This window comes from Chiroxiphia lanceolata, chromosome 13, assembly GCF_009829145.1.
Source record: "Chiroxiphia lanceolata isolate bChiLan1 chromosome 13, bChiLan1.pri, whole genome shotgun sequence".
Lineage (NCBI taxonomy): Eukaryota > Metazoa > Chordata > Aves > Passeriformes > Pipridae > Chiroxiphia > Chiroxiphia lanceolata.
The window spans coordinates 9,436,220-9,708,774 of NC_045649.1; the positions used below are offsets into that span (position 1 = coordinate 9,436,220).

Consider the following 272,555-nt stretch of genomic DNA (forward strand, 5'->3'; position numbering starts at 1 on the left):
TCTTTTACATGCAAAACTTCTCCACTCTTTCCATAACTCAGGAATAGTTGAAAGAAGGTTCAAACACCTGAATTAAATGTATTTTCACGCAAAAGCTCAGCATGGAAAATTTTAGCTGCAAACAGGAGTGTTCCAGAAGGAGTTTGGTCCAAGTGGGACAGGCCATGACTGTGGTCCCCAGCCTGCAGACAGTGACACAAAGTGACCTCAGCTCCCCTGCTGCTCAGGCACAGGCCCCTGAGCAGGCTGGGAGCCTGCACAAAACCTCCAGCCCGTGATCTGAGATAGCTCACCTGGAGCCTGGGGCACCCCAGAGGTGCCCAGGGATGGGGACCCTAGCTCAGGGCACCAGGGGGCAGCGAAGACCTCGCTCTGTGTGTCCCACCCCACCATGGGACCACCAGCATCAGTGTCTCCTTTGGGATCAGGCACCGGTGGGCAGAGCTGGAAACAAGCCGTCCAGACTTGGTTCCAAGTGGCCGTGGATGGCCCACTGTCCAGTTTGTTCTGCCTAGAGGTAACCACTCCTGTATGTGGTGTGCTCCAGTTTCAGTTTGGCTTACCTCATCTCAGCCATCAGACTGGCATGCACTTTCACCTGCTGACCCAAGAGCCTCCCGCTAACCGCTCTGTTCCCACTTTCCGCTGTTACATTCTGATGTTGACCAAATTACCCCTCATCAGCATCACTTAAGTCATGCGGGCTGACGCAGTGCCCATATCTTCTCCTACAGCCTTTCCCAGAGTTCCAGGGACCTGCACCATGAGCAGTAGGAGCATGTGGGCCCTTGCTGCCACCAGGGCCATGTTGCCACCATGGCTGGACATTTGGCTGCACAAGCAGCCACTGGCATGCCCCACACACCACTGGGATGTGCCAGTGCAGTGGCTGCTGCTGCACAAGCTGCTTGTGCATTCACAAGCAGTGTACGTACAAACAAGACCTCAACTCATCTACCCCTTTGGCTCCCCTTTGTGAAATGGGGATCACAGCACTTGTTTTGCAGAGGGGCCCTGCAGTTCGGTTCCTGAATATAAAGTGGTTTGAGCTGCTATGGTGGAAGGTGCTGGGGACGGACAAAGGGGTACCAATGGCCCAAAACTGATGGAGCCCCAAGCAGTGTTCTCACCCAGTTGCACTGTGTTTGCTAAGCCACGTGTGTAATCGGCACACACGGGAGACATGTGGGCTTGGGCTGTGTCACTCACAGCAGCTCAGAGCGCTCTCACTGCGAGCTCGCGCTCCCCAAGAGGGGCTGTCGGCGTCTGCGCAGCCACAGAGGACGGGTGAGCAGGCGAGGCTGGAGCTGGCGGCGGCGGAAGCGCGAGATGGGCATCATCAGCACACAGCCATGGCGCCGTCCTCGGAACAGAGAACATCCAAACCTCCCTCCTCCCCCCACCCCTGCCCGCCAGCTCTCCCAAATGAAGTCCCAGCTTTGTTTTCCTGATTTCCATTTTGTATCCTAAAATATTCACTCCAAGTTCTGCTTGACAGACAGCCCTAATCTAATCTCCATGTCTGCTTTCTAATTTTCGCAGCCGGGATAAAACAAATTGGCTGGCGTTAATTGCCTGTGCAGCGGCCTGGAGCTCTGAGCCGTGATTTACGAGCTCGGAGCAGGCGCTCTGCAACACATTTTTCTTAATTTATTTTTAATGAGTCTCTCAATTAATTTTCTTGGAAACATCTTAATGATGTTGGAGGCGGGTGTTAATGAGGTTTGTACCAGTGCCTCATTTTGCATATTTTAAAGTTCTGAATGGCATCACGAGCAAACTCCTGGTCCTAAAACAGAAAAAAGGTTAAGGCTAGAGAGAGGCACCCACCTGGGCTGACACTGCTGCCCTGGCTGAGGCTGAGGGGCTGCATGGGCCGGTTGGTGACTGTGAACATTGTGAGGCTGAAGCCAGCTGAGCCCACAGGGATGTCAGGACTTTGGCAGCATGGCGGGGCCGAGGGGCCACGCTGGGGCATGGCTGGTGGCCAGATGCTTCTTAAGAGACAGAATGAAAGCCTGGACTCTGGACACTGAGACCTCCATGCTGGCATCTCCCATGTTGTGGACGTCCCATCCCCTGCATCCCCCTGGCCAGACCTTTTGGGTAGGAGTGCCCTGGGACACAGGATGGGGCTGCCTGGGGCTGGCAGCTGTTGGGTGCTCCAGGGTGTCTCTGCTGGCCCGCGGGATCCCCAGTAATTGCTGGTGTGTGTGCCAGTGAGAGGCAGCAGCAGGATCACCTTTGTTTTCTCCCAGCATGTCAGTCTTCATTAAACCAGAGGGGAATGAAAAAGGATTCACTTTTGTCCCAGCCTGAACGCGGCAGCTGTTTAATTTCAATTAACGTGGCACTGAAAAGAATAACATTACGGCAGTAATTAAAGTGAGACAACTCCCACCCCCAGGACTGCGGCTCATCCAACAGAGGGGCCAATTTGACCACGCTGTCCCCTCAGCACCAGCCAAGCATAGGTGGGCAGTTGTGGGTCAGGGCTGTGGGGCTGCCCCACAGGCTCATAGAGAGCTGGAGCAGGGTCAAGCCCTTCCAGACAGGCACTGCCCGCAGCTCAGCACAGTGTGGCACATGTGTTGGCACAATGCAGCATGGCATCGCATATGGCACAATGCAACATGGCACAGCACACAGCACGAGGCTCTGTACCCCAGAACGCTCTGTGCCCCATGGAGGCTCTGTGTCCCAGCTGTTGCTGCCTGAACAAGACTGAAATCCCTTGCAACTGGCAGAAATTATGGTCAAATTGTTGTGTTCTGGCTGGGGGAGTCAGCAGCCCTGTTAGCAGAACTGTTGGTGCTGCGCCTGCTCCCACCGCCTGTGGCAACCCGCTGGTGGAGCAGGTCGTCATAGCAACCGATGATTTCTATTATGGTACATCTGCATTCACCTTCCGGGCCCAGCCTGGCCTTGGAAATTTCCAGTTAAAACACTTACCTGTGAAACTGCACTGAGCATCAGCAAGGGACAGCACACAGCACAGGCAGCCCTGTGGCACTGGCATAGGCCAGCGGCAAGTCTGTGCCCACACTCAGGGTGCTGCTGGCACTCAGAGACCCACTCTGCTGCTCTGAGCACCCAGGCACTGTGGGTGGCCCCAGGCAGGGCGAGTCTACCGACCACACACACATTCAGCCTTCTCTGGGCACACTCAGCCTCTGCTGGGGCCTGTGGCCTGTGGCTCTGCCAGGACATGCCCCTGCAGTGGGTCTCCCTGGCCCTGTCCTGAGCACGGGGTGCAAAGCAGAGGGGCCACACTGGGGAGGCTGCTGTGTCTGGCTGTCCCAGGGCACAGCCCCAAGTGCGGCACCACTGCTGGCCCTGCTGCCACCCAGCCCAGGCCGCAGGCCTGTGGCGTGTCCTGGGGCCAGCCGCAGGCTGAGTACAGCCTGAGGACAGGGCAGGGGCAGCGTGAGGGTGGCAAGGCCCTGCCATGGCAGGAGGGTGTTGCCGTGCCCTGGCCCAGTTCTGAGGATGATGCCCAGAACCTGGTGACCTCATGGTGGCAGACAGGGAAGTGCCACAGCGTGCTAGGGACACAGAGCGGTGAGGAGGATCATGGCCCAGGAAGACCGCGGTGAGGACTGTGGGCAGTGGCGGGGTCAGATGCTGCTGGGGGGGGCTGCAGTCCCGCACAGCTCTACCATGCTTTTCTAGGGGTCCTAGGTTCGGCCTCTCCTGCTGGCACCAGGTGCTCCCCTGATGGGGAGTAGCAGTGCCAATGCCATGGGACGGTGGGGCTGCCCCAGGCAGGGCTGAGTGACATCCCTGGGACTGAGGGTTCTCTGGCGTCACAGGAAAGGCCTGTCCCCTGTTGTGGTCCTTCCAGCAGTGAGGGATTGGCCAAAATGTGACACATCCAGGGAGGTTCCTGCACCTCAGGGCCAGCCTGAGGGTTCAAGGTATCACTGTACAGGGCTACCAGGGGCAGAGGAGACAACACCAGAGCTGAGCAACTCCATCCAGCAGCTTCAGCAGGAGACAGAGGCCTGGCAGCCCCGGTAAGTAGTGCCAACCCTGTGCTCCACCCAGGTGCTGGTCATGTGGCCACAGGCTGGTGGCCAGGTGGTACAGGAGACCTTGGCCAGCCTTGACTAAGCCACCAGACACCTCACCCCCAGGGCTGGGGAGCATAAGGGCTCGGGGGTATCCAGTCTTGCTGTGGCTGCACTGGTCCCACGGCCACCGCTTCCCACAGTGCCACAGTTCATGCTGGTGTCACTGCAGTGCTGAGGGCCAGTGGGGGGCTTGGTCATTTGTGAGCCCAGGGGGGCTGTGTGGGTCACACACACACAGACACAAACGCACACGCACACAGACAGGGTGGCGTTGTCTGGGGGGGGTAGGGTTGTACCCACCTATCAGCAACATACTCTGTTGCTGCTCTGCACAAAATCAGGACTGCCAGCCTTGTCCAGCCCTGGTGTCTGCCCAGGCAGGAGCTGCAATATGGGCTGGCCACAGTGCCAAGCTGGACAGATGCTGCTCACACTGTGTCCTAGGGCCAAAGGCAATCGTTGGTGCTGGAGCCACAGCCTGGGGAGCCCAGAGTATGCCAGGATACACAGCAGCAGGAGCCAGCTGAGGTACTGGCCACGATACAGGCACTGCAGCGGGACCTGGACTTCTGCAGGGATGTGAACCGTAAGCGACTGGCCCAGCTGCAGCAGCAGGAGTGTGAAATGGAGCAGGAGCACCAGGACTTGGTCTCTCTGATGCAGCAGTGCCAGGTGCTGATAGACAAGGTACCACTGCTGGGCACAACAGCTGCAGGCCAAACTGCATGTGTCCCCCACTGCCTTCCCATAACAGGCTAGGCACCATGCCTGCCCCACAGCCTGTGCAAACAGCTGGTGACCCCCCATGGGAGGGTAGGGGATGTCTGTCCTGCCAGCCATGCAAGGGACAGGGCTGTAGCACCATACCCTGTACAGAGCAGCACAGTCACAGGGCAGGCATGGCTGGCACAACCCCGTCCAGTCAGCTGAGCAGAGCTGGAAGACTGCAGCCCCCAATGGCCCCACTGACACCTTGGGCACTGTCCCAGGGCTGGTGGCACTGCTGCAGCCTGCAACCTCGTCAGTGAGCTGGGATCACCACTCTCCCTGTGACCATGCTCTATCACAGGTCAAGGACCACAAGGATGGCCATCCAGAGCTGCTGGCTGTCCAGCAGACACTGCCACAACAGGGGGGGGCTGCACAGGGATGAGAGGGCCAGAAGGCAGCAGCCTTCCTGCCTCCCACCTGGTGCAGGCCACATTCCTCTGCCACAGGCCCTCCCCCACAGCTCATTGTCCATGGGTTGACACAAAGTGGCTCCACCTCCAGCCCCAGCTCTGCACAGCAGGGGCACAGTGTGATCCCACATCCTACTGGATACCCACAGGTCAGTGATGCATCTCTCCACCTGAAGGACCAAGCGGTGCAGACAGAGGTCACCTCCAACGTGGCTGCCCACAGCCATTCTGTCACCAGCCACGATATCCCAGTGGAGAACAGAAAGCTGCTCGAGCAGGTCAGTGCCAGTAACCCCCAGCCACTGCATCAAGTCTGGGAGGAAGCAGTCTGGGGGGCACAGGAGCCAATACAGCCAGTGTCCCAAAACGTGCTGCAGGGCTGAGCCCTGCTCCACTTCCCCCAGAAACCATGGGGCAGGGCAGGCAGTGGCAATGCCAGCTTTCCCCCACTGCCTCACAGCTGGGCACCAGCTGGCTCAGAGCTTCCTGTGGCACAAGGAGGGCAGTTGTGCCCCTGCCCAGGGAAGGGCACACAGCACGAGGCCAACCCACCAACACACTGCCTTCTCTGCAGCTGGGGACACAGGAGAACCAGGGCCCGCAGCACAGCCCAGCTCAGCTGCAGGAGTTGGGAGCCACCAAGGCCCAGGAGCAGCAGAGTCTGCAGCAGCTGAGTGGAGCTGAGGAGACCATCCAAGGCCCACACAAAGAAGTGGTAGAGCTGCAGCAACAGGTGAGGGCAGGGCAGGACAGGGATGCAGCCTCAGTGCCAGAGCCCTCTCCTGCCTCCAGGAGACGCTCAGCCTGCCCATGGTGCAGCCAACCACTCTCCCTGCCCCACAGCTTTGCGGGCAGGCGCAGGACACAGCCAACCTGCAGGAAGAACTGGCCCAAGCCCGGCGAGAGAGCACCAAGCAGGAGAAAAAGATCGCAGTCCATAAGACACAATGGCAGCAGCTCCATCAGGGGCTGAGGAAGAGTTCCCAGCAGCAGAGCAAGCCAGAGGTAAGGATGTCTCAAGCCTTCCTGTGGGGCACCAGGAGTCTGTCCTCAGCCCATCTCTCTCACTGTGCCACTGGCATGTCTACTCCCTCCAGGAGAGGCTGCTGGACCTGAGCAGACAAGCCCAACACTGGCAGCAGCTACATGTGGACAGTGAGAGAGCTCTGGCTCTACGAGAAGAGGAGCTAGTTGTCTGCAAGGTGGAGCTGGCTTTCCTTATGGAAGAGCTCAGCAAGGTGACAGAGCAGGTGCAGGATACAAACAGGCATTCAAGACACACCAGGCAGGATGCAGGAGAACCCACACCTCACAGTCAGAACACCTGAGCAGCCCCACAAGTGTCAGCAGCTGAAAAAGTGAGCAGAATCCCTGGCACAGCCTGGCCTGAAACAGGGCTGGGCCAACAGTCCCAGGTGTGCAGGGACAGCTGGGCACAAGCTACCTGCCAAGGGCATGGGCTGTGGGAGAACTGCCTTTGCATGAGTACGGGCCAGGGTTGAAACAGGGACAGGCTGTATTTGTCCTTCAGGTCACTGAAATTCTGTGCCTTGTTCCAGGATCTACAGGGCAACAACCTGACAGCACCAGCCTTGCACAATTCTGCAGAGCTGACTCCACCCAATACTTGCCTCTGGACAAAAAGCAGCGCAAAAGAAAGCAAGGATTAAGACTGACAACCTTTAAACAAATAAAATTCTTTCTGTTCTGTAGCAAAATTAGTGCCAAGCACCAAAGCCTTCCTGGGCCACAAGCTGTAGAGATCTCATAGAATACAGCGATCAGGGGAGTTGGGGACTCTCCTGAGACTCAGCTGCTCCTGGAAGTCCTTAAGTCTCAAAGCAACAGGTACTGCCATCTCAGAGGCCAAAGCGGGCTGGGGTGCGTCGTGGCGTCAGGGGCTCCCCCTGCTCCTTCCGCCCAGGGGTGTAGATTTTAGTAGATCTGTCAGAGACAACAAGAGTGATTAATGGAAAATGCAACCTTTCGCTGCGCCAGAATGCCCATGGGGAAGTTGGGATGCTTCATGCAGGCAAGCCATGGCCAGGCAGGGCCAGCACCCACCTTGCACTGCCCAGTGGGTTACGACGCTCCTGCTCCTCCCGGCGGGCACGCAGCTGCTCCTCCGCCAAAGCCATCTCCTCCTCCATGGCAGACACTTCCTCCTTGGCACGGCGGCGGTTCTCCTGGAGCAAGGCAGCAGCAGGTCAGGGACAAGAGAGGGATGGCCTGTTCCCTCCATGTCAAAACATACACACACAGCAACAGAATAGGCACGCAATGGGCCTGCCATCTGCCAGCTCATCCTGAACAAGAGACTTACCTGGCGTGACTTGCCATGTTTGATACTGTAGAACATGGGGCCCAGCTCTGCCAGCCACTCTCCATCCACAGCAGTGACACACTGCATGTATTCCTGCAGGGACAGAAGGGAAGACCAGGGTAGCAGGATGGTACTCTTGGGGCCTGGGCACTATGCACAGAGCCATGGCAGCTCCCTTTCTCCCCCACTTGCTGATGGTACTTCACAGGCTGGAACCATACCCCTTCCAGACAATTCCTCCTGGCCTCAGAGGGCCCCCTGCTATGGGTTAGATTTGGTGAGACCACAAGGAGGTTCAAACATGTCCCACAGAGGCCAGGGAAAAATAGTGGGAAAGAGACAAATAGGACCCTGCAGATGACACAGATGTGCCTAGCTGGTACAGATGGGAAAAGCTGAGAACTGCCACTCAGACAGATCCCAGTCTCACAGTAAAGCCCTCCCATCTCCCTTGGAGCACCTGTCACCCTTCCTGGCAGCCCTCAGCTCAAGCTCACCTTTGTGGTCATAACCAATTCATGATACACAATGTAGTCTGGTGTGTAGCCCATGCCAAACAGAGAGCTCGTGGGGTGCAGGTGGCAGGGCATGCCTGTGCGGATGTTCACATACTCCCCAATGCCCTGCAAAAACAAGTGTGCTTAGCCCACCTGTTCCCAGGCAGGACCTCAGAGCCCCCAGGCAGCTCAAACACCTCTCACCTTCAGCTTTGCAGCCTGATGGAAATATGCAGCACAGATGCACTTCCTGACAACATCCCAGTCCGTACCACAGGACGCCAGGCTCATCCGCTGCTGCACCATAATGTCCTTGAGCTGGGCACGCACCTCCCGCACCTGCAAAGGTGTGTGCTAGTCAGAGCCCTCTCCTGCACAAGGCTCCTTCCCCCAGGCTCATGGCCACAGCCTCACCTTCCGCATGGCCTTGGCATGGATGAAGTGCTGATTGCACCACAGGGTAGAATAGCTGTTGTTTTTCCACTGCAGGTAAACATTCAGGTAAGTCAAGTGATCACTCTCTGGAACAGCAAATTTCTCCCGCACTTGGTCACTCTCCTCCTCTCGGCCCTGAAGGGTGAGCAAAGAACACGGGTTAGTCAAGGAAAAAGCAGGGCCCCAAGCAGGGAAAGGCTCCAAGCAGTGAAACGCCCCAAGCTGCTGGAATAAAATGGGTACCTTAGGACGGTAAAAGATGGCAGGTACAGACAACATGGAGACAACAAGCAAGATCTCAGAGCTGCAACCCATGTCACAGGACTATGAGCATTTTGGAGAGTGCAGGGTCCAGTGGGAACTCCACCATGAGACGTCCCGTTGAGTCAGACCACCTGTAGCAAACACCAACAGACAACTGTATGAACAGCCAGGGATCACTGATCAGCAGCTGGGCAGGTCCCAGTTCCTGCGCTGGCAGCTTGCCTCAGCAGCCAATACCTGTGTATCCAGGGCCCCAGGATCCACAGCTGGTACATGGAGTTCAACATGTTGTCCTCAGGGGGCGGATCCATGAATGGAACTGTAGCAGGTTCCTGCACACCCGGGACTTGAGCAAGAGCCTACGTTGGCGAGGTTGGTGCGCTGGATCTCAGGCACCGTGGTTTGTCAGCAGCTCATTCTTGTAAGCGCTCTGGGTGTAGAGCCTGGGAACATGCCAAGACATGCTCCTCCTGTTCTGGCCACTGTGTTTCTTACAGACTTGCCAGCCTCTGCCCAGCCCAGCTGGCATGGCACCAAGGCAGCAACCCTGCACCCAGACAGCTGACCCTGGGGGGCACCTCTACCCCAGCCAAAGCGTGTCCTCCCAGCACATCAGGGTGTTTGGGGCTGCAGCACAGCACCTGCCCAAGCACAGCCCTTCCCTGGTCTCAGAGCAAAGCCTGGGAAAGGCCTTTGGCTTGGCTGCTATCCTGACAGCATCCAGGGCAGAACAGCCACAATGAAGATGGGCACAGGAAGAAGCTGGAGCACATCCTTTTCTCTGTAGAGAACTGGGTCCCAGGAGGAGTCCTTCAGGCCTGCCTACTGCCCACATCCCCCCAGAGTTTCAAGATAATGAACAGCTCCAGTGAGCAAAAACATAGGTAACTTGATGCCAAGCTGGGGATACAAAGGAACAGCAACACCAGTGATGTGCCTACCTGAAGCAGTGGCCTGGGCCTGTCCGGCCAGCTCGGCCTGCCCTCTGATTGGCATTGGCCTGACTGATGGGGTAGATCTGCAGCGCATCCATGCCTATGCGGGGGTTGAAAACCTGCAGGACACAAGAAGATCAGATGGAAGTAAGAGGAAGGCTGGATCACAAATGCAGCAGAGGTCACAGATAGTACAGGAAATCCTGCTGACCTTCAACTTGCAGTAGCCAGAGTCAATCACAAACATGATGCCATCCACTGTCAGTGAGGTCTCTGCAATGTTAGTGGCAACGATGCACTTCCTGACCCCGTCGGAGCCTGCAAGCACACTACACATCAGTCACACCTCCTGGGCAAGGCTCTGCTTCCCTGGGGAGGAGCGTGGAGCAGCAACACCAGAGCCCCAATGACAGGTGGAAGGGGGCACATGCTTTCTCTCACCCTCCACATTCAATACAGAGACATGTCTGCACCCCTTCCTCCTGCTCTGTTCTGCCTCCTGCTCCACTTTTCCCTGTCTCCACCCCTATCACAGAGCACATATCAGCACCTTCTGGAAGATCTTGGCCTGCAAGTCTGAGGGCAGCTGAGAATAGATTGGCAGTACAGCAAGCAGGTGCCTTCTCAGCTCCTCAAGGTGCTCCACAATTTGCTCTGAGGTCACCTAACACAAAGAGGGGCATAAGCATCAGATTGAAACAAGGGTAGGACAGTGCCTGCCCTTCCAGCTCACCTCAATATCCTCCTGGCCAGGCATGAAGACGAGGATGTCTCCAGGAGCACCAGACAAGTGGACCTGCAGAGCTTGTTTCACTGCAGCCTCACATAATCCTCCTGTGGGGTCTGAAAGGCAGAGTTCAGGTTAACAAGGGCCTGTCCTGTGTGCAGCACACTACGGCCACTCCTCCTCTGTCCTGTGTCCACCCCAGAGTACAGCACACCCAGGTCACAACCCCCTCCTGTCACAACAGTACTTCCCTCCCAACACTGACCATACCTTGCTGAAAAGAATATCCACAGGGAAAGTGCGCCCAGGAATGTGGAAATTGGAACGTTCCCAAAGAAGGAGCAAACTTATCTGCATCCCATGGTGGCTGAGGTGACAACAAGCTTCAGATCTGAGCGTCGGGCCACCACCTAGAAAGCAGATGAAAGGACAATAAGGAAGGGTATTTGTGCATGGCTGTGGGCTGCTTCCATTCTTACTGAGACAATGGCACAGGACAGAGCTTCTGCTGTCTACAGAGGCACTGGCAGTTCATGCCAGGGAGCACAGGTGCTGAATGATCTGCACAGTTAAAAAGACCCACCAACCTTGGTCCAGGAAGCCTTAAGCCAGCAAAGATCTCAGTACTGAGAGTTCTGACACTCAGTCAGTGAGACTCTGGGAGCACTAGGGGAGATTTAACCCTCCAGAACCAGGAACCCAGATATTGGAGCAGCAGTGCAGACAGAGACATGACAGCTCTGCTTCCCTCTCCCAGACCTGGCAGAGAAGGGCTGTCCCTGCCATACTCTGCTCAAAGTGCCCCACGCTGCTGTCTTCTAGCCCAGGCTCACACACACCTCCCGAAGCAGCCCGAAGAGCACATCAGTGTTGAGTGAGCGCTCATGAGCCTCATCCATGATGATAGCACTGTAGTTGTCCAGTCAGCCTCCCTCAGTGACTCACGGAGGAGGATCCCATCTGTCATGTACTTGATTATGTGTTCTCGGACGTGCAGTCCTCAAAACGGATGGCATAGCCCACCTGGGAAGGCAGAGATACCAGCAAGTCTTCCAACAGCCCCATGCACTCACTGTCATTGGGTGGTACCCCTGCACCCTCTGCCAGACTCACCTCCTCCCCCAGACGGACCCCCATCTCCTCACTGACCCGCTTGGCCACCGACATTGCGGCCACTCTGCGGGCTGGGTGCAGCCGATCATGCCGTAGTCAGTGTAGCCATCCTCATGCAGGTACTGCGTTCAGCTGAGTCGTCTTCCCACTCCCCGTCTCCCCCACCACAATCACAATGCTGTTGTCTCTGAGAAAGAGAAAAAGTATTTCTTTGTACACCACAAAGAAAGTTTTTGTGTTCGCCAGTCAAGTGTCATCCTGCTCAGGCAGGAGCTGCCATCACCCAGGACAGCAGTGCAGTTTGTTCCCCAGGAATACAGCTTCCAAACAGCCACGAGTCTAGGGGAATTCCTCACTTGGGTTCCCAAATGTAGGCCAATGTCCTGGGGATGCCCTGGCAGCCATACCTGAGGAGAGCAGTTCCTGCTGCACAGCAAAGATAGGCAGGTATTGTCTCTGCTCCAGGATTGATTTCTTCTTGGCAAACTCACTGCTGGCTTCACTTTTTTCTTTCATGTGTTCAGCAAACTTCTGCTCAGTCCTAAGGACACATCACAAGTCCTGAAGCTGCCTCTCCACACACTCTGCTATACCCATAGCCCCCATCACCCTGAACAGAGTAATTCAGAGCAAGTTCCTACTTGTAATCCACTTTGCCATCTTCTGTCACCATCTCATCCTTCTCCTCCTCTTTCTTGATCCCCATAATGTCTCCCAATTTAGTGCCTGCCAGCTCCCAGTGCTTGTGCTGTGCCTGGAATGATAGAGAGCAGCATAACTTTACCACAGAAGCACAGACATCCTAGTTATAAGCCTAGGTCCCACAATTCCCAATGCAGAATGCACATCCCGCTCTTCATCAGGTCTCCCTCTTCCAAATGAACTGGAACAGAGTTTTAAGACACTGGTATGGATACAGGCACAGGACTAGAGCAACCACCTCCTAAGAAAATATGCCATACTGCTACCATACTGCCTGCTGACTGTCCCTAAGCTGACTGGCATTCTTCCATCTGCTTTCTTCTTCCACAATTCAAATGTCCTTTGGATCAGCCTCCTCTGCACAAGTGCACAGTGATTCATGTCCCAGGCAGTACCCAAGGCAATCACAGCATAGCAGCTGCTATGAAGCAGTGCAGTGAGCTGGGCTGCCAAGATGTCCAAGTCACAAAAAATGAACTCCTTATCATCGCTGCTGCCAAAGCCTGAATTCTGTAGAGTCCAAACAAGGCTGTGAGGCACTACCTAACATGTACAGTGGGCAGTAAGCCAAAGGTCACAGCATACCCTCTTACGCTCCTTCTGCTCCCTGTGCTTGCGCACCAGTTGGCTGCCTTTCCGGCTATGATGGCCAAATCCGAGGTGGATCCTCACAGGATGACTGGCTCTGGCTGGAGGGAAGAGGCTTGCTTCAGTACAAAGGGTTCACACATGCACCATAGCACCTTCAGCTGCAGCCTCTACCTGCTTGGTGAAGACAATCCTTCCATCCAGGAAAGGAGCACCAGGTTGTGCACCAACAAGTGACTTTAGCGGAGTTATCCTCTTCAAATCTTCATCCACTTCAATCCGATGGACCACCACTGGTCAGCATGCGATTCGTCTCCCAGCGCTCGTTATCCTGCATGAAACAACATATCATAAACCACAGAAGACTCACAGAAAGCCCCAGAGATCACACCAAACACTGAGCTCGGGCCTAGGTGCCACACTGGCAACAGGATGGTACTGATGGTTCCAACCTAGAGAGCCTGAAAGTAGCATGAGGAAAGAAACAATAACTGGAAGTAGAATACAGAAACAGACTGGCCATGCGAGCCACGCGGTCAACAGGACTGCCTCCAAGAATGCAGGACAGACACTGCCCACAAGGCCCTCATACCACTCAGATATGTGAAGAAACCTGGACATAGTCTTGCTTGTGTGCTGAGGTAGCTGCCCCCAGCATCCACTGGGCCAATAGTAGACAGACTAGTAAATGTACCTCAAACCCATAAACAACAGGAGCACAGCCCTTTGCACTCCTGCTGCCTTGGAACTGCAATCCACCAACCACTTGAACTGCAAATTCTGCCCACACAAGAGTGAGAGCTGGAATTTCCAGAGGGACACAATCACAGCTTTCCTGTGAGCCCTCCCTCAGCTTGGGCAGGACCGAGAGTGTCCTTCTCCACTTGACAGCAAGGGCTCAGCCTGTGGTCTCGCAAGAGGCAGCCAACCCCAAGTGTTCAGAGCAGCCAACCCCCATCTTGGCCCTACCTCATTGATCTGCCGCCGCTGTGCTGAGATCCGCTTCTGCCTGCTTGTGTAAGTGCTGCTCACGCTTTCTTCACGTACTCCTCAGAGGAGTAGGCCAAGGGTTGTGAACTCATCTAGCCTCGTCCATCATGTACCATCCCGGTCAGCTTGCTGGGAAGGGAGAGGTGCAGCACTCAGCTCGCCCGTCTCCACAGCCCGGCAGCCCCAAGCCCCTCGCCTGCCCTCGGCTCTCTCACCCGCTGGTCATCCTCCCACTGCTGCCGCTCCTCCTCCGTCTCAAAGGCGATGCCCTCCTCGCCGTCTGCGCGCCGCCCTGCGGGTGTGCCAGTTGGTCCAGAACACTCCAAGGAAACCCACAGAGCTGACCCTGTGCCGCAGGGAAAGGATTCCGCACTGCCCACCCTGGGCAGCCCAGCCCTCCTCACCCTCCCTCGGGACAGCCGTGGCGTGGCTCCGAGGTGCTTCCTGTCGTCAGCCACTCATTGTATTGTACGACGGGGTGGGCAGTGCGTCTTGTCTGAGTACCTGCTCCTCACAGACCTGAAAACAGAAGGAGAGGGAACTGGTGCCACAGCTCAGCACTGCTCACAAGCACACTGTTCCCCTTCTGCAGCCCCACAGCTCACAGTCCTGCCCCAGGCACTGGTACCTGTCCCGTTCCCGCCGGTCCGTGTCCCGCAGTGACGATGGCCGTGGCTGCGCTCCGAGTCCCGATAGAAGGCGTGGGTGAGGGAGATTCCCACTGTGAGCGACGGGTACTGCTGTAGCCACTATCATCTTCCTCCCAGCTGGAGCGAGATGGTGTGGCTGCATCTAGTAGAGGAGGTGGGGTTTGACACCTGATGTTCCACAGCAGCCCCAAGCAACTGGAGCCACCTAACACCTTCTAGCAAGGAGCAGAGAGAGTATTCATTTGCCCTCCCTCTAAGGGCAGGGCTGACCCAGTGATTCCAAGGAATTGCCAAAGGGCCACATTTCCATCACAGAGACCCAGAACAGACCCCACTCTGCAGAGATCTGCCTGATTTTCACACATCTCTGTCCTTACACAACCAGCAGGAAGCAAAAAAAACCCCCAAACCCCTCCTGTTAAGTCTCACACAAGTCTACAGGGTCCCACTCCCACCTTTGGGCCGATGTCGGGGGCTCTCAGTTCACTCCTCCTGCTGCTCCTTTCTGACGAGCCATCCCTTTCTGATCTGCTGCTGTGACGACTCCTGTCCCGCTCCTCTGTGAAAACAAAGTAGGATCAGGTGCCTATTGCACAACAAGCTTCCCAAGTTTGCTGGAGAAATCACCACAAATGTTAGCTAAGAACTACAAACGGCGACAGGACAAGCCCAGACCCAAAGTAAGAAGCACCACAAAGGTCTCTGAGCAGTTACCACGGTCCCGTTTAACGATCGTGGTCCCGCTCCCTACTGCGTTCCTTCTTCCGTTCCTTCTCCTCCTTGGAGGAGGCAAAGACTGTTCCGTGTCCGACGCTCCCTCTCCGCTGCCGGCTGCGTTCCCAGAACTCCTCGCTGACACCCCCTTGTATGAAGGTGTCTCCGGGACGGAGCGGTAATGCCTGTGTATGGCAGAGCAGAAAGAAGAACGCTCAGGAGTGTGAGCAGTAGCTGCATTTCAGCTGGTCTCGTACGGCTCCAGTTTCAAGCTCTGCCATAGTGGCCCGCAGTCCCTCTCAGGCCTCCTGTCTCTGCCACGCCGAGGGGGGGGCCGCAGCCCCGTGACACCGACTGTGCTCGCCCCCCGCCCTTCCCGGCCGGGAGCGACCCCCGCGGGCATCAGGAGCCCCCCACAGACCCACCTGTTCCTGCGAGCTTTGCGGCTGCTCCGGTCGTCCTCATCCTCTTCCTCGTCCTCCTCCTCGGCGCTGCCCGCCTCGTCACGACCCTCTTCCCAGTCTTTGTAGGATGCGACCCGGGATCGCTTCCCCCCGGCTCCTCCTCCTGGCGCTCCCGCCGCTTCTGCGCCGCCAGCACGTCCAGGCCCAGCAGAGAGGTGCGCGGGGCCGGCGCCTTGAAGATGTGCTGTTCGGCGCCCTGCGCCCGCAGCACCAGCCCCCGCCTCGCCGCCCGGGCTCGTCCCCGACAGCCGGTGCAGCGACTCCTCGCTCGCCGCGGCCATCGCGGCCGCAGCGCCGCCCGGGCCCCGCCGCCGGCACCGCCCGCAGCTTCCTCAGCGACCGTAACCCAGCTCCCCGAGCGCCGCCATGGCCGCCCCACAGTGCTCCGCGGAGGAGCCGCTCTAGCCACACGCACCATAGACACGGCGGCCAGGGCCTATGGGAGCGCCGCCACTGCAGGGTAAAAACACCGCTGGGCAAGACGCGCTACCGCTCCTGGCGAACTTCCGGCGTGGGGAACGCCCACGGGGTCACGTGGCCGCCGAGGCAGCGGGGAGTTACCGACGGGCGGGACCGGCGGCGGCAGCCCGGGGACAGCGAGCCCCCACGGGACAGAGAGCCCCCACGGACACCCACACACCGCGGAGGGCGGCGAGAACCCTCCAGAGCCCGGGCAGTCCCTGCAGCCCCGAGCCTTCCAGCCAACCGCCGGCGAAGGCTTCCAGGGACCCACCGGGATGTGGTGGGCGAGAGAGGCACACGCTTGCCCCTGCGCAGACAGGCCTATGTGCTGCACAAACACAGAGCCTGCAGACAGACACAAACACACACAGTCTGCACAGAGACACAGCCTGCAGCCCGAGGCAGGACAGTTTTATTCCCCCCAGCCCCTCAGCTGGCTGTAACTGTCTCCTTCACCCAGGCCAAGACGCGCTGCACGTCCACGTACACACTGTACTTGGCGGCCGTGCAGGTCTGTCATAGCTGAGGATGCCAGCTGCGTACCAGGTATCGTCATCAGGGTCCTGCACAGCAAAGGCCCCACCAGCATCCCCATAGCAGGTGTCCTCCCGCAGCTCACTCATGCCCACGCAGAAGGTATCGTTGCTGAGGATGGGCTGCACCCAGTAGGATGCATTCCGTGCCCCGTAGTACTCGTGGCACTGCTTGTCCTCAGCCACTGGGAGCATCACATACTTCAGCATGTCGGAGAAGGCAAAGGTGGCACCACGGCCCCAGCCTGAGACATAGCCCACCCGCCCTGGCTGCACGTAGTCTTTCTGGGGCAGGCAGATGGGCATCACTTCCTCTCCAACAAGCACTTTCTGTTTGAGCTTCAGCAGGGCCAGGTCCACAGCCTGTGGGTAGCCAGGGTGCAGCACGATGCGCTCGATGTCCAAGGCAGGCTGCTCCCGGCTGCCCAGAAACAGCTGCAGTGTAGGGGCGATCTCCTCTGGATTGGTGTTCTCGCTGTGGTTCAGGTACACGTTCCTGCCAGTGGTTAGCAGCCACTGATCACTGATGAGTGTGGCCCCCACAGTGAGGTTGTGGCGGGTCACCATCCGGGCCTGCCAAGGGAAGCTGCCCTTCTGAGCCAGCAGACCCCCAATGATGCGCTGCATCTGCCTGGGGGGGTTCTTCAGCTTCCCACACACTGCATAGGGCAGAGCAGGGCCCAGGTGAGCCCTCTCAGCCCAGTGGTGCTCAGCAGCCCCTACAGCCCTTTGGCTGCGCAGACTGCTCACGGCCCCACAGCTGCCCTGCTTTTTGCAGCCCCAGCCCCTGTGGCTCTGCTCTCACCTGGCTCGCAGACAGGCACCTCCTTACCAGCTCCAGGACTCACCCACACCTGATTCCCATCACATTTGTATGTCCCTTTGGAGAGAAACCAGAGTTAACATCTCTGCCCTGCAGCCAGGGAGGCACAGAGGTGCTTGTACCTCCCTGGGGCTTAGTTGAGCAGATGTAGCTACTCATACCCCTGAGGAAGGGGGGTAGGGGGCTGCATCCCTGGCATTGGGACAGCCCCTTGCATCCCCTGGAGCTGGGGATGTGCCTCACCATCATCGGAGCCGCGCAGCCGGTAGTATGGGTCGCAGCGGTACCTGACCACCAGGTGCTCCACGTGGCCGTGTTCAATCTCTGCAGGCCTTGCACAGCTCCGCTCTGCAGGCAGACAATGCTCAGCTGGCCCAGAGCACCGAGCCCAGGACATGCTCCCACCTCCATTGGGTCCCTCCCTAGTTCCATCTTCCCTGCCCCTGCCTGCTCCCTGCCAAGTCCCCTCCCCTTCGTCTGAACCCCAGTGCTCCCTGCCTGCCCTGGAAGGTACCGGTGGCAGCTGCAGTCCCCAGCATGCTCCAGGCCAGGCCAGCGATCAGCAGCTCTGCAGGTCTGCAGGGAGAAGAGGGCAGCATCAGCAGAGAGCTCCCAGAAAGATCCCCTGCTCCCAGCCGTGGGCTCCACCAGGACCCTGGTTGGGCTCCTGTCTGATGGGCAGCCCCAGGAGGGCCCTCGGGCTGCCCATCAGACAGCCAGGAGCCAGACCTGGACCCTGCTGCTGCAGAGGGCAAGGCTGCAGTGTTGGGACCTGGGAGCTTCCATGGCCCTGCCATGGCCCTCAGCAAGGCCAGGTCCTCAGCCAGGCCCTCAACCAGGCAAGCAGGACAGACAGAGCACCGAGCACATAGAGGGACACATCAGTGTTGCCTACCCCATACTCGCAGCTCCCTGCTCACAGCAGCCTCCTCCTGCAGGTCACTGCTGCTCAGGGCTCCCTCCTCACTCCTTTTATTCACCTCCTTCCCTCTGGTGCAGCCCAAGAGCTCCAGACCTCCTGACCCTGCTGCCTGCAGCCAGCACCTTTCCCAGCAGGAGGAGTACAAAAATCCCCACCTGGCTCTGTGCCGGCTTGGCAGAGGCTCTCGGGAAGCTGCCAAGCCCCCACAGGAAGCCAATGTGCCAAGAGTTTCCCGGATTTTGTAGTTATAAATATGGGGGGGGGGTCTGGCTGCAGACTAGTGCCCTGGCACTGTGACACCAGCTAAGGCTCACAGAGAGCAGACCAGCCCCTGCCCTTGGCAAACCTGCCCTGTGCCCACACCTACCACAGTCCCTGCAGGGCACAGGTGACCGCCCCAGTGCTGGCAGGAGAAGCTGGGTCCCAGGCCAGGTCCCATCCCATCCTGTGCCTGGCTTTGCTCACAGTCAGGGCACACCCACCCAGAGCTGGGTACCAGTGCCCTGGGCAATGCCACCCTGCTGGCCAAGGGGAGCAGCATGTCCCACTAGGGACAGGCTCTGAGGGACTGCAGCCAATCCGACTTCCAACCAGTACCCACCCCTTCCCATGCAGTGGGGCCACAGCCCTGTGTCCTGGCAGCCCCTGGCCCCAGGTTTGTCAGCAGCATTGAGGGCTCAACCCAGGCTTACGGGAACTCACAGCAGCAACTGCTGGCCAGTGCCCAGCTGGATGTGGCTGGGCAGCAGGGGTGCAGGGCAGAGCACATCAGCCTATTCCCACGAGCAGTCTGCCTCCAGCAGGAGCACAGCTGAGGGGCAACAGGAGAGGAGGGAGCCAGTGCTACAGGGAAGCCACCCCAAAACCATTCATAGCATGTGGCGCTAGCCCCAGTCCTGAGCCATTGAAGCTTGGCCTGCCAGGGTCTTGCCAGTGCCCCCCTGCCCCTTGGACGCTCCAGCTCTTCAGGCTCAGGAGGAACATCTGTGGCTGGTCCCAGACACCCCAGGTGGCTTTCCCATCCTCTGTGAGCTTCTTCCCATCTCATGGGGCATTTGTGTCCCCAGACAATGCAGAGCTTGACATTCCTGATCCAGCAGCAGCCATACTTGTACCACCACACAGAAGGCTTGAGTCCAGCACCAAATGCATCAGGGCTTGGCAGCTCTGATCCATGAACAGCACCATACCTTAGGAAAGTGCTGTGTCACCCTCAGCCTGAAAGAGCAAGAGTCTCCCAGGCACTCTCCAAAGCACATCAACACCTTGGCCGACAGATCAGGTGAATTCCCAGATGAGCAGCGATGGGTGTTACCTGCCCACAGCAGAGAATCTGGGACATGAAGTGGCTGGTGCAGGGGGCTGCAGAAGGGGGAGGCAGGTGGGTGATGACCCTGACATGAGCTGAGTGCCACTCGGAGCAGGGGCAGGAGTTGTAAACAACTTTGGGGAAGTGCTGTGGCGCAATCCTGCTCTGTAGGGTGGACTGCGAAAGGCTGCCAAAGGAAATGCTGTGTCCAGGGCAAGCTCTTGTTCAAGCAAAGCCCAAGGTAACTGCAGGAGGTTCAGGGTGAAGGAACAGTCAGTGCTGGAGGCTCCAGAAACAAAATGAACAGGCAGAAGCACTACCAATCAGACCTTTTCCACAACAATAACAGGCATAACCACAGCCATCTCCAAACAGCTGTGTACTGGCAGCAAAGGGAAGAACTGGCACCCAGCAACCCCAAGTGCCTGGCCTCGGGCAGAAATCTCTATGAGGGGAGCCCTGGTGCACTTCTGTCTGTTCATCCCAGAGCTCAGCTACCCTGCAGCTTCTCCCACCAGAAAAGTGGGAGCAACATAGAGAGCCAATCCTGCTTGGCTCAGGAGAGCTGGGCTGTGTCCCTCCAGCCCATGAGGTATCCCCAGAGCAGCATACACGACCAGGTGAGCCAAATGTTTATTGATACTTGGGCTGGGTTCAGCTGCCCACAGGAAAGCCAAAACACAGCCCTGGGCAGTGGCACTGGTGTGGAGGTCCCCTCCCCTGCTCCCCACTAATGCAGCTCCTGCTTCACCCATCAGACAGAGGCTCTTCTCAGGGCCTGGGACCAAGACCTTGGCTTGGTCCCAGCCTGCCCAGCACTGGAATTATCAGACTCATTCCTGCTCAGCCATGGCTCCTCCTGGCTAGACCTTGGTTCTGCAGCATGTCAGCACCGGTGATCTGCTCCAACTGCCTCCATGACGTTCTTGAAGCCCTGCTCCCTAACCAGGGACAGTGCAAGATGGCAGGGCCAGCCTGGCACTGCAGCTCAGCCTGGTGGTGCACTGCTTGAGCACCAGCAGAGCCACCCTGGGCCCAGGGGCTCCCTGGGGAGGTGCCTGGAGCCCCCTCACCTCAGCAGCTCCTCCAGTTCCCGCTTCACTGCCCCCACCACCGGTGGCCCATGGTACACAAGGGCTGTGTACAGCTGCACAAGGGAGGCTCCGGCACGGATCTTCTCCAGGGCATCCCGCCCGCTGCTCACCCCACCCACCCCGATGATGGGCACCCGGCCTGTGGGCAGGCACAGGGTCAGGAAGGCACAGGCGATGAGGGCATGCACCCCCCAAGCCCTGCTCTGCTCCCACCTTGGGTGAGGCAGTACATCTCCCTGATGGTCTGTGTGGAGAGTTCCCGCAGGGGCTTCCCGCTGAGGCCCCCGGGCTCCATGCGCTGCCTGCTCCGGAGGCTGCTGGGGCGGCTCACGGTGGTGTTGCTGACAATCAGCCCATCCACACCTAGCTGAGGGGGGCAGCAGTGTGAGGACACAGCCAACAAGCAGCTCCCCCCCATCCCATCTCATCCTATCCCATCCCTGGGATGCCAGGTCAGGGCTCCCCCAGCACATAACCCCAGAAACATGCCTGGCACAAAGCAGCTGCCCCTCACTATCTGGGTCACCCAAGGTCTGGTTGACACACATAGGTCTTCACAGACTCCAAGCTACCCAGGATCCCACCCCTATGGCAGCCAGGGAGCTGCAGGTGCACCTATCCTTCAGAGAGGAGACCTGTCAGGAGCGCCATGGTCCTGCCCCGTGCTGTGCGAGGTGAGGCAGGAGGCACACCAGCCTCCCCTTCCCATCTCACCTCGCAGATAACGCTGGCAATGTCGCGCTTGTCCTGTGCAGTGAGATCAGGGGCGATCTTCACCAACACGGCTGGCTTGTGCTCGCAGGGCAGCAGGTCCCTCTCTGCCAGCACCTGCGGGTGTACATGGCAGTGCATGGCAGGAAGAAACCTCGTGCCCTGACCAGAAGCCACGGGCACCAACCAGCACAGGGACAGGCCCTGCTCCTCTACATGGCATTCCTGACAGAGAGGCACCCTCAGTACAGGGCCTAGGGCACACGGCCAGCACAGGACCCTGAGGACACCCAAAGGCGTGGGGTGGGCAACTTGCTGCCTCTGGCAGGAACAGAGTGGATGGTGATACCGCACTGCTCCCAAGCCCTTTGCTGGGGTACAGTGTCCTGGTGCACCCCACGGCAGCAGCTGATCAGGGGACATTCAGCAATCCTGGGAGCCGCCCCATTTATCCCTGTGCCAGGGCAAACCCACTGGCTGGAGTGGAGCAGACACTGCCAGGGCACAGGATGCATCCAGTGCTGCAGCTGCAGGTTGGGCTGGCTAGGGGAAGTGACCCACCTTTCTCAGCAGGTCCTGCAGCTCAGTCTTGCCCTGCAGGTCCCGCAGCCCTGGGGTGTTCGGGCTGGACACGTTCACAACCAGGTAGTCAGCCAAAGGGCCCAGTGTCCGGACCCCAGCCACGTAGTCAGCTGCAGCGTCTATGGAGCTCTTGTTCTTGCCCAGGTTGATTCCAAAGGGGCATCCCGCTGGAACACAGACATGGCTGAATAGGGCAGCAGGACCAACCCCCACCCAAGGGCCAGAGCACCAAAAAGGGAGGCTCCAGGACCAGCTAAAATCAAGATGGGGATATGCAACCCATGTTCATGGGAACGGGCCTGGCACTGTCCCACAGCCACAGGAGCATCGCCACAGCTGCCCCACTCAGCACCTCCCAGCACCACAGCCTGGCAGAGGTTGCCGTCAGGATCTGCCCAGCTGGGGTCCTCTTAGCTTTGGCTTTAACATGTTCTGCCTAAAGCAGTATGTGCAGCTCGGTCCCAAAGAAAATGGCAGGGGAAAGGTGACTAATCACAATCCCAAGGGGAGAGGTTACAGCCCCAAGAGGGTCCTGCTGTTTGAGTGTACCTTGCTCTGGCCAGGGTGCTCCTGTGCCTGGACACTGGTGTTACACACCTTTCCTGGCCTACAGCTACCTGGGAGACCCCCAAACCCACCCTGCAGACCCCAAGAGCAAAGTCTTACAAGCTTGTCTCACCACCAGTGAGCCTGGTCTGCGTCTCCTGGCGGGCCCGCAGCCTATGCTCCACTGCAACATGGCCATGGCTGTTGAATCCATACCTGCACCAGGACAGAGGGTTCAGGGCTGGGCTGGTGTCCACAAACCCCAAATAGGACATGGGAGAAACAAGCCAGACGCATAGTCTCTGCAGCTCTGCTCAGCACATCCAACCCAAAAGCCACCACAGCACCAACCACGGAGCTGGGACCACCCAAATAACCCTGCACTGCCATGTGCACCTGCAGGTGCTGGCACAGAGGGACCTGCTGTCCTGTGAGTGCAAGCCAGACATGGGGTGAAAATCACCCCTGACCTTCCCCAAATAACCACCCTCGGGGTGGGCAGACTGCAGGACACGGCTGAACACCGCCCTCAGATCCCACCTGTTGATGACCGCCTCGTCCTCTGCCAGCCGGAAGACCCTGGGCTTGGGGTTCCCTTCCTGGGGCTTGGGCGTGACGGTCCCCACTTCCACAAAGCCAAAGCCCATCTTGTACAGCCCGTCCACAGCCTCACCTGCTTGTCAAAGCCAGCGGCCAGGCCCAGGGGGTTGCGGAATCGCTGCCCGAGGACTCGCACCTCCTGCGGGGACAGGTCTGGGTCAGAGCCCACCGACCGCAGGAACCACAGCCGGGGCCTCGCTCCAGACCCCTCCCGAACAACCCCAGCTGCCTCCCCTGACCTCCCTTCCTCTGCCCCATGGCAGTGCCTGCCCGAGAGACCCCTCGTCTTCCCCCGCGGACTATGACAGGCTTCCACTGGTACCCGACCGCCCGCCCCCCCCCCCCCCCCCCCGTCCACTCCGCCCTCCCGACTCTCTGCCCCAATTCCCGCCCCGCCCCACCCCCGATCTCCCCCCGCCAGAGCCGCACCAGCGCGGGGCGTCGGGACGGGCGGGGGGCAGCAAGCCCGAGGGCAGCAGCGCGAAGAGCCAGGCGTGGGCGGTCTCGGGGGGGCAGCGCCCGGAGCGCGGGCATCACCGCCGCCGCGTAGAGCCGCTCGTCTCCGCCGCCAGCGCCGAGCCCAGCAGCAGCCCGCAGCCTCCCAGTGCCAGCGCCCGCAGCCGCCCCTGCCCACAGCCGTCAGCGGGCGAACCGGCACCGATCCCCTCTACCGGCACCAGCACCCCTCCCCTCCCTGGTATCGATCCCCTTCCCATTCCCTACCGGCACCACCCCCCGTCCATCCCCGGTACCGATCCCTCTCCATTCCCTACCGGCACCAGCACCCATCCCATCCTGGTACCGATCCCCTCCCCATTCCCTACCGGCACCAGCACCTATCCCATCCTGGTACCGATCCCAACCCGGCACCCTCACCAACACCCATCCCATCCTGGTACCGGCACTCCCTTCCCCCCCATCCCAGGCCATACCCTCATATCCCGGCACTCCGGCCCCGCATCCACTCCACCCGTCCCGCCCCGCCCCGCTCCAGCCCCAGCCGCCCCGGCCCTGCCCGGCTCCCCATGAACGGCCCCGCCGGGCCGGTCCTGATCTCCCCCCCGCTCACGCGCAGCGGCGCCGCCATGGGCTCAGCCCGCCACGTGCGAGCACTTCCGGGATCGCCCGCGGTGATTGGCGGAGCGCGGACCCTTCCACCCAATAGCGACGCAGCAGCAGCAGTTCAGGGCGGGGCCCCGCTGGGGGGCGCTCCCGGCCCGACCCGCGCGGCGCGCGCACAGGACGGATCCCGGGCCCCGCTTTATTGGAACCGACAGTGGGGCCGGAACAGCCCGGGCCCCGCGGGAAGTGTCTGCGACTTCACGGACAGGCACAGGACAGGGACCGGTACAGGGGTTGGCAGCATCACGGACAGGTGAAGTACAGCCCTAGGAGGCCCCACCCCTGGCCCGCGGAAAAACAAGGTGCTGCCACACATCCATCAGATTCCCACGAGCGCAGCAGAGCAGCTAGGGGAGCCCCTGGGCAGCAGGGCCCCCGCCTAGCCCTGCCAGTCGTGCTCTCAAGTGGGCCCAGGCAGAACATGACGCCTTGGGAACAGACCCCCCCCGAGAACACCATGAAGGCCAGCAAGGGCTCCGCGAGAGCCTCCTCTGGGAACACAGAGCCATCATGAAGGCAGCCAGGAACAGTGCCCAGAACATCAGGCACAGCTTTTGCATACAGCTACTCAGACTGACAGGGACCCAAACTTGCACAATTCCCTACAGTTCACCTCCTGTAGCAACAAAGATCAGGGAAAATGGCAGCATTTGGTGTAAGTATAGCAGGAAGAGAGCTCAAAAGGAGAGTGTGTTCATTTGAGGTTAATACAGGAAACCAATTTCAAGGAGAGTCTTTTTCAGAGAGAAGCTCCTGCCTCTCCTTCCTGCAGCTCAGGAAGTTTATGTCTTCTTCTTTAGCTCCTCAAATCTCGAGAAAGATCATCAAAGTCAATGTCTTCTGAGGCGGAGGAGTTGGCGCCAGCAGAGGCCGTTGGCAGCGTGTCTGGCACAGATGGTAATTCAGGCAGCACAAAGTTATCAAAGGTATAGGAGCTCCAGCTCTTGGTTTAGGAGAAGCTTCTGGCTTGGGCTCAGGCCCTGTTTAAAAGAGAAATATCATTGCACCTCACTGTCAGCACACGCTCAGTGGGCCAAATGGAGCTGCACAAAGTAAAGCTCACCCAGGAAACAGACAGCACCAGTGGGTTTTTTCTGAACAGCCCCTAACACCACGGTTTCCTAAACCCCTGGACATACTCACCAGGCACTGGTGCAGCAATGTCCTTGTCAGCATTCGGCTCATCAATCTGAAAAAGACTCTCAGTTACTACAGCTCTGTCCCACCAGGCACGGGTCACTCCAGCGTGCAGGCAGAGCTCAGCGGCACAGTCCCAGCAGAGCAGCTGCACATTTCTCCCTGCCCTGAGCAGGCAGCCATGGCTTTGGAACATCTGCCTCTCTTCCAAGAAACAGAGGCAGCACTTCAGCTTTCTTCTCCCTCCCTTTCAATTAAAGCAGCTTCACTGACTATATTCTGGAACTGAATCAACAGAGCATATCCACTATCAGGTCTGAAACATTCAAGAGCATGAGTGAGAAAAGACTGCCCTCTTCACCCATGTCAGCACAGCTCTTCTGCCCTTCCTCATAAACCACTGACAGGCCCTTGTGACTAGCAGCAGGATATGAAATGACACATCTCAGGTTTTGGTCTAGCTGGGACAAAGGCCCACAGCACACCCAGCTGTGCTGTTAAAGCTCCTCATTCCCTGCAGGCTGCAGCCAGCAACATCCATCCCCACCCACTTCACCTGCACTGCTGTGCCTGTGCCTGCCCCTCCTGAACTCAGGCTGCTGTGCAGGGAGCCCAAGGTTCAGCACAGCTCCTCCCTGCTCTGGATAACACAAAAACAAGCAGCACGTCACCAAAGGCAGAGTGGGGGAGGCATGACCATGAACTACACCAACAAAACCACAAACAAGCAAAAAAAGGGAAGTCTCCAGCCTCTCTTTCATTGTTCCCCAAGGACTGAGTAAAGTCTGGGAAAGAAAGAGTGTTTAAACATACAGCATCTGGGTCAGCCAAAATTGTCATCCAGGCTATTAATTAGTTCAAAGCCATAATTAAACAGACTTGAGGAGATAAACCCTTCACATTGCAAAGACTAGAATTTGTAGACTCTGCTTCTGCTTGTTAACTGTTTATCACTACTTGAATGATGCAGCAAGAGAAACGTTGGCTTTCCTTTGCAGCCAAAGCACAGAGCTGAACAAGGAACTTCTCCCCACAAGTCATCCTCCCATCACGCGCACTCAGTGATTCACCCGTAAGCAATGCCAGCACCACCCCAAAAGCTCCAAAGGTGGCAGCAGTGTCCTTAATGAACACTCCCCTTCTCTGTGGCTACACTGCACTCTCTTTGAGGGTCCCCCTGCTGCCCGCAATGGCCATTCAGCTCAGGCACTTACAGACTCATATGTGGGTGGGTTTGCCGGAATTGGTGGTGGGTGGATGTTAGTGAAAGGCTGGTAGGTCCCCACTGGCAGGCCACTGAAGTTCTCCTGTACAGAGAGATCAGTCATGCACCACACTACTCACCTGGGATACCACACCTACAGCTGCTACAGGAAGTAGTCTTAGATAAATGCAGGCAAGTATCCAACTGGATTGAGTTTATGCTTACAAGTAAAAGATTCTCAAGTATTAAGTCAGTTGTAGTCACCTGGTGCAGGCAGACCCAGCTAACAGGATTATTCTAAAGAATCAGCACAGGTAAACACTTCATCTTCCAAGGCATAAGTAGTACCAGGACAAAAAGGGAATACTCTGCCATTTTGGCCCTGTGTGCAGTATCACAGAACAGGAAGGAGATTTCTGCCTCACTCAAGGCTCTGTATTACACCCTCACTTGTAACACAACAGTGCCTCAAGGATGCAGACTTGGCGCAAGTCCTCAGCATGTTTATGCCTGGGCCAACAGCCAGCTGATGACACTTGGCCCAGGTTTTCCACAAAAACCACTGCAGCACTACTGGGACCACATTAAGACTCCAAGCCATCCCACTATTCTGATACTCTCCAGTCTACAGAGATATCCTGTAAATGACTGAATTTAGAGAATGGGGCTCTTTTCAGCTCCCACATTCCACCCTCACAGAAAGTCATCTGCAAGAGCCATTGGCTCAGTCTCCTTCCCTTGCAGGTCTGAAGGCAGGGCTCTTCTGCATTTTTCTGTGCTGTTCCCACCCCAAAAAACTCACCTGATTTCCTTGACTGAATCTTGGCACACTACCAGCCTACCAACTTCGAAGTGCAGCTCCAACTCCTGGACAAAAGCCTGGCAGTCAGAAGACTGCCTCAGGAGTTAAGTCTGGACTCCTCTGTTCCCTGAAGGCAAAGAGGGCTGGCTGGAGAAGATGGGTAGGAACCTCCACAGTCAAGAAGCAACACGAAGCTTCAGCTGCGCTGCCAACAGTCCCCATCCCATGTAATCTCATACCAAAACAATGGCCTTCTGACAAATCAAGCTATCAGGTACAGACACTTTCTAGTCAGCAGGCACAGGGCTAAGCACCACACTCAAGAGTCTTTCACAGAAAAAGGAAACACACAAAGCCAAGAAACTTACCGGTCCCTTTGGAGGTGGATAGGAGAAGGGCGGATTTGGTGTTGGCATGGGCATAGGCATCATCACGGGCATGGGTACTAACCCATCATGACCCATCATCGGGGCTGTAAATCCACCACCTCCACCCCCTCCATGGCCACCCTTCTTCACATCATCCGTGAACCCCACATCAATTAGATCTGCTTCTCCACCTGCTGGGGCTTCAGCCTGGAAAGGGTGGAAGAATTCTGCTCACCACCACATCTCTGTTCCGATCACTGCTCTCTGAACAGCAGTAGATGCAGCCTTTGTCACTGGACAAGATGGGAATAAACAACGAGGATAGAACAGAGAGCAGCTATACGGTGGTATTAACAGAAAACAGAACAGGAACCAAGCAGTTGCATGAGTAACTATGGGCAGATGCTGTAGGGCTGTGGGAAGGAACAAGGACCGTGCTGTGCTGGGGCTGTCTAGAAGACACCAAAGCACAATGATCAGCAAGTTCACTACAATGCACAGCCCACGGCTCACTCACCATCACCACAGAGTCAGGCTCATAGGGCACATTGTAGTTCTTAGCAATCTCGATGAGGTATCTCTCCACCAAGATCTTGGGCGGCGCCTCAACGCTCAGCTTGTGCATCAGCTGGAACACAGGGATGGAGAGACACAGTGGGGCCAGGGCAGTGGAGCACCCCACAGCTCCGGCCCAGCACCATCCCAGCTCTATCCCAGCCAGGGCCACCAGGAAGCACTGGGCAGCCCTGGGGAAGCCTCTCTGCCCAGTGCAGCACACTGTGGGCAGCAACAGGCCAGGGCTCCATGTGCTTCCTCCTGCCCAGGCTCTCAGCACCGTGCTCCAACACAGGTGGGCTCCATCTGCCCGCCCTACTCTGCAGGGACTGTGGGCATCACCCACTGGCCACAGGTCCAAGGGGCAGTGAGCCTCAGCAGGCGTGACTGCTCTGCCAGCTCCAGCTGTTCCACCAGTTCATTACCCTGTCATTGACTGTCCCAATCTGGTTTGTCCGGCACAGCTTCCCGTACTCCTTGCTGTACTTGGCGCACAGCTGGTCAGCAACCTGCAATAGGAGAGAAACTCTAGGAAGATGCATACCTTTGCTTTCCCCCACCACACACTGCACATCTGCTGTAGGCCCCACGGCCACCCCCCCTCCCTCTCATTTCTGCTACTGAGCATTCCTGTTCAGCAGCTACAGCCACCCTGGATGCTCCAGGGACACGTGGTCTCCATCTGCAGAGCCCATGAAAACACATCCTCTGTTTTAACAACACAAAGTCCCAAACAAGGGCTTCCACCAGCTTCTGGCAGCATCATCCCCACCCTGCATGCACAACACCCTCAAAGAACTCTACTCACAATCTTCAGCTCAGCCACTTCTGACTGGAGACGTGGTGCAGCCCAAATCAGGGTCGATACCGCCTCTGCCAGGCCAGAGTCCAGCTCCCTAGGACACAATAAACAGTTCTCTCACGCACCCTGCCTTTGCTGCTCTCAATCTGCTCAGCCTCAAAGCTCCCATCCTCCACATTGGGCACCAGAGTCTTCCCTGCCTGGGGAAGAAAAGGTCTCTGGGGGCTTTAGGACAGTGAGACAAACACAAGTGCCCTTCTGTACCCCAGACCTGCTCCAGCAGTGTCCCTCCCTGAGCCCAGGACCCTCTCAGCCAGAGCTTACTTCATGGACTGGATCAAGCCAAAGCGGGCAAGCAGCAGATCACAGTACAGCTCCAGGATCTCCATGGCCTCCACAAGGTAATCTTCACGGATGATGTGCTCCACACGAATCCTGGCACGCTCATCTTTTCCAGCTGCCAGGTAATCTGCAATCTCCTTCCTTGCCTTCTGGGCCAACTCAGCTGCAGCACACACCCCCGAGCGTGGTCACCATGCTGGCTGGGGCTGCTGGTCCAGACCCCCCACAGTCCCCACCACACTCAAAGCCACCACCAGCTTCTCTCCCCCATTGAGCCTCTGCAGCACGAGACACTTGGCCATAGCTTGGCAGAGCCCTTGTGTCCAGGTCCAAGTACACTAACTCACAGGAGACAGGAGAGTGGGCTTTAGCTGCTGGAAACACTCCTGCACCTACAACCTCCCTGCAGAGTCAACTGGGACCACAGACCTTATCTGCATCAGGGCAGGGCAAGGTGGGGAGAGCCTCCCAGAGCACGCAGGGAGTTTCCCACTGTGCTGTGAGCACACACAGCCCACAGCTACCACTCCCCACACTGCACTCCAGCACTTGCCAGGAGAGTGAACAGAAGCCAACTGCAGCCAGCCTGCTCCTCTGGGCCCTCACACACTGGGACAGGCTGTAAGGCCTAGGTCCAGCTGGGAAGAGCAGAAAGCTACTGAATACTTGGCCCACAAAAGCATCCTGACTTCAGAAAAACCTCTTTAAGTCTCCTGAGCCCCAAAAGTATGGTGGAGCCCACCTGCCCCCTCCAGTACTCACTCTTCTTTTTCTCCAGCAGTTTGAGGCGATTGATAACAAGGCGCAGGTTGACTCGCAAGCGCTCGGCCTTGAACCCAGAGCCCAGCATCATAAACACCTTCTGGGGAGAAGAGGGAGGGTCATTGGAACCGGGGAGGCCAAGAAATTCCCACAAAAGCCCAGGTCTGCCATTCCCAATCTAGTTATTTATAAATAGCTGGACCTCCAGCGCTCATCATTACCTCTTCCACTTCACAACCCTGCACCCAACCAAGCCCAACAGGTTTGGCTTTGGAAACTTCCAGGAAACTTCCTGGATATTTTTAAAGAAACAGGAAAGTCAACTGGAAGAAAAAAGCTCATCTCTGTCATACCAATTTGCAAGTTATAAACCAGCTAGATAACTAACCCAAGAACTGTAGAGACTAAGGTTGTAAGAGTCGTGTCAGGAGAAGGAAAAGCTGCCATTCCACATTTCCCACGCTCTTCCTGCTTACTGAACACACGCTCTGGCACTCCCTCAGTCTCCCCAGGAGCCATTTTAACTCATTAATCCTACAGAAAGCTAATTCTGAAGATAATTAATTACTGCATTTTGCTTTGCCGATAACCGTTCATCAAAAAAAAAAAAAAAACCCTTCCTGAAAAGATATTATATAGAAAGACATTGGTTTGTATCTCGCCTCCCCATCCTTCCCTGCCGGCGGCTGCTCTGGCCAGCGCGGGGCGAGCCGTGACCTGGCCCGGCTGCCAGGGCGGCCACACCAGCCCCATCAGCCGCCCGGCGAGACCCGCCGCGTCCGGCCCAGCGCCCAGGGACAGTTCGGACACTGCCCTGGGCGGGCTCCATCGGCGCAGCTGCACCCGAGGAGCCGCGGGGGGAATTCCCTCTCTCTCCCCAGCCAACGGGAACGTCCCACAGCGCGGGCGGGGCAGGTCCCGGGACTGCAGGAGACTGGGGAAGGGCCTCCGCGTCACCGCCAGCACCTCCTCGGCCGCAAAACGCGACCCACCACCCCGCTCCTGCCCCTCGACCCCGAGCCCCGCTCACCTCCCGCCGCTCCGCACGTCCCAGTCACCCAAAATGGCGCGCGCTGGTTGGCAGCACCTGACCGCGAGCGGAGGGATCCCCACAGCCGGCACTCCCCGCTCCCCGTCCGGGACACTGCCGAGCCGCCGCGGCGGGCGCTCTTCCGGTCTGGCCCCCAGATGCCGCCCCGGCGCGGCGCCGGCCGGGCAGGAACGAGGAGGAGCGGACACGGCCCCGGGAGAGGGGCGCAGAGGGACTACATGGCTCGGCGGAGGGATCCTGTGCGCAGCGCTGTAGTGTCGCTCCCGATAGGCGCCCGCTGGTGCCCGCCCCCGGCGCGGCGGTTCCGGCAGTGCGGCGTTCCGCCGTGGCTGCCGCGCCGTGCCCTGACTGCGGATGGTGAGCGGGGCCGGGGTGTCTTCGGTTCTCTGAGGGTCGCAGGGTGCTGGCGCCACTGCAAGGGAGGGTCGGGCCGAGGTTCAGCCGGGTCCTGGGCCCGGTGCCGCAGCCCCACGGTGAGCGGGCCCGCGGCGGCAGCGCTCGGCGGCCTGCGAGGGGAGGCGGCCCCGAGCCTCCGGGGAGGGGCGGTCCAGCTCTCGGTGGGAGCGCGAATTCACAACGCGCGCAGTGGGTCCGAGTTAATACTAAACCCGTGGGTTTTGGCCTTGCAGGGTATGCGAGATCCCTGTGAGCCGGGGGTGGCCGGGCGCTCCCGGTGAGCTGTCGGCGGAGGTGGCCGGGGCAGGGGAGCCCCGCCGCGGGCACAGATGAGCTCCCTCGGGCGGCCGGGAGCCGCGGGCTGGGGCGGATCAATGGCAAACAGGTGAGGACGCTTCGGCCTAATGAAAAACCGGCACCTGAGGTCTGCGGGCGAGCCGGTGACAGCCAGGACGGCGCTGGGCTGGGGCTCCGGTGTGTGCCGGGTACCGTGCCCGTGCCGGGCTCTCCCGGTGCCGAGCCGTCGCTCCCGTGCCCGCGCCCGTGCCCGCGCCGCGCGCTCCAGCGGCGCCGCCATCTTGCCCGTCCGTCTGTCGCTGCCCTTTGTCTGTCCGTGGCTCCCGGCGCCTGCGGCGGGACGGGTAAGGCGGGCCAGGCCGGGCCGGGCCGGCGCTGCCGCCCCCGAGGGGCGGGACGGGCCCCGCGGCGGCCCCTCCGCTGCCGGGGCCGGTCTGTCTGTCGGGGCTGCCGGGCCGGGACCCTCGGCGGTCTGTACCACTGCCAGGGAGCCGGGTCCCTTTGTCTGTGTGTCCAGCCGCTTGCGGGCCCGGTTGCTCCTGCCGCCTCCCGTGCCCTGGGACTGCCGTCTGCGTCCCGCTGTTTGGGGAGGCTGACGGGATCCCCGTGTCCATCCGTCTGAGGCGGCTGACGGGATCCTTTGTCCGTCTGTCTGAGGCTGATGGGATCCCTGTGTCCATCAGTTGGTGAGGACTGACGGGATCCCGTGTGTGTGTCAGCGAAGGGCTGACAAGATCTCTGTGTCCACCTTTCTGAGGAGGCTGATGGGATCCGTGTGACCATCTGTCTTGCGGGAAAGGATTTGGATCCTCCTTTTGTCTGAGAGGACTGCTGGGATTGCCACCTTCTTCTGTCAGTTTGAGGACAAGCAGTCGATATGAGGCTGCAGGAATGGACAGGAGGTAGAAGTGTGTTGGGACTGAGGTTGCAGTCACTCTTGAAGGGGGCACTCAGGTTTTTTTTTGGAGCGGGGGGGGCAGGATTGCTTAAACCTTTGCCTGAGAACTGGACAGGACTGCCCATGCACGGTGACTTGTAAAACGCTTGTGGATCGTGTTGGATGCGGCACGAAATCCAGCTGTGATGGTGCAGAACGAGCTCGTAGACAGAAGGTGGAGAGTGGACCATGGCACAACCAGCTGAGCTTGGCCAGAGACTCGGAAGGTTCCAGTGAAATGTGTGACAGGCTCTTCTGTTCTCTTCTCAGGTGAGCCCTCTGCTGACGGGAGGAACACTCTGCTCCCAGGTCAGGGAAACATGTCCCGTCGGAAACAGACCACTCCTAACAAAGTTCACTGTGAGTATAATGTTACACAGCAGTGTGGGACCCTCTGTCTGGATTGTGGAGTGAGAAGGGAGGATGGAATGACGGGAAGCTACAGGTTGCAGGGAACGCTGGTTACTCACATTTTGTCTTAGGGAGTGTAAGAAGAGAAGCTGAGCTCTGTGCGTCAAGGGAGCTGGCTGTGCCCTGGCGTGGCAGGATGGGGATAGGCTTGAACAAACAACTAATGCTGTAGAGATAGGTGTGTATGTGCAGGGCCTGTAGCTGGGCTTTGTGTTCACACTGTCGTAAGTGCAAGTTGGAATACTAGGAAATGCGACTTAGGGCTCTGGCCTGTCTTGGGTAGCAAAGGAGGTTCTAGGCAAGCTGGTTGGAGCATGTGGCTGAAAGCCAGCAAGTCTTGGGTTTTTATCTTTGTCCTACCAGACTCAGCTGACTGGCCTTGGCGTGTTACTTAAGCTCGCTGTACCCCAGTTTCCTACTACATAATTAAATAAAGCTATTTGCTCTTTCCTGTGAGGGAATGGGTGGTGGCCAGGTAATTCACAGGACAGACAAATACTGTCTGCCAGATCATTCTTGAGCTCAACTGGTAGGACAGATCTCTGTTTCTCCAACCTTGCCAAGACCCGAACATTTGTTTGACAGTGGAAGGGCTGAAGATGCTGTACATCAGCACTTCTTGTGGGCAGGCTACAGCCAGGTGTCAGTGCAGCTGGGAGACATGGATGGAGGTTTGGCTGCAGAGGGGAAACTGCACATGTATGGCTTTTGGTTGACTGGTGGTAGAAGAGGGATGTTGAGGGGCCTGAAGCTGTGCCCTTGTTGATACCCGGGTTTGTGGCTGGAGACATGCTTGGAATTTCGGCTGGAATAAGGAAAACAAGTTCTTCCATTTCTGTAGACCCATGAGAGCAAGGCTGCTGAGAGGGCCCTGGATATTGCTAGCTGCAGTAGCTGTCAGGAGTATGAGACAGAGCTGAGTGCTGCAGCTCTGCCTCACTGCTGGTGCTGCTGGCTTGCATGTCTGTATGCTGCCTCCGTGCACGGGTACACAGCAGGGATCTGTGCATGCTGCTCTCTGTGTGAGGAAACACTGCTGGAGTGTGGCACCTTGCACGCTCGGTGAGTGCTCTGGGAAGAACTGCCTCTCTCTGGGACTTGCAGCCGCACCGACCGCTCAGCTCGGGAGAGCTGACTGAGCTGTCCTTGGTGACCAGCGTGAGGGTCTCGGGGTGTGGCTTGTGGCATCTGCACTGCCCTGTGCTCTCCAATTCCTGCTTCTGGGTGCTGGGTTCCACAGTGGGCAGAGTACAGTTGTGATTTGCCTGATACTGCATTAATGACTTTGGAGTTGTTTTCCTTAGAGAAATTTGGAATGTCCTGTATTTTGTCCTGTGATGCCAGTAACACGCCTTGTGTCCACATACTTTTGCTTCTGAGAGTGCCCAGGTATTAGTGCTGCCATTGAGCTCAGGTTTATATCAGGCATGCACTTAAACTGTCTCCCTGGGGCAGAGTTGAGGTTTTCTCTCGAGTGTGGAAACCAAGGGCTACAGCAGCTCTAATGGTGCAGGTACAGCTTCCGTGGTGTTTAGGTGGGCGCTTTTCTGCACTCCACAGTGTAAGGGTCATGTTCTTCAGAAGCTTGTACTATTATATACAAAATTCTATATGTCACAGAGTTCAGCGTGCACTGTTTTCACAGTGAACATTGCTCTTCTATCTGCAATACAAGTGATTGTATCTCCAGTCTTGGTCTTGGGGGAAGCTGCCTGACAAACACTCTACCAGTGGGCATGAGGTTGAGGTTATGGCATCAGGTATGCCATGGAGAGGAATTCTGGGACCTGTTCACCTCCTTTACATGCAGTGCGTTGCTACAGAGCAACTATCAGCAGGAGCCATCAGGACCAGCAAGTAGGACTACAAGAAAATAAAGGGACCGAAAGATACCAGAAACATGTCAATGGTGATGTCTCCTCCTTGGGATGGAAAATCTTGTCTGTCTTGTGATGAACACCACGAAATCGTTGGGACTTCTCTGTCTACCTAGCCTGCTGTGTGTCTGGAGGGCCCAGAAATGCCGTGCAGTGCCCTGACGAGGATAATCGGAGAGAGCATCGGCTCCAAGAACGGGGTGAGCCAGCAGAATGAGGAGTCAGGCTGAGACATAGCAGACACGTTACTGGGACTTCTTCACAGGGACTGCAGTGGTTGGGAGGACAGGAATGAAAGGGACAGCAGGTATGCAGCTTTTTACACAGTTGTCTGCAGCTGGGGTCTGATTTGGCAGGCTCTGGGGCTGGGGAAGTGCTTTTTGGATTTGCATAAATACAACTGTGAATATCTGACTGGACAAATTTAATGGGAGGATGGTGCCTACTTCTTCCTTGCATGGCTACTCCATGTTCTCTTCTTGGACTCACCAGGGCAAGTGACAGCTGCAGATCTCCTCTCCCTGGCTTGCTTGGTGCTTCCTCTTTCCAGGGTTACTTTCCAGGCTTGGCATGGCCCTCATTTCACCTTGCTCTCACAACAACATGGTTTGCTGTCCTCACTTAGCACAGAAATGTTTTGTTTGGCATGCGGAGTGACTGGCTAGGAGACTGTGATACAAGGCAAAAGAGTTTTAAATGGAAGTTGATGTGTAAGGAAATTCAAAGTAATACTGAAGCAATGGTAAAACAATTATAAAAATTACTATTATCACAAAAGTCTCATTGTGCATGGTGGCCAGTGCTGCAGTTTTAATTGTAGTCATTTCCCCTGCAGCACGTAATGGCTCTTGATAATTTAATTTTGTTTTGCCATGGGCTGCATGAAAAACACACCTGAAAAAGTACTAAAAAAGAGAACAGTAACAGTGGAATATATTTACTGAAAAATACAATACAGTTAGGTTGTTTCTGTGGAGATGCCTTAATTGATTCAATTTGGTCTTTATTGTCTCCCAGAGTCTGAAGTAGAAAAGTATGAAAACTCTCTAAGCAATTCATCTGCTCTTGCATTCAAGCCCATCTGTTGCTGCACTGTCACCCCATCACTCGTGGACCACTCGCTGTCTTTGCGCTTGCCAAAATTGCTGCAGGTGTTATTGTGCACTTCTCTCTCCCTGCCATCCATGAGCTGCTTTGCTTTCTATTGCTTGTGCCCTCTGCAACTGATGCTTATTTTAGAACTCTGGAGAACAGCTTCTGTTAGTCAGATTAATTCCTGCTTCCGAGCTCTATTTATCATGGTCCTAATATCCCATTAATCCTCTATTTGCTTCCCTCTCTCTCTGACACACACATATTCTGTGCTCTTTGGTGTTCCTTGGATTCTGCTGTCTATAATATTCCCAGTTTGAAGAGGGAGTATCTTGCAAGAAATAGCACCCAGCATTCTCAACCAAGCAGAAATGTTACTTGCATCAAAACCCTTGGTTCTGAAGGGCTCCGTGGGCTGCCATTGTTAACCCTTTCAATTGTGTTGTTTTTCATTTCAGTAACCACTACAGCAGTGTGGACAACCCAGAATAGCCATGGGGCAGGTGGAATAGATCCACAGTGGTGGAAAGACTTGCAAATTTCAGGTCCAGGAACACAGAGAAGACCTACACGAACAGGGATTTTAAATTGGTGTACGAGGGGGGAATAAAGTGACTCATCTCTGAGAGACCTTTCTGTTTAGGAAGGAAGGCAGGGGAATGATGCAGTTCCTTTGGATTTTGTTTGTGGATTTTGGGGTGGGAGTTGTTTGTTGTATGTTATTTTCCAGAACACCTGAGAGTTATCCTACATTCATACAGTTGGAGAAGGGAAGGGCTCAGGGCTGATAACCCAGCAGACCCTAACAGTCATGCCTATCTCTGTTGCTCAGTACCACAGGGCTGTCCCCTACCTCCACCGCTGCTCACCTGGTATCCCACTCATTCACAGGAGTATGGAGAGGAGAATGGAATACAAAGCAGAGGCATTTGTGTGATCTCTCATCTCTAGCTGCTTGTAAGCAACTTCAGTGACTTGTTTTGGTGTTGTGGTCAGCCTGCAGCCTTTTTTGTATTTAATAAAGAAACTTCTGGAGAAGAGTCTGTGAATTCACTATTGAGCATAACATCCTTTATTTATGGCAGTGATGCTAAAGCTGTTGCCTGTCTTACTCCCCTTCCAAATGAATGGAAGTGAACCCAAAGCGGGGTGGAGGGAGGGATGTAAGTGGCTATATGGGAGCATGTGTGTGCAGAAACAACAAAAGTACAATCCTGTACCTATCAAACGTTAAAACTCTAAGGCTTCATCAAAGTAGGACTTAGTTCATCAGTAGGTGAACAGGACACTCTTTGCTAAGTTATTTTGGACGCTATTATTATAACACATAAGAAATTCTGTACAAGCTGAAGACAGCATTTTTACATGTTTGAGTTTCCCAATCCCGTGATGGTTTTGGATTCAGGCTGTGGAGGATGCACAGGGTGTCCCTGCTAACAGCACGGGTTTGGTTAACAGGTTGCATTGCTGGCTGTAAGCTGGCTGTTCTCTGCACTGTGCTGAGTCAATGCTTACTGAGCTCTGGGGGTGTTGTGCCCTTGGCACACACGATTGCTCTTGGTTACTGTGACTGATGCCAGTGTTCCTGATGGGAGGAGTTCCCTCCTCTGTCACCTGGATAGAGATCCTAGCTCTTAAATCCTGCAGACTGTCTGCATGGCTTGTGTAACTGAGCAGGAACCTGCCTGCCTTTGGACTCCAGGCTGCTGCTCAGTGGGAATGTAATCTGTCTGGAAGGGAAGAAAACACACACAACTGCTTCCACGAGCAGCTGCAGTGGCGTTTGGGAATCCCATTTTGGAACTCTGTCACAGGTAGCACATCTCCCACCGTAGTTTTATATCTGTCCTGCATTCTGCAGGTTTCCTCATTTCACCATGCTTTCTCTTTCTCCTGCAATGCTTTTTTGGTCTCTGGGCTTTTATCCTGGTGGTTTGTGGGTATCTGCTTCTTGGAGAGGCTCTGGGATTCTGTGTGTCTGCTGCTCATACAGTCTGTATCTCAGTCCTACCAACATGAAGCTGTGATCCAGACATAAAAACACAACTCCAGGTCATGAAAACCATTCGGTGCTGGAATGGCTTCTGAAGGGGCTACGTGTATCACAGCAGTCATGACAGTACCTGTTGCTTTCAGTGTCAAATAGACTTGGGGTGCTTCTCAGCACCTCTTCTCACATGCATGGATTGTGTTCTCAAGTTGTCTCTACAGAAACCTTTCTCACATTTCTAAACAGAATGATAAAAGCCTTCAAATGCTTTTGGAAACCTCCATGGGGACATTGGGAACTAAAACTCTTCTCCCACAGTCTCTATGAAACTTCTGAAGGTCTTTGAAATCTTCTCTAAATTATGGCTTTTTAAAGCCCTGCCAAAATGGTGAGGTAAGCCCCAGGAAAGGCAGGGAGTGGGAACACAGAGCAACACTGACTGGAAGAGTTCAGCATGTGAGAATGTGCCTGTCCTTGTAACAGGACTGGTGCTCTCTCGAGAATTCAGTTCCCTGGTTATACTGATGCCAGCTGTGGCCCAGTACTAAAAAGTAGCATTTTCTTCTGAAAGCTGTGTTTTGATTTTATTTGAAAAATGCGCTGCATCTTCCTTGGCATTTTTGCATTTGTGCTTTGAGTGGTCCTTAAGCACTTAAAAATCAGTTGATAAGTGCAACCCAAAAGCCAGCCTGCTGGGAACTTCAGCATCTTTGCCAGGCCTCCCAGCTCATCCACTGAAGAAGGTAAATCACAACTACACCTGGAACAAAGTAATTTGTTTGCTTGCATATGAAATTAATGGTTACCTTTTATTATTCTCTGGAACCGAAGTTATCTCGAGTAGGAATTGCTGAAAGTTTTCTTTCAGAGAAGAACAAATAACTGCTTTCTTAAAAGGTGTTTGCCATTTCCTGTTGAGCTGAGATACTAGCGGTCAGTGCTTTCAACAGAACAGGCTGTTTTATCCTAAACGTGCATCTCAGCTCTCAGGGTTCCTTCCCTTGGGTTGCTGTTTTGAGCACATGAAGTGCCACTGAGATTTTACTTTAGCAAGAGCCATTTCTGGGCAAGGCAAGGTAGTGGAGGAAGTCATCCATCATATGCGCAGGAGAACATCAGCTCCAAGCACAAACACCTTCTACAAGGACAGCTTGTCCTTATCCCTCCTGGAACAGAAGGAGGTGACAGAGCATGCCAAGAACAGCCCCTAGTTTTGGTATTACTGGGGAGGGCAGGTGATGTACCAGACCCTTAGGGAGGCTGTATTTTTGTGCAAGATGCCTGTTATAGCAGGGAATAGGACTTAATGATTTAGAAGAGCTAGACAGTATTATCCCTGATCTGGGATACTGTCATAGTCCCCAGGGGCTTTCCCCAGCCTAGAGCTGTGCTGTAGGATATTGGTGGATAACTTGTCAGCAAAAGCCACCTGGCTATCTAAGGCAGGCATATGGGTCTCACAGGTTTTTTGTGGCCAGAGCAGCATATACAGCATATGCAGGGGGCAGGCCAATGCAGGACATTGCCCTAGTGAGACTGTTCTACACCCAGGCACTGGACTTGCACCAGCAGGTGCCAGAGGCTGGTGTGGCAGGGTAGGCAGAGAAGTGACCTAAGTGCTTTCCAAGAGGTGACTCCAGAGGTTCTGCACAGTGCAGGTGAGCAGCCCTATGCCTGTTGCGTTTTTGGCAAGCTGTGGGGGTTAACACGATGGAACAGCACTGGTCTGACTCTTTGTCCTTGTGGCTGCCAGGGGAGCAAGTCTTTGCAGGGCTGGAGGAGCAAGCCCGCCAAGCCATGATGAAAAGCAACTTTCCTGGAGCTCTTGGGGACCAGAGGCCAGCCATCCGTCCGCTGCAAGACCCCGACTCCAGCAGCAGTGAGTTCCGCCCCTTCCAATAATGGCAAGGTAGTGAACTGGGGAGACTGACAAGGCATGAGGCTACAGGGTGTGGGGGGTTCTCTGAGAACCATCTTACCCAGCTCCTCTTCCGTGTCAGCCCTTGGCTCTTGTGCAGGACTTTGTCCTGAGAGAAGGTAAGCCCAGAGCCGAGAACCAGCACAGCACAGACTGGGCAATGCCCTCACCACCGGAACACAGTCCCATCTCACCAGAGCAGGCAGGGAACTGCAGTTTGGCAATTATCAAGGAAGGCAGGATAAAAGGCCATGCCCAGGGACTCTGCAGAGCAGCTCAGGGACTGAAGTGCCCCAGACTGAGTTTAAATGGAGCCCATGGTGGGAGGGGGTGGGTAGAGTCACCATATGATGCTGGTCAAGACAGTTAAGACCTATAAGTTTAGACCCTGAGGCCTATGAGTGCCCTCAGGGTCCTTACACTTGGCATAACTGTTCTGCATGTTTCAGGTGGCAGTGATGATGAGGAAACCACCCAGGATGAAGTTTCTTCCCATACATCCGAGGAGGATGGCTCAATGGTGAAAGTGAAGAAGGAATTGGAGAATGCAGAACGACCCATGGCTGGAACACCACTGATGAGAGAAAACGAGGCAAGTGTGTATTGGCTCTGCACTCACTGTAGCCTCCAGGGAGGGGAAGGGTACTGTCTAAAAACCTCCTCTCCCATCATGGTTCTTTATCTTTCTTTCCCTCCCACCTCCTCCAAACGTCTCCTGGCAGGAGGAAAGGGTATGAAGAGCTCTTGGACTGCCACAAATATGAGACAGCAGGCACAAACTGGCCAAAATGTTTGTGGAGTGTGTCCCCTTCCTTCAGTTTTGGTGCCTTTCTCTGACTGACTTCCCCTTCCCCCCTGCCACAGAACAGGCCCTGCCTTCCAGAGCCACTGTGCTGGCAAGAGCCTGGGTGCAAGTGGAGGCTGTGAGGCCTCTGCCTCTTCTCCCTGAGATGCAGGAGTTTTGCTCAGAGGCTACGTGAAGGAGGTTTCAGATGTCAGGAACCCAAAGCAGCCCCAGTGGGACTGGGCACACAGTACTGGATCTGCAGCAGCTCTGGGAGGAGCTCAGGGAGGGTGGGAGGCTGCGGGAGGTCTGTGTGCCTTTCACCAAAGTGGCTGTTCCTCTCCATAGGTGCCCGAGAGTTTGAACACTGACCCCATGCTGGGACTGTCACAGTGCCCCCTCTGCCAGCTGGAGTGTGGGAGCAGAGAGCAGCTTATTGCTCATGTGTACCAGGTAGGGATGTCTCTGGCCTGAAGGCCTAAGTCCAGAAACAGTCCAAAGCGCAGAGTAACTTTGTTCTGGTCTTTCCAATCACAGAACTGAGCTTCTAGCTAGGATGTGACTGAACTTTACAGCAGTAAACTGTGTCCAGAGGGTGTCATGGGGAAAGAATTAGCAAGGCACCAGTCTGCAGATCTGAAAAACACAACTCTATCCCATGGCAGTCTCTGCAAGTATTGCAGGCTGAAACCAGGCAGTTCCTTCAGGTTAAGCGGAAGCAATTTTTACATCATTCAGTGAGATAAGAAACCTTCCTCCTAATAACTCATTTATTTTTTACTTCATTACAGTTCTTGTAATTACCCATGAGAATAGCTGTTTTTCCTCTGCATGGTTCCAGTTTTGCAGGAAATCTGTGGTGGAATCTCAGGTTTTGTTGTCAGTGCTCTCTTCATAGCATATCAAAGTCTGTAACAGAAGGAATGAAGCAGAACTGAATTGGCCACTTACCTGCACCAGCTACCTCCATCTAAGTGCTTCCTCACCAGCATCCTGCCTGCTGTTAATCCAGTCATGCTTTGTCCAGCACCAGCTGCTCCTCAAATGCATTTCTGAAAATGAGGGTCAGGTCTTACGATCCAAGTATGTTGGCCTTAATTGTATCTCCTGCACTGGAGTGGAGCTGTAGAAGGATTTCTTCCTTGCTTGACTTGTGACACACCAAATGTCTTGAGCTTGGTCTAATCGCTGTCAGACAGAGGTTTAGTGCTAAAGGGTTCCCATTCCAAGAGGCTGAACAGAATGGTTTGAGTGTGCCTTGGACTGGGCAGGGAGCTGGGCAGTGTGTAACTAACATCTGAGTGGTTGTTTTGCAGCACACTGCAGCAGTGGTGAGTGCCAAGAGCTACCTGTGTCCTGTGTGTGGCAGAGCCCTCAGCTCACCAGGGTCCCTTGGGAGGCACCTCCTGATCCACTCGGAGGACCAGCTGTCCAACTGTGCAGTGTGTGGAGCACGCTTCACCAGCCACGCCACCTTCAACAGGTCAGGGTCTCCCTGGCTGGTGAGTGGGATAGAGCACCACATTAAAGATTAGGTGGGTTGCCTTAAATGACTCAGAAGTTGTGGCTGTGAACACACCGAGGCCTGTAGGACAGTGCTAAACATCCCCAGTGAGTGAGATTCCCTTGATCCTTTCCTGTCTGCAGCTCTGCATCCCCTGCAAAGACCTCCAGGGGCTGTGGTGCTACAAGGGTGTTCCTTAGCTCTGTGCAGAGCTAGAGGGGTGCAGAAAGCACTGGGGTCTCCAGTAACTGGAGAACAACACGCTGCTTCCCTTACCCAGCAATCCATCAGCATAAGGCTGCACTGCCCAGGTGGGTTCATCATTTTCAAAGCAGGGCTACAGGCAGAGACCAAAACGTTCTTTCTTTGTGCCCTGCCTGGTGGGAGATTATCCACTGACCAATGGAATGGGGCTGAAAGGAGAAATCCAGAGATGAGGGGAGGAGCAGCTCCCTGGTTAATTCCTGCTCTTGCGCTCTTCCAACCCAGATACCTCTCTGGGCTAACCCACTTCCTACCCCGGGATAGGCTGGTGCTTTACTTCAGGTATTCAGATGAATCTGTGGGCAACTGGTTTAGCAGAGGCCTCTGCCATGGGCTGTAGTGGGGGCACTGTTCGTGGCAGCCCCTGGGAACTCTGAGATGGGGACTCTGCCAATAGCACCAAGTCTCTGACTCTGCTCCTTATGCTCTGCAGTGAGAAGCTGCCGGATGTGCTCAGTGCAGATCGGCTGCCGGCGCCGCAGAGCCAGGGCCCCTCCGGAGCCGAGGGGAAGGACGTTTCCTTTCGCACCCCCGTGTACCCCGCGGGCATCCTCCTGGTGTGCAACAACTGCGCCGCGTACCGCAAGCTGCTGGAGGCGCAGAGCCCCAGCATGCGCAAGTGGGCCCTGCGGCGGCAGAACGAGCCCCTGGAGGTGCGGCTGCAGCGCCTGGAGCGGGAGCGCACGGCCAAGAAGAGCCGGCGGGACAACGAGACGCCCGAGGAGCGGGAAGTGAGGCGCATGCGGGACCGGGAAGCCAAGCGGCTGCAGCGCATGCAGGAGACAGACGAGCAGCGGGCGCGGCGGCTGCAGCGGGACCGGGAGGCCATGCGCCTGAAACGCGCCAACGAGACCCCTGAGAAGCGACAGGCCCGGCTCATCCGGGAGCGCGAGGCCAAGAGGCTCAAGCGGCGCCTGGAGAAAATGGACATGATGCTCCGGGCACAGTTTGGCCAGGACCCCTCTGCCATGGCTGCTTTGGCAGCTGAGATGAACTTTTTCCAGCTACCAGTGAGCAATGTGGAGCTGGAGAGCCAGCTGCTGGGCAAAATGACCTTTGAGGAGCAGAGCAACAGTGCGCTGCAGTAAACCACAGCCACGAATGGTGCTGCCTCTGCTGTGCCTGCCCCAGGTGCACTAGCAGGCTTCTGCACTCAGGAGGCTGCTGGGGGTCTCTCTCTGACCTTCCCTGACGGGTGGTTCTGGTTCTCCTCTGAACCCAGGAGGAGAACAGAGCTGAGAGATGTCTGCCAAAGCAGCTCTGGTAGGAGCAGATTCTGAGTATACAGTCTGCTCTGGGGGCCAAGTCACAGCCTGTGACAGAAGGAAAATAAATTAATGTTCACATTTATTAGTCCCCTTCTTTACCTTTTGTGCTTTGTCCTGTTCTTGGATCCTGGCCCCATAGATGGGTCTGGGCTGTGGCAGTTCTGCTGTATGTGAAACCCACCTCACTACAAAGGGATCTTGTTTACTGCAGCATGAATTACGGAGCTGAAGACTTTGACAGTCCACAAGTCCTCCAGGAATAAATCCTTTGCAGTCTGTGCCCATAAAAAGGAAACAAAGGAGGATGTCTTGCTGGAAATGGCTGTGTACACCATTTTCTTAACACTATTATTATGTGCTTATTTGCAGTAGCAACCATGGAAAAATTAAGAGGAAACTAATCTCCTGTTGTAAGATACTCCATAAAAACAGTAAAAGAAAGGCTGGCCGAGGAAAGCAAACAGCAGACAAGTTTGCTGCTTTACTCACAAGTTAATTTTCACCTAAACATTTCAGGTTTGCAAGTGGTTGAATGATAAATAATAGAGCAGGTCAGTTTCTAGGACTGGATGGGTTTGCTTTCTTCTTTACTCGGCGCTGGTGAGACCACACCTGGAGTCCTGTGTCCAGTGCTGAGGTTCCAGTGCAAAAGCAGCACAGATGTACTGGAGGCAAAATGTGATCATAGCCTATGCCTATAGAAAAAGGTTCCCACTATTAAACTATGGAAATTAAATCTAGGCATTTTGAATGTGGAAAAGGCAAAAAGCAGTGGCACAGAAGGACTCATGAGGGGCAAAGAGGCGGTACACTCTCTGTTATTGGGTTTCTTTAAGAATGTGAATCTGAAAATGCGTGGTATAGCTTTGTGGTTTCCAAATATCAGCCACTGTGCTACACCTCTGTGTTTTGTAGCCTAAAGACCCCTACTACCTCCATAGCATTTCCAGTGAAGGTCTTGTGTCACACAGACTGGTTCAAACACCCTGGGAGCTACTCTCTTCTCTCTGATGGCTGTTTCTCTGCTTTGCAGAGAAATGGAGACCACAAGACTCCTATTTGAGATCAGAAGAGTAAAGTTAAAACAAGAAGCAAAACCTTCTGACCAGACTACTTAGAACCCTATTTCACCATCATTTTTCAGTTTGAAAACGTTTTGATTGCAGTCCCTTAAAGCCCGAGTTAAACTTAGAAAAGTTGCCTTCAAAGTGCATTTATGTTGCAGTTTTCTGGCGATAATGAACTACCCTTAGTGCCAGCCTTGGGGACGCTGCTAGGAAAGAGCACCGAACCTTTTCAGTGCTAGTTTCCTCCACATGCCACTGCAACATCTTGTTTCCTCCTAAGAAGCTGTTTTAACATGAAATTCATCACGTAGAACTGACACCCAGGAGCCATCCCTGTCTCTCGCACTTTGGGAAAAGGCACCAGATCTGGAAAAGGAGCTGTTCAGTTCCATGTTCCTTTGTTCATCTCCTGCTTTGTTCTCTGATCTCTTACTTTTATCCTTACCTCTGTCCATTTTCATACTCAAACCCAGTTTGCTTTTGGCAGTATTTGTTTTTGCTCTACCTCATGTATTTTGCTTGCCCAGCAGAGATGTACCTTCACTCTGCAACCTGCAGCTGGAACTTTCCCTGCAGCATTGCTGGCATCTTTATGCCAAGGGGTTTAAGAGAGACCACATAAAACAAAAGTATCTGAAAAAATTATGGCTTATAATCCATCTGTCAAACAACCTGTACCTTGCCCTTGTCGTGAGTCTCCAGATCACTGTGTAAGACCAGAGAAGCCACATCTTGATGATCACTGATGCTACAGACGAGCAAAAAGTCTCAAACACCAAAGGAAAAGCTATTGGTTTATATATAGATATATATATATATATAGATATATACTGTGTTTACAGAGTCAACAAGTTAAATGCAATATTCATAAGAGCATTAACAATAAAAATACAATCTGTGTGTAGCCAAGTACAGACTTAAAATGGTAAAACAGGAAAAAGGATCTCACCAAAAGTACAAATATACAGTACAAATTGATTTATTTAAAACAGTTACAAAAAAAGCACAACAAAATAGAGATTATCCTTAGAATTATTAATGCTTTGTTAAAGATCAGGTAGGAGGAAAGGGGCAGGGACAAGGTCGGAGGGGAGCACCTGACTAGTTCTAAGGCTTTAGATACACTGCGTTGGTTACATGTTAATACAGCCATATACTGGGGTTATAGTGAGGGGTCAGCACTTATCTACAAACACCTCCCTGCCTCAGGGCAGCCCAGCCAGCCCCCCTGTGTCTGTCTGTCTGTCTCTGGGCAGACCCTCCCCGGCGCTAAGGTGCCATGAAAGCCGAAAACAACTCGAGTGTGCAGGGGCACGTTGGCAGCAGCAGCCTGGAAGGACCTCAGGGGCAAGCCTGTCCTCCACAGACAGGTGTGAAGGCCGTGCAAGGGCCTGGACCATCAACCTTTTAAGCCATACATGGAACACTCTGGGCCAAACTGTACAGAATGTGCATTTGTGGCCATCGTAGCAGCTTCTGCAAAGTGTCAGGCCCTAGGACAGCCTGAAAGACAAGGAGCAGTTGTGAGTGATGCTGGGGAAAGGCACGTGTGCTGCTGCGGGCAGGAACTACCATTTGGGCTACTCCAGCTGCTGTAGTTTCTTTTACAATATTTTCTGAGTAACAAGGATTGTTAGTTCTCTATGGGGCAAAGTGACTTCAAGTGTGGGGGTGGGGACAGGGACACTTAATGTGAAAAGTGCATTATACCTGCTCGGCGGCTGGAAGGGGAAGGCAGAGAGGGCCCTCTGCAGCTTCCTCCCTTCCAGACAGAGCTTCCTCTGCATAGTCGTAGGCATGAGCACTCTCTGCTGTGAATGACAGGCCTGGCTCCGCTGGGCAGCTGACTCAAGGAATGTTCCATGGGATGGGACAGATGGCTACAGAACACTCAGTAGTGCATCCCACAGACTCCTGCTACAGAGTGTGAGCTGGGTAAGACCAGGGCCAGGAGGCCTTCTCCTCCTCCAGGCAGGACAGACCACAGCCCTCCTCTCCTCCACAATAGGAACATATTTCTCTGAATTCTGTCACATCTCTGCTAGCAGAAGAGCCCAGGTAACCATCCCACTCCACAATGTTTTCCTGGCTTTATCTCCTCTTTTCCCTGTAAACCCAAGACATAAAAGAATGAGCTCCATGGGCTCATTCACAGCCTTTCTGCCTGCAGCAGAGCCTGTCTCACACACTCCCTGTCCCAGGAGAGTCTCAATGCTCAGCACAACCACCACTGCAGTGCTGAGCCACACAGCCCAGCCCTGTAAGGACAAGTTCCAGTGATACCAGTACTGCTGAGCTGGGCTGGAGGACCTCCAGTGGTCCACTCCTGCCCACCGTTTGGGGCAAGCAGCCAGATGCACAGATTCTTCATCTCAGTGCCCTGCCTTGAGCTGTGCCCGAAAGCACTGCTTCCAGGGAGGAGCTGGCAGCTGAAATATGCACAACAGGGAGTGACAGGGAGTCTGGGAAGAAGGACTGAGGTCCAGTTCACCCTGGCCTGTTCCACAGAGCTCAGGACTGCACTCAACAGAGGTGCAGCAAGCCAAAGTCCAGGTCAGCAGCCAGGTAAACAATGGGGGTGAGCACCTTCACAGCCCTTCAGCTGCCTACAGTACAAAGCTGTTTTAGCCACACAGCATCTTGCCTCGGTCATCTGTGCTGCCCGTTCAGACCACGGCACAGTGTGGCTGAGATTGGGGAGGAGTCACAGTAACACACAAGGGATAAGGCAGGCTCTCCAAATCCTCACTCAGACAGACTCTTGTGTTCACACATGTGAGGGGCTCTGCACCCTCAGCTGCTCAGACATTCCCTCTGTGGTGTGGCCAACCCCTCTACATTCATACGCCACACGTGAGATCCCTTCCTCAGCTTTCACAGCTCTCAATTCCTCTGCAAGCACCGAGCAAAGAACACGCACGAGAACCTGGGCTCCTCTGTCTCCAGCCTCTGGCCACAGACACCTCGGGTATCCTGAGCATTACATACTGATTACCAACATTAATCGAGGTCTTTGCGTAGGAGAGTCCAGTGAACAGGAGCTGTGACACCCCCGGGTGACAGGGGGGCCCAGGGGGACACTTCACTGACAAACAGGGCTGTGAAAACAGCGTCTGTTCCCGCAGATGCTGCACCTGAGGAGGCAGAATATTCACCCGACAGCATCACCGTGACTTCACACATCTCAAATACAGCTGATGAGATCAGAAGTAGTGTGTCATTTCGGAGCAGCTACACATGATACAGGCAGCACCCTCATTCTGGAGAGCCCCGTGAGGCACAAACACTGAAGGCATGATTAGCACATCTCACCTAAGGCCTGAAAAGAGTCTGTCCAGGTGCAGGTATTTCAAAGGCAACAGAAATGGCTAGCAATGTGCTAGGAAAACAGGACAGGGATGGAAGGGACATTCTGGAGACTCTCTAACTTGCCTGATACCCAGGCAGAGCACCTGCCCATCACACAGAAGAAGCCAACCAATTACAGGACACACTCCTAGAGAGTGCAGAAGAGCCCTCAGGCAGCACCGCTGCAAGGAGAGGTGCTGACACACACCATTCTGTGACAGAGAGGAGCAGTGCCCCAGAAGTCAGGCACACCTGACAGAAACTTCAGGAAGATGAGAGCAGTGAGACAGAAACAGCATGCTGGGCATAAGGGCTCTGCATACTGAGAAAAGCCCTCTCCAAAGCCTGGTCCTAGCACAGAGATGGGCACCTGAACACAAGGAATACTTAACCCAGGTTAAGTCAGTGAAAACTCTTTCCTCCCCAGAACAGTGACCATTCTTTATCCTGGCTGAGCAGTTGTAGCTGGTGTCATAATACACCATCAGAGAGAACAGATTAGTGTAACTACAGGAGCCTTCACTCAATAGAGTGTTATCACCACAATGAGGTATTCATACACAATTGTATTAAGTCTCACCATGAAAGAGACTAGTCTTGATTTTACCTTGTTGTTCTACAGAGGAACTCTGAAGTGAAGCATCAGAAAAACTAACAAAACCACCCCAAAATGCCCTGTGATGCTGTGATATTTTTAGAGCCCCTACATTAATCATAGAACTGTACTTTTCAGAAACTTTGTATCTTGCCTGTACATGCACAAACACTTGTCTCTTGTCCAGAGCTTATTCAGGAAACTGCCTGCAGGGAAGAATTAGCCATCCAGAATGTTTTTTTTTCTGAGTTAATTACAAAATAGCCTCGGTCTTCTCACAGAAAAAGGATGCTTTCATCCTTTCCTGGAGAATGCTGAATATATTTTAATCCAGCTTTAAAAAAATACAAACTAACAAAATACCAAACCCCCAAATCCAACCAGACAAAAAACCCCAACCCCATTCATTCCTAGGCAAAGACTCTGCAAATTTATAAGCCCAGGATTTTTTTTAAAATTACTAACATGGGAAGAAAGATTTGATTTGGTGGCAAAAAATTAAATGTATTTTATAGCAGGAAACTAAATGTCTCCCAGCTCTACTTGTGTCCCATCCCAAGTGGTCAAGTTCCCTATTCACCTACACCCAAACCCATCCTTTTGGTCCTTCCTCTTGAATTTCTGTGAATCATTCAAATCTGTACATTCTTTGCAAGAAGAAAGAGCAGTTGGATTCAGTGGAAGAGACATTAATCAGAACCACCAGAGAAGCACCTCCGTCCTGCCCTCGAGAGCTCCGTCAGTGAACGGTCCTTTTAAAGTGCATGTGTGAAGAAAGGGGATACTGGGAGTAGAGCCCCCAGACTCCAGTGGGGACTCGTCTCTCCCCATCATGAGAAAGGAGGAATAAACCCTTCAGCAATTTTATCTGCTACCTTCAGCCGTGTCTGCCCTCCTCATTTCCCACCTGTCCTGAATGCTCAACCCCTGCCCTGCAGGGAGTCAGTTATCCCTGGAGGTGGGAGAAAGCCCCAGCCTCCAGCCTCTGGAATGCTCTCATTGCATGCTCATGAGCACGTCCACGCTCCCCACCCCAGCTAAGCCTGTCGCTGCTCCCTGAGGCACTGGAGCCCTCCTGACTCCCCAAGAGGGACTGGTCAGCCATGGAACTGGAATAGAGCCAGTCCTGCAGGGCAGAGAGCAGCCTTGCTGGTGAACCTGTCAGAGTCTGTGCAATTCCTCCACCTGAGGGGGAGGCTCACCTGCCGGGACTGCCCCAGCTCACACCTCCACGGGATCACTTCCCTGCATTCGAACGCCCTTCAATAGACAGCTTCACCTCCTGGGGAATGAAAGAGGGACGGAGTAGGGAGGGCCGAGGCTCCTCTGCCTGCACGCTGTATCTTTGGAAGCCTGGGGCTGCCCAGCTGTGCTGAGTGCCAGCCTCAGGCTGAGAGGGCTCTGCGCGAGCGCTCTGGGCCGCGCTGTCCCTGTCCGTGTGGCTCTTCCTTTCAGCAGCTCTGTCAGGCGGCTCTCGGAGCCCCTGAGCTGTTCGTTCCGATCTCTCCCTGGCAGATCCCAGCTGATCTGTGAGAGGGGAGTTGGCCTGAGAAGCAGAGTTGCCATTCATGCTCTGTAAACTGATTGATATGCAGACATCCCCCACTTGCAGCCTGTGACAGGGCAAAGCAAAGAGCTGAGCAGTCCGCCCCGGGCTGCAGGAGGACCAGCCCTGGCCATAAACAAAGAAGGGATGCTCCGGGGGCACATCAATGCTCACTTTACTTTGTTGCTCCCCAACCACAAAATGCAGTGTGACAAGCCCAGGCCACTGGCTTTCCTGAATATCCACCACAGTGCTGGAGTCGATCTTCAAGCCCCCGCTCACCTCCGCACTGTGAACAAAATCTTGAGTCTGCAGGTCCTCCACCCGTTTCAGCTCTCCTGTTGCCAGCTGGATGATGGCTCCTTTCATGAAGTGAGAGGGTAGCTGGGAGGAGCTGGGTGGCTGCAGCTGGGCCAGCTCCTTTTCCAGCACGCTTCCTCGAGCCTGTGCATCTGGGCTCTGCCTCACCAGGGCTTCTGAAGTGGAAGACCTGATGGGCTCAGACCCAGTGGGAACAAGGACTGGCTTGCCATTGGCTACCACCATTCCTTTGGTTAACTGTCTCTGTCTAACAGCCTCCTCGGGGGACATTCCACACGGGCTCTGGGACTGGCTGTTCCCAGCCCTATCCACGGTGTTTCTCAGCATGTCTTCCTGCCCATCAGGGATATTATGGCAAAGGTTCAAAGGGCTCGGATCATCTTTCCTCTGGGCTGCCAGAACATGATAATCCTGAGATGCCAGCACTCCCACCACCCTCTGAACCTCCAGATCAGTGTCTGGGGTGCTCCTGTGAGCTGGCACAGAGATCTCTCTTCCCAGCATCTGGTAACCTGGAAGGAACTGTCCGTCACCCACACCTCCTGCTGCAGCCCCCGGGGGCTGACAGTCCTCAGCTGCACTGCTGGCAGAGTCCACGGCCTCGCTGGGCCTCCTGGCCATGCTTTGTTCCAGGGGCCTCTGCCCACCGTTGGCTGCAGCCACCTCTGAGCTCAGCTGACTGTCCTGCTGAGGAGACACTGGGCTCCCGCCTGCTGCAGGTGCCTCATAGGCCGCATACCCTGGTGGGAGGCGGGACATCTGATAATAAACAGGAATCCTGCCCGGGGCCATGTCCAGCTGGGGCACAGAGTGGTGCTGCACCTGCCCAGGAGAGGCTGCAGAGGCGGATTTGTTGAAGCTGTGGGTGGGAGAGGTAGTCTGGGGGGAAGGAGCAGCTTCTTCCGCGAACAGGGAGGCATATGGCACAAAGTGGGGGACGTGGGGGGCAGCGAGGTTGGTGGAAGGAGACAGGAGAGGACTAGGCAGGAAGGCAGGAGGGACGGCATAGGGCACTGTGTAGTGGGACCCGATGAGCTGCAGAGAGGCCGGAGGGATCTGCGCGTAGTGGATGGGGGGGAAGGGCACCCCCGGGTGCTGAATGATGGGCGAGCTCACGTTGAAGGCGGGGGACAGGGGGCTCACGTTCACCACGGGGTGGAGGCCCGTGGGGGAGAAGGTGGCAGGTGGTGCTGCCACTTTGTAGAGCATCCCGTACTGGTCCACCGTAAGCCCCGCCGCGGCCTCGGGGACCTCGCCGGGGCCATAGCGGGGGGCGGCAGGACCCGGTCCGCCCGTTCGGGCCCACTCCGGGGCCTCGCCCGAGCCCTGGGGGCCCCCCGCCCGTCCCGCCTCGGTGCCGGCGCTGGCGGCGGGAAGGTCCCGCTTCTTTGGCGGGAGGCACTCCTGGCTCCGCTCGTGGCCCGCTCTCATGGCGCCCCGCGCTGTCCCGGCTGCCCCGGCCGCCGCGCTCCTTCATGGGGGCACCCGCTGGTGCTGCCCCGCGCGGGCTCCCGGATCCGCGCCGCCCGCCGCCGCCTCACCTGCGCCAGGAACAGAGGGAGCCGTGAGTCCCACACACAGGCACGGCGGCGGCCCCCGGCCCAGGGCCGGCACCCCGGGCACGAAAGACGCCCGAGCCCGGTCGCCACCCCATCCCCGGCCCCAGAGCCCCGGCCGCGCTGAGCCCCGCGGACCCGCCCGGTGCCCGCCCAATGCCCGCGGCTCACCCGCCATGGCCCAGCCCGGCCCTGCGGACCCGCCCGGTGCCCGCTCAGTGCCCGCGGCTCACCCGCCATGGCCCGGTCCGGCCCCGCGGGCCCGCCCGGTGCCCACACCGGCTCCTCCCCGCCCGTGGCGCGCAGCGATGACGCGACACGCCGCGATGACGCGCACGGCGCACAGGAAGTGCCTCATCCGTCGGCGGGAGTTCTGCCGCCGCCGCGCCCGGATGACGTAACGGGGCAGCCGCAGCGCCGTTGCCGTGGCAACGGGCCGCGTAGGCTCGGGGCTGGCCCGGCGGCAGCGCCGTGCGGGGTCTGTCGGTCCCACGCCCCACGCGGACACTCCTCGGCTGGGCGGGAGCGCGGGCCCCGCGGCGGCGCAGCCCGGCTCACCTGCGGGAGCCTGCCGTCGGAAGGGCCGCGCTCCCTTTCTCGCACCCCCGTAGTGTCCCGCCGGGCCTGCGCTGCTGGCCGGAGCCCCGCGGAGGGCAGTTTCTCGGCATTCGGTGATCGCTGAGGTGACAAAAGGTCCTGGAAAGGCGGACAGAAGAACTGCTCCGGGCGGGGGCGGCTGTACACCCCTTTCCTGAGGCGCCTCGCTTACTGCCGCGCGCCTCGCTCCTCCCGCCGCCGACGGACGCTTCAACAGGGCGAGATCGCGGGGGGGCGGGGAGCGGTCCCGGAGCCCCCCGGAACCCCGGGCACGGGCGGCGGGACCCGCCCGGCCCCGCCGCCGGGAGCGCGAGCCGCCGGGACCGCCCCTAGCGTGACGTCATCAGGGACTGCCACGGTGCAGACGCACCGCGCCTAGTCAAACCAGTCCCGCGAGTGCTTCCGCCAAGAAAAGTAGTGCGAAGGGCCTTTTCCGCCGCGCCGCCGGCGGTGCCAAGCCGCTCTCGCTCCGTTCCCGCCCAGCCCAGCTCAGCCCGGCCGCGCCCCCGCCCGTGGTCGGGACAGCCCGGGGGGCCGCGGCGAGCGAGCCGGCGCGCGGATCCCTCCGCCTGCGGTATCGGTGCTGCGGCCGCGCCGCCGCCATTTTGAATGCCCGGCTCCGTCTGCCGCTGCCGCTGCAGGGACCGGCCCGGTGAGTGGGACCGACCCGGGCGCCGCCGCCCGGTCTGGGACTCCGCCGCCGCGAGGTCCCGCTGCCCGGGGCCCCGCGAGCCTCGGTGCCTCTGCCCGCCCTGAGGTCCGCGGCCGGGCCGCGGTCGCTCTGCTCGCGGGGCCGCCCGGTGCCCTCCTGCTGCCGGCGCCGCTGTCTCCGCCCGGCGGCTCGGCCGCCTCGGACTCTGCCCTTTGCGCCCTAAGGCCGCCTGCCCGGGCGCCAGGAGCGCTCCGTGCCCGGCCCGGGCCGTTCCCCGGTGCGGGCTGCGCCCCGTGCCCACGGCTGGGGGGCCGCGCAGTGGCCGAGGGGAGCGCAGCCCGGGAACGGTCCGTGCTGGGGCCTGTGGCCGTCCCAGGAGCAGCCGGGACCTGTGCCCGTCCTGCCACCGGGGTGTGATTGCCTGGGCTGTGCAGCCGCTCCGAGCATTACGGCGTCCCCAGTGCTTGCCGTGTTTGCCGGCGATCAGGGGTTTCAGCAGGCGCGGGAGATGTACGATCCGGCCGGAGGCATTCGCAGTGAGCTGTGTCTGACGGCCGGTCTGTCAGGGAGGCTTCAAGTCCTTTCTTCAAGGCTGGTTGAGTTCTCTTCTCGCCCAAACTATAAGACAAACTATATGTATTTAATTTTTTTTATAGTGAGCTTTGTTTTTAAAGTTAGCAGATGGAACAGGTGTGCTTTTTATTATGTTGTAAGTGATGCGTAAAAATGCTGAGTGATTTATTTCAGTTTCTGATGCTTGAGATGTAAATGGGGCAGCACAGAATCCCAGTGGAATACCTGTGGAAGTGTGACATGTCACACGTGTGGCTAGAAGGTATTTGGTCTGTAGTGGCTTAAACAGAGTAGAACATGTATGTGTTTTCCCCTGCATGGTGCTCCAGCATCCCGCATTTAATATGGCAGGGAATTTTGTGTTGTTTTCTTTTTCTCTTTTTTTTTCCTGTTCCACTTCTGTGTGATAGAACACAGCAGCTTTTTGTACCCCTGTTCCGCCACCACTGCTCCTCTAAACTACACTTTGTATTTTTCCCTTTGTTTATTTGCATGTCCCGTTCTATTGCCGAATTCTTTCTTTTGCCTACTCTTGTGCATTCCTGTTTGGCAGGGTTTGAAAACCTACTGGGTACTCAGGAGCTCAGCAAAGGCAGGAGATTTTGTGTTTTTTTCTGAGGGGTTCAGTGTGAACCTCTTCATTCTTCTGGGCTGGGAGAAGGAGGGGAAAGGTATTTAAATTCCTAAGACTTGAGGAGGGGAAGTCTGCAGTAATTGTTTTGTGAAGGGATCCAACTTTAGTGTTTAGAGTGTGTAAGATAACTTTCAGACTTCCTCCTTTTATGATAAAAAACTCCCATTATCTTCCTTTTTTTCTTTTCTTTTGTGTTCTTGTGACTGCTGATCTGTTTTCCTGAAGGTGGTGTGGTAGGGATGGGTGGATCCTGTAGCACCTTTGTGGTGTTGTGTGAGAGAGTAAGGGATACAGAAATGTTTGGATTCTTGGTAGCTCCTTGTGTACAGAGTCTTGTAGTGGCATCACTGTCCAACAGAGTGAGTGAGTGTGTCAGCCATGGTGTGAGGAGGTTGTGGACAGCAGCAAAGAAACCCAGATTGTCTGTTCTTAGGCACACACAGCCTGCCCTGCTTGGTGCAGTTCAGGTTTGGAAGGTTGCCTTTCCAAGTGTGAGGGCTCATGGAAATCTTTGCTGCTAAAGCTGATGTCACTCACTCAGTAAAGCTCCTTGAGCCTCTCTAGTGTGAATATTTGTATTTGTGAGTAGGCAGTGTATAACTTCAGCAGATGGGTTGTTTGACTTCTTCGTATTTCTTAGTGACAGGACAAACTCTTCTGACTGAAGGTGATGTTAACTTGTTGTAGATGATACTCAGCTGTTCTCTAGGGAAAAGGGTCTGCTCTGCCTTGGTACCAGCATTCCATCACTGGACAAAAGTTCGGGAGTTAATAAGTAAATATATGGTGAGGCTGTAACTTGAAAAACAGAGCTACACTAACATGGGGACAAGTGAAACTGCTGATATCACAGGTATCAGTACAGCCTGTACCTGCTGTTTGACAGAGATGCTGCAGATAAAATTGAAGACTAAAACTTCCTAGAGCATAGCTGAAGTTACCTCGCCTGTTGTAAAGTTTATATTAATGAATGTAAAAATGGAGCATCATGTCTTTCATGTGGCATTAACCAGGGTAAAGAAGAGTGTGGGGTTTTTAGTCACAAAGTAGTACCTAATTTTTTTTTTTTTTAAAGTCTAACTCTACAGGGAAGTGAACAGGAAGTAAAATAGACAGATTACAGATTAAAATAGCGAGGGAACTAGAAGTAGGTAATAAATACAAAGGTAATGTAGGTCAGTAGTGATTGAAGTATAGAAATGGAAGCCAGGAAATCTGGAATTCTGCTTGCAGCTGTCATACTGATCAGCTGTGTAACTGTGCTAATTCTTCTTCATACCTTTGTTAGAATCTAAAAAAAGGGAAATATTTATTTTCTTTTTGGGCAGCTGTTGAGGTCAGTGTTTGTAGTGGTTGTGAGCTCAGCACATCTTTTGAAGGCAGCTGAGGAGCTGTTTGGTTTGGGGGGTGTGCACAGTTGTGCAGGAGTGGGAACCTCATCCAAAGTGCTGAGCTGTGTGTGGGGCTGTGCCCCAGGCAGCAGAGAGTGGGAGGGGGCAGTGGGGTCTGTGCACACCCGGGGTCTGTGAGAACAGGTCCTACCCTACCTCTCCCCTTCCCTTCCTCTCAGCCTCAAGCAGCACCCTGCCTCGCCTCTTCAATACTCTTGTGCTACATTTCTTATCCATTTTTTTAATATGTAACTGGAAGTGGGACCATCACTTCTCCAAGACTATTTTTTCTCTCTTGTTTAGGGGCACTCTTTTCCTTACTTGACCTCTCCCCTCTCCCTCAGCTGTCTTTGTATAAAGCGAAGCATAAGCTTGATGCCTTTTATTATGAGAATGCATTTTGAAGCCCCCTGCTGCCTTAATTTCTTCCTGATTTTCTGATGTTACTTTCTAATTCTCTTGTATTCAATAGCTTTTTCTCAGGAGAGATTGTTCCACTTAGCATGTTACATGGTTGGTTGCCCTTTCACTCAACTCTTTGTGTTGCCCTTGCCCTTGATGATGATGGTGCTCCTTACTTTGGTGTTTACTGTTTTCTGTATAAATATTGGTAATACTAGACCATATACCAGTATCTCTGCTTTTGTTCACAGCTTCATCTCTGCTTGCAGTGCATATTTCTGGTTTTACTGCCAATGTATCTTTGTTTTGAATTATCTGATGGAAGTGTGAAGCCCACTGATAGCAGTGTGGAGTTGAGACCATCAACGTTGTGTATCAACATTGCAGACAGATCCTCTGCTCTTGTATGTGGGAGGCTGGATTCAGTGGGACCAAAGCAAGTGGGGGAGTTCTGCTACTGATTTCAGTTGGGAGTTGGGTCAGGCTTTCATTGCCTAACTTCCTGAAAGCTGTGTTTGCTCGAGGAGTGTGATTGCCTGTGCAGGCACTGGGGTGGAGCAACTGGAGGTGTGTATTTTAGATGTGTGTGAAATGTGTGCTGCTTCAAGCTTGGGGTGCTTTCTAGACAGAACCGACTTCAGAAATACTGTTTACAGGAAAAACTATAACTTAGTGTGTGTCTCACTAGAACTGGAAATTCAGACTATTTCCCCAAACAGTAGAGCCCTTCTGTGAATAATTGAATGAGCTTTGATGGCCTTCATGTCTTAACGTTTCCGGAATTCAAGGCTAAATAATAATGGAGTGTTAAAATGTTAAATGTCTGATAATTTGTCCTAAAGAAGTTTTAAAGCAACTGTTTGTTTTTTTAATGTCATTACCATAGAGACACATTAGACATTTTAGACATAAGCTAATATTTCTGAAGAGTTTCCAGAGGAGAAGGTCTCAACTCAACATTTAAGGATAGTCTGTCCTTTGTCTTTACACTGCAATTCCTGATGGAGGAATATAGCTTGACTGAAGCACTTGAGCATTTTCAAGGTTGATTTTGGTAATACTAGGTGCTTCTTGTAAATATAAAAGGTGACTCACCATATTTGAACATGACTGTGTTCTAAGAGAGACTTCTGGTAAAGTTCTGTACTCAAATATTTTTGGTATAATGGCATGTTGAGTAAAATCTTCAACTCGGAAATGTGGCAAGCTAACTAGTAAAAGACTATAAAAGAGAAGAAAATACTGATTTAGCAGCATAATTGAGATGAAAATTAAGTGTTTTAATACATTATGATTTTTGTTTTCTTGATTTTTTGTTTGTTTGGTTGTTGTTGTTGTTTTTTCCTCACTTTTAGATAGTTTAGTAGAAATGAGTTGCATTGAGAGGATGCCTTTTTATTGGTTCAGGGGGAGGATTCCTGAATAGCAGAGGGAGGAGAATCACTGAGGTAGAACCTTTTGTGCAACCCAGAGAATAGGAAAAAAGCTGGAATTCTATTTTCAAAGGAACTTAGGCACCTGCCACCATTCGAACTAATCTGAGTTAGGTATCTGACTCTCTCAGAAGTTTTCATCTTGATAGTAGGTTCTTCTGAGGAGCAAGGCCTTCACAATGAGAAAGGGGAAACAGATCTGATGAGGGAGAAGAATTCTGTGTACAATCCTGCCAGATACTGTAAATATTAACTATTAGGCTCTTTTCAGGGCTTGATTTCTGAGGCTTGTAGTTAGCAAAGAAATGGCCAAGGGAAACTCCTGCTGTAAACCAAAGGAGGAAATAGGTAACTACTTCTAAAAACTGCCTTGTTGTTTATGTTAATGTGCAAAGAATAAAAGCATGTGCCTGTGCTGGTGAAAAATGTTAACTAATCCTGAAGAACAAGATCTGCTGCTTTGGAGGAAGTTATAAGCAGCACTTAGGCACCAGCTAAATTAAAACTCCAGGTCTGCTGTTGGTAGATGATACTGTTGTCCTCCCGTTGTTGCATTAAAGGTCTGTTGGCATTATGATAGACTTTGGAATTGTTGAGAATAGGTAAATGCTAATCTCTTCTGGAATGTTTCTGAATTTAAGTGTTCTTATGTCCCAAGTTTCTTCTCATCTGCAATATCTACTGCTTATGCTTACTTGCATGTTTGAAACTCCAAACTGAGGTGAAATTTCTAATGTATTAACATGCAAAAGAATCTGAAAGTCGATGAAGGCAGAGAACAGGTACCTGCTGCAAGAATTTCTTGGTATTAAGAGAAGGCTTGTGGAGGGGAAGAAACCCCAACGTGCTGTGTGGTATGGGAATTGTGTTGTGTTGAAATGCTAGAAGAGTGTGTGCACAAGAAAGAAAGAAAAAGAGTATGTAGTTGCAGCAAAAGGATGGAAGTTCTCAATGTTGGAAAATAAACCATAGCTTTGTCTTTTGTCCTTGCTCTTGTCCTCCATCAGAGCAGTTCTGAATTGTTCTGTTCTCATCAGGCAGGAAGCTGGTGTGAGATGCAGGTGCTCTTAGGCAGTCTCAGGTTGGACTGTGTCTGTGGGACTGTGTGTCAGTGTGTTACACGAGTGAGGACAGCAGACAGCCTCAGAATTTGGCTGTTGAGACTTACTCATCAATTCTCTGCTTTTTGTGCTGGTTTTTGATTGCTTTCCTGTGGTTGTGAGGTGAGGAGAAAAAATAATCTTTACGATGTGCCTTGCTGATTATTTATGCAAGGACATTTGTAAATGTGGGTTGTTCATTTTTGTTCAGCACCTGGATGATGTTTGGGTGCAGTCCTGTTAGATCTTCAGTGTTTGTTTTCACTGTACCTGCCTTCTCAGTGAGGTAGGAAGTCCTGCCTAAACACTGGGGAAGGATGCAAAAAAATATTCATAGAAAGTTGCACTTAGAATATATGGTAACTTTGTTCAATTCTCTTTTTCATTGACTAGAACTGATTAGGCAGTCTGTCCTTTTACTTTCTGTTGTCCAGGGCCGAACTTAAAGTGCTGAAGCCTTCCATGGGCATACTGACAGAAAGTTTTGGACCTATGGCAAGGAAAGCACTGGGCTTGTAGAAGTCACAGGCTGCAGATATCAGTGTTCAGCAGTTTATAAACTCTTCAGATAGAGTGGGAGCAAAGCAACTTGCATCAAAGCAACTTGTTGCCAAACTTCAGTTTGTTTGCAGATTATGTATTGGTGTTTCAAAAACTTTCTAAACAAATCTTTCTTTAAAATAACAGTCATAGTTTTAGCTTATAGTAGACACTGCCTATCTTCTCAGGAACAGCAAAGTTGTGCAGGGCCATAGCATAAGTGTGGATTACTGCTGGAGAGAACCCTTCTCCTCTTTCCCACTTGGTCTCAGGTCTCCCAAAGCCGCATGTTCTCGCTGTTCCCTTTGTGTCTGCACAAGCCAGACTGATGTGCCTGGGCACTGCTCTTGGGAGGAAAGGGGAAGGCTGTTTCTCAGATGTACAGGTTGCCTCACGTGGTGCACTGTCCCTGGAATGCCAGGGTCAGCACAGTGGAAGGACTGGAGCCACCTTTTTCAGCATGAGCCTCCACATGGCTGGTCTTGATGATTATGAAATTATTGGCTGTAGACTGCAGAGGAATATTCCTGCAGTAGTGCTTTTATTTTTATAACTTCTGCCCAGTCTTCCAACAAGAGCATGGCTTATCAAAATCAGTTTAGAAGCATGTGATATATGTGAATAGTAGGTGAGTGCAGGCTTTAAAATTGGAGACTTTAAACAGACAGTTGTCACCCAGGAAGGAGTTTTTTGGGTTTATGATACTGTTATGTGAAAAATGCAAGCTGAGCAGTTTTTAGCAACTGAACTCCAAAATGAGTGTTACCAATTGTTAAGAAAATAATAGGGAGCAAAATAGGAGATATTTAATATAAATAAATCAATAGCACACCTGCCTCTCAAGTGCTGAGTGCAGCATTTTGCCCTCTTTTCCCTTCAGAAAGGATGCAGAAGAACTGTAGAATGTGCAGGCAGGGCAGCAGAGGTAATGGTCATAGAAGGACTTCTTCTGGAGATTCTTACTTCCCTGTGACTATTTCTGTGATGCTTGTTAGTGCAGCATGAATGCATAGCAACAGTTAATTTATTCATATTGCAGTAATGTGAGGAAATGTTATGAATTCACATGGAGAGACAAGGCGAGACTAAGGAATAATGTGTCCAATAACCTTGATCCTACACGTGTCAGCATTTTGAGACACTTTACTTATGCAGGAAGAACATCTCTTCCATTTTCAGAGCTGAATACTTTGTGTCTCTGTAAATTCAAACTTTCTAAGTATGAAGATGGGGAACGGAAATATGAGGAGTCTACTTGGTTTGGCTGAAGGGGCTTAGTGTTATGTATGAGTTTATAATTGGGACTCACAGACCTGGCTTTGACTGGCTTACTGTGAGGCCACCTTTACTTGTTGAACATGCATCTCTCTCTGCTCTTCTGAAACCAAACAAGCCCCCTCTTAGCTCTGTATGTGTCCTAGCCTGTCTGTGGTGTCATGCAAGCTAGTTAGTGCAGTACTTGAATGCACATCTTTTTCTGATATGGTAATGCTTAAAATGTATGACACACTGTTCTGGGGGGACAGTGACCCAGACAAAATCTGTAGTAGACTGCCATGGCAACTTTTTGCAAGTTGGTGTGACATTATCTGTAATCAGAAGGGCTCTGTTCCATTCACAGGCTGGCATGGATGAAAGAAGGCTGTAAAGATGCTTGTGTAGTCTGAGCTCCCAGAAAGTCAGAAGTGAGCTTTGGTGAGCATGAAATAAAAAGTTCAATTGTTGAACATGATCCTAAAGTTTGGCTCCTGTTTGAGAGCCACTTCCCTCTTACCAGATACTTGGTAGGCTACGTTGCTCTTGGGGTCAGATGGCTCTGTCAATATTCCATCTGATGAGGTGAAGCTACTCTTGGATGTTCTTGCACGCTCTTCTCATACCAGTGCCACCAGACAGTAATGTCACTGGCTTTGTTTGTTTCAGAAAAGGTGGTTCTATTTGGGGTGTAATAAAAGGATGATGTCAACTTGATATATTTATTTTTAAAACAGGATTCTCTGAAATATCCACACGGCTAGGATTGCTCTTCCCTCTGCTTTTCTGCTGACTTCCACACTGTATGAGGGAAGTGTGTATGGCACAGGTTTGCAGGAGTTTTGAAGCACGGCCATCTGAAGCACTTGTGTGAAGTCTTGTGAAAGTTATTAAACAGAGTTGTGTTTTTCAAAAGGATTTCTGACCCAAGTTGTCATGATTCTGGGATCAGCTGTCTTTGGAACCTGGCTTTTCTGGAGAGAGGCAGATGATATGAATATGAGAGTGCCTTGCAGAATGCTGTTTCTGCCTGTTTCAAGTGGGGAGTCACGTTCTATTCATTTGACAGGTGGCTCAAATCACAGCAATTCCTATTTCTAATGTTCTGGAAAAGCAAATGTGAGGTACGATGAATTCCTCATGTTCTCAAGTTTACTTTTAACCGTGCTACTGAAGCAACCTATGTTTTCTTCATTCTTTTACTTATATATTGGTAGGGTAAGAAATAAAAAAAATACGCAGCAGTATGGGAACAGCATGAAGGCTTTAGGTACAGTACCAGTTTTACAGACCTCTTTCTTCTCCCAGAGGATGCCAGCCCCCATCAGACTGCGGGAGTTGATCCGGACCATCCGGACAGCAAGAACCCAGGCAGAAGAGCGTGAGATGATCCAAAAGGAATGTGCTGCTATCCGGTCGTCCTTCCGAGAGGAAGATAACACATACCGATGCAGAAACGTGGCAAAGCTGCTGTATATGCACATGCTGGGATATCCTGCACATTTCGGACAGGTAGGTCAGAATTCAGTGCCCTCTGTGCATATGCCAGTCTGCCTTCTGGTTTTGGGCACGTTGACTTGTTCAGAGCATTCCTGCCTGCGGTTTTGCTTTGTTCCTTTGGGATGTTTTGAGGTGTGTTTTCATGTATGATCTGAACTTACATCGGTTAGTTTTGACTTTGTTAGTGATATCTGCTGTTTGGGGACTTAACATATTTTGGTTTGAAACTTAGTCTGCTTTTGCCATGCTGTCTCCCACCTCACTGCTTGTGTTTCTGCAGAGCAGTGGTGCTTAAACCACAGTCCAAGACAGAGATATTTTCAGATGGGTTCAGAACAGCATTTTGGATTTTTATCTCTGGTGGAAAATACCAGATACTTCAAAGGAGTTTCTATACCCTTTTTCTTCTAAAGCAGACAAGAGCTGGTATGTTCCCAGCAATCAGTTGTGTTCCTTAACTGTCTTAGTGAGGTGACATGGAGAATGCAGGTATGAGTTTTCCATCTCTTGGTTTATTTTTGATGTGCTGTTTTTGACACAGATTGTAGAAAAAGGGAGACAAGAAGATGAAAGTTCTTGATCTACAAGTTCTTGACAGGGTTAGCTTTGCTCAGTCTTTGGGGCACAGTCTGTTTTGCTTAGAAGTCAGTAAGTGTCCTGTTAGTGGTAATCTAACGTAGGTCTTCAGTAAAGTTTCAGTCAGTCAGATTGTTGTATCCCTTCAAGTAACTTCATGTCTTGTGAGTCTATCCATTCATGATTGGATTTACCAATCCTGATATGTATCACTGAAACAGTAAGCTCAAGCTAGTGAAATCAAAATGCAAATAGTGTTAGGGAGTGAGCATGGGCTGTGCTTTTCCATATAAAGTGCATCATATTACTTCTGTATCGTTGGATTCTTCTCTCAGGATAATGAGTTGTTGAGTAAGAGCAAGTGAATTTGTGCATTATTATGTCTTTAAGGCTTTTCATAGCCAGACTCCCTGGTCCAAGAGAGAAACTTCCTGTCACAAAAATTAAGGCTTAAGTATCTTAGAGCTGTAAGAATAATGATAAGTGTTACAGATAAGTGTCATTGAGAATTTCTCTGTTTGGTCTGTGTTACGAACATGTTTAAATTTCATTCTTTTGTTTTGTTACTCAAGTATTTAAAGCCATTCACTTAAGAGTTGGACTCAATGATCCTTGTGGGTCCCTTCCAACTCAGTGTATTTTGCGATTCTGTAATATATAGAAGATTAGGTCAGATATCAGATATTAGTAACTTGCAGTTTCTGCTTTGGTCAGTAGTGGTAAATTCACTCTCAGTGAAAGAAGGATAAAGCAGATTTTTCAATATCTGTTGTTGCCAGGATTGCTACATCTCAAGAAGAAGCATCTATTCTGACTGTTTTGGGAGCAGGGTACTTCATTCAATACCCTTGGTTGTCATGGAGTTTATCAGCTGCACTTTCAGGAAGGCTCCTTCAGGAACCACTTTTCAGCACCCCAGTGCTGAAAAGGGGTTTTAACAAGTATTCTCCAAGTGAGTGAGTTAGAGAGCTTCTCATGTCCTCAATGCTTATTACTGGAAGGAATCTTTCAAGATGGTGCTGTTGTGTAGGAGGAGTGTAGTTTGTGTGAACTGGGGACCTGTTGAGGACACATGCTGTACCAGCAGTGGAGTGGAGCGGAGAGACAGTCCTGTGTTGTAGACAGGAAGCTTCTGAGAGTGACAAGATAAATAGGCAGGACAGATGTTTTGGTGAAAAACAGGAGAGCCACAAGTGGTGGTAGTCTTTCTTAAAGCTGTAAGCAGCCTGCAGCTAACAGTGTGGGTGAGGTAACCAGGAGTGAATGGTCAGTATTGTTCTTTCCGAGCCAGAGATCCTCAACTTTCACGCAGGATATCTTGTACACAAAGACAAGCATGAGCAAGCTGTCTCTTGAGCATGTGCAAAGGCCATTTGTGCAAGTTCAGAAGTTGTCAGACAGCCCAGAGAAATGGTCAAATAACGTTACTACTGTCATTGTGTCTGTTTGCAAAAAAATTGTAGTTGGTAGAGTGGTTATGTCAGTAAAAGTTGGGTGAGTTGTAGTCTTGTTACATGCCACTACTCTATTAGCTTTGCTAATGTATCTGTTACAGTACTGATGTAGCAGATTTTAATTGTTCCTTTGAATGAAATGGATATAACAGTATCAAGATTTTTTCCACTAATTAGACCTAGTAAGAGCTTCAGCTGATCATGTTTCTTAGTGTTGCTGTGCATGTATCTAGTTTGCATGTATTTATATACAAGTAAAGCAAGAATTCATCAGCCTTTCATGGGGTAAACTTCACTAATATCTTTTAAATTCAAAAGTACTAGAAATATATCTTAGAGTATCTGTTGCGATCATCAGTTTTCTTATGCTCTTCCTCAGTCATTCATCTTCTGCCTTTGTTGGCTCTCATACTGTAGCTTAGATGTCATCAATTTTACATTGCATTTTTGCAGAGGATTGTATAAGAAAGTATCTTGTAAACCCGGGAAAAAAAGTTGATTCACAGGTGCATTATTGTCTTATAGAAAGCACAGGAAAGATGAGAGCTCGATATCTAGTGTTCTGTACCTTATCCCTGGTTGATCTTACCCATTTGTGCAAATTCAGTTATCTTTGTGGATGACTGGTGTTATTGTTCAGAGGTGTTTATTCTAGGTTTTCATCCCCTTTAAACCTAGCAAACTGAACTTGCTTGCTTTTAAGCTTTTTCTTACTGGTTTGTCACCCTGCACTAGCTGGGTGTTCACACATGACGACAGCTTGCCCAGTTGAGTGTGTGTTCTGATGCCACATGGTTGTGAGAACTTAGCAGTGATGAGGCCATAGCACTTTCTTTCTACGGCACTTCAACTTTCATTTTCTTACCAGTGTCCTGTGCAACTTTCCCCTTGTGATGTGTGTGCTTCTTGCATCTCTCCTGTGCCCGTTGCCCTGTTCAAGCTTCCGTCTAGCTGGGGCCGTGAATCCCTTTTCCCAACACCCTGTATCTCTGCCTGTGCATGCCTCCTTTACTGCCTTTGCAATGGATCTGTTGCCAGCTCTGTCTGACCCCTCCTCAAACTCATCATGTACATCTACTTGCTGCCCCAGCTAGTTTGTAAAGCAGACTTACAGGAAGTGTTTGTGAGGGAGAGATCTTTCCTGTCTGAAAAGTAGACGTTGATTATACTTGGTTAGTTTTCTGTTATAGAAAAATATTTTAGTGCACAGTAATGTCAGAATATCTCTGTTTTGGTTTGGTTTGGTTTTTTTTTTTTTTTTTTTTTTTTTTTTTTTTGCATTAAGAAAGTGCTAAGTTTAAAAATGGGTTAGCAATTAAATTCTTAATCAGCAGAGTGCAAGTGGCAGCTATGTGTGTTGTTTTTGGGATTTCCTCTATGCTATTGGACACAGTTGCTGTTTCTACACAGTGAAGGGAAGTTTATAGTGGCTACAATGCACGTGATTTTAGTAGACTTCTGGTGTTCCAGCAGAGATTAAAGAGCAATGCAGAAACTTAACTATCTCTGACAGTCTCTGGTTTACCTAGGTAGCAAGTTAGTTACAGATCATAATAACAAAACTTGTTTTTAGAATCATAGAATCCTAGAATGGTCTGAGTTGAAAGGGACCGTAAAGGTCATCTAGTTCCAACTGCCATGAGCAGGGACACCTGCTAGACCAGGTTGCTCCAAGCCCCATCCTACCTGGCCTTGAACACTTCAAGGGGTGGAGCAGCCACAGCTTCTATGGGGAACCTGTGCCAGGGCCTGAGCACCCTCACAGGCAAGAATTTCTTCCTAATAACTAACCTAAACCTGCTCTTTTTTTCATTTGAAGCCATTGCCTCTTTTCCTATCACTACATGCCCTTGTTTTGCATGAGGGGCATGCTTACAGAGCATTGATCCTCTCTCTGGTAGATAAATAGAGGCTCTTAAGTCTGGTTCAGAAGTTTCTGGTGCAGAGTCAACAAGATCTAGATTTCTAGATCTTTACAGCTTTGTTTTTAGTGATGGATCTATGATCTCTATCAATATGTTATTGTTTACTTTTGTGATGTGACATAAACCCACATATCTGGTATGTCTGAGGTCATGGAAGGCCAACAGTGTCTGGCCACTTCAAGATGCAGGAGCTGCCATTGACCTTCCTGCTGGCTTGCTGGGAACTTTGGGCAGGTCATTTAACCTTTCTTGGTTTTCCACATCACCAAAATGGGAATCAAATACACTTTCAGAAATGCATTCTAAGACACCTAAATTAGTATGCATCAAAATTCAAACTGTTTCTCCTCTAGCTAAGAAGTAGTTTTAAGCTAATTGTCTTTTTTTTTTTTCCTCTTTTTTCTTTTTTTTTTCCAGTTGGAGTGCCTCAAGCTCATTGCCTCTCAGAAATTCACAGACAAGCGCATTGGGTATTTAGGTGCCATGTTGCTGCTGGATGAGAGACAGGATGTCCATCTTCTTATGACCAATTGCATCAAGAAGTAAGGGTACCACCTCTCTCTCCATCAACACATGCTCTGAGATTTCAGGATCAGAAAGTACACTCCTGACAGTGATGTTTTTTTGAGTACTTTAGTTTTTTTCCTCTTGTGTTAGAAAACTGGTATCTTCAATTTGTTGTATGCCGTTGACCTTAATAAGGCTGTTGTAGTATTGCACTGTATTGGATGATCCTGCTTCCTTAGTGGGAAGAGAATATAAAATTGCAGTGGTTTGGAAGAGGCATATGTAGAAAGCAACACATATTGTCCTGTGTTTGTTTGCTTCTGCTGCTGAGCTCTGAAGAGTCATCAAGGAGCAAGGCTGTGTATCTTACTTTCTCTTTAGGGTTGCCCTGACAGTCCTGATGAATGGTTTTCCTTGGAAGCAGGGCAGCAACTTGGGATGTGCTGTCTGTGTGTCATTTTGCTGAAATGAGACAAGAGGGGATGGGAATTAATTTTTTTTAACACTTTTCTTCTCTCAGCAAAACGATTTTAAACTGGGACTTTTCTACATCATAGCATAGTAAATGACAATTAGTGTGTTTCCAGTAACGTTCCTTTCAAGATGGATGGGAGCAGGAGTGGAACAGCTGGGTTCTGGTTGACTTACCCAAAGGCCTGTTTGGTTGTGTGTGGTGTGTCTGTTTTTATTGTGATTTACTTTTAGCACATAAGCCTCTCATATATGAGCAAGTAAAGCACTGATTTTCACTTAGACTGTGGCCTCAAAGTGCTTGGAAAGAAACTTGACAAAACTGCAGGCCTGAGGATCTGCTAACTTTGGACCCAGTGTCCAGGAGATAAGAGATGTTTGTGTAAAGATCTTCCATTGAAATACCATACCTGCGAGGCTCTTCTGTTAGAACCAGGCTGCAGGTTAACTCCTTTTGATTGTTTATACTACAGTGAATTTGGTAAGGGTGTCGTGAGTTTGAACTGGGAATGGGTCAGACTGAAGCTGAGCAAAAATGGTGGAGAGCATCCTACTACCTCCCTGGGTTGTTTATTGATTTCTCCTTTGGCTTTCTGTATCTACCACTTTGTCTTGCTTTTATCTAGACGTTAAGGGATTTGATTTATGTCATTGTTTTTAATTATTTTATAGCAAGACCTAGATTTTTGATACAAAAAGGTGAGCATCCTCTTGAAGCAGGTACTTGCTATACACACAGCTTTATGTAGCTGCCAAAAATTTGTTAAAGGAAGGAAACAAAAAACCAACCCATTTAGTAGCATGTGCTATCTGTTCCTTCATCCGCATTTTGCCATAACTACTTGGTGTTAAACCAGGATACTGTTCTCTCTCTGTTCTGCACCTCCTGTGTGTTGGGTTACCCACCACTGTTTTCCCTGGCTCTTCCATGGTGCAGTCCCCAGCTCCCCTTGCCTCCCAAGCCAGAAGCTATATTTTTTACTTTCTTCAGCATTGAATCCTGGGTGCTGTGGCAACATGAGTACCAAACACAGATGGAGAAGTAGTGTGCAAACAGGTTTTAAAGGCTGTTGGAATTACTGTGTGGAACCTATGTTATCTTGTGCTTGGTGTGATATTGGTACTTGGCCTCATGAATAGTATCTCCTGTTAGGTGGTTTAACTTCTTATTAACCACTTTTCACAACTTCCTTAGGCATATGAATAGGAAGAATTGCTGAACAGAATTCCTGTATGGTTTATTTTCAAGGTGTGTGAGTGGTGGGGTTTGTGGCTTTTGGTCAGGATAGAGGATACTTTTACGTAGATTCTTCCATCCTGTTTGGTTTGTAAATGCAGAAGCTAAAGTCTGTCCTAGAACATGTTTCATCTGGGACAGCCCACAGAGTCACTGCAGGTCTGTACTTCACGTTAACTTCTTTTCTGCACTCAAGTTCCAAAATACAATGTTTTGGTTTTAGAAGTTTTAATGGAATTCTATGTGGTCTTCCTTCTTCTCAGCTCAATCCCTGGATACCCACCTGATAGTTGAACCAAGTATTTTATCTTTTTAATTGAGGATTCTAAGTAGAAGTAGTAGCAAACCCTGTGGTACATGCACTCAAAGCTGCTATTGTTCCCAAATTGTGCTCCCACATAGCTGAGAATCTGGAAGGTTCTTTTGGGCCATGTGTGCAGCTGGTTAGATGACTGTAGCTATAGATGCCTTTTTTTGTGTGTTGTTCAGTTTCTCTGTGTGCATACTGATTGACTTTTTTTTTGTTCTCCTTTACAGTGACCTTAATCACAGCACACAGTATGTGCAGGGGCTGGCACTCTGTACTCTTGGCTGCATGGGCTCCTCAGAAATGTGCAGAGACCTTGCAGGAGAGGTGGAAAAGCTCCTCAAAACTTCCAACTCCTACCTGAGGAAGAAGGTACCTAGGAAACTTTTGAATACTTTGTTATGTGGATTAAAAGGCAAGATTGATTGAATACTCTGGTAATATCTGGAATATTAGATGACTGAGATGACAATGGGTGAATATTTTCCCATTGTGCAAGACAGAGCTCAACACTCCCTGTCTGTCGATAGCAGGAATGTGTGTAAGCCTCTAAAAGACAGGCCTCCAATGGGTGAGGCAGTTGTTTGTATTTTTGTACTCTCTATCCTAAAGTTATTGATGGTAATGTGAACACCTGACCCTCCACAGACATTAGCCCCAAACTCATGGTCATCAGTTTTATTTCTTGACAGATAAGTCCAGAGAGACTTTAATTATTAGCAGTGCAGACTGGTATCTGAAGATTTGGACCTATTTGGTGTCTTCTGTTAACGTCTTGAAATGTGAAAACACAAATTTTCTTGTTTCTGCAGCAAATGTGCCATAACATCTGCAGAGTGTGATCACCCTCCTTCTAGATTTGTTTACTGATAAATTTTGGGAAGAGTGTGGAGCTGTAAGATTTAGGAAGAGGTGCATTGTTACTTCTTTGTCTAGTGCTGGATCTAGAGAGAGATTGGAGAGAAAGCAAAGCTAAGAGATAGTGCTGTAATCTGGGAAGAGACCCTTAGTGCAATTCTCAAGCAGCTGTAAAGAATGGTTTTTCCTGTTGCTTTGGCATCCTAGAAAAAATAGGCTTTTTTTTTTTTTTTTTTTCCTCCAAAAAACCCTGGAAGTACACTTTTGTTTCTCATAGCACTCATCAGCTACAGGAGGAAGTTATTTTGTGGGGAAGGAGATAATATTCAAGGGAAAGTAAATGAGCCATAATTTGACATGTTTAATTATTTGCTTCCAATGCATTATCTCCTCCCTAGCAATAATAGGAAGACAGGCTGAAGTAGCCCTGTTAAAGGCAGAGTTGCTTTGCAGACAGTAGAACTTGTGATGTGAATAGTGTAGAAGTGAACCATTGCTAGTGGGAGTATTAGCTTGTAGCTCAGTGCTCCCACACCCCGATTCATGGTAGTTTTATTGAACATTTTTCTATGATGCTGTTTAGTGAAAAAATTAACCATAAACTTTCCAGGCCTCTGTGTATCGTGAAGTCTGTGATAGTTCCCACTGTGACAGACGTTCTCAGAATGGGTATTGTTGTCATTGCAGTCTATACTAACCGAGGTGTTTTTCCTATCCAGGCAGCCCTGTGTGCTGTTCATGTCATCAGAAAGGTGCCTGAACTCATGGAGATGTTCCTGCCAGCCACCAAAAACTTGCTGAATGAGAAGAACCATGGTAATAGCTGAGAGAGTACTTAGGAAGGCTAGACCATTCTCTACAGGATGGTGCACTCGCTACCTAAGCCTTTAGTTTGGAGGGAACTTTTGAGGTCTATTTGCATGATTTGTTTCTTCCCATTTCTATGCAGTGAAAACAAATGTCTTTCAGAAGGAAGGGATGTGTAGGACTCTGGTAGTCAGCAGGACTTTTACATGGCATAGGTGACAAAAGGAACTCTCTCACTGTATTTTGATACACTTCAGAATAGTGGGTGAAATGGGGAAGTTTGGGATTTTTATCCAATACACTACCTAAAGTGACTCTAAAGTGCAGGTTTTAGGTTTGGTTGGTTTTTTTTTTTTTTTGTGTAGTCTTTCTCTAGATGGAGTTCTGAGACTGTCTGAGGAATGCCCAGTCCAGATCACATAAGGTCAGCTAGGCTACCTAGATCAGAAGAGAAAATCAGGAAGTATGAGAAGCCTAACATCCACAATGCCATTGACACATATTGTCCTTCTGGAGTCTTTTATTTGTACAGAATTGCAGAGTGGTAGGATTTAGAAGGGTCCTTAGGGATCATGTAGCCCAACTATGTCTGTTACTATGTCTGTATGTTTAGTTTATGGAAATTTCTGCAGAGCAAGTCCAGTTTCTCTCCTCCTTTGGCCTTTAGCGACAGATCTAAGACATGAGCACATTGCTGTCTGCCCCCCCTTGGGCACAGCTGCAATCACAAATATCTTTAGTGGTAGATACGTTGAATTCAAGAATAGTATTTTTTAAATGATTTCCTTCTGTTTTCTTATGATCTTTGTTTCATATCTGGAGCCAATGGAGTTATGTTGAATGTAGATACATTTTTCTTTTCCCCATCTCACATTTAGGAGTTCTTCACACATCAGTTGTCCTTCTCACAGAAATGTGCGAGAGAAGCCCAGACATGCTTGCACACTTTAGAAAGGTAAGTGTGAACTGGTAATATTGCAGAATTAATACTCATGGCCTTTTAATAAAATCCTTACTACTCTTTGAGTGTAGACTTTAATGATACTGTCTGCTTGTTATCTAATTTTTTTAAAAAAAGTATTAAATGTGTGAATCTTGTGTGTATCTAGCCTAATCTTCAGTAAGTTGGGTAAATTACAGAACATCAGTCTTAAGATTGTACAGTATAAAACATCCTAAAGTTAGATTTGAAGTGTTGCCTTTGATGGTCCCTTAGGGTTTTTTCCAGTCTTTGTATCTAATTGCATAGTGACACTATAATCACAAATGTAACAAACATAAAGAGACAAAGATGAAAAACCAAAGCTTATACCAATACCTGAATGCCTTAACCACAACCACACAGTTGTATAAACTCAGGTCAAAAATACCCATGAGAGTGCTATAGATACCTTATGCCTGGTTCAGGCTGTACTACATCATTTTCCATTTTAACTTAAGGGTTTGAGAGTCAGTGTCACTCTTGCTCCTCTAGTTATAGATGTTTGCTTCCCACCACCCTCTGGACTTCGTTTTTTGCTATAATTTGCTGAGAATATTATTGCCGTGTGAAAGACTACCAATAGAAGGGCATCTGAAAATTGCCTTGATTGTCATTTTGACTTCTTGGTCGAAGAAGGAGAAACTGAACAAAGCTGGTAGAACAGAACTGGCCATTTGCTCCTCTGAAAAGTCTTAAAGGTGTTTGTTTATTTGCATGCCCAGTTTACTGTTCTTCTTGGCTTGTCTGTATCATTAGGAATTTCAAACTGTGCATCCTTTGGTGCATTTTCCCTTGCCCTGATTGCATATATCAAAGCAGGAATGAAACTCGGATGAGGTTCATTTTGCAGGTACCATCTCTGCTACTAATGCTCAGTTAAGATGATAGATATGGGAAAAGAAGGAAGAGCTGAGTCCACAAAATTTAGTTACTAGGTACATTGTTTCTAGCTATTTCTTATGGTTGTTTATGCTGTGAATGGTGCAACATTGACCTGTGCCTAATGCTTGCTTTGTCTGTTTTGTCCCTTTTGTCTGTTTGGAATCCTGCTGAGTTAGAATGAAAAGGTAAGAGTTCATTTTTCTAGATGGTGCATGTTTGCCTTGAATCTGTAGATGTTTGTCCCTTGTGAGGCAGTGCCTGTTAATGACACATTTGTGATTGATGCTGCATGCTTAGATCAACTGTACTTGTCTAATGTTCTTTGTATGCTGATCTTGTCACTTAAACCTCTAGACCCATGGCAGCCCTGAATCTCAGTTGTGGCCTTCTCCAATCATCAGCCTGTTTTCCTCGCTCTCTCTCATTTGAGGAATACTTCAGGGAATTTTTTTGTGCCTGTACAAGCTGTAGCCCAAACTTGGCTTTGTGTTTTGCCTGAATCATGGGGCAACTTTGGGTGATTCCCAAAAGGGAGCAGGACAGACAGGTATTTAGCTTCCTCTAAGAGGCTGTAAAGCCTTACTGTTCTAAAAAGAGCTACCAAGTCCAACAGCAGTGCTGATATTCTTCATGGGTATAATTTGTACTCCAGAAGATAGGGGGGCAGCCCTCAACTGATCTCCAGGGCTGTAATGTTTCTGTCTGTTTGTCCTCAGTCCTGGTAACTCTTGCGTGTTGGAAGGCAAAGAAAATGTTTATCAGGGTTCTAGAAATGCTCTGCTTGTCTTTGTCTTGAGGGAAAATTTTGCAGCACCTTTTGATTTCCTCTTTAAGGCAGATATAGGAAATTCAGGGTTGCTTTTGTTTGTGTGTTTAGTTAAATGCGTGTTTTCAGAGTAGAATGTATGTCCTGAAGAGCAAAGGTAGGAACAAAAAGAGTTGATGGGGAATCTCAGCTGGTTTCCTTCTTGCACTGTACCACAAGTGTAGATTTAGTACTTTAAAGATACAATATGGTGCTCCAGTCCCAGCTTAGCTGTATCTAGTTGTGCCCTAGCTAAGCTGTAAGTATTCATATAGCATCAGCTCTAGCTGTGCAGGTTGAACTTTGTGGAAGAATCCAGACTGACTTACTTTCAAATAGAACATTTGTTCTTGGACCTGTGCTTCAGAGCTGGGGTTGGGGAAAGAACAACACTAACAGGACAACTCTCTTCTTCACAGCTTGTTCCCCAATTAGTTCGTATTCTGAAGAACCTTATCATGTCTGGATATTCACCAGAGCATGATGTGTCTGGGATCAGTGACCCCTTTTTGCAGGTAAGAACTGATGCAAAGTAACTGATAGCTTTAATTCTAGTACTGTGTTTTGAACCTTAGGTGTGATGAGGTGGCAATCTCAGAGCAGCTGTGTTGATTTTAACATTTTTGTGACTTCATTAGAGCTGATTGTGAAAATGCTCTTCATCTGCCCTAATGAAAGACACCTACCTTAATTTAACCAGCAGTAGTAGTGCCTTACCCCACCCACATCATGTGACAGAAGAGAGAAGCAGCAGCATGTATTGGTCTTGCAAGGCTGTACCTGTTAGTGAGGTAGCTCTGAACAGTTCTGGCTAGCGGGAAGAAAATGAGCACAGCATAAGCATGTTCTTATTGATAAAGGTCTTACTCAGGATAAGCATTTTGCTTAAGAATGGAAATCAGCAGCTTGTTTTGCTTCTTTGCCAGTCCTCGTAAAGTGTACTGGGCATTTCATGACCCATGTCAAACACTGCCATCCAGTGAGCTTTTCTTTCCTTTATTTTGTCAAATAGGTACGAATCCTGCGGTTACTAAGAATTTTAGGGAGAAATGATGATGATTCTAGTGAAGCAATGAATGATATACTTGCACAGGTGAGGTCTGAAAGGTTGATGAGCGGTTTAAACTCTCTCTTGGTTTTTTAATAATTTGGATTCAGCAGCTCTGGGGAGGATACAGCTGCTTGTCATGGTGGGTGGAGTTTTGCTGAAAGAGATGTGTGTTCACAAGTGTGATGCTGTTTGCTAGGGATTAGTTACTTTCACTGCTTGTTCTGCACAGCAGCAGAAAGGGGATCTGCTTTGCATGTGTTGGAGTTGCTTATTTTGTTTCCTTTCTCCAGGTTGCCACTAACACAGAAACAAGTAAAAATGTGGGAAATGCCATTCTATATGAAACTGTGCTGACTATTATGGACATAAAATCTGAGAGTGGCCTGAGAGTAAGTTGCCTTTGCTATGGCCTTTGTTTTTTTTCCTGGGATTGTGTGTTAGAGTAATTTGTTTGGAGGGTGTGAAGCAAGGTTGTTTCACCCAAACACAGCTCTGCAGTTGACTCTAGATAAGACTGTAGCCTTTTCAGAAAGTGGTGTTTGTTTTTGGTTTTGGGGTTTTTTAATAACAAAAATTAAAAAGCAAAACTTCCTGCAGACTGTGTTTCCTTGAGTGCAGGTGAGAGCCTGTGCTCGTGTTTCTTAGCTTTTTCCTCTGCTTAGGCAGCTCTTGGAGTTCTTTTTGGCTAAGAACCACAATGGTAGTTTTGACATGTTGCCTTTAAGATCATTGTGAAACAATGCAGATGACCAACAGCCTTTTTAGATCACTGACCTTCCCTAACTCTTTCTGCAGGTCTTAGCCATTAACATCCTAGGCCGTTTCTTATTAAACAACGACAAAAATATTAGGTAAGTTGTACAAAACATGTTTTGACAACACCCAGTTTAAAATGTGTGAGAAGCAATTACATAAAGATGATGCTGAGGAGGAGCTTTCCAGGAGACCCTGTTGGGATCACTGCTGTTGGGATTAGTGTGGCTGTCGAGCTTGCTGCTTTCTTGATGCATTCTTTTCTCTGTGAAGATCTTTACTGTGGCCCTGCCCTTCTTAGTTGATAAGCCTGGGTGTATGATCTAATTCTTAACATGTGATTTTTAATCAGGTCCACCTTTTTTTCCAATAACCTGTGAATTCCCCATGTTGTCCCAAGTAGCCTGTAGTGCATTGGAGATCTGACAAATTAGGCAAAGACTGATTGTGTGCTGGTGGAAACAAGGGAGTTCAGTTGCGCTCTGGTCGCTCTTAATCTGGACATGGAGTTGCTGTAACTGCTAGAATTGAGTCCCATCTCTATAGGCAGTTGGATATGGCAAATCATGATATGGGTCACAGACTTTGGCTGTGGGAATTGTGACTCGTGCTAGTTTGAGTGTAAGATCCATGGATGTCTAATCTTTAATTGCCCTATTTTTCAAAATCATTTTGAAGGCTGGACAGCTGATCTGAGACCAGGAACTGGAGCAGGTGCTTGTCTGGGCAGTGGGGTGTTTGTTGTTAGGCACGTTACAGCTTAGTGTGGTAACTCACCTGTGAAGATAGGCCAGGATGTCCCCTGGAGGATTTCCATTTGTTACTGAGTACAAGAGAATCCTGTTCTGTTGGAAAATAAGACCAAGTTTGAGGTGGGGGCAGTGTCTGTGCACAGAAATCAAATGGCTGCTGTCAGCTACTGATGACTGTGTGTCCTTGTCGCAGATATGTAGCTCTGACGTCGTTGTTGAAAACGGTGCAGACAGACCATAATGCAGTACAGCGACACAGAAGCACCATTGTGGACTGCCTGAAGGATCTGGATGTCTCCATTAAAAGGTAATTGAAGTCTCAGTGAAATAGACTCTTGAGGTTGACAGTCTGTGGAAGGTGAGCAGGGCATAGGGGAAAATGATGATAATCCGTTAGTGAGACGAGTATGAAGATATAGTATGGTTTGTAATTCAAAGAAGGTAATGAAGGTGTTTCCTTCTTTGGAAAGCTGCTGTTACATTTCGTGGGGAAAAAAAAATTTCTGTTTGCCTGAATTTTTCCAAAATGGAATCTCATTGGAGATCAGATTTGTGTGCTCTCAGTGAGATGGAAAGCCTCTGTACAGTGTGATCCTGATCAAATCTACTCTGATGTGTTCCACCTTGTTTTTCTTTCCCAGATGAACAGGCAGTGCCATGTTGTCATGAAACAGTGTTAAATCATCCAAATAATGTATTCTAGATTAAATGGATTAGGCAGTGGTAGAATTGAGACTAAACTTGATTGTTCAAACAATTTGCTTACAAACTGCTTACAGTTATATCCTTTTACTGTTCTTTGTGTTCATTTGTCATTTAAATAGTGGTATATTACTGCTTCTCTGGGCAGTGGGAAAGCTTGCTATCTTACTTCTCACTACAGAAATACTTTTTGTCATATACTCAGTCTTAGCTTCTTCCTCTGTTTCTTCACCCAGAGGGTGGTTGGGCAGTGGAACAGGCTCCCCAGGACAGTGATCACAGCACCAAGCCTGACAGAGATCAAGAAGCATTTGGATGATGCTCTCAGGCATATGGTGTAACTCTTGGGGATGGTCCTATGCAGGGCCAGGAGTTGGATTTGATGATCCTTGTGGGTCCTTTCCAACTCAGCATATTCTGTAATTCTGTGATTCTCATTACTTCAGTTATGTTCCTTTTACTCCTTATAGTACCTTTCTTCTGTTTCTGTCAGTCACTCATAGAAACTTTTGCCCTGCCCTGTGTGGAATGCTGCTCTTCTAAATTGCGTCTTTCAGCCTGTCAATTCCTAGTTCTTTCTTTCAGAACTTTCTTCCTCATCATTATTCTTTCTGTAAGTGGGTTACAAAGAGGGGTCTGAGCTCAGTACAGTATACAACATGCAGTGATGGGGACAGTGGCACCCCTGTTGCATTGTGGAATCGCTGCTACAGGCCACAATTTCATTAAGCTTTCATCACATCATATACCTTCAAAATATACCTTAAAAATTGCTTAACCTCTTTTTTCCATCTACTCAGACTGATCAGATACGCTATAGATACTTGTTCTTATAGGCATTCTTCAAATTGATGCCCATCTTTGAATCAGAGATAGATTTTTTTTTTTTTTTAAAAATCTACTCAGTCTAATAGGTAAAGAATAGGGAAGAAAGTGGATTTGTCTTGCTTCTGAAACATAGTTTAAACTGTTATGTAATGGGTATCATGTAATCTATTTTTACAGTTGCAATCTATGCCAAAACACAAATTTGTATCTTAAATGCTGAGCAAGTCTGGCTGCTGTTGCTGTTTGGTACCAGACTCGGTAGAGGGCTAGGCTGTAGAACAGCAAAGCCCCATCAAAGTTTTGGATAGAAAGCAACAAAACCATTTTATTGATGCCTGCTAGGAAAATACAACTGAGCTTCATGTCTGAGTGCTGTTGGAGGATGAAGCCTTTGAGTGATCCATCAGCAGAGCACGATGTTGCCATGCTGACACTTGTGCTGCTGACAATGCACTTCTTCATTGAAGCAATATATTGACTGCATGTGTGTCAGAGTCCCCAGGTAGCAAGTTCCAGGGGCTGGGACTTGAGGGAAAGACATGATCCCTGGTTTTGGTTATCTGAAGCATGGTGTTTTTTCATCATGTGACTGTTGCAGTGTGTCTTTGGTCCATGTAGTATAATTCAGAATGGCTTTGCTATTTAATTCAAATCTTTTTGTCTGCTTAATATGCTCAAACTACATGATTAAGAGCTTCATGACAGAAATGAAACATGTAATATGACTGAAGGTAAGAAATACATGCTGAGGTAAATGCCTGGTACTAAGATTACAATGTACTCCTGTGCATTTGCAGTGTTGCTATATCTGCTATAATGTGACTGAAAATTTAAACATAAATGTGTAACCCAGTATGGTCAGGTGGAAGGAGTTGGGAACCAGTTGGAGGGATGGAAGTAATTCTAATAATGGTCTAGGTCATCAACTAGACACATGTTTAAATGTTAAAAGGTAACAATTTAGTTAAATATTTCCACTCTAAGTCTGAACAACTCTGTGTTTTCTCAGTCCCTGGGTATTAGTTGGGTAAAAGGCAAAGTAACACATTTACAATTCACCATTCTGTAGAAATCCTTATTACAGTAATAACTAGGAAGATGTTGAGAAGCAGTGCTGTCTAGATGTTCTCAGATTCTTGAGAACAAATAACTTGTGTCCAATACCATTTTAAAGATCAGTCAGGGTTGTTTAGTGAGCCTGCTTTAATGCATTTTAATTTAACTATTGCAAAGTTATGCAGAAATGAATCTACTTTTGAAAGTAGTAGTCTTCATTCAAAAAATGTCAGAAGAATGAGAGACCTGTGCTAGAATCAACTACAGAAGCTTCAAGTAGAAAGGCTGAGGAATAGCCTCTGAGCTCTGGATGTGCACCAGAAGGAACAGCAGGGAGCTGGGACTCTTGACTAGTTGTGGTGTCAGCCTGTCTGTAGGGAGGAGGAATGAATGGAGCACCAGGGTAGCTTTGGGTTCTAGAAGTCTTACATAGTCTATCCAACAGTGTACAGTAAAACTTATCAATTAATACTTTAAATCTCTACTGTATATGAATCTCTAATATATGGAGTTGGAAACAGGTCTCTTCTGGATCCCTGAATCTGGAGAAAGCATGTTATAACATGGATTAGTTGTTGCACTTGTGTGTCAGAAGTGACCGGCAAGTGATTACAAACACTTGGACAGTCAGAGTTTAATGCTGATGGACTCTGGTTGCTGAAAGATATTGCCAACCTTAAGGACACATGGATAGATGTTTCTAGAACGCTCCGCACCCTCGCTCCCTCTTAGTTTTTTGGAGGGTGGGTGTTTATTGTCTGCCTATGAACAGGAAAATACTGGCACGTTTAGTGTTAAAGGCTATTCCCACAGAATTAATAAATATTGCTCTCTTCTTAATTAAAAGGCAACTTTGTTTTTGTAGTGGACTTGTGGTTTGTGGGGTTTTTTCTTCCTTCACTAGGTGAAGATACTTGATTGGTTTTCTGTCTCTTGCCCTAGGCGTGCAATGGAACTGAGTTTTGCTCTTGTTAATGGGAACAATGTCCGTGGAATGATGAAGGAGTTGCTGTATTTTCTAGATTCCTGTGAACCAGAGTTCAAAGCAGACTGTGCATCTGGAATATTTCTTGCAGCTGAAAAGTATGGAGTCATTTTACTTGCTATTAATTTTTGGTACATCCTCAGAATTGTGAGCATCTTGTATATTGTTCCTTCCCTTCCCCACTCCCCAGGAGAGAATGTGTTGATCATTTCTTCTCCGTTTGATCTGTGGGTGGTTTATCAGTTGTAGCCCACTCTGAGGAACAGGATACACTAGTGTTGGTGTCCCCCCTCAGGAAGCAGTGGGCCAGGAAATAACTGAGGGGAGATGTTCTGATGATGATGGGTTTCTTGCTGGTGTTGAAGGCTGGCAGTTATTGCTCCAACTTGTTTTCTTAATTTTGTCAGATATGCTCCTTCCAAGCGCTGGCACATAGACACGATTATGAGAGTCTTAACAACGGTAAGTGAAATTGCCTCTCTACTTAAAATTTTCTTAATTCTTTAGGAAGTTACTCTTCATCAAGCTGGAGATGGCTATAAAGGCTGGTGGATAATAAACACAGAGGAAGTGCACTTATGATAGTGACCCAAGGCAGCCAGTCAGAAATATGTAAACTCAGTAAATATGGCTGAGTGGTTTTTTAGAGGAAATGTATGATTTCAGAAACACACAAGAATAAGAGTGTGTAGCAGAGGATTTCTCCTGCAGTAGTCACGTTAGCTTCTAAGTTAGGACAGCTCTTGTGCTGTCTGATTCCAGTACATAGTGCTTTCAGAGGAGAGTGAATACAGCCTTAAGTGACTTGCAAAGAGAAAGGGGGTGAAGCAGTTTCTTGGAATTATTCTGAGTTTATCAAAGCTTATTAATGAAACTTCAGGTCCTCCTCTTTGTATTTAATTATTACTCTTTACCTATTTTATTTATAAACATCATAGCTGAGGTGGAGCTGGAGTATTGTTTTGGCAAACGAGGGAAGAGATCTTGATAACTTGGGTAAGACAGTGTGTTCCCTCAGGCAAAGGAGTGGGAAGAGATTTATCAGTATTTGTGTTCAAATTTGAGAAGCTCATCAAGAAGGGAGTCTGGCTTGTGTGCTGTTTTGCCACCCTGAAACAGAGAAAAGTAGATTCCTCTGAACTGAGAATCGATTTCCATTAGAAGGTTGGCTGTGAGAATTGCTCTCGGATGACCTCATTCAATAAAGTAACTTCCTTTTCTTGATTGCTAGAGAAATCTTGTATTATAACCTCTTGCAATTTCAGGATATCTATAGTATGGATTTCTCTGGGTACAGTTTTGTTCATTGGTAAATATGCTGTCCTGTACTTCTGCCTCTCTGAGCCTGCTCAAAATCAACCATAAAGTGCTCACAGATCAGAAGGCTGATTTTTATTTCCATGCACATCAGGTGGTTTTTTGAAAGTCAGCAGCAGCTGCTGGGTGTTACTGAGAAGGTGGATAGTAAAACCTAACAATTGTTCTTGCAGGCAGGAAGTTATGTTCGTGACGATGCTGTTCCCAATCTGATCCAGCTAATAACCAATAGTGTGGAGATGCATGCCTACACTGTGCAGAGACTCTACAAAGCCATCCTTGGAGATTACTCTCAGGTAAAACCAAACATGGCCAGCTTCAGTTTCCTTGTTGTACTGCAATAAATATATGTGTTTACTTAGCATCTCAGGGTAAGCCAACACCACTCTGTCTGGCTCCAAGTGACAGATTGCAGAGAAGGCATGTTTTCTATAAGTTCACATTTTTAGTTTCTTCAATTCTCTTACAGAATTCTTGATCGAATCAAACATTCCTCTTTTTTCTGCTGTGGAGAACTTCCTTCACTGGGAGGAAGACTAAGCTTGCTCTTGGAAATGACGGTGGTTTAATTTATCATACAGGCATCCATTTATCTCTGAGGCTTCTCTGGTTTTTCTTCCAACAGCAGCCCCTGGTGCAAGTGGCCTCCTGGTGCATAGGAGAGTATGGAGATCTTCTGGTGTCCGGTCAGTGTGAAGAGGAGGAACCAATACAGGTATAGCTTGGGAAAGAACAGCAATGGTATCCCTGGCTGAGGCTGGAGCTGCTTGATGCTGGCTATGTGAGGGGAATGCTTGCAACAATTCCTTAGCATTAATGTCTGTGATGGTGATGGACTCTGGGCAAGAATCTCCTTCCCCTGCTGCAGGCATGGACTGTGTAAACACTGGCTGTGTAGAGTGCTGCTGCAGTTGGCAGAATGGTGTGGTTTCGGTGCTAACCTACCTTGCAAGGAGTCTGCCAGGGTCTTAGCTGTGTATTTTGGTGATAAACCTACCCTTATATGTGTGGAACAGGAACTGTATTTTAAAATTTGTACCATGAGATCTCCACCTGGATGCATCTGTCTCACACGCTTTGAACATAACGCTACGGGCTCAGAGTTGCAGAGGAGGTGTGACATGACCACAAGCAAGAGACAGGTTTTTACAGTATGCTCTGGCAGGCTTGCTGCAAAGCTCCTCTCTGTCTCAGCCTAACCTCTCTGTACCTTTTCAGGTAACAGAGGATGAAGTTCTTGATATTTTAGAAAGCGTCCTGATATCTAATATGTCTGCATCTGTGACACGAGGCTATGCTCTCACTGCCATCATGAAGCTTTCCACAAGGTTCACCTGCACTGTCAAGTGAGTTCTCATTGGTGGTGTACTGCACAGGGCTTTGTTGCAAATATGCTGGCATCAGTTGTCTTCAGTAGGAGTATTCCTTGAATATGTTCTGCTTCCATGGGTTACAAGAGTCATCCTGTTATTTGTTGGCTTTTAGAGTCCTCCTCTGCTCACTGAATGGAAGATGTCTGCTGTTTGTACTGTTTTCTCTATGGATGTCCTCTACTATATGGGACTTAATCCATGTTGCCATTTCTTGAAAACTCCTTATGGGAAAGAGAAGTCCTTACTTTCGGTGGGCTGTTCTTTCCAGTTCCTTTTTCGGATGATGAGGAGAAAAATAGCCTTGTTTCCTCTTGGAGGCTCCTTGGTGTGGGTAGTGGAGCTTTTTTATACTGTACCTTAAGGTGGTGTGTTAATCACCTGCTGATGCTGTTGTGAGAGGACAGTTCAGATACGGATATTGCATGGATACTGCAGGGACTGCTGTGTTACATGAGTTACAGGGGACTTGTGTTGAGCAGAGGCCAAGTAGCATCTTCAGGATGACACATGCTAATCCCTCGGTTATTGCTGATAATTCCATGGTGTGTTTGTTTGTTCCCCCTGCCCCAACAGTCGCATTAAGAAGGTAGTTTCCATCTACGGCAGCAGCATCGATGTGGAGCTGCAGCAGAGAGCCGTGGAGTATAATGCACTTTTCAAGAAATATGATCACATGAGGTAAGTACTGATGAGTTTTGGTGTTTGAAAAGGGTCATTATAATGTGTGCTGATCTCCTGTTGATGACACTCTGGGCTTTGAGAGCTTTGTCTGGTGATTTTGGTAGGTTTACAGGGGAACTAGAATCCCTTCCCTATCTATAGGGTTAGTGAGTGTTTTAAGGACTTAATGTACCCTGCGATATTGTTCTGTGATCAGAGACTTTCTCTGCCAAAACATTTGTCCTGCTTTGAGCCTGAGCTTGACCGATTTTTACTTCTAGGTGTTGAATCTTAAATTTCCTAGGTGAGTTAATACCTGCAGGTAGCTTCTACCGTGCTAGCGTTACTGGAGTCATTAGGTTCAAACTGATCTTAAAATGCCTTTGGAATAAAGGTGGAGAGATGCATTGACCTGTCCTCTTAAGCTGTTTTCTGAACTAGTAGTAGTTCTTCCAACTATCAATACTTTTCAAGTTTTTTAGAACATCTTTTTCATTTACTGTATCTTCTTGTAGTATCTGTTTAAAATCTCAAATTCTGCATGGAAAGGCATGCTATTTCACTGCACCACTCAGCATCCCTGTTTTACAATTAGTGAGCATGGTAACCTTTTTACACCATATCATTCAAAGGTCTCCATTCATAATTGTCTTGCACGAGCGATTGGTTTTCTATGAAGCAGTTAAAGCCTTGGTTTGTTACAGTAACTAAAACTGTTAATTCTTTGCCGAATAGTCATTAATCTGCTATGTGCAGTAGTTAATTGTTGATACCTAGGAGCACCACAGATTGTTCTATTCAGTGAGGATCATAAGATTGGAGGAGATTTGCTGGGGATTTACTTCATCCACCCTTGAAAACTTTCCTTAAGATACCATTGGATGAAATTTTAGAATTTAGAGGAAAGATAAAATGGGTGCCACTGGACTAAATATTGTTTGTGTTTGTAGGGACTTCTAAACCTTGTTTGAAAGGCTCTTCACAATCACATTTTTCCATAGATACCGTCCTATTCACTATGTGAAGGACACAACATCCTTGTGACTTCCTCTTTTCTCTCCCCCTGTGGTATCCATGCAACAACTCAAATTGTCCTTAGAAAAGTCACGTTAAGGAGCAAGAGCATGTGAACTGCCTGGGGCTTCCATGGAGCCTTATGAATGAGTTGAGAAAAATCCAGCATGAGGGCATTTTGATCTGAGCTGACCATTGCAGCAGACAGTGTCTGGTCATCAGCTTGGCAGTGTTTGCTGTTCCCAGTTTTGGGAGGCATTGCACTTCAGGAATATATATGTGAACTTCATTCACTTTTACAAGACAGCATTTGTACTTTTTCCCCCAGTGTATTCTGCTGCTCATGACAGTGTAAAGGTCAATGTTTAGTAGTTTCTGCCCTTTAAGACTGTTCATGGTCAAAAACGTAGCCCATTGTTGGGTTTATTGGCACCAGAGCACCTTTTCAGCCCCAAGATGTGTAGACAGCGTGGCTTGCCCCTGTTACATGCAACGCTTTATGGTTCAATCTACAAGGGGTTTCTTATATTTACAGACTAGTTCTCCCTGTGTCAGAATTCAGGATCCCATGCCTCTTCTTCAGTCTGTGTCATTTCAGGACGTTCATCTCAGAGGCTGAACATCCATCTCTTTGGAAACTTAATTTGGCTAAATGAGAGCGTGGTGACTGCTTTTCCAGCTTTGCCACCTGTTTTAAGTGGTTAACCCTTCTGCAAAGATAACTCAGATGAGCTGACTCTGACTCACCTGCATATGGGACAGAGCAGTCAAGTGGCCCAGGTCTGCAGCTAATCCACCATTGCTCAGTTATGTAATTTTTATCTTGGATTTGTTATCCTAGCCCCATAGTCTCAGGTGCTGGGGGAAAACCCAAGACAGGAGGGCTCCTTTGATTTTTAGCTGTCAGCTAATGTATTTACAGTGGCACAGAATGCCAGGGATTGCTTCTGACCACCTCAAGCTGTCATGCAATCTTACTGTTTCCCTGCATTGGAGCTCAAAGGAAAAGCCAGGTTGCCCTGTGTGAATCACCTCTTGAAAGTTTAAATATTTGGATTGGGATCCAGGAAGATGGCACAGTGTAACTATGTCAGCTTCTTTCAGGCCAGCACTGCTTGAGAGAATGCCAGTAATGGAGAAAGTCACCACAAATGGCCCTACTGAGATTGTACAGACCAACGGAGAGACAGAGCCAGCGGTACTGGAAACCAAACCTCCACCCTCTGGATTGCAACCTGCCAGCCAGGTAACTGAAAGTGACTTGGGATGAGCTTCCACTACATGTCAGACCACGCTCTAGCCACTGCCAACAGTAAACTTGAAACCATCTCCATCCCCCTCTCTGCCTCTTTGCTAGTTCTGACTGGTGATGATAGATCATGGCTCTGCTCTGATGGCTCTAGTGTCCAGAACAGGTGTGTCGATCGTGGGCCTCCCAGGAGAGGGTTGGATTAGCTCTGTTGGTTATGGTGCTAATAATGCCAAGGCCATGGGTCTGATCCCTGTATGGGCCATTCATTCCAGAGTTGGACTTGATGATCCTTGTGGGTCCCTTTCAACTCAGGATGTTCTGTGATTCCCCAGCCTGTCTCCATGTGCACAAGCTCTTTCCTTCTCTAGCTCTGTGGTCCCATGAGCATGGAAACAAGATCTCTTGAGGGGTGTGGGATCACAGTGAAACTAAGAACCCCTGTGACTGACCAGCAGCTCTGTTGGTCTTCAGTTTGAGAAGAAGTAGAATCCACTGCACTAAAAGAGAAAGTAGTAGAAAGTTGAATATATGTAACGAGTACATCCTCTCTCTCATTAGGCAAATGATTTATTGGACTTATTGGGTGGAAGTGATATAACACCTGTAATCCCCACTGCACCTACAAGCAAGCCAGCCTCTGCTGGTGGGGAGCTCCTTGACCTCCTGGGAGACCTCAACCTAACAGGTGAGCAGGCTGCATTTCTTAAAGTCCACATTCTCAATGCTGAGGTGCGATGAGAGGGAACTAGCTCTTCATTGTCTTTTAAGTCCTAGTTTTCACACTTATTCTTACCAAGATCCATATTAGCATACAGGTGGGAGTTGGGGAGTGAAGTCCCAGGTTGACTCTGTGCGATTAGCTGGTGAGACTTGAGCATTTCTGCACTTCAGTCTGGGAATGCTGTGAACCTTTCCCAGAGAGGACTGGGAGATGTGAAGAATTAATTCCATTTGAATGCCTGCTAGGTCAAGAGGAGCTGGTTCTTGAAAGCAGAGAAGGGGAGGATGACAACACAGATTTTTTTGTAGAGCTTCAAGAAGTACAATATGCAGTGGTCAGTCTTTGGTGAAGGAATAATTATTCTTCATTTCATGACAGCTGAGTAATAATCATTCAACGTTTTTTGTAGGTTCTCCAGTATCTGCCCCTGCACCCCAGATAGCACAGCCTCCATTCCTGCTCGATGGACTCACATCACAGCCTCTCTTCAATGATATTGCTGCAGGTTAGGGACATATAAATCCTTTGCCCTGAAGTGCCTCAGCACTCAACTAGAAGAGGAAACAAGGAATAGTAAAAAAAAAGAGGGGGAGGGGATTTGAAAATGTGGCATAGACACTGGAGTAGAAGGGGCTGTGTTTAATCTTCAGAAGAGTTCATGTCTGGGGTAAATTAAATGCGTGCTATGATGTTGAAATGATCTCCAGATTCTGTAGGTCTGCTGCTTTTTTGTTTTGTACAGGAATCCCCTCCATTACTGCATACAACAAGAACGGGCTGAAGATTGACTTCACCTTTGAGAGGTCGAACACGAACCCCAGTGTCACTGTAATCACAATACAGGCCTCCAACAGCACAGAGCTGGATATGACAGATTTTGTTTTCCAAGCTGCAGTACCAAAGGTAGAGCCACTTAGGGCAACTACAGTGAGAGGTAGAGGGCCAGCTGCAAACACTCCCTGGGCGGTGCTTTCATGTAGACAGAAACTTGCAAGGTAAACGAGGCTGAGAGCTGTTAAAAGGATTTCTTAGTGCTCAGTTTGGTCATCTCTTTCTAGTCTGAAAGTAAATGTTGTAAATGCAATAGAACACAGGTTCCTATCAGATTGGACTACTTTTGCTTGGACAAAATAGTGTTTTAAAATCATCACTTTCTAGGAAAGTTGCTAAACTGCACGCAAAAAAATGTTGAGTCAAAAAACATTTTGGAGATGCTAATCATTCCCTTTAATCTTATTTTCTAAGAAATATATCATGTTCTTCGCAGCTATGAATACACGAAAGAGAAACTCTTCTGAAGTTATTAGCTGCTTATAAAATTTGAATGAGTCACCATATGGTGATTAGTGGCAGTCCTCATTTAAAGGAGTGAATTCTTCCCTTGCACTCAGCTGCAGCACAAAATATGGGAGTCAGATATTGTCTAGTTTATAGTAGAGCAGACTGCTGAAGCAGGATGTGACTGGAATGCTCTCCAAATTTGGGAAAATACATGCACTTCTGAGAGTTTCACTTCTGGGAATTAGTATGCCCCTGCCTTGGATTCAGGTTGGTTCCATACCTGCCATAGGAAGGTATTAGGAAAGAATGGGCCTCCTGAAGTTCTAATTTTCCTTGCTTTTTCCCAGTGCAAACAAGTAATTTTATGTTCTTACTTGATTAAGCACCAAATTTTCTCTTTGCCTTTCTTCAGACATTCCAGCTGCAGCTCCTGTCTCCCAGCAGCAGTGTCATCCCTGCATTTAACTCGGGGACCATCACACAGGTCATTAAAGTCCTGAATCCACAGAAGGTGAGTGATTCCAAGAAGAATTATTAAAGATACTGTCTTGGAATTGTTCATTTAGTGGCAGTCAGTTAGGGATTCATCTGTGATGAGAGATAGGGAGTGATGGTAGTGAATGATGTGCTTTTCATGATGGTCATTTTGGTTAGGGTTAGGAAAAGGTTATGAAAAATAGAGGTTTGGGAAAAAAAGGAGGTTCTGGCCCTCTATTTGGTTATACTGCTAAAACAGATTTACAGCTTTGCTATCTTGAATTCATTCAAGTCTTACATTGGAGTGGTTGTGAAGTTTTCAGGTGGCCTTTCCAGAGGAGCTCAGCCTAGTATTTATATGGGTGGTAAAAGTGGTGTCTGGAAAACAAGCATCTTGCCATATGAAGATATTCAACATTTGTTCTTGCTATCTGCAGCAACATTACTTGAAATGTTTGCTACACAAAAAGTAGCTTGATACATATTCTTAACAAAATTGTCTGTTTTCTCAAGTGGTGTCATTTGTTTTTAATGTGATGAGCGTAGTTTTAAACAGTTGATTGAAAGAATCTTTAGGTGTGATGTAATCATAATTCCATTTGTTTTATAGCCTTCAGAGACAGGCTTCAAGACTGGAATATAACAGATTTGAGGGGAGGGAGGGATGTCCTCCTTAAGAGGCTTTGCAAGTGCTCAGGTGTCATCAGAAAGAAAAATAAAATTGAGATCACATGTTTCTTCTTTTGAGGGATAACCTTAAGATCTTAAATGACTCTAAGAACTTAAAACATCTGACGTTTTTCATAGAAATATATCATGTTCTTTGCAAGTTAATACTTATGTACTGCTCTAGATGTAAAGTATTGCTGCTAGACTGATGTGCAAGTGAGAACACAATCACAAATTTCAGACCAAGATTTCACTGAATGGCAGTCTTCTAGTGCATAGTTTTTCCATGAGAATTCCATGCATCTCCCCTTATTTCCATGTAGTCTGCTCACCTCTGCCTATATTCAGCCATAAGACTAATTATTCTCTGTCTTGTATACATCTGGTAAGAGTTTCTCTGTGGTGCCACAGAGCACCTTTCAAAGATCACCATGAAAGTTATTTTCTGAACTTTGGAGGATTTAGGAGTTTTCCTGTGATGTGCTAGAAGTCACAATATAGCCCCCTCAGATGGTACCCCCAAGTGAAATACAGCTGGGTAGTGGCATGTTTCCTTGTTGGAACACCACAGCTCCCAGGAACACTTCAGAGTACAGAAGTACTCTGCAAAGTAGTGTCCATACTGGATTGAAACTGGTGGCAAGTTTTCCAAAACAACACCAAATAAACAAAAAACTGACACCGATGATGTTGATCTATTAGTGATAAAGCATAACTTCTTTATCCTGAGTCTGGTTGGAGCAGTCCTTGTCCTTCTTTCCTCCCTCTGCTATCCCTTTTGCATATTTATGTGTAGGTATGAAGAAAAGAGACAGAAATGGTTGACTTTTTGCTTTTCTTCTTAGGGTTTTTTGAGAGTGAGGAGAATAGGGAACTTGACTGGAGCATGCTGTGTTTTAGGGCCACTTAGTATCTGGGTGACAGTCAAATGACAGCGTAAAGCAGCTTCTGAGCTATTCCATCATTTACTCCCAGCAGAAGGCTTGGAGGCTCTTGTTTCCAGTCTTTCATAGGCTATTTCCTTCACAGTGTTGCTGAGCTGTGCAGTACTCGAAGTTTCCAGACTGCTGTGTTGAGTGGACAGCCAGTTTGGGAAATGCCATCTTTCCCTCCAAGCCCAAGTGCAGAGCAGCGGAGTACGGACCTGCCTCCTGCTTTCTTCTATTGTTAACTGGAATTTTAAGTTACTTTTGTATTTAAGGACCTCAGTGCTTGCAAGAGCAAGGCCAGTGCAGAGAGATGTAGGCAGAAGCTGTGCTATAGCTTTTCTAAGAGCTTGTACCTGATCTGACAACTAGTGACCAATCAATGTCCTACCAGATTGAGCATTTATCTGCAGTGTCACGGCTCACCCTGCACATCCTTCCAGCAAGCTCTTGCAGTCAGGAAAGGTCTGTGTTGAGTATTCATGGGCTAAGGGAGGGGAAATAAATGTTGTGGGATTCGCTGACCTTTAAGGAAGACCTGAATTTGTTTTGTGTGTGTGTTTGTTTCCCCCTTTTCTCTTGTAGCAACAACTACGTATGCGGATCAAGTTGACGTATAATCACAAGGGCTCAGCAATGCAGGATCTAGCAGAAGTCAACAACTTCCCCCCTCAGTCTTGGCAGTGAAGCTCTGGCACCATTCTTATTCTCATCCCACCCAATCAAAAGAACTCTGGGAAGAAGGTTGTGATCCTTGGCAATCCCCCAAACTGCACCATGGGCATGGGGAACAGATGAGACCTGCTGATGAGGAGGAATTTTCCTGAAGTGATTGCTGACTTTGAAGCATATCTGTTAAGACTAATCTCCTCTCCTCTGCTGATGAGGCTGGTGGCTTGTGGACGCTACTGTGCACTCCCTCACACATGCATTCACAGCCAGAAGCAACATTCCCTTCTCCCCTTCCCCCGCCTTCCCCTGGTCCCTCAAAAAGAAACACAGCCTGGTTGGAAGAGAAGTCTGGAATTTCTAGCAGGGAAACTTTCTTCTCTCTGCAGCAAGTGAGCAGTTGCCCCTTCTTTCTGCTGTCTTTTTTCCCTGGGATGGGCAAGGCGTGTTCTCATTCATTTCTAGCTGGATTTCTTCAGGCATTTCCATCTGGGACTCAGATGGGGACTTGGGGAATGTCAGGCTGTCCTGCCTCTTTCTTCTTGTATCCCATAGGTCTGAAGGGGCTGGAGGCTTCTTATGACCTACTCAGTGCATTATTGTATACACCCACCTCTTAGTTATGTGATGGCATACGAAGAGAAAGTGAAGCCTTGGGAGTTCATCTGCAAACCTGGGACAGTGCAGGAAAAGAGGTGCTGGCAAGAGCTGGTAAAATTGCGTTTGGTGCTGTACTTGGAAATGAAGACCTTACACTTGAATTTTCTTTCTTTCTATCAGTAGCTACAGCCATGCAGATCCACAGAGTCTTCTGTAGCTTCCCCAGAAAGTTTAGTGAGATATGAGAGACGTAGGGATCCAAGGAGCAGCTGGTTTCCTACCACAGACGGTTTCAAAGTCTTTCACCCTGTTAGTTGTGGTTTATGGGTAGAAAAGACACATTCAGTTTTGTAGATCAGTCTTTGGGCAAGGGCTCTGCTCCTGCTGGGAGAGTCATCAGAGACTATGCTGCAAAGTTGCTCTTCCTGGTTATTCCAGACCTTCTCCCCAATTTAATTTCCAGAGCCTGTTGTAGACCCCCTGGGTTCCATTTGAGTTACTTCTGACTGGGATATTTGTGTTGTATCTGTAATATTGGCACTGAAATAAAGACCATGCGGTTTAAAGAGACCTTTCCCATTTTGTTACTTAATTGATCCTTGTAGTTTACTCCTTGCTCCCCTTTCAGGAGAGTAATGTGCCAGCTCAGGTTCGGACTGAAAGTAATTTTACTGTGTTTTGAACGGAAGCCAGTTGTTTGAGTATTTGGATCCAAAGAGGTGAGGTACAGTACCCCTGTGAGCTCATGGAAAGCTGTGTTCAGGATGTTCCTGTGGAACTGCTGGGAGGTGGTGCAGTTCGGGGCGGTCTTTCAGAGGCCATGTGTAGGACATAAAGCACAGTGTGACAAACTGTTCAGATGTTCAGTGCTCTTCAGGGAGGAAGAGGGGAGGATACATCTTAGATCTTCATCTGTGAGTGTGCTGGTAAGCTGAAGGTAGGGTGCGTCTGCTGCAGTTCTGTTTTAGGGCTTTCCGGACAGTGATCGTTGAGTGCTCTCATGGTAAACTTAGACACAGCTTTTTGTGTCCGCAGAAGTGCTAATACTGGGCTCCAGTCCTTGCCAAAAGTATTGCAAGAGTGGTACACAGTGTACTTTGGAAAAACTGAAGACCTATTCTGCCATTGAATTGGGAACAGGAGGCCACTAAAGGTTGTTCAGTCTGCTTTGGTTTTAACTGCATTAAGTAATATAAGGTAGGACTGACTGTCACTGACATAAGTGCCAGTCGTGTGGTGGAGTAAGTTTGTCTTCTCTCAGAGGCCTTTTTTACTACCTTACTGATTAAACAGGTTTGGGCCTTTGGATTAGCAAAGAGCTTTATTCTACTAGGACTGGCATCAGCATGGGATTATAAAATCTAGAAGAATAATGTATGATTTCCTTAAAAGTTACTTTGGGTTGTGGTAGGGTCATGCCTTGGCTATCAGTGGTGGTATAGATCCTGTGCTTCTATCTAGAAGCATTATGAAACAGGTAGTCTAGCAGGAAATGGCTGAATTAAGGTACATTTCTGGTGCTGAGCATTTAACTTTGTTGCTTTCACTGCAGTTCTGGCTACTCACCACCCCACTAGCTCAAACTCAGTGTTGAAGACTGACCGTGTTAAGTCTGTACTTCAGTGAGCTCTTGAGGGCATCCCAGAGAGAAAGCTAATGGAAAGTCTTTGCCTTGGTTCCCGAGCTCCTTATAAGCTCTCCTGTTCTCTTCACAGAATTGTACATGGTCACTTGCACTGAAAGCCAACGCACCTTGCTCTCCCTTTGGTTTTCCTGGGAAAGAGCACTGGTGCGGGAGATTAGATGGGAAGGAAGAAGGAAATGGTCTCTCAACTGGCCAGTTTGTTGCAGCAGAGTTGAGAACAGTGTATCTTGTCCCTCTTGTCATGCTTGTGTTCTGTCCCTAGAGCAGCTTGGGTTTGCTGTTGGTCTCTGGTAAGCTTGTAGGATGAATTCCTTCTGTGTTCTTGGCTCCTTCAGCCACCCTTGCACCGTGTCTGTGCTTGGGGAAATGGGCACTTTGTCACATAGGGGCTGGAGGAGGCGGCACGTGTACCTGAGATGCGTTTTGCAGGAAGCCACCCCTTGGCTATGAAGAACTCTTTTGTAGCAGCCAAACATTCCGCTTGTCCTTGGAGCTCTCTCCCCTCCTCACTAAGGGATGGGTGCTGACATTCTGCCAGAAGGAAGGCCAGGCTTCCCACCTTCCCGTACCTGCAATCCCAGATAACGCTGCTTGCTCCTTGACCCCCGTGTGCTCCTCAAGCTCTGTGCTGCTGCTGGGGTTTCCCTCTGGAGAGTACTCACACATCTGAGGCACTCCCAGACTGAGTCCTCTTCCCACCAGCTGAATGCAACAATTCTTACAGGCCTGGTCAACGTTTTACTTGCTTCACTGTAAGGCAGCAAGATACAGACTTCATGGCTAATCTTACTAACCTACATGGAAGACTTCAGAGCTGGGAGATACTGAATGTCTGTTTTTTTCAAGTGAATGTATTTTGAGTCAAAAATGACAGAAACAATAGTGGCCATAATGGGCCTGAAGGGGGAGGAGACATGGGAAGGTCCTAAAGTCGACTTTATCCAGGTTTTGATGGGACAAAATATGGCCTTGAACAACTTATTGAAGCAATAGCAGTGAGGGGACTGCCACCTTTACAGTACCTTGGATCTATAACTCGGAAGATGCTGAAACAGCTGGGAAAGGTGCCAGTGCCTTCCCTGAGGCTGGTCCCAGCTGTGAGCTGCGGCAGCAATGACGCTGGTGCACTTTTATGTGTTCGTTTTCTACTTGGAGGCTGTGAGGGAAGGAGCTGCTGGACTACTTCCCTCTGAACTTTCACTCTATTCCTGTATATTTCTTTTTCTTTCCTGATGTTGTAATTTAAATTTTGCATAGAGCCCCAATTCCACCTCTTTGACAGTATAGAGAAAAAAATAAGCAAACAAAAAACCCCATGAAAATACAAACCCCCAACAAACCCAACCAAATTTGAAGTAAGAACATGCCATTTGAGCAGGGAGCCTGGTGGCACTTGAAATTCTGGAGACCTATTTTTGAGATGTGAAAAATTTAAGTAAATGCTGAGTCGTAGGTGAGTGAGGAGCTTAACGGATGTAAACATTTACATGGGATGCATTAGACTTCTGCTGTGTGTATTGTCTTTTGGTTGAAACAAATTATGAAGTGACTAATAAAATGAGTCAATATTCAATGATTTAAAACTGTGCCTTGTTGCTTTCTGCAAGTACAGCGGGATAGGATGTTTTGATTCTTGATGTTTGGCCATGGCAAGTTCAGATGATGCAAAAAAAAAAAAAAAAAAAAAGGCAGAATTTGAAAAACTTCATGGGAAATTTTGGGAGCAAAATGAGAGGACAATTGCAAAACGCCTGGGTAGTTCAGAATAGCACCTGGAGAAAGAGTGTGTCAGTTAGTTACTAGCAGCAATGCTTGTCCAGGTGCTAGAAATGTGTGCTGGGATCTGAACACGAGGAATGTTTTTCACCGGTATTTGCAGTGTGCTGTGGGTATTGGTCATGATTCCGTTGCTACTTAAAAGGCCACTTTGGTACTCCGTGTGCCTCTGGGACAAGGATCACCATCATCTCTGTGTCAAAGCAGCATCTGTGTCTGCGGGGAGGCTCTGCCTTGTGTTTTCTAGTCACAGTCACATTTCATTAGGTAACTTTTCAAGTCTCTTCTAGCACGTAATTGCACTGTGGGGAAGGTGGGAGGCTTTTGTTGTTAATGTGCTTGATGCTGTTGGGGCATGAGCAGTAGCTGCCGTAAAGCATTAATCTGATTCTTCCAAACTGCACCACGATGATGATGTCGTTAGTAGATAATTATATCATTAGCAGCAGCCACTAGTTAAGAGTGGCAGAGCTTACGTGGTGGACCTGCAGGGCACCAGGAGGAAGGCGATGTTCGGCTGTCGAGCTGCCAGCCGTGGCAGCTGATGGTGACAGACGCTGGAGGTAAGCGGAGGGCGGGCAGTGACGGGTGTGTTTGCTGCGCTCGGGTGAGCTTTGCCCCGTCCCCGGCCGGCGAGCGCTTCTCTCAAGGCACCTGGCGCCGGTGGGAGGCACGGACACAGCACCCGGGAGCGGGACGGGGAAGACCGCGGGCCCCGGCCCAGAGAGGACAGCGAGGACAGTGGCCCCGGCCCGGGAGGGGACAGGGAGGACAGCGGCCCCGGCCCGGGAGGGGACAGCGGGGCCCGGGCGCTGCCGCCGCCGCCCGGGGGCGGGGCCTGGGCCGCGCGCCCCGCGCGCTTCCGGGGCGGGGCCGCCGCCACCGCGCGGGGTGTGGGTCCGGCCGGGATGGGGGAGGCCGGGCCGGGGCCGGGGCCCGGGCCCAGGGAGGCGCAGGAGCCCGAGGAGGACGAGGCGGCGGCGCCGGGCGGTGCACGAGGGGGCCGGGCTGGGCCCCGCGGCGGCATCCGGGTGCTGAAGGTGAGGAGGGGGCCGGGGCCTCCGGCGGGGTGGGTCTAGTCGACCGCGGGGCGCCGGGGGCGCTGGGGGCGCTTCCCGCCGCGACCTTGGCGGGGCGGCCGGGCGGGGCCGGGGTCTTCCCGTGCCCGGCGCGGGGCTCCCGGCGGTGCGGCCTGTGCGGCGGGGCCGCGGCCGGAGGCGGTGCTGACGCTCTCGGGTCTTGGCTGCCTTGCAGAGGAACGCGAAGCGCGCCGGCAGCAGGAGCTGCCTGAGCAGGAGCCGGGTTGGGTCCCGTGAGAGGGCCTGGCTGAAAGGGGACGTCGGACGGGGCTGCGTGTATGTTTATGGAAGAGACTCTGCAGCTGCGGCTCACTCGGACTTGCGCCTGGTCCTGTGCACGGTGGACACCCCAGCGTCGGAGATCTGTAATGGAGAAGGGAGGAAAAACCTCTTTTTGCAGCTTCATGGAGACCTGGTCAGGTGAGGGCTGAGAAAGGATAAATCTGACTGAGAAAGGTTTAGTAAGGGTTTGCGGGGCTCCGTTCACTGTGTGTCTGCGCCTGTTGGCAGGGCAGGTAGGGAACAGGCAGAGGTGGCAGGTGGCAGCCAGGTACAGCCTTGAGTCATGCAATTCATAAAAATGAATTGCAAGTGATGTGCCCTTTACACAACTCTTAGTTAAGTGTTTTAACTGGGAGGGTTTGGCTGGTGCTCCAGCCAGAACTATGTCCTCGTTTTCTAGGTAGAGGCTCCTCTTATGTTCTGTGTTATGTGCATTTTAGTGTCCAGATAACCTGAGCTATTTAAGAGGCTGTAAACAGTTATTCCGAGTCAGCAAAACGTGTAAGGTGCTTTCACAGTTTTGTCGTGTAATATTTATGTATTAGTAATTTTTTTACTAAGAGTTGCCAGGTAGATAATTAAAGGCAAACAGAAAGTGTAGCAAGGGTTATATAAAGAAGGCTTAAGCATCAGATTATATGTTTTATGCCTGAAATCGATTTAGGCTGAAAATAGACAGCTTGGAGTTTGATGTGCATGAACTTTGTGCTGTGGGTGTGTTATGGACTCCTAGTTTAGAAACTCCCATTCATTTTGTTAGATTTTAGACTTTGCACTGATTCTTCTTGACTTAAGATTCAGTTATAAAATTGCCACCCCTGTTCTCAGGGACAGATAATTGTTGTGGTGTCCTTATGTGAAGGCTATTTAGACCTATTTGCCATGTCCAGTCAGGGTTGTTGGAACCAGGGATGAATTATTTAGAAACACTGTATGAAGACAGGTGGACACTTGAACATAGCCATTGAGGCAGCTGAAAACCTCTGTTTGTTGGTTGAAGAATTTGTAAGGAAGTTGGCTTGTTTTGCACCCTAAGAATGAGCAGATTTTCCAGCATTTTGAAGGAAGAGCAGACCCATTACTGCAGATCATGAAAAAGCTTAGGTAAAGCTTATAGATGTGTTCAGAGAGGCACTTTTTGACTTTTTTGGCTCTTGGAATGGCTTTTGTGTTCGAATTCTTTTCAGTCTCTGTTTTCACATGCTACCTAGTTGTGCCTGTCTTTGATCTGTGGCAGGCTTTGTGCTGGATTAGCAAATTGGATCTGTCGCCATTGTTTTGAAAGAGAGTACTGAGCTATAAATTACTGCTTCCCACTCTTTTTGCTACTTGATGTCTCTCTAGAACTTGGTCAAGATTTGTCATAAATTTTGTGAAGAGTTCTTCGTTAAGGGGTGTGTATTCCTTGTAATCCTCAGAATGTGTTTGCCACGGAAAACATCCTTGAATTACTTCCCACTGGGGCTGTTCTTGGTAGGAAAATGGGAGTTACCAGTATTGCTTCAGTAGCACCTGTGTTAGTAACAGGAAGCAGGCCTGAATGGTACCTGCGTGCATGTCCACAGGAAGATGACAGAGTGCTCGAGATCCCCATGCTCTGTTGAGATAATTCCTTCCTTGAACAAAGCTTGCTGATTACTTTAATAATGTATTCACAAATACCAATTACTCTATTAAGCATCTGATCGTATCTTACGGTAAGTGCATGTGTCTCCCAAACAGCTTCTGAATTCTTCACCCTTTTAATGTCAGCGGGTGACTTTCTTTCTGAAGCTGAGTGTGGCAAAGGTTGATTTGGCACCTGACTTGGAAGTCTGAAAGCTGGATGGAAAAATAGCAAAATCTTTTTTGTGTATTCACACTAAATATTCAGCAGCGTCCTTGTGATCACCCTTTGTTTCTGCTTCAGTTTTGGGAATTCAAGTCAGTTTCTGTCAAAACTTTTTCTTCTCCACAATGCACCTCGAGGATCTTTAGCTTTCTGCTAACTAGAATCTTTCCTTATGTTTGCATCCCTTCATATCCAGAAAACATACCTTCCTGCAGAGGGGGGGAGGTTAAACAAGAATAGCACCCTTCACAACAAAAACTTAAACTGCAAAGATTTGAAAACTTGGCTGTTGCTTATGGAGAGCTACAGGTGCTACAGGAGTTGTGAAACTGTTGCTACTTTTTGTTGGCTTTTCTGTCTCCTAAGCCTTTGCACCTGGGCTCAGCAGAGAGGCTCTGAGCAGTGGAAGTGTCCAGTCTCTGATGTGTGATAGTACTGTGGATGCCATGGGCTGTTTGTGCTGCTGTGACAGCCGGGTGTTCCTGGGTGTGCCAGTATTCAGAGTCAACTGCACTGGGTACAGGATGAATGTGCACAGTTCTAATGTGATCTCGTGCCAGTTTGGGTTTCACACCACGTTGCTTTCTCTCAAAAGGAAAATATATTTTTCTATCTCAATTTGACTATTACTTCTGGAACCTGTCAGCCTTGATCAAGTTAGTGAAGAAATTCGGTACAGAAACTGCCATTCCATGTGGTTTTCCCTTTGCTGGCCTGCCCAAATATTTTTTAGCAAAACACATGGCTCTTGATGAGAATTTCCATTCTGCCAACTCTCCAGAATGTCTCCTAAAGCATTCAGTGACCTGCTCCCTTTCCTGGTGTGAGCATGGTCTGTAGGCAATGAGCTGTTTTGTTCGTGGCTTTATTTCCAGAGCCCTGTGTGGGACCTGTGTGTGTTGTCAGTGGGACCCCTGGGCTGGTCACAGCTCCAGCACACGACCAGTGCCAGCAGTGAGTCAAACCCCCTTCCCACTGTGTCTGAAACACCCAACCCCGAGCAGAGTGGCCGGTCATTGCCTCCTGCCACTTTTTGGGTTGAGATTTTTCTATAAACTCAAAACTCTCTTGCCAGGTAGTGAGCTTTGAACAACTTGTGGTGTTTTACAGACATCTTCCAGAATTCAGAAGACTTAACTTTTTGGCAAGGCTTTTGTCCTGGAACCATTGACCAGCGAGCCTGGTTGGTGCAATAGCACAGGCTGCTCTTTTGGTTGGTTTTCAGACAGGAATGAGTGGTATGGCATGAGAGGTACATTCATAGGGGATTGCTGACAATGTTCCTTTTGTACATGGCTGTCATAAAAAAGAAATAAAACTAAGGGCATTGTGTTTGTCTTCAAAGAGGATATCAGTGTGATTTTATGTGGACAAGAAAGAAAATTAAGGGAATTCAAATTAGCATTTTGAAACTTTGCAACATTAATTCTAGCTGAAGTGTAAGATGAGAAGAATAAAAAATAAAAAAAGCAGATCTCACCTCCAGAAGGGGCAAGTGTGATGGGATAGAGTATCCAGCTTTTTCAGGAGGATGAGCCACAGTACCTCAGGTGAGCATTTAGCAACCTGTACAACTGTGACTTCATTTGTGTTGTATGAAAAGCACTTTTCCCTCCACTGCATTACTGTTCTTCTTGAATTCTGATATGCAGATATATTGTTCAATGTGTACTCACAAAAGCCTCAGTCCATTCAGTGACCAAATAGTAAAGTTTGAGTGTTTGTTTGGTTTTTTCCCTGGTAAGTTTAGATGCAGACTACTCAAAGCATTCTTTTTGTGAGTGACACTCAAGCATTTATCGTTCCTGAGCCCCAGGTCACATGCTGGAAAAGCTGTTTTCTGGCAAGCATAAGGCTTTAATAGCAGAAGAATAGGAATCTAGGGGTGGCCAAGGGAAACTTGGGCAAGGTATTTGGAGATCCAGTCAAATCTCTCATATTCTTGTATTCTGTGCAGAAGGGTATAGAACGCATTGGGTATACTGTACTGGAAGGCAGCAGTGTTTGGTTTGGTGCAATCTATTATTTATTCCAGTTTCTTGCCTGTTAAAGGAGACAGATACATAGGTTTGTCATTTCCAAGATTATCTCAGAAAGCTCTTTTGAATGTTTGTGTTTCTGTAGCAAAAAAAAAAATAATTAAGTGATAACATAAACCTCAGTTACATATTTGTAGAAGTGCTTGACTCTGAGCTTGTAAATTTTGACAGACAGTTCTAAAGAAGGCTGAGAGCCTGAAATCTCAGCAGAGAAAACAGAATTGATGGCATTACGCTCTTTTGAACTAATCTCTTGTCCTACATCCAGGGAAAGAAAAAACATTTAATACATCACCTTTTCATACTGATTGTACAAGAACTCCATCTTAGCTGACATCAACTTATTAGTGAATAGAAGCTCCAAGAGACAATTTCTGAAGTGAGAGGAAGGGGGTTATTTCACATAGAGCCTTCTGGCTAGTAAGTAGATATATTTCTGTGTAAAACAAAAGCAGGGAGCAAAGTTGCCCTAAGCAGGCTTAGCAAGCGTTGAGCAGTAAGAACTGGTTTTCTGGGTCAGCTGCATATCAACTACATTGCCTTTTCAGGCTAGAAACTTTGTTATTTTGCACCAGAACTTTGAGAGTGATCCAGAGGTTCTGTGTGTGAAGTGAAAGAGTTGCAATGTATCTCCTTGAAATACCTGAGGTCATTTTACATCTTCTTGAAATGCGTCCTGGTGACTACAAAGGAAGCCTGGAGGACTAGGTACATGTAAATGGTGCATGTTTTATGAAATTGGTCCTACCTTAATTATGAGATGACATTTGTAAAGCTATCAGTAATAGTGTAAATACTCTGATAGAATCATTAAAAAGAATCAGAAATATTTTTGTTCTTGAAAAGAGGTGAGAGGAAGCGGAAGGGTTTGGTACATGCAGCAGTAAAATATTTCACGTTCAGACACACAATATAAACAATGTTATGCAAGTCAACAAAGTTTAGTGGAAAACAGGTCCTACCAAACAAGCTTGATCTTGATGCTTTGAAATTTCAAGCTCAGTTGCCAAAGGCATTAGTCATTTGTTGCAGTGAGATGTTGGACAGGGCTCTGAGCAACCTGGCCGAGTTGAAGATGTCCCTGTCCATGGTGGGAGGTTGGAGTAGATGACCTTTAAATGTCCCTTCCAACTTAAGGTGTCCTGAGATTCTGTGTTCTGATGTCGTGGGGAGAAAAGCAGTGCACAAACCAGTAAAACTCGTTGACTGATACCTTACAGACTGGAAACTGTTATTCAGTGTAAGCATCCTGGTTTGGATGAGGAGTTCATGTGTGTTTGAAAGAAGAAAGATAAATTTGCACTGTTCAGTTTTTCTGTTAATAACCTGTGGCTAAAAAAAAGATCATGCTCAGGAGGGCATGGATGGAGGGAGTGATGGGTACTGAGAAGTCAGTGCAGCAGGCTGATGTAAATGGTTTAGCATGGAGTACTCCCTGGAAAACACTGGGTTTGTAAAAGACAAGCATACTAAATTCTGCAGAGGAGAGGAAGGATGCTGTAACTTGCCAAAACTGTGATTCAGGAGGACTCTTGGATTGAAGGGATATGAGTGAATGTGCCAAACAGTCAAGAGTAGGTTTGATTCCAGGATTATAAAAGCTGTTGAGCAGAACCAATACCTCTCTGCAGTGCATGGATACAGGGACCAGTCCTACTGGTGCTGACAGAGTGGGGATAAACTAAGAACAATTGGGTAGTAAAAATCCTTTTTAATCAAAGTAGACCCACCCTACTGCAAGAAAAATTTTAAAAGCACATGGAACCTCATCTTGAAGAGGAAGTTTGAATGGTTAATGACATGATTTATAAATGTCTGCTTAAAGAATAGGTGACGGCTGAGGTCCAGTGACTGTAATCTGAAACTAGGCACTTTCAGATTAAAAATAGAGATTTTTTTTAATGGTGGATAGTGGGTTGACCATTATAACAGTTTATTTTAATTCCTATCTAATGTTTTCGGTGCTTAATCTTTTACACTGGTATTTTTTTCCTAAAGTAAAACTTCTAATTTAGTGAGAAACTCAGTTGTTTTTATTGCAGAAAATAACAATTCAGGTTCTCTGGAAGAAGCAAGAAGAGAGGATCAGAAAACATCTTTTCTGTTCTGAATATGCTAAACCTGATGGTTCGGGAGAACTTTTCTTGTTGCCATTTATTCAAGTTAGTCACTGAATCCTTCCTGCAATCTTCTGTAGTCCTAAAAAGTCCTTTTTAAATGTACTGGTGGAGTTAATTTGCCAAAATATGAGACTCTTGCACTGGTGAGAGCTGAAGAGAGTAGGAAATTTCTTTTTTTCTTTCTTTTTAGAACTTTTTCTTCAGGAGGATTCTTCATATGCTTTGTTCCCAGCTGCGTTTGGAAGAAAAATTTAAGAGTTCTTTTATATCTTTGAGTCATTGTACGTAGGGATTTTTAATTATTTGGCATCTGCTTTTTGCACAGTATTTCTGGTTTTGTGTCTTGTCATTGTTTCCTCCTGGTGCTCCTTAAATCATGGAATGGAAATGCTCACCATGGATTGTGTGGCTTATGCCTATTGCTTTTCCTCTCTGTTTCTCTTCTGCAATGTAATCACAAGTGCTACAGTTCTCAAGTGCTGCTTGCCAAGCAGGGAGCACAGCCCCAAGGGTGCATGCTTGCAAGACCTTTTCAGAGGAGCAGAACAGCCAGAGTGTCACTATTCCTCACACCTTTGCTGCATTGAGAATTGTTTAATTTTTTTTGTGTTCTCAAACTATTTTCTTGTATGTTTTGACAGGAGGCTGGAGCCCACAGAAAAACCCCTTCAGATTGTGTATGACTACTTGGCTGGGTTGGGTTTTGATGATCCTCTCAGAATGCAGGAAGAGGCAGCAAACTCTGATCTCAGCTGTATGATTCGCTTTTACAGTGGTAAGAAATTGTGTGTGTGCACACTGTCACTGTTCCTGTAGCTGTAACTGTGAGCTGGAACTCAGCTGAAGCCTTAGTCATCGGCCTGCTGCCTTTATAGAGGGCTGCATCAAGCACCCAAAGTACCAGTAAGCATTTCTTAAAATAAAACATTTTCAAGATTAATAGAAAAAACTCACAGTTCTGTAGTTGTTTTGTTTCTGTCTGTGACTTGATATGAAGATAGGTCCATGGGATTGCTCTGTTGTCTTTAGTTTCTGGTGTTGCAGCTGATGGTTTGTAGCTCCCAGTGGGATCAGAAACATATTGCAGTTTGGTCTAGATGTACCTGGAGATTGCATTTACAAAAAATGTCAGGAAGGTCCTGGTCAAATACCTCCACAGCCTGTAACTAGAGAGAGAAGGTGCCAGCTGGTTAATAATAATGCAGGCTGCCATCAGGAACCCAGGGCATTGGATTGCAGAAGCCAGACTTGGGAAAGTGGCTGCTGAATCGGTTTGGTCAGGACACAGTGTGCACAAGGAGCCACAGAATGACAGTCAGAGACCTGTGGTCTATGGTGCTAGCACTCAGAAAGGGAATTCACTGAAGTTAAGATGAAATATAAAAGAAATAAGGGAGAGGAAAGCTAATAAAGAAATTATTTCCTTACTTTTAAATACTTCACTTGTGTATTTTTTTGCATTTCAGAAAAAAAAATCAAAGTGCTTTTAATCGAAAATTATTCTTGCTTCATGGATCTGGGCACCCAGACTAAGCTACTAGCCATCATTTGTTTGTTCAGTGTCAGAAAATGCATTCATGAGAAATCAGCTTCCTCACTCTGTTATCTGAGACAAACCCTTTTGGTCGGGGAGCTGTGTGCAGAACAGGCAAAACAGTGTATATGCTGTATATATGCAAATATAGATATAGATATATATATACACAAAACAGTATAACAGATGGAAAGAAGTTTGATGAGTAGTCTGAATTTATGGGGCAAGGAAGAGGGAGTCAGAAGTTACTTCAGCTGGAAGGAGGAAAGGCATAAAGCCTAGGGCTATGGAGAGCTTTTGAAGAAAAAATGAGCAATTTATTTTGGCTGTGTCAGGCAGGAACTGCTGAGGATTCAGGAACAGTGACTCAACTTCATGGAAGCAAGTAGGTAGAAAATGAAATTGAGTAGTTTCAGTCAGTGTGGGAGGCTGCTCCTGCTTAGAAAGAGGCTGCGAAGGAAGAAATATAGGGGTTGAAGAGTATTCAGGAGACCTGTTTTAAGAAAGTAAAAGCAAATGCTGACAAAGTGATTCTCAAAGTTAGCAGAGGAATTAGAGGGAAAGCTATGGAGGATGATACAACAATTTTGCAAAGCCTACAGCTGAAAACATAAGAGAGGAAATATGGATTTTCCCCAGAGAAACACTACTTAGAATCATGGCATCACAGACTCTGGGTTGAGTTGGAAGGGGCCTTAAAGATCACCCAGTTCCACCCCCTGCCATGGGCAGGGACACTTTTCACTATCCCAAGTTGCTCCAAGCCCCGTCCAACCTGGCCTTGAACACTTCCAGGGATGGGGCAGCCACAGCTTCTCTGGGCAACCTGTGCCAGGGCCTCACCACCCTCACTGTAAAACATTTCCTTATGTCCAATCTAAATCTACCCTCTTTCAGGTTAGAACTGTTGCCCCTTGTTCTGTCACTACAGGCCTTGGTAAAAAGTCTTCCTATGCCTTTCTTGTTTCTTTCTTCCCAGAGCTTTCTCTTGTCCAAGCTGAACAACCCCAACTCTCTGTTTGTCTCCATAGGAGAGGTGCTCCAACCACATGACTGTTTCCATGGCCTCCCCTGGCCCTGCTCTAGGACATAGGTGTCGTGGGTTTGGAGCAGATAGGGAAACCAGAGGATTGGTGTAGCTGCTTGGTAATGCTTGGAACAGTGCTGCTGTCACAGTCAGTAGGACACTGTTTGTGGTCCCATAATACTGTTTTCTTACAAGTCTGGGGCTAGTCTTTCAGCTTGGTGAAATCAAAGCAATTTTTTCTGTGGATGCTTACAGTTTCTCACTAATAAAGGACATCTGCCACACTTCATGTCCCTGAAACAAAACAACTGTTGCAAATAAACAGCTAAATGTTTCAGCTAAATTCGGCCAGGTATGGGCATCAAGACAATGCTTTAGATTTGACAAGCTGAAGATCTGCTGTCTAACTGAGAAACAGTATAACAGCTTTAGTTTGTAGTTAACTTTTTGCTCCTAATAAATGTTTGGAGTATGGTTTGTGTCTGGAAGTGGGGCATGTATAACCAACAGTGAGAATATTTTTCCAGCCCATCTAATGAGTTTTTTTTGTCATTGTCTGACATGTGTTGGCTGCTCAGTTCCTCTGTCTGACTTTAGGGGAGGAGAATACTGGAATATGAATCCCTGCAGCTTCATGCTGCTTCTGGATATCAGGACACTTGTAGGACAGTTCAAGAGAGAAGCAGCATGTCAGCAGCAACTTCTAAAAGAGGTATCCTTTCCTAAGTAGAACAAAGTATCAGTTGCCAGCATCTGTCTTGGGGATTATTTAGGATAAAATGAATAAAAATTTATATGAGGAGATTCTTAACACTTCAAACTCATTGCTCTGTCAGGTCAGGCTTATTCCTATTCTTTAAAGTGTTCGATTAAGTGACTATTTGGAAAATATTCCTAATCAGTAAGAGAGCATAAACAGCGGACAGGATCTTGAAAAGCATCTGTGAGACATTTAAAAGGTCCTTGGCTTGGGGTAGGCACTGCTGAGCAACAGTGATCAAGGCATATTGCTTTTCACTTTCTGTTCCTTAATACAGTGGGACCTCTTCAGCATGTGTCACCTCCTCCTGTGGGGACATTTGGAAATCTTTGCCTTCTGGCCAATCCATGATCACTTCCAAGATTCCTGGATGACTGAGGTTCCCTATTTGAACTTGTGTGATCCATGTGACCCACTTACTCCATGTAGCATCAGTTGCATGATGCATAGAGGAGACCCTCCTTTTGAACATCCAGCCCAGCACCCCAGCGAGGTGCCAGGAGCAGCTGGGCCACAGTGCCAGTCACTGCCAAAGCAGCTCAAAGCCCTTCATATGCTGCCAGTATCTCTTTTTCAATTAGAGTATAGTGGACTTCAAATCCTCTATCCAGAAGCTGAAGGGTTGAGTTTGAGTGTCTCTGGTGCTTTGTGCCAGAGGCTCCAGGTAGGGCCATTCTTCCCATCTGCACTGTAAAGCTCGTGTTTTACATCTTGTCCTATTTGGACTGGCCCAAGGCTGCATGAACAAATGGCCCAAGGGCTACTGCTTGAACAGTGTCCTGCTTGATGTGTTCAAGGGCTTGTTGTTGCTTAGGGCCATTTGAAATCATTCTTCTTCCAGGTCACTTGATGGAGAGGGCTGACAATCAGACTGTAATCCGGAATATACATTCTCCAAAATCCCACAATGCCTAAAAAACCTTGTGTTTCTTGCTTAGTTGGTGGAGCCATTGCTATTATCTTGTTAATCATATCCACTGCATTCTGATGACATCCATCTTGCCATTTTATTCCTAAAAAAATGGATCTTCTATGCAAGTCCCCTGACCTTTGTTTTATGGCAAAACCAACTTTCAGAAGGATTTGGACTATTTTCTTCCCTTTCTCAAAAACCTCTTCTGCTGTGTTGCCCCACATGATGATATCAGCCATGTATTGCAGGTGTTCTGGAGCTTCCCCCTGTTCCAATGCAGGGATCAGGTCATGGCAGATGGTGGGGCTGTATTTCCACCCCGGGGCAGTTGATGCCAAGTGTACTGGACATCCCTCCAAGTGAAAGCAAACTGCACTCTGCTGTCAAAGGGGTGGAGAAGAATGCATTAGTAATATCAGCTGTGACACTGCTGGGCTGCCTTTGGCTCCACTTCCTTTTGGAGTTCCAGCATGTCCATTACGGCAGCAGCCTCCAGTCAGATCTGAGCAGCCACAGTGCTTGTCATGGCTTAGAGTAGCTGCAAATAGTTACTTCACCCTAAACAAGACCTGAACCACATTCATAATTCCTAGCAGTAGGACCACACTGGTTTCAGTTTCCCAAGGATATTCAAAATTCCCAAACGCTGTTGTAATTAGCCTGGTGGAGAAAAGGAGGATGTGGGAAGTGTCTGCTTCCTAGGCAGGCTCTCCAAGAAGAAAAGGCAGACAGTGTCATTGTTGGTATTTTCCACTATATGGCACCAGAGCACAAGAGGTGAGGGCTGTGCTGAGCACACAGGCCAGATGACAAGGTACAACACGATAACCTTAACCCAGCCCTTACAGCAGGTAAGGTGGTATGTAAGTGCCACAAAACAGAGCAAATAAATCAACATTGTGACCAGTCACTATTAACCAGTACAGTAAATGCTTGTAGCAAATTTGTTTTAGCACAGTCTGGTCAGCTCTGTCTGTCTCCACCATTTGTGCCCCACATGTGGCACAAAAAAGGACTGTTGTGGTTTAACACCAGGTGGCCACTAAGCACCATGCAGCTGCTCACCCCACACACTGCTTCCCCCATGGAATGGGAAGGAGAATTGGAAAAAGGTAAAACCTGTGGGCTGAGAACAGTTTAATAATTGAAATAAAGTAAAATAATAACAATAATTGTAATGAAAAGGGAAATAACAAAGAGAGAGGAATAAAACACAAGTGATGCACAATACAATCGCTCATCACACGCTGACCAGTGCCTCTCCCTGAGCAGTGATTGGCCCTTCTGACCCACTTCTTCCAGTTTGTACAAGTGGGCATGATCTTCTACGGTGTGGAATATCCCTTTTGCCAGTTTGGATCAGCTGTCCCAGCTGTGCTTCCTTCCACTTCTTGTGCACCTGCTCACTGCAAAGAATGGGACACTGAAAAGTCCTTGACTTGGGGTCACCATTGCTGAGCAACAACCCAAAAAGCAGCAGGATGTTATCAACATTATTCTCACATGGAATCCAGAACACAGCCCTCCACCGTCTGCTAGGAAGAAAATGAATTATATCCCAGGCAAAACCACAACAGTTATCTTCAGCGAAAGAACTTCCTTCTGTAGCTGATTTTCCAGGCCTTCCCTGAAAACTCAGTAGAAGCCACTTATTTGAATGGTTTCTGTGACTTTAGCTGATTTAACGAGAGTTTGAAAGAGCTTTTCTGTTGCATCTGAATGAAGGATATTTGTCAGGTTTGCTAAGGTCTGTAATTATCTGTAGATTAAAAACACACTGCACGGCAACCATTCTAACATTGCTTGGGAGGCCCGTGATGGTGCTGCTCAGCTGTTCCTGCGCTGACTGAGGAAGTTACTTGTTCTCTGCATGAGGCTTTTTTTTTTTGAAGTGCAGCTTCTTAACAACACCTGGTTTTGCATGTCAGATCTGTGTCATTATTTGTACACTCAGATGAGAACGAAGAATGTATGGAAAGTAAATGCTAATGACCCCTTTTTCTTCAGAAAAGCCGTGTCAGGTGGAACAGTTGGATCGCATTCTCCTCTCTGGAGTCTATAACGTCCGCAAAGGAAAGACCCAGCTGCACAAGTGGGCAGAGCGCTCAGTCACTCTCTGTGGCACGTGCCTCATTGTGTCCTCAGTGAAGGACAGCCATGCAGGGAAGATGCACATCTTGCCTCTCATTGGAGGGAAGGTAAGGCTTTTTTTGGTTAGCTCTCTGTAGCTTGGGAAGGAAGAAGGGATTGTAATGATGGGAATCATCCACAAGAGGCTAACGTAGGCTTTTGTAGCAGTGTTAACACACACAGCCCTTTTCTACTTGCTTTGCTTAAGTAGTAGTCTGAAGGCTACTAAAATGAAGAGACACTACTTCTGCTTTCACATTACTTGCCAATGTTGTGAATGGACACCCTGGAAATTATTACTTCTTGGATCTACATCAGAAAGGTGTTAAACAGGATTTACTTCTGAGTTTTTCTCCAGTGACTTTACAGCTGTGTTTTCGGCAAACTGTAATATTACTGATGGTCGTTAATACCTCACCCTAGACTCCAGGTCGGTTGTAGCTGCTGGAGCTTAGGCAGACTTGTCAATTCTCCCTTTGCAGGTGGAAGAGATGAAACGCCGGCAGTACACCCTTGCTTTCACCTCGGCTGGAGCACAGGCTCAGACGTACCACGTTTCCTTTGACTCGCTGGCAGAGTGCCAGCGGTGGCACCGGAGGGCGTCCACGGTGAGGCCCTGGGGACACTGTGCTTCGGGCCGTGGGTGGAGGGATAGGAAGGGTTTTTGGATGCAGTCTTGGTCTGCAGGCAGAGGTCAAGCTAGGATGTTGGGGAAAGCACCTAGGACACTTTCCAGCTTTCTTTATTGCCTTTGTACTCTGGATTACAGAGATTTTTCTTTTAGCCTTTTCTTCTCTTCTACCTGTGCAACAATGTCCAGCAGTAGTTCTGTGTTGTTTTAACCCCTGCTGCACCTGTGAGAGTAACTTCATGACAGGTCACTAGAGCAAACCCCAGGGACTGCCTGACTTAACAGCCACAGAAACCTACAAATTGCACTTGTTGCCATACTTGAACCTGCCTGAAGTGCGAGCTGGGCATTCACAGGGTTGCCCTGCTAGATTTGAGTCACAGAGATCATAGGTCAGCAGGGGACGTGTGCATCAGAACACACTGACCTGCTTTATTTCACATTAGAGTGTGATTCGATGATGATAGCTTAATGCTGAACCACACTTTGGCCTCACAGATATGGTTGTATGTATAACCCATGTATAAATGGGTGTATATATATTTTGTAATATATCTATAAATGAACTATGAAATAAGGTCAGATTAAAGCAGGTCATAAAATGTCAAACGAAGCATCAAAGACCTTGAAATAAAACATAATGAAAGGAGATCTGGTATTTGCAAAGACTTTATGAAGTGTTGCAAAACCATAATTTATTAAGGCTTTTCATAACAAGTTATGTTTCAAATTTTATGCCCTCAACAAACTAACAAAAAAAAGAAGTAGGTAGAAGTACAGAAGAAGCAGCTAGGCAGAGGTTCTGTAAACCTCAAAGAACTGATCTGGAAAATCAACTGCCTCCTGTTGCTACTTGCACCTTTGGAAGGCACTTGGAGGTCATCCTTTCTCAAGAGTTTCCTCAGCCCAAGATCTGTTTTTCTCCATTAGGTTGGCTCTCTTACAGCCTAGACTTTAGGCAGTGCCCTGTGCACATACAGAGAAGGGCTTTTTGTGAGTCCAGGTTGGTATCCTTGTCAGGGGTGTAGCAAATGGCATAGACTCGTACTCCATGGACTCTACCTGATGGATACAAGGAGTTCTTTCACATTCTTGCAATTGTTTGCTACTTTCACCTTTGCATTCTTTGGTCTTCCGTTAGACTTCAGAGAAAAATCATTGCACAGCTGCAGCTCTTTCTCCTCCTTTTCAGGTTGTGTCTATGCGACTTAGCATGGTTGATCTTTCATGCTACAGCCTTGAGGAACTACCTGAACACCTCTTCTATAGTCAAGATATCACCTACCTCAACCTACGACACAATTTTATGAGATCAAGTGGAGCAGGGAGTCTCGACTCTCTTTGCAGGTCTGCAAAGAATTATTTTTCTTCTACATTTGGAGTCCTTGACATGTGGATCCAGGGATAAAGTATTGCCAGTTCTCTTGGGGTTGATAAAAAGACTGATCTTCAGGAAGCTCTAACAAGTGAGGGGTTTGGAAGCAGAACTGGACAGCACAGGCAGACATAAGCTCCCAACAACTTAGAGTATTCATGAGCTCCCTTCTACAGATTCTGTGCTAATTCTGATCTGAGATGAGCATTGTGGGGTGATGTGCCATTTATATGGATGTGATACAATAGTAATGTAAGGCTGCTTGCTAAACAGAGAACATCTTGGCGTATAAAATAAAAGGTGAGGGAAAGCATAATGCTGCTATTGTGAGTAAATAAGTTTGTAAGAAGAAATTCAAATCTGAAAAAAATGTTTTGGCAAGTTCTTAATGTGCATTTGGAATTGGCAGAGGGCCTATGAGACTCCGGTTTTGCTTTGGAAACTTTGATCTACTTTTAAGAGAGCAGTAGTTGTGTGATGGTATGGAAGCATGATGTAGTCATCCTAGGTAAGCCAAGGTGTCTTACAAAAGTATTTTTAAATTCCCAAAACCCATAAAAACCTAGAGGAAGATTAGTCTGTTGATATCTATACTAGCCATGCTAAGTAGAATTCAAGGAGTTGCTTTATGGATTTCAAAAGCCAGTAGGAAGCCTGTAGTAATATTGTCCAATGGCTCTGTTTGGAACACATTGTGCCTTAAGAAAAATGCATTTGAAGAAACTTTGCAAAACTGCTTAGGGTTTTTTTGTTGTTGTTCTGGGGTTTTGAGGTTTGCTTTTTTGTGGGTTGGGAGCAGAGCGGGAGCGGTGGGTGGTGGTTTTGTTTTGTTTGTCTCTAGGGGCCTATTAGTGTGTTATTTCATTTTTCTTCTTACAGAGTCATGAGATACCCAGGTATCCATGGAGGTATATAGAGAAAAAAATTACTCACCTGTGGGAATACTTTGCAGTTTCATTGAGAGCCGAGTCTAGTCTGGTTTTGTTTTAATTCCAGACTTGTTTAAATGTTTTCTAACTGTTGAATTGTAATAGATTCTGTTATTGGAAAAGCTGCTTAAAATAATTTAAGATTTTGCTTTCTACTTCTCTCTTCAAATACATTGTATGATGATGTAAAGCGTACCAAAACTTTATTTTCTAAAATGCGGTGTCCTTGGTTCACAGGATCAGCAAAGGGGCTTGAAATTTCTTTTGACCTTGCATGTAGTCAACAAGAAATCTGACATGTCAGAAACTCGACTCTTTTCCTGGCAGTGACTATGTCTGATGAAGCTGAAATCCTCAAACAAACAAAAGCCATAAAAGAAGTCCTCACTTCACACAATCTTGAATAAACAGGTAGCATTAGGTAGCCCACATAAGGCTGCTCATTGCCTTTTGAAAAGGTTTTCTTTCTGAGGTTTTTAGGATGTTTCTCAGGTCACAGCCCCACAAAAAGACCCTTGCTCATTTGCAGTATGTGCCACCAGTGCCTTGAGACTGTCAATTCCCAACAGCAGAATTTTTTGCAATAGTCAGATCTCTTCCTCTCAGGAACTCTTTAAAGCTCTAGGAGTCTAATTAGCTATATCTATAATAATGGAACAAAAATAATTAACTAAAGGGAAAACGTTAAGCAAAGGGCATTAAATAACCCTACATGTTTTATGTCCTAGCTCATTTTTAACAAAACAAACTGCCTTTCAAGTGTCTCCTTTTTCTGAAAAACACTCAGATCTGGTCTTCATTGATGTGTGTGCACACGTTATGTGTGCATGTCTCTTGTCAGTGTTTTAGCCAGCAGATACAGAGTTGTGCTGGGGAGCTTTGCTGGTAGAACAGGCTGTTGTGTTAAACGGGGAATGTTTCAGGGCAGCACCAGTTTGGGCTGCTGAGCAGAGGATGGTCATCCCATGGAAGATTCATTACTGTTTCCTCACCTCTTTGCTGTTATGTCAGTATGCCTGTGAGAGCACAGACCAAAAGGAGGACCCACAACGATTTCAGGATCTTTATTCTCTATAATACCTGGTTCATGTATGCAGCTTGAATGACAGTTGCATTTGCACTCCATTCCTACATCCCTACATGAGATTATTGGGGCAAAGGAGAAGGAACAGAAGGAGAACTCAAAAAGCTTTTGAGTATCGTCCTCCCCATTGAGTATGGAAGGCTGCTCAAGGAATCTCAGACCAAGCTGTGTCATGTACCAGTTTCCCTTCAGCTTTTGGAAACTTTAATACCCCTCTTCTGTTTGCTTTGATATTGTTGCAGAGGGATGAATTCTAAACGTTGGTGGTGCTGTTGTGTGTAGTGCTGTGTCTCTTGGGGCAGCTTCTCACCACACTCTGCTAATGAGAGAGAAATGCTGCTTGGTGTTAAGGAGAGGTGCTGTAGCCATTGCAGAACTTCAGAGAAAGCAATTTCATTAAAGTGTTTGCTGATTTCAGAACCTGAGAGCTGTGACCTGTCCTAAATCTCTTCAAGTTGAACCAGCTAATAAGTTCAAATCTTTGGGTTTATCCTCATTGTTTTATTCTTCTCCAATATTGTGCTGAAGTTCCATGTGCAAGTTTCTGGGTTTTGTATCCTTGTTAGATCTTTGCATTATGCAGTGTGTTCCCTTGAGGAAGGCTTTTACCAACACAACATCTTTCTCTTTGGCATTCAGTTGTGGTACAAGAGAGTCTGTGGCTGCAGCAAACATGGAATGCTGATGCCTTATTTATATGACAGCAAACAACCCATGTCCAAGTTTCAGCTATGCTCCCTCTTTCAAAAGAACAGCCACCCCCCCAAGATTATGAAGCAAAATGGAGAAATATAATGCATAATTCCTACACAGATCATTCCAAGTATTTTGAGTCTGATGAAGGGTCACTATAAAAAATAAAAATACTTCAGAATCTTTCAGTCTTATATTTTACAACATCTCAAGCTAGAAGCAATATTCTCCCTCAAGCTCATTAACCTTAGTTTTGTTACCTATATTAAAACTTTTGCTTCAAAATAAGAGCTATTCACCAATACCTGGCAAAAACTCAGATAGGTGGGGCAGATTAATAAACTTCTGTTTCCAAGAAGTAGTTCTATGGTACATGAAATTTGTAGTTACTTCATAAAAGTGAGATATTAATTTCCCCACTGAATTAATTTCTGATGATTCCAATTTGGGATGAGGAGGTTATTACTTGGGGAAAAATACTTTTGTTTCCTGTAGAAAGAGGCAGGAACTCTTGGAGAAGAACCTCCTCTATGTTACGCCAGCCCGTGTGAATTCCTTCTCTCTCTCTGGACTTTGGCCAGTGATGGAAGGGGATGGAATAGGCAATCATTTGTCAAGCACAGGTGGGACTGTAGTGACCATGGGGCTGTGTCAGCACTTGGGGCAGTACCTGGAGTAGTGTGCTGAGCGAGGGGCACTGTAGACATGGAATCCTGATCAAGCACCTCTGGGTGCAGGTCTTGGGGCTTCCCAGCATGAAGTGAGCACTTTCCTAGTTTTCCCTTTCACAGCTCTGCTCAGCTTTCTGTTGTGCTCAGCTTGAAAAGGGGATTCCCATTTTCTGTTGTTCTCAGAATAGTCACAGCTGTGAATGTTTTCAGCTCCTCTTTTCCCAAGCAGCGTAATTGTAGACTTTTACTCTAATTAATTCTTTGAAGGTTATTTTTTTGAACTGAGTGTTTTAGTCTCTCTAATCTTAGTCACTAGGAGGAAGCCTGTCAAATCAGGGTAGAAGGTCGTTATTGGTTTCTGCAGTAAAACCATGGTATTTGATCACTTTCAGCATGACCACTGTGAAAAATATCAGTGACTTAAAATTAAATTTGTGCAGGAACTACTGTAACGAGTTAGCTGATTGTATCACCAGTGTACAAAGACTTAAGAATTCTTTATGACTGGTTTTGTATGTTCTTGCTTTGAGACTGTTTAGGTTTATGAATTAACTAGTGTTCTTGCCAATAGGTTTTCTCAGTTGAAGAATCTGAACCTGTCCAATAATAGACTGGGAGAGTTTCCTGTATCACTGTGTGAGATCTCTACTCTGACAGAGCTTAATATTTCCTGTAATGGACTTCATTACCTGCCAAGTCAGATTGGCAAACTGTTGAAGTGAGTATGTTCTTTTCACCTGTTGATCATAACCATCCTTGGTGCCTCAGCTGAGCACTGCTGACATGCAGGTACTGCTTCGGAAAGTGTGAGTGTAGGGCAGCCTGTTCTGCATATGAAGGCTGAATGATTGATTTGACTTCAGCAGAAGGTCAAGAACCAAGATGTGCAATCCCTTAATCACTATTGTTAAAATGTTAAGGTTGCTGGTGTAGAAAAGATGAGGAAACTTGATGCAGCTGAGGCATTGAAGGCAACTGTATTGTTTCTCAGATGAGTCAATGCACATTACTCTGCAGCTGCAGAGTTGTGTGAATTTCTGAATTTATTATTTGTATTAATATTTTCAGTACTGATGCAATTTCTATTGAAGTTTTAGTTTGTTACAGAAAACTTTTCTGTGGTAACTTTTCACAGGGGTCTAGTGATTTTTTGTCAGCACTGGGTATGTTTTGATAGTGTTCTGCAGAATTGGCTGCTTTTTGTGTTAGAGGATTTTAACATGGAAATATTGGGGCAATCCCATCTGAAGATTTTGTCGTAAGGTGTTTGCTGGAATAAAAACCTTGTCCATTTTCCCCTGTAGCTACCCCAAATGTATAAAAGCTTAAGCTTAGGTAGATTTAATTGCAGGACTATTATTACATTTGCTTAGATAAACATCAGTGTCACGCTTTTGGTTCATTGTGGCCTGCTTTTTCTCCAGCTTGTGTTTTTAAAAAAGAAGTGTCTGGAGCCACACTGGATGTAAGCAAGTAATTTCCAGAGTGATCTTTTAGCCATATGCAAACTGTGAGGAAAAAGCTGTGTGTAGGCTTACACTTTAGGGAGGTTTACAGCTTAGTTACAGGTCCAGTTATCTTGATGACCCCTTGAGCCCTTATTTTGTGGCCTCAGATTGCATTTCTACCACCACTAAACAGTGGTCAGGAAGTTCTCTGGAACATAATCATAGTAAGAGAAATTGTATATTTGGGATCTGAGTCTCAAAAGCCATGCAGACTTTGAAACAATTCACCTTACAACAGAAAGCCTTCCTATTCTTTTCCTAGTGTTGGAACAGACAACTAGAGTGTAAAAATCTGCTACCAATGTGTTATTGTGGTAGATATTGTGATTAAACTGTGCCATTTTTAGAAAACCAAATAATTAAGTAAATAACTTCCGTTTACAACATAAGTACTGATTTGTATTTTGCTTGTGTTAACTTACAATCTTTGGCACAACTGGAAGTTTACCTCCAAAATAATTTAAGAACTGTTTGGTGTTGCATATATGCAGTTCCAAGCTTATTACATGTGTGATAAAAGTACTTTAGTAACTTTGTGTGTATAAGAATAAAATTAGCTGTTCGGTATCTTTGAAAAATAGCCACACTGAGACCAGCTAGCTACATGAGAAAATGCACTGAAAATATTAAATGCGATGTTCACTACTCTTTGTGGAATTATTTTCTCTTTTTCACTGCTGCAGTCTCCAGACCTTCTGGCTTGATGGCAATTTCCTCACATCCTTACCAGAAGAGCTGGGAAACCTCCAGCAACTCAGTTGTCTTGGGCTTTCTTTCAATAACTTCTGTGAACTGCCAGCAATTTGTGAGAAACTCGTCGCCTTAGACAAACTAGCCCTGGCAGGGAACTTGCTGGAGACCCTGGACCTGGCAATGCTGAACCGTATGAGTCACATCAAAAGTGTGGACCTGAGGTAAGGGGGGAAGCTTGCAGGTGTCTATAAAACCAGATTGCTGCCTTCTAGTTGCAGTAGAGGAGCTGTGTAACTTCTAGTACGTTTTGCAATAAACTAGGTGCAGTTTTTTGTCTTACTGATTCTTTAGCTTTTAGGGAGTTCTGTTTCTGAGGGTGTGCAGAATCCACTTGGAAAAGCAGAGCTAACTGAGCAGTGCCTGACACTGAATGTGACCCAGCCCTCTAGTTTCCTCTTGTGATATGTTGTTACCCTGAGCTTTGGTAGCTCTTTGATCTGTCCTTCCCTTTCTTGCCTCCTGGCCCTAGAGATGTGATCCTGATTCTCCAGGCTGCCAACTGCAGTACTCTCAGAAAGGGACAAAGAGGTTTTTGCTGTGGCAGGGCAGTCTAGTATCTGTTCTCTGCATTAGCTTTGTGTGGCAGTGTAAAATAGCAGTCCCTTGACCTGGCTTCTCTTTCCTAGTCTGAATCTTTCTTCAGAATCTCTTAGAAACTGGGGAATGAGTAAAATGGCTACACATGCTAGTGTAGACAAAGGAAATGTTTTTGTTTGTACTGACTGCCTGAAATTCACCATTGCTCCTCACACATTTCACTGTGCTCACCTTTTGTGTTAGCCTTCACCAAAACTCTTCCTTTCCTTTTGTTTCTTCTCTCTTCTTACTGATGTCCAGTGTTCAGTGTTTGGTTTTCTGACTTTTTAACTCATCTCTGAGTGTTTAGGCTGAACAACCTGAAGAGAGCAACAGCTGACACCCTGGAGGGGAACAAATCTGTGACTTACATGGATTTACGAGACAATCAGATGACAGATCTGGATCTGAGCTCCTTGGGCAGCCTGGAGCAGCTGCACTGTGAGCGGAATAAGCTGAGAGAGCTGACGCTGAGTGGCTTCTCCCTTCGGGCCCTCTATGCCAACAGCAATTGTATGTCTCTATGTCTTCTTCACCTGCCTTCTCCCTTTCAGCCTCAGGAGTAAAGGAAAACAGCCATTTGCCCTCTCCCACACATAAAAAAATACTTAATCTGGTGTTATTGTGGCAAGACCATATGTGATGGGCCCTCTGAGGTTAACTCCTAGGGATCACATATGCACGTGTGTGTGCAGGATGTGTACCAGGGGGGAGGTTATGGTGTTGAGTTACTGTCCAAGGAATTCATCTTCCAGTGGGATCTCTCTGGGAGCTCACAAAGAAAAGTACAGTTCTCCCTTGTTCTGGTGCCCCACGTGACAGATTGAGAAATGGGATAGTGAGATGCTGTAGTGCCATATGGCAGATGTATGAATTGTGAATTCTGTGTTAGAAAGGATCAACAAAGACCTTGAGTCTCCATAAAGAAAGACAGTGAGTCTCATTTGATAGCTAAGCTGCTTCCCTGTGCTGTTTTCTCTCTGAAGCTCTGCAATCATACTTATTTGCTTTACTTCATCAGGTCTGGCAGCTGTCAATATTTATCCAGTTCCTGGTCAACTGACATGTCTAGAACTCTCTCAGTAAGTAACTATACAGCACAAAATTTAAAGCAAGTATCTGGACATCTTTACTGTTTCCTGCAAAATTTTCTGGAAGTTTTAAGCTTTCAACAGAGTTGAGAGCAATTAAACACAGTATAACTGCAAAGCTCAGCACTAAAAAATGGTGGAAATGTTCCAGACCAGAAGCTCCTCTGAACCAGTATGGCCTGTCCAGATGACTGACTGTCCTTCAGCTGTAGTCTGTGATCAGAAAAGCCAAGCAGGGACCACTGAACTTGTGGCAGCTTACTGGGCTGAATGGTGGGGATCTGTGGAGCAAACAGTTAGAGTAGGTGCCAGTGATCTCTGCTGTTGGTTTCGTTGCCTGTGTCTGCCTTTGGAGCAGTGTTGTGAGATCTGTAAGACAGGATGCCCTCCCAAGTCATGCACCAGCTCAGTTTGCATTACACAGCTTAGCCATGAGATAAATTCCATATGACTAACTTGGATGCTGGTGTTCATTTTTTATCTGTTGTTTTTGGTTTGGCTGTCACTAACTTCATGCAGCATTCAAACAGGGTCTGTTCCATATGGAATGCTGGTGTCTAGCTTTTCCCACTTGCTTTTCTCAGCAATCAATTACAGTGTATCCCAGACTGGGCCTGTGAAGCAAAGAAACTGGAAGTTTTGGATGTGAGCTACAACCTCCTTGTGGAGCTTCCATCAAGGTCAGCAAACCTTCATAAATGGAGCTGAGCTTTCTTCTACAGTGGGCTGTCTGGGAACAGAGAGAAACAGTGCTATTCCAGTTGCTTTATTCTTTGTTGTACATAGATATATATAATCCACTTTATCTATGCAGCATTGAAAGTACTCTGTATTCAGATGTTGGAAGGAACTAATTTCTAGGTCAGCCTCTTTAACAATAGAGACCAGGTAATTCCATCCTGTGCTTTTAGCTGCTACTGCTGCTGTTTGCACCTGATATAGAACACACTGCTGTGACTTATTTGTGTTACCGCAGTGTCTGTGAACACAGATCATAGGTGAGACCCTAATATGTACAGAAATTTTATCTGTTACCTTTGATAGGGAATTACCACAAAGGGACAATACAGCTGATCTCAAAGGTAGCTTTTACAGCACACAATCAGCCAGCTCCTTTCTCCCTGTTTCCCTTTCACTTTCTGCAGAAATGCAGTAAAGGAGAACCAGGAACTAATATAAGTTTTCAGATATTTATGACTTCTCCAAGGTATGGAGGATATTCTGGGAAGAAGCAAAGCAGCTTAACAAGGGTGTTTGGTGGGAGTGTGAGTGTAATGAATGACACAGTGTCTAGGGTAAGCATTAAAATTGAATGGAGAAGTGGGTGGCAGGGAAGAAATGCAGAGCATGGGTTGAAGAATTTAAAGCAAGAAGCATAGGAAATGATAGGCAGTGACATTCTAATGATTGTCACAGAAAAGTTATATACATCAAAAGCAAGATAAGGATGTAACAAGGATGTAATAATGAGAAGTTAGAAGACAATTTTAGCCATATCAATGGATGAAAGAGACCAAATTTTATATATGTTATGCAAAGAATAATTTACTGCCTCAGGAATAATGCAGGAGTGTTAAGCAGCTAGTTAAAGCTCTGAATTTAGGTTGGCACAAGGAAGCACTTCTTTCTGCCTGCAGCTGAAAACAGGCATTTAAAGCCATCCTTGTGGCTTCTCTGTCTGCCTGAGAGAATGCTGGGTGCGTGCACACCAGCACACCTGCATCACAAGATACCAGTCTGCAGTAGAATAGAGGGAAATGTAGATATGCTTCCAAGCATTCAGAGTGACTGAGGCATTGTGTGTTGTTCTGCTTTGTCATTGTTTACATTTTATGGATCAGTGTATTTTAATTTTTCTCTGCTGTACAGTCAAATTAAGTGGATTAAGTAGTACCTTTCCCACTCTGGGGATGTCAAGAGGAGTGAACCAAGTTAAATGGAAACCCCTGTGTCCTTCTAGGGTCCTCAGCAGCCTGAGCCTTCGGAAGCTGATGGTTGGGCACAATCGTCTGCACAGCCTTCCACCTCTTCTAGAACACATTCCACTGGAGGTGCTGGACCTTCAGCACAACCTGTTGACTAAACTCCCAGAGACACTCTTTCTCAAGGCTCTGAAGTGAGTGTCAGTAGCAAACGTCTTTTGGCTGCATTATCCTTCGGAGCCATAAAGGCTTAAAGTGGCACCTGCGTGACTGTCCTTGCGAGGTGCTGTTTGCACAAGAGATAACGAGGTGTGCCCTTAATGAGGAGTTAATTCAGGTGCCATTAGGGAAGCTATCAAGCTGATTTGAAGGAATCAGTCCATGTTACTGTTAAATTACAGGAAAAGAGAGGTTTGCTTAACCCAACAGCCAGCTAAAGAATTAGCTTCAGTTGCAGTTGTTTTTAAGATCACATTACTGCCTGAAGAGCTTTGTTTCTAAAAGTAGTCGTAAATTCAGGTGCAAAGGAAAGAAGCCAGACAGATTTTCAGATATTGCAGCAGAAAGTACATCAGGTCACTGGAGAACAATGAGAGAGACCTTTACAGATGAACAACCCTTTCATAACTGTCTATTCAGACAGGAGTCAGACCTTCTTTTAAAGCCTTACTAAAGGTTTATGGTGTGTGCTTCCACCAGTATTACCCAAAGGCTCTTCAGTATTCACTGTTTACTGTAAAATGCTGTGTGCATCCACAGTGCTATATAGCTAATATGTCATTAGTAGACTCATAAATCTTAATATGAGTAGGGATGTTGCGGTGCTGTCTGGCTTCCTGTCTGATGCTGCTGTCCACAGTGGCATTTGTATAGCTTCTTTTCCTGCTGTTAATGAGGTGGTTTGGATGATGTGAAGTCTGATTCTTGCACTTGCTGTGGTTAGCCTCAGGTACCTGAATGCATCTGCAAACAGCCTGGAGTCATTGCCCTCTGCATGTGTGGGGGAGGAGAGTCTGAGCATGCTGCAACTGCTGTACTTGACCAATAACAACCTCACAGATCAGTCCATCCCTGTCTTGGTGGGACACCCAAACCTACGGATCCTGCATCTGGCAAACAACAACCTGCAGACTTTCCCTGCAAGGTAAGTCAGTAAGACTTATGGGCACGAAAGTGCTCCCCAGGATTTTAGGGGAGCCAGAGGCAGAGCAAGATGCTCTCCCTGTGGCTTGATGACAACAGCCTGACATTTCTACACACAAAGTCAGGAGAAGCATGTTAAGGGATTGGCACAGAGTACTGTTGTCTGTAGGGGTTCCTGTCCTTCTAGTTGTGGTGCCATCCAGAGGGACCAAGGGATACACCTAGTTGTGTGGAGGGGGTGGTATTTGCAGCTTCAGCAGTGATGGTAAGGGGGCCTGTCTGTTGTAGAAATCCAAGCCAGGCACATCCAAGCCAAGCCAACCCTGCACTCTTACTAGAGCGTCTCTTATGACTTTTGGTCTCCTATCAATAAATCAGAAAAGTAGCTCATAAAGGGCAATGTCTATGGATTCTGCAGCTTCAGAAAGTGACAAGTTCTTATCTGTAAGTTACAGTACTTTTTTTGTTTCCTTTTCAGCAAACTTAGTAAGCTGGAACACTTGGAAGAACTGAATCTGAGCGGCAACAAACTGAAAACAATTCCTACAACGGTTGCGAACTGCAAGCTACTTCATACACTTATTGCACATTCTAATGAAATCAGCATCTTTCCAGAGATCCTGCATTTGCCCCGTATTCAGGTATTCATATGGAGAAGATAAAGAGATGTCAGGGGAAAGTTTGGGTTAGAAATTGAAGAGTAACTGCTAGAGAAATTAGAGAAACTGGAGATCCCAGCAAGGCCAAGTGCAGGTGCTACGACCAGTATCAATCCATGCTGGGGGATGAAGGGATCAAGAACAGCCCTGGGGAGAAGGACTTGGGTGGATGAGAGGCACCCAGAAATGCCCCGTACCCTGGGCTGATCCCACAACGTGGGCAGCAGGGAAGGGGAAGATTCTGCCCCACTAAGATGAGACCCCCACCTGCAGTGCTCCCTCCAGCTCTGGGATCCCAGCACAGGAAGGACATGGATCTATTAAGAATGAGTCTAGAGGGGGCCATGAAGATGATCAGAGGGCTGGGACACCTCTCCTATGGAGACAGGCTGGGAGAGCTAGGGGTGTTCAGCCTGCAAAAGAGAAAGCTCTAGGGAGACCTTAGAGTCCCTTCCAGTAGCTAAAGTGTCTACAGGAGAGCTGGAGAGAGACTTTGGACAAGGGAATGGAGTGACAGGACAAGGGGAAGTGGCTTTAAACTGAAAGAGAGTAGGTTTAGGTTTGATATTAGGAAGAAACTCTTCCCTGTGAGGGTGGTGAGGCCCTGGCACAGGTTGCCCAGAGAAGCTGTGGCTGCCCCATCCCTGGAAGTGTCAAGGCCAGACTCGACGGGGCTTGGAGCAACCTCGGCTAGTGGAAGGTGTCCCTGCCCATGGCAGGGGGTGGAAGAAAATGAGCTCTAATAGACCATTCCAACAAACAATTCTGTGGTTCTATGATTTTTCTCGATCAACTCTAGAACAGGGTACAGGATGTGCATTCTAGATCTGTCAGCTTTCTGAGTTGATCAAAGATCATCTCTCATTCACCTTTACCCCCTCTCTGACTTGGAATTTCCAGTTTCTGGCATTTGAGACACTGGGCAATGTTATTATAGCTAGGCAGGTTTGAATATAGAGGCCTTCTTTTATCTTTAGTGTGACCTCATCATTCAGTATTGGAGTCCTGGCTATTGGAAGTTCTAAGTCTTTGCTGCTTATAAATAGTTCTCCAGCTGACAAGTCAGACACATTTTCATGACCTGTGTGTGGGAAACAATCAGTAACAGGGCTGTTTGTAAGGAGCACTGGAGTAACTGATGACACAACAAAGAGTATTTTCTTTGTCATTGTGCTGTTTGTTGCTACTGCAGTTTGTGGACTTGAGCTGCAACGAGTTAACCGAAATCCTAATCCCTGAGGCACTGCCAAGTGCCTTGCAAGAACTGGACCTGAGCGGAAACACAAACCTGGTGCTAGAACACAAGACACTGGATATCTTCAGGTGAGCTATCAAGATGTCAACCCAGTAGTGACCTGCACTAGGGGGAAGGTTAACCCTTCCCAGGGGAGGAAATGGGATAGTAAAGTGTGTATCACAGCACTGCATGGTGTTATAATGTTCCCTGCCTGAGGCAGCTGAGAGTTCTGTCTGTAGGTAGGAAAAAGCCCAAAACATCAGAGCAAGCAATTTTTCATTGTATGAGGTTCTCCCAGCTGTCTCTGGCATAAGCAATCAGATATCTCCAGAAGGCCAAGACCTTAAATTCCTCTCTTAGATGCAGTTCTTTCCACAAACTGCTATCTAAAACTCTTGACTGGACAAGGTCCTATGGCCACAACCTGTTCAGCAGGGTCTAGAAGAGCATGACTTCTGTTCTCTCTGTAGTCACATTACCACACTGAAGATTGATGCTAAGCCCTCCCTCACGGCAGACTCGGCACTCACTTCTTCCTTCTGGAGTCACGGTGTAGCTGAGATGGCAGGCCAAAGAAATAAGTGAGTATTGTGGTCTGGTGGATGCTGACACTTTGTCTTCTGAGGGTGCTGGGCAGAGTGCACTGCTGAGCACCCATGCAGACCTGTTTTGCCCAAGAGCTCATCCGTCCCTTCCGTCTCTCCAGATTTCTTAATAAGTCTTAGTAATGCAAACCTCCACGTTGTCTTTTCTTTCAGTTTTTACACTTATTCTGGGATGCTTGGGCTTTCCTTCCCACTCCAGCAGAGATGCTTTTTCTCTTGCCAGCTATGCATGTTGTCCTTTCCTGCTTGTGGTCATGGAGGGTTTGGGAGTTCCAATAATAAAGCTCAGCTGTACATCTCCCGGGGCAGTGACTGTAGGGACAGTGGCTTTGCTACCCTGCCAGAGTGGCACTCACAGCAAGGTGCCTGATGGCTGTGGTTTTGGGGACCATATAATCTTCTGAGACATATTAACTTTGCTTGTATGCTTTTCTAACAGGCTGTGTGTGTCATCCCTGGCACTGGGGAGCTTTGCAGAGGGGGTGGAAGCTGTGTATGGCATGTTTGATGGTGACAAGAATGAAGAACTGCCACGCTTACTGCAATGCACCATGGCCGATGTGCTCCTGGAGGAGGTACAGCAGTCAGACACCATGTTCATGTCCAACACCTTCTTGGTCTCCCACAGGTAGGACAGTGAGCAAGCTGGTCCTGGTGGGACCTGCACTGGCATATCAATGTATTAGGTGGGGTGAGGCAGCCTTCCAGAATGCCTGTCACTGGAGTCTGGAGCTTCCTACACCTTTTCCTCCCACAGGAAGCTGGGCATGGCTGGGCAGAAGCTGGGTTCCTCTGCTGTCCTGTGCTATATTCGTCATGAGGTGGCTGATCCAGCCAGCAACTTTTCTCTGACGGTGGCCAATGTGGGGACGTGCCAAGCCATTCTGTGCCGAAATGGAAAACCGCTGCCTCTCTCCAAAGTCTTCAGCCTTGAACAATGTTCAGAAGAAGCCAGGAGGGTCAAGGAGCAAAAAGCCATTATAACAGAGGTTTGTTTGGACCTGTTTCACTTCAGTTTCCACCCTCCCATAAAAGCTTGAGCTCTGCTGCTTGCACAACAGTGTAGGGGAGAGGGTGACATAAAGGTGTCTGAGTGACTTGGCTGGTGCTTCCTGCTCTGCTTCTTTTGCTGATTAGCTGTTGAAAATGACTTGTTCCTGAAACACCCATTATGGCCTGAGAACTACAGGTACAGGATGACTGGTTTTATGCAAAGTATTACAATTATTTCTGGAGAACTCTGTAAAGGTTAACTTTCTAAAAACTTGGAAATAACAAGCAAGTTCCAAAGAACTGAAAAAATACATCAGCAGTAAAGATCTTGAGAAGTCAGCACCAGTTATTTTAGTTTTATGCTCAGTGAATCTTTTAAAAAGTATCAAGTTGTTAGATACAAGTGTTTCTCATAGGGATAATCTGTTACTGTGTATAGCTCTGCAAGGTGCTGTAACACTGCACCATATCACTCTGACTGAAAAGAACTGTGGGGTAGCACATTAAATGCTTTAGAAATTGGCTCATTAATGGATTCTGAAAAACAAAAGTGAAATAATTGTCTAAGGAGACCTCCCTGCATGTGTCCTGTGCTGAGTTTTAATACTTGGCAGCAGCAGCAACATTAACACCCAGAGGATATAGAAATTAAGAACACTGAAATTAAATTCAAAACACTGGGGAAGCTGTGTACTCTGTAGGCACTGACTTGGAAAAGAAACTGAGGGCTGTGGGCACTTTTCTGTCCAAGAGGCTGCTGCCAGGCTGGCCAGGAGATGATCTACCAGAAGGAGGTAATACATCCATGTTACAGAAACAGTGTGAGATACCTACTTGTTCTTTTCTTCCTCAGGATGTAGTGTCCACGCTTCAGAATGCAGTTACATGTTAACAAAGAGGGAAATAGTTCAGATAATACACAGAAATCATTTAATGTCAGGATAATCTGCCTTGCACTGAGAAACTCAGAAGTTACTATCTCGCTTGTACTGAAAAAATACATTTTGTGTGAGACTTGTGAGACTCTTTGATCAGTGTGCTGCAGGGAGTCTGAACATTTCAGAGGAGTCTGCTACAATTCCTCAGGGTGCCACAAAAAGTCTTGTGGGGTACTAGTGTGCCATTGCCAGCATGGGTAATGTCTGTGCTGTAATACCTGCACCTAGATCCCTTGCTCCTGGGAGCTGTGTAACTGGCATTTCTCAAGGCTCCAAACCAGCATATGGGCAGAGGAAAGGTTGCTCTCAAAATAATCTAATAGCACATCCGAAGCTACTGTCTTGTTTCTCTTGTCTGCAGGACAATAAGGTCAATGGTGTGACCTGCTGTACTCGGATGCTGGGCTGCACTTACTTGCATCCTTGGATCCTGCCCAAACCACATGTCAATTCGATTCCACTGACTGTACAAGATGAGCTGCTACTTCTAGGGAACAAAGCTCTCTGGGAACACCTTTCTTATGCAGAGGCCATCTCAGCTGTGCGGCACCTACACGACCCACTAGCTGCTGCAAAGAAACTCTGCACTTTAGCCCAAAGCTATGGTTGCCAAGACAATGTAGGTGCAATGGTGGTGTGTCTGAACATCAGTGAGGACAACTGCACATGTGAGATGCATGGCCTGACTCTGACAGGTCCTGGGGGATTTAGTTCCACCACCACCAAGCCAGCAACACCTTCATCTAGCAGTGGAATTGCTTCTGAGTTTGGCAGTGAACTGTCTGCTTCTGAAGTCAGCAGTGAGGTGGGTTCTACTGCTTCAGATGAACACAGTGCTGTTGGTCTTGATGGCAGTTTGCTACCACGACAAGAGCGACGTTGCAGCCTACATCCTGTGCCCCCCTTGAGCATCTTTCAGCGCCAACCTTCCAGTGCCACCTTCTCTAGCAACCAGTCTGACAACGGTCTGGATAGTGATGATGAGCAGCCTGTGGAAGGTGTGATGACAAATGGCAGTAAAGTGGAGGTAGCAGTGGACATCCACTGCTGTAAAGGAAAGGGCCTGGAGTTTGAATGTCTTGCTGCAGAGTACAACTCCCCTGCTCCGAGGCCAGAGGATGAATCTGGGCTCATCCTCATCATTCGGAGACAGAACAGCGTAAACAGCAACACTGTGCAGAGAGGGGTCAAAGAAAAGTGTGAACTGCAAAAATCTCTTTCCACATGCTGTCTTTATGGAAAGAAGCTTTCCAATGGCTCCATAGTGCCCTTGGAGGAGAGCCTCAATCTCATCGAAGTAGCCACAGAGGCACCCAAGAAGAAGACTGGCTATTTTGCTGCTCCATCCCAGATGGAGCCAGAAGATCAATTTGTGGTGCCACCTGATCTGGAAGAGGAAGTGAAGGAACAAATGAAGCAGCACCAGGAGAATGGAGCAGATCAGGAGCCAAAAGAGGAACATGCAGCACCCCTGCCAGAGGAATTTGACACAGCTTTGTAACCCTACGATTACCACTCCCACGTTGTCTGTCCCAGGAAGCTCTGTCTCATAAGGGCTGTCTTGCCCTCCAAGCAGACCTGGGATCTGCAAGGAGTACAGGCACCTGCTGCTTCCTTAATGGAGTCGAGGAAGAATCAGGAGTGCCAAGGTCTGGGCTGTCCACTTTTCACTGCAGAGTCTCAGTTGTTCTATGAGCACTCAGACCAGCAGCTGAGCTCTGTGATAGGGACTGTCTGTAACTCCTTAAACCCTGAGGTTCTGCCAGCTCTGCAGGAAAGGGTCTGGTGTACATGTGTGTGGGGTGAGGAGGCTGCTGAGGGGGAAATGTTCAGTGTTAAGAGTCCTATGAATATTTCTAATGCAGTGTCCCGCCCTCCCCCCCAACACCTGACTTTGTTATTCCTTGAAAGAATACAGACAGTTGCAATGAAGCTGACCTAAGAATGATTTCCTACATTAACTGCAAGCACTTTTATTGATTGCACTTAAGCTATTCTTCTCCCCTTCAGCCCAGCACTTTATTATTTAGGGTTAGGGGAGAAAGCACTCCACAGCAAGTATGCTGGGGGCTTTTTCCAATGGATATTGTTAGGGCAGTTAGGACTCAGGGTACCAGTGTTCTGATGAGCACTGGTGTAGGAAGAGTGAGGGTTATGATGGGATCATCCTGTGCAGAATGAGAAAATACATAGCTGAGTGATAAGCAGGTGCCAACTGATGCATTTCATATGGAGCATAGAAAAGATCAGCTCTGGACTGGTTGATTCAGGTAATGTGTAGAGCTACTGCTTCTCGCTGCAGAGCACAGACCCAATTCATCAGCAACCTGGCCACCTCCATCATGGATGCTTCAGAGTAGTGGCTTCCTCTATCCAGAAGACATGGGATAAGCCCAGGAGCTCGTGCTTGTCTCAGTGCCCAGTCAGGGGAGCCAAGCTGGAAGTAGTGCTGTGCTGCTCCAGGCATGGCAAGCAGTGGAGCTGCCCTGCTGCACCCAGTGCTCTGTTCCACCAACACAAACGTCTGCACTGGCAACTACAGCGTCTTTGCTTGCCTCTGAAAACAGGAGTCATATTCCAAATTCACAGCAACCAGCATTTCATGGTACATGCCCAATCTGGCCACAAACAAGGTGAAAGCATACTTGATCCTCCTTAGTTTTCAGAACTAAAAAAGCTAAAATAGAACTTTTCATCTTAGTAACATCTATATCAGAGCTGAAAAAGATGTTTAAAACAGCCCCACTAATGGCAAACAGGCCAGTCTGCACTCAGATATGTTGTATTTCCAGTAGGATTTTTGGTGCAGGGTGTAAGTTGGCTGCCTGTGTTGTCACCTTTGTAAGGGTTCTGGAGACCACTGCCCCTGTAACATGCAGATCTGTCTTCCTTGCTGACAGAGCTGGACAGCAGCTGCCCCGGTCATGTCAGTGGTGCAATAATCCTGACTGTAATGTGGGCTAGTGCCTTTTCTTCTTTGTTAATTATATTTATGAAGAAAACTTAGGAGTTTCTTCTGGAGAGATCTGAGGGGCTTGAGTTGTCTATTTTTGGATCAAATTCAGGCCTTGGTCAGAAGGAAATACTGTGCAGACTACTTGTGGGATTCTGTCAATGTCAATATAGATCTTTTGACAAAATCTAATGGAGTTTTACTCAAAATTTCAAAGCACCTTGAATTTCTTCTTACTGGGAAAAAAAGTATTTTTGCCATGCATGAGGAGCAGCATTTAAGGATATCCTTTGTGCTGGTTGCAATGTAATCACGAAACAACCCAACTTTTTCTAAAGTTTAAACTCACACAGTTTTTGGTTGTTTAAATGCCTGTTTCATTTGGAACTGGAGATTGAAGCTAATTATTAGAATCACAGAAACAACAGCATTTGAATCCCTTAGGCAGAGAAACAACAGCAGAAAAGATTCAAATGCTAAACTCCAGATTTCTTTCATGTTCTCATCATATAAATGCAGAAAAGACTCATCCCAGTGTATTTGACTGCAACTTTTGATTCCGTCACTGGCGATAACTTTGCCAAATACCTGTGCCTAGCCCAACACCTTCTGATAACTGAAAGGGCTGCAGAGCAGCCTCTGTCCACAATGGGACTGATGCAGGAACCCTTCTTTCTGAGTAAGACTGTGACAAACTTTGCACTCTGAGAGTGGCGAATGTTAATGCAAATCAGGTCTCTATTTCTTGCACTGATGTGGAAAGTCCAGTGTGTCCTTGCCAGTCTGAACCAGTAGCATTGTGTGGAGAGTTGCCACAAGGAGTTAGTAATGAATGGCTCTACCTAGCTCAGTGTTGAAGGACTAAGGAAAACAGCTCTGCAATGGAGCGTGCAGATTTCTGAACTGCTCCTCTTCATGGTATTGGCAGAATGGAACACAAGGAATTCCTACTTTTTCTCCAGTGCTGTTTCTGGTTTTGAAGCAGAAAGGGAGTTTAATAGAGCCAGCTCCTATTTTCTATGGGTATACATTGTCATGGAAGATGTGGCTTGTTATCTTCCTTACACTCTAGGTAGAGTCTACAGATTTCTCTACTTAAGCTGGTATTATGAACTGTTTGTCTCACTCTGGGCAGCACAGCCTGAGTTGACTTTACCTGTTCCAAATAATCTTCCTCTATTTGGCTAAGATGAGCATTGGTGTCCTCAAGCAGCTTCTGCATATCTTCTGTGTGCTTCTTCCGAAGATTAAGCTTTTCCTTTTCCACTTCAGCCACGGCATTTGTGAAGCTTTTTTCCACTCATCCAAAATCCTTTTCAAGCATTAAAAATAGTGCCTGTTTACCACAAAAAGTGCTTCTTTTTCCTAGGCCAGTTTTAGGTGTCAGCAAAGACACTGACATCATTTTTTCATGCAAATGTCTTGGATTTTCTAACACAAGATTCCAGCTCTTGAGACGTGCTTCAAGGCCACTGTCATCCAAAAAAATGGGTGTTTTCTGACATTGGTCAGACAGGGGTGTGGCTGGGTTATCTTCATCTTTCTTCAGTAATTCTGGCTCTGCTGATGAGCTCCCTCACCGAGAAAGGTACTCTGAAAAGGTACTGACCTGTCTGCCCTGTCCTGTCCAGAAAGGCTTCTGCAAAAGGAACCCATAAAGGTTATCTTCAGTCATGGGTAGTTGGAGCCCAGGTGTCCAAGTTGCCCCCAGCACCAGGAACAGGCCCAATGAAGGCAGCATCACAGGCTGTTCATACCAGACCAGAATCCTCAGTTAGATGGGAGGATAAAATCCTGTTCCAAGGAGGAGAGCAAGTATTTCTCTCTCTCAGGGACAGGCTGCTGTGAAGTCTGAAATCCTTCCCCCAGTACACAGGACCTTCAGCCACACCTATGGCCTCGGACCTGCAGAGCTTCTGCACTCCTTCCAGATGGTGATGGCTTTCGTGTCCCTTGCCAAAGGCCTTCTTCAGGCAATAGGATCACCTCTTTGGTTTTGTGCAATCGTTGTCTGCTGTTCTATTGCTATCTGAAGACTCAACCGTCTTTTTCCTCTTTTTTCACATTTTAAAATGTTGCCTTTTTTTAAACTTGACTCATATGACCCAATGCATGTTAAAGAAATATTGCAGTGCACCAATTGTTTATTAAATTACCTTTTTCATGTTTTTGTTTGTTTGTTTTTAAAAAGGAGAGTATTTTCTGTATCCCTGTATACTCTAGCATGCACCTATGACAATCCCTGTTTTTATTGTGTGTGGAGTAGGTTGTCCAATGAATGCACCTTCAGCACTGTGGCCTATGTTTGTATTGCTTTGGAGAGGTAAATAATGTCAGATTGCTGGAAAACACTAGCCCATTGATTCTTTATTCAGATGTATAGAGCAGTTCAGGAAGGAAGAATATTTTTGCATCAAATTTTTGGCTGACTTAGCAATAAAGATTTTTACTTTCATCTAACAGTTTATTCTGATTCTGTTACTGTGCTGGAGGGAATTGGTGCCATATCACAGTCAAAGGTAGCTGTGTCTAGCAGCAGCTGTGCTGCAGGTTCTCCTTCACTAAGCTCTCTTGGCTACTTCACTCATCAGCCTTCCATACAAAAGCTACTTGCAGAACACTGTGAGGGTGGAATTCATAATACCAATTATTAAGGTAGCTTTCTGTTGCCTTCTAGAGGAATCCTGCCCTATGAACTTGCTCTAAATAGCACTGTACAGCTCTCTAGAAGTAGCTGCAGCAAGGGGACATACTGAAATCTTAATAGGAATAGGACCACAGTGGGCTGTCCACATAAATCCCTGTGCTGAGACACTTGATGCATCTAGCTACTAAGAGGCAGGAGAAATCAAACAAACCCCAGAGCACCTGGCGTGTTCCTATTTGGCATCTGTTTTATTTTCCTGTCTCTAGTTCCAACAACATTCCATGGTTTTGGTAATAGTGAGGATTTAGTCATTGGTGCCAGTGAAAGTAGAGATATGTCCAAGGCAAAGCATGTTTCTGGTGTGTTTAGTTTATTTAATATGGGCAGAACTCATCTGTAAGACCGTAGTCATTCCATTCTCCTATGAACAATACACATAGTGGGCACTGCTCTGAAGTGACATTTCATTTTGAGGCACAACTTGGTGATTCTAGTGCTACTTTCTCAGTTAAATTTCATATAAAAGTCTTTCTAAGAAAAAATATGAGTAGCATCTCATTTCCCCAACTTGAACATTAAAAATGTATTTTGAAAACAATATACTTGTACGTTAAACCACTGATCTCTTAAAGCTTTTGTCTGATTATCCCAACTCAGGGCATCTTTTTAAGCAAAACTGTTGTATACAAGTTATATAAAAGACCATTTCATACAAAAATGAGCCCTCTCCAGGAGTTTAAAATGGCATTGTGTCACAAGTTATACCGAGTGTATGCATCATTTTGCAAGGTAGTTTTAGGATTTTTTGATGGCCTTAAAAATGCCACGTTCATACTGCACTGTTAATTCCAAGAGACCTACAAGGAAGCAATATTTAGCTGCCACAACCATGGGCGTCAACCCCTTGTTTTTAAAAGCTCTGTTGTCAGTGAAGTCATGTGCCTTTTGTAATGACAGTTTTGGCTACACAAAGCTGTTCAGCAGCAGAAGGATGTAAAGGCAGGACTCGTAGCAAGACCTCACTGGAGGAGAACAGGACGCCCAACAGTGGGATGGAAGGGCTGCCTGTGAGGCAGGAGACAAGTCACTGGATTAGCTTTGAGTTGTTAATAATTCAATAATGCAAACTCAAGTTAGGAACAGCCTGACTACCATATTTAGAGCTACACCCACTTGGTGTGTGTTCTGCTGCAGCATTAGGGCTGCACTGCCTAGAAGCAAGGAAAGCATACTGCTTCATCTAAGGAGACTGGCAAAAATCATGACCATTACCAGAGTGGAGAAATCATTTGAAAGCTCTTATAATTGTACTGGCTTCTGTTTCTGTTGGCAAACTGCCCTGTACCCTCTGACAGCCAGGACTGCACTGAACAGGTATGCCACAGTGGCCAAGCAGCCTAAAAGGCCAACAGCAACCTCTGCCCCGTGCAGGCTGCAGCTGAAGCCCTGATAGCCTTTGCTTTGATAAAGCTGCTCTCTTTCTTTGCACACTGATGAATTATAAACTCCCACCATAGAATGGAAGAAATAGTACAGAGCAGGCACTGTGCCAACTGCAATCGCTATGTCCAGGGCACATTCAATTAGCAGCCATGCTGGGAAATGCCATGGTACCTGCAGAACACCAACCAAAATAAGAATACAAGGGAAGACCAGGAGACACCCTCCCACGGCCATCGCTGCCCTTGCAATGGGCAGCTTCAGGAGGTAGAAACGCTGGTCAAGCTGCTGGGCTCGCTCCCCGTCCGCTCCGCTGAAGCCGCTGTAGGCCCCGCCGTAGTGGTAGTAGTAGATGCCCCCCAGGGCGGGGAGGCCGGTGTATCCTCCCGCCGAGCCGCCGGACACGGAGCTGCAGACGAGGACCAGCACGGCGAGCAGCACCTCCACCATCTGGCAGCAGGCTGCAGGGGAGGCCAAGGTGGGTCGGCGGCCGCGGCGGAGCGCCCGGGAGGCCGGCAGGGAGCCGGGCCGGGCGCTCCGCTCGGCGGGACGGTGGGGGCGGCTCCCGCCCGCCGCGCTCACCCCGGCCCGTGCGCAGGTACCGGCAGCGGCGGCGCTCCAGCGGCTCCTCCGGCGCTGTTCCGGCCACGGCGCTGAGGGGAGATGAGAGCGGCGATGGCAGCGACCCGCCCAGGCCCCTCCCGGCCACCGGCCTGTCCAGCCTCGGCCCGGCCTCCCCGGCCCCTCGCGGCCGCCCGCCCGCTTCCCCCTCACCGTCCGCCCGCCACGGCGCGCCCCCTCCGCCCGGCCCCGGGGCAGCCCCGCTCGGCCATGGCCCGGCGCGGCCCCGCTCGGCCGGCACTGGGGACGGGCGGCGGGGACGGGCCGGGCCGCCCGCCTCGGGGTAGTGCCGGCGCTGTGACCTCCGTCCTGGCCGCCCGGTGCTCGCCTCAGTCCTGCCGAGGGTGGTGGAAGCTCCGGCCCGGCCCTGCCCCGCCTGAGGGTGCTCGGCTCCGCGGCGCAGGGGCGCGGCCCTGCAGCACCTGCGCACGGTTCACCTGCTGCTCGCAGGTGTGCCCGCTCCCCTTCGCTCGCACGGGCACTGTCCCCGCAGTCCCTTGCGGCGACAACATCCCATGGTTTCCCACCTGCCACAGAACATGTGCTTGTTAGTACCCATTGGAAACTGATTAAATTTCACTAACAAAAGATGCACAGTTTTACAAGTTCCACTTTCTCCTGTGCTGTGAGTTTTGGTGAAAGTGTTCTTCATTCAGTTTGCCTGCCACCTTCTGCCTCTGTAGACTTCAGTCTTGCCACTCTGTTCCCTTATGAAACCCCAGTCCCAGTCTTCTTTGTCTCTCCTGGCACAGCAGTGTCACCATTCCCTGCGTTGGACCTGCTGCCCTTCTCTGGACTTGCCCTAACTCCTCTAAACCCATCCTGTGATACAGTGACTGCATCTTCATCCAGCACTCAGGACATGAGCGCACCAGGGGGTTACATCACAGCAGAACAAATGCCTCTGCCTTGTCCTGGCAATGCACAGCATTTTGTTGTTTCTCCAGCTGCCCCAGCACGGAGCCTGTGTCTCCAGGTACAGTCATGAACACCTTGGGATCTGTCCTGCAGTGCAACTTCAGGTTCCAGTTCAGAACTCAGCAGAACACATTCAGGTAATTTTCTTTAGATACAGTACCTTATAATTATCCATACAGAACCAAACAGACCTCTTTGTGTCTGTTTGCTGGAGGCCACTTCAGACAGTATGATGTGGCCTTTTAATTGGCAATATTGTCCTGCTGCCAATCTGTCTTCCCATTCCAACAGGCTTCTGAGTGCAGCACCCTCACCTGCCAGCAGTGGAGGTGGTGAATTACTCCTTTGATTACTGTGGTGGCTGGAGTGAAGGCAAGTGTCCAGGATCTCACCCATGCACAAGTGTCAGCATTGCTCAGGGCTGGTAAGGGCAGATCTGATTCAGGAAAGAGAGAAAAGTAAACAGCAGGACTATTTGAAAACACAAAGATAAGCACAGAAAACTCCACATGCAGAGCAAATGTTTTTATTCAAGAATTTGACCAAACACTGCCTATAAAAGCTCTAGCATTGCAAAGAAATAATTTTGTTGCATTTAGGAAAACAGATATTTTCAGGGAAACAGTTACACCATAAGGTCTCAGACATACTGCCTGAATGTGTGCCCTGAGAGGTCCAAATTTGCCACAAAGATGCAGACATACATTTCTCCCATCTGTAAGACTGGTGGCAACAGTAAGATTGTTTCACTCTTCTGTCCTTGCAGGAGCAACAGCAACAATCCTATAGACTAATACGGTGAGAAGCCTATAGACTGCGGTACTTCTGCACCTCAACACTACAGGAAAACATTCTCTTGATTACAGAAAGGAATGGAGATCTGAAAAGTCACCTTAAAATTTACTTAAAACAACCCTTGTTTCAACCCCCAGTTCAGACAGAGGGGACAGGAGTTGTGTGCTAAGTTAGGAAATGGGGAAACCACAGGGAGCTTAGGACGAGGTCTCTGGAGATAGTGCAGATGCTCAGCACTGAGGCTGTTGCACACCCCTTTTCATCTGCATATTTTGCATCACTCATGTTCATGTGCCAGAACCTAGACCTCCTTGCTGCCACGCACAGAATAAGTCTAAAAGCTTTTAACAGCCCTTTGTAAACTTTTAGGATCATGCACACTGCCATTGGGCTTAGTAGAGCTTTTAACTGACATGAAAGGGACATGAACTAAGCTGAATAATCATAAGTCACAAGAAGGGATGAAATACGTATTTCTTATGCTGAATGTTGCTGCTGGTCATCCAACAACCTGAGCTGAAGCTTTCTTTGGATTTGTGTTGTGCTGAAACTACTTGTTCAAAGACAGAGCTGGGAGTTACCCCTCTGTTGATTTGGAGATATGTTCAGTGTTTTACTGTAGTGTTTGCTGCTAAGAGGTGAGGTACAAACTTCAAGGTACTGTAGAACTGAGACAATCTTATTCCACTTTTGTTGCTATAATGAGAAATCATAAAAAAATGCTTTGTGTCACTTCGCTCCTACTCAAAGTACCACAGCTGAACTTGGTCAGTATCATCTTCTGGGTTCCTATTCTTACTGTAACAAATAGCAGTCAGCAGAAGAGAGCAATAGGAAGCCAAGGATACAAATATTAACGTTCACCACTGTTTTGGCTTGTCTTTTATTTATTTATTTTTAATTTTTGGCTCTTTTGTTTCTGATGTCATTGCTGCTCTAAGAGAGAGAAGGGGCTGGCCTGACTTGCCATGGACCAGGAGCTCTGACCTGGTTCAATGCCCTCCCTGGGAACTTGGAGAGTAAAGTAGAAGGAGCAAGTCATGAACTGCCTCGTATTTCTCCACTGTGAGAAACTGGGAACTGCAGCACAATCGCTGCTGAACACCACAACCAGATTTATTGACTGTCCCACATAAATAAATAATTGTAGGGACAATGAGTGCAGCATGATGACGATACAGCAATACTGCAGAAAAGAACTGCAGGTTATTGTTAATGACAAACTGAACTGAAGTCCACAATGTCATCCTGTTGCGAAAAAAACTAACATTGCTAGGGTGTATGAACAGGAATGTCACGTGTAGGACACATGAAAAAATTCTTCTGCCCTCCCCTTCAGTGCTGGTTTGGCCTCCAGTCTTGTACACTGTGTTTCCAGAGGCCAGTGGATCAGCTGGAGGGGATCCAGAGGAAAGCAAAAGAAAGCTCTAGAAATACAGCCTAGGAGGAGAAGATTGGTCACAGTGATCTCATTTGAAATAGCAGGTATCTGTTAACAACTTGCAAGCTTGTTAATAGAGAGGTGTCTAAACAACTTGCAAACTTGTAAAAAGCTGCTGTAGAGCAGGGAAATATTTTGTTCTCTCTATCTGCTGTTGGCATGGTCAGGAAAGAGTGAGCTTAGCCTGAAGCAAGTGGAATGTCTTTCAGGCACAATAAAGGCAAAATTTCTCCTGCACACACCAACTCAACCACTTTGTAAAGAGATGAGCAGTTGTTGCAGGAACAGATAGTCAGGCAAGTGGTGGGTTTCCATCACTGGGGCTCAAATTCAGTCATGCGAGGGGCTCACCCGTCTGTGTTCTTGAGAGAAGGAGGTGCTGGTGCTGCCCATGCCACTCACTGTGAGCTCACAGTGTCATTTCACCCCACAAAGCCACTGTGCCCCTTTTTACCCCACCCCCACCGGCTGGTCACTGTCCCTGTGGCTCCAAGGCCATTGGGGCACAGCTGCCACAACACATCATGCAACAGCTCAAGTCTCTGAAGTCATAACTCAGACACAGGATATGCATTTACCTGGATAATGTTTACCTGGATGTGAACAAGCACAAGTGTGGACAAGGTGTTTCTCTTCACTGTGCCTGTACCCAGGAACCAATAACACTCATACTTTGTGGAACATTCCTCTCAGCATCCGTAACAATCTTGCAAATCTCTCATTGTGGTTGTCAGGCCCCTGGCTCACTGGTGCTTCCAGCTCCCCAAGAAGCTGGAGTGCACTCTGTATCTTTCACATGCCTGCAATGGACTCAGTGCCCAGGCTGAGTGAGGAAGGGCCCCCACAGCTGCTGGACTCTGTCCTCTCCCCAGGCCACAGTGATCAGTGTCTGCCTTGCCCAGCACAGCTGCTACCATGTTGCTGCAGTGCATTTTAAGGTGCTAGTGTTGTGGGAGGTCATGAAAGCATTTGTTGTTTACATTCCCTAGTTTTCCTGACAGAGGGAAATTGCAAATAGTAGGAGATGGTGCTCATGAAGTCAGGTGTATCAATGAAGCTGTTTCCAGTCTGCCCAGGGCTTGCAGAGGAGAGCTCTACCAGCTTAGGCAGGTCCCTGTTCTTGCTGCAATGCCCTGCATTTGTGTATGGTGGGAGCCACCTTGTTCCCCCTCCCAAAGAAGTGCAGAGATTAGACAGCTCCCAGACTCCATTGGTCTGCTTTCCAAAGCCCAGCTCACATGGGTGGCAAGAGCATCCTGCATATCACTTACTACACACAGAGTACTTTTCCAGAATGAGCCATCTCTACTAGATTGTGCAATTTCAATGTCTTTCGGATTTTTATTTCTGAGATCAAATCAAAATTGATCCTAAATACAGGCAGATAGATAAACTGTAGCTACTGTATATTTTTAGTCATTCTGTTGTTGGCTTTGAGCCACTCTGTGTGGCTTGTGCCATCTTTCTGGCTCCTAAACACACTGTTTGCACAGCTTTTCAGAACCTAGCTGAGGTTTTTTTGAGCTGATTTTCTGCTCTGATTATGCAAAGAGGTAACAGTTGCTGTTACAGGTGCTTAATTCCATTTCAGCAATTAAGATTGCTGGAGGCACAACCATCACCATGGTTTATCAGAGACTCATGCAGATACATGTAGGTTTGGCACAGCAGCGCTGCTCACACTGCCAGACAGCTTTAACTATGAGTATGTGCATTTTAAGAGTGCCTGCATGACCTGACCTGTAAGAGACAAGGTTTGCCCCTTGCATTTCAGAAAACCTGCTGCAGTGTTATAAAGATGCTGTCAGAATCAATAAACAGCCACAACATTCATGAGAGACATGGAGGCTTTATTGCTGTTTGCTCAACAATAATTTGACCAAAAAAAAAAAAAAAAGAAAATCGTATATTTGATTATTAAAAGCTGATTCAAGTAGAAATGCAGAGACCAAACACGGATTAGGTTACACATAAATCCTGAACCAGTTTGGACTGTACCAGTGTCTGAAAGGAGCAGATATAAATTACTGGAAATAAAAGCAAAATATGAGGGGGTAACTATTAAAGTAATTTGTTACTGACCCCAGTGGATTTTTATGCAGAGTACCAGTTTGCAGTCTGTTCCTGCAGTAGTGCATCCTGAATGAGTGCATGGGCAAAACTCTACTGGTGCATGACCTACATGCAGTCTGGCACAGACAGGTTTGTCAGTGCAGCAATGCTCGAGCCTCTGTTCCCCTGAAGCCCCTTGTCAGTCCTGCTTTGGAACTGTGGCTGGGCCTGGAAGAGGGAACTCCTTGCTCTTGCTGGCTTGGTCTCTGTCCACAGAAATGGGACTCAGGGCAGTCCTAGTACCAGAGCAAGGCAGTACCATAAAAAACAATGAAGCCATCATTAGTTTCTCCTTCCACTGGGAAAAGACAAAAATCAATTGCTCAAGCTACACAAGAAAGAGGGAGTTGAAGAGGTAAGCAACAAGATACCTGTGGGGGTGAGCTGCTGAGACAGGGGAGCAAACCACAAAGGGGAGGGTAGTCAGGGCTAGTGGGGTGCAGAGGGTGTGACAGTCAAGATAGCCAGCAGCCTTGCTGGCAGAAATCATCCTGTGTCTGCCTCTGTGTGGCTGCCTCTTTAACTGCACCATACAAGGATGGCTTGGCCATTTCCAGAATACAAAGTGCTGGGTTGTGTGTTCATGCTTTGGTCCTGGGAGGGCCTGCGCACAACAAGACAGGGGGAGGGCTGCAGACCCCATGTGAGAGCACCTGGAGAAGGACTGGAGTCATGTAGAGAGAGGAGAAAGGCACTTCCAGTAACAGTGGGAGAAACCCACTGATGCAATTGTACACTGCCCCTCAAGCCGCTTTTGGCCACGTTCTCAACCTTATGTAACTGGGTCTGCCTGTGTCTCCTGAGCCACATTTTTTCCCTCTCTTGGCAGCAGGCTTCCACTGTGCCCTCCCCTGAACCCCACTGCTGTGTGCAGTATGACAGGTAGAGCTCCAGTTGCGTCAGTTTGGGGGTTGTTGACAGGTGGAACATGCAGCATTGTCCTTGAGGCAGCCCAATGCCATGTTTAACCCTGCCAGGGCTGCAGCATGGCAAGAGGTGGGGTCAGCTGCAAGAAGTCAGAAAATAACCCGTAGGTGCTTGGAGAGGGTCTGCATGAATTTCTGAAGGTTGTTTATGTCACGTTTCAGTCAAAAGAAGAGAGAAACTCTGCAGCCCTCAGCAGAAGACAGTCCAAGCAGCTTCAATACATGACGTTTCTCTGTGAAGGGTTTTTGAAAGGTGCTATTCCTTGTCCAAAGGCCTTGTGAGTGAATCCCATGGGAGGCCTGCCCTCCAGTCTGGGGCTAGGGACCCTGGCTGGGCCTGCTGGCTGCACCCCACCACCTCCCAGCCTGCATCCAGCCCTGAATCCCTGTCCCCCTTTGTGGCCTCAGCAGCGCCCATTGCAGCACTCTGGTCAATGGCAGGTCATGGCTCTGCAGTAGTGTCATCCCAGCCCTGGCACTGAGGGAAGGGGCCAGTGCTTTGCACCCGGGGAGGTGAAGCCTTACTGCTGGTGGTGTAGTGAGCATGGGTCGAGTGCAAGTGGTCCTTCCTCCTCCCACTCAGGTGCAGATGGAAAAAAATCACTCAGGAAAAAAATCACACTGAGTGCTGGCCTCTTCAGTGAAGGCATCAGCAGTCTGTTTACCCAAAGATTGGCTCTTGTCCCTGAGCAGCTCTTCAGACTCTGGTCATTTGCTGCCACAGCAATAAGGCAAGACTTAGAGCAGTCCTTGGAAGACAGGGAGGGTGCAGATGCTCCTCATTAATCCCAGACCTGCAGAAATCAAGAGACAGGAAGGCATAGGTTCACATCACTGAGCAGAATAGACCCTTCTGGGAATGGTGTAATCTGTGCTTTGCAGTACCGTCAGAGAGGGAAGAATTGCATAATTTCTGCTGGTTGCCAGAATTATGAGTTTGCTTGGGTCTTGCAGCAACCAAAAAAAGGGAAAAGGCAAAAAAAACCCAAAACAATGACAACTTGAGCTTTTTTTAATCCTTCGGGTCCTGGTATCTCCAAAACACTGGCTAGGGAAGTACCCTCTTCTCTAAAGCCTATAGATGAAGATGTCTCCTGATTGTAATGAAGCCACAAACTGGCCTTCCTCAGCTGGTGCATTTGGAGCCCAGAGCTTTGAAGTCAGGACAGACTGATGGCTTCCTCAGGCTTTATGGTCCATCAATCCACTCTCAGTGAATTACAAGGTGGTAGCACTGGAATACTTGGACTCTGCAGATTTGCTTCCAACAGTCCTTGTGGACTGAGGGAAGTGGTGCCAAAGGGTAGCAGCCCAGGTGCTCCTGGAAGCCAAAATGTGTCCCGTAGGCCACCCCCAGAAAGAGTTAATAATGCAGAGGCATGTTCCAGGTGTTTGGAGTGAGGACAGTTGCAAAGGGGAGGAGAGGTCATTTTTGGGTGGAGAGAGCAGCCCTCTCTGTGAGCCAATGGCTAAACGATTTGGTCCCAACGCCCAGTTTTGGGGATTATTTCATGGGCAAGAATTTGCAGGACTTTCCTCTCAAAGGGATTTATCCTGGATGAAAACTAGAGACTGGACCCCCAAGCTTGTTGGTGTCTCCCTGTCCACACTGTAGAAGGTAAAATGCTATGCTCTGGTACCTTGCTTCTTTTAGGGGAGAAGTTTGGAGATCTTCCCTGGCTGCCTACACTGAAGGCATCCACTATCCCTGTGTCTACAGCTCCTCTTTTTGGGAGAACCATGTTGCAGGGTGGTGTGAAATTCTCTGCTGGGATAGATTGTGGATTTGGGACTCAGCCCTGTTACTGAACTGAGATATATGGCTCATTTCTAAGCTCAGTTTTTTATGCAGATCCACTGTATATTTCTTCAGCTGCCTTTCTTCTAACCTAGAAGGTATAATCTACAGAAAAGCTGAAGTCTTGCTTTGTGACCTTGTCAGATCAGCCTGAGTTGCTGTAAGCAGTCTAATAAGGCACTGCTAGTAGAGTAACTGTAGCAGGATGGGGCATCTCGAGGTGCAAACTTGATTGAAACAGTGAGAAATTTGTTCAGTTAGCAAATTCTGCCTGAACCGGGCAACACTACAACCCTTCTGGCTCAGTCTGTGTAGCAAGGAAGGGGAAGATGTGTTGTGCATATCTACAAGTCTGGGGCTAAGTAACTACCCTCAGGAAAGGGCCACTGTTCACTGAATTGCCTTTCAATGGAACAGAGAAATAAGACAGTACAGAAAGCATAAGCAGTTTGTGGCAGGATTACAAGGCGGTGTGCTAGTATCAGCAAGAATGGACTTTGTGTCTCAGGAGGTCTATACCTGCCCTGAGCCCTGTCCCCCACATGTAGGTAGAAAGCCCTGAGCTGTCAGCGGTTTGTACGTAAGGCTTTTCCTGCCTGGGTCTAGCTCATGCTCTGGGTATGCATGCTGGGGTGTGTAAGTCACTTTTGTGCCCATTTTAGGGCCTTGAAGGCAGCTGTTCCTCTGCTGTGCCTTGCTTGTTACCCAGCCTCAGGTGGGACTACAGGCCCTTTGCTTGGGGCAGTGCTACCTCCTGGATTTCCCTCTCGGCCATACCAGTCTTGCTCTATTTTCTAAGCACTGTCTTTTGATCTAGACACTCTGGGCTGGACTGTTCTCTGCTGGCAGAGGCAAGTGTCTAACCTCTACCTTGCCACAGTCCCGTGCATCCTGATAGCATTGGACAAGAACTACCATTTTGGCAGCTGAGATGTGATTTACAGTGCTGCATTTCTGTCTGTAGACTGGAGGAACGTTCTGGATGTGAACACACACAGTGGGCCAGTCCTAGTGGTTGCAGCTTGAGGTGTGCAAGTTGATTGCTGAGGGGAGGAACGGGGTGACCTGGTCCTTCTGTCAATGGAATATTGAATCTGCAGTCAAGCGGTGACTACAACATGTTGCTAACTCTTGGCTGCTGGCTTTAGTGGGCCCTGCTCCTCCTCAGCAGAGCAGGTCCGTGCTGGGCAGTGGTGCAGCTGGCATAGAGAAGTGCATTTATCTTTCCCGCTGTATTGTGCTCTCACTTATGCATGGGGTTTCACTGCACTCTGGCAGTGAAAATACAGCCCTACTGGCTGCTGCTGCTTTGTCCATAGGCAGTAGGTAAGAATTTACAGCTTTTGGAAGTTTTACTTTTGGGCTGCATCCTCAAATGGACAGATTCCTTGTTTGACATGAGTTAATTAAGCCCAGGAAATTCACTTTGCACTGACAGTTCTCAGGATGGACTCGTACCTGATCCAAGTGAATGGCCGTGGAGACCATGCCCCTATGCGAGACGTTCATCTCAAGAGCACTGGGAACACCATATCACCTGGGAAGGCAAAGGGCCGGAAGCCAAGATGGGCTGTCAGGGCTTCTGAAATGTCAAAGAAGACTTTCAATCCTGTCCGAGCCATCGTAGACACCATGAAGGTGGAACCCAACCCAAAGAAATCTCTGATCTCCTTGTCCTTAGGTGAGCATAGTCCTGTGGCTGAAGCCTCTGGGTATTGTGGTCAAACTGTATGGCTGGCAGATTGCAGGGCTCTGAAGCACAAAGTTTGTGCAAACACTGAGGGATAGGTCAGACAACCACACAGATCTGTGCCTGTCACAGATTGTGAAAACTTTACTATTTTTTTCAATCTTTGAAAAGGAGACCCAACGGTCTTTGGAAACCTTCCCACAAATGATGAGGTCACACGGGCTGTGAAGGAGGTTTTGGACTCAGGACGGTGCAACGGTTACGCTCCATCTGTCGGTAAGTTGACAAAGTTCATCCTGTGAGAGTTGGATGAAGGCATGTGCCAGCTCCTACCACACAGCGGGTATACAGAGCCCACAGACATCCTTCCATTGGCACCCTGCAGCTGTCCTCACTAGCAGTGACATGAAAACACAAATATGTGTATTGCCCAGATACACCTGAGTGCCCTTTCCTGTCTGAGCTGTTTGAGGCCCAGAGCTCCTGCAGAAGCTATGTTTGCTGCCCCAACCATCGGAGCAAGCAGGTTTTCAAGCACCCAGAAGAGCTTGGAACTCTGTGTCCCTGCCGTGGGTTGCAGCCAAGCTCCTTTCTGATCTGCCTTGATCCAGGACTTCCCTTGGGCTCCCTGACTTCACCAACAACATGAGCCTTGTTTGCAGCTCGTGCTGAAAGTGCACACAGCACATAGATCATGCCTGCCTCACTCTCCACGTGGTGACAGGAAGGGCTGCCCCAGTGCCATCACTAAAAAGTGAAGGCCATGTCATTGCGCATGGCTTTCTTCCGGCTCAGAAAACTCCCTGGTTACCCTCCACCCTGCTCCTGTCAGTTCTGTCCCCAGGACATGCTGGAGCCAGAGCCTGCCTCCCTGCCCAAGGTCTGTCCCTGCTCTTGGCCATCCTGGCCCAGCCTTGGGGTTGCATCCTTCTTGGCCTTAAGCACCAAGAAGGTGCCACCCTGGGACACCACTAAACGGGTGAGAAGAAGAAACAGTCTGTAAGAATCTCCCTTCCATGTTTGGCTTCTCTTTTTTCAGGCTACCAGTCCTGTCGGGAAGCTGTGGCTGCGTACTACAACTGCCCAGAGGCACCACTGAAGGCCCAGGTACTGGTGCCCAGCCAAGGCGCTCCCATCACAGTGCAGGCAGGGTGCTGCTGCCTGTGCCCAGACCACAGGGCGTGGGAGCCCTGCCCCAGCTCTCCCTCCCTGCCCAGCTGTGGGACTGAAGGCTTTGATGGCCTTGCCCCAAGGTCACCTCCTGCTGCTCTCATCTCTTCCCTGAGGTCTTCACCTCCACTCTCCTCAGAAGGAGGCTTGGCTTTCCAGCTGTTGGAAGTTTCATGCTTTCAGTCAGGCTCTGGTGCTGCCTTTTTGGCTATGCTCTACCTGTCAGAGTTGAGCCTGGGTGTTGTGTCACTCCCACATGTCTGGAGCACTTCAGAGTGGCTGTGCTTCCCACTGACCTCTCTCTCTGCTCTTTGCAGGATGTCATCCTAACAAGTGGCTGCAGCCAGGCCATAGAGCTTGCCTTGGCAGTGCTGGCCAACCCAGGCCAGAACATCCTGGTGCCACGGCCTGGCTTCTCCCTCTACAAGACTCTGGCATTGTCTATGGGGATTGAGGTCAAATTTTACAACCTCTTGGTAAGTGGTGGCAGGCCTGGAAGGGGCAGCCCTGACATTTCTGCCTCTCAGAAATATCCTGGCCTTGCCAGGGGATGTGAGTAACCCTGGACGCCCTGGCACACCTCACCCTATGTGGCAAGTCTAGTTCCTCAGCTGTTACTTCCCCTTCTCTTTACTTCACTAGCCAGAGAAGGCCTGGGAAATTGATTTGGAGCACTTGGAGTCTCTGGTGGATGAGAAAACAGCTTGCCTCATTATGAACAACCCATCGAACCCCTGTGGCTCTGTGTTCAGCAAGAGCCATCTCCAGGAGATCCTGGCAGGTAAGCCTGCCTGTGTGTATCTGGGGCATGGTTACAATCCAGTATCTGCCCACATTGCCCATGTCTCAGTCACTGCAGTACCATGGCCCAGGGCTTTGCTTCTCTCCTCATGACTGACTCCACCTCAGAAATCAGGGCCTGCTTGGTGTAAGGGTGTAGTCTTATGCAGTCAAGAAGATGCAGAGCGTGTGTCTTCCTCAAAAGTTCTGTGTGGCTTGGACTGCTCATTTCTTCACTCTGGCTCTGCAGAGAGAGTGTTCACAGGAGTCCTGTACATCCTGAGCCCTGGCCTGACAGAGGGAGGGCTGTGCTGCCAGTTCCCACAGACTGGAGCAGTACTAGGCTCAGCCAGGGCAGGGATCTCCAATAGTTAGGCTTTCTGAATGAACAGTCTATAGGAGGAAGAGAGGAACCCTCTGCCCTGAGACAGAGCTTCCCTCAGAGCCCTGCCAGGCCCTGTAGCAAAGGGCAAGTCTGTTCCCATGGAGGATGCAGGGTGGCCAAGCTGAATGTCCTCTCTCCCACAGTGGCATCCAGACAGTGCGTGCCCATCCTTGCTGACGAGATCTACGGAGACATGGTGAGTGTCAGCTGCAGTCCTTTGCACCCCCAATGCTGCCTGTCCTTTTTGATGCACCTTGGCCATGACAGCCAGGTTTCCAGAGTTGAGGGGCAGCTCCACCCCCCTATGCCTGGGTCCATGCCTGGAGCTCCCAGTCCTTTGGTACACAGTCCTGGGGCTACCTCTCTTGTCCAGCTCCTTTCCTCTTCCCAAACTGCTTGGTTTTATGTGAGTGCACTTCCGATGTTCATATCTGGAAGCTGTGAGCTTTCACCATCAATTTCCCATCACTTCCCTGCATCCTTTCTTGTTAAGTCTCATGCACACCCTAACAGTTCTCACAATAAGAGGCAGGTTCAGCCCTAACACAGTCTCCTGTCACAGGTGTTTGCTGATTGCAAGTTTGAACCCATTGCAACTCTCAGCACCAATGTGCCAATCTTGTCCTGTGGTGGCTTGGCAAAGCGGTGGCTAGTCCCTGGCTGGCGGATGGGCTGGATCCTAATTCATGACAGGAGAGACATCTTTGGTAATGAGGTGAGAACCGCTGAGTGTTGCTGTCATGGCAACACACTTGCAGTCTTCAGTGTGTGGGTCATCAGGTCTTTAACTGATACAGGCAGGTACTGCTCTTTTGCTCTCACGTCGGTGTCACCGAATTGATTTTACATGTGTTTACGCACCTTTAGTCCCTTCATGTCCCTTCCTTACTCCATCTGCTCCCAGACATGGCATTCCAACCACACTACACTGTAATACACTCCTTGTTTCTGCTGTCCATGTGTGATGTCTATGTGCTCTTACATGGTTTCTCTTAAAAGTAAGCACAAAGCACCCTGCAGTGCTGCCAGTGCCTTATCTGGCTATTTTTCAGCTGTGTTACAAGAACAACCATCTACTGCAGTGACCTTTCCACCTAGAAGGCTCTCTGCAGAAGAAGAGGGAGAAGAGAGGACCAAATGAGTGAGCAGAAAAGCTAATGTTGATTGTCCTTACCTGGCTTTGAAAGTGTGCATTGTGGGCCCAAAACTAAGGGAAATGCAAAGTGGTATTTGGAACAGCTCTGGCTTTATTTGTATTATCTATATTCCAGCCTGGTTTGAGTCAGATTGGGAAGCTCCAAAGGTTTTCTCTGTTGGCATTACAATCTGCAAATGAGGAACAGAGAACGGCACTGTAAATAGTCTGCAAAACCTGGCACATAGTCAAGCAAATGTTCTTTAGTGCTCTGTATGCTCACTGAAGAGAGGGGTGTGAACAGCTGTAGAAATACAGAAAGTGGGCCTTGAAGCTGTTCCTTTCCTTAAGGGAAGCGTCATCTGAGCTGTGTCATGATGTTTTCTCAGATCAGGGATGGCCTTGTAAGACTGAGTCAAAGGATCCTAGGACCCTGCACGCTTGTCCAAGGAGCACTGGAGCGCATCTTGCGCCGAACACCACCTGAGTTCTACCACAACACCCTAAGCATCCTCAAGGTAAACAGGCTGTAACAGAGCAGCAAGTTTTGTTCATGGATTGTTTGGAGGGAGTCATATCTCCAGCTCATCATCCTTCCCCACCTCACTTTGAGGTGCAGTTTTGTCTGCGACTAGGATAGCCCAACAAATCAAATTCCAGTGGGAGACATTGTAACTGAGGCAGAAATACTGGCTGACATAAGTTTCAGGCAGCCCAGCCCTGCAGCTGGAGTTGCTGACCCAGGGGATAAATGTAGCATTAGGCACTGACTTGCTGAGCTCAGCTCAGTAACACCTGCTGTGCTCAAGGCCATGATCTCTCATGCTGTTTACATTTGTTGTGCCTTTGTTTGCAGTAGGCAAACCTGCTTATAGTCCCAGTACAGAGCTTGGCTTCCATTTGCTGAGCTGTTTACTGGAATTTCTCCTGTTTTGAAATTTCTCTTTTTTGCTTTTCAGTCCAATGCTGACCTTTGCTATGCTGCCTTATCAGCTATCCCTGGCCTTCAGCCTGTCCGGCCCTCTGGAGCCATGTACCTCATGGTAAGTGAGGAGTGATGTGCCGTTTCCAGACCACCAACATTCACGATAGGTCTCATTGCCAGTGCTTGTTGATGTTTCAGATTGGTAGTTGGCACCAGATCTCCCTTACTATGTGCATTTCCACATTGCTCTCTGCAGTAGATGCATCCCCATGTCACTTTAGAAGGTCACAATATGCTGTTCACTGGTCACAGAGCTGAGGCCAGTACAGTTCATCTGCTTACTCCTGCACAGAGATCCATGACTTGTACTTTGCAAGACAATGTTGTTTTACCTGGATTTGAAGTCAAGTGGCAAGGGAAAGCCTCTACACTACAAGGCAGATTTTCATACCTCTTGTAGAAGATGTAGCCTTCTTCATAGTAGCATGTGTTGTCTTCTGCCTATGGTGTTGCCTCTTTTTCTACCTTTTACCATGCCTGTTTGTTTTAACTTTTTATAATATTCTAAAACTTCCTTTTTCATCTCATCAAGCTCAATTGAGACATTTACGACACTTCAACGCATTTTGAATCTTTTATTTTTTTTGTCTCATGGTGTCTCCAGTTTTTCGTCAGATCTTAAAACGTGGGCTTAGAACTGGGGAATACTACAATATCAGTATCAATACTACAATATCAATATCTCACTCATATTCTATAGAGAAATCCTTATCAGTTGACTTATTTCCAGTTTTACCCAGAGCTACAAAGGTCATTCTGCTCATGCTCTTTGTGTAGAGGCACAGCTCTAAGACTCTTTCACACCTATTATATTTCTGCAGTAGCTGAACATTTATTTCAAACTAGATCATCTGGTATATTTTTTCCTACCAACTCTTTCAGAACTTCTGCATGCAAATTGTTTCGCAAATTATGTGTTTAACAATATTTTCATGAGATGTTTAAAATAATTTTTGGTTATAAAGGTCAGGCTGGATGGGGCCCTGAGCAACCTGATCTAGTGGGTGGCAGCCCTGCCCACTGGAGAGGTTGGAACTAGATGAGCTTTAAGGTCCCATCCAACCCAAATCATTCTAGAATTCTATAAATGAATGGCCAGCATAGCACTGTCTTTAACTGACAGATGGACAGCTGCCTTCTTTCCAGATACAGAACAGAAATATTTATTGAAGATTATCACATTTTCATATAATTTTAAATTTTTCATATAATTCTACAAGGATTTATTTTGCTCATGATATTATATACCTTACTATCTTTATTTTTTTTTTAAACCAAAACATTAGTTTGTCTTTTTCTTACCATATGGATTTCCTGCATGACAGAATCGTTAATTTATATTAAGTTCTCTACCAAGCTCTTTTTCAATGTTTTATTTATTCCTTTTCACTTCTAATTGGTTACTGTATCTTTGCCATCAGGTGCTTTTTACTGAAGTTGTGCTTAACTGAAATTCCAGCTTTAGGTAGTTGATGAAGGCTTCTTGACAAGCCCAGCTTTCATTGATATGTTTCTGTTTGTATCTTACATTCAAGTCAGCCCAAAAAATTGAGGGCAGACAGCTGCACTTGATTGGGAAGCTGTTGGGCCATGTGTGTAAACAAGGACACTGTGGATAGTTTTGGTGCCCTTGATTGCCATGTTATATCCCTCTGCTGCAGGTCGAGATTGAGATGGAGCATTTCCCGGAGTTTGAAAATGATGTGGAGTTCACCGAGCGACTCATCTCAGAGCAGTCTGTGTTCTGCCTGCCAGCCACGGTGAGCCTCACACTGAGCGCCCCAGGGAGCTGCAGGTCCAAAGCATGGCAGGAGAAGCTGCAGGGTTTTGCATCCCTGAGCTCTGAGGGCAGGCTGGGAGTTGTGTGTGCTGTGTCCATGATCTTCAGTAGTGTGTATGAGCTGACTTGCTGCTCCAGGTGCTGTGTGTGGCAGTCTCTGGCTCATAGCTCTCAGTCAGGCTGCCAGGATCTTCCCAGCTCCAGGCTTGCTCTGTATTGCTCAAGTTGGCAGAGCTGTATCCCTGAACTCTGTGTACCCCCACACCTTCTTGCTGAAGGGGCTCCCTCAGAGACCTGGGGCTGCTCCCACTACGTTCCTTTCCTTAGCCTGTTTGCAGCCCCCAGCCCTTGTAGGCACAAGGCAGGCTGAGAACATCTGTGCCCTGTGTTCACCTTCTTCCTGCTCCATTTCCAGCACTGGATGTGGACAGTGTCTTAAATATTCTCCAGCCCTCTCCTTCACTAATTCCTCTCAGTCCATTCCCTGGGTCTGCACAGTCCACACAGAGAGTTCTTGGGCCTGTCACCCTCACAGCAGCACATCTACACAGACGCAGGCAGGAGATTTGCTTCAAACAAAAAAAAAAACAGTCTAAGGGAGCATGAGCCCAGCCCTGCTGTCTTACACTAACCATTTTCACTTGCTGATGCAGCACATGGCCCCAAGGCAGGTCTCTGAAACTACAGCACTACCCCAGGCAATCTGCCAGCTTCATCTTTTCTTCTTTCAGTGCTTTGAGTACCCAAACTTCTTCCGAGTGGTGATCACCATGCCTGAGGAGATGATCTTGGAGGCCTGCAGTCGCATTCAGGAGTTCTGTGAGATGCACTACCAGGGTGCTGAGGGAGCCCAGGATCTCGAGTGCGACAAATAGCCACAGCTGGCCTCCTGCCTCTGTCAGGCTAGACCTTGTGTGAGGCAGCAGCCAGGCAGGCAAGGCTGCTTCCAGCCAGCCCCACATCCCCCTGCCTGCAAGCAGCCACCGTCTTGCTGCATCAGTTTTTGTGCTCCAGAGAGCCTCAGCACTATGGGAAGAAGACGCCACTTCCTCTCCTCCTCCACTACAGCCTGCACACCCTCTCGCATCCAGTCCCCCTGGTCTCCATATAGTCAGCATCTGCACCTGTGGTGGTCTGTGCTGCCTGTGAACCAGCTGCAGGCAGAGGCAGAAGGCTGTTCCTGGGCCAGCCCCTGTGGCAAAGGCCCCATTGACCTGTGGCTCCTGTGCTGGCCATACTTACCCTTGGGGCCACTGTCTCAGAGGATAAGAGAAAAGTACCCACCTCTCAGTTACTTGTGTTACCTTAGGAGGCCAGAGCTCTTTATACTGAGCCCTTTGTGTGACAAAGGGAGTAAGTTATTGTAACTTTTTTTATTAATAAAGATTCTGACATGTCAATCCTGCACTGTGCTCCTGCTGCACCAGGTCAAGCTCGGTCACCATGTGTGTCACCCTTGCTCGCCCCATGGTGCTGCAGTGCCCCAGGAACCATCCCCACCTTGTGACTGGCTGCCCAGAGCCATCCTGTGTGCCAGCATGGACATGGTGAGAGTGCCTCAGACCCCCAAAGAAACCCATCAGGCCTGGGGGCAGGATGGGCCCTGCAAGCTTGGCACAGACTGGAGCCAAGACAGCTCGCTGTGCCAGCCTGGCTGCTCCCCACAGAACAGTCCTGTCTGCACCTGCTCCTTGGCCCTCACAGCCCCCCCACCATGGACCCCAACAGAGCAGGGGGTGCTGGTGCCAACTGCTTTGGAGAGGCAGCTGCCCCTGGGACCAGAGCCAGCCATGCTGGGTGCTGGTGCCTAAGTACTCAAGGCTGGGGCAGCCACACATTTCCTGCTGTAGTGGTGAATCATGGGGTGGAACCCCATAGCTCATATTGTACAGGGTGTTTGTGACACGCCAGTGGGGCAGGGTTACTGATTGCCAAATACATCAGCTCCCTAAAGTACTAAGGAAATTGTGGCCTGGTATCTGTTCATTCGGTGGAAACAAGAGGAGGTGATAACACCCATCAGAGTACGTGTCCTGGTGAGCTGCCTGGGAGCCACTTCTGGAACTGACAGAGGGGCAAGCTGCAGAGTGCCTCATGTTGTCCCCTTCAGCTCTGCTCACCTGTCCTCCTGCAGAATTGGGATTCACGGGTCAACCCTGCATCACCAATGACAGGAAAATGAACTAGCTCTAGATCACACACTGCCAGACCTGACAGGTTCTGTAGGCATTTCACTGTCTCCCCTTACCTTGCCCAGTACAAAATCTGGGTACCAATAGTCCATTAGAGGGGAGGTATCTATATGAGAAAGATAGCAGTATATGAAAAGGTCTTTGACATGTGAGCTGTGTCCATGCTACATCTGTTCCCTTCAAAGAAAGTAATCCCAGAACAAAAAGAGAGGGAAGCTGGGACTGTGGGTGAGTAGTACACAGCATCAGAGATTTCATGCCATTAGACCTCTAAATAGAGCCAAATGACCAGAGCTGCATAAAATTAAACATTGACAAATAATAAGTAGAATGGTATGTGAAGGGCCAAGAGACCTTTATAGCATGATGTTTCTGCATTGTTATGCCATCTTGCATCTACTACAGCTGTCAAGTTTCATCTGTTTCCTTGAACTCTTCTCCACACGTCTTAGATTCTGTGGCTTTAATCCCCATTACTAATGAACAGGTCCTGCTTTTAGAGAAAGCCACTCCTTTGAGATCACTCTCCCTTTAGGAACCCCTTTCCTTTCAGAGTCCTCTCAGAGGTGTCTGTTAACATGCAAATGTTCTGCAATAATTAACCTGATTCTATTTCTTCTTGACCCAGTAGCATTTGGCCTGGGATGCTGAGGGAGCCATACCTCAGAATATTCAATATATTTCGATTTCTCAAGGCCACATCCTCTTTTGCCATCTTTTGCAAACACAACACTGCCTTTTGACCACACCTAAGTTTTCCCGGATGCAATAGCAAACTAGCATTAAACCACAAATGTGCTGGTATCGTTTTTCAGGTATTATACTCACAGATGCTTTGCGTCATAATGTGGGTGTAGCCTAGAGCACCCTGCCAGCCATACAGACTGGCCTAAGCTGGTGTTTGGAGATGCTTTGTGCCAAAGAAAACCCCTTCAGCAATGAGACCAAGGAAGAAGTCAAGACACTGTCCTGAAGCTGCTCTTTGCAGATGCTTAGACAAGGTCTGCAGGGCTTTAGTAGAACTCCCTGAGAGCCCTTATGACTGATGGTGGGAAAGTAACGGAAGATTGGTGAGGAGGATTGTAAATAAATCCAAGTGACTTGCAGCTGAGGTGAGGTGTAGAAAAACACGTGTATGGTACTAGTTGTTGTTTAGCCTTGTGTGTTTGATGAGTAGTACATCTGTGTTTAGATAACACAGGCCTGTGATAGGCTGAGAAGCACCCCACTGAACATGCTTAGGATTCCTGCTCTGCTGTGGTAAAGATCAAATATCAGTGGTAAACTACGCCTGCAATAATCCCTGATATGCAGGTGAAAACAGCAGGTTTGGTGACCCTTGAGCAAGGACCAGGCTCCGCAGTGGTGGCATCCCTGTTTGTGTGCCTCTGGCTTTGGGTACTGCTTTGAGAATCTTCTGGTTGGTGAGGTAATGGAAATAAATTTACTCTGTATTTCATCTGTGGTTTTGTGTTTGTCCCTGCATCCTGCCTCTGCCAGCTCACACACTGATGCACAGCCATCCTCCCTATCTTAGCTGGGGAGCACCAGTGGTACACCCTGGCAGAGGCTTGCAGTGTGCTTCTGCTCTTTTCTGTGCTGTCTGCACTGGCCGTGTTTAGGAGGAGAGTGACCTACCTCAGACATGGGGACCTAGGCAGAGAGGCAACTTTGTGCCTAGTGCTCTTCTTGGGAAAGGAAGGAATTTCTCAGCTCAGGGGCCAATGCAGGTGAAGTGTTCTAGTCCTCAGCTTCCGAAGAGGCTGGCAGTGGGGTTCAGCACTGCTGGCAAGCAGGGCCAAATCACACCTGCCAGCAGTGATGCCATCAGCTCCCCCAGGTGCCTTAGGAACCTGAATGCAGCCCAGCCCCTGGCTTCACCCACTCCTTCTTCTAGCAGCCCTGGCTGCTTCCAGCAGGGCTGTAGAAGAGAGGGGTCCTTGAGGGTCTTTCTGCCTTGGGGCCATGGCTTTTGGCTGCAAGAACTTGTCTGCATTGGCCTGCTCTCCACCAGCACGTAGCCACTCTGTACACCTGCAGTGGGAAGATGTGATTTGCACTGACCTGGACCCAGGATGGCTTCAGGGAGTCAGTCTGGGAATGAAGGTGGAGGCTGTGGTGACCCAGGGCCCAGCGTGCCCGGGAGCTCAGGTGAGGCATGAGCATCGCATGGGAGTGGGACCCCAGGGGAAGGAGTCCATGCAAGACTTCTTTGTACATGAGGGCTGGCATGTAACCTTGTTCTCCCAGGCTGTGCAGGCCTGTCAGAGGCTAGAGGAGCTGACTTGCTCTGGTGGCATTACCCAAGACACACAGCAAAGGGAGGCACAGATAGGCTTCCATGAGGATGAGAAGTAACCATGACTGTGGATGTAAGAGGAGGCAGCAGCAGTGGGCTGGGAAACAATACTTGAGGTGACTGGAAGGGATTTTGCAAACCAGAGTGTGAGAGGTCAGAGGAGTTCTGCAGGAGAAGGAAGACTCAGCGCAGGCAAAGTCTTGCTATTGACAGGACAGCCATGAAAGACACAGCCTCAGCAGGGTTCCAGTCACTGGAAGGCACCCGAAAACTAGCTAAGCTTAACTGGTCAGAAGAAGGTTATGGTTATATCTTCTATACTGGCCTTCAGCCTGTGTCCCCAGCACTGGGAGAGCCTCCTAGGGGGCAGAAGCACTGGGATCTTTCTCATGGTTTGGCTGTCAGGCACAGGCTATCACAGTGCTGGGAGCCCAGATCTATACCAGCCCTTTGCTTTGTCGTGTATTGTCTTCGGTTTTCTTATTTGACTTGGGTCAGTGTTCCCTGAAGCTTTGCCAGAGCAAATAGGTGCTGTCAATGATCTAAATGACTTATTTCCTGGATGCCTGGCAGAAGTAGTTGGTGCTAGCATGGGATCTTCTGTGCTCCAGTGCACTGTGTGAGCTTCTGTGTGCTTCAGGTCTGTTTATTGCTGTTGTTTCTCTCAACCCTAAACTAGCTGTTCTGCTCTAAGATTCAGTGCCTTGCTGATTTCTGGTTATAGACTGCCTATGTACTTAAAGAAGGCAGAAGCTGACCAGTGAAATTAATTCAAAAGTTGAATAAATACTTTTTTTCTTACTATTTTTCTCTTTCCTGTAATGTGTTGGTAAAGTATAACGTGACCTCATTTTTAGAGCCTGATTTACACAAGCTTCTTTCTTGCTTTCTCTCATGTTTTCCCATTTTCCTGTTCTCCCACCACTTGATATTAGAATGCCATATTACAATGAAAACAATAAATGATACTGCAACTGCGCCCAGGGTGAGAGAGGGAGGGGGTCAGCCACTATCCTTGCTCTTGCCTACAGCAACTTTGGGTACTTATGTGCCAATTAAGACACATCTATTTATCTCAAACTGCTTTTAAATAAAAATATAACTTTAAAACTTATCTCTAACACAAGGAAAAGGCCATAGCAACTTCAGTGCAGAAGCACACCAGCCTGTCCTTGGAGAGATGCCTCATAAAGGACATCACATCAATCATTTGTCTCATTCTTCCTTTTTCTAGAAGCCGTATGGGGCAAGATCTGCTCTGGCTCAGAAAAAAACTTGCTCTGACTGGAGTTTAGCATAGACATTGCAGCTCTGCTTCTATGGATTCTGGGGCTTGCCTCACTGCTGCATTTTCTTTCCATCCTCTATGAATGATGAATTCTTAAGCAACCAGGGTGACTGTATAGAGCATCTCTACCAAAAAAGTTCTTTCCTAAAGCCAGAGTTCCACTCTGTTGCCTTTATCCAGATGAAAATGATGAGCAATTGACACAGAGTTTTGGGTTGGTGTGGTTTTTTTTTTTTTTAGATGACTGTCAGGTTTCTTTTCTGCAAGGAGCAGAGTTTTGACTGTGCAATTCAAAACACAACAATATAACAGTACTCGAACCCAGTGACCAGCACAGGAGACTGTACATAGCCTCTGTGTGAGCAGCCACATCCCAGCTTTCTGTCACACTCAGTCTTGCAGAGCCATAAATTTCCATCTTTCCTTTGCAGCTTTAGTGGTGTCAGCTAGAAAGCAACTGAACTCCCTCTCCTTTGAAAGGGAGACATCTTTCTGTGGTAAGCATTCACCAGTGCAGTCATAGCATTGACTCTTCCAGCAGCTCCCTGGTGTTGTAACCTTTGGGATGCAGAAAATGTGAATCATCCCAACATATACCTAAAAGACACAGAGACATCCACAGCATGATTCCCATGAGCTGCTTTAGTTATCAACCTGGTATGAACTGTTCTGCGAGGCATACAAGAGCAGATATTAAAATCTTGAATAGCTTGAAGACTACAAATAGGAAGAAATTATTCGTTGTCTCTCTTGATTAAAAAAAAATGTGATAATATCAAAAACAGTTTTCATATGTAGGTTCAAAACAGGGGAAAGTAGTTCTCACAACATGCAGCCAAATGTACCTCTGTTGCCAGGAAATCTTGTTGATGTCAAAAGTATCTGAATTCAAAACATGATTGGAGAAGTGAATATAAAAAAGATCTAGGTGCTGTCAAATGCAAAGACAAGGTTAATCTGAACCGAGTTTAGACAGCTTCTGTGTTTACACAAGCATCACCCTCCACTCTTGTCACAGGCAACAGAAAGGAACAAGAACTTCCAGGGCATCATTCACTAGTTTATTTTGGACAATTCCGTTCAGAGAGGTGAGTTGTGTACTCCAGATCCCTGGCTTCAGGCCAAGAGAGCATGTAGGGAGGAAATGTGTTTCTTGTTCTCTCCCCTAGGCATCTGCTTTTGATGATGGCAGAAGACAAGGGTTAGTCAAACCTTACAGCTGAGCCGGTTTCACTGCTCCAGGTATGCCTTGTTCTCTCATCAGCTGTTAAAGACACACCCTCAGGCAAACTACATACAGTTGGAACAGAAATTTTGATACATCTCTGTTCATGCAACTGTTGGCCAGGGAGGAATAACACTTCAGGAAGAGCCACTCAAGTGGTGTGACCTTTACAAAGGTTTTGAACGCTTCATGACCTACAGGTGAATCCTTCCTACGGATGGTGTCAGTGCAGGGCATGGGAACACACAGCTGAAATCCAGGTTGTACAAAACATTGCATGGTTCATTACAGGGCCCTACCTGGGCCACTGCCAGCTTCTCACCTTGTTTCCCAGCCCAGGGTTACCAGGGCTTGACCATTTGTGTTGGCAATGCAGCAAGTGAAAGGGAACATGACCTGCCCCATTTGGGTTGTTTCTCTTGCTGGAAGGACCAACCTTACCCAGACATTTTGCTTCTGCTGTCTCCTATACTCCACTTGCCCTAAGAGCATGTCAATGATGTCCTTGGGGACAGGGGACACCATTAAGAGGAGGTCTACATTTCTCCAAACTGTGTGACAGAAACTGTAAGATCTGGAATAGGAATGAGCCAAAGCAATTGTCTCTGCACAGTAGTATTTTTCTTGAGCCCAGTGCTGCCCTGGCTCACTACCTTACCTGCCACAGCCCCACTGCAGCTCCAGCACCTTTGTGAATCATTAACAGGCCAAGTCCAGCTGCTCCTTCCACAGCTTCTCCTTTCACATAATTTTCTTCCCCAGCACCCCAAATATTTAATTCAAGCAAGGCACAGACAGAGAAGAGACAAAAAGATTTTATGTGAATTTGCATTTGCTGATAACATGACAAGCAGCCAGAGCAATGGTAGGAAAATATGCCTTGTCTCTGCACTCCTGGTGGGCAAGCTCTGACACTCCACAGACATCCCTGTTCCTCCTTTTATAGAGAGCCATCTCTCTGGGGGCTTGCAACAGGACTTAGCTTAAAAGCACTTCTCAGTCTCCTTCATAAACTTTCTGGCCCTGTTCCTTTATTAGCAGTTCCTGGTCATTTGAGCCCCTGAAATAAGCTTCCAGTATGATGCTTTGTGCTCAGTGCAGGGTGGAGCTTTTCTAGTCTAAGGCTGTTCAAAGTAGGCGGGCAGTGCAGAGCAGTCACTCTTAGAGCTGGGATGTACACAAATGAAGGGGACGGGAGGGAGCAGCCACAGGTGTAGGTGGGAGCTGAGAACACGTGTATATGAGAGCCCAGCACATAGGCAGAGTGTTCGTGTGACTGCCTAGAGGGCTGTGTACCACAGCAGTGAACGGGTGTGAGGGCAACTTTGCTTGAATCAGGCCTGGTGGTGCTTCAAGAGGACTTTGCTAAGGTGAGAGATTTTCAACCATTTCTTGGTATCTGGTGTGGATGCTCTTGTGCCCAGGACTGTAGTCACTGCTCATGCTCAGCAGCCTGAACTGGGAGATAACTTTTGTAAAACACTGCAAACATAGAGATGCCAGCAAATTGCTACGATTCTTCCTGCAGACAGAAGCTGTTGGCCTGACTTAGAGAGTAGCTCCTGCTTCTGCAGGCTGTCTTCTCAGTGCTCTTGCTCAGCTTTTCCCACTATTTATTGTCATACCAGCTGCTCTCCTCTGGGCAGATGAATTCTAATTCTGCAGAAGATGACCAGGACAAATTGAAGAAGCATTTGAAAAAACTATGAGCAACCATCAGTGTCATCAAAGACGAGTGCCTGGGTCTTCCCTGGCACCAGATCCTCTTTGCTATACTGCTGCCACTACAGCAATGGGGAATGTGTACAGGTCTGGAGAACTCCCCCACACTGGCACAGCACTTAACATCAGTCTGCACTGCACGAGATATTTTGGGCTATCTCACACCCACCCCAGGCATGTATAGATTCAACAAACCCTGGGGACATGCCTCTCAATACCACAAACTTTGTACTCTGGGAACAGGCCACCCAATGCTCAGAGTGTGTTTGATGGGTAGATTTCCCTTGGGCTGCTTGTTGCTTTCTGTAATGCTTGCTCTTTGCCAGGATCAAGATTTTCCAAGGTCCCTGTGTCTTTTTTTGGAAAAGCATAAAACTCTGCTTTTTTTTTTCTTTTTTTTTTTTGAGACTCTGCTGCTCAGGCAGGCAGATCCCAGTTCTTTGTGTTCTCATACATTGGCTGTGGGAGACTAACACAACGACACTGGATTGTCGTTTTTTTCAGTAGTTCCTGTACGTCATCCTCTGTACCTTGAGATTCTTCCTATTCTTTCTGCTCTTAGCCAAATCCTGGCTCATCTCTCTGCCAGCACACAGTAGTAGTGTGCCTTTTTTTTGTTCTGCAGTTGAGATTGTCTCAATCATTCTGGACTGACCTTTACTCAGCAGCTCTATGAGAGCTTCATATTTTCACTTTTGCAATATGAAATTAACTGAATCCCTGGTGACTCTGGATGTTTGCTGTGGGGAAAATGTTTAGACCTTAGTTTAGAAATATCCCAGCTGCCATGATTGAGAGATGCAGTGGTGAAGAATAAGGTTACGTAACTAGTATTTCTAGGTATGGTATTTCATACCATATTAGGGAAGGTACGATACAACCTCTACTGTTCTTTGCTGCTACTCTATTCCACTTCACCAGGCACACAAGTCATTTCAGTCCTTCTGCCCTCTGCGGAACAGACTTGTCAGGGCAACAATCATCACTATTTCTTGTATAAGAGTGAAGAAGCTGTTGAGGCTGTGGCCTCACACGAGGTCATTTCTACCAAGAACAGTCACAGGAATGGCCTGCATACTCTGTCAAATGCCTAAAACATGCAGCTATCCCTACCAAATCCATTCTCAGACTATTTGCATGCAAGTTCCCATAGAAATAATTATTTCTGTGGTTTTAAATCTGCCTGTGCATTTTCATGCCAGTGTTCATGTTTGCTCAACAGAGTTTTCTTGATTAATAACTTCTGGCTGAAGTCCAGGAACTCTGTGAGGAGTTAGAGTAACAATATTAATCGCGCCAGATGGAAGAGATATTGTCAAAGTTAATTTGGAAACCAGGACTTTTGGTAAACACTACTGTATTCCTTGCATTGTATTTGCAAGGAGGAAGCTGATAAGTGACTGATTTTTACAACACTCTTTGTTTGCAGCTTTTCCTGGGTTGGTCCAAATACCGACCTGATTCAGCTTATCGTCAGACCTGAACAGTACAGGCCATTTGTGTAACCAAAAAAATCAGTGGGCTTCTTGTCCAGGAGACCAGAAGCATGTGGTCACTCACTAAATGCACAGCCCTATCCTTGCAAGACATTACTAAAGGAAAATTCATATTGTGGTAGCACTTGCTGGCAACAACCAGGCTTACTCATTGGGCTGGTTATTGTCCTGGCTCTGAAAAATTATAATTGCTGCCTTATAAACCCTAAGCTCAAAACAATGCACAGCAGATAGCTTAGATAAACAAGTCAATTTATGCATGTATGTTGGAGGGACAGATGAGTTCCTAGTTGGTTAACAGCAGTGACTGTACCTGAAAATCTAAAACATCAGTACTAGAGGAACTGAAATAATAGGAGGAGGCACCCCCATGCAAATTTGGCCAGTGTGGCCAGTGCTGCGAGCACTCCTCTGTATTTGAGGCACAGTCAGGCACTGCTGGGGGAGGGAAGGAGAGTGCACAAGACAGGAGCAGTTGGCAGAGCACCCTTTAATGTACTTTTTAAAACAGAGGTTTAGTGTGAGAAACAAGGAGCCAGCTTTGGGCAGAATTTCGAGTTCAATTAGCACAATCTATTGTACCTCTTCTCATACAAGACCTATGGAATGAGTGGGGTGGGAAAGAAGAGTAGCAAGACAGTCTTTAAAAAGGAGTTAGGCTAAGAAGTGGGCTAGTAGGCAGGTAAGCAGTTAAGCCTGCCTACACTTGTAGGCCTTTCTAGCAAAATTGCTTGCGATGCTTTATCTGTGGAGGAGATATTGTTGTGCTTGGATTTATCACAGTGCCAAATTACTTCCTTTGGTATGTGAGTTTTTGCCTGTGGTGACAATAAATGTTTCCCAAAATTTCAAAAAGAATATAATTAAAAAACCCTGAAACCTATATTGTATGTTTACAGTGTTTTGGCATTAAAATAATTGTAAATGGTGGTCAGAGCAAGTGTTTAAAAGTAACAATGTGGAACTGTTGAATTCTCCACAAAAAAGTGGTTTTTTACATCTTTTCTTCATAAAAATTGCTCAGATCATGTCTGCAGGGCTTGTGTACATGAAGTACACATTTGTGTGTATGGACTTATTTCAATGCACTCAACTAGCTCTTAAACATCAATAAAAATGCAGACAAGCTTTTCAATATCTTCTAGGACAGCACCAGACAACACTTACTGACAACATTAGACAAACTTACTGATAAATTGTGTTTCTGTTACAGAAAACCTCCAGCCCTGGAGAACTTATGTCCTTTTTAAAGACGGCTTGTGCAGTGTTTGTCACAATGTCATTGGTATTGTGACAGCTTTTTAAAACCCCGTGCCTACAAAGAAATCCACAGGAGCCTGATGCACCACATCCTGCCTTCTTTGTGATCCTGTGATGCTGAACTTCCTCTGTCTCTGCAGGTCCTTTGCAACCATGGTGAAGTCTAGAAGAGTGTATGTGCTCCTGATCCTGGTAGTTCTGTCCTTCCTCCTGATCCACTTCCTGCCCTGCAGCAACAATTCCCCCATGGAAGAAAAACCTTCTCCAGTCCACATCCTCATTCTCTCCACCTGGCGATCAGGATCTTCCTTCACTGGGCAAATCTTCAGCCAGCACCCCAGCGTTTTCTACCTGATGGAGCCCGCATGGCATGTCTGGGTTAAGATGTACCAGAACAGTGCCAAAGTCTTACACATGGCAGTGCGGGACTTAGTTAGGTCGGTCTTTCTGTGTGACATGTCTGTGTTTGATGCTTACATGTCTAGCCAGAAGAAAAAGTCCGATTTATTTCAGTGGGAGACAAGCCGAGCCTTGTGCTCCCCACCTGCCTGCGACTTGTTCAATCGCACTGACATAATCACTGCAGGCAATTGCAAAAAGATCTGTAGCAAGTACCCATTCAGCAAGGTGGAGGAAGCCTGTAAAACCTACAGCCATGTTGCCATCAAGGAGGTTCGATTCTTTGACCTGAAAGTCCTTTACCCCCTTCTCACCGATCCATCCCTGAACATCAAAATTATTCACTTGGTCCGTGATCCCCGGGCTGTGTTCAGGTCCCGTGAGAATACAGTGGCAGACCTGAAACGTGACAGTAACATTATTGTGGGGGCTCAGAGGACAAAAGGTGAAATGGGGCCCTACAACACAATGCAAGTAATTTGCAGAAGTCATGTTGAGATTTATAAGGCAGGAATTCGGGCCGCTCCCAGCTTCCTGAAAGACAGATACTTGCTGGTTCGCTATGAAGACATTGTCAGAGACCCTCTGGCAAGGGCTGCTCAGATGTATAGGTTTGCAGAACTACATTTCACACCAGAACTTCAGAAGTGGGTGCACAACATCACTCATGGGAAGGGTCTCGGAGCACAGGCCTTTGGAATTGGGTCCAGAGATGCACAGAGAGTATCTCAGGCCTGGAGGGAGACACTTCCCTTCCAGAAAATAGAAAAAGTGCAAAAAGTGTGCAAGGATGCAATGGACTTGCTGGGCTATCGGCTCGTTCAATCTGAAGAAGAGCAAAAAAATATGTCACTGGATCTTTTGTTTGCCCAGAACTCCTCTGAGTATCAAACTCTGAAGGCAGAAGAGCTGGTGTCTGTACCTACTCTCTGAAGGCTGCAGAGGGCAGAACTGTCCACTAGAACAAAAGAGGACAGAGGTGCAGGCATAGAAGTGTAAGAGCATGTGCATGGATATGCATGGTTGCAAGGACAGGTAACATAGGAATCCTGACTGCATTCACAAGAGCTCTCAGCAGCACAGGGTCGCTCTCTAAGGCCCCTGGAGACTCAGCCACAATGGAGGCTGAAGTAATGCAAGTTTGTTCTCCAAATAAGTATGTTTAGATTGGAGCATACAGACTAGCAAAGCAGTGGGACCAGATAGCAGAACTCGACCCCCCCACATGGAAGCAATTGCACTGCAAAGGAAGAGGAAATATAAAAGGAAGCTGAATAGAGAGAACATTATTTGTCATGCTGCCACATGGGACATGTCATGCCAGAAGGATGACCAACATTTGGTTTCTGGAAAGATGCTTTTTTTTTTTGAACAGTTGAGCTTTCAAGCCCAGTTTTCCTTTTGCTCCATTCCTTTGCCTGGGTATCCAGCCTTGCTGGCAGTGTTGGGAAAATGTTTGTGTTCATTTACTGTATAATGGGAAAATGGAATAAACCTGCTATTGTTGAAAATAAAAACTCTTGGATTTGCATGTGGGGATCCATTTCTGGGATTATATGAATCCATTTATTTTTTAGTTGAAATAATTCTGTCTTTTATTTTTTTAGTTGAAATAATTCTGTCTTTTAGCTTTCAAACCTGAGAATAGTTGTACCCCATGAGTTTTCACAGTCCGTATGTGTGACAGTGGAATTCATGGTAAGGTTGAGATCCTAAAGACAAGGTAAGGACACAGATTCCATTGGTATAAATACTGGACTTGGAAGATAGGTTTATGGGAGTGGACTGAAGAAACCCATGGCACAATTGGAGATGCCATTCTCCCACCTCCAATGGGAATATGTAGCTCAAACCAGAACAACAGAATTATTTTTACCTGGTTTTAACAGTGTTCTAGAAGACAAGGAGAAAAAACTTGTGACCAGACTTGGGGAGGAGTGAAATGCCTACAAATACCTCTTCCTAAACATCTCTTTCACATGTAAATTGTGGATTCCCTTTAACACACATCTACAGATCACTTGCTACCTTAGCAATGTGGATATCTCCAGATTTATAGGATTCACTTCAAATGTGACCAGAGCACAATGTGCTAGAATTACCGAGTTTTTCAGATTGTGACTGTATATTAGCAATGGTGTTCTCTCTTAAACACAACTTAGGTGATACCTTAACTCTGGGCACTCTTAGTTAACTTGTCTCTCCTACTTCTACTATTGGACATGGCTCTGGAAGCTGGTGTACTTTTTCCAACTAGAATATATGGTCTGGTACATGTGTTACTTTGCCTGCATTAAGGAAGCTGCAACACTTCAACCTGTAGAGATAAAAATGGGCCTTTTATTAAAAAAAATTACTTTAAAGCATTGAAAGTTTATAATGTTGATCAAATTTTCCATCACATTTCTGAAATGACTCTAAAGTTCCTGCCACAGTCCTAGATCAGTCGTCCTCCTCTTGCTAACTCTTCCTAAATGCTATCCGCTTTGCTACATTTTCAGCTCCAAATTTGGCTATCAATTTATTTCTGACATGTTCATCATCCTTTTGCAATTCTAAATCATCCTCTCTGCTCCATACAGGGTACCCATCCAAGCGCTGCCCCATCTGCAGAAAGTCTGAAGTAGCCTCCACTTCACCACTGTTTTTCAGAAAGGCCTGTGTAACAGTGAACAGGTCCACACTGAACTTCTCCATGAACTGCTGCATAGTTTTTACTACTTCTCCCACCACACCAGAAGAACTAGTGCTTGTTGGTCTTTCTTCCCTTTGTAACTGAGTGTCAGGGAAAGCAGAGTCCTCCAGTCCAGATTTCAAATCAGATGCTGTTTCTCCTGGGGAATTTCCTCCTCCATCTTGTGTAGAAAGTTCTGAAACGTCCGAAGTGTCGCTTTCTGACTGAGAGTAAAAGAAGTGGAGTCACCAATTAGACATGGTATTTTCTGACCAGCTTTTTTTACTACTGCTACCAACTACCTTCCACTGTGACTCTGCAGTATATAAAAACCTCAGAAATTACTAAGCATAGTAAAATTCAATTACTGAAGTTAAGCTGTATGTGTTAATGAAGATACACTTGATCATAGAAAGGCATGAAATACAAGGGAGACTTTGAACAAACTGAGCATAAAAAGCAAAAGTGATGATGCAGCTGCAGGAACATTTTATGCCTGAGATGAAAGGATGACTTCTATTTGCCAGTGCAGGTTTTAACGTGACAACCCCATCACATAAACCTCCTCATGTTAACTTGGGCAGGGAACAAAGTTAAGAAAATCTGTGGCAGCAAGGCCCCGTGCATCACAAGCTGCGTAGCTGACAGCTCACAAGAAGCTCCCCTTTAGCCGCAGAAGGGATGTCACGGTGCAAAGGCATTTCACTTGTTTATGATGCGTAGCGATGCTGCCGCCTGTGACACCAGGAAGGGTCGGCCCCGAGCCGCTCGCGGCACCGCTGCTGCCCGGGCTGGCCCCACTCACCTCCGCGCTTTCGAACTCCTGGTTATTGGCCGCGAAGAGACCCGAGACCTGCGAGCTCTCCTCCGCCTGCAGGGGCTCTGCGGAAACACGCGGGCACCGTCAGCGGGGCCTCAGCGGGGCCCGGGCCCGCGCTCGGCCCCGCCACCCCCGCCCTGCCCGCCGTGTGCCCCCCGCTCACCCCCGAGCAGCGGCCGCAGGTGCCGCAGGAAGCGGTCGCGCATGGCCTGCCAGCTGTGCCGGGTCAGCCCGCTCCGCTCCAGCTCCATCCACAGCGCCCGCCCGCCCGCCCGCGCCGCGCCCCCGTCGCGCACCGCCCGCAGCAGCGCCGCGTCCTCCGCCTCCGTGAAGGCCAGGCGGCCGCGCGAGGCGGTGGCGGCGGCGGCGGCGGCGGGGGGCGGCGCAGGCAGCACGAAGGGCTCCAGCGGCAGCCGCTCGTTGCGCTCCACGCACTCCGTCACGTACTCGGTGGAGACGGCCCCGCCGGGAGCCGCCTCGCCGGGCTCCGCCAGGAGCACGGCCCCGGGCTCCTGCACGCGGCACAGCCGCCCGCCGCCCGCCAGCACCAGCGGCGCCAGGCGCAGCTTGGCCGCCCCGGGCCGCACGTAGAACCGCATCGGGCGCCCGTCGTCCCACAGGAACAGCGACCGGGACCGCGCCGCCCCCGCCGCGGCGCCCGCCATCGCCGCCTCGCGCCCGCCCGCCATCAGTGCCTCGGGCCCGCCCATCGCCAACACTCCCCGCGCCCGCCCATCGCCATCGCCATCACCGCCCCCAACCCGCCCATCGTCAACTCTCCCCGCGCCCATCGCCATCACCACCTCGTGCCCAGCCCCATCACCGCCCCCAGCCCGCCCCCATCACCGCCCCGTGCCCGCCCATTGCCATTATCCCGCGCGCAGGGGCGGGAGGCCGGGAAGGCGGTGCTGGCAGCGGGAGATGGCGGCGGCGGCAGCGGCGGAGCGCGCGTGCGAGGCGGCGGACACCGAGTCGCACCTGAGCAAAAAGTGAGGGTGGGCGGGCAGGCGGGGCCGGGCCGGGGAGGTGAAGTTGAAGGTGAAAGTGAGGCGAGGCGAGGCGAGGCGAGGCGAGTGTCCGGCTGACCCGGTGCGTGTCTCCGCCAAGGCACCCGGCGGAGCCCCATGCTGAGCCCCGTCGCCGCGCGGCTCCGCGGCTGGGCCTGGAGGGCCGCGCCCGCGCTCCGATGGCGGCAGGCGCTTCATGACCGAAGCAGGTCGGTGCTTTGCGTCTGGCTCGGACCAGTTCTGTCCTCACGGAGTCCCGGACGGCGGGGTCGGGAGCGCGGCAGGAGCCTGAGTGCCCTGGGGAAACGGGCCGGACCGCGAAGGCGGCTTCGGGAACCTTCCGTTCGCCTGACCTCTTGCAGTGGGGACCTTGCCTTGTTTCACTTTCACGCTGCGTGGGGCTACCAGGCTTATTGTAGTAAAATGGGTGTGGAATGCCCCTGGACGCTTAGGCGTTGTCTCTACTGTTTAATTTCGCTTTCACTTTCCCTGAGTATTTTTATCGTAGGATATGAAGTAAAAGAGTTCAAAGAATAAAATGTTTAAACGTGCTTAAGCATTATCTTGACTTTTGGGCAGATTAAGAGAAGTGACAAGGTTATTTGGCAGGATTCTGCCAAAATCTTACTGTGTAAATGTTTCCCTGTAGAAGTATCGGGGTACCTGCTACATCTGGTTTCTCTTTTGCAGTGAGCTGAAGAGACGTTTAAAGGCTGAGAGAAAAATAGCTGAAAAAGAGGCAAAGCAGAAAGAGCAAAGTGAAAAGGATTCAAATAAGCCTTCCTTGACTTCTGAGAATAATGCTGGAGCTGATGAGGAAAGCTTAGATCCAAATGTGAGCATCTAGCCTTGTGCTTATTGCTGTTCTGTGAATAAATCTTATTGACTTAAATTTTATTTTTTTCTTCGTGAGTAACAAAATGGCTTTTCCGGTATAAGGGCAGCTGCATTTTGATTTGCACCCTGTAACATATTTTCAGATTCTAATAAAATCGTTTGGTTTTGTTTGTTTCTGGTGACAGCAATACTTCAAGATTCGTAGCCATGCAATCCAGCAGCTGAAGGGCACCAGTGAAGATCCCTATCCCCACAAGTTCCATGTGGACTTATCTCTCTCAGATTTTATAGACAAGTACAGTCACTTGCAGCCAGGAGATCACCTGAAAGACATTACAGTGAGAGTGGCAGGTAAAGGCTTATGTGGGATACAGAAATATGTAAAGTCTTAGCTGCTTTTATTGATGGGTTGGTCTCTTTTTGAATTTTGCTGATCCTCAGTTGTGAAGTCTGTAGCAATGTTAAACGATTTGGGACATGTCCCTTCAGACTGAGTGGACCTGTGCAGCATCCCTTACAACTAGATCAGATTGTAATGTGGGCTTCAGGACCCAAAGTGCATATGGTATTAACTTTGAGACTTAACTGCTTCTCTTTCACAGTCAGCAACAGTTTTGCTCTGCCTGGGCTTTCAGGATCATACCTGAAGCTCTCATGGCATAGGATTGGATTCAGTGGCAGTACTCCTGCTCTGCTCAGTGCAGAGATGATGATTCTTTGTCTAAGTGATAATTCTGTGGCTTTTGTCCCTGTTTCCTTTCTGCTGGGGACACTTTTCCTGATGTTCTGCATGCTTTGATATTTAGGTCGAATCCATGCAAAGCGTGCCTCTGGAGGGAAACTGATTTTCTATGATCTTCGTGGTGAAGGAGTCAAGCTGCAGATCATGGCAAATTCCAGGTAAGGAGAGGTATTCCCAGTAGCATTCTATACAGCACTGTATTTTGGGGCCTAGAGATCTGTATTTGAATACTCTATTTCGTCTATGGGTTGGCTTAGGCAACCAGATAACGTTATGCTTAGGATGTTGTGTTTGTCTTCCCTGTTGAGTAAACTTTTTTTGAGGGATTTGGTCTTGGGAGAGACTTGAGGACAGTTTGGAAGATTGAATTTTAAACAAACCTGCTTACATTTGTTTTGTAATTACAGCTTCTACAAATCCGAGGAAGAGTATTTCCTTGTTAACAACAAGCTACGTCGTGGGGACATTATTGGTGTAGAGGGGAATCCTGGGAAAACAAAGAAAGGGGAACTGAGTATTATTCCTTATGAAATCACTCTGTTGTCTCCATGCCTGCACATGTTGCCTCATCTTCATTTTGGTCTCAAAGATAAGGTACTTGTCATACCTGCCAGTCTTGGAGGCAATTTGACAGATCACAGAAGGGTTTGGGTTGGAAGGGACCTTAAAGATCATTTAATTCCCACACCCCTGCCCTGGGCAGGAATGCCACAGACAGGACTGAATGGATGACCTTTGGTACCTGTTCATGTTGTCGGTCAACAAAGGAACATTAGTTTTGGTTTGATATTTTTTCCATAACGTTTTATGTAGCTTGTTCTAAGGGTATGTGTTCTTTTCAGGAAACTAGGTATCGTCAGCGATATTTGGATTTAATTCTTAATGATTATGTGAGGCAGAAATTTATAACCCGTGCAAAGATCATCACTTATCTTCGGCATTTTCTAGATGAGTTGGGCTTCCTTGAGGTAAGGCTTCAGTGTTTATTTCTCTTCCAATACTAGAAGTGTTTAGAGTTTCTCAGCTTCAAGGGTGCTTTATATTCAGGCTCATATGCAAAGTACTTACAGAGGTAATATAATTACCTTGGCATGATGTGTTTTATCAGTTTAATGTAACGGGAGCCATTCCTTTCTTCTCTTTTTAAAGTTAAGACTATTCATCAGTTGGTGAGGTTATGACTTGGGAAACTTTTATCAATGTAGTACTCCAAACTACTGCTGTTTTTATCTTATTACAGTACAATAAGTGGAAACATCTTTGAAATGGTGTTTTGCTGCTGGAGATAAAAGCAGGGATTACTTCCTGTGGGTAAAATTGGATTGCCCTGACCCATGTGCAGGAGCTTTCACTTGGCTTTGTTGAACTTCATTTTCTGCAGTGTAGAGAGAGAGGATTTTGTGGTAATGTCATGGTGCTGTTCCTGGCTTTGGTAACAGCAGGTTCATGTTTGTAGTTAATACGAATGGCTCTTGGTAGCAACAGATCAATTATATAATTTGTTTTTACTGACTACATGAAAGAAATGCACTTCAGAATTGTTTGACTATATTTTTCATATATTTCATATAGTGAAATGTCAATAAGTGAAGTACAAAGATTTTTCATCAAAACTAGGTGCGTTTGTTTGCTTGATCTGTGCAGTTCTGTTTTGGAAACAGATTTGATGAAAACAGGACAATTTTTGTTGTTATTTTACAGATTGAAACTCCTATGATGAATATAATTCCAGGCGGAGCTGTGGCAAAACCATTTATCACATACCACAATGAATTGGATATGAATTTGTATATGAGAATTGCTCCAGAGCTTTACCATAAGGTAGAATGCAAGCCTCTCATGGCTAAGCCTGTATTCTTCAAACTGTTTTAAAAAAGTAAATGTAGTGCGAATGAGAGTTATTCTTGAAGAAAGATGGACTTGTCTCATTGTGCTGCAGTTGTGTGTGTTCGAGCTCTCTTTAAGGTCTTTTGAAAAAGTCAGTATATTTACTACAATTCCATTTTGTTTAGATGTTGGTGGTTGGGGGTCTGGACAGAGTATATGAAATTGGGCGTCAGTTCCGGAATGAAGGAATCGATTTGACCCACAATCCTGAGTTCACAACTTGTGAATTCTACATGGCTTATGCAGACTACCATGACTTGATGGACATTACAGAGAAGTTGCTTTCAGGTGATGTATGCAGTATTAATAACAAAAGAGGAAGAATCTCTGGAAGAATTGCTTATTATGTGGCATACTCTTCTTCTAAACTCGAGGTTCCTTTTGTAGGGATGGTGAAACATATTACTGGGAGTTACAAGATCACTTATCATCCAGACGGTCCAGATGGACAGGCGTACGAGATAGATTTTACCCCTCCCTTCCGGCGAATCAGCATGGTGTATGATCTGGAAAAGGCCCTGGGAGTGAAATTTCCACCGACTGAGTGTTTTGAAACTGAAGGTTAGATGCTGAATGTGAATGTCCTATAATTCTTCATTGACAGAAAGTAGGCAAAAGAGGTAGGAAGTTCTCAGCCTGCAGTTTGTCAGCTGCATTTTTGAGGTAGTGCTAATGCATGGGATTACTTCTCTGTGGTTTTCTCAGTTTACCCAAGAATCCAGAAAGAAGCCTTAATACCTTGCAGTCTTTGGCAGGATCTGACTCTTTTTGACTCTTCCTTTGTTGGGTATATGTGAAAGGATGTACTCAAGAGGTGTGATGTGGGGAGTTCCTGATCTGTTGAAGAGATCCAGCTTTTTACTTCTTATTTCTTCTGTCTTTTGTACAGTTGAGTTTCTGTGCCTGCAATCGTAGCTTAGGTGTATGATTATTAGGGACTTTCTTCAAAATGTACTTATGTGCTATTTTATTCCTGGAATCAATAGACATAAGAAAACAAATTCATACACTTCTTAGTGATTTTTTTGTCCACAGTCATATGGTGGTATCAAATTTCTGAAGTATAACATAACTTATATTTTACTGTAAATTATTAAAGCAAGACACTATTTTTCTAGATTGACATTTAAGCCCATGGTTTTCCATGATGTTTACCATTAAGATCTTCTAAATCACTCTAAAACATGTTGAAGGATCTAGTAAGAACAAAAAATGATTGCTGGGGTGGCTTTTCTAATTTTTTGTTTACAATTTCAGAAACTCGCAAGTTCTTTGATAATCTTTGTGCAGAGAGAGACATTGAATGTCCACCTCCCAGGACAACAGCCAGGCTTCTTGACAAAGTAAGTAAGGGTGCTGTTTTTATAATCCTAATGTCTTTGAGGGTTTATCTGTATCAACAGAAGCCTCTTAAGAGAAGAAGTTTAGCTGGGAAACTGTGCCAAAGTGCATTTCAGCTATTGCTGTATTAGAGTGAGAAAACTTGCTGTGTCAAAATCTTCTTTTGTGTTGTCTACACTAAAATGTAGTTTACTTATGTCTGCTTAATTTGAGTGCTAGAGAATTTTGGTTTGATAGCTGGTGTCTTTTGGTTAAAGCAGATCTGCTTTATCTCATGTCATTTTGTCTGCGAGATGTGTGTATCATCACCAAACAGGTAGGCTTAGCATGTAGTTCTGTCAGCTGTACCCAAACATTGTCTGATAGCTGTTCTTCTGATGCTTTTCTTTTTGGCCTTTGCTGTAACATGCAAAGTGAATTATTATACAGTTTTAGCTATGTCATTTTTCTTACCTGACTAGGACACACATTCTCTGTTAATGAAGACATTACCGTGATCAGAAATTATTACTTGGGAAACTCTTTGAATTTATGGTACCACCTTCAGTAGCAAAGGGAAGAAATCAGGATGCTTTGTGAAGGCAGTGCTGGGAAAGTGATATTGTTTTTGTACTCTATGTAATTTGTTTTTGTACTCTATGTAATTGTTTCACTTTTGTTTTCCCAGTTAGTTGGTGAATTCCTGGAAGTCACATGTATCAACCCTACATTCATCTGTGATCACCCACAGGTCATGAGTCCTCTTGCCAAATGGTAAGAGTATGAGTCACAGTCAGTATGTAATTCTTTTAAATGCTCTACTCCTATTTTATAAAAAAGAAAAAAAAAAGAAGTCACATATGTGAAAACAGAGATTTTGATGTTGTGTGCTAATTTGTGAATTCTGACACAAATCAAAGTTGGTTCCTGAGCTGTGAAACCCATCATCCAGGGAAAAAGCATGTCAAAGTTTTGACAGCTGTTAATGCCAAGTGTGCACAGTCCCCCATAGTAATACATGTGCTCTTTGCTTCAATAAATACGTTAATTTTAAGGTTTGGCTGTTTTGCCTTCTTCACACAGGCATCGCTCCCGTCCAGGACTGACCGAACGCTTCGAACTCTTTGTGATGAAGAAGGAAGTGTGCAATGCATACACAGAGCTCAACGATCCCATCCGACAACGGCAGCTCTTTGAGGATCAGGCCAAGGTATGATGTCTTGCTGATGGTGAATCAATGATACAGATGTGTAAGCAAAGAGTATTTCCTATGGCTCCTCCAAATCAGTCATTGGTACCTACTGCTGAAAAGAGTTACTGCTTTGAGGGGAGTGTTGCTCACTCAAGTGAAAGCCTGTCATTAAAATTCAATTCCTCTTAAAGGAACCTTGCTCTCTAAAGTAAGGAGCCTTACTCTCTAAGGTAAACAAGTCCAAACATTGCTGTTGATTAGGTTTTTTTAGTGCAACTTTGTTTTGGAATATTTTCCCTTTTATTCTACCTAAAGTACTAATCTGGAAAAACACAAATGTGCAAAGTGTTTTCTGTGTCTTGCCTAGGTTGAAAGTTATTTTTCCCCAACTAAGTATTTACATAGTCATACAACATTATACTTTAAGTTCTTAAGTAAATTTTCATGTCCAGTAAGAGTTTGAATGCTGTTTAAGAAATAGCTTAATGTCCTGAACTGAGTTATTAATATTTTAAGTTGACTCACAGAACGGAGCTGCAGATTGGAAATTATTAGCTTGCAAATTTATGTTGCTAGGTTTCTCTAAATAATAGGCCTCTTAAAGGAGTGACTGAAACTCATTTTGTTATTACTTAGGTATACACAGCCATGAATGCATGCTTGTCCCCAAATGATTGAGGTCAGATGATGTGGTTTGCAGAAACAAAGCTGTCCTTTATATTGTCTCTAATTGCTTCACAGTGCCTGAGAGGATTAAACAATTGTCAGAGTCGGTAAAATAGACTTATGTTAACTTACTTACTTGATAGTAAATTTCAAAATGTTCAGTCAGAATGAATAATACTACAGATGCCTGTTATGTTTCATCTGTTGTATGTACATTTACTGTAGCTGTCTCATGATTATAGTTAGACTTTGCAGATATAGGACTATATGTATTGAATGAAAATTTGCCTGAAAATTTAATGTTAAGGTGGAGAATGACAGTTTGCATTTCAAGCTTTCAGGCAGAAAAGTTTGCTCTAAGTCTTTTGCAAAGTCTTCCTTGAAACTGGGCAAAAATGTTTGCTGTTGTTTTGACATGTTTGGCATTTTCTAAATTTGAGACGGCTAGTCTGCTTTTTTGTTATTATGACTTTTGTCACTTGGAGGCTGTCAGGGCATTAGTCACTATCTCAGTGTAGGGTTTTTTAATTTTTCTAAGTGAGAGGAAAAAGGCAGTCCCTAAATTACGTTTCATGGAGCAGCTACTGATGATTCAAACAGTTATGCTTCTTAGTTGTTTCTGAAAAAATTAAAGGAGGGGTTGCAAGCAATAAAGAACCTGGGAAGCTTTTAAAAGCAATTAATTCCGCTGTCATCTGCTGCTGTATGGCTTTGAAGATGGCTTTTACTGAAGAGCCTGGGCCTTTGCCAAGAAAGGAAACTGACAGGTGGGAAAGGAACGGAGCCTGGAGCTGTTTTGGGAGCACCTGTCCAAGTGACCCCCACAGTTGTCCAGTTCCTTCATTTGTTACTCCACAGCTGTCCAGGGCTTAGGTTTCATCAGCTCCATGGCTGCTACAAATACTAGTATTCCTCTTTTTTGGTAGAAGAAGTGGTGCTATCTAGCTCTGTACAATCCACCTTTTACTATTAACTTCCTCATTTAGGCAAAAGCTGCAGGTGATGATGAAGCCATGTTTATTGATGAAAACTTCTGCACTGCACTGGAGTACGGCCTTCCTCCTACAGCCGGCTGGGGCATGGGAATTGATCGCTTGACCATGTTCCTTACAGACTCCAATAACATCAAGGTAAGCGTTGGCAGTGGCAGTGCCCAACTGCAGGCTTTTCAGGGAGCAGGGAATGGCATTCTGCGAAGCTGGCCACCTCCTCAACAGTGACACAACAGTGCAGCCGTGTCAGAGGCCTGGAGACCAGTGACAGGCAGTGCAGCCGTGTCAGAGGCCTGGAGAAGCACAGTCCCCCTAGGAAAAGCTCCTTCACTGTGCCTTCTCAGCTCTGGGGAGGCTGAGCTGGGCTGGGGCTGTTCTCATGAGACCTGTGCGCGGTGCTGATGCTGTCACTGTCCACAGGAGGTGCTGCTCTTCCCTGCCATGAAGCCGGAGGACAACAAGAAGGAGGCACAGCCTGAGCCCCCTGCCGAGGGCACCTCCGTGTGAGGCTCCAGACCGCCGCAGGCACCTCCGTGTGAGCGCGGGGTGGCACGAACATAAATAAAGGCAACGCTCTTTGCACCCTGAAAAAGGTTGTTAATCCTGTTATATGCTTTTGCTTAATTTACCTGAGAAACTTGCCTGATATTAATGTTGTTGACATTTTTCCTTGTCTGGGAAATTTGCCTGAGAATCCTATAACTTTTAAGGTAAGACACATAGTTTGAAGATGTTTTTGTATTGCTTAAAAGTGGTAACCAATCAGAAACCAGCCTCCAAGGCTGTGAGACTACCCAACCAAGAACAAAGAACAGAAGAATCAGTTTCATGAGTTGGAAATGAGACAACTGAAAGGGAACTGTTAAACACTATCTGCTAAATCTTTTATATTCCAAATTAAGTTTGAATTTATTAGTATAAGTTTTTTAAAGATTTTAATTTTTCTACTAACACTTTAATAGAAAACATTTAATAAAGAACTAACATAGAGTTATGTTAGGCTAAAGTTATGTGTACAAGAACCTTTGATTTTGCTTAACTTGCTGAGAATTTTCTAAATTTTAGATAATAGGAACTGGGAAAGGAACATAACTTTTGCAAATAGATAGCATGTATCTTCGAACTGACAAGTAACCAGTCAACTTCCAGCATTGAAGTAATTTGAAAGGCTGTGAAACAAGTCATTTGAAACGAAAAGATACAAGGAGTACAACGGAATTATTTATGGACTAAAAAGATGTATTTCTAAGAGACTGTAAATGTAATTAAATAAAAGGACGCTAGATGGGAGCAGAGACCGTGAAATAATTACAGCGATAAATATAGCGTGGGCGTGGACTAGGCGGGATTTAACATGACTGTGTAATGACTTGTGAAAAGAGAGGGTTTTTGCTTTTGTGATGTTGTCGGAGCACTTAAGGGCGCGTTTATCCGCGGTGCACCCCAGTACTGTCAATAAAGGACGGCTGCTCAACACTGACAAAGTTCCGGCCTTGGGGTCAATCTTTGTTTCGCCCCCCCCCGTCTGTGCCTCTGTGCGCGTGCGCAGGAGCCGCTCTCGGGCCGCGGCTGCGCATGCGCGGCGCCCCCCGCACCGAGTCCCCGCCCGTGTCCCCGCGGGGCGGCGTGGGGAGGGTGCGGGGGGGTGTTCACGGGTGGGTGTTCGCGGGCTGTGAGGGAATCCGGCCCCGTCCGGAGCCTGCACCTGCACCGGGAGCCATGTGGTCAGCTGATGAAATCGCTGGGCTGTGCTACCTGCATTATAGGACGAGACTCCCCAGGCAGGGGAAGCCAGATCCAAAGAGGGAATGGACTTCACTGGCAGCTGTTGTCAAAGTGGAGTCTGCAGCCCAAACTGAGGTTTTTGCTAGTCCAGGGAACCTCCAGGGTAAGAATGAGTTGGGATAGGGTTGGGAGGTGGGGAATGGGGAGAGGAGGTGGCAGTCCTTGATGCGCTTTCCCCCCCCCCGCCCCCAAGATGACTTTTAAGAAAAGCATACACCCCTTCCTGTCCCATTTCTATCTCCACCCAAATTCTTTGCTCTTTGTGATTGTAAAAGCTTTTACAACTTCTGTCTGGAAAGAGATGGTTATAGTGAAACGCTGTTCTTCCCAGACTAAGAAGATGAAAACCTGCGTTTGGGTATTCAGTAAGTGGTAAAGGTCTAGGCAGGACCTGAATTCCAAATATAAACACTTGCAAAAATGTTTAGCTACTATTTGAAAGAATCCTAGAAAGGTCTCAGTTTGCTCTCCTTTAACAGACTGTCCTACTGCATTTTGCATTTGTGTATATATTCCTTTCTCTTACTGGCACTTCAGTGTTGTCAGGCAGATTGTATCCCATGTTTATTTCTTAGGTGTTTGGGGAATGCTCTGCCGGTGTCCACTTGTGCTGCCTGGCACACCCAGCCTTTACTGGCGTTCCTGCTTTTCCATCATAGACTTTTCTCACACTGGTGCCTCTGCCTCCTGTGTTCAGTTCTGGATCTGTTTGCTTTCTGTAAGGTTGCATGGCCTGTCTCCCTGTCCGTTCTCTTCTACACAATGTTCTGTGTGTTGTCTTACCAGAATAACTGTGTGAAAGCAAGACTTCTGGCAATAGTTGGTGATAGTTTGTTCAGTTAACATTTTTTTTTCAGTATCTAAGGAAGTTGTTGCTATGGGAACTGGAACAAAATGTATTGGCCAAAACAAAATGAGAAAAAATGGTAAGTATGGTGTAAAATTCGAGAACAGACTACCTATGTTATCTTCTCTCTTGCTGGTGTCATAAAAATCAATAAAAATGTACAAGGTCTTCTACTCAGACTTATTCTGAATTGAAGCCAGAAGTGTAAGTCAGACCACCCCTTATCAAGGAGAGAGGAGCTTAGGCAGCCAGAATGGCTGCCCTGAAAGTTTACTGCACTTGCTGCCTTAAGGGTAAATGAACTTTTTATATGTAGAAATGTGTAGCTTAGGTCCTGAGTCTGCATGCTCAAAGACATCATAGCTAAAAGCAAAGGAAAACATAAGCAAAATAATTGCACGTTGGTTACCTGACAGTCTGGTTTTGTGGTGGTCTGATGCAAAAGATACCACTGAGTTTGGGGTGACACCAGGAAGACACTAACAGGCTTTTTCTCCCTTACTGCATATTCTGCAATGAGATAGTTTTAAGTGTTTGTACCAAAAGTGTATGGGTTAGATACATGACTTCACACAACTACCATTTTTCACTATTTATTGCAGGGCTTTCCTTGCTCTGCACGTCCATTTTTTATCCTTCATTTGTTTAGGCTCCTTTTGTGGTGATTGGAAGTTTAAATATCTTACAATAACCTAATACCAATGCTAATAAATCTGGAGAACTGTCCTATGTGAAATTCTGTTTGCTTTGTTTGTCTCCTTTTCAGTTGTGATTTGTGTTCTCACTTGGTTGTTGCTTTAGGAGACATTTTGAATGACAGTCATGCTGAAGTTGTGGCCAAGAGGAGCTTCCAGAGGTGAGTTCATGTGCTGTTACTCAATGCCACTTGAAGGGCCTGAGATACAAATGGTTTTGATCTGTTGCTGAAATAGCCGTATTTTGCCCCTTCAGATAGGAGAGTGTAATGAAACACTGCATTACTTCTCTGTAGGCAACAATCTTTCCCACTGTTAGCGGGATTTTAGCCTAATTTTTACACTTTTAGGTGGTGTTAAGGTCCTTTCACAAAAGCTTGTTTCATCTGTGTTCTTGTAGAGCCTCTTTATGAAGAATTAGGATCTGATTCCATGTGACATCAATGCAGGTCTGATGACTACTGGTCAAGGATAGAAGTTTTGCTGTTTCCCACATACCAGTCCTCTTGTTTACATGGGATAAGCTGGTTCAAGGAACTGAGCCAGGAGAATAGTAATTCTGTAGAAATGAGTACATTTCTTGCAATTTGATGCCACCAAACTGAGTCTTACAGAATCAGATGAGTTCCAGTGTTGGTAAAAACACACATAGTGGGAGGAGAGGGCCTTATATACACAATTTGAGGAGAGAGTTAACTCCACTGAATCCAATCCAACCCTTTGAGTTCTGTTATTGAAATTCCAATTATGTGTTTTTGTTTATGGAGTATGTTGGATCCCATCTATCTGTAGAAGCATAACTGATTTGCTTCTCATAGACTGCATCAGGAAAGAACAGGCACTAGAGGGCATCTAAGTTTTATTATTTTCCCATGCATCAAAAATGCAGTAAATGTTTCATGAAAACTTTCTGCCTGACAGGTACCTTCTCCATCAGATGTGGCTGGCAGCTTCTCATCAGCAGTGTAGTATCTTTAGTCCGGGAACTGAAACTGGAAAATGGAAGCTTAAACCAAATATCACATTTGTTTTCTTCTCCAGTCATACCCCATGTGAGTATGCTGGAGTGAACCAATTACATTGCTCCCACTTTTAAAATATTTTCTGCCCCTTGCCTTTCTTTGGTTTCTCTTTGGCCTGGAGTGAGGGTGAGGCAGTAATAATTCATGTTACAAGTATGTGCCTGAAGATGTACTTGACTGGTCCTCTACAGATAGATTTGGCAATTTATCTTGCTGGATGTGATTCATGAGAGCTCAGTAAATCTGATATACTGCTCGTTATATAGTTGAATGTTTCACTTTAAACAATAATAGCTAGTATTTTCTTTTCCAGAAACTAACATACTTGCCAAAGGTCCTGTCATATTGTGTGGTTGCTTTGCTTTAAACATTCTCCTTGGATTAAAATTTTAATAGAAAATACCGACATTTACCACAGTTACTAAAAACAACCAAGTAAACAATACCCCCTTCAACCCAGTGAAACAGAAAACCAAAAAAAAAACAAACACAAAAAACCTGCAACTTCTGTCATGCTCTTTTTGTCACCAGGCCTGTCAGACTTGCTTTGCTTGCTTTGAGCTGAGCTTTAGAATTCTGGTTTTGAGCTTGTTTCAGTGATACAGATTAAAGTTTTCACCCTTATTTGACAGATTATTCTTTAATTACTCTTTTGAGGTTCATGTTGTTTAGTTAGATCAGACTGGTTTTCCTGTGAGTCTTCAGCACTGCTTGTAGCCTGCCTTTGTTACCTTTTGCTTTATAGGTTTTGTTTTAAATTTTGCTCTTTTGATTGTTTCTTATGTAGAATGTAAAACTTGAAGTTGAGCATATATTGGCTCAAATTTCAGTGAAATCTGATTCATCATTGCACAGGACAATGTTGTCTTAAAAACACATTCTCACAGTTAAATTTTGCTGAGTGCAACTCTCTGAGAGCTAATAGTAGTTGTGATATTACTGGTGTGATGTGTTCCAGTCATGAAATGTGTTTTTGGCCAATTTTATGTTATTTCTTTGGTTCTAGGTGGAGATGCTTCTATTATTCCAATCAGTGAACCAGAGAACCAGCTTTCTAAGCCAGTGACTGCGGGTGATGCAGCTGGACAATCAGCAGAGTGTAGAAGTAACCATGATCACTTGTGTCTAGAAGATAAAAGGAAAGCAGAGAATATGGCAAGTAATCGTGCAATCAAGAGAATGAAGACTGAAGATGATGGTTGTTTTTCCACAATCACCGAAGACCTGCCTGTTCAGCAACAATCTGTAAAACGAGAAGACGACACAAATCAAAAGTGCTGTGACTGTTCTGCAGAGATGCAAACAGCTCATAAGGAGACTGGCTTAGTGAGACCAAAGGTAGTAGATGTTCATAGAACTGGAGCCAAATGTGTGCCTGGAGAGCTGGATGATGCCCGAGCACCTGGGCTGGGGTACCACTGTGTGGGATTATTACGAGTGAAGCCAGGTCGTGGAGACAGAACATGCTCTATGTCCTGCAGTGATAAACTGGCTCGCTGGAATGTGTTAGGGTGTCAAGGAGCTCTTCTCATGCATTTCCTGCAGTATCCAGTGTATCTGTCAGCAGTTGTAGTGGGGAAGTGTCCATATAGCCCAGAAGCCATGCGGAGAGCAATTATTGAAAGGTAAGTGCTCTCCTTTGGAAATCAGATGGTGTGTGTGGAGACAGTGAGCTTGGAAAGACAATGTGTGTCACACAGATATCAGAACTTCAGTCAGCTTTTGACACTGTGTCTTGTAAGGTTCTAATAGAGAATCTGTTAAAGTACGAGCTGGATGAGCAGACATGTGGATTGAAAACTGTCAGAATGGCTGGGCCCAGAGCCATTCAGACTCAGAGCCAGAGAGCAGTGATCACTGGGCAAGGTGTAGTTGAAGGTGTAAGTAGCCATGTACCCCGGGGGTCAGTACTAGATCCAGTCCTGTTTAATGTCTTCATTAATCATCTGGATGATGGTGCAGAGCATATGCCCAGCAAGTTTGCTGAAGACTCAAAATGGAGAGGAGTGGCTGATATGCCAGGGCATTGTGCTGCTGTCCAGAGGGACCTCAACAGGCTGGAGAAAGGTAGGAACCTCATGAAGGTCAGCAAGGGGAAGTGCAAAGTCCTGCACCAGTACATGCTGGGGGCTGCCCAGCTGGAAAGAAGCTTCACAGAGAAGGATTAGGGGGTCCAGCTAGACCCGAAGTTGAAAATGAGCCAGCAGTGTGCTCTGGCAGCAAAGACTAATGGAGACCTGAGCCACATTAGGCAAAGTATTGCAGCAGGTCCAGGGAGATGATCCTTCCCCTGTACTGGCACTGGTGAGGTCACACCTGGAAGGCTGTGTCTAGTTCTGGGCTTCTCAGTACAAGAGAGACATGGGAAAAATGCCTCCAAACCTCCTTGTCTTTCCTTTGTAACTCATGTTGAATTCAGTTTTCATGTAAAAGCAACATATTTTGGATAATAAAGGAAAATTATGCAAAATGGGCTTGTTGGGAAGAACAGACTGAAAATCATTTGCATTTTTCTGCCTTTACTTTAGGTGTAAGCACATCTCATCTTTACCAGATGGTTTTCTGGCTCAGGAGGTTAAGCTGCTGCAGTCGGATCTTCGATTCGAACACAGTCGTGAGGCAGTTCAGGAAATTCAATCTAACAGCAAAACAAAACTTGTTCCTTGTAGTGCAGGTGAGTTAACTTGGGCCAATTGCATAACTGAGTGCAGAAGTCCAAATAGAAATGAGGTGGTTTGGATTGTTTGGAACATCATTCAGTGCCAGTGCTAGAAGCAAAGTGTGAACAGCAGGAAATTAATTTCAGGTCATAACTTAATTGTTAATAATTAATATTATGCAGCTCAGCCTCTAGTTTCCTGTAGGGAGTTTTCAGACTGAATAAACACTTGGTTGATGACATTAAGAATTTATAATCTAAACACAGACAGAAAATAACCAGGGAAAACAACAGTTCTGAGGGCAAGAAGAAAACAAAAATATCAAAAGACTTCTTGTTTCAGTTAGTTTTGCATTCTCCTTGGTAATGAAAAGAAGAATTGCCGTGCTGAGTTATGCTTGTAATTGCTCCAGAAATCTGAACGAAGAAAGAATACAGAGTAGTATAGTGTAAAGGTTTAATTGATAGAATTTTGGACATGGCATTTTTTGTCATGGTGATGAATGAATATGCAAGTCTCGTTGTGATTTAGCAACATGGTCTCATTTGGGAAAAAAAATAGAGCTGCCACTCTGTATATGGTTTAGCAGTTTCCTTAAACTTGGACATGCCTGCCTTCTGCTGTCTGAAGCAGAACTGGAAGTTTTTCTATTACAACAGAGCTGATGATAAAATAGAATCGAAACAAAGGGTTCCTTAATGGAATTCGGATTCATTAAATTGCAGTTATTTATAAGTGCCAGGAAGGAAACTATTTTGATTTTGTGAGATAGGAAACAAAATTCATCATTGAAAAATACTGCCAATTCACATATCAAAAAAGATCTGAAACAAAATTCAGTGTATGTGACTAAATTCAGTGTATGTCTGTCTTTCTGTACACTTTTCAGGTCATTCTGTTAAATGAAAATGAATGATGCTTTTTCACAGTTTTTTTTGCACATGTGAATTATGTTGGCTTGATTATTTTCTTGAAGGATTGAAAATCAGAATAAACTCTAAATTCTGGGCTGTTACCCTGAGCATTGAAATATACTCGATAGGAACATTTCAGCTGGTATTTTTAAAAAAGAAAAACATGTTCTCTTTGGTATTCTGAAGTTTGAGATAATTATGAAGAAGTGAAAGAAGAGAAAATGTTCTGATTTTTAAGTGACTTTGTATTTGCTTGTCAGAATCTGATGTCCTCTGACCAGGTGATTTTTAGATACATGTGGAGGATTTAATACCAGTTGTATGTATCTAATGTTATTTCATGCTACATAAGATTGTAATTTAGTAGAGCCATGCAGAATTGTACTTAAATCACAGTGCAGGTACAATTGACACTTAGTGGAGTATGACAGTTGCAGCTGAATCATAACCAGTCTTTGAGAGTCTTGGATGCCAAGATGGTCTTTAGAGTTAATGAACATGCAACTATTTTGCCTGTTAGGAATACAGAGAAATGGGATAATTTAGGGAACAGAAGTTGTCTTACAACAGTAGAAGTTAAAGGACCTGCTGTGCAGGGGCAGATGGGACATGCCAGGTTCTGCCAACGCTGCCGATGCTTTGCTGGTTACTTATAAATCATAAGGTGTCCTATGCAGAGTTTCAGCATTAAGAAGTTTACAGTCTCAAATGATTACAAAGTTCCCAGAATTTAGGCAAAGGATAAGGTTGTTGGCATATGCTACCTCTTTCAGCAAACTGTTTTTGACTACTAGCTAATAATATTTTTCAAGTAAAGTCTACAGATGCTTGATGTTCATCAGTTATCAAACATAGAACTATTTACACAATAAAATAATAGCAGACAATAAATTACTGAGGAAAACACAGAATGACTGGTGTAAGTATCTTAGGGGACTGTTTCACTACCTGATGTGAAAATAAGCCATCTGACTTGAAAATTTCTTCATGTTTTATCTGGACAGGATGTACAAAAGAAAGTGGAATCCCCCTAAGAAAGGGAGAATTACAAAGCTGGAGGCCAGATATTTAGAAGCATGCATTCTTAAAGGATCTAATTAAGATGAAAGCTCTGTGTGTGTGTGTATATGTGTATTTTCTTTTTTTTTTTTTTTATTAAATGGAGTTTACCTGTTCTTTTAGGTACTGGAATTCCAGCCCTAGAGAACCATGCTCCTCTTTCTAGTTTGAGTTACTTTGGGAAGCAGCACGTGAACACATAGGAACTGCTAGGTTCTGCTTTTGTGATAAGAGCATCTCCCTTGTTCATAATCCTTTCTTCTACAGCCATCAGTTGGAGTGCAGTCCCTGAGGAACCTCTGGATGTCACCTCGAATGGCTTCCGCCAGGGAACAACAAAGAAGGGGATTGGGAGCCATCAGAGCAGGTGTGAGAATATCGTAATATCCGGACACGTTTTATTTGTTGGCATAGATGCCTCTGTCAGCTCATGTGATGTGTAGGGCTTTGTCAGAGCAGAAGGAAATCTAGGGAATGGGGAAAAGGAGGGAAGGTAGGGAGCAGGGGAAAGGGGAGAGTCACTGTGTAAGGGAGAGAGGGGAGTTGCAATAAAAAAGTTAAATGAGAGTTAAGTTTATCCTATTTCTTTGTCATTGTTGAGAGCATTGTAGATAAACGCGGGTGACTATGATAAATTTTTATGAGAAGGATATTTACTGGTGAAGTTAACAGAATTTTTGCTTTATATTTTTTGGGTTGATGACTATGAAAGAAATGTGTACATTGCAGGTTCTCTTTTTGCAGATTTCTTTTTCTTTAAGAGTCAAGCCAACTGAACTGGGTGTATGATTGTTAGAAGTGTTGCTTTGAAGCATGACTTTCTGCCTTAAAGTTTGAAAATGTATTGAAATGCTTGCAGCACATTCCTAACATGAAACGTGTAACCTTTCCAACTGTGGTCTTGGCACTGTGCTCTTTAAAACATCTCATAATCTTTTATCAACAATTAATGCTTACAAAAGCCAGTTACATATTTTTCTTGTGGTTGAGAACAATTACTTGTAACATCTGCAGACAAATTTCTCCATCTCGATGTTATCTTCAGTTTAGACGAGGTGACCAAAATTATCAGTGGTCTGTGGCAATTCAGCTTGAGAATTAGGATGCATGTATTAGTTGTTGGCTACTTGTACTACCAATTTATCAGTGGTCATATTGTTCATTTTTCCCACACTTTCTGGGAGAATGACAATAATCCTGAGTAATGAATGACATAATAAGTGGAGCCTAGACAATTCTTTTGGAGAATTTGTTCACATGCCTGCAAGTGGCACATTCTGAGCTTCTTGAGGTTAGGCCTGACTTGACTGAAGTTCATACTGGTATATCCTAGTATTTTCAAATTTTCTGTGTAAAGAAGGGGAACTTTGTGGTTTGTGACCAGTGTTGGTGTCTGGGGTATTGCTAACATGCATGACCTGGGTGACTTAGTGTGTCTTTTGAGACAGGCTTTGTGTGCACTGTAGAATAGTAGCTTTCAATATGTGGTGTGTAATGTATTCCAGAAGATGTGTGAAAGATCAAACAAACCAACCAACCCCTTTTTTCTCAGTAGGCTTAAATTTGTTACATAGCATTTGTGTATCAGCTCGAAAACTTGAGCACCATCTGCTAGCTGCCAGTTAGCACAGAAGTGTAAGAACTTAATTAGTGTTGAGAGATCCTCCTCTCAATATGTGCTCAAAATTCACTAAAACATTCAAAAGTTATTAGAGTCTACAAGACTGTGATTACAAACGTCTCATTTCCTTAGGAAATCAGGATTAAAAGCAATGTCAAGGAACAACTATTTACACTTTCATGATAAACAGTCACAAAAGGAACTTTTACAATGAAAATAAGAAATTTACAGCCTTATTCGGTGTGGTGCTGGTTAATAATAAACGTGATAAGTATTTCTACACTTTTTTTTCTCTCGAGGAATCAATATGCTAGATAACACTAGATATCAAGGAAGTTAAAGCTGACTGACTAAAAGGAATTTGTAGGTAAATATCTGCTATGTACTTTTGTTAATGCTTAATTAACTACACCACCAAAGACTACAGTATGAACCTATGACAGATTAAGTTGAAGATTAAATTTTAGAGTGTCTTTGCATGACCCGGTCACCAGTGGGGTTCAGCAGGGCTCTGTTTTAGGGTCAGTGCTTTTCAACATCTTCATAAGCGACTTGGACGCGGGACTCGAAGGTACACTAAGTAAGTTTGCTGAAGATACTAAACTGGGAGGAGCTGTCGACTCCCTGGAAGGAAGAGAGGCCCTGCAGACACCTCGACAAATTAGAGGGCTGAGCAATCACCAACCCTTACAAAGTTTGAAAAAGAAAAGTCCTGGTTTCTGCACCTGGGATGAGGCAACCCTGGATGTACTTGCAGACTGGGGAATGGAGGCTGGAGAGCAGTGCTGCGGAAAGGGACCTGGGGGTCCTGGTCAGTGGCAGGTTGGACATGAGTCAGCAGTGCCCTGGCAGCCAGGAGGGCCATCCCTGTTCTGGGGGGCATCAGGCACAGCATCGCTGGCCTGGCGAGGGAGGGGATTGTCCTGCTCTGCTCTGCACTGGGGCAGCCTCACCTTGAGTATCGTGTGCAGTTTTGGGCACCAGAATATAAGAAGAATATAAAACCATCAGTGTCCAGAGAAGGGGCCATCAAGATAATGAATGGTCTGAAGGGGAAGCCTTATGAGGAGCGGCTGAGGTGACTTGATTTGTTCAGCCTGGAGAAGAGGAGACTGAGGGGAGACCTCATAGTTACAGCTTCCTCACGAGGGGACGCGGAGGGGCAGACATTGATCTCTGCTCTTCACGGGGAAGTAAACTTCTGATTTCTTTTTTCTATCAGAATTTCTAATTATTTTTTTTTTTATATATTAGATCCAAGATCTGTAAAGTGGAGCTCTTCCATAAATTCCAAAAGCTGGTGACAAGTATTTCACAAGAGGATCTACCAGACACTCTCCGGTAAAGGCATTATTATTGCATTTAGAAGAGTGAGTTTATCTTAATGAAACCAAAGAATACTGTGATGATACTAGAATCTGCTCGTGAATCTCCCTTCAGATAAGTTCATTGTTTAAATCTGATACTTGAAAAATGTGAAAAGAGACAGAAGATGAGGCAGTAGTGTCTCTTTTTGAAAACGTGGCTACCAGATCAGCTGCCTGCCCTTGGTGGCGTTCAAACCCCGCATCCAAAAATTGGGGAGTTATTGATGTCTAGTTGGTGTTTAGTAATTCTATCAAATGCCATTTCTTTGTTTCACAAAAAGGAAGAGTTTCAGTAAAACCTTTTTTTCTTTAAGTCTAGGCTAAAATCTTTTCTCAGTGTGTGGTGGAGTAGGAGCTAGTAAGGTGGGATAGTGTGTATGGCTCTTTATGCAATGCATATGTTACATAGATGGAGACTTTCTGGAAAGAACAGAAGGAAGCTTTTGTGCAAGGAGGCCATACTTGGAATTTTGCTTTACAGTATTAGAAACAAGTTTGGTGTATCAAACTGGAGTTAATTACTTGCAGTAATCATCCAGTCTGCCTTAGCATTATGTGCATTATTGGTTGATATTCCAGCCCCAATAGCTGCCATAAAGTAAGGCATAGTTTCACATGCACAGAAAACTTCTCTCTCTGGCTTAGAGATTCTGAGAGAGGTAGAAGGTTCCAAATCCATTGCCATAGAAGGTTTATTTTATTTTAGACTTATTTCCAGGTATAATTTCACCAGCTCTAGGATGCAGTTACATGAACTCTTGAGCTAATTTAACTGCTTGTAGCTGCTGATAGGGATGGTCCCCCAGCAGTCTCTGCTGCTACTGGCTGTAGATTCCTGTTTTCTCCCTCATATCAATAGCACTTCTCCAATCTCATGGTGAGTCAGTTCAAATAGCTAATGTGGATGAAAACAATTTTCTTGTTTTCTGTGTTTTCTCTTGGACTAATGAGCTGAATTGGCTCATGGAAAGTTAAAACAGGAAGTAGGAGGCGTGTGGCTGGAAGCAGGGGAAATAGGCCCTTTCAACCTTTCATGGTACCAAGGCAGTAGATGCAGTGAAATTAGCCAAAGTAAGTGCACCTTGGATCTTTAATTAGTAGATCTTGCTTGCTTTTGAGTTTTGTTGAATTAAAGATTCTGTAGAAGTGTCTCATAACTATTTCAAAGTTCTGATGTCAGCATGAGATGCTTTCAACTCATTCTAAAGTAGAGATACACTTTCTTTGTAAATCAGTTTAAAATATAAAATTATTATAAAATATAATATTATTATCCTCTTTTGGGTAGGAGTTTGTCCTTACTTGTTTAGCCATCATAATTTCCTCAAAACACGTTGTGTACTGGTGCATTGTTGGGTAGGTGACTCATTGTTCTGATCATGTGCTGCTTACATAAAGTCACTTCACCTCAGGGCTTTTCTAGACTCCAGTGGCTTTGCCATTTCCTTTGACTTTTTTGTCCTCTACTGTTTTTCTGTCTGGGCTTCTCCTGAGAAAGTCCAGCTGATTCACAGATGTGACATTGGTTTTAGGCTGCATAAACTCTATTTAAACAGTAGAGGTGCTAGCTCACCAGTCAGCTTGTGCAGCTGATTCACTTTTGAAGTCTTTGTTTTTCTTCCTCTTCACTTAAAAAGCAAAATAAAAATAGTGTCTTAGTGTTGCTGTTTCCTTCATCTTCCCTTTCCTTTTCTACACAATATTCTGACATATTTTTGTTTTTCTCTCTTCCTTGGAGTCTGAGTTTGAGTGAACTTCAGATAAGAAATCCCACAATCTCAAATTGCATCCTCTAAACTTCTGTGTATTTAACTGTTACCCAGTTTTGTATTTTCTTTCCATTCAAAGGTATCCTATTATCTCTTCCCACAAATTCTTGGCTCTGATGCTGTGCTGCCACCCAGTTTCCTTTTTGCTCTTTGACCCTAAGTTCCTGCCCTGCCTCTACTAGTCTACTTTTTGGTCTCTTGCCTCCCATCCTTTCTGTTCCATTGGGGGAAACTCATTCTGTAATAATTTCAAAATTGCTGAATAGCTTGTTTTGTAGTTGTAGGGTGTATTAGGACAAGGATCATTCTTCACTTAACCCTTCCTTCCAACTTAATTGTTGTCCACTGTTAGCCTAGGAACCAGGGAAGTTAAAGCTTTATACTGATTCTGATGTTTTGTTTTCTTCTTTTGTGTATCTAAAGCTGCTTCTCCTGCTTCTTTTGTCTTCCTTTGTCTTTCATTCTTTGCTTCTATCCAGAGGATGAGTGTGGGCACTTTTAAATTGGAACAGGTAGAGAGCCTACTGGGGCCAGAACTTTGCTGGCTCTCCTGGAAGGCAAGGTCAGGTGTTTGTATTAGTGTAGCTTAGCTAAGATTTTAAGCATCATTCAGTGATTGGTAATTTTTGTATGAGTAATATTTCGGTTGATTTCTTGTGCATATTTTTCACATGCAATGTGTCTGTAATCTTTCAAGTACATTATGGGTTAAACATAAATGTTTGAAGCTGAATATAGAGTTAAAGGTAGGGTTTGTTACCTGAGAAGGAAGTATTGCTGCAGTGTATTGCTTTTCTTTGCAGGCTGCCTTTTATATGAGCCCATTCCCGCTCAGCTTTGCATGTAGCTGAGCACGTGAATGTTTTCAAGCATAATGGTGATTTTTGTAAGCCTTTTTTGTGTTACCTTTCAGAGTGAAGTCTGTGGACCACTTCTCATGTCTCTGGCACAAGCCATGAGAATCCCTGTCTCTCTCTTGCACTGTAGTGTAGGGGCAAGATTGAAATAGTAAAGGGAAACGTGCAAGAAACGTATGTCAGACAGACTTGGGTAGGGTGGAGATCCTGTGACTGTTTAACTTTGCCTGGGGCAGCAAACTAGTGTTTGCTTCTGCCAAAAAAAGGTCACAGGTTCTTCATTACTAATGCTTAGAGCCTTAACTACTTCTGAGATACAGTCAAAACATGTAAGGTTTTTATGCAGATACAATGTACGTGGAATTTGAAAGCGTTTTTCCTGTATATGTGTTGAAAATGTCTTAGAATCTTAATGCACAAATCAAGCATGAATTAACTAAATCTGTTGATTTTGTCAGCTCTTTGAGGAAGCTGTTTAAAATACTTTTTTAATTTCTGTTGCATGCACTTTTAAATCACTATACTGATGTTGTCTGCTTGGAGAATTAGACCCCAAGAGGCTGTGGTCACATGTGCTCTAGTAGTTGCTACAGTGTGGTGAGAATCCTGCTCCTGTCTATCTTGCTTTTGTTCTAGCTATCTTTTTAGTGTCTGCTGTAAGTTTCCAAACAAAAGTCTGTTGGAATAATGTAGGTTAGAAAAATCTTGTATGTGTTTTAATTAAATTGGGTCAGACTGATAAGTATGAGTCAGAGCTGCTAATTTGACAGCAGATTCAGGGAAAAAGAGCAACATTTAGCAAGGAAGAAATGAAAAATAGATGAAATGGAGGTGAAGGTGCAGGTGGTTTGTACTGTGTTTGAGGCACATGTTACCTGGGAGAGAAGCAGCTTGCCTATGCCAGGGTTTTGGAGCCTGTTGTGGAGGGTTGACTTTGATCCTTCTTGGACCAGGTTGTTTCCTGAATGCTGCTTATGCAAATAGTTGCTGGTCTTTTGCCTGTTCAATGATGCCCTATACTATGATCCACTACAGATTATGGGGTTCTGTGACTGTTCCACTGCCCAGGTGGGGGAGAGTTGCAGGGGGCCCTTCCATGGAACTTTGCAGAGGAGCTCAAAGTTAGTTTCACAGAGTATGTTTAATGTGAAAGAGGTAAAGCAGAATGAATTAGCTGGGATGAGAGTGCAGGGCAGGGTTTATTAAGGGGGAAGACATCTCCTGTGTTCAGCAAGGGCATAGACAGGTTCACCACTCTCTCACATTCAGAACATAAGGTCTGCAGGATAGATAATATGGCTTGCTATGCATGTCACAGCGTTCTAGAAATAAATTTATAGCAGAATGATGAATGCCTGAAACCCAGCTTCTGATGGTCTGCAGTTTTGGGGGTGATGGGTGATCATTATTGCCTTTGAGGATTAAAACTTGTTCTAGAAGTTAGTGCAGTGGTTCTCAGACTTTTTAGATTAGGGTTCCTGTAGTAGTTTGGCTCTTCCTCTTGCTTGGTGAAGGTCATGTTGCCTGTCATCTTTCCTTCGTATTGGGTTTAATGTGTAAAAACATTGCATACCACATGTGGCTGACAGACTTTTTGGCAAAGGGAGATGAAAGAAGCTGAGAAAGGAATGCGAGGAAAGGAAAAAAGTCTTGATGAAATTCTCTTAGAGGCACTTGTTGTCAGATACTCTAGGCCTGAATTTCTCTCTTTTGAAAATCAATGGCATAATGTACTCAGCAGAGTGACCAATAGTTCTGCTGAGACTGTGGGGAATAGGTGCTACTTGAGGAAGAGGAACAGCACCAAAATCACTGAGTCTCTTTTGCTTTAGGGAAAGAAAAAGATTTATTTTCTCCTTTGTCTCACTCTTCTTCATCAGTTTTGTGTTGGAAAAGAACTGTCCTGTTTGTTTTGTCCCTTTCCCTTGCAGCCAGCAAGCATATCTGTTCTTCTAGCAAGCTAAGGCTACTTCTACCCAATTCAAAGCACCTCTAGCCACCTTTTCAGCTTTGCTTCAGCATTTTTTGCTATCACGGAAATTTTCTGTAACCTGTGGTCACACAGTCAAACACTTCTATTGCTGGAGAGTGTGTATGAAGCATGGTAGAGGAGTTGTTTTGCTGCCTTTTGTAAGACTGCTGACAATGTCTGGCTTCAGGGCCTGGGCCTCTCCAAGTCTCTCTAGAAGAGAATTTCACCTAGTAGCATGAAAGAGCTCATAGGGTATCATCATGTTCTTAGAAGTTTGATTGCTTTTTTCATTCTGTGACATCATATTCAATAGGATCATAGAATTGTTTTCATTTTTGTGCATTTTCTGTCAGGATGAAGACTCTAAAAACCTACTGGGACTACAAGGAAGCTGCACTGAATTATCAAGAAGCCTGGAAAGTGCTGCGTAGCCAAGCCCTGCTGGGCTGGGTCAAGAATGCCAAAGAATACTTGCACTTCACATGAGAATCCATGTGGCTATGTAAATCCAGCAATAAGCTCTGGTCCACAGCAGATACCTCTGCAGTTCAGGGTCCAGGAAAAGATGTCCTCAGTTCATGTGCTGTAAAGAGACAGGAGTGAAAAGGAAAGAAATTTATAGAGGTCTTTATTTTCATTGTGTTGAAGTGCCCTTTTTATTTAAATGCAGAAAATGATCATTGCTAACTTGAAGTTGTGAGCTGCATGAAACAATATGCCTCCAAAAGAAAGGAAGCAGGGATGTGCTGCCCTCTGTTATATGAGGATATGATCAATCTGCCATAATTGTTGCAGTGAAAGTAATGTCACCTGAAATTGAAGCAGTGCTGTGGAAGAAAGGCTGTCATTGTAAAATTTTAGTGCTGCTTTTTTCTTCCACTCCTCATAAGGTTATGGTTGTTTTTCTGTTGCTGGGACAACACTAATGTATAGTAAGTAATATTTTTATAACTCTTGGCTCTCCTCGTCTGGTGCCTGGAAGAATTTTCCATGTCCCCCAGCCCTATTTCTTCTAACTGGAAATACTAGTTCGGTTAAAGCGTCATTTTTTCTGGGAATCAATCATATATAGTGCTATTTACTAAATATAGTTCCAGCTCCAGCCACAGCAGAAGTAAAAGAGTGCTGGGGAGGAGTCTGTGTCAAATAATACCTCTTATGATATCCCATACATCTCTCTTAATTTCAGGACTTTGACAGATAACCCTCCAACTGCTTTGCTTCCATAGGAAAGAAAGAAATGTCCTGAATTACGTGATTCAAACCTGTCAGTCCTGTGGAACTACAGGCAAACATTTACCTACTTTTCAGTGTTTCAAGCACTGTGCATCCCCCTTGTCCCCCTGTGGGATGTGGTTAATTAAAAGCAGAAATGCCTTAGCCATTTATGTCACTGTTCCCTGGCAAGTGTTCATTAATAGCCTGGCAAAGGTGGAGATGCTTTGGGGAGACTGCAAGTAGTCTCTGGCATGTGTCTTGCAGTCTCTTGTCATCATGCTTTATTACCAATTAACATCTGCACGGCAAAACCATCAACACTGCGAGCAGTTGTGGGGAAGTAGTGGATGGATAACCCTCCCTGAACTTTCTGTCCCAGTTATAGCCTTCTATGAGCAAGTTCAGGACTGTGTAACTGCCACTGAGCACACTCCCCCTTTGTATTTTTTCTCTTGTAAACCACAAATCGTAAAATATTTGGACAAGGCAATGGCAAGATGAAAGAAGTGGATAATTTAGAACATAGGAATTCTTCAGTGATTTGAATTTTCTGCTCTTCGGTATATTACAGTTTTGGATTTGAAAAATGGGCACAGCAGTTCTCCAAACAGCCTTTGCTGTCAACCTACTGAGCTAGATATGGGACCAAACAGTATACATCACATTACACTCTGAGAATTGATTACAGCAAATCCTTTTACTTCATGATTACATTGACTTGTCAGATAAGTATAGTTCTCTCTTACTTGTTGAAGAAATAACAAAAAACTTGAATTCTGTGTGTATAAGCCTATCCTCTCAAATTCAGCACTAACATGCAGAAAGACCAGTTGTACTGGTGAGGGGGGAGTCATTGTATGTTTGTAGAGGGCAGGGGATTATGGAGATTGGGTGACTTGCATGATTCATCAGAGGATAAAAAATGGCCAGATGCCATTGCATATGGGCCACAGGGTGAACTGCTGAAGACAAATGATAGCAGTTACTGTAGCTGAGCAAATAGTGTTGCAAAGGCGGTCCTGTAGTGTACCTAAAGAACTACCAGTAAATTTCCAGGTTCCTGAAATTTACGTATGTCATTTCCTGAAATCTTGCACGAACTATTAACTTACCATACCTGGTCTCCCTTTGTTAATCAACAATGTCTTAGTGAACCTGCTGACCAGACTGGAATGTTCCCATTTCCTATTCAGCTGCAATATTAAAATGGGTTGCGTAAGACTCGTTCTGTAGTCTTGGCATCAGACTGGTTTTCAGATGAGCAGTTATATGATATAAATTCTTATAACTCTTTTCTAAAATTTGAGCCTGGCTGTTAGGATTGTTGCTGGTAAGATTTTTCTGTGCATTTGTAAGATGCTTGTGAACTGTAGACTGCCATTTTTCTGTTACTTGTCAGATTTAAAAGCAGTTTTCGAGCTGCTGAATACTGATATTAACCTCATGTTTTGAGTGGAGTTGAGGACATATTTAAGCTAGAGCATGTCAATGAATATACAAAGAGAGGGAAGGAGCTAAAACAAAACAGCATTTTAAAGGCTAAGCCTGTGGAGGATCTTATACTCAACTGGATGGCATTTCTGTGATGGAAAATAAGTATTTAAATGCTGCATCTGTTTAATTCCAAAATGTCAAGAAATGCTGTAAGCAGTACTGTGAAACTGGTCTAAAAATCAGAAGGGAAAGATGCAGAGATAGGAGAGGACGCAGTCTCTGCTTTTGTAAGAGGTAGCAAACTAAACTTTGATCATTGTCAGCAAATCTTTGGAAGAATTGCTCCTGAAAAGTACCAGTTGATGTGTTCCAAGGTTGTATCACTCCTTTGTGCTAGGATAGCTGACACCCTGAGAAACAGAGATAGGCAGGGCACAGGGAGGACAGCAGAATGCAGGCTGTGCCACAGGGGAGCAGAGTTGGGGGGAGCGAAGTAGCAGGAATGAAGTGCCCACAGTTCATGGTTAAGGACGACATTAAAACAATTCATAGTGGGAGAAACAGAGCATAGGAGGGTGCCAAGGCTCCCATGGGATGTGTCAAATGCTCTGCAGAGCATATCTGTACTACCCAGATAGGTCCTTGACTTTCCCAAACTAGTATGGGGACCAGTGGTCTCTGATTGCCAGAACAAAGAAACTGTAATCATTGAGTGGGCTGTCTTTAACAGCCTCACTGTTGGAGACATCATTCCGTTCTCAATCATAGTAAGAAGGCAGGGCAGACACCCTGCTCATCTTTAAGGAAGTCAAAACCAGAACGTAGAAACAAGTGTTTTGGTCCAAGGGTAGGAGTAACAAATCTGTTTGACCTGGAGGCTGCAGTTCCATGAGACAGGATGCTCTCATCCCACTAACTTTGAAAAAGCAAGATTTTGATCTTCACAGTGTGCCTCCACTGCTCACCTTAAACAGGCTGGAAGGCTTACTATCTCAGTACATTCAGAGTAAATTGAATTCTCTTTAAATAACTGTATTTGTAGAAAAACAAACCACGAGTCCAAAGCAAGGTGTAGCCTTTCACTAGAAATTAAATGAGCTTTGCAATAAATCCAGTAAGCACTATAGGAAAGGAAGAGCTCAGGCTGTGCTGCTGAGGGCAGGAGAATTCTGTTGGTAAGGAGGAAGGAAAGGTGTTGGAGTTCTTTCTCTCAGTATCTGATAATGCCATAAGGGGGTTGCAGCAATGATTTGCAGGTAGAAGGAAGATAATTTTTGAGAAAAGACCATCTAAATGGTCTGAATACGAAATATTTACTGAATACTAAATTCATCCAGTACTAGTCTAATTATATCAGAGGTGACATTTCAATTTAGCTTAAAGATAGGTGATACAGAAGTGTTGCTCTGTAGTAGTAACAAGGTATTTCTTCATTTTCTATTCAGTGTATTAATTTAAATGCCTTCCCAATCTTAAAGGGTTAACAGCAAGTGAAGATCATAGGGGACCCAAATGCTTTTAATAATTTTACAGGAGTGATTGTACTTTCTAAAGGGATACATTTCATCTGTGCATTTTGAAAGGAAACCTCTTGATGTTTTATTGCCATGTGAAGTGCATCTGCAGAGGAAAAGTGAAGTTACTGCTGTAGAATGTTTATCCTTGCATTCTCTAGAATTACTTGCATATCTGGGCTCCTTAATCTAAACTAATAAGTACAGAGACATTAAAGAGAACAGTTATGTGGTGGTCTAAGAGGATTATGAAGGGTAATACAAAAGTCACCTTGATCATAACATCTTTCCTTGCTTTTAGATATATCTATTTGCTAGCTTGTAATTACCTTTATCTAGCAGTTTTAAGTGATGTGTTAACAGCTAAGAAAAAATATTGCTTGATAACTAGAAAAACTGTGAAGTTTCAGCTTAAAGGAAACAACACTTTCCAGTAATAAAAGGTAATTAAAAAAAAAAAAAGACAGATGAAATCACTTTTCTTTATTCTGAATCAAAAATTCTGTTAGGAGTAAACATTAATGCCTGTAAAGGGGGTTAGAAGGAATTCAGGGTGGAAGCAGTGATGGAATGTTTACTAAAGCAGTGCTATACAGTGCAGTGCTATTGTGAATAATGAAAGGCTTACTGAGACCAACAGAGCATTTTCTGATGCAGTCAGCACATGGAGCACAGTTACTGTGACAAGCCTCAATAATAGAGTAGTGTGAACATTTCACAGGCTCCTACCTTCACATTTTGGAGTCTTTCTGCCAACACTTGTGAATGACTGCAGAGCCAAACATAATTCTAGGCATAATGTGTCTTCATGGAACTTCGAGTTAGTATGAATTTAATTTTGGAAAGTGATAAATTCCCACTGTGACTGGAAACATTTTAAAAATTAAATTTTTATGCACCACGTAGTGTGAAAATGAAGTAAAACTTCTGTTAGGAATGTAAACTGTATTTAGTGTTTCCTTGCTGGCTTAGGAAGGTCAGAGTGATGCTATTTTTCCAAGCCAGTGGTATCCTTTAATATCAAGGCATGAACTTCAGTGCTGTGCAATTGGGTCAATGAGGTGGTTTTTCCACCCTCCTCTCCTGGGTGATCCACAGGTTTGCTTCTTTGCCTGTAAGTAGAAGTAGCTGTGTAACTTTGAAGAGAAGATTTTGGTTTCTGACTAAGCCTCTTCACTTTTGCTGTACTGGGTACGTGCTTTGGCAACAGCGCTCAATAAACTGGAGGAACTGATCTTGAATATTGTGCATGCAGCATTTCTAATTCTAGCTGTCTGTCTCAACAAAGTAGAATCATAGAGTGGTTTGGTTTGGATAGTTAGGGACCTCTAAAGGTCCAACCCCCCTGCAGTAAGCCGGGACACCTTCCACTAGAACAGGGTGCTCAGAGCCTTGTTCAATCTGACCTTGAATGTTTCCAGGGAGGGTGCATTTAGAACGTCCCTGGGCACTCTTCAATTTTTTTATCATCCTCATAAAAAAAAATAAATTCTTCCTTAAATCTTGTCAGAGTCTACCCTCATAGTTTAAAACCATTAAAATGTCTGCCCCATCTTTCTTACAGGCCCTCTTTTAAGTACTGAAAAGCTGCAATAAGGTCTCTCCAGAGCCTTCTCTGGGCAACCTCAGCTCTCTCAGCCTGTCTTCATAGGAGAGTTGTTCCAGCCCTCGGTAGTTTTTGTGACCTCCTCTGGTCCTGCTCCAATAGGACCGTGTCTTTCCTGTGCTGAGGAGCCCCGAGCTGTGTTTCAGTCTCAACAGAGCAGAGGAGAGGGACAGAATCCCCTCCCTTACCCTGCTGGCCATGCTTTTTTCGATGCAGCCCAGGATGCAATTGGTTTTCTGACCTGTGAGTGCACTCTGCCAGCTCATGTCCAGTCTTTCATCCTCCAGTACCCCGAAGTCCTTCTCAGGGTTGCTCTCATTCCCTTCAGTCCCTGCCTGTACTGATCCTGGGGGTTGCCCTGGCCCAGCTGGAGCACCTTCCACTTGCTGAACTTCATGAGGTTCACATGGGCCCATTTCTTGAGCTTCTCCAGGTCCCTCTGAATGGTGTCCCCTCCCTCTGGCGTGTCACCCGAACCACTCAGCAACAGGGAAGCTGTTCTTTCACATACTGGGTTCTGTAACGTCCTTAAAATATCTACTGAGTTTTGACTGGAAAGGACGTGTAATTATATAATTACCTGTAATGCAGCTACTTTTTAGGGTGAGGGGGTGTTTGTTTTGGTTTTGTTTTGGGTTTTTTTTAAGAGCTACTTGTGCAGCTGTTTTAATCTGAACTCCTTTGCAATTATTACTTGCTCTGCAATAACTCATGTAAGAATTATGCCTTCCACTTCCTCAGATCTCTAGGTCTCCTATTTGTATAATTCCTTCACCTAGGTGCCCTTCCCTTACATGCTGTGCTTTTGACACCTGGGTCCTGTTCTCCAAAGTCCATGGTATTTACTCATCCATTGATAGCCTGTGGGCCAGCTTAGCTCTCTTCCTGATGAGATGTAGTAGATCTGAAGTTCTTGGTTTTGGAACCTACAAAGAACTCCTTGTTTCTTCCTTGCATCATCAGCCACGCTAAAGTTTGAGAAGCTGTTCCGCATCTAGTAAGTAATATAAGCAGCTGTATAGGATCTAGTAAATGGGATGTGCAACTTTCTGGACAAAATTAAGGTAAAGAAATGACAGCACTGCCTGTTTGTGACAGGAATTTTTATTGTACTTGTTTGTTAATTGAGAAAGAGGAACATACTGGCTCAATTCAACACGATCAGCATCTTGGTCCTGCTTCGAAGCTAGCAAATCCAGTGTTCCCAATACTAATTTATTGGTTTTATTTTTCTTAAACTAACACCTCAAAACAGAATAAATGTGTGTTCTTCTCTTCATGTTTTAGTAGCCCAACTACTTTGCTTTATTATTTTATCAATGTCATCAAATGTATCCTCCGAAGAAGTGAGGCTCTGGGAATTCATAGCCATGAGAAAAAACCAAAAATGCACAAAACCAACAAAACTTTTTTTTTATAATTTAACAGTCTAATAAAACAAGATCTATCAATATATTAAGAAATAAATCCAGTTACAAATGCATGTATATAGAAGGAACTTCTGTGGACATCCGAACAGAAAATGATCAGCTATTTACAAGATACACAGCAGGATGGTATAGTATCCAAGACCCACCATTCAGAAACCAAATGTGTTCTCTCCACTGTAGGCAACATATAAGAATCCATCCTCATCCTTCTCCTTCTCATAAAGTTGTCCCATAGTTAAGCTTCAAGGGGAAAAAAAGAGAAATGGTTTGCTTGGCTCATGACAGTTGCAAATATTAACAGTTAGAACCTTGCATAAAAAACAAGGAGTAATAAAAGCTAAAACATAAATCTGTATATAAATTAAAATGCAAAAATGAGGATATATGAAAAGCAGTTGACTCTTGAGTTAGCAAAATGATCTTGGGCTCTCTGCACAGTAAATTTTTGATAATTCTTCACAAACGCATTTGTCAGAACGCTTCCTTATTTTATTGGAAATAAATCACTGAATGTATTTCAGGTTCTGAATCGTGCATTAGATGCAGTGACTAATACCAGAATTAACAGCCTGACAGTACTTGAATGCAGCTGCATTAATGTCTTGCTTCTTGTGTGAGCAACCTCATTCCTCCCTCCACCTGGTATAGTTCTGAGTGTTCAGCCAGTCTCTTTTTTGGACTGTCTCTTTGAGGTCCAGGTTGTTTTGGGGGGCAAAAGCTTTGTTTTCTATATTGTCAAAAAGTGATGACTTCAAATAGTGCTGGTACCAAAATATGTGGGCAGTAAATTACAATTTAGTTGGAAACTAATGCTTTTTCAGTGGCTGAGGTTTTGAACATTTGATCAAATAAAAATTTTCTTAAACTTAATACGTGTGTGGCCCTTCACAGTCTAAGCAGCTGTGGTCTTCAGGGCAATGTCTGTATTTTGAAACCAAAAAGAAACCCAAGCAATTACTTGACCAGTACAACTGCTCCAACCATTTACCTACAGATGGAACAGGCAGTTGACACCAGTCAGGTGCACAAATGGTTCCTCCTCAGCTCACCTCTCTCCAGCTTCCCAAGACTGAGAAAAGGCTCGTGAACTGAAAGATGGAGAGTGGATGGGAGCGACAGGGAAAACGACCATGTCGTTCTACCCAAGAGAGGAGCTGGGAGGATTTGGAGGCAGTGCTTGAAATGGAAGAGAACTGGTGAGTAGCAGATAGATCACTAACCCTTGACATCCTCCTCTCCTCATCCAGTTTATGTAATAAACTCAGCCTATGAGATGAGCAGAGCCATTAACAGGATATTTTATCTGTTAAAAAGTTATAATTTTTACATTGATATTGAAGGTTCAAGGCCCTGTTTTTCCAGTTGAGATGTGACACCTCATAGTGAACATGTGATGTGAGACAATGTGTCTGTCTGTCCTGTTCCTAGCAGTTCTACAGTCCTGTTATGAAGGCATTCCTATTACTCTTAAAAGAAAACAAGTAGAAAAAGATGGTTGTCATGGTTCTCCCTACTGTGTATCACAGAGTAAATAAAAATTGTTCCTGAGTCTGGGCAGGTCACCTGGAGGGACTGTTACTGTTACAACAAGTAAGTAATAAGAATATTATTACATTTAAGCCATGTAACAGCATGACTTACTATTTCTTCAAATGTTGTTAAAAACTCTCCTGTAGAAAGCAGCTGTAGTAGCTGCTTCTGCTATATTCTGTATGTAGCAGACAACAGTGAAACTTACTCCTATATAAAAGCAATGTGAAAAACCTTTCTATAGCAACTGTGCATTTTTTTGTTTATAGATGAAAATAATTAACTTTTTAAAAAAGTAACAGCAAGTAGTCTGTAACATCATAATTTCTTTGTAAGCTGACAAGTTATTGGGTTTTTTAGAATAATTTATGACATTTGCTATTAAAAATTTAATGTGCACCTTTTTTGTTACATTGAGAAGAATAATTTTTTTGAGATTGGTGATGTATGTGTTCTTGCACTCAGCCAAGGATATCATAACTGCAAAGCTCACTCTTTTGCCATGGAAGTAAATTATAATAATATGGTTTTCAGTCACCTTTCCTTTAAGCCTGGCTCAAAAAATAAGATGTTTATCAAACTCATAAGGAAAAAACCCTTTCACAGTGATATGAAGATGTAACCAAACACCTCCTAAAACCACCAAATGAGCCTCAAAGAATGGTGTTACTGACCCTCTAATATGCACAGGTTTGCTGAAATGGTTCTGAATACTACGTGAGTAGCCTCTCACCTGGATTGTGGGACAGTCTTGTCTACAAAGAGGAATATTGCTTTCTCAGATGGCAGTTGAATCCTCTTCCTGATGATCCACATGAACTGGGCCACGGTGATGTCAGATGGAACTAAGTACTTCCTCTTGTCAATATCAACAATCTGAGATCCTGAGACCTTCTCCACTATGACCTGTAAAGTGCAAGTGTGAAGGTCAGGATTGGTATGAACAGACAGCTTGGGTAAATCTCTTGCCGGCACAGGCTGGCAACAGTGAGCAGAGGGGAGGAACAAAAAGGTTTCTTGACTGCAACCAAATGAGAGGCAGAACTGGCTCAGTACCATAAAACCTGATTTTACGGCTACACTGAAACCTACATTCATACACACAATGGCTCAAAACGTCCTGTATCTGAGGCTGACAGTCATGAGGTAAAAAGCTGCATTATGCCCAAAAGAAACCCATGACAGAGAAGTGCACGTGTCATTTAACTTTGTACACTGATGACATGAAATCATTGCAATGTGGAACCCAAAGTTGAAAATAAGCAGCAGTGCGCCCTGGCAGCAAATAAGGCTAATGGCATCCTGCACTGCATTAGGCAAAGTACTAAGAGGTGATCCTGCACTGGTACTGGTGAGGCCACCTTTGAATTATGCTGAACTGACATTAGAACATCTTTCATCATACCTTAGGAAATCAGGAATAGACTACAGGAAGGAAAGAGCAAGATGGCCACAAACAAAATGAAACAAAATGAAACAAAAAGCAGCAGACACAGGGGAAAGGAGAATTAAGCATTGCTTGTGGAAAAGACCTGATGCTTATTGCTCCATACAGGCTAGTTCTTGAAGGAAAAATGCAGCAGGTGGGGAAATCAGTTTTACAAGAGGTTCAGTGTCTCCATTCCTTAGCTCTGTGTTCCCTTTAAAACGTTGTTTGAAAAACACTTTTAACTATTAAACTGGTACCAACTATTTTATGAAAGGTACATGGCTCAATATGAATCATCAAGCAGAAAACATGGACCTGTCCAGACAAAGCACTACACTGCAATTTGAGATTTAATTCCTGTATCTACATACATCTTGTTGTCCATTCCTGATACAGCAGCATGTAATTCTGTCTCTCACTGAGAGTTTCTATGTCTCTTTTCCCCCTGTGGTTAAGAAGGACATTCTTGAAGCAGATGAATGGATATCTGGAGATGTACGGTCATTAAGGATGCTGCAGTCCATATATGAGGGGATAGTCAGGCAGGACAGAATGGGAAGGATCATATCAGCTTGCCAGACTGCAACTGGAGACAATGTTGTGACAACTACGTGCAACTGAGCAGCAGAGAAAGGCAACAGGAATAGATTCTTCTCTGGGCTGTGCTAATGAAGAAGTTACTCACCAAGAGGTGAGGCAGGAGTAGCACTAACTGGCCCATGGTCAGATGGGATGTGGGACATTTTACACATGAGCAAGTAAGTTGAGAATGTGGACATGTTGCTAGCTGTTATATAAGGATGTGAAGTGTGGTCATTTCACAGACTGAAACATGATAAAAGGGATTGTGGAGTGAAGAAGAGAGGTCATTCACTATTTAGCAGAATGGTAGGTATTAATGCAGAAAGGAGGGCTCACCACTTGTACTGGCTCTTCAAACAGTGTTTACATGAGGAGATTCACCATGATGATTGGTTATAGGCATGGAATACAAGAGGGAATATCATCTAACTCATATATCCAGGCTGGAAGATTGTCAAGGTTTAAAGAATTCATAATCTTTCTTAGGATCAGGCACAGAATGAATCCTCAAGATAATGAAGATGTTTGCTGGGATATAATTGCCAGTAGAAGAAACCAGGACCCTTATAAATCATTAAAATGCCCGGAAAGTGTTTATAAAGTTAGGCACTCTTGCTTATTTGTCAATATACACTGGGACAGGGAAGGGAACATTGGATTAGTTAGATGTGTTTGGAGCTTCTTTAAAACACCTAAGGATACAAGAAGGAACATGAATTTACTTAGTGGGAACTGATCAAAGAGTGTGAAGGATGGAAACAGCTTATCTGCCTTTGCCTCTAAGTACTCCTAGGAAGCTGGCTCGGTTACTCACCGGGACACGGTCGGGGTATTTGGCTCGGATTTTGGCCGACTCGACACATCTGTGCTCTGTGAACAAAACTCATAATTAGTCACTGCACAGTAACAGTACTGCCGGCGTCACAGGCCGAGAGGGCAGCGCCCGCAGGGCCGAGAGCCTGCGAGGATAGCAGCCACCTCCCCACCCTCCGAGGGGATCTCCAGCTTTTCGGCGAGGCCGTTCCCGGGCATCGCACCACCCTTCAGCGAGGGCCGCCAGCGGCTGCCCGCCCACAGACGAGCGGCTGGGGGAGCCGACCGGGGCAGATGGCGACACAGCAGACGGAGGGCGGCGGGGCCGCTGGCGGACAGCGCCCGGCCCGGGCCCACCCTTACCCAGCGCGTGGTCCTCCTTGAACATCCACTTCATGGTGCGGGCGGGCGGGAAGCGGAGCCGGCGGCGAGGCCCGTGTGCGGGGGGCGGGGGCTCGTTCCGGGCCTGTCGCTGTCACGGTCCCTGTCACAACAACAACGGCGGCGGCTCGGCAGGCGGGACTTCCGGCTCGCCCGTTCCCCGGCAACCGCCCGGCCCGCCGCGCTTCCGGCCGGGGATCGCGGGGCGGGGCTGTGGCATCCGGCGCGGAGCCACCGGCCGGTGATGAGGCCGCCGCCGCCCCCGCCCACGGCGCTGCCGGGGCGCTCGGGACCGCGCCACGGGCTCGGCCGGCCCGGCAGTGCCCCGGCAGTGCCCCGGCAGTGCCCCGACAGCGCGGCCCCTCCCGCCGCCGGCGCTGTCCCGCCTCACGCGGCACGCGGCCCCGGGGGCGGAGCTGTGCGCTCATTGGCTGGCACGCCCGGCCCCTCGGCGCTGATTGGCGCGGCTCCCGTCAGTCCGCGCTGCTGCGCGGCGGGAGCGCGGCCCGCGCGGAGCGCTCGCCATGGCCGGCGTGGAGCTGTTCTCGCACCCAGCGCTCTACACGCGCTACCGGGCCGGGCTCTGCTCCGCTGCGGCACTGGCGCTGTTGCTCATCACCGCGCTCACCTATGTGCCGCCGCTGCTGGTGGCCTACCGGAGCCACGGTGAGCGCCACTCGACCCCACGCGGCTCGGCCGGGCCCGGCTCGGCCCTGAAATCTCGTGCTGTCTCTGCCCTCAGGTTTCTGGCTGAAGCAGAGCACGTACCTGGAGCAGCCCACTGTGCGGTTCCGGTACGAGGTTCTCCTCGTCGCCACCATCGGGCCCAGCCCGGGCAGCTTCTTGGCGTGGAGCACGTTCCCAGCGTTCAACAGGCTGCAGGAGGACCGGCTCCGAGTCCCGCTCCTGGCGGTAGGCCTGCCCGGGGCCCGGCAGCAGCGGAGAGAAGCGGGGCTGCAGAGTGGGGCAGCCGGCTCGGGGCACGAGTGGGCACTGCTGCCTTCAAGGAGCAGCAGCTTCACGCATTCACATCAGAATCCACTTGGGAGAAGTGATTTTTAACGAGTCCAGTTTAACTCCCTCTTCAGTGCTACTGAATCATAGAATTACTTAGGTTGGAAAAAACCCTTAAGATCAAGTCCAACCATTAACCAAACTACCGGTTTCTGAACCATGTTCCTAAGCACTACTGGTGGTTTGCATGAACACATCAGTTTACTTCCCTCAAATCAGTTGTGCTCTCCTCCCCTGGCCACATGGCTTATCATGATGTGAACTTGCATGGGTTGCTAGGTAGGCCCTAGTTTTGGAAGCATATATGAGCTTCCTAAAGCACATAGCCTTTGCCTTGCAGTCATTGTTCCTTCTGGGATTCCACAGTGGCAGTTATTTTTCTGTCTGCCTCTGTTACGAGTCCTGCTATGCTTGCAAATAGCTGAGGTACTGGGCATTTGTGGCACAGAGGTGTAGCAAGCCTTGGCTCACAGCCAGGAATTGGAGTACAGAAGCCATTAAGAGGCATGCTGCAGTGGCAGGAGGCAAAAGCCTGACCACCCGTCATATTTGCACAGGGTCTGACAGAAGATCCAGCACTAAGGCATGCTTTATAGGATGCTGGGGAGATGGTCAGAATGGTGTAGGGCAGAAAAGACTTTGAAGAGTCTAGTGAGCTTTTCCTTCCTGGGGGGGCATATGAGATGTAGTATAACAGACAACATTGCAGGCTTCTTCCTTGTCTCTAGTTCTTGGTCTGTCAAGTCAAGCAGCTTTTTATTTCTTTCCTAACACTGCAGCTTATTTGCTTCCTTTGATTGTGCATGCTGCAGTTGTAGAGGTCCCCTGGGGTTTTACCTTTTCAGTTTTTCTTTCTAACAGAAATTCCTGTATTTTTAAAAAATCATATTCTTTTAGACTAGAGAAGAAGACAAAAATCAAGATGGCAAAATGGATCAGTTGCATTTTGAATTGGAACTTCCACTCCAACCTACAGAGCATGTATTTGGCATTCAGCTGATTCTACTCTTTTCCTACCAGCTTTATGTGAGCATCTTTAGTTATGTTTGTTGTGATGTATAGACCCAGTGTAATATTCCAGTAGTGGTTATACAAAGGATGAAAAGAAACTTTTCACATTTGAAATTCCTATCTAAAATATTTATTTTACTAACAAATATTTAATTTTCTCCTCTGCTGAGTCATTCCTAGTCTAGCTCTAGCTTGCCTATTTTGATACACTTTGTTAGAAATGTTTTTCAAGATCTATATTCTCCTGAGTTGTAGTGCAGCATAGAAGACAGAAATGCACAACAGTGAGTATCAGTGGGGGTGGCACCAGGAAATAACTGAGAGTCTTGCAGCAGGGAGAAGGATGTGCATTCTTACATACTGCTGTGCCTTGACATAACCAGTTAGTTTTCTGAGGTGGAGAGGTAGGCTGTTGCAACAGCCAAAAACTCCATATATTTTGCTTACTTAACAACTCTTGAAGCACTGGTAATGATCTACCAGGATTTTCTGTATCTTGCAACGGGGAGGAGGAAGAAAGTGTTACAGGAAGACAAGACAATACAATTCTGCTGCTGTTGTATCTCAAGTGCAATTAATACCTAAAGCAACAAGTAAAACTTCAGTGCACAAAAACCCATGGATACATCTGAAAGGAGCAATAATATAGAGCTGGGTTGGATGCAGCCACACAGACAAGAAGTTGTTTTTCTAGGGAGATTAGGCTGAGCTTATCCAAGAGACTTGCTGATTACAGTTAGACAAGTGGTGTAGAAAACTTCTTAAACCTGTGAGGCCCAGAATAAAGGCCCAACAGTCGTAAATTTGGGCTGAAGCATTAGATCAGTGATTAGTATCGCAGAGTTACAATATTCAAGACTTCTATTCCACTGTAAATGTAAAAATTTTCCTTCAGGTTGAGTGGTTGATAAGAGCTGAGGAACTTTTTTATTTGGTCCTTATTGCAGAGCAGGAGTCTTGATTTTGATTGCTGAGTTTTTTAAAGTGTGTCTACAAGGACTATGTTTAGTCATCTTGCTGCTTTTTACATGTAATACTGTCATTAACCACAGACTGTTGGATTGAATTTCCTGTGGAACTTTGTATGCAATAACTAAGGTAGATCACAAAAAAAATTAAAAATATTTTTTATTTGGTGTTCCCTTGTTTAGACTAATATAATGATCTGAAACTTGGGAGTCAGAAAAATATCGAATCCATGTAGAAAATTTGTAGATTCAAAGAGGTAGAAATGTGTGTGGGGAGGTGTGTCCCCGCCTAAATTCTCTTCTCTTGTGTTCACTGTTTCAGAGAATGTCAACATTTGTGATGCAGAGCATGGCTTTTCTTCAGTTTTTTTCTCCTGTGCCAGGGTCTCGGCTCTATATGAATGGAGACCTGAAACTGAACCAGAGGCAATTACTTAACCATTGTGGACTGGATACCAGATACAATGTGAGGAAATGTTTTTCCCTTCCCCGTCAATTCCTCTCCCCTTTTATCCTCCTGGTATCATAGGTGACACCCTGGTTATTTTAGTCCTGCACAGAGTGAACCCTAAAACTTTGGAACTGGTGTTTTAGTGTTAGGCTAAAAGAGGGAAGAGGTTATTCTGCCAAGATGTTCAGTCTGATGTTTATGTGCATTCCCTCAAGGGCATGGTTACTTTGTGTAAGAGACTCAGTAGAATTATTGTCTTGAAGACTGGACAAATAATGCAAGTGTCTCCTTGTTGTAACAGGTGTCTGTGGTCAATGGCACAAGTCCTTTTGCAAGTGACTATGATCTAACAAACATCATTGCAGCATATTGGGATAGAAATGGTAAGCCTGAATGTGCAGCTGTGAACTACAGGACAGTAGTAGTTTGCATATTGGCAGATGTTTTGTGAGGTATTTGGGTCCTGTATTTAAGACCTAAAAGCCCCTTAACCTGGATGTTTCCTTTCCCCATTTTAGTGACAACAGTCTTTTCAGATCCCAGCCCTGTTTGGATGTCAGGAAGAGCAACAGATACACCATTTATCATTAATGCCACTATTCATTATCCAGTGGAAGTTATTTTATATCCTTTGAAAACTGCATAAACTGTGACAGAATTGGGTTGCATTATTTGGGCCTTCACCTACAGGCCAAGTGAAAACTGTTTTCTTCTAGATTTGTTTCTAAACTTTTTCTTTGTTAGCTAAGCAAATGCTGAAGTTCTGGAGTTAATGAAATACTTATTTGTCCATTCCTCCAGATGGTTCTACTTGCCTAACCACTTTCTGCCTTTCTCTACTGGGAATTCGTGTTGCTTTTCAGCTTTACTAAACAGGCCTTTAAGGCAGTTTCTTAGCCATTTTCAGGGAATATTCTTAGTGAATCTTGCTTTGCTCATGCAGCACCTGCTGTCCCAGTCTGTCACGGATGCCACTAGCAAAGCATGGTACTGTAATCTGGGACCTAAAGCAAATCATTAGAAATATGCATGCAAGATAATAATAACCCCCACAGTGGAGGGGTTACATCTGTTACACATGCAAGCAGACTTGATTTTTTTTTTTTTTTGCAAAATACTACTTTGTTAATTATGTTTTTGCTCATTTTCTCAGACAAGAACAAGCCTGTGTTTAAGAGAATCTGTATGGAGCGTACTTCTTAATGAGGTTTGTTTACCTACCTGACTATTACGAATAACAACTTTCTGGTGAGTCAGGCACAAAATAGGTACTTTACCCAGAATTGGTTTAAATGTTTTCTAGGACAGATATTCTCTGCAGCTTTTGTTACCTACTGTGGTGAAAGGCTTTTAGGTGTTTCTGTGGCTCAGAGGCTTTGCATTTGCTACAAAAACTGATATCTTAACAGATTTTGTGCCTTTCTGCCTCTGAGTTCCTTTGTTTACTTATTGCAATCAGAAGCTTCTTCATTAACACTCCTTGACTTTCTTTAAATATCAGCCAGGATTTTGGGAAATTATTAAATTTGCCTGGATCCAGTATGTCAGCATCCTCCTTATCTTTCTTTGGGTGTTTGGTAGGATTAAGATGTTTTTGTTCCAGAATCAGGTGTTGACTACAATTCCAGTATCATCAGTTCTGCCAGTCTCTCCAGTACTATCCTACAAACAGCACCAGTCCTGAGGAGATGTCTGAGAACACTTTAACGAAATGCAGTTCAAAAATAGTCACCTGCTTTTATTCTCTGTTCACTTTTTACTTTGGAAGATCAGAATTTTGTAAGTATGTTTCAAGTATGCTCTGTTTGTGCTTCCTTTTTAAATACATGTTCATTCATCTAATTTTTCTGGGAACACTGCTTTGGAACTGAAAATTTTAATTTTTTTGACAATTAAGAGTTAAAGAAGAGCTTGCAACTGGACCACGCTTTAAAAGCCAGTAGGAAGCAATGAGTCTGCTTTTGCATTATCTTAATTTTGCTACACCTTGAAGACTGAAAATAATATGCTAAAAGTAACAATATAAACTGTTTTTATTGTCTTGTGAATTAATTCACTTCTGACTTAGAGTTCTGTCCAGAGCTATTTGTACATGCATTTATGTGCACTATGAAATGAATCAAAATATGAGGAATGTGAAAAAATGTATGGGTGAGTTAAGGTCAGAGACACTCCTGTCACAGTACAGCCACAGTTATGTGGCTATACATGCTCAGCAATTTAGTTATTAAATTGGATGATGGATAAATTCAAGGTTGATGTGAGAAACTGGGTTGTGGGTGATAGTGTGTGCAAGGTTTGCACAACCATTTACTATTGGCATTATTACTAGACCATTAATTGTGAATTGTGAACAGTAAAACAGAGAAGCCTGGTATTTATTGAAAGAAAAGTAACAAAAAATACTACCAGAGGAGCTTTAGAGTTCCAAAGCAAGTGATTAATTACTTTCAGAACTTAAATAACTTAGAACTGATAAAAATTATAATCACCTGATGAGGATGATATTTACCAAATATAATCACTTTTTCAGATGACTCAGTTCCCTGAATGAACTTGTTATGTGCCTGCACAAGCATTTGGGTGGGCATAAGCAAGGGGTAGAAATCTCTGGAGAGGCCACAGGACCTCATTTTAAGGGTTTGAATGTTGTACTCTGACAAAACTGGAATGTGTAACAGTCTTCCTCCAAACTGAACAGAAAGCTGTTCAAGGTAGCAACAGGAACATGGAAGAGACTAGTGCCAGCAGGCAACAGTATTGGGAGACTTCAGTAATTCCTGTCTCACTGTTATCTCCTATTGTAGCCTTTCACATTAAGTTATGACAAGTGATGCTGCTCAGAGCAACAGTTCAGTGAATGCATGTGAAATAAAAAATGGAGAATAGGTCCGGTTTAGAAAAGACAGATTAAAATATCCTTATGTTCTCTTTTCCTTTAGAAAGAGAAAGCTGGAAAAAAATCCTCTACAGTAATTTAAGTGGAGAACTATATAAAAGTTAAAAGGATGAAATCAAAAAGAATTATTTGCTTGCCAGTGGCATGTAACTGTTTAGTATGACCTGAAACAATCCCTCCATTTCTTTTGAAAGAGTTGTGTTTCATGACTGCGGCTAGTAAGTGAATGCAGGGTGAAAGGAGCCCTAAAGGCAAGTGTGACCACAGCAGGGGAAAAAAAAACTTGTTTGTGATACCTCTGCTGTGGTAACTTCCTGGATCACTGTTATACTGAAAATAGTTCTTGGTTCATAGTTCTGACTCCTTTCTCAAGCTTGAAGAGACATTCTACTTCTGTAAGTAACCAAGCAATAGAAAAAAGATAAGATTTTTCAGCTGTAGCAATAAACTGAACTACAGGGAAAAAATATACCTGAGGATCTGCTGCAAGTACCATTAAGGGAGGTTGAGGAAGGAAGAGCCTTTCTCAGAAGGCTGTCTGCGAGGACTCTTCCTTTAGCTTTCTAAGCGACCCAAAATAAAAAGACAAAAAATATCTGAAACCAGTGCCATCCGCCACAGTGCTACTACACAGATCTTATGTGTACACATATGCCAGAGAACAACCTAAATGCTCTTCACTGAGGAAGGACACAGTGGCTTGCTAGGATTAATCAAATTTCTGTAAATGATTCTGTAAGAAGAAAAAGTAAGCATCTGGTAAAAGGTCCTATGCATAAATTGAAGTGGGAATGTGGTCATTTAAGAGCCATGCTTCAGGAGTCTTTTAAGGCGTGGAGCTGGGATAAAAGAAACGACCCCGGTGCTCGTTAACCGTCCCTTTGCAGGGTCAGGACCCTCCGGTTCTGCTCGCCTGAGGCGAGCGGGACGCGGCCGCGCCGAGCCCTGTGCGCCTGGGGCTGGGGCGGGCTTGGGGGCAGAAGGAGGAGGGGGAGGAAAAGGACGAGAGGGAGGAAGAGGAGGGGGCTGCCGCGGCAGGCGGGCCCGATCCGTCCCCGCGGGTGCCGCGCTCGGGCCGGGCGCTCGCGGCTGCGGCGGGGCGGGCGCCGGTGCCGCTCGAGCCCTCGGGCAGCCGGTGCTGGGCGGGGCGGGGCCGCCTCTGCCAGGCTGCGCCTCTGCCCGGGGATGCTCCGGGAGCGGGGCGGATCGGCTCCTTCCCGAGCTCCTCCCGCTGCCCCGGCGCCTCGGCCACGTCTGAAAGCGGCTCATTGTCTCTGTCGGCAGCTCGGAGCCGCGGCGGTGGCGGCGGGAAGGTACGGGCGGGCTGGTGCGGGTGGGGGTGGCGGCTGCTCACGGGACTCGTCGTCGCGGTCAGACCGTTTTTTCCGGTCTCAGCGGTGCTTGCAGTCAGTCGCACTACGCTTCAGGGGATGTATTCGAGCCGTTCGCACTCTCATTACGTTTCGGGGGATGTATTCGAGCCGTTCGCACTCGCACTACGTTTCGGAGGATGTTTTTGAGCCGTCCGCCCTCGCCCCTGCCCGTGGCGGTGAAGTAGCGGGAGCACCAGGTGCGGCGGAGCCGGTGTCGCACCGTCTCGAGCCGGCCGTTGGTTGAGGTGTAGTCGGTTGTTGACAGAGGTCAAGCTGTCGAAAATCAGACCTTTTTTTGGTTAGGGTTTTTTTTTTTTCTTCTTCTTTCCTCTCCCCTAGAGAAGATGGCTGAGGTGGTTAAGTCGTTTCGTTTGCTAGAGTTAGGTCGTGAAATAAGGTGCTTTAGAGAACATTTGCCGTCGTTCCGGGAAATCCCTTCCCATTTTTCTATTGTGTCCAGCCTCTCTTTCCAGGTGAAGGTCACACACCGGTCGGAAGAATTTGTCTTTATTTATTAGTTGCAACAGTTGCTTCAGTGGGGCACACAGGGCACACCTCAGCCCATTCGTCCTAGGACGGTTTGAATTTGAGGACATTATTGTGCTGCTGCAGACAGAGTCTCAAGTAAGTGAATAGCATTCAGTCACTGTAGGTGTCTCTTTGTCGCTCCAGTTTTGCCATAGTAAAAATTCTTAACAAAAATTGCAGCTAAGCAGACCTCATTTCTTGAACACCAGTAATTCTAGCAGCTGAAAACGCTTGGTGATCTTCAGCTGCATTGCATGGAGAAACAGGTGGTGTAGGGCTATGCCTCAACACTGCCTTTTGTTCAGGCTGGACAACTTTATCTAACTCCAAAAATTATAAATAAAACCCACAGGAAACAGTACCTTTTGAAAAAAGAACTTTAATGGTCATGTAATTAAATCCATGGTACGTTTAATTGTACTATAAACTATTTCAGCCTGATGATTTCCTACAAACATTTGTTCCAACATCATTTGCCCCTAGATTGTGAAAAGCTAAATTAACAGTATCAGCTGGAATTCTAATATATTGTTATGATTCAGAATTCTTACAGTACATTTATTGTACTTTTATTGTTTTAGTTGCAGTTTCACTGTTCTATTAAAAAAATTAAGCAGGCTTTTGAATTTCAACTATTTAGTATTGGCCAGCTATTAGAAAGACTTTTAACTTTCTGAAGTACCAGTAGTTACAGAAGGCACGCTCCAAACGAACTTCTTTCCCCATTCAAAGATCAATCTGCATATTGTTGGCAATACAGTAACCTTTTGCCTTATGAAGGTGTGTGATTTCTAGCTGCAGAAGAACACTGGAAATGGGTATTTTGTCAGCTGGGTGATTACAGCAAGAATTACTAGTAATATTGTTGTGCATTTTTCTTTGACCACCTTTGTCACGTTCCTGCATTTCACTTTTTAGAGCAGCAAAGCGTGTTCCTAATGTTGAGCCCACAGAAGCAATTCTGGTGGTGATTGCATTGGTGTGATGTCTTATAGGTGAAGTATGCAGTGAGTAAACTTCTCCATGAGGGATAGTAGACCTCCAGGTGATCTTTGCTCTCTTTACCATGCCATGCACAAATATTTTCCTATTATTTCTACAAAATGCATGATGACATTTACCATTATCATTCTTTTTACAGTCAGTGCTGCTGCATCTGGTGAATCGTAAGTACACAGGTGATACTTATATTCATCTTGTATGATTGCTCTGAAAAGTCAGCGTGTAGTGTATGACAAGCATACAGGACAATCACTGTTGGCTATCAAAAGGTATTAATTTTTCAGTGGAAAAGATCAATCTGGGAAATTAATTGAGAACATTATATGAAGTTGAAGTAATTTCTGTGTAATCTGTAAAGACTTTGGTTTAAAAGTGCTGCATAAACTGTTTTAAATTAAAGTGTGCTGGACCTTTTCTTAGACTCAAAATGGCCAAGGAAGACTGACAAAGACAGTTAAAATTCAGTTGCTCAGAAGCCATTGTAGGAGAGCAGGTATTTATAATTCCTCACTCAGATATTTTGCTTTATTCCAGCCAGGGTTTTCAGTCTTCCCAAAGCAGACCTAGGCCTGTTGGTTCTGAGGGAGTCTTTCATCCCAGCCTTTTGTCCCAAGCTCAGAGAGCATGTTTCTTTACAGCTCTAATGTGAGGCACTCTCTTTGTCTTTCTACCATCTTTTTAGTATCCCAGAAAAAAAAACTGAGCAGTGTAAATAGGAGGGTCTTTTATTTTCAAGCTATAAATGTTATTGTTGATAATTTACTAGGTCTCTCCAGGTTGAATTCTATGCTGAATAGAAACTGTACTCCTTTCAGAGATGACCTGCAAAGATCTCATTACTCAATTCTAACATTACATGACTTACGTGACAAATGAATAAAAGTTCCCGAAAGCAAGAGCTAAATAATCATCCATTACATAGTTTCTTTCTCTCTTTTCTGCCATTCTGGATCTGAAAAGTGCTCTCTTTAGAAAACAAGCCCTGCTACCACTGGCTGTATTTTTACCCTGCTTGGTAAAACTGGATAGCTTTCTGTGTTGTATCTAGTTTCTTGGCAAGCAGTGGCAGATGCTAGTGGCCCTGCAGCTCAGCAGTCTATCAGAGGCAGTTTAAGTCATGAAGAAAATGATTGCTCTGTTGGCCAGTTTGTATAATTTCCTTTGGATGTTATGGAAGAATAGTTATTCTGGGACTGTCCCAGGGTTCATCTAGTCCAGGATCTTGTTTCCATTAGTAGCTGTTAGCAGGCAAGCCCAGTGACAGAGCTTGACTTAGAACTGTCAACTAAGCCATATATGCAGATGCTTTTCAGATCACATTTTGAACATTTGTATTGGCCTGCGAAGAGATGATTGTCCCTCAAGAATTTGTGAGGGTTAGACTTCTGATTATTCTGCTCTTTGCTAGAACTCTCCCTGAAGAAACAGTATCACAAAAGAAGTACTACTGCTACTATCACAGAAAAGGAATAATAAAATAATTTAAAATATTTTATGCTTATTAAAATAATTTATGCTAAGCAGTATTCATTATTTACAAAAGCATGTATTGTGGTGCCACCGAGTATTGCCATACTTCATGTGTGAGAGGTGTTGGAGTGCTCTGTGCTGCAAATTGCTGTCTGTCACAGTCTGTTTTTCTGCCTGTTGTAGCTCCCTTGCCACTTAGGGACAGAATGATTGCATGAGTCTATGAGGAGGTGCTTGCTAGTTTTGTCACTGAGGTGGCAGCTGGAGTGGCAGTAAGGACATCTGGCCCCTCTGCTGCCCTTTCCCCCGTGCCTGTGGTCAGCAGGCCTGCTCTGGTCACGCAGGTGCAGCCAAGGAAGCACCACTGTGGAGCAAAGAAGAAAGAAAGGAGGCAGAACGAGCCCCTCTTTGGCTCTCCTGAGAGGAGCTTGGGATGGACAGGTGGTGCCGCTGAGCTGTTGGCAAAGGAGGAGGGCACTGGCAGAAGGAGAGGTGAGGCAATGCAGAGCAAGTCACAGACTAGTGTTTCACCTAGTAACCGATGCAGTTTTGGCATATTGCCTTTCTGTGCTAAAGAGCTGGCCTAACAGCACCCTCTGGTGAGTCCTGAGAGGTTCTTCTTCCATTACTTACTTTTAATCAATGTAATAGTTTGTTGAACTCTTGTATACTTCTGCTGCCACAGCATTTTGAGGTGGAGTTTCATATTTTTAAGATGCAGCATACAAAAAGATTTTGTAATGAGAGATCATTAATTCAATTCCCCCAATTTTCCTGTTTCGAGCAGTCATGAGAGAGTGTTTTTGCAGTTGTTCTTTCCAGGCCAGTTGTGATTTCCCTGTCTAGGGAGCCTCTTTTCTAGGCTGAGGAGCAACAGTCACTTCAGTATTCCTTTTTCCAGAAGTCATTGACTGTCCTTGTGCTTGATCTTTACTCCTTACTGTATTCAGCTATATCGTCTTGAATTCTTGTGGGCACATCAGAACTAAGAGCTTAATGCATTTTATTATGTCAAATGAGTGTGTATATATATTTGCTAGTCTACATGGTTTCAAGAGTCCAGAGTGTGTTGGTATGTCTCTCTCACTGTAACAAGAAACAAATTGTGTAAATGCAGCTAGATAGCAAGTATGGAGATGATCTGCATACATGAGGACTCGTACTTTCCCAATACCTTGCCTGCTAACTTACACTGATTGCTTACAAGTGGAATCTGCACAACTGAGGGCACAAAGGGGTAGGTGCCAAAAACCTCTCATTAAAAGCTGTGAGGAATGCATGTGGCTTGAGCTTTGACTTCAAAGTAAAACAGTTCCACTTGGGGTTGCCATGCCTAAAATTTTCTAGGAGTTATATGTAATTTCTATATGTCTAGTCATTTCTAACTCCCAAATGGGTAATTCCCTTAAGTGCAAACTTGGGGTATTCAGTCTTGGGGTATATGTGCTCCAGACCAAAGACACATGTCAGCTGCTTTTTCATTTTATCCTGTGTGGCCAGATGTGGCTTCAGGTTGTGAGTTTTCACCCATCTTCTGCAGTTTGAAGAATAGAGGGTTGTGCACAAGCATCAATTGGTGTAGCAGCCTACTGCCACTGCAGGGTACAGCACTCACATTAGAAAAGAAGATGATTTTTATTTCAGCAGCCAGTTACTGATGTTCTCATCTACTCCTTTTAGGGGATAGAAGTTCTTGTAGTGTCAAACTGAAACAGAAATACAGTGGAGTCATTCAGAAGGATTTTTTTTTTTATCCCTTGGCAGTATTTACCAGTATTCAAGTTGAGGGCTTTGTGTACTTCGTAGATTTTTTTCTTTTTAAATCCAAGAATTGAGCTGCATCAACCCCAGGTTTTCTTCAACATCAAACATTTACTTATTTGTTTATTTGTGCAGTGATCTTACTGTCACACATTACTTCCTTTCAGTTTCTAACAGCTGTCACCTGCAGATGACTATCTCCAAGTGCAACTGGTTAAGGAAGCAGTTAGTGCCACATACATACCCACCTATTTGAAGGAAGGTTTTACTAATGCAAGAGTTTCTACTGTGTAAGTTTTATTGTTATTGTGCCACAGGTTCACCAGCATTTCCCTTCTCTTTTTCAGCTTTTCTTATTGCTCTTCCTCGGTGAGAATGGCAAGGATTCGGATTCCTAGCACAGTCGTTATACTTTTTGTCACAGTTCAGACTGGATTCTTACTCTTCATGTTTGCCCGGTACAGTAGTTTCATGCCTCAGGCTGAGGAGAAACCATCACAAGTCCACATCCTCATTCTCTCCTCCTGGCGGTCGGGATCTTCTTTTGTCGGGCAGCTTTTCAGCCAGCACCCCAGTGTCTTCTACCTGATGGAGCCAGCGTGGCACGTGTGGGTTACGATGTCTCAGAACAGTGCCAAAGTCTTACACATGGCAGTGCGGGACTTGGTCAGGTCGGTCTTCCTGTGTGACATGTCTGTGTTTGATGCTTACATGCCTTGGAAAAGAAACTTATCCGATCTTTTCCAGTGGGCAGTGAGTCGGGCTCTGTGCTCAGCTCCTGCTTGTGACTCTTTTCAACGCACTGACATTACCAGCGAAATGGCCTGCAAGACTCTTTGTGGACGGTATCCGTTCAGCAAGGTGGAGGAAGCCTGTAAAACTTACAGCCATGTTGTCATCAAGGAGGTTCGATTCTTTGACTTGAAGGTCCTCTACCCTCTTCTCACTGACCCATCCCTGAATCTCAAAATTATTCACCTGGTCCGTGACCCCAGGGCAGTCGTTAAGTCACGGGAACAATCAGTGAAAGCTTTAGCCCGTGACAATGGAATTGTCTTGAGTACCAATGGCACTAAAGTGGAAGACAGCAAATACAAAGTAATGCAAGAGGTTTGTAGAAGTCATGTTCAGATTTACGAAACGGCTACTCTAAAACCACCTAATTTCCTTAAAAATCGCTATTTAATGATCCGTTTTGAAGATCTGGTAAGAGATCCATTATCAGAAATCTCAGAAATGTACAAATTTGCAGATCTTAATTTGACCCCCAGGCTCAAAAGCTGGATCTATAATATCACACATGGACAGGGACCAGGAAAAAAAAAAGAAGCCTTCAAAATCACGTCTCGAGATGCAGTTAGTGTTTCACAGGCCTGGAGAAACGTTCTTCCCTTTCAGAAGGTTAAGAAAGTACAGGAAGTTTGCAAAGGTGCTATAAACATGCTTGGCTATCAGCTGGTGGATTCTGAAAAAGAACAAAGAGATCTGACATTGGATTTAGTGTTGCCAAGACGACAAAATCAATTCAGTTGGTTATCATTTAATCCAAAGCACTGAAACATTATTTTTGAGAGATGGGGGAGGGAGGGGGCAGGGTAGATGTTTGACTGTTTCTCTACTGCTCAGCATATAGTAATTGGAAAATCCTTGGCTGATGACTTTAAGTGTCTTTCTGTCTACTATTTTTCCGTTAATGGAAGGAGTATTTTTTTCCTGAGTTTCTTACACCTCAAAAACAAAAAAAGGCAAGATAATTGTCAGATTGCAAATATACAACTGAGCTGTGCTGCTCACAACATTGTTTTAAAGTACTATAATTTAAGTACTTTCTGTTAAAAGGTGAATTTTCAAAGATGTCTTTATTGATAATAGTTTACTTCTGTTTTCATGTTTTATATATTTAAGAATCACAGTTCTTTATTTGTATAAATGGAATGAAGTAGATACTAAATTCCTTTATTTGACTTTCTTCTTTCCTTTAAAGTTGTTGTGCACTTGTGTATTTTTTTTAGACTTCTTTAGATGTTTTAAATTTTAACATAAAAGTTTTCCAAAAGCTGGGGCAACCGCAGCAGTTCTGTTGTAAAGGGCTTAAACGGGAACTTAATTTATTGATAGATTTCATAGTGGTTTCCTTGGAGTGGCAACGTTTACAATCAGATACTTGAATGTGATGTCGGCGTGGAGTGCAAAAAGCAAAAATACATGAAGAAACTTGGAGTAGAATCACAGCTGGTTAATGGCGTCCCTGTCGCGTTCTGTGACACAGAGCAGGTGCAACACGCTTGCTCCTGCAGCGCAGTTACTCTCTGTCGACACGCTGTCGGTGGAGATGACGGAGTTGGCCGGGCAGTGCCCGGAGGGGCGGCAGCGGCAGGACGGGCTCGCTCAGTCCCGGCCGTGGCTCCGGGACGCGGCCGCGCCCGGGGCCGGCGGGGGGCAGAGGGCGCGTGCGCAGTGGCTCCCGAGCGTCTCCGGTACTGCCCGGAGAGCCGCGCATGCGCAGTTCGCGGGAGGGCAGCGCCGCGTACCTGCGGCCTCTGCCGCCCCCCGGTGACCGGCCCTCGGCACGGCTGGTGCGGACCCGCCGCTCCGCCACGGCGGGGCTGCCTCCCGTGAGGGAGCGCCGCTGCCACCCCACGGCCGCCGTGTCGGCGGCGCTCGGAGCGCAAAGCGCGGAACCGCGGCCCGGCTGCCGCTCTGCTTTCGGTCGCCGGCCCTGGAGCCCGGGGGGCAGTGGGCGGTGAGCCAGGGGAGGAGCGGGGCGGGGAATGGGAAAGGGATGCCTTTCCTGGCGGAAAGGCACGTCTGCACCCGTTCACGTGTGGCCAGTGAGGATGAGGAGGGGCCAGGGCAGCCCCGGGTGTGGCCGTGAGGGTGCGGAGGGGCGGGCCCTGCTGGGGGCAGCTCTCGGCAGTCACCCCGCTGCGCCTTTCGCGGGGAGCGGCCGAGGGAGTGGTCTCAGGGCATCTTACAAGGAACGACAGTGAGAGCATTTCGTAGGGCCTGGGGGAGCACCTGAATGTGCCTGAAGATGGAGCTTTGCTCGAGGAAGGTGCTGAGGGACGAGCCCTGTACCGAGGGGCAGCGGAGGAGAAGGGAGCAGCACCTGAGCAGGTTGGACAGTGTGGGCGCTGTCAGTTAAATGCTGATAAGGATGCTTACTTTGATTGCACCTGTACATCAGAGTTCTCCCTTGGTTATAAAAGCAAGAAGTCTCTCAACTGCCTGTACCAAATGCACTCTTTTATTTAATTCACATGTAAAAAGCCTACACACAGACACACACAGGTACTAACCTTAGCACAAACATTACATTTCTGCCTGTATCTTCTGGGCATAAACTACATATTTCCATTCCAAGACATGCAGACTTTTGGTCTTGAAAATGGAAACATAATGCAACTGCAGTTTTGTTCCCAGCTGGCCACAATTGCTCCTAATCTAAAACAGCACAATGTGTACTCTGAAGGATGCCAGTTCCATTCTTTCAAAAAGATTCTTTATGAGGTGGGACCTGAATACTAAAACAATGTTGAGCTGGCCTCTTTTCACTCCACCTCTAAGGGATACACGGGCAGGTAAGTCTGATTTAGTTTTTTTTATTTCATCTTCCTCATTAATCTGGTTGGACAGCCCTTTCATGTTACTGACCTGAAAGTAATCCACCATCTTCTGTGAATTTTAACTAAAAACTATCAAGAAAAGGAAAAGAGCATTTAAAGCACAGAGTAATGGATTAGCTCTGTGGTTTTCAAAGTACTAAATAATAAGCACATTTATTTCAGACACCTAATGCCTCAGTTCCACAGAGGTGAAATCCTACAGTCGCAGTCTGGACCTGTGATAATGGAAAATTGGTCTCCAACATTCAGATGAGCAGCTCAATAATTGCTGGGATGTCTAATGCTGTAAATGTTTGGGTTTGGTTGTTTTGGGGAGGAAGAGATAGAAGAAAAAGAATTTTCTGATGAAATATATGCTACTGCAGCCATGTGCTCCTGTTCTGAAGATTAAACAATCCATGTTAACTCACCTGACAGGGAAGCTGCATGAACACCTTTATCTCTGTATGGGATACTAGGACTTAGTGACATCCCATGTAGTTCCATCTTAAACCATTATCAGTGTAACAGCTGTTTCAACAACCTGCATGTTACATATTGCAAGATTCTCATTAATTGTCTTTCCTCTTCTGCAGTCACTTTCATTGCTTTCCCAGTATTTATACACTCAAAGTTGACCAATCTTTTCTGTTCACTTTGTCACAGATGTGGCTGCAGAGGATGTTATGTGGAGGTCATTTACTTGCACCCAGAAATTAAAGGACAGCTTGTTAAGCTGCTTTCTGCTCGCCTTTGTCCCCAAGTCACAGGACAAGCAGCAATGGATATTGTAGTGAATCTTCCAATACCTGGAGAAGAATCTTATGCACAGTTCATAAAGGTCAGCAATAACATGCTTGTTCTTTTGTGCATTTCCTAAACCTATCCTAAGTACTGGGAACTCAAAATATTCACAGAGACCAGTCCTCTTTCATTTCTCCTCAGACAATGCTGTAATAACACAAATTTACAGAACTATGCAGTGTATTTAAAATTAATTCAATATGACTACATTTAAAAATATAAGGAGGCATTATCAAATCAGTTTTCTTGCCAGTAAATTCAACTTTTCTTCCGTGTTTAATATGACAAAAGGATTACTAAATAAGATCTACTCTTACTAAGATCTAAAGAGGAATGTAAGTTCAAATACAGCTATAAAATCAGTCTTGTTCTTAGGTATCCAGTGCCTCTGTAGACTGAGCAGTGTGGTAATCTGTGTTAAAGTATACACATAGTTTCTCACTGGTGAAAAGAAAACTGAGTCTGGCTTAGGAAATTACATTATCGAGTCAGATCAAAAGTTCAGCCAATGTGGTCTTTAAAAACAGCCAAGAGTAGATGCTCAGAAGGAAGAATGTAAGAAGGCACACAGATAGAGACTTCTGCATGTTATTGTTTGTCTGCAGCACTTTATAGTTGTATCCTGCTAATGCCTTTTTGCATTGCTGCCTTTAAGAGCAGAACTGGAATTTGGAACATTGTTTGCTCTAATAACAAAGGCCTAAAAATGTTTAATCCAGGGAAGCATCATAGTTTCCTCTGGAGTTTTTATTGCCACTTCAAATGTGTCTAACTGAAGACCTTCCTTTTAAACAGGAGAAGGAGTCTGTTCTGAACAATCTTGCCAAAAAAGCCAAACTAGCAGAAGACATGTTTAACAAGATACTAGGCATTCACTGCAGTGCTCTTCAAGGAGCTATGTATGCTGTCCCACAGATCTTTATTCCTTCCAAAGCCATTGAGGAAGCAAAGGTCAGTCAGTTACTTTTACCTCAATTAATTTTAACCTTCACTGGCCTGTGCCTGCCATTTCTAATGATGTTTTAATTCCAGAGACAGAGTAAGCTCAGGTAGTTACAAAAGCAGTACTTCATAGACTATGTATGGTCTATATAACATGACCTTTATTTTAAGTGAGGAAAACAAAGCAGAGCGTTTCATCACAGAGGTGAGGTTTTCAGGGTAAGAGTGTTCCCAAGGACATTGGTGTTTAAGTCATACAAGTAGCTGGACCTGTGCAATTCCAAATTGCTGCCCCTGCCTGGGTTGGGGAGGCAGTGGATTGGGAATGGCAGTGTGCTCTACTGACCCTGCAAAAGAAGCCCCACTCAGCAAGTCTGGGAAAGAGGGAGGGAGGTTTCCTTACAAATTTTGCCTTTTTGGATTTGGGTTAGTAACGTCTGTTGCTAAATAACAAATCTTTCTGTTCCTAACTAGAGCTCTGATACCTGATATGTAATACTAATTTTTTAAAGGGAATTTTATCAGCACAGCTGAGAACAAAAATAGGGCTGTTTTTCAGTTGCTTATTTGATTGGGTTTATAACTTGCATGTATTTAAGAACTTTCCTGGGGACTTCCTAATCAGTAGATAATTCAAGGGGGAAAAATAGTAACTGCCAACAGAGCTGGAACACACAGTTCTCAAATTAATTTAATCTTATCAAATGTCAGTGCCTTAGGTTTTTCTAAGTACAATTTTGAGACTTTTGACAAAAAGTTATAAGCAAGTCAAGGAGAATAACATTACCTAAACCCTTTCTTTTGAAGTGAGTGTTTTGTGTAGGTTCTTCAGCCCTGTTCCTCCATGCAGTACTGTTATTTAATTCACAGTGTGAACTTGTGAACTGTCCCTTTAGCAACTGTTCCTCACCTTCTTTAGTGAATAGAATAAGGAACTAATGAGGTAAGATAAAGTTTCAGGGAGAAAAAAAGAATAATGAAATTCTGTATATTTGGGAATATTTTCACTTCAATAATTTCAAAGCATCCATTTCCTTAGGCTCATAAAGTGGCACCTGATATGTTCTATTGCATGAAACTTCTGGAAGAGACTGGAGCATGTGTTGTACCTGGAAGTGGATTTGGCCAAAGAGAAGGAACCCACCATTTCAGGTACAGTTTCTGTTTGTTTGAAATCAAATTAACAGTAATAAGCAAAGTACCATCCAAATACTTTCTCTTCTGATTAAATACAAGGATTTTTATTTCAGTGTACATTGTCTCACTTTAAACTGGACAGTTTCTGTGATCTGATCTAGGCCAAAGACTAGATCTGCTAGATGAGCTATTCAGGTTTTTGTGGTGTTTTCATAGCTTGCTGACATAATTTTATTCTATTTTTATACACTGGTATTTGAAATGCCTTCTCCAGGAATACAAACAATAATAATAGCTTCAACTTTAATCTTAAAATTGGCTATAGAATTACAAAAATTGCCCTGCATTCTTTGGGAGGAGGGGGGATTAAACAGTGTTTCCATATGGAGAAACTGCATTAGAAGTGCAGTATTTTCCCTGTAGAACTGCTCCTTAAAAACACTGAATAACTTTTCACTTTGCCAAAACGAGATGTTGAGCTAAATAATCCAATACCGAAACTGTGAACATAAACTCAGTTGCTTTTGCTTCCAATAACCAGCACTTTGCTCCAGCCAAGCCACTGATAGCTGGAATTTATCATGGAATTTAGTCTTCTTCAGTCTGAAACAATATAACAGAAGGTATCTTTAGCCTTGGTAGTTCTGCAACACAGCCAGCTGGGTGAGATATCTGGGTACATACAGCTCCAGGAAAAGCCAGCGAGTCCATTCCTGCACCAGTGTGGGAAAAACACTCTGTTCTGTAGGTCTTGCACACAATCTGCCATAAATACTCCATGGGATTTTCATATCATGCAGGAGGAGGAAAAAAGGGACTAAAAACTGCGGAGTGAGATGTTGCATTGTTTTAGTGTGTCTGAATTCAGTTTTCAGTTAAAGAAGGAATGTGCATTTACTGATAACTGCCCACTCCTAAAGCTCTAAAGGTTGGGTATAATGTGGCATAACTGCCCAACTATGGAAACCAAGTGGCTGTTGTTTCTTGCTGATGGCCTTCTTACCACTCAATAGAAAATAACAATTCTTGAATTCCTATGAACTAACCAATTGAAACAAATTGCTCTAGTTTAATAGTATAGTTCAATTAAAGTATAAATGCATGAAATAAGAGAATCACATCAAAACAAGTATTAACCTTAACATGTTACTTGATGTGCCCTGAGATTAATTGAGGTCTGGGCAAAGATCACAGTTTAGTTTGTTCTGCAGATAATGTGGATTGGTTTTTTTCCTTCTTTAAATATTATTTTTCAGAATGACCATTCTTCTTCCAGTAGAGAAGCTGAAGATCCTACTGGAGAAAGTGAAAGACTTCTACATAAAGTTTCTTGAAAAACATGAAACTACTGTGGCTTTTTCCCCCTCATCCCCTCCCCTTCAAAGGAAATGAAGGCAATGAACAAAGATGTGCTGAGAATGTGCTGTTCATCTAATTTAACTAAATTCAAACCAGATAGAACCAGTCTCAGATACTGCTACAACTTATTGGACTATTAACGTTAATGTCTCGTATAGAAGACATTGTTACACCAACCTTTTTTTTTTTTTAATGTGAAGAAAGTGGTGAGAAGAAAGACTCAATAAATGTTTTTGTGCCTTGATTGGAAGTTACATTGTGGACTTTTGACTCAATAGGTTGGGAAAGGGAATTGCTCATTAAAATTATTACTGTTATGTGGGGTTTTTTTACCAAATGGAAATGCCAAGATAAATTGTTTAGCTAGGGATATGTTCCCCATCCTAAAATTCTACTAAACAAAAACTCAAGCCCCTACATTATAGGTATTATTTGGTTTAATTTTTATTGTTATTAAGTGTGAAGTCTTCAAATCTGATTAAGGATGTAGGTATACCTCATGCTTATTTAAAAATCTTTGGCACATGTGTGCAGATACCTCTGAAATTCCGCTAGAAAGAAATCCTGCCATCACAGCATAATCAGGATGGAATATACAGTTTTGACCAGAGGAGTGAATACAATGTCTGCTTGAACCCTATTTTTATGAAACTGAAACATAATGAGGAATATAATCTTCTTCTTCATGTGGTGTTCAGCACAAAATCCCAGCACAAGAGCGCTGAACATTTCCTCTCATAACAACTCCATGAGCCTCCTGTTAACTCACTTCTTTTATACACATGGAACATAGTAAGGTACTGTTTCAAAGCAGATGAGAGCACAGTCAGTCCTTTCAGGTGGGCTGAAACATAACACACTTCCAGAACCACTCTGTTTATGGAGAACATTTGTTTGGAATCACATGACGGAGCCCCGCGGTGTGGCCAAAATCCAGCTTGAACTGGCAAAGACTAACACATGTTGTTACCAGGGGAAATGCTGGGGGGGATTTCTAATGAAGGAAAAGGTCTTTAAAGGAAAATGTCTTGCACCAAGCGTAAAGAGAAATGATAGTACAGCTGACACTTAAATCTTCCACAGTCATACCACTGGCTGAATGACCCTGAGTGCTTATTAAAGCCTGGCTCAACGAGGTTGATATCTAGGAGTACAGCTGTATGACTCCACTAATCTATGCCAGTTTCCCTGCAAAACAAAGGACAGCTTCTGTTTCTCTAGAGCTGGAAGCTGGACACCTCCTACTAGCTCTGATAAAGGCTGAAGAAACAGAGCTTCCAGTATTCAGATGTGAAAGCATTAGCATTTGTCAGGCTTTGCCTCAGCATTTACAGAGTTTATTCATTAAGATATCACATTTAATCCAGTCATTAAGTTTAAGTTATTATTTAGAAGTAAACTCATTTTCATGTCTATTAGCACTTTGTTAGGCTGCCTCTGTAGCTGGTTCAACGTCCTCTGCTGGTCCAAGTTGCTAAAGCCAAGGGCTACAGAATCACCATATGGATAAATCTGTGCCAATTTATTATGTGTGGAAGACAAGAGGTAGTGCCAATAACTGTCCTTGCAAGAGCAGCTACCAGTATGACACAGTGTTAGCAGTGGGTGTACTTCTCACAGTTCCTTACTGAAGTCTGTGAGAACAATTTAGTCCCTGTCAATCACCTGCCAGTGGTCCCAGGTTCATGGATGGAAATGGCACACTGCTACAGAGAGTGACTGTGGAGGCCTGGAGAAAAATCATCCACTTATCCTTGGAGAAATGCACCTGTGGGAGGACAGCAGACTGAGAATATTTATGCTGCTACTATCCATTGATAAATACAACCTTTTATCTGTTGGCATCCTTAATGTGCACTAATGAAACAAATCCAGAAAGCAAAACCATAGCAGGAGATCAGAATATTGATGTAAAAATAAGACAAACAGCACTTTCCCATTCTAGGAATGTGTCCAAATGAGATCTGGCTTTGGACTTGTAAAGCAGTGTAGACTGAAAATAAGATCTAATGATGGGAGTTAGGATATTTTTTTTTATATTTTTGTAACTACAGCTTTTTCATGAGGTAGTATTTGTAATCTAATAAGTCAGTAGATTTTATATTTGCCTTGCATTTGCACCTGATACTTCTGGAAAAAAATGTAAATGTTTACAAGTTTCTAATTTACAGATATTTATACATTATTTAAGATAATTTACAGATGTGAAAGGCTTTTTGTTTTGTTGAGACAGCAATTCTTACACTTTAAAATCAAAATATAATGTCATAAACTGAGTTTTTTCTAAACATTCTATTAAGGGGCCTTTTATGTCTGTGACATTATAAGGGATAACAATTTTTTCTTGGTGCGTCTCATGTGGAAGGGTGGTGATTTCTACTGTCCATCCACAATATTTATATGTATTATGATAAGGTTAATGTGCATTTTTGTGGAACAATCCTGTAAAGCTAAGAAAAGAGGCTTTATTTTCCATGTCTTTGAAATCTTTAATTAATGACAGACAATCCTTACTTTCAAATGCATACTTCTAGGTTTGATCTTCCTACAGGTGCTCCTTATAACAGTACTTCAGATGTATGAGACTTCCAAATAATAAAGCATGTTAAAAAAAGTTAATAGTTCCCTGTTTCCTATGTCACTGAAGCAATACCAGCTGGATTGCGCTATGACACATTAACTCCATGTCCAAACCAGTACTTACTAGTATTTAGTATCCATGTACCAGATCATTAATCTCTGCATCACTTCAATTTATGGACTTGAAATTTGTCCAAATGGTTACCACAAAACCATTTCCTCCCATTGCAGAGCTGCAAATAGAGATGGTCTTGGGCAAATTTACGCTCATAGTAACCATATAATGTAAGGAATTAGGCAGGAGTTCTGGCAAGCCAGACTTCTTTCTTTATAGAGAGGATCAGCCAGTCAGTTGAGGCTGATCAACTGTGTCATGAAAGCTTTGGGGTTTGTTTGGTATTGTTGGTTGTTCCCTTTTAAAAAAAATTCTTACATGGTTTATATGAGATTAAATTTACAGAGCAACACAATCTCGTCTTTTTGCAGTGATACCTCTAGAATTACTTTAGTGGTGCTTGATAATTCCAAAGAAAATGAAGTTTAGGGAAAGGAAAGTTAGTCCTGCTTCCCTAAATATATATGCATATGCCAGCACTGCTAAAAATGCCCCCAAAGCAGGCTATTCCTTTCTTTGTATCTGGTCTTTGAGTATTTTCTGGAACAGAAACATTTACCTCCCCCCTTTTTTTTGGGGGGGGGGGGGTCAGGAAAGAGGTATGTTGTTTGTTTTACAAACAAGAACATGATCTGATATAGAATGCTTATGAGTTATCAGTCAGATTTTTTACAGCTTTTTTTTCAGTGACATAGGCTGTCCCATCTGGCTCAAGAGATAAGGATACTGTGCCAGATGCATATGATACAGAAAAAACTACTACAGAGAGCTTGCAGCATCAACTATATACGCTGTGGGAAAACCACTAGTGTTTTAAAATATTGTCTAAATTCCTTTTTATACAGTTCCTTGGTCAAATTTGTACAAAACTGAAGATGCTCATACCTCTGGCATGATTTTTTATTTGGATGTATGTAAGATAATAGGTTTCTTGAAGGGATTCTACTTTTAAGGATATGGATTTGAATATTCAAATATTAGGTGTAGTCATACCTTTCTAATGTTCCACTTTATTACATGTTCATTAAATCCTGTGTTCACGTGATTAGCATTTACACAATCTGTGACCATTTGCATGAGACAGAACAGGTTATTCACTTTGCTGGCTTTGAAGCTTTGCATATTCTGCACACTGAGCAGCAGTGAAGTATCTAAACCCAAACCTTGGCTCTAAAATAGGGCAGAAAGGTTTCCCAGTACCTGGTCCAAGCCCTGGCAGCACATCCACTGCCTGCCCAGGCCCTGGACACCCTCTGCCTTGGTCACTTCAGGGATGGAAGCACTCCCTCCTTGTGTGCTCAGATTTGCAGTGGCCGCTTTAAACAACTAACAAAACAGCACAGTTAATTTGTTCCAGCAGGACCAAGCCGTGTGTGTGTGTGAGCCTGCCCAGCTCCTGTCAGGGCACAAGGGTCATAGAATGTTAAGGGGTTGGAAGGGTCCTTAAAGACTATCTAGTCCCAACCCCCTGCCATGTTCAGGGACATCCTCCACTAGACCAGGTTGCTTAAGGCCTTATCCAACTTGGCCTTGAGCAGTGTCAGGGTGGGGCATCCACAACCTCCCTGGCCAACCTATGCCAGTGTCTAACCACCTTTACAGTGAAAAATTTCTTTATAATATCTAACCTAAATTTCCCCTCTTTCAATTTGTACCCATTATTCCTTGTGCTATCACTACAGCACAGGATAGGATAGGATAGGATAGGACAGGCTTTGTGCCTCTCTGGCCATCCCTGGGGCACCACCGAGACGGGGCACCTGGAGATCCCCCTCGTAGCCTCGTCCCCCGCTCCGGGCCGTCCCATCCCCTCCCTGAAGGTGTGTCCGCCCCATCCCCTCCCCGAGGTGTGTCCGCCCGGCCCGCGGGCGGGGGCGGAGGGAGGGAGGATCCCCCGCTCTCCCCGTGGTCCCGGGCTCGGTTCCCGGCGGGATGGTCGCCATGCCCCTGAGGAAGCCCCCGGGCAAGCGGCAGAGCTCGGACTCGGGCGTGGAGCCGGACCGCGGGGCGCTGCCCCAGGAGCGGGACCAGCGCCCCGGGCTGTCCCAGGAGAAGAAGGATCAGCGCATCGCGCTCTTCCTCAGCGACTTCGACCAGCAGGGTATGGCCGGGGGCGGAGGAGCTGCCTGGGGCGAGGCGGTGGTGCCCGCCCGCCGGCACTTCCCTGCCCGGGATGGGTGGAGGGAACAGCGGCTCCCGGCAGGAAGAGCCCCCGGGCCGGCCCCGCGGTCCTCGTCCCCCGGAGTGGCTGGTAGCAGGCGCTTCGACTCCCAAGTCGGATTTCTCCCGATAAAACGTTGTTTTAACTTTCTCGTATAATGCGATCTTCCAGAGCTTATACTTGGAAATATGTAACGTGCATGGCAATAAAAGCCTGTTTTGTTTTGAAGCCAAGGAGCACGTCCAGGAGATGAAGAAGGAGCTCGATGCGCTGTTGCAAACAGCTGAGAAGGCGTTTGCAGTGGAGCTGCTGACGATGCCGGCTGCCATCAGGAAAATGAAAAGGAAAGACTTGCTCAGTAAGTGTGAGTGGCCCTGTCCTTGCGAGGGGTGCGGACAGGACTAGGGCAGGATGTGTCTGTGACTGGTATGAGAAAACCTGTAACTTGGGGACTTTTATGAACAAGTTTGTTTTATCTGGTGAGCATTTTAAGCTAATCAGCAGAGCTGTTACCCTGCAGATGCTCACTGAGCACTCTTGTTCAAATAGACTGATAAGCGTAAAACAGGGTGTAGAGTTAGTGTGTGTATAGAGTCTGGAGGGTTTTATGTGTGCTCTTAAGTAGTCTCATTTAAAGTCTGAAGAGACAAGGAATAATTACAAACCTAGTGTTTTCTGTGCATGAAAACGTAAGTGCTACTGTCCATCTGACTGTTAATGCCAGCAACAGAGATTTTTTTTGTCTTTCTCAGTTTGAAGTCTTTTACTACTGAGCCTTTCTCAGCTGGTTGTTCACCTGTGCTGATGAGCAAGCAAGTTTAATTTTAACTCCCATTTGTGCAGCAGTTTAAGATGTGGTATACACTCAGCCTCAGATATATATTCTGGTGAGAACTGATGTTTTTGGAATCTACCTTGCACCTGGAAATTGCAGGGGCCACACAAAGATCAAACTTAAGACTCTTGATGAACTTGAGTTTACCATAAGCCTGAGTATGTATTTCAGTGCTTTTCTTGAGAAATTTCTGCCTAAAAGCATTAGCTTTCTGCAGTACAATGTGTGTGTGTGGTTCTTCTTGGAATTTGTTATATACTATGTGACTACACTCAGTATCCTTTCAAAGAATTAACATACTGAAATTTTCATGGTTTTTGTAGGATGACTGTTGTTCTACAAGACTTGAATCTTGTTCCAATGCAACATGTATGCTAACTAAGGTTAACTATTTAAGCCACTGTAATCCTGAATTACTTGTTCTGTTTCATAGGCAATAAGATAAAAACTTGAAGATAAAAATTTTGCAAGTAATAGTATCTAAACAAGTTACACTTTCTTGAGTTACAGATTTGCAAGGAGGGGAGGAAGTGGCTCTTGCTGCTGCAGTGGTAAGTGTGTGTTTTCAAATTTTATCACAGTTTACAGAATAGAATTCTTCTCTCCCTGCTGTAAATGTTTCAGACAAAATATTTTGTTTGGCTGTGTGTTTAAATAGAAGATGATATGAAAAGACTAGACAGCCAGTCACAGTACAGTTATGAACATTACCTAAATTTTAAGGTCATCTGTTGGCAGAAATCCAGATGTTTCTGAAAAAATAAACTGGTGTTTAGCCAATCCCACTTCTGTCACTTGCTTTCATGTGCTTCTGTAACATAATATTTATCTACTGGGCAAAATCTGTTGACCTTTCCTTGTTGTATAAACACTTATTTTTCAGACTGACTGCTCTCTAGAAGACATACCCAATCCAAAACTGGTGAGGACCAACAGCAAAAAAGGCAAGTTGATCCATTAATACATAGCTTGTGGTTCTTAAATTTTATTTTTTTAATTGGTTTGAACTGAGCATTTGTAAAGGGAATGTTAAGCCTGAAGAATACAAGAGGGGAAAGTGTATAACAGTTCCCCCCAGCATTCAGTGTGGAGGATCACGAGTTATGCTACTGTTGAGATACTTTAAAGGATGAGAGATCCTGCCCTTTGGATTTATCACTGAAAATGGTGAGAAGAGACAGATTTAAGTGATTTGTTAGTACTTTACAGTATAGCAGAAGAGCTAGGAAAGTCACCCCTCTTTCCTTGCTTCCCCTTTGACCTTCTGCCCACCCAGCTCTGTAAGAAAAACACCATTTTTTCTTCACATCCCAATATATGCAATAAGGAGGACATTGATATGTAAATCTGTTTTGTCTGGGAGTTAAGGGATTATCTGGTGTCTTTTAACTGCCCTATGTGTCCCAGTGTCTGCGAGGAACGTGTGTCCCAGGTGAATGACCATTGTGGAGCAGCAGGGATATGTAACTGTCAGTGGGAAAACAGGCTTTAAACACAAGTCTGAAGTGGTGTTTTGTGCTTTTCATGAGATTTTTATTTTCCTTGTCTTGCTAATACATTTCTAGTTAAGGTAACTACAATTGTCGAATATGAAGATGCCAAGCACAGTTCTGCAAAGAAAGTAACTAAAAAAGTAAGTCTATTTTTTCTTTATATTCAAAAAACCTAAGGGCTTAGTCGGTTTTGACCTGCCATAAACCCTGCCAGATCCATGACCAGGCAGGCCAGTGAACTGCTGATTTTTTGAAAAATCAGTTGTTTTAAATTTAACATATTTGAAGTTAAGCAAGGCTAAACAGTTTACTAAATCATTTTCATAAAGAAATATAGTATCTGCACTTCCAGTGATTAATTCACACAGATTTGCAAATACTGGCAGAGTCATTCTCTCTTGACTTGTCAATAAGTCTTGAAGCTTTGAGAAAACATTTTTTGTTGAAACTTATTTTTCAAAAAACCCTGCCTGTTCTAATGAATTCTTTTCTATATTTGAATGACTTGTGCATTTTTTCCATTTTAATCTCTGAACCAAACCAAGTATTAATTTTACCACCTCAGTCTGTCTGTGCAAAGTAGCTCCTCAGCCAGACACTGAAATGTGTAGCAAGATAACAACAAAGAAAAAAGATTCTATGCAGTTAGAGGCATTAGTTGTAAGGTTTAAAAGTTGAAGGTGTATATATGAAACAGGTGGTTGGTATGAATATGTTTTGACAGTATGAAACTCCTTTTAGAATGCATATTTGCCATTTCATATATATATATATATATATAGAACTGTATAAAAGGCAGCACCGTGGGGCTTAACTGCTCTTTTTCAACAGGGAATTCTTACAGTATTGTTTCCTGCAAATACCTATCATTTTGCTTTCAAATGCCACTTCTCTTAACTGCAGTCTTACATATACATTTTCAGGTTTCCAAAACCAAGTCGTTGGTTTCATTGGCCTCTGGTTTAAATGGCAAACTGAACCCTCTTTCTAGGTAAGACTGACCTTTGATAGCTTACTTAACTCACCTGAACTTCTGAATGCTGAATAAAATTATTTTCAACTGAGGTAGCTGAGATTTGAGCCCAACAGGAATACATCTGATAAGGATGTCTTCCCTGACTGAGATGCACTGTGGTTTTGTGAACCCTGGACAAAAAAAGCACCTCTAGATGATGAAGACATGGAGTTGTATCTCTCACTGAATGGTGCAGAGCTCTGAACTTAGGGAATCAGTATAGATTTCCAAACAATACTTAATGGAAGAGAACATGTAAGGAAAGCATCTTTGCTCTGTTAGCACTAATAAATTGTTCTGTAATAAACACTCAATTTGGTTATTACAGCCCTCTCTTACCTACTAACATCAATTAATTCTTTTGTTCCTGTATGTTGTTAGGTAGGTCCCACGATACCATGTTTACCTCAGGAGGGCTTTTTCACATGTGTATACACTAGATGTCTGTCCTGGAGCACTCCCCAATCCATTCTCTAATCCACTGTCAGTCTATCTTCATCCCAGCTAAAACTCCACATTAGAAGTAGATGAGGAGGAATAAATAAAAATAATAATAAAACAAGAACAAACAAACAAAAAACCCCAAACAAAATACAAAACTGATAACTACTTCTTTTTGAGTGTGTTAACATCCTTTTGCAAGTCACACTTGCAGAACAGTAAAGTCTCTTACTTCTCATTGCAGTGCCACAAATCTCAGAGCCACTCCAAAGGTATCCAACAGGTAAGGGGTTTTCAACTTGTTCTTAATAAATAATTCTGTTAAATACCACAGAATTTCACAGAATATTCTGAGTTGGAAGGGACCCATAGGGATCATTGAGTCCAACTCTTAAGTGAATGGCCCATACAGGGATCAAACCCACAGCCTTGGCGTTATTAGTCTCATGCTCTAATCAGCTGAGCCAAGACACTAAATATCTACATTATTATCAATCTAAATATTAATCATCATCAATCCCGACCTAACAGATCTTCATGGTCTGCCCTTAAATTTGACAGTGGGGATGTGAACCAGTTACACCTCCTGCTTTGAGTGTGGGTGTTAATTTGCACTCTCATAGAGGCACAGGATTTGATGTCCTAACTAAAGTTAATTTTAAAAAAATGTATTAAGAGTATAAATTTTATTCTCACTATTTAAGGGTTTACAGCTCAAACTTGTTCTCAGAGCCCAGCTTTGATTAAACTGTCACTAATATTGCTGTGTTTAAAAAAAAGTAAACCAACCACCACAAAACCTCCACCCAAATACATTGACAATCAGTTCTTTGCATATTGAACAGTTAAGATTTTCAGTTAATATCATTCTTCATACACTACAGGGATTGGTTTTGGCTCAAGTCATCAGCTGAAATGAGAGGATGAATAACTCAGATGGGTCCTAGAACCAGCAACTGGCTCAGTTTCACCCTGGCCTGATAAAAATGTCAAAGGCTTGTTTCCATGTAGAACATACCCAATTTTTAGGCAGAGTAAGAACAATTGTGTAATGAAAGCTTAGGAATTCTGTATGGCATAAGCTATGCCCTGTACCTCTGGGAGCAAGCAGCTTTGGTATTTATTGATTTCTCTCTCTGTAGTAGACAGATACAGCACGTCTTATCTTGAGCCCTGAGGCACGAAGTTTCCTCTTTCCCAAACTGTAAAGACTCAGTGCTGGTATTGGAGAGTGGATATTCTTGTTACTGAGGTCCAAATGTCAGCTTGCTCCCTGGCCTGTAACAGGCTCAGAAGGTCTGGGGAGAGTCAGGGGCATAAAACGTGAATGCTGCTGATGGTTGGATTTCCTGGAGTCTTGTGGCAGAACTGGACAAATTTGAAGCTGACTGCCTTTCCCTCAGGTGTATTTCCTACTACTTGGATTTGATTGAAAATTTCCGACAGAGAATAGGAAGTTAGTTAACCTCAGAGTAACATCTTTATTGTATTCTAGTGCTGGATTACAACAGACTGTCTCAAGAACTTTACCTACCCCTGGAAGAGTTCAAGGCATGTTAAAAAGAAGTAAATCAGTACCCCAAAATAAACCAGTTCCATTCGTAAACATTCCTCTGGCTGATGGACAGGTATATATATTTTTTTAAACATTTAAAATGAAACATGAAAAATGGTTGCCAAAAGTTTTGCAGGGTAGCAGGGAAGCATGTGATTTTCCGAGAAGCTGGGCATGAGAGTAAAAACTTTCAGAGTAACTTTTAAAACTGTTTCTGTTCGCATTTAGACACTCTGTACAGCTGGTGGAGACCTCCGTAATATTGATGTGCAACTACTAAATCAGGATACAGTACAGCACATTCATAACTTGGTGGTAAGCTTAAACTAGTAGGCTTAGACTAGTAGACACCTAGTCTTGAGTTTTCATGTGAGATACTCTCATGAATGCAAATTCTAAGTGCTTTAACTCTTTGGAGGTTAAGCCTAAATGGGTTGGTATAAACTGGGAGGGAGGAAGAGGGAGAGAACTGCTGCACATGGACCACGTGTAAGAGCAAATGCCCTTAAAAAAGCATGTGCAGTTTGGTAAGGGCCTGGGGGACCACAGAGCATAAACTCTTCCTTCTACACTGCTCTGGTGTCTCTCCTACCATGTGAGCAAAGTGCCATTCTCTTATCTCATATTCAGAGGCTGACAAAGCTACAGCCAAGTTTTGATCCTTGTTATAATCTAGTATTGTGTGTCCCTTGCTTAGTAAGGACCATACACCTGTTAATTCTCTGCTGCAATTGAATAGGAACTGCCTTACCTCTGATTCAGGGAGGTAAATAGTTTTGAAGCAAAAGGAAGTGGAGCAGAAACTTTGTAGCACATAGTGCCCCACTCTTCTGAAGATGAGGGTACCTGGGTATTGTTTGAAGTAATGGAAATCCATCCAGACATAAGAAATATTAACCAGTTTACAGTTGTGCAGGTATTGAGACTTCATTGCAGCTATTTGAGTTAAGGGTCTGGAAGCTGTTCTGTTATTTTAGAACATGGCCCTGCCTCTGTAGGCAGACAGTGGGGGAGGGAGTGAGGATTCACTGCTTGTTTTAGCAAGAGCAACTTTTTCTTCTTCCAAGATCTGTTGGGTGGCTTGAACTAAAATGATTTTTTCCCCCCTTAGAGTGAGCTGACTGTACTCTGTGGAAAGGCAACAGCTAAACCAAGTTAATGGAACTGTCTTGTGCCCATAGGATAGTGGTGACAGTTCTTGCATGCTGCCTCTGAAGTGTTTAGATAATGCTTGTTATGTCTTAATAAAGCTGTATACCGGCCAGTAAATGTTTTTGTAAGCTTTTATATCATGTGATGTGTCTTATTAAGTTCCTGTTATCTCTCTGAAGGATACTAAGCAGAAGAAAATGCTACTTTTTCAATTTCTCTATAAAAGGCTTAGTTAAAATCGAACATCAGTTCCCAGTAAAATGAGCAGTAATAGGTCGTAGGTAGGAAGTAAGTTTGAACTCTAATATTTTAAATAGGACTCTGGTTTTTTTACGTAAGTATAAGAACAAACCTCTCCTTTAGGTTAAACATGAAGTGTACAGAACATTCACAAACAGTTAGTTAGGCAGTTCTCGATAGTTTAACCTGAATTAACATCCATTTTCCACTGAATTAATCATGTGGTATCAGCTTTTAATTACTGCAGGCAAATGGACATTTCAACATGAACTGTTCACTCCCATACTACACTGAGGTAAACCTGCATTTTTCAAGTGGTTGCAACAGGCCAACACACCTCTGTGGGTCCCTCACCATTTTGATGCTGCTGGCAAGAGCCTAAATTAATGCCATCTCAGGACTCAAGGAGAACTAGCCCATATACAGTGATCAACTCCTCCTCCACCTTCCACTTCAGCACCTTACCTGAAATCCCTTCCTCTCTTCCCCCTCAAAAAAGCAATTTGAAAGGAGATGAAAAGTTTAGAATAGTACTCTATTTTTCAAGGAAGTGTATCTTAAAGCTGCTACTTAAAACCAGAAGACAGGTGGTGTAATTGTTTAAGCATTACAGGTTAAAGTGATTGACTTCTTGGAGAAATTAGTCAGGAGAAAGGATCAGCATGTAACCATGGCTTCACAAAAAGCAACCCAAAGTTTTAATAAATGAAAAAAAAAGATCCACCAGAGAATGCCACAGCATAAGTCAATACTGAAATACAGATCAAACAGTATTTATTTTTGCTTCATTTTTAGAGTCTATAACAAGGATGTTCAGCAACACTCAAATGCCAATGCCTACCCAAGCACATGGAAACCCCTGGAGTTTGTCCCTCCAACCTCATTGGTAAAATGTCAACAACTATCAGAGCAATAACTAAACAAGTCACACTTCAGATTTGTAAAGAAAAGTAGAGCTTCAACTTTCTCACTTAAACAGGGAGAGAAACCTTGCTATAGAGAGGCAGCTTACCAACCAAACATTGTTCATGCACAACATTCCTTAATTAAGGTCACATTTTTGCCTTGTTGGGGCATTTTTACCAATTCAAAGTAACAGAACTGAAGCTGGAGAACTTAATATCTTCATAATTAAAACAAAGTGCAAACTACCAAAAAAGTAACAAAACCATCTACATTTATGATGTTTCCAGGTCAAACATTTTTTTTTTTTAAACTGGAAACATTTCTCTAGGAAGTGAGGCTGAATCAGGCTTTGAGTAGGATTCAAAGGCTAAAAGAAAAACACCATTATTTCAGAATATAATCATCCCCATTTAAATGTTTTCTTATCTTCAAACTGAATTCGGTATTCCTTGTGTTTTCTTCACACAAAGGGGAGGGACATGGCTGCAACCTTCCCTGTGCCCATTTAGTCAAGTCTCATTTCAAGAAAAGACTTTTATGTGGCACACAATTGTTACCTAACCTTAGCTTAGTCTTAAAGCAGCTTCAGCCTCCCTGTGTTTACAAAATGTCTATCATCTACATAGTCTCCTCATACACAGACTAGTTAAAGCCACTGGAAAAGTAAGAGTTACAAGGCAAAAGAAATATATTATACACCAACTGCTTTTATTTAATTTCAGAAACCGTTCACAAGATGGTAGAAAAAACTTACAACCACTTCTAATTCATTCTTTCATTGTTCCCAGTCAGCTCTAAACCCATTATGTGCAAAGCCCATTTATTACCATGCATCTAGATGATAGATACAGGCTATGAAAAATTCTTGATTCTACTTGTAGCAGCTTATGCAGGTGCAGCCAAATACCAAGCCTCAGGACAAATTGTACACAAACTTTACAATGTAGAATTTGAATTTAAAATATGAAACTTAAAATCTACACAAAACTGATAAAAATCAAGCACAGATACGAGGACAAACTTAAAACCCATGTGAAAAGGAGTCTCGTCTTCCTTTCAAGTGCTTTATTCTGCTACACAGTCAAAATGAAGATGTAAGCTTGTGGTTAGTTTAAATTACACTCTGTAGATACTATAGACCAATTTAAAAGTTACACATACAGCAATAGATGTCCATTGGTTCATCTGGATTACTTATACAATCCAGCTGGATTGTTGAAAACAGGTCAGGCAAAATTTGAAAGAAAATCCTTGTGCAACTTTTTAGACAAATGTTTACTGATGGGCACACTGTACCCCAGGTCCATGATGGCTGCTTTCTTCGTCAGAACTATCATTATAAGCTTCACGTCTCTGGCCACCACCTGAACCACGAGTGGTATCAAATTCCTGAAGATCTACCTCTTCTGCATCACCAATTACATTTGGAAATTCTGGTCTAGCTGGCAGAAGATCTTCAAGTTCCTGCCCCAAAAAAAGAAATGCATTCAGTATTGCACCTACAACTGCTGTGTAAAAAGTGACCGGTTTCCCACAACTTCAAGACACCTCACAGAGCAGGTTTGGTTTAGAAGTCTAAGCTGATGAAAGCCCTGAAGCACAGACTCATTTAAAAGTATTTGTATCAATTGGAAGACACCACAGAAAGAAAACCAACTCAACATATCATTAACTGAAAGCGCAATCAGTAAATACAGTCATGCTCTGACAACTTATCACACAGCAACAGAAAGATTCCTCCTCCTGCCTTCGTCTGCATAACATCTGCACAGCTCTTAAATACAGGTTAATAAATTCTTATTCCAATGAGTATTTCCGAGTAACATGTTGCCCATAAAAAAGGTTAAAAGAACAGTTGTACTTGCATCTAAATTTAACCACTGAAAGCAAGCCATGAGGTACAACACATGCCCTTGGCACACACTGTCAAATAAGACACATAGTTATGCTTGAAAAACTACTTACTGAAAGCTTTTCTGGGCTAATCCAGTTATTTTCAGGAAACTGAACGTCAAATTTAATGTAAAGATCCCCTTTCTCAAAAGGATTGCGATACTGTGGCATTCCTTCACCTCTGACTACACGGACACAACCTGGAATTCAAAGAGAAGTAAGCTGGAGAGTGCTACTGCAGAACCATTGTCTCCACATAATTCCCTCAGTTTTCCTTGCTTAGGTTCAGTTAACAGGACAAGAATGGGATTAAGTGTTAAAGAATCACAAAAGCATAATCAAAGGAATCCTCATCAGGCCAAGCTTACCTGGTTCAATTACTTTTCCAGGAGGATATTTAACCACAATTTGACGTCCATCAAGGTGCTTAAATGTGAACTGAAACCCACACAGTGCTTCAACAAGTCCAATCTTGTGTGTCATATGCAAATCATTCACATCTCGCTGGAACACCTGAAAAATAAAAACAGATGTCTTTTCTAGTCCTATAATCATAACTCCACCAGGCTCATTATTTAATAAGTTCATTATTATTATTTATCCTTAAAATTCAATGTCAGAGCAACAGCCCTTGCGTAAGTTAACTTGATTCTGTTAATTCAGACAGCTTAATGTGCTTGGAAAGTTTGTTTCTGACACAAGTGTCATCTAAGATAAGGCAAACCACACCACATGCTATGAGCCAAGGTTCAAATTAAACAAGGTCTGTATAGCAGCACTGCTCTTTTACCCCCAACATCTTCCATATAGCAACAAATCAACAAAAGTTACCACAGCACTTCCCCTGCACTTGAGTATATAAACCACATCTTTGTTTCTCAACTTTTATTTTGTCATCATGCATATCTGCTTTAGCAAACTGGATCTACAGCAGGACTTCAATCAGTTAGTCCACAGCTGTCAGAAGTGACCTTTAAGCTATATTGCTCAAGATTCTTAATCAGAATAAATCTAAGATTTATCCATTGGTAGAACCATAATTGCCACCTCAAGGAAAATTTTAAGAACATTAAAAGTCTATCTAGTTTTACTCTCTAGGACAAAGTACAGACCAACAGATTAGCAGTCCTTGACACAGCTTTGAAAAATCTTACAAAGTACCTAATTATCAGCTAACCAACATTATATCCTTAATATATGACTGGAGTTTAAATTTGTACCTAATGCTATTCTTTCTGTCACAACAGACACTCCCCTCCGAGTATAACACACCAATTATTTCTTATTTCATCACAGTAATACCTGGCATTTTTAAACAAAAGCATTCAAAAAAAAGCACAGTCACCTCAACTCTGCCCCAAGAGAGTTTTCACAGAAAAAGATAAATTGCCATATTTAATTCCAAAGTGCAACCTATACACTCCAGAATACAGTGAGCATGAGTCTAGTATAAAATAATAATGCTTCTGCTTTGTGAAGTGAATCAGCAACATCACCATTTTGTGTTATTTCCAGAACCACAGTAACAGACACAGAAAGCACCATCTGGGGATTTTATCAGGAGTTCCCTGCCATGTCACAAGACATTCAAAAAAGCAACACTTAGCATTTTGTTAGTGTCACAAGCAAAGCAGATTAAAGTTAACATCCCGTGCAGCTCTTCACTGCATCTACTGCATCAAAGTCACTCAGAGCTTATCTGAGAAAGCTACCTTTTATTAGCAGTAGGAAGCACCAGAATCTGCCTGTCCTCTGGCTGAGGACTCGCACAGTTTTCTCTGGCTCACCATGAAAGCCACATAACATGCTATAAATTTATTAAAAGCTACTCACCATCTCTCCCAGAGCTCCAACTATATGAATTGCTTTAAATGAATGGCCATCTATACAACTTAAATATTAACAACTAGACTAAAAGGCATTTAAAAGATAAAAGCATTACCTCATTCTCCTTTTCTTGGAGCAAAAGGACAATATCGCCTGGTTCCACACCTGGAGCCTGATCTGCTTCTCCACTGAATGTAATTCTTTGTCCATGTTTCATGCCTTTGTCTACATGGACTTCAAGTATTTTTACCTCCTTGATCACCTTCTTTCCTTCACATTTTTTACAGCGGTCTTTTTCATTAATTACTTCACCTAAATGAAGACAATTTTTGAGTTCAGAGATTTCCACATAATTGCATCCAATTCTGAAGAAAACCTGTTTGAGAGCGGGCTCAAAAATTCATGCAACACAACAAGCAATTTAGATGTTCCTTTATGAATTCCTCACAAGAGGAAATCCAGGCTCCATTTACCCTAGCTGGGACAGGTGGAGGGAAGGAAAAAGAAAAAAAGGTGGGGTGTCAGTAAATAACAAAGATACACATAACCTTCCAAGCTGCCTTACCAAGGATTTTGAAAAATGAGAGGGCTTTAGAGAATGGCAAAACAAGACTTTGTGTTCCTTAAGTCCTTCCCATGTAACTTACTTCCCCTAAAATAAATGAAAAGCCTATTTTGCCATTTCTTGTTATGCTAGGGATAACAGAAGCTAAAGCCACACTGACGCATCTCTTCTCCCTTTAAAGTCAGAATAGAAATTTCAAAATATTTCAATGAATTTAGGAAACTTAGTTTTGACTAGTCACAACATACAAATCTTTGTAATTTCTGAGTGTTGTGATGAGTAAAATCATCCACAGGGTGATGTAACTACTCTGCAAAATGCAGAAGACCTAAAAAGAAATCACACTAAGTGCAGATCACGTGCTGAGCTTGTTCCCCCTAAACAGAACCAATTCAGCCAAAGATATCTTCTTAATTTGAAGAAGTTAAAAATTCAATTTTAGGTTTCCATTTTTAACCTAAAACTGTCCTTGGATTAGGAGAGGCAAAAAGACAAATAGCTCCTAAACCAGCAATATCTTGTTTTTTCTTTAACACAAGAATAAGAGCAGTAAGTAATACCCACATCTAAGTGTTTTTAAAAACAATCAATCCCTGTTGTTCAAGCTTCTAGGCTGCTTTTCAGCATTAACACTGTAAATCTTGCTGCTCTTCTGGGTAAAATGATTCCTCCATGTTGACACCAAATTGAGACACAGCTGAGTGGATGGGGGCAGAACTGTCCTGGATAAGTTCCTCCTGAGACTTAAGCAGAAGGTTGAATCCAACCACACACATTTAGCAGCAGAGCACAGCTTGGCCTACCTTCTCCATTGCAGTCAGAGCACACAGACTGCATCTGCTGAACCATCCCGGGGGCGAGCTGTCGGATCATGATACGGACACCTCTGCCCCGGCACGCGTTACACTTCTGAACAGATCCAGCCTTCCCTCCCTGCCTGCAATGGAAACCACCAGTTGCGTGGAAAGTTAGTTTTTCAGAAACATACAACCAAAAAAACCCCTCCATCAGAAGGTTAACATGCCTAACGACACTGCCAATTAGAATTAAGTTCTCTCCTCTCCCACCCTTCCCCCAGACAAAGCCCTTGAATAGTTCCAGTTCCATCAACAGTATCATTCAAGTCCAACAATTTGCTAGTCTGAAAGCAGGCTCCAGTAAGTCAAATACTGATAAGGATCCGACAGAGGAGATCCTTCATTACACTATCTGCCAACAAAGCAACCAGAGAACTCAAAAATACAAACAAACTTACCCATTACATGCACTACAAAGGACATTCTTGCTAAGTTGTAGTTTAGTTGTCTTTCCATTATACAGATCTTCTAAAGAGACTCTACAAAATAAAGCATTTCTCCTGGGTTATCAATTAACAACTTACTTTCCCCATGTAATTAAAATACTTGCCTAGGACAAATGAAAGAAAAATAGAACTTCATAAAAAGACTAAATCTGCTATTAAAATATGATTTTAAAGCATTGTTTTGGGTTTCATGAGGAATTACTAAAATAATATTTCATGCATGTCAATATACACTTGTAAACCTGAACACAGTTTCAGAGAAAAGCTGTAATTTAAGAAGAAACCAGACAGGACTGCTGGTGTTTCACAACAGGAAATAAGCTGATCTAGTATTTTAGGTGTTATTATATAGTCATAATTAATTACTATTTGTAGTTCTACCAGGCAGGTGAGACTGTCCAAACAATATTTATAGCACGAATATGTAAGAACGCATTTAGAATACTTACTACTGTATTGGCTTTCCACACAAGAGAGTTTAGTGAGGTGGGGTTAGCACATCCTCAAGGCCACTTAATCCTTTAGACTTGTTCATGTTTTAACTTTTTTAGAAGCTCTTGAATACACTATCAAACTCCAATAACCTTTATATATTGCTAGAAGATTATGTACATATATTTAGTGTTTCTCCTACAAGGGTTTGTTGGTGGATAGAAATTGCAACTCAAAGTATAGAGAAAAGGTTGTTTGGCATCAGTGTTTACAAATAACAACAAAACCAAAGTTAATTAATAATATACCAAGCAGTACTAGCTGCTAAACTAAGCATATAAAATTAAACAGATTTTACTAAGCATGGTTTGCTGACCACAGGAAAGACGTGGCTTAACTTAAGAACTTAGGAAGGACCTGCTCATCAGGCAAAAAGCCAGTCATGACTGCAAGAAGAGATCTACAAAACACAATTAGATGTGACATTCAAGAATGGCTCTGAAAAAAAGCCAAACCAAAACCAAACCCGCCACACACACTTTTCCATTAATTACGAGGTTCTACTGTAGTTCCAGTTGGTAGTGGACTATGAATGCATGCCAACTTAAGTCTTTACAGAGCACCTCCACTTTCCTAAGAATCCAGCTAATGAGTAATACTTTGTTGTTGAAGGTTTTTTCAGATCAGAACTATCAAACATAGTTAAGGAGCAAAACAAAGGAAAATAAAGCTATTGAAGTACATACATTCTAATAACCTGGCAAATCATGGTTATATAGATTAACCAACCATTGGTAACTCCAATGACCACCCTACACACAACATGCAGGTCTGAAAACCACTGCAGACAGCAGAGGATCTTAACTGAGAAGCACATCAAGAACAGAAACCAGCAGAGTCAAGTACTGATCAGGGAAGTTTGAAAGTACAAACTGCAGTATCAAGATACTCACTTGAGTGGATGCATCATATCTTCTCCTCTTCTTCTACCATTACGACTTCTACTCTGACCACCCATGAAATTGAACAATCCACCACCAAAGATATGGGAGAAAATATCGTCCATTCCACTGCTTCCACTCCCTTCTCGGAGACCCTGCTCTCCATATCTATCATATAACTCACGTTTCTCCGGATTTGACAATACTTCATAGGCAAAGCTTATTTCTTTGAACTAGAAGAGGAACAGAGTCAAAACAGTGCATGATAATTTAGAACTTCAAGGGAGTATTTTATTTGTTTCTTGCCCAGTATGAACATCCACCAATTATGGAAAAGTTTTTCACTCTCTTTCTAATATAACTTATTCTAAGCAAGAGTTTAAAATGAAACTTGGGCTTAGTTTTTACTTAGCTGTGCTGCTCCTTACCATAAAATAAGATGTTTTACTGCAAAACTTGGTTGGCTTTGTTCTTTACTGTGCTTAGCATAAGACAAGGTTTCTTACAAATAAAAAAAAAAAATCCAACTGAAGAAAACCCCCAAGTACACAACACTGCAGAAACCAATAGGGAAAATACCCAACAGAGCTACATAGTAATGGCAAAGACTTCAGGATATGTTAGGCACTTCAAATACACTAGCAATTAAGTAACTTACTAAAATGTATATTAATGTGTTTGTCTTTATAACAAATCAGTATCTTTTCACGGTCATCTCTGCTCACCCCTAAGTAGCCATTAGGACTTCAATTTTGTTAAAGATAATCAGTTGAGTCAACCTAATTGACAATTTTTAAAATGCTTTTAGCATAACAAACCTAATTCAACCTTCCCATATATGTAATTTGTTTTATGCCGCAGCAGTTTCAGGAACCTCTACAATGTACACTTTTCCATGCTGGAAAAACTTGGAAAACCGACTACCTTTTTCAAACACCTACACAGATGCCAATGCCAGCTGACACCATCTCAGCAGATGAAGAGAGGCAGCTTTCTCCTCAGCATTACCTTCTCAACCAATCTGACTCAGCCAACTGCTGCATTTTGCCAGTAGGCACACCAGCAGATTTTGAGATTGGGGAAAAAAGTTGACCTGATAGGGTTCCCTCTCACAGTTATTATTTTTGAACAAATTGAATAGCAAGCCCCCAACACCTGTACTTTGTTCCTTACATGCTACTGTAGTAGCAAACTTAAGGTATTTAAAAAAAAAAAAAGAAGTCATCTTACTTTGTCGCCTGCATTTGGATTCTTATCAGGATGGTATTCCTTAGCCAGCTTTCTGTATGCCTAGTTGAAAAAGGTGGAAAATTAGTTTAAATTTCAATTAATCAGTTTTCTAAGAAACTCAAGTAATGTCCCCAAAAAGAAGGAAAATCCTAATAAATCAAAATGAAAAAATTATAGTTTCAAAATCACTCATACATTGAAATGATATATAAAAATATTCTGACATCGCTACATGCATAAATTAACTACATTTGGATTTTAAACATAACTATAGCACACAATAGCTGGAACTAGTTTTTCTGCTTCTCTTCATCAGCTTACAGGAAGAATCCCATTGGACTTTCATTAAAATTACTTACTCTAGAGAACCCACTCAAAACCTATAACACAACAGCAAATTTCAGCCCGTTTGTCTTTCCCCTCAATCACAGCAGTAACTAACAACAAAATGGCTGCCTCAGCTTCTCATTCAACCCTACCAACCACTCCTCACAACCATCAGTTTATTCTCCCTTACCTACCAATAATGGAAGATCTCATCTCACTTTGAACTAAGTACGTGAGTCACATGTGCAGAAATGTACATATTTATTTAACTTCACTGCTCTAAAACAGCAGGAGGAATAAGTACAGCCAAATATCCAGAAGAAATTTTTCAGAATGTTTTTTTTTGACCAGTGCTTGGACTCCTAGGATCATCACTTGCTCTTCAGCACTTCATCTGTTCCACTTACACTTTGGAGGACCAAATCAAATTAACACAATAGGCAGAGATTGTTCCTACAATTTGAGTTTCTGACAGCAAAGACCACAACCCTTCCCCCACTCCAGCTCAGTGCCCCTCAGAAGCAATCAAGAAACAGATATTAACAAGTTACATCGTATACAGTCTTTTATTCTCTAAATTATACGTATTTTAAAAAGCTACAGTGATGCAATTGCAAAAAACTGAAACATCACTTCTTAGAGTGGACTTTCCAAAGGCTTTATTTCTGTATAACTGAGCACCTAAAGTAACTCTTTAGAACTACAGTGTTAAGAGAGCTTTACACACAAAGCTTTACAGAGATCATACCTTTACAACTTTTGAACAAGTAAGTTTCCTTTTTCTATATCTGCACAGTTACTTCGCTTTACTGATTTTATCTTGAAACACTCTGTACTTCTGCATGCAATCAAGAAATGAAGCTTTATAATGAATTAATGAAATAAAATGAGAACGTGGATATTACAAGCAAAATATTCTGAACCATAGTAAATAAAAAGAACAAAAATCACACGTCTTCAGGACAAATTACCCCTCAGTAACAAAGCATAATTGTCCACGAATCTATGCATTCCATAAAAATGGATTTTCCCCACATATTTTAAGAAGTCTAGCCAAGGAAAAAACAAAAACATCACTGAAATGATAACCTAAGTAACATTATCTAATCAGGAAGAAAGGAGCTCACACGATGATCTTCAAAAAGATGTCTCTTTGCTGATAACAGCATTCCAGGCCAGAGCAATTTTTACAACTACTCATGGCCCTAAAGGAAGCCACCACAATTCATTTAATCAGAAACAGATTCAGAATCAAGGTCTACACTGGCAACATATTATAACTTAAAAGTTAATGTAACTATTGTCAAAACCTATTCTCTCAGCCTCTTTTGACTAAGATATCAACTATTTTTCTTCTATTTTCTATACTGTGGTAAACATGCTAAAATACCAGATTTTAAAGCATCCATGAAACCTCTCAATGACAATAACACATAGATGAACTCCTTGCTGTAGCAGCTGGAAACTTTACATTCCCTGATCAGTTTAATCTGTAGTAATTAATACTGAGCAGTGCAGGCTACTCTAGAGGAAAATTTGTCCCGAGTTTTTCATTCTTACAGGACACAGACATAGTTAAGAGAGTCCTGTAAGAAAATACAATATTCTCCTGGACAGCGATGTACATCAAGCACAACCTTCCATCTCCAGCACTATATTTCAACACTGCAATCGCCGATCCCTGCACAAATGAGGCTGCCGCGAGCATGCCGGGTAAGGCGCAGTTGTTGGTGCCAGCACCACCCACCCGCGGAAGCCACTGCGAGTGAACTGTCTGGTTCATTCTCCTCCCTCACGTGTGAACGGTCATTACGGCCTTCCACAAAAAAAGTGCTTCATACGCTACAGGGTGCGATCGCTGTGGTGATGACCCGGCTGCGAGCTCTCACCTCCGCTCTTTGTTTACCTCGCCCCGCCGGCCCCGGAGGGATCCCATGTGAGAGCGGGACCGAGGCCCCCCCGGGCCCGCACGTGGGGCGGACAATGGCCCCGGGGAGGATCCACCCGCGGGGATTCCCCCTCTCCCCAAAAAAGCCCTTCCCGGCCGCGCACCGCGTGGTGCCGGAACGAGCCGCGTTCCGCCCGCGCCCGGAGCCCGCCGGGGCAGGGCCGGGCCGGGCCGAATGCGGCCGGGGCCCATCGCCCCCTCCTTCTCCTCCTCCTGCCGGGCCCTCACCCTGCCCGCGGCCTCCCGAGCACCGCGCTGCGCCCTCCCGGCGGCCCCGGCCACGCCGCCCCCGCGCCCCCTCGGCCCCGCTCCCCTCACGGCCCGCCCGCGGGCCCTGCCCGACCGGGCCCGGCCTCCCCCCCCACACACCGCCCGGCCTCCGCCCCTGCGCCGCACCTTCTTGAGCTCGTTGTCGGAGGCGCCGGGCGGCACCCCCAGGATGTCGTAGAGCTTGGTGTCGGCCACGTTGGCCATGTCGTGCGGGCGGCGGGGCCGAGCGGGGCCGGGCGGGCCGAGGGCGGGCGGGCAGGGCCGGGACCGGCGGCAGGACACGGGCACGGGCCGCCCGCGACGTCACCGCGCACGCGCTGCGTCACCGCGCCCGCGACGGGCGGACAGCGCGGCCCCGCCCCCGCCGCGGGGCTGCTGACCCAGTTGCGGCGCGGCGCGGCAGGGGGCGCTGTGCACCGGAACTGGGTCCGCGGCTGCTCCGCCGCTCGTGTCACGGTCACGGAGTCAGCGGGGGTGGGAAAGACCTCGGCGGGCATCGAGTCCAACCTGTGGCCGATCCCCACCTTGTCACCCAGCCCGGAGCGCCTGAGTGCTTAAGCACCTCCAGGGACAGTGACTCCACCGCCTCCCTGGGCAACGCATTGCGATGTCTAATCACCCTTTCTGTGAAGAAGTTCGTCCTAATCTCCAGCCCAAACCTTCCTTGGTGCAGCTTGAAGCCGCGTCCTCTCGTCCTTTCACTTGTTGCTAGGAGAAGAGCCCGACAACCCTCTGACAATAACCTCCTTCAGGGAGTTGTAGAGAATGATGAAGTCACCCCTGAGGCTCCTTTTCTCCGGACTAAACACCGTCAGCCTGCTCAGCTGCTCCTCACAGGACGTGTACTCCAGACGCTTCTCCAGCTCTGTTCCCTTCTCTGGACGTGCTCCAGCCCCTCAATGTGCTTCCTGAACTGAGGGGCCCAGAACTGGGCACAGCACTCGAGCTGTGGTCTCACCAGGGCCCAGCACAGCAGGACAATCGCTCCCTGCTTCTGCTGGCCACACTATTGCTGGTACAGGCCAGGATGGCAGCGGCCTCCTTGGTCACCTGGGCACATGCTGGTTAAAGTTGCTGTTGACCAGCACCCCCAGGTCCTTCTCCACTTGGCAGCTCTCCAGCCACTCTGCCCTCAGCCTGCAGCACTACTTGGGGTTGTTGCAGCCAAAGTTTAGGCCCCAGCACTTGGTCTTGTTGAACCTTCTTCAGGGACATGTTGCTAAGTAGTTATAAATAGCGTTGGTACCCGTCTGCTCAGTTTTTGTGCTTTGCTGCACTACTGGGATCTGAAGCACCAGTTGCTACGCTGGGCCCAGAGTGACTCACAAAATGTACCAGCCCCAAGGCCCCAGCTGGGAACCACTTCTAGCAGACAAATAAAAAGCTGGGTTGTGTTTAATTAGAGGTTTGTCTTTTAATGCCTGGCGAGGCACTATTGAGCCTTTCCTTAGGTGTAGTCTCTTTGTCATTAGCCCCTTGTTAGGTGGGGGCTGCTGGAAGGCTCCAAAATTTGTGACACGTGTGTGGCTGAGGATGACAGGATGGGGTCTCTATAAGGGCAGGAAACAAAAGCAGCTTCCTGACTTCTCTCTGGGTAAACCCAGGTCATGCTTCAGAGAGGGTGCTCCCTAAGGAAGAGCTGAGTAAGGCTGAGCCCTGAGGAGAGTCTGCTGAGAACAGATTACTGGTCTGGCATATGAGAGAGAGCAGAAAAGGCCCTTTGAAATGATTAATAGGCTTGTGGTGTAGAAAATTGAGTAGGTTGCTTGCCCAAGGGGAACAGATCTGAGTGCTTGAAGGCTTCTTCCCTCATTGTCTGTCGGGGTACTCTTCATTTTCAGTTCCTCCACACAGCTTGTAGTTGCAGTGACTGGGTTGGGAAGTGCAGTCTGCTGATGGCTTCTCTGGTCCTTCTTAGGCAGGTGTTTATGGGGCCCTACATTCCATCAATGTGTTTATTCAGTCTGCAGTAATCTGGGTCAGAAGATGATGGTAATATCTGCCTCTGGTTTTGCAGGTGTGGCAGCAAGCAAGAGCTTCAAAGGAAAATGCAGACTAGTTCTTGAGGGAGAAAAATAGTGGTAGGGCAGAGAATGGCTATTGGAAAGAGTCCTGTGGACTGTAATTATTAGTCTGAGATGTGCAGAATGAAAAAAAAACCTCATAAGGAGAGGTATGTTTTTTTGGTGCTTTTGGAAGCTGTATGTACAGCCTTTGGGAATTGCATGGTTTAACATATGTGGCTAAACCCAATAAGGCTTCACGTTTTGGTTTATTTGTGTATTGCTCTACTTGGCTTCATCTTTTATTTTGGCAAGGCTAAATTCAGCTACTCTGAGAACTGTCTGGCATGCCTATCTGGCTTGACTGTTTTGGATTGTGCTTACTTTACAGCTTGGTATGTTTCTAGATGGGGTTTGTATGTTTTTTATACACAGGATTTTCCTTTTAGCGGGCAGTCAGGTAGGAAGTAAAGTTAGCAGTGTGTGGGGGAACACTTCTTTGCCCTGCAGGTCAGACTTGCCACTTCAGGAGTTAAGCAGAATCACCAGGATTCTGATATAAATATTGCTGATATAAGCAATATTTAACATACTGTAGCATTTATGTGTCCTTGCAATAAAAAAAATAAATCTAAAGCTCTGGGAAGGTGATGTTGCTCAAACCGGTGGGATGCCATTCTTATGCCTGTGGGGAGGAAGTTTGCCATGAGCATGATGCAGACTTACCTGTCCTGTGAGCTGAGTGGCTTCTGAAGCCACTTGGCATCTTGAGGCCACGTTGGCAGCCAGACCGTGAGCCAGCAGATTGATGGATCTGGGGGTGAGAGGTGAACTCGGTGTATCAGCTGGAGCACAGGCCAAGGAGGCAGTTCAGCAGCGGAGTTTGTGAACTTCCTTCTTCCCTGTCAGAACAGCCTTGTTACTACAGGCCTGGTTTGTGTCTTGCACAATCAAACCATGTAATGAATAATAAGAAAACTCCTCTGGGATGAAACTTTACATTTTATTTTCAAGTGGAGCTAAGGAATCACAAGATTGGATGATTATCTTTTTATTAAATAAAAATGTAGATGACGAACAAGGTGAAGTTTCCTCTTCCTGCATTACTCCTTTTACCACTGACTTGTGAGTTGTACTGACAGAACACATTAGGCTCACACTGAAATGTGTCCTCTCCTGCTTTTTTTGGTAACACTTGCACATTGTCCTTGTTTTCTTTGTGCATCTTTTTTTTTCATTTTTTTTTAAATTACTCTATTTCCAGATAAGAGCTCTTTCATTTAGTTTCTAATGTTATTATTATCACACAATGTGATGAAAAGCAGTTGCTACATGAAGCTTTGTTTGTTTCTACATGGACTGTACAACTCTCAGCTCTTTGAGGTATTGTTTTGGCCTTACACAGGCACCAGAAGGGACCATTCAAATTCAGTTATTGTTTCAGACCCTGTTTTTAATTCTTTTTATGAAACAAATTTAATTTCTTTTTTAAGATGAAGCATTTTACAATGCTTCATTAGAAATCAAATAAGTATTGATTATGTTTATTACAGGAAAATTGGAAAGAGATTGGTTTTATGTTACTACAAGTGAAATAACCCCCCTTCGGGTTCACTTTATGTGTTCAAAATGTTCTTAACACGAAAATATGACCAGGCATCACTAAATCCTGCTTCAATACTACACAGTCAAATTAAAATTAAAAAGAGTGTTCTGTTTAAATACTACTGAAAAATGCAGTTAGACTGCAAAAAAAAAATTTAAGGTCCTATATAGCCATTGCTTTGAAACCTTTTTTGGTATCATCTTTTGTCAGATAAGGCAGTTGGTGTATTGTGCACACTGTCTGATTTCTACAACTTTTCAGCTAAGGAAAGAAAGCAAACCAGTAAAGAACAAAGAACCTGAAACTTGTAGAGAATTTTAGGACTCACAACTGAAGAACCTGTTAGGAAGTGGGCAGCTGCCTCTGCTGGCAGCTGTAGAGGGCACAACAACCAGACCTTGACTGCCAACCAGTTGTTCCCTCACTGATCAGGAAGAATGCCCTGCCTGCCTCTCCCTGAATTCTCCTGGCCAGGGAGGCAGGTTCCAGTTTTTGATATGGTCAGAACAACAGGTTTGGTTTATTGTCCTGCCCAGGTGTGGTGATGAAACCCAGGGCTGTCTGACAGGTTCCTGTGTGCAGCATCAGTAATGACTTGCACACCTCATTCCTTTTGCCTTTTCCTGTCCCTTGTTTTTGCAGTCCTTACACCTCTGTTTTTCCATCGCAGTCTCCTCCCAAATAAACAACCCACCCCTAATTGCTTATTCCCCATTGGCCCTGGTTTTGCTACATGTGCACTCAGATTTGGGTTACTTAGATACCGTTACTCAGATAATCTCAGCCTTATCAGGTATTAGTGACACTGTTACTGAAGTGCCTTGCATGACTTCACTCCCTGGAAGGTCCCTAAGAGTCCCTTCCAGTTCTGTCTGCCCTTTTCTCCTCTAACTCCTACTTGAGCACCTGCGGGATCCAGCCACACTCACAGCACTATCTGTAATTTTTGTCATCATCTCATAGCATTATATTTGTTTTCTAGTGAGACTTTTTTTTATGCCATGTCAGTAGTTTTTCCCATTTTGTTCAGTTAACTGAATCTCAGGCCCAAACTGATTCACTGGCCTGTCATTTGCCTGCAACCCTGACTGAGCATAGCTGATAGAAAATCAGAATGTTACTTTTAACTGAACACTGTGCATGTTTTCATCACAAAATTAAAGCAGACATCAGCAAGGAGGAGAACTTTGACAGGTAGTGCTAAACAAGCTAAAAAGGCTGTACTGCAGGAATCTGTTAAGGGGGAGCGGGAAGGGAAATAGCTTAAGGGGTTTTGCTTTTGAGCCAGCAAGAAGAATAATTTAGGAGTTCTACATTTTTAAATGCCAAGTTATCAAGGCAATTGGGTTTTAGCAGATTTTTCCATCTGAAGGGTATGCGGCAATAATTTTTTTTCCTTTGTTTTGAGTATGGATTTAGGTTTTGGAGTTTTTGGGTGTAGTTTCAGAGATCACAGAGCAACATGGGTTGAGGGAAAGGGGATTAATTTCCTCCTCACTGTTTACCTTTAAACAACAAGAAGTGGGTTTTAGAATTTTTTTCTTAATACCTTCTTTTCCTGCTTAAAATTTAAATTCAACTCAAGTTTACATATTTTGAACTATATGTCTTTAACAGCCTCTCCTATTAGTGCCTGTTTTCTGTTATGGGTGCAAACATTCTCTGTGGAAAAAAATGTTCTCTCATTTACTACTTTGTGTTGTGTCTGTTCTTTAAATGGAGACCTATTCTCAACAAAAGGTTTCATTTCCAAGGAGAGTAAAAAGGACGTTTTCATGTCACATAAATGTAAAGATACTCTTATTATACCTTTAGGTCTATTTAAATTTTTCTGAATTACGTTGCAGCTGTTACGAGTAGACCAGGCCCTCTAAATGTAGTGTGAGAAGGTAACCACTGTGGAGGGGGTAGCAAGTTAGTGCTGAACAGACTGTACAAAGGTTTAAGCCAAGATGAAAGAAACTCCTGGAGAAGGTAACTAGGGATAAACAGCAGTTGTTTAATGTCTACTTATTTTAAGAATGCTTTAGCAAAAAAAAAGTAATCTGGCTTCTTGAGGTAATAAGCTGCCATTGAATGTGCATACCTTTTTAGAAGAAAAGAGGCAGCAAAGGTGTGTAATATTTTGAGGCATGTATAAAATGCAATGAAAGTATTCTGTAGAAACCATCAACTATTCACTCAGGAACTTATTTATTCTATAGAGGAAACCACACCTGCTCCTTAGCCTACCCATAATCCATCTTAAACGAAACCAGTCCAACTTCTGACAGAATCTTGTCCTTGAACAGAGTAAACACATTCCTGAAAGCTGTTACTGAATTCCAGCTGCTGATGAATTGTGACTCTTTCCTCTATGCTTTGAACTCATATTTGTAATTAATCCTATTACAGCCAAGAGTCAAGTTATTACTAGATCAACACACAGTTAGTGTTTAGGAAATGTAATTTATTAGAAACTGCTGAATATCAGATTTTTACAGTCTTTACAATTTTTACAATATTTTCCATTGCAGGTGATCTCTCCAGTTTACATTGTGTCTCAGATAAATTAGTTTAGACAAAATATTTCACCACAGTTATTTCAATGAGTGCAAAGACTGCAGAAAAAAATAACAAAGAATAATGTTTCTTCTTAGGTTAGGAAGCATTTCCTTTCTTCCTTTATGTAGCCAAAACTCTGATGTCTAGAGTTATGTGTTATTTTTGAGAAAGTTCAACTGATAAAAGTTTTATGTATAAAATAGATCTTTGTGTTTAGATAAATGCATAACATTGTCACATTTGTAGCCTTCCAAAACGAAACAGTTTTACAAACTGGAGCAGTATTTCTTGACCAATTCAAAAGTGCTATTTCAGAGCAGCGTACTAAAAGGCATATCTATCCTTTTGTATAGATTTTTATGAGTTTATTTAACCATGCACCAATACCTATTGCATTATTTGTTTTGGTTCTAAAGGTTACTTCATAACTTTAGCTTCAGCCTTGCTCCAGTTGATCTCAGTTTTACTTTGATTTCAGCACAAGTGCAAGCCCGGAGCTTTACCCAATGTCTGTCTAAGCTTTGCCAATTTGAAACACTTTTGAATAACAAGTTAAAATGGGAATAGTTTTATATCTGTCATTGAACTAATAACATGGACAGAGTATGTGAAAGTATGCGATGTCTGCTTTTCAACTCCCAACAAACTTTAGCCTTCAGAAATAATATGTGACTTAGTGAAGAGAAATACTAAAATTGTCTTGCAGATCCTCTCTAGTACTAAAAGCAAAAATTGTTTATTCATGTATCTGTTAGCTTTGTACTCTGTAAAAATGTGAAAAATAACTCAACTTGTCATCATAGTCCTTCATGTGAATAATGACTCATTTCTGACTTCTTATGAGAGGTTTGAGAAGGGGGAAAGGTAAGGAAGTAGAATCTCTTCCTGTGTTATTTAATGACTTATTATTTTTTGTAATTCAAAGCGTGTGTGGGGGGAGAAAGCCTGAAAAAAAAATAATGGAAGGGTTTGTGAGAAACAGTGATTCTTCAGATATTCAGACTTGCAGTCCCCAGAGATGGCTGTCATGATTTGGCCACAGGGTTCACACAGAGGATTGGGGGATTTAAGATCATGTAATTAAACTTCCCCTGAAGGGAAGGCTGGCTTCCCTCATTCTCATCTAAGACTATTTGTAGTATTAAGGTGGCGTTCTGAAGGATTTGCCCCAATTATGATTTTGGTTAGTGGTTTTAATAGAGCACGCTAGTTTTTCCTTTCATGAGATAATTACAGCGTCACTAGTTAAAATTTACAAATTAAACAGGAAAGGGGAGGAGTCCCAAAAAAGGGGATTTCCAAAGGAATCTGACTTTTTCATGCATGCAGTTTTCCTGTCTTTTAAATCTGTATTATGTTGAAAACGCAACTTAGCGTATCAGCCAAGTGTTGGAGATTTCTTCCTTTTTTCCCCCCTTCCTCATCTTATCTCTGTAAGGAAAAAAGGAATTTGGCATCTGACTCCTGTGAAGAAAATGTCAAGAGAAACTGCAGAAATGCTTAGTTCCATTTTGTTTGTCTCTGCAAGTGGATACCCATTGCAACCCCCTGCAAGTTTCCACCCACATCCCGCCCGGTTTCCTGTGGCTCAGCTGTGTCCAGGCAGTAGCTGTAGCCGGGCTGTTTGTGTCTGAGCCCTGTGGCACTGCAGGTGGGAGTCACTGACAAAACACCCCTTCTCTACCAGAGGTCTGAGGCTTGAGAGGGGCAGGCTTTTCTCAAGGCCAGAGCTCTCCCCAGAATGCTTTCCAACCATCTCTGGTTAAAGCTGAGAACAGTTCTTTAAGGTCATGTACCAAATAACTGCAGTCATCAGGTGGCGAGCTTTGTGCTGTGTTACGTGCTAGCGGCTCCCTTCTTGAAAAGTCTGTGGTAAAAGACTTAAACTCGTGTCTCTTGCTGCTTATTTGCCTTTTTTCTGCATCTCAGAAATTTGCCGTGTGGCAGTTAAGCAGAGGCAGGCTGGCTCTCTGATAAGGAATGTGGATATTCCTAGTGTTGTGTCAGAAGAAGAGGGAATGTAGTGCTGAAAATAACATAGTCTTCCTGTTCTGCCTTCATGATCAGAGAAGCAGGCTCACTAGGAACAGAACAACAATTGTGGTTAACCTTGGGTATCTTCAGATAAACTTCTGAACTTGGAAATCTTATTTTCAATCAGTAAAGAAATCAGTCTCCCTCAAGCCAGTTGAGATGGGCATACTTCATTTCTGAGTAACGCTGAAGCATGCAGTTCAAAGAACATACTTGTTTCTTTCTCATTTTTATCAGCAGATCTTGGGCCAAAAAAAAAAAAAAAAGGAGAAAAGCCTCGTATTTAAAATGTGGCACTTCTCCAAATCAAAGTAATTTTGTTGTCGATGACTTTAAAAAAAAAAATTATGTGTGTTGTGACAGTTTGGGATGCAGCTGACACGAGTTGAATTCAGTTACCTTGAAGTTATGAACTTTCTTGTCTTCTGGGTATTATTTTGTCCCCCTTAATTGTTTCCTTTAATCAAAAGAATGCTTTTTCCTGTTTGCAAACGGCAATGGGCCCGAGGAGATGGCAGCGCTTGTGTGCCGGGACTCCCCGTGCTCGCTCCGGAGCCCTCGGGACGCCGCTGGAGGGAGCTCTGGCTCGGGAAATGGGTCTGGTCCCGTACCTGCCCCTACCGTGCCCCGCCTGAAAACTTGCTTAAAAAACCCCCAAAACTTCACTTTGTGACACTAAACACTTTTCATTAAAATTACTCCCCTTAAATTTTCAGTTATGACAGAAGTATCAGGATTTGTTTCCATAGTAACTTGAAAATAGATACTTAGAAACACAATTTACTAAACTGACAGTAAATTAAATTCGAAAAAATCCTCGTAATGGGACTTCTGTGAATTCAATAAACTGTCTTTTTCAGCAAATTCTGCTCCATATTGCCTGGTCAGACAGCTCTGGCAGTTGGTTATATTGTATTATGCAGCAAACCAGTTTGAATACAACCCAGTGCTTCCAGTTTGGACATGGAACAGAAATAACAGTGAGAAGGATAGGGTCATGCTTTCAAAAAAAAAGGGAAAATAAAATTTTGAAACCTATAGCTAACAGCTGAAAAGGTGGAAAAAAGGTTTGTAAATGGCAGATAAATTGAAAGCAGAGGATGACTTATATTTGCCATACATCTTGCAGTAGCAGGAAGGTTTAGGTAAGTACTGTGTCCTGGAGAGTGGCAGACAAAGCTACATTTCATTTAATGTGAAGTGCAACCATCTTTCGTGAGTATCTTATGAACACAACCAAGACTTGTAACACCCTACCTTGTCTTTTAGTAGAGGTTACAACTTTGTGTGTTAAGCAAATTCTTCTCTTCCTGATCTATCTTTCACTTCCAAGGAAACAAAAGGAAAAACTAACTCCTTTAAGAAGTTTAGAGATTATCTCATAGGGAACAAGAAATAAAGTTATGAAGAGGCTTGTATCTCCCTGCCCTCTTTTGTGTTACTTAGGTGATTTTTATATGAAATAGTTAATCAGAAAATAATTTTAAACTTGAACAGTCAAAATAGCATTTTCTGTTTTCTTACTGATTGCATGGATAAGGGTTAATGGAGGCACAACCTATTCCTTTTTGCAAGTTTATAAACTGTGAATAAATATTTTGTGGAGCCTTCAGTTTAACACAGAAAATGGAACTAAAGAACTAAATGGAATACAGGAAGCCTTTGCCTGGTATCCAAGAAACACATTTGGCAGTAATCCTGGGGCTTCTGATTACTAGCTGAAAGGAGAAACTTCATTATTTAAAGTACAGAAGAGACTGAGAGAAGCTTTTTCTATAGTATTCTTGATTGTAGGAATGTAGTCTATCATTTAACAGAGATAAAGCATTCTGCTGACAAATCACTGGGTAGGGGAAAGCAGAAACTGTAGAGTAAAATGTCTGAAGACAAAACAGGATGATGCAGATTTTTAAATTCTAGGGGGGTTTTAAATAAATGGGCAGATTAATGGTTTCTATATTTTAAAATACCCTGTAGAAACCACAGTGCTTATTTCAGACTGTTAATTCCATCAGATGTTTAAGGCAGGATCCTGAGTTATGCTTGTATAGTTCACTATACAATGTTATATATTTATATGGTGTTATGAAATGTGATTAGCTGTGAAAATTTTTATTTGTAGGCAAGTAGGTTATCCTCATCTCAGGTATAATTTCAAGGAGCTTCAGGTTTTGTGGACAGACTCTTAAAAAGACATCCTTTTAAGAGAATCGGCTTTATTCTTTCATAATTTATAACCTACATAAAAATGAAGCTAAGATTTGCAGCTTTTTATTTTGATATTCCAGCATAGAACTAGTGCAGTAGTGGTTGCAGACTGGCTTCCTATGGATTCGCTGAATAGTGGAGAAAAGCTTTTTTGACCAGCATATGGGAACACAGTCTGTGTGTTGCTAAGTGGTTGTTACCTTATTAAGCTTTAAAACAGTTTGGTTTTTTATAGAGAGGGAAAAAAAATCTGAAAGCTTGGGGTGTTTAATTCACTCAGTTCTATTAGCTAAAACCAGAAGGAATCACAATTAATCAAACAAGCTGATTTGACTCAGTTAATACAATTACAGTATATGGCTTTGGCATGCTGACAATTAAGTGAGGAGCTGAATTACACTGAGTATATTGATAATCTCTATGTTAAGATACCCTGGTGGGGTAAGGTCTCATAGCAATGTCTGCTGTTTCCAGATGGAGAAGTGAGTAATGAGCCCAGCTGCCTTCCAGCATTGCTCCAGCTCACAAACACCACCTTCAGCATTGCCTTTTCCTGTCAAGTGTGGGAACATTTGGGCGATAACAGCTCGGTGCTCCTGACAGGGAGCATCTCTGCTAATGCTGCGTGACAAAGGGGGATATCCAAGCACTGCCACAATACGTAGGAGAAGGAGAGTTCAGTGCCAGTTCTGAGCTGCTCTTTAGAACACACACACATGGAATTGACCTGTTGCTTCCAACAGATTCTGAATGAATCAAACCCACACTGAAAATACTGGCTAGAACTCTCCTTGCCAGTTCTTCTCAGTCTTGAGGTTGTGATGAGTATGAATTGAATTGTAGACTCAAGGAGAATTTATGCGAAAATTTTGGGGCAAGTAAGGTATCCATATAACTCCAAAATTAGGGGATCAAAAGCCAAAAAGAGGGTTGCCATCTTTTGTGGGGTTATGCAGCTGCAGGAATCAAGGGGGCATGGTTTGGCAGCCCCAGGAAATGGTGGTGAACAGCAAGACCAGGTGTACGGCAGGGCAAGAGGCAGCCCTGGCCACTAATTCCCCCTCCTGCTCTTATTGCTGTATTGCAGTGTTGAATTTTGCCTGCACTGGTGAAAAGCCTTGGTCTTGTTTGTTGCATACCTACACTGTCAGTCAAAACTCAGTGAATGAATTCAGTAGATTCCTCGTGCAAAGTGTCAGTCAAACTAGACATCCACAAAAATAAAATGAGAACAGAAAAATCAAAAATGTGCCAGGTATTTTGCAGTATGTAATTTAACATTGAATAAACATACACATTAATGCACACTAACTTGCTTTAAAATGCACTGAAATGGATTTAAAAACAAACCAACCCTCTGAATTGCGGGAAACATGAGGAATAGCACACATAAGAATGCAAATGTGCTGGAAATTTTAAATAAAAAATCAAAATCTGTAGAGCTACTGGTGTTGCATGTTAAAACCAATAAGAAAAATATTTATGATATGCATATGTCCCAGAAATTAGCTTTAGATTATATTAAGTTATTATCTATAGATGTTCATTGGAGGAAAAAGGACCTGCATTTTAAAGAGAGATTTAAATACAGTGCCAAGCTGATACCGCAGCTCTCCTTTTCCTAAAAATACTTTTGAATGTGTTGTTTGTCTAGTTTATTAGTAGACTCTAAATTCTGTTCTGAATCTTAAGCTTTTATTTCAATGTTAAAACATAATTCAAGCTTGGTAGTCTATTAAAAACAACATTTTTAGCAACAGATCAGATACCACATCAAGTGTGGTGCAGGAAACTCGCTTGGTAATTATCACAGTTACATTGCAAAACAGGTACAAGTATAACAGAATCTAAATTTCTTCCCCTTTACATAAATCCAAGCCATAATTTTATGTATTCTTTTTATATATGTAGTACAAAAACTTGCTTGTGTCAACCCAATAATGAGTTTCATGTAATTTAAAGTAGCTCATTATCTCGTTGAGTCTTTGCCTTCATTTCATGTTGTTAGTCTGAACAATGGAAAAATGTCCAAAGTCTTACAAACATTTCTGGCACCTGGAGATCCTCCTGTCTTGGTGTCTCTGGGGGGGGATGTTGGGAGGAAGGTTGTTCTAGAATATTTTTTCATGTTTTCCTTTTTTTCTGTTTACAACAAATAAATAAATATGTGATCTGGGATTGTATTTAGAACTTCTTTCTCCAGAAAATTTGGATTTCATATAAAAATAACAGTAACTGTGTACCTGTTTTATGTGTATTACACAGACTCCTCTTGACTGAACTGACAGCTCTCCTATTCATTTTTAGCTTAGTGAGGAGGTGAATACTATAGAGATTATGATGATATTTACTTTTTTCTGAATGTCATATTTTCTTTTAAATACTATGTGATAACCTTTCTTTCACTGTAGTTTGCTTTGTATGTTAAGGCAAAATTGATTCCTGAGCAGGGAGTTGACGCAAGACTTACGTGCCTCTTAAATTCTATGTAAACTCCACCTGGTCCGTGGAATTTAAACTGATATTTCGTAGAGCTGAGCTTCACCTATTAGACTTGGGTAAGGCATTCTAAGCTTGGTATCAGTAGGCCACTTGTGAGGGGAGACACTGCTTAATAAGAGCTGATTCAAGCTTTAGTTTTTTTTCACGCTGCATTTCTAGAAGTTTTAAATAGAAGTTGTTATACATAAAATTCAAGGACTTAATTAAAATTTGAAATTTAAATTCTTAGGCACTTTACAATCCACTTAGGTTTATGAGTATTTTGATTTGGACTCTATCAGTGCTGTCAGTCAGACACACTTGATGTGCTCAACTAACTGGTTCCACAGCTGAACTATCATATTTCTAATGAATATAGGCCAATTCTTAAACTGTTTAAGGAGCTTCTCAGTTTTCATGTGTGCTTCTACAGTGATGAATCAGATGTGTTTTTCTGCTGTTGTATTTGCTTCTTTTTATTGAGCTGGAGCTCTTTGATTTCATTTTTTTTGTTAGTTCATGTACTCAGGGCCAGAATTTAGGCCATCACTGTATTAGTATTAATTCCAGTTAAAAATATTCTGGAATAAAGTCATGCTTCAGTTGACTTAAGGACTCCAAGTTGCACAATAAGATCTATTATTTTATTGTACTGTCATTATTCAGTGCAGGGATTAAATTTTGTGTTAAAACACCAGAAATCATAACAGTGGAGGAATTATGGCCTTGGATACTTCAAAAACATACAAGAATTTTTTACAAATTTCTTTATTCTGCAATCATGAACCAGTATAAAGCATTGGAAGAAAGGAGTATGTTTTACATCTTCCCTGTAAGCCCCAGGAAATATCAAAGAAAATAAACTAGCTAAAATGGATCACAGAGCACTGAGAACTGGGAAAAAAACATAGAGGTAGAGTAATATAGGCAAGAAATTTATTCAGGGCAGGGTTTCAGAAGTTTAGACATTTTCCTGTACAAATGTAAGCTCATGTGTCTTGTGTCATTCTAATCAAAATTGCTTTTAATAAATTTCAGAAAAGCTAAATAAGCAGAGATGATTAGTGCTTTGGTAAATTTGGACACATGCATGAGGATTTACAAAAATAATTATTTGAAAAAATAGCTGAATTTTTGGTTTTGATTATGCTTTTAAAATTTAATAAGCATTTCTGTAAGGCAGTACTGTCTGATTTAACATTGTCTAAATTACGAACGGTCTTGCAGTCTTCCTTACTCAACATAGTTTCAGGGCAGCCTCATTACTTCTTTTCTGACCTTTGTCTGTGACTTCGTTCTGAGATAACATCCTGGAAGACTTCAAGGCTATTACATCTTTCTGATTTAACAGGATTCCCTTGGTGTTCCAGGCTTTTTGCTTGTTGGTTTTTTTTTTTTCCCTCCAAGCTATCCCAGTGACATGTGTGTGCAACACAGCACTACATTCATTAGTGCTGAAAGTGTCCTGCTGATCTGATAGGTGAACAACTGAAGTAAAAATTATTAAAAAGGACCAAAAATCCTCCTAACTTTCAATAAAAAAACTAGCACAGAAGGTGCCTCAGTGGTTTGCATCTGTATCCCTTCAAGATTGTATGGCAGTGTAGAACAACAGATGGTTTTCTTACAAAAAATATGTTGGTGATTATAGAAATAGCTTCAGACTATAAATCAAATATATTCAGAAACTGATTAATGTTTTATAAGTCTCTATTGTCTTGACTTTATATGCTAAAAGGCAATTCCTTTTTGTAGAAATATTAGTGTTTTAGAATTCAAACTTCTTGAAGTGACTGCTTCAGAGGGACAACCAGATCAACACTGTGCAGTAGAGGGCTTTTATTTTAGCAGAGGTTAAAAAAAGCCACTGTACTGAAAGCTACTCATAGGATTGCATCATTGAAGTCTGAGATATCTATAGATAAATGTTACAATTACCTCCTAGTATATTTATTTTCTGTCTCTTCCAAATCTGAGTACATATCCCACAGGAGGAAAGCAGCTTGACCCAAAAAACTGTGATGTTTTATTTTCTATGGTGCTGTCAGTCGCTGCTACGTCAGCTGGGAAAGCTGGGGCAGAAAGGTCTGCTGTGAGCTGACTTTGCAGCCCTGTCTCCTCTCACTGCATACTTTTGAGTAGCTTTCTCCAGCTGACTTGCACAGATAATGATTGTTCGTATCTTTCTGCCCTTGTGCGGACTTTGGCAATTGTCCTGTTCTTTCTGTGTGAGCTTCAAATCTCTAAAGTGTTTTTGCCAGCATCCTGTAAATTCTAGATCTTCTTTAACTTGAATGAGTCAGGAGATACAGCTCTTGCTGATAAGCTGCTTACTGTCATGTGCTTTGTTAGTTCAGCTTTCTTTTTATTGCTTTTCTATTGTTTGTAGCTTATCTGTAAATAATGCTGAATCAAGAAAAGAAAACACAGACAAGTAGCAAAAGGTCTGGTTTTATCCACTTTTGCTTTAAAACATAAGATATATCTTTTGGGGTTGCTAATGCTTAGGATATACTGTTTCACAGTGCACAATTTGGACAGATGTGATATATGGTGCTTTGCCAAAACAAATACTGTAATATTCAACTATCATCTCCAAACCTTATGTTTGAAGGTTGGGTAAAGTATCATTGAGACAGATATGTTCTGTTAGGGTTGTCTGGAACTAAAATTTTCAAAGTGACAGTGTTAGGAAATGTTATAACTGTTGGAGCAGCATTGGTAGCATTTGCTAGAAATGGCTCATAGTAGTCATAGTATTTTGCTTTAATTTAGTAGAGTATAAGCTAGAGGCGTTCTTTTCCCAGGAAGAAGAATGCAAACTCCGATGACAAAAACACATGAGCAAAGCATTGCTGATACACCTCTAAAAGACAGTCATGTGACCTCGTGCTTGGTGGTGCACATATGAGGAGAACAGGGCAGTGTGAGCCCTACTGACAAGACAAGAAAGCCTTGTCCTGTTCCAGTCTTCCTTCTGCTCTCTGTAGAACCCCCTCCTGCTAGGTCTCCAGAAGCAGATAGATGGGGTGAAAAGTTTGTTTGGGCCTTTTTTTTTCTTGTTTTTGTAATACTCTTCTGCCTAAAGAAGCAATGTTATTCCATGATCCTGTGGAAAGAGAGAAAGCAGGTTTTTGTATCTTTTTTTCCCTTATGGAAGTGGAGGCATTCTACAGAATTACTGCTTAGAGTCTCTACCTTTTAAGGCTGAGACCGTGGGAGAGTGAAGAACCTCTAAGCTGTAACAAACCCCACAAACTCACCAGTCAGGATCTGTGTGCAGAGTTCCCCATACGTAGATGTAGCAGGTGGCAGCTCCGTCGAGATTTGCTGCCTCCAACAGCCTCCACATTAGGCAGCACCTGCTCTGCCCACGCCTGGAGCTCCTGCTCCTCTTTGGTTAGAACATGGAGTTTCTATGAGCATCTGAAAATAAGTGTTTCATTTGTCATAAAACCTACTTGTTTCTACACGGTTGTTATCTATGTGACTAGATTCATTGCTAACACACGTGAGTGCTCAGCTGAGTAAATCATAACATATCCCTTATCTCTTGTCAAGCACTCAGTTTCTTCAGTTGAAAGAAAATTATCATAATTAATTGAGGCATTAATTATTACACTGTCTTGTATTTGAATGTTATGTCACTAGCAATAAATGTAGAAGGGCTTGAGAATTATTTATACTACATTTTATATGCTTCTTAGGTTGCTCTTAAAAGAACAACAATCCTCAAACGTTTCCAATACTAGAGCAGTTTAAAATCTATTATGTATTTAGTTTATTCATCTGTCCTCTTGGCATTTATTTAAAAAAAAAATCTGTCATTGAGCCCTGTTTTGAAAGGATAGGAATCGTCTGTGGAGTTTAGAATTGCTATTCTAGTCCTCTCTTCCCCTGTGAGAGCAAAAATGTGTGTGTAGCCTTTTGAGCCTGTTGTGGCTCAGGATAGGCAGCAGTGGAATTTGCAGCCTTTCATCTTCTTTTTTTAATCTGCTTTCATAGTCACAGGTATAAATGAAGTATTTGTTTCCATTTTCTCTAATTTTCTGCTTGCTTAGTTTCTACCAAAGCAGACTCTTCTTGGAGGCTTTAAATAATCCATTACTGGGATGCTCTTTTCTTGAAGGGTTATGGGCTTTTTTTCCTTAGGGAATGGACTATATGTTTTGTTCAGTATTGTAACCTAAAACTTACTCTCTTGCTGGAATGGCTGCTTTTACTTTCTACCTCAGAGATGACTGGGCACTGGACAGAGAGAAGAGCTGAGCACAAGTTAAAAAACAGTAGATTTTTTAAAAAATCAATTAATAGATCTAAGCCAGCAAAGTGAGACATTTCAGTTTAATATCTAGTCACTAACCCTTGCTGCCATTCTCCAACCGTTATGGAATCGTGTTGATTTAAATTGAATCAAAATTCAAAGTTACTACAAGGTAGGAAATTCTGCTTATGCTATAGAGAAAATGAGTTTGTTCTCTTTCCCACCCTTCTCTAGTTTTTTGGTTGGGTTTCTGGTTTTGTTTTGTTGTTGTTTTTTTTTTTTGTTTCTGAAAGACAAATGAAACACAACTCACCGAGCTTTGTTAGCCACGTCTGCTCCAGAACAGAGTTTTGTCATTTCTGTTATTTTCCTTTCTGTACCAGAACAGTTTCATCTATTCTTGTGACTACTTTTTTCTTTCGTATTTCCAGTATCATCTGCATTAAATGGGAGGAACTGTGCCCAAAACTAGATGATATGAGTGTACTCTTGGCCAGGAAACAGCAGTTTAAGCAGTAATTTGTTTACAAATGTTTACTCTAGAAGAACATGACCTGAGCAACAAACATCACCTGTTCATATGCTGCCAAAAAGCCTGTCAGCATAATCCCCATTGCAACAACAATGCCAGTGTTCTGATTGCAGATAAATCGAAAAGGCCTGTCACTAATGTATTGGGTGTATCAGCAATTTTGTGTGGATAGTTACTTTTCATTCTTTTAAATCTAAATATAATTTACTTGTTAATAAATACCCTCTAGTGTCTCATATTTTAGGACCTGGATAAAAGAAAAAGTAGACAGAACTTAGACAGGATGTGGTACCTGCATTGTCAGGATCCTGCCAATGTCTTCAGATACCTTAACAGTGTGGCAAAAAGTTATATTTACTTCCTTGCTGTTTTGGTTATTCACTTTGGACAGTTTTAAATCTAATTTTAAAGAGATTGTGTGTTAATTACTTTACCCACTGACCTATCTTTCTGTTTCTTTAAATACGTTTTTCAGCATAAATGAGAGTAGTGGTTGCCCAGAGACAGCAGGAAGTAATCATATGTATCAAAGTGGAAGATGGTATCTGGTAACTGGATAACTTCTGTGTGTTGCTGGTTTCCTCTAGCCTAAATAAAGTACTTACTTGTATGTGGTTTTTTAATACTCCTCTTTCTTCATTGTTTTGTTTTTTTCTGTGCTGGGAAAGTAGCTCTGGCAAATTGCCACAATCTTGCTTTGGAGGAAAATACAATGAGGAGAATGCAGATTCCTTTCAGTGATGTGCATGTTTTCTTGTTTCAGGAGCACACAACAGTCTAAAGTTGAAAAGCCCAAGGTGAATATTTCACATCTGCTCTAACATTTAAAACTGAACTTTATAGAAAACTAGTATTGTCACACCATTGGTAATATTTAGTTACATTTTTATTACTGCATCCTTTAATTACTAGACAAATTGGATCATTTGATGTCAGATGATCAACCAAGACAACGCAGTGCCAGAATTGGGAAGAAAATCCATGGCTGCTGAGAGAAAACTGATTGTTCTATCTTTTGGAATTTAACTACATCTCTATCCCTATCCAATCAGTATTATTTTGTGACATGACTGTAGTACAGTTGTGTGCTTAAAATTACAGTCCACAGCTGCAGACAAAAGTACTCTTGAAACTGCTGAAATAGTTGATGTGGAAAGGCACAAACATAGATGCACCTTCACTCATGACCTTTACTAATTGATTTCTGAACCCACAAATGTAATGGGTGCAGGAATTAGGTACTTCACTGATGAGACTCTCCTTCCATGGTTGTGCTATGACTTAGTTGTTACTAGAATATCACATCACTGCAAGTCAGTTTTTCCTGTCTGTTCTCTGCTTATTTATTTTGCCCTCAGGGTGGCTTTGGCTGCCCTTAATGGAGGAACAGAAGCCTTTCATTTGTTTGTTTATCAGGATGTAAAGAGAGTTTTGCTCTTGCTTTGCCCACTGTAAGTCGTGATAAATCTAATTAAATGAGTGAGCTACACAACTTCTGTAAATGAAATAAGAGGTATTTATCTTGTCTCCCCACTCAGTCTTGTTAGGAAAATGAGAAATCTAGATACAGTAAATAACCTTTCCACAGAGATGGGAGAAATCATTAATGTAATTGTAAAGGGGGCATGGCATGCCTTTTTTCTTGGCTCATTTCTGCTTTACCCCTCTGACTTCAAAGCCTGAAATGTACATTAATGTAGCAATTCAGTGAACTGTTGTCCAGTGAAAGAATTTTCTAAAAGCCTCTGTTTTGGTAGAGGTGTAATTGAGGCATCATTCCTTCTTCCAGAATAAGTCAGAATTTAGAGAAACATTTTTTTTTTTAATGTTCTCTTTCCCTCTGTATGAGCCATGTATCCAGATTAAGGATTTATTAAAAAACCTTTTCACTTGTTTGTGTTCAGGAGAGGGGGGGGGAAAGTTATTTCTTTGATGTTCCCAAGATTTTCCACATAACTGGATTGAAACCTGAAACCATGTCAAGCAAAATCTGTGACAGTAATGTACCCTAATTTGTTTCCCTGAAGATTGGTGTGACGAGTTGTTCAAACTTTATTCTCTCTTCAGTTGTTTGAACACCTAATTTCTAGATAGCCATACATTATTCATCTTTAATGCTGATAGTAAGCTGTTATATTTTCCTAAAATATCCTTCTTTCTCTTCTGTACACATACTTTTTTAAATGTTGGTTATCCAGTATGAAAATATACATATTTTCAATGATATATGTACCTACTTATAGGGCTGCTGGCTAACTGTTTAGCAGACTGTCTTCCCTATTTGTATTAACGAGTCAGTATTTTAAATAACTGCTACAGGATCATAGCATCATACTTTCTTACGTTTATTTGAATGCAGATTCAAATAAATATGGAATATGAATTATTACCTGCACACAGACAGCAGAGAGCAGTAGTCACTGAGCTGTTGGTCGGATGGAGGGAAGGACAAGGATAGAAAGTAATTTCATAATCAACAGCTTTAATGGATGATAACACTGTAGGAAAAAGCAGAGCTGGCAGGCTTTGGCAGCATATTCAATCTGAGGTTGCTGTTGTTATTTGAGCTAACACTGCCACGAAACTAATGAAGATACATTTGTTTAGATGTGCTGTGTACAGACATTACTGGACACATGACCCCATCTGATGAGAAAATAGGTTTAGCTACTTTTTAAATGTTTGCTGCTGGAGCAGGCTAAAGAGGACAATATTCTTGAATAATCAGATTTGCCTGTGCTTAAGAGGTTTTCTGCACTAGAAATGAAGAACTTGGTATTTGATCTACTTTATGCACCATCAGGATCATGAGTGATGCATCTCTGAATCACTGTCATGGTGTAAAACCTTCAGTGGTGTCATACAGGAAAATTAGACCCATGGATGGGTGATAAACTTCACTGGCAATAAATGAGACAAATTGTGCACTACTAGACTGGTGCTTCAATAATGCTGTAGTTTCTGAGCTCTGGAAAAGTAAACCTATTTTCAATTTGCAGCTTTATACTGGCGTTAGAGAGACACATGAGTTATGTCTTGGGTTACATACACAATTCAATTTTTCAGCTCTTTGTAGGTTGTGATTGTGTAGCATCTGTTCTGATACTTTTGTAACTTAACCTTTCTTTTTATACTTTCCTACCCAGCTTTTGCTTTCTGTAAGAGGTTATGACAAAGATTTTCTTCCAAAATCCTTTTAAAAATAGTAAAAATAAGCATTAGATTAGATGTGGCATTTTGCTTATGTAGTTTGGCTGCTGAGAACAGAGAATCTGGTTTAATTTAATTTGCTATATTGTCTTTCAGTTCTTCAATTCTAGGCATTAGCCATTAATATTCATACAAAGTCTCCCTTAAAAAGAAAAAAAATCAATACACACATCTGACCTTAATAACAAGGGTTTGCTGTTAATCAATAGAATCACTAACATAATGAATTACCCTTCAAAATAGCACTCTAGATGTTTGGATCTGTCTTGAAATCTTTCAACTTGAGTCTGGTTTAGTGCTGAAAAGTGTTTCAGTTATGTTCAATGAAGCTGATGTCTGCTGTTCATAGGGCATCCAAACCTTACTCCTTAGGAGAATGTATGATTTTTTTTTTTTTTTGATGCTTATGCACTGAATCTGGTGGACTTTCTATTAGACCCTAGAATTTTTTTTCCCCCTTGTTATATCATACCAGGTATTTCTTTTAAGATTGGCCTGGGGCCCACAGGCAGGATTATCACTCATTTCAGATATTCTCCTATCAGTACTGAAAGTGCTTTCATGATGAAAGAAGAGAGGGGTACCCCCATGGTTAGGCAAGCAGAAGACTAGTTAGCACACTTTCAAATATATAACAACGAAAGTTGTTCTGCTTTGAGATAGGATTGGCTTTCTGCCACTTCCTTCAGTCATTGTCAGCTGTTCTTTGTAACTCAACAAGGCAATCAAACAAACTGTATTTTCTTGCAGTTCTACAGAAATAATTTTTCATTATACCATAAATCTGAAGTGGCTGTTCCTTATCTTTTGGGATTTTTTTGGGAGATTAATTTCTGTGTAGTCCTACAGTAAACATAAGCCACGACCTCCTGCTCTTATTCACATAAAATTATGTGTATTTCCCTCAGTAGTCCTTGTTTGGTCACCCGGTGTATTTTTTTATTTTAAATGATGCCTGTAGGAAAATAATACAGAAATACCTTCTATTTTCTGCTTCCTATTAATGTTCCCCCAAGCCTTGAGGGCTACTTTAGCTTGAGCTGTGTGTTTGGTACTGTTGCTAAAGAACAGTTGGTAGCCTTTATTTGTGTTCCTGAGGGGGAGAGAGAGTACTGAAAAAGAAGTGGGTTTATGCTTTTTATTTCTCTTGTTGAGCATTAGTATTTGTCAGCTGCAGTAGTGTTATAGGTGGTGCTAAAATGTCATTAAATCTTGATGTTACACATCAGGTGACTTGTTGTAATGTAAACTATTCCATGAATGTAGGTAATGCAGCTTTCTACACTTTTATAAATTGACACTAAAAACAAGTATTTCATAATTTTAAACACAGCAATGCAATATTTAAATCTACTTATTATAGCTCTTTGTGGACAAAAAAATCCACATTTGCTTTAGAACACATTTTATCTTCTGATGCTAATAATTAAAGGGAAGTTAGAACTGCAATTAAAAAAACCAACAAAACAAAGTAACAAAAACAAGCACCCAAACTTTGTTCTAACAATAAGTCATGTTTGGATTCTGATAGTTCAAGTAAAGGATGTCTTTTCCTTACGCTAATGTCTGTCCTTGCTTTTACTCTCACGAGGGAAGTGCAGTACAGTAAAACTTTCCAAGTCTGCAGCTTTATTAGTTCTGGATCTTAAAGGCCAAGAACCTCGTTTTCTCTTATTACTACTTCTCTTGCACAGATTTAATAAATGAGAGCTTGTATTCAAATCTACCAACAGACAAAATGCAGAGATGTCTGGGAGAATGTGATAACCTTAGGAGTCATACGGAGTTCTAGAAAATACCTAATATATGAGATTATTTTAAGTATCTGTTCGTTTTGATTTGTTTGCTATACAATTGAACTGTACATAGATATTTTGTGCTGTTCCTTTCTATTCCAGAATTCCCTTTACTATTAAAGATAACACTTAATGACGACAGAAGATTAAATGGCCTGTCCAGAATCTTTTGCCTCTGGTGAGTGCAAAACAAATATCTTCACTCTACTGGATCTTTGTTTTTCATTACTACAGAAAGATTAAAATTATTTGCCTTGGCCTCAGGCCTTCAATTGTTCTGTTGGGTTATTAAACCTACATTGGAGAGCCAGTAATGAGTGGTATTCCTTATGTAGCTTGGCTGTTTGTTCCTTACAAATAGAAGATTGATCACAATGGTTAAGAGACTTGGGATTTATTGACTTGTCTTTCTGAGAATCTTTTATCTCATAATTGCTTTCAAGAGTATTTTCCTGCTTTTTTTCACCCCCATTAATCACTAAATCATCTTTTTCTATAATAATCAATAGTAACTGAGAATGTTAGTCCACAAACTCAGGACTAGCAGGTGACTTTTTCCAATTTATCAGGAGTATGAGGGTTTTTACTGATATGAGGGAACCTAAAATATAGGTAGAAGTATGGGCTTTATTACCTTGAGACTAATTCGACTGCATTGAAGGGCAAGTTAAACACTGTATCAGAAATGTCCAGTGCTTAATATTTAATTGTTTCATGTTTGGTATTTTAAACAAAGAATTCTCTGATTTTCAACTTCTCTCCTGTCTGCAAACAGCTTAAGCCCTGGAGTCCTGTGTTATTCACAGGTGAATGTATTAAAGACAAGTGTTATGAGCAAACCAGGGCAAACTAAATCCTCTCACAAAACAACACAGGCCCTTTTAATTCTGATATTACTTCCCTATAAAATACTAAACCTTGAGTTTTAGAGCACTGATGTGCTCTGTTCCAGTTTAGCCATGTTCATTTTAGGTCAAGGAGATAATTCTGTGAGCTTTGAGTTTTCTTTGTAGTCTCTTACTTCTCTGGTGAAAAATAAACTGCAGTATAGTCTCAGAATTAACATAGTGCTTAAAGTCTGAAATGCTCTGGTTTAATGAGAAATATTTTGCAATATAATTACTGCTCCTTTTTTTGGAAGGAAGACAGAAGCAACTTTTATGTAGGTGATAATGAACTGTGAGGCTAATTATGAGATGTAATATGCATATATTTATATATAAATTGATAAAATAGTAATATAAGTTTTAACACTTTAAAAATGTCTAGGAAATCTGTGTTTGGGCCAAGAAGCAGCTTTTCAGAGAAGATGGTGTGATGTGCATCTTTTAAGTACACTGTCAGCACTGACAGCTCACACCCTTCAGATTTAGATTCCAAAAGAGCAAATTATTTTGAATTTTGAGGTGTGTAGGTCTTAGGTACCAATTATTTGGTTTATATTGTAAGACTTTCTTTTTTCTTGAACTGAATTCAGCATGAAGTTTTTAAGGGTATCTCCACTATACAAGTTATTACCATAAATTATGGGATGGTAGTGGAAAGACAAAGACATCAAGATCTTACTTTGTTTCTCCTGAGCCTGGCTCTGTAAGAACAGACTTATAAAAACTAAGCTGTTTTATCTGGTATATGGCAGATTATCTTCAATAGAGAGATAAGAGGGAACAAGTTGACCATTCAGAAATTACTGTTGTTGATCTATGAAACAGATGGAAAAAGGCTTTTGCTAAGCTGATTGTGTAAAATGGAGTGTAGCAAAGAATCTGAGTATGAAAATAAACTTGCAGTTCCATGGTCACACTGAACCACATATTAGAGCATATTGGCATGTGATTTATGTATTTGTAGGGGGGATTTATGCTGTATTGAGATGGTTATTAGGCACTACAGGAACAGAAGTAGCTTTTATATTGTTAGATTGAGATAGGTGGTGTAAATACTAATTTTCAAAGCGCGAGTTAACTCATCCAGGTTTTTCATTTTAAAATCCTTTCTCCCATTATAATTAATATTCAGTTTTAGCAGTGTGATCTCAGTGTAAAATCAGCTTATCTTTCAGACTGACATGGATTAGGAATCTTGTTTTGATAAACAGTCTACAGACCTTCTGAGAAATCATAAGGCTTATGCATAAACTTTGAAATAAAGGCATGTAAATGGATTTGACTGAGTTTTAATGTGAACAGATATATAGAACCTGACCATACAGAAAGGTCAGACTGTAGATATGCTTTTGTACATCCACATGAATTAAGTCGTTCCATTTCAAGCAGTAATTTACTCTTGGCTTCCCAGGTAGAGGTGCCAAGATTTTTTTTATTTTTTTTCTTTACTACTTCTGCTTGGTATCCTTTCAGATAAAGGATTATACTTAAACAGTTTGGAAACTTCAATGTCCTGAACAATGATGTAAGAACTTTATTTAATTTGTTTTGCAAATAAGTCAAGCCTTTTTTCCTCATTTAGCAGATGTGCTGGTAACACACAAAATTCTTTGTACCAAATAAAAACCAAAACAAAGTGTATTTTAATGACTTAAAAGTTCTGTGATGTGTTCACATGACAAGTACCTTTTCTTGTAAATCAATGACAGTTCTTTTCACAACTCTTCTTTGTATTAGTTTAGTAAAAATAGCCAGTAATTTTTATAATATGCCACTGTAATTTGTATGTGCTATGGGGGGGTCATCTTGTCTATAGCAGACAAGAGAATCTCATGCATTTTAAGTACAAATTGGTTTTTCTGCCATCACTGATATATTTCAGAGCCAGGAACAGTGTTAAGCCTCAGTTTTCCTGTACCACTGTAGTCATGTCTGTAAATGCAGATGTCTCCTCACAGGGCTCGCAAGAGTCTTGATTCACAGTCACCTTTATTTTCATGTTGGTTTTATGTTTACTTATACAATTTTTATCACAATTCCTTATTCATATTAGATAGTTTGCTGTCTAAGCTACTATGATAAAAAGTAAAAATTAGATATAAATACCAAAAAGTAGTTCCTGCTGTTGGTCTCTTCCTGGTCAGTGTGTGTCTTGTGAGCAGATCTTTGCTAATGAGCATTCAGAGCTAACAGATGGTATTGCAGATATGGGTACAACTGAGTGCAAAATCAGGATGCTCCTAGAAATGTATGAATTTAAGATGGAGACAACGGAAAAAGGCTAAAAGTACTCAGATATTGCACAAATAAGAAAGGTGGTGTTTTTCACTAATGCCAAAAAAAGTTTAAAGACCACAACATCAACCGGATTGAGACTGCAAAAAGAATATTAGATTTTTTTGCTGAAAATGCCAAATTTCTCTACTCTGAGTGATACCAATCAGTCGATCCAGTTAGTTTTTCTCTGTAGTGAAAGGAATCTGATTATAGTGGAAGTGGAATTATGGCTGTAATAGTTAACCCTCATTTCTGAGAGCAGAGCCAAGTAACTGAACCCAACACTGCCAGAGATGTGTAGGCATTACTATTTTTTAAACACATCATGCACCAGTTTTCATTTCAGAATTTTAGGTTCAATGCCAATTTCACTTTGCATCAATACTTCATTTTCTTGCCATTACTATTTCCAGAAGCTTAGAGAAATCATTATTCCTACATGCACCTATTGCCACAGCAAGGGTTGGGTCTGCCATTGCAGTAACACAGGAAAGCTCCATCTAGGAGAATTTTGCTCTGTATTGGGAATCTGGGGCAGGTGTTAAACAGGCAGGAGTGTCTTGACTTTAATCCCTAAGCCAGAACAGAAAGCAAAGAAGGGGGGAAAGCAAAGCTTGTAGAGGTGGACTTGGGAATATTGGGAAAAGTTGCACTCAAAAGACATGACTGGCTGTGGGAGCTCACCTGTGTGCTCCGGGGTAGCCAAAAAGCACCTGTGCTCTGACCAGGGATTTGGAAAATTATGAGAGACTGAAATATTACCCAAGCCATTTGGGAACTTCTTCAATAGAGCTGTTCCCTTTTCCCCACAGACCTGGGCTTTGGAGGTTTGCTACTCGTTTTATTAATACAGGTTTACTGTTCAGAGACAACATAACTTAGGGAAGAGTAGGGATCATGTTATTTTTATCAAATGGATAAATGTAGCTCAAAAAAACCCAACTTAATCATGCAAACCTAACACTTACAGGAGTTATATAGATAAAAATGACCTGTGTGAAACTACATACTTGTGAAAAGAATCTGGAACTAACAGACTGTCAGAAATAACATTCTGTGTCTTACAGGTCATGGCGAGGTATTTATTACCGAAAGTGTAGAATTTACTGAAAATATTACTGAAAGTAAATGAAATCTGTCAAATGTTTTAATTAAATATTCAAAAATTTTTCAAGTCAAACTTTACTAGATTTTTTTTAACACATCTTTTGCGTGAAGTGCATCTAAAAATAATGCCCATTTTCATACCTTCAAATTGGAATACACTCTGGGACCAGCACAAAACCTGACAGCAGGATACAGCCTGATGGGTCTGGTATATGAGCTTCTGATGAAGTTCTTTCTGGACATCAGACAGCAGTAACTTTGCAGTTGGGAAGTGTTGAAGAAACTCAATTCCCCTGTTTTTGTTTTTTTTTTTCCTTAAATGTCATACATTCTAAGCATTTGTAAAAAATATTACAAAAATGCTTTGTCATTCTAATGAACATCTGTGATTGCGGCTGTTGTTCATCTTTTATTTTAAAGATTTTTCACTTGCTAATGTCATATATTAAGATAATTTTTTTTTTGTTTGTACTACAGTCAGCACAACAAACACCTGTAAATAAAGGCTATGCCCAGTGCAAGGTGGCAGGTCAGCTTTAGTGAAAGGTTTCACATACAAAAAATACCAGCATAAGCTCAAACCAACCAGGAAATAAAATGCAGACTAATGTGTAAGTCTTGGTAAGTATTGTTGGCAAATTCTGACGTGTGCAGCAGTGACTGTGTGTTACTCAGAGCTGCTAAGAGGGCCACTGAAACAAGCCTGCTGTACAGGTGCTAGATTGTGATATAATAAATAGTCTGTACAGTATCACACTATATAAAAAGTTCAAAAACCACAATGAGAATATATTTTAAAAAATTTTTTTATATTGTAAAAATTCCAAATTAGGTCCAAACCACCATTAAAAAAGGTATGAAATGTGCAATTTTGCAAGTGGAAACGAGGGGCACAAGAAGGGTTCCATAAGGGTTAATAAGAGTTGCTTTGTGAATTCTCTTTGTTCCCAGTATCTTCATAGATCTGGTAATCACACAGACCTCAGAGCAGTTCCCTTCAGGCAAGTAGGACACGAGCTAAAAGTATCACCACTGATTTCAGTAGGGAAGATTGGCTGCAACAAGGAGTAAAAGGCTATTTTAAGAGACAAATGTACAGTACAGTCTATTTATGTAAATACTTGGAAAACGCAGGCACAAAATTGTTTCCCAAGTGCAGAGCTGTGAAATCAATGTGCCATATGGAGCTGTAATATATGGCAGAGTATTTTAGAATCCTAAACCTTGAAAGAAAACTGTTGTAAAAGTCTGCATCTAGAATAACACGACTACTCACTTGTGTTTTAACCAAAAGCTGCAAAGATTATGTATTTCCAAATGTACTAAAATATAACTTAGTATGTTTAAAAGGCAGTAACCCTTTTCACTTATTTCTCACAATGGACAGAGTGCGGAACTGATAATTAAAGGCAATAGAAATGGTAGGCAAGTGAAACAGATGGCTGTAACATAATTCTTGAGCCTTAACTGGCACTTAACACTA

The 272,555-nt window shown here is 45.3% G+C and overlaps 21 protein-coding genes and 1 non-coding gene across 54 annotated transcripts; 13 read left to right on the forward strand and 9 right to left on the reverse strand.

The window, feature by feature from the left end:
- The first annotated feature begins 2,883 nt into the window (after positions 1 to 2,883).
- On the forward strand, positions 2,884 to 6,966 carry LOC116793494 (tropomyosin-like). 4 transcript variants are annotated; one of them, XM_032701379.1, is made up of 8 exons: positions 2,884 to 3,592; positions 3,932 to 4,015; positions 4,516 to 4,745; positions 5,404 to 5,532; positions 5,829 to 5,987; positions 6,098 to 6,259; positions 6,352 to 6,612; positions 6,814 to 6,966. In XM_032701379.1, exons 1-7 carry the CDS (start codon positions 3,574 to 3,576, stop codon positions 6,580 to 6,582), a joined length of 1,014 nt encoding a protein of 337 aa, XP_032557270.1. In that variant the 5' UTR covers positions 2,884 to 3,573; the 3' UTR covers positions 6,583 to 6,612; positions 6,814 to 6,966. The 4 variants fall into 4 exon arrangements, with proteins under 4 accessions (XP_032557270.1, XP_032557268.1, XP_032557267.1 ...); XM_032701377.1 differs by having other exon boundaries at positions 3,941 to 4,015; positions 4,516 to 4,760; XM_032701376.1 differs by having other exon boundaries at positions 2,885 to 3,592; positions 4,516 to 4,760.
- DHX38 (DEAH-box helicase 38) lies at positions 6,921 to 16,160 on the reverse strand. Its single transcript, XM_032701380.1, is given in 51 exon segments — positions 6,921 to 7,198; positions 7,319 to 7,440; positions 7,578 to 7,670; positions 8,075 to 8,200; positions 8,279 to 8,413; positions 8,489 to 8,644; positions 8,753 to 8,834; positions 8,836 to 8,904; positions 9,011 to 9,086; positions 9,089 to 9,133; positions 9,136 to 9,175; positions 9,177 to 9,216; positions 9,715 to 9,827; positions 9,920 to 10,023; positions 10,255 to 10,372; positions 10,442 to 10,533; positions 10,536 to 10,551; positions 10,706 to 10,755; positions 10,758 to 10,845; positions 11,275 to 11,357; positions 11,360 to 11,413; positions 11,416 to 11,458; positions 11,549 to 11,616; positions 11,619 to 11,676; positions 11,678 to 11,757; positions 11,956 to 12,089; positions 12,190 to 12,302; positions 12,836 to 12,891; positions 12,894 to 12,939; positions 13,013 to 13,050; positions 13,053 to 13,076; positions 13,079 to 13,102; positions 13,105 to 13,127; positions 13,129 to 13,169; positions 13,808 to 13,850; positions 13,852 to 13,874; positions 13,876 to 13,915; positions 13,917 to 13,957; positions 14,044 to 14,122; positions 14,234 to 14,347; positions 14,457 to 14,499; positions 14,502 to 14,522; positions 14,525 to 14,620; positions 14,934 to 14,960; positions 14,963 to 15,037; positions 15,193 to 15,205; positions 15,207 to 15,343; positions 15,346 to 15,377; positions 15,618 to 15,753; positions 15,756 to 15,874; positions 15,876 to 16,160. Coding segments are annotated over 51 exon segments (3,636 nt in total). The 5' UTR covers positions 15,938 to 16,160; the 3' UTR covers positions 6,921 to 7,113.
- A 331-nt stretch (positions 16,161 to 16,491) lies between these two features.
- LOC116793566 (haptoglobin-like) lies at positions 16,492 to 18,432 on the reverse strand. Its single transcript, XM_032701510.1, is given in 6 exon segments — positions 16,492 to 16,630; positions 16,633 to 17,310; positions 17,457 to 17,531; positions 17,718 to 17,822; positions 17,989 to 18,050; positions 18,370 to 18,432. Coding segments are annotated over 6 exon segments (1,008 nt in total). The 5' UTR covers positions 18,375 to 18,432; the 3' UTR covers positions 16,492 to 16,547.
- Positions 18,433 to 20,323: 1,891 nt separating this feature from the next.
- Positions 20,324 to 23,839, reverse strand: DHODH (dihydroorotate dehydrogenase (quinone)). Its single transcript, XM_032701511.1, is given in 9 exon segments — positions 20,324 to 20,639; positions 20,779 to 20,938; positions 21,013 to 21,166; positions 21,514 to 21,627; positions 22,072 to 22,259; positions 22,772 to 22,854; positions 23,179 to 23,311; positions 23,314 to 23,377; positions 23,668 to 23,839. Coding segments are annotated over 9 exon segments (1,092 nt in total). The 5' UTR covers positions 23,773 to 23,839; the 3' UTR covers positions 20,324 to 20,548.
- Positions 23,840 to 25,005: 1,166 nt separating this feature from the next.
- Positions 25,006 to 32,234, reverse strand: IST1 (IST1 factor associated with ESCRT-III). The gene is given in 12 exon segments (XM_032701100.1): positions 25,006 to 25,174; positions 25,177 to 25,308; positions 25,311 to 25,340; positions 25,504 to 25,549; positions 26,712 to 26,804; positions 27,872 to 28,078; positions 28,389 to 28,499; positions 28,852 to 28,935; positions 29,235 to 29,322; positions 29,553 to 29,733; positions 30,333 to 30,432; positions 31,363 to 32,234. Coding segments are annotated over 11 exon segments (1,095 nt in total). The 5' UTR covers positions 30,424 to 30,432; positions 31,363 to 32,234; the 3' UTR covers positions 25,006 to 25,142.
- ZNF821 (zinc finger protein 821) lies at positions 31,643 to 44,203 on the forward strand. 16 transcript variants are annotated; one of them, XM_032701096.1, is made up of 10 exons: positions 31,643 to 31,740; positions 32,013 to 32,164; positions 33,284 to 33,373; positions 35,418 to 37,350; positions 38,096 to 38,207; positions 40,137 to 40,262; positions 40,751 to 40,893; positions 41,434 to 41,538; positions 42,402 to 42,568; positions 43,287 to 44,203. In XM_032701096.1, exons 6-10 carry the CDS (start codon positions 40,181 to 40,183, stop codon positions 43,939 to 43,941), a joined length of 1,152 nt encoding a protein of 383 aa, XP_032556987.1. In that variant the 5' UTR covers positions 31,643 to 31,740; positions 32,013 to 32,164; positions 33,284 to 33,373; positions 35,418 to 37,350; positions 38,096 to 38,207; positions 40,137 to 40,180; the 3' UTR covers positions 43,942 to 44,203. The 16 variants fall into 16 exon arrangements, with proteins under 16 accessions (XP_032556987.1, XP_032556975.1, XP_032556979.1 ...); XM_032701084.1 differs by having other exon boundaries at positions 35,418 to 35,608; positions 36,852 to 37,350; positions 38,096 to 40,262; XM_032701088.1 differs by having other exon boundaries at positions 35,418 to 35,608; positions 37,226 to 37,350; positions 38,096 to 40,262.
- Positions 44,204 to 45,969: 1,766 nt separating this feature from the next.
- ATXN1L (ataxin 1 like) lies at positions 45,970 to 53,423 on the reverse strand. Of its 3 annotated transcripts, XM_032701082.1 has the most exons (3): positions 53,113 to 53,423; positions 50,334 to 52,539; positions 45,970 to 47,295 (listed from the first exon to the last, which is right to left on the reverse strand). In XM_032701082.1, the coding sequence occupies exon 2, from the start codon at positions 52,427 to 52,429 to the stop codon at positions 50,369 to 50,371; it is 2,061 nt and encodes a 686-aa protein (XP_032556973.1). In that variant the 5' UTR covers positions 52,430 to 52,539; positions 53,113 to 53,423; the 3' UTR covers positions 45,970 to 47,295; positions 50,334 to 50,368. The 3 variants fall into 3 exon arrangements, with proteins under 3 accessions (XP_032556973.1, XP_032556971.1, XP_032556972.1); XM_032701080.1 differs by having other exon boundaries at positions 45,970 to 52,539; positions 53,113 to 53,422; XM_032701081.1 differs by lacking the exon at positions 53,113 to 53,423 and adding an exon at positions 52,788 to 52,803 and having other exon boundaries at positions 45,970 to 52,539.
- On the forward strand, positions 53,095 to 93,755 carry AP1G1 (adaptor related protein complex 1 subunit gamma 1). Of its 2 annotated transcripts, none has more exons than XM_032701079.1 (24): positions 53,095 to 53,247; positions 62,439 to 62,642; positions 67,003 to 67,127; positions 69,338 to 69,479; positions 70,685 to 70,781; positions 71,651 to 71,727; positions 72,813 to 72,821; positions 73,861 to 73,956; positions 74,454 to 74,534; positions 74,783 to 74,881; positions 75,288 to 75,343; positions 76,191 to 76,304; positions 79,526 to 79,666; positions 79,976 to 80,030; positions 81,059 to 81,181; positions 81,511 to 81,600; positions 82,104 to 82,231; positions 82,832 to 82,936; positions 85,037 to 85,178; positions 85,743 to 85,869; positions 86,315 to 86,410; positions 86,648 to 86,808; positions 87,599 to 87,697; positions 89,844 to 93,755. In XM_032701079.1, exons 2-24 carry the CDS (start codon positions 62,442 to 62,444, stop codon positions 89,943 to 89,945), a joined length of 2,466 nt encoding a protein of 821 aa, XP_032556970.1. In that variant the 5' UTR covers positions 53,095 to 53,247; positions 62,439 to 62,441; the 3' UTR covers positions 89,946 to 93,755. The 2 variants fall into 2 exon arrangements, with proteins under 2 accessions (XP_032556970.1, XP_032556969.1); XM_032701078.1 differs by lacking the exon at positions 53,095 to 53,247 and adding an exon at positions 53,696 to 53,803.
- Positions 77,896 to 77,982, forward strand: LOC116793658. The gene has a single exon (XR_004359555.1). It is a non-coding gene; the product is annotated as a small nucleolar RNA SNORD71 (small nucleolar RNA).
- Positions 93,756 to 94,851: 1,096 nt separating the features above from the next.
- On the forward strand, positions 94,852 to 128,358 carry PHLPP2 (PH domain and leucine rich repeat protein phosphatase 2). Its single transcript, XM_032701596.1, has 19 exons — positions 94,852 to 94,988; positions 95,203 to 95,447; positions 101,941 to 102,074; positions 107,541 to 107,731; positions 108,146 to 108,271; positions 109,487 to 109,641; positions 113,618 to 113,764; positions 115,238 to 115,468; positions 116,194 to 116,396; positions 116,905 to 116,965; positions 117,559 to 117,654; positions 118,935 to 119,090; positions 119,840 to 120,040; positions 120,518 to 120,680; positions 121,891 to 122,021; positions 122,406 to 122,516; positions 122,980 to 123,168; positions 123,298 to 123,529; positions 124,833 to 128,358. Exons 1-19 carry the CDS (start codon positions 94,857 to 94,859, stop codon positions 125,970 to 125,972), a joined length of 4,044 nt encoding a protein of 1,347 aa, XP_032557487.1. The 5' UTR covers positions 94,852 to 94,856; the 3' UTR covers positions 125,973 to 128,358.
- A 2,268-nt stretch (positions 128,359 to 130,626) lies between these two features.
- MARVELD3 (MARVEL domain containing 3) lies at positions 130,627 to 132,344 on the reverse strand. Its single transcript, XM_032701535.1, is given in 3 exon segments — positions 130,627 to 132,051; positions 132,053 to 132,164; positions 132,286 to 132,344. Coding segments are annotated over 3 exon segments (852 nt in total). The 3' UTR covers positions 130,627 to 131,370.
- A 7,423-nt stretch (positions 132,345 to 139,767) lies between these two features.
- On the forward strand, positions 139,768 to 149,447 carry TAT (tyrosine aminotransferase). The gene is made up of 12 exons (XM_032701597.1): positions 139,768 to 139,942; positions 141,561 to 141,803; positions 141,984 to 142,088; positions 142,852 to 142,919; positions 143,300 to 143,458; positions 143,625 to 143,763; positions 144,291 to 144,343; positions 144,710 to 144,862; positions 145,672 to 145,800; positions 146,242 to 146,325; positions 147,929 to 148,027; positions 148,779 to 149,447. The coding sequence occupies exons 2-12, from the start codon at positions 141,569 to 141,571 to the stop codon at positions 148,920 to 148,922; spliced, it is 1,368 nt and encodes a 455-aa protein (XP_032557488.1). The 5' UTR covers positions 139,768 to 139,942; positions 141,561 to 141,568; the 3' UTR covers positions 148,923 to 149,447.
- CHST4 (carbohydrate sulfotransferase 4) lies at positions 144,558 to 161,433 on the forward strand. 4 transcript variants are annotated; one of them, XM_032701600.1, is made up of 5 exons: positions 144,558 to 144,570; positions 151,347 to 151,668; positions 154,258 to 154,323; positions 154,996 to 155,068; positions 159,670 to 161,433. In XM_032701600.1, the coding sequence occupies exon 5, from the start codon at positions 159,683 to 159,685 to the stop codon at positions 160,859 to 160,861; it is 1,179 nt and encodes a 392-aa protein (XP_032557491.1). In that variant the 5' UTR covers positions 144,558 to 144,570; positions 151,347 to 151,668; positions 154,258 to 154,323; positions 154,996 to 155,068; positions 159,670 to 159,682; the 3' UTR covers positions 160,862 to 161,433. The 4 variants fall into 4 exon arrangements, with proteins under 4 accessions (XP_032557491.1, XP_032557489.1, XP_032557490.1 ...); XM_032701598.1 differs by lacking the exons at positions 144,558 to 144,570; positions 151,347 to 151,668; positions 154,258 to 154,323; positions 154,996 to 155,068 and adding an exon at positions 149,559 to 150,467 and having other exon boundaries at positions 159,483 to 161,433; XM_032701599.1 differs by lacking the exons at positions 144,558 to 144,570; positions 151,347 to 151,668; positions 154,258 to 154,323; positions 154,996 to 155,068 and adding an exon at positions 156,330 to 156,421 and having other exon boundaries at positions 159,483 to 161,433.
- Positions 161,434 to 162,248: 815 nt separating this feature from the next.
- TERF2IP (TERF2 interacting protein) lies at positions 162,249 to 164,124 on the reverse strand. The gene is made up of 3 exons (XM_032701204.1): positions 163,586 to 164,124; positions 163,408 to 163,484; positions 162,249 to 162,826 (listed from the first exon to the last, which is right to left on the reverse strand). The coding sequence occupies exons 1-3, from the start codon at positions 164,109 to 164,111 to the stop codon at positions 162,389 to 162,391; spliced, it is 1,041 nt and encodes a 346-aa protein (XP_032557095.1). The 5' UTR covers positions 164,112 to 164,124; the 3' UTR covers positions 162,249 to 162,388.
- KARS1 (lysyl-tRNA synthetase 1) lies at positions 164,021 to 173,549 on the forward strand. Of its 2 annotated transcripts, XM_032701202.1 has the most exons (15): positions 164,021 to 164,160; positions 164,239 to 164,411; positions 165,120 to 165,264; positions 165,452 to 165,617; positions 166,073 to 166,166; positions 166,416 to 166,602; positions 166,851 to 166,976; positions 167,710 to 167,829; positions 168,021 to 168,183; positions 168,283 to 168,456; positions 169,153 to 169,238; positions 169,904 to 169,989; positions 170,299 to 170,425; positions 172,060 to 172,203; positions 172,486 to 173,549. In XM_032701202.1, the coding sequence occupies exons 2-15, from the start codon at positions 164,344 to 164,346 to the stop codon at positions 172,570 to 172,572; spliced, it is 1,773 nt and encodes a 590-aa protein (XP_032557093.1). In that variant the 5' UTR covers positions 164,021 to 164,160; positions 164,239 to 164,343; the 3' UTR covers positions 172,573 to 173,549. The 2 variants fall into 2 exon arrangements, with proteins under 2 accessions (XP_032557093.1, XP_032557092.1); XM_032701201.1 differs by lacking the exons at positions 164,021 to 164,160; positions 164,239 to 164,411 and adding an exon at positions 164,524 to 164,638.
- Positions 173,550 to 173,631: 82 nt separating this feature from the next.
- ADAT1 (adenosine deaminase tRNA specific 1) lies at positions 173,632 to 194,040 on the forward strand. Of its 4 annotated transcripts, none has more exons than XM_032701574.1 (9): positions 173,632 to 173,953; positions 174,708 to 174,776; positions 175,499 to 175,553; positions 176,314 to 176,444; positions 177,421 to 178,039; positions 178,943 to 179,088; positions 181,315 to 181,414; positions 183,923 to 184,009; positions 188,987 to 194,040. In XM_032701574.1, the coding sequence occupies exons 1-9, from the start codon at positions 173,641 to 173,643 to the stop codon at positions 189,117 to 189,119; spliced, it is 1,653 nt and encodes a 550-aa protein (XP_032557465.1). In that variant the 5' UTR covers positions 173,632 to 173,640; the 3' UTR covers positions 189,120 to 194,040. The 4 variants fall into 4 exon arrangements, 3 of the variants coding, with proteins under 3 accessions (XP_032557465.1, XP_032557466.1, XP_032557467.1); XR_004359543.1 differs by having other exon boundaries at positions 173,681 to 173,953; positions 181,315 to 183,239; positions 188,987 to 189,006; XM_032701576.1 differs by having other exon boundaries at positions 173,840 to 173,953; positions 175,464 to 175,553.
- Positions 194,041 to 195,493: 1,453 nt separating this feature from the next.
- GABARAPL2 (GABA type A receptor associated protein like 2) lies at positions 195,494 to 200,777 on the reverse strand. The gene is made up of 4 exons (XM_032701582.1): positions 200,553 to 200,777; positions 200,191 to 200,246; positions 198,099 to 198,271; positions 195,494 to 196,075 (listed from the first exon to the last, which is right to left on the reverse strand). The coding sequence occupies exons 1-4, from the start codon at positions 200,584 to 200,586 to the stop codon at positions 195,985 to 195,987; spliced, it is 354 nt and encodes a 117-aa protein (XP_032557473.1). The 5' UTR covers positions 200,587 to 200,777; the 3' UTR covers positions 195,494 to 195,984.
- A 270-nt stretch (positions 200,778 to 201,047) lies between these two features.
- Positions 201,048 to 206,262, forward strand: TMEM231 (transmembrane protein 231). The gene is made up of 7 exons (XM_032701581.1): positions 201,048 to 201,236; positions 201,313 to 201,482; positions 202,482 to 202,610; positions 203,886 to 204,029; positions 204,316 to 204,397; positions 204,533 to 204,638; positions 205,509 to 206,262. Exons 1-7 carry the CDS (start codon positions 201,095 to 201,097, stop codon positions 205,696 to 205,698), a joined length of 963 nt encoding a protein of 320 aa, XP_032557472.1. The 5' UTR covers positions 201,048 to 201,094; the 3' UTR covers positions 205,699 to 206,262.
- Positions 205,685 to 215,030, forward strand: LOC116793628 (carbohydrate sulfotransferase 6-like). Of its 4 annotated transcripts, XM_032701579.1 has the most exons (3): positions 208,141 to 208,226; positions 208,747 to 208,910; positions 213,395 to 215,030. In XM_032701579.1, the coding sequence occupies exon 3, from the start codon at positions 213,423 to 213,425 to the stop codon at positions 214,602 to 214,604; it is 1,182 nt and encodes a 393-aa protein (XP_032557470.1). In that variant the 5' UTR covers positions 208,141 to 208,226; positions 208,747 to 208,910; positions 213,395 to 213,422; the 3' UTR covers positions 214,605 to 215,030. The 4 variants fall into 4 exon arrangements, with proteins under 4 accessions (XP_032557469.1, XP_032557471.1, XP_032557468.1 ...); XM_032701578.1 differs by lacking the exons at positions 208,141 to 208,226; positions 208,747 to 208,910 and adding an exon at positions 205,685 to 205,793; XM_032701580.1 differs by lacking the exons at positions 208,141 to 208,226; positions 208,747 to 208,910 and adding an exon at positions 206,964 to 207,308.
- A 1,383-nt stretch (positions 215,031 to 216,413) lies between these two features.
- LOC116793589 (alanine aminotransferase 2-like) lies at positions 216,414 to 223,509 on the forward strand. The gene is given in 5 exon segments (XM_032701536.1): positions 216,414 to 216,628; positions 217,319 to 217,493; positions 218,252 to 218,407; positions 219,438 to 219,550; positions 220,792 to 223,509. Coding segments are annotated over 5 exon segments (795 nt in total). The 3' UTR covers positions 220,928 to 223,509.
- Positions 223,510 to 225,456: 1,947 nt separating this feature from the next.
- Positions 225,457 to 232,358, forward strand: LOC116793304 (borealin-2-like). 2 transcript variants are annotated; one of them, XM_032701044.1, is made up of 10 exons: positions 225,457 to 225,690; positions 225,980 to 226,108; positions 227,096 to 227,136; positions 227,469 to 227,529; positions 228,151 to 228,218; positions 229,002 to 229,069; positions 229,779 to 229,817; positions 231,030 to 231,162; positions 231,318 to 231,404; positions 232,201 to 232,358. In XM_032701044.1, the coding sequence occupies exons 1-10, from the start codon at positions 225,522 to 225,524 to the stop codon at positions 232,246 to 232,248; spliced, it is 843 nt and encodes a 280-aa protein (XP_032556935.1). In that variant the 5' UTR covers positions 225,457 to 225,521; the 3' UTR covers positions 232,249 to 232,358. The 2 variants fall into 2 exon arrangements, with proteins under 2 accessions (XP_032556935.1, XP_032556934.1); XM_032701043.1 differs by having other exon boundaries at positions 225,463 to 225,690; positions 227,090 to 227,136.
- A 798-nt stretch (positions 232,359 to 233,156) lies between these two features.
- Positions 233,157 to 244,450, reverse strand: DNAJA2 (DnaJ heat shock protein family (Hsp40) member A2). The gene is made up of 9 exons (XM_032701042.1): positions 244,250 to 244,450; positions 241,579 to 241,638; positions 240,361 to 240,581; positions 238,928 to 239,008; positions 238,476 to 238,609; positions 237,223 to 237,419; positions 235,649 to 235,793; positions 235,353 to 235,480; positions 233,157 to 234,851 (listed from the first exon to the last, which is right to left on the reverse strand). Exons 1-9 carry the CDS (start codon positions 244,325 to 244,327, stop codon positions 234,663 to 234,665), a joined length of 1,233 nt encoding a protein of 410 aa, XP_032556933.1. The 5' UTR covers positions 244,328 to 244,450; the 3' UTR covers positions 233,157 to 234,662.
- Positions 244,451 to 272,555: the final 28,105 nt, after the last annotated feature.

What these genes read in the sequence shown, in the direction of transcription:
- LOC116793494 (XM_032701376.1), top strand. An exon ending in ACAGAAAGCTGCTCGAGCAG is followed by an intron (nt 5,533 to 5,828) that starts GTCAGTGCCAGT and finishes CCTTCTCTGCAG; the next exon opens with CTGGGGACACAGGAGAACCA. An exon ending in AGCAGCAGAGCAAGCCAGAG is followed by an intron (nt 6,260 to 6,351) that starts GTAAGGATGTCT and finishes TACTCCCTCCAG; the next exon opens with GAGAGGCTGCTGGACCTGAG.
- ZNF821 (XM_032701084.1), top strand. Translation starts at nt 40,094, where the DNA reads ATGGAACAGCACTGGTCTGACTCTTTGTCCTTGTGGCTGCCAGGGGAG. An exon ending in CACTGATGAGAGAAAACGAG is followed by an intron (nt 40,894 to 41,433) that starts GCAAGTGTGTAT and finishes TCCTCTCCATAG; the next exon opens with GTGCCCGAGAGTTTGAACAC. An exon ending in AGCCACGCCACCTTCAACAG is followed by an intron (nt 42,569 to 43,286) that starts GTCAGGGTCTCC and finishes TATGCTCTGCAG; the next exon opens with TGAGAAGCTGCCGGATGTGC.
- ATXN1L (XM_032701082.1), bottom strand. Translation starts at nt 52,429, where the DNA reads ATGAGAGCGGGCCACGAGCGGAGCCAGGAGTGCCTCCCGCCAAAGAAG.
- AP1G1 (XM_032701079.1), top strand. Translation starts at nt 62,442, where the DNA reads ATGCCAGCCCCCATCAGACTGCGGGAGTTGATCCGGACCATCCGGACA. An exon ending in AACAACGACAAAAATATTAG is followed by an intron (nt 75,344 to 76,190) that starts GTAAGTTGTACA and finishes TCCTTGTCGCAG; the next exon opens with ATATGTAGCTCTGACGTCGT. An exon ending in GATTGCAACCTGCCAGCCAG is followed by an intron (nt 85,179 to 85,742) that starts GTAACTGAAAGT and finishes CTCTCTCATTAG; the next exon opens with GCAAATGATTTATTGGACTT.
- PHLPP2 (XM_032701596.1), top strand. Translation starts at nt 94,857, where the DNA reads ATGGGGGAGGCCGGGCCGGGGCCGGGGCCCGGGCCCAGGGAGGCGCAG. An exon ending in TATGATTCGCTTTTACAGTG is followed by an intron (nt 102,075 to 107,540) that starts GTAAGAAATTGT and finishes CTTTTTCTTCAG; the next exon opens with AAAAGCCGTGTCAGGTGGAA. An exon ending in GGCACCGGAGGGCGTCCACG is followed by an intron (nt 108,272 to 109,486) that starts GTGAGGCCCTGG and finishes CCTCCTTTTCAG; the next exon opens with GTTGTGTCTATGCGACTTAG.
- TAT (XM_032701597.1), top strand. Translation starts at nt 141,569, where the DNA reads ATGGACTCGTACCTGATCCAAGTGAATGGCCGTGGAGACCATGCCCCT. An exon ending in GAGACATCTTTGGTAATGAG is followed by an intron (nt 144,863 to 145,671) that starts GTGAGAACCGCT and finishes ATGTTTTCTCAG; the next exon opens with ATCAGGGATGGCCTTGTAAG. An exon ending in CTGGAGCCATGTACCTCATG is followed by an intron (nt 146,326 to 147,928) that starts GTAAGTGAGGAG and finishes CCTCTGCTGCAG; the next exon opens with GTCGAGATTGAGATGGAGCA.
- CHST4 (XM_032701598.1), top strand. Translation starts at nt 159,644, where the DNA reads ATGCTGAACTTCCTCTGTCTCTGCAGGTCCTTTGCAACCATGGTGAAG.
- TERF2IP (XM_032701204.1), bottom strand. Translation starts at nt 164,111, where the DNA reads ATGGCGGGCGGGCGCGAGGCGGCGATGGCGGGCGCCGCGGCGGGGGCG. An exon ending in CCTGCGGCCGCTGCTCGGGG is followed by an intron (nt 163,485 to 163,585) that starts GTGAGCGGGGGG and finishes GTGTTTCCGCAG; the next exon opens with AGCCCCTGCAGGCGGAGGAG. An exon ending in AGGAGTTCGAAAGCGCGGAG is followed by an intron (nt 162,827 to 163,407) that starts GTGAGTGGGGCC and finishes TTTTACTCTCAG; the next exon opens with TCAGAAAGCGACACTTCGGA.
- KARS1 (XM_032701201.1), top strand. Translation starts at nt 164,547, where the DNA reads ATGCTGAGCCCCGTCGCCGCGCGGCTCCGCGGCTGGGCCTGGAGGGCC. An exon ending in CTCCAGAGCTTTACCATAAG is followed by an intron (nt 167,830 to 168,020) that starts GTAGAATGCAAG and finishes CATTTTGTTTAG; the next exon opens with ATGTTGGTGGTTGGGGGTCT. An exon ending in ATGAGTCCTCTTGCCAAATG is followed by an intron (nt 169,990 to 170,298) that starts GTAAGAGTATGA and finishes TTCTTCACACAG; the next exon opens with GCATCGCTCCCGTCCAGGAC.
- ADAT1 (XM_032701574.1), top strand. Translation starts at nt 173,641, where the DNA reads ATGCGCGGCGCCCCCCGCACCGAGTCCCCGCCCGTGTCCCCGCGGGGC. An exon ending in TAGTCCAGGGAACCTCCAGG is followed by an intron (nt 173,954 to 174,707) that starts GTAAGAATGAGT and finishes TTTTTTTTTCAG; the next exon opens with TATCTAAGGAAGTTGTTGCT. An exon ending in ACTTGTTCCTTGTAGTGCAG is followed by an intron (nt 179,089 to 181,314) that starts GTGAGTTAACTT and finishes TTTCTTCTACAG; the next exon opens with CCATCAGTTGGAGTGCAGTC.
- GABARAPL2 (XM_032701582.1), bottom strand. Translation starts at nt 200,586, where the DNA reads ATGAAGTGGATGTTCAAGGAGGACCACGCGCTGG. An exon ending in CAAGGAGGACCACGCGCTGG is followed by an intron (nt 200,247 to 200,552) that starts GTAAGGGTGGGC and finishes TTTTGTTCACAG; the next exon opens with AGCACAGATGTGTCGAGTCG. An exon ending in AAGACTGTCCCACAATCCAG is followed by an intron (nt 196,076 to 198,098) that starts GTGAGAGGCTAC and finishes TTCCCCTTGAAG; the next exon opens with CTTAACTATGGGACAACTTT.
- TMEM231 (XM_032701581.1), top strand. Translation starts at nt 201,095, where the DNA reads ATGGCCGGCGTGGAGCTGTTCTCGCACCCAGCGCTCTACACGCGCTAC. An exon ending in AGCATATTGGGATAGAAATG is followed by an intron (nt 204,398 to 204,532) that starts GTAAGCCTGAAT and finishes TCCCCATTTTAG; the next exon opens with TGACAACAGTCTTTTCAGAT. An exon ending in TATCCAGTGGAAGTTATTTT is followed by an intron (nt 204,639 to 205,508) that starts ATATCCTTTGAA and finishes GACTTTCTTTAA; the next exon opens with ATATCAGCCAGGATTTTGGG.
- LOC116793628 (XM_032701577.1), top strand. Translation starts at nt 208,099, where the DNA reads ATGCTCCGGGAGCGGGGCGGATCGGCTCCTTCCCGAGCTCCTCCCGCT. An exon ending in GCGGCGGTGGCGGCGGGAAG is followed by an intron (nt 208,227 to 213,394) that starts GTACGGGCGGGC and finishes TCTCTTTTTCAG; the next exon opens with CTTTTCTTATTGCTCTTCCT.
- LOC116793304 (XM_032701043.1), top strand. Translation starts at nt 225,522, where the DNA reads ATGGTCGCCATGCCCCTGAGGAAGCCCCCGGGCAAGCGGCAGAGCTCG. An exon ending in GAAAAGGAAAGACTTGCTCA is followed by an intron (nt 226,109 to 227,089) that starts GTAAGTGTGAGT and finishes CACTTTCTTGAG; the next exon opens with TTACAGATTTGCAAGGAGGG. An exon ending in CAAAGAAAGTAACTAAAAAA is followed by an intron (nt 228,219 to 229,001) that starts GTAAGTCTATTT and finishes ATACATTTTCAG; the next exon opens with GTTTCCAAAACCAAGTCGTT.
- DNAJA2 (XM_032701042.1), bottom strand. Translation starts at nt 244,327, where the DNA reads ATGGCCAACGTGGCCGACACCAAGCTCTACGACATCCTGGGGGTGCCG. An exon ending in CTTTGTAGTGCATGTAATGG is followed by an intron (nt 238,610 to 238,927) that starts GTAAGTTTGTTT and finishes TTTCCATTGCAG; the next exon opens with GCAGGGAGGGAAGGCTGGAT. An exon ending in TTAGCCCAGAAAAGCTTTCA is followed by an intron (nt 234,852 to 235,352) that starts GTAAGTAGTTTT and finishes TTTTTGGGGCAG; the next exon opens with GAACTTGAAGATCTTCTGCC.